The following is a 288,358-nucleotide window of genomic DNA, read 5'->3' on the forward strand; positions in this document are numbered from 1 at the left end:
CAGCGAATTGCTCCTGGAACAGGTGTAATTTGCTCTGGGAGAGGTTTGCTTCGCTACGGGCAGCCGGAGCGTTGTGGCCGCGTACGGTGTTCAAGCCCCGGACCGGCGTGGGCCAAACGGCTCCCCAGTGCCCGGAGCCGGCCGGCGCATGAAGCCCTCCGGCCCGCGTCGCCCTCCCCCCCGGGAGGGGAGCGACCCTCCGCCCTGCCGCGGCCCGGCCGGCTGGGCAGCAGGCGGCTGCAAGCGGGGCCGGACCCGCGGCCTGCTTTCCGCGGCTGTGGGCGCCCGCGCAGCGGGAGCGGGGGCCGCCCGGAGCCGGGCGCCCAGCTCGGTCCCCGGCCCTCCCGGGACAGGCGGCCCCTCCGGCGGGCGGGGGGGGAGGGGGCTGCCCGCGGCCGGGGAAGGGGCCGGGCGGCGGGGCCGGGCCTCCCTCGCGGCCGCGCTGCCTCGTGGCGGGCGGCAGCCCTCGCGCCGCCGCTCCGTGTGGGCAGGCGGGCGGCGCGCGGGGAGGGCCGCCGCGCCCGCGGGCTCTGGGCACGGCCGCGCCGTGAGGGGCGGGAGAGCGCGGCGCCGCGGCGGGGAGTCCCCGGCGCCGCCTTGCCCAGCATGCTGCGGAAGGTAAGGGCCCCCGCCGCTGCCCCGCCGGCCGCGCACACCGGAGCGGGGGCCGGCAGCGCGGGGCCGCCGCCGAGCACCCGGCGCCGCGACCGGGCGCCCAGGCGAGGAGGGAGGGTGGGCAGCGGCGTGTGGCCGCCGGGGCCCCGCCAGGGGGCGCCGCGGCGCCGGGAGCGGCCCCCGCGGGTCCGGGTGCGCCCGCCAGGGCGGCCGGGGGCCGGGGGGCGGCGGGGCGGCCGGCGGGAGCCCGCCGGGCGCTGTCCATGGTGCGGCGGCGGGGGGCGGCGGGGGGCGGGGGGCGGCGGGCCCGGTCGGTCGAGGCCGGCCAAACTTTGCCGCTCCGGCCGGCGGCGCCCCGCGCGGGAGCTGCCATGGCTGCCTGCGGCCGGCAGCGCGGGGCGCGGCGGGGCCGGGCTGCGGGTCTCCCCGCTGGCTGCGCGCCCGGCGGCGGCGGGGGAGGCTCAGCCGGGCGGCGCAGGGTGGGCGCCCGGGGCCGCCCGGGACTGCCCGGGGCGGGGGAGCGCCGCGCTGCCCGTCGGCCGCGCAGAGGGACCGGCGGCCCGCGTCGCTCCCGGCCGCCGCCGCTGTGCCTCGCACGGGCCCTGCGCGCCCGGACCGCGGGCGGGGAGAGGCTGGGGCGAGCGAACAGCTCTTGGTTTGCGCGCTGGGCAGCGGCGCGGTTTATTCTGCGCGCAGGCGAATGCAAGACTCCGATGGCTGGTGAAGTCGCTCCTAATAGCGTTAGAAAAACAGCCTGAAGGTCTGAGCCGAGGGGAGAGCCCTCCTTCCCACAGCGGCACCGGACCCCACTTCGGATCCCCAACCAAAGGCTGTTAAAGTCAGTAGAGTCCTTTCCCTGACCTGAGAGGGTGTGCGTACAGACCTTCCAGTGCTTATCACAATTTCCAGTACTCCTTCCAAAAGGCAAGCTTTCCTTCTAGGTCCACCTGGGCTGCTTCCTATCATTGCTTGAAACTGGCTGTAACAGGGAAGTGCCAGTGGAGAAGGAGTGTTTTAAAAAGAATGAGTCACATAACTGCTCAGGCTTCTCGTCCCGCTGTTGTTCTTCTCTTGCTCTCATTGTGTGATGTCTTCCCAAATTCTGTTGTTACAGCTTCAGGTCTGCTAGCCTGAGTGCACAGTAGCTCAGACAACTGGAGTAGCCAGGCATCCCTCAAAATTTGTGATAAAAGGCGTGGGAAGTCTCTAACCTCGCTGTGTGGTGAGTGGGGTGGTTGGAGTCCATGGTCCTCTCCAGTGCTTCTGAGCCACTGATCTGGGCTCTGATGGCTGCGCTTGGTTTGGCAGAGCCCAAGTGACACAGAACAAACAAGGTGATTTAGGAATTCCCTTTGTTCTGGAGACGAACCCTCTGCATAGCCAGACTCCTGAAGCCCGACATTGCTATTCTGTTTTTGCAAATATTCCCAGAGCAGTATTTTATGCTGTTAGTGTTAATTATTATGTAGTTATGATACAGTTTGGACAGGCTGGGTAAGAGAAAGCTGATTAATTCTACCCTTGCATTGTGAATTATGTGGAACAAATGCATCGTTTGCATTGTACCTTCTTCCACTGCCTGTCATACTCCTTTGCTTACAAGGAGGGGGAGTGCAGAGATGGTCAAGATTTGAAATTGAGGGTTTATTAAAGGTCAAGATGACCTCGGGGATTGTGGATACAAGGTATTCGAGCCTCGTTTCTTTTTCATACTATTTCTGCTGCTGGCCAAGGGCTGAATCAGGGCTTGAGGGTTCGTCTACGCTGGCAGCCTGTTCTGTGTTGCACACGCACGAGCTGTCCATTGCAGACTGACCTCACTGTGAATTATGGGCCACCTGTGCTAAATTTCTCTGCTGCATGAGAACTATAGTGGTGCCAAGAGAAGTTAAACTAAGATAACTTCAGCTTAAAAATGGTAAAAATTGTAATCCCTAGTTCTTAGGCAACACCTTAGAGTTAATGAAGGCTGCATGATGGACCGTCATGAAAAAGGGAATCTCCTTTTAGGCAAAAGGAGCAAGAAATAAAAAGAAACAAAACTGCAGCCCTCATTTTGGATCATGAGTGCCCAGATCCTACTCTAGGTATCGCATTGTACAACCTTCCTTCTGAGTTCATGGATCAGATTCTTAGCATGTCTTGGAAAAACAGTAGTCATGTGTGCAACCAACAGTTAAAATTAATTTCATGCTGTGGCTCTCTAGGCTGGCATGTGAAACCTCGGTGTCGATTACATTGTCTCCTCTTTATTCTCTGCTCTTCCAGAGGATTTTCTACCATTTGTGACTTAGCAACCCCTTTGTGCTTTTTTATCTGTCAGGAAGGGAAGATAAAATAGGGAGAAATGCCCAGTTTTGTATTGTTCTGCCTGTCGCGTGATTTTATGGCTGACACAAGGAAGCCTAACACTGGGGACCTCTCTGACTTTGCTGTCCCTAAATGCACTTGATGTTTCATTGATTGCTTCAAAAATAAACTAAGCTGGAGAGGACTTGTCCACAGAGATAGAAAGCTGAAATGCTTGCACAGGGTTTAGTATGGGTCAACAGCTCAGTGTTAAATCCACACTTTCCATTTGGATCAAGTTTTCCAGTGCCATCTGTGCTTGTAAAGGAGCAGTAAGTAGAAGAATTTTCAGATGTCTCAGAAGCATAGTAGAAACCTAGGTTTTGTTGCCAGAGCTAGATGAAATAATGTCCTTGCCCTTTCTTTTGGGAGTGTACTGAATTTCAACTCTAATGTGGAGAAAATGGACCTGTGAGGATGGGTGGAATCAGTGAAATGTTAGTGTCTTGGTGGAGCTGCTGCTGAGCTGTGTGTGTGAGGTGGGCTTTGGTTTTCCTAAGCTGAGCCCTTGGCTCCTCAGGTGAGACGTCTCTGTGGGGAGCCTGCCCGCTCCCTGTGCTTTAGTCACTGAAGCAGGGTGAAGTCCTTCAGGGAGTGGTGACCTGAAGCCAGCAGTAGAACGCAGGTGCTGCGGCTTCAAGAGTGACACAGTGATGCTCTGTGCAACCTCCTTTGCACTTTTGCTCACCAGTGCAGAGACACATCTTAGACAGGTGACCCGCCATGTGTTCCTCAGGTCCCCGCTGTAGTCTGTGGAGGAAAGCAGAGTGGCTGGGGCTAAGTTGGCACTGTATGCATCAGAGCTGTACAGCATGGAAGAGAGACCACCACGGGAAGGGATGGGCAGTAGCAGGATGCTAGCCCGCTGCTTTCAGGGCTCTCTACTGAACCTGGAGCCTAGCTCAGCAGCTCTTACCCAATGCTGCTGCCAGGGAGCAGTTTAGACCTCTCTGCCTGCCACCCCTCGCCCTTCTTCTGGCCTCTCCAGCTACGTATGTCCAACTTGTTCTTCATGAAGGGAGTGCTTTCTAAAATCCTCTGAGTGCTAGTGAGGTTGAGGTTTCCCAATTATCCTAATGCCTTATTTGAGATGCTTTACAGGAGTTTCATCCTTCCAGAGAGCACGCCTCCCTTTCTTGTCTCTACACACTCTTTTCAGGTTGGAGAAAGACAATGGCTCTATGCACAGTTTCCTGGCCACCACTGCTTTTCCTCCCTCTTCAAGCTGTCAGAACGGTTAAAGGTGACATAGGCATTTCCAAGTACTTTCTTGTTTGTATGAATACATATTTTAAGAACATAATTGTGTAGTATCTAGGTGCTGCACCTGGATGTATAGCTAACATCAGCTGGGGTTGATCCACTTGATTTTGTTCCAGGTGATCTGATTATTTTCTTCCATATGCCCCTCGCTTTTTACTCATTTTCTTATTAGTAAGAAAGCACTAATGCATATATAAGCAGGAAGAAAATCCCTGAGGTTTTTCCCTGTTTTTACATACCTCCCTCTTCCCGGTCATTCAAATAAAGTAGATTGATGTTCTAGTTCATAGAGACAAGCTGTCTATTAGACATTGCAGGAAGGCGGTAAGAGAGTTAAGAGAGGAGAGACTACATTTCCAGGCAACGGATGGAAAGCCAGTTCTCCAAACCTCAGCAATCTTGTCTCTTCGGACTTGTTTCTCTCGGCTTCTCTTGCTACATGACCTACCTGTCTTAATTGACCATATTAGGAACTAATTTATTCAGCCTCAACAGTCTTCTACCAGATCACTAAAGTACATATTATATATAACTTCTCATTTTTATCTCCTTTTATTATAATTTTGAATAGCAGCTCTGTGTATCTTGTTCATTTTCGCTAGGGAAAACAAATTCACATGTCAAATACTGCTGGCGTTATTTCTTCAGGCAAGATGTACTCACACTTGGAAATGGATGGAAATCAAAAACATCAAGAAATTAGCATTTAGGGACAACAAAAAGAAGAAATTAGTATGGGCAGTGTATACTGAAAATCCGGGCTGGGCTAAATAAAGTGTGTAATAAAGATGAAATTGCTTATTATTTCTGTTTGTATTATATATCATTTAATGTTCTTAGGTGTCTTTTGGCTCTGATGCTCAGTAATCAGTAGCTCCTCTTGTAGGTACAAATGAGGAGGGAAAAGGCACAGCCTTGCTTGGTAATTCTCGGTTCAGTTCGTAAGATAGTTAGGAGGGACATATATACCTTGGCAGATACAGAGCAGTGCTGCATCTTGCTATAAATTTTATTCACCAAATATTTGAGCGGAATGAAAGCTTTATTTTTAACCAAGTTGTCATTGTCTGGTCTTTACAACTTGTTGGGCAAAACTGCACATACTGGAATAACTTGGGCTAATGGGAATGGGTGGCACCATAGCTCTGCTGCGGTAAAAGAAGTGCCATTTTAGTATTTTTAGTTGTCTGGAGATTGTCTCCAAATACTACATAGCACTGTCAGTCAACGACTACATTTCAGGGTTGAGGTAACAGTGAGATTTTCTTTATTCAGCTATTTTGGCTACCCTTGGGGAATATAAAATGTGTCAGCAATTAAATCCATGACAACAGATAACTTAAACATTAGATTTAGCCAAGCTAACATGCAGACAATTTAACTGGGTGAGACGCAGGCCACCCTAGCATGAGGGAGCACTGAATAAATCCTTGCTCCAAACACAACAGAGTGGGGCTTTGAACAGGGGCTTCTGACTGTCAGGAGAAACAGGACAGACAGGCAGTCGGAGATTTCAGCTACAGCTTGGGCAGGCTGTGACTGGGGCAGGTTTAAGTGGGTTTTAGTGGATTTTTAGTTAATTTAGGTGTCTGGAGGCGTTTAAGTGCCTAAAAGATTACATGATGTTTGAGTGAGGATTTCGCTGGGGTATCAGCATTGGTTTTGAAGGACTAAAGATAAGAGGATTTCCTGCCTTTACCTCAAGCACTCCTGTTTGCTAAAGCGTTCATCTTTCCCGTCACTGCTTCTGCTGTATTTTTTTCGTGACTGAACTGATTAGCAGCAGGATCCATCTCTGCCAATGGTGCCTGTGATGCAAATACAGACTGAAATACAGGGCTGGAATTTCCCAGTGCTTGAAAAGACTTGAAACGGTAGCGAGGGAGTAAAGGGGACCAAGGCAATGAAGCCGAGGCTTCAGGCTCATGGTGGTGTGTGCTGTGGCAGGCAATAGATGATGGAAGGGCAATTCATTCTGCTCTGCAATGCAGACTAGAGATTTTAAAAGGTAGGCTGGTAATTCTGCAGTTTTGGGGGTCTTAAAGTTGGAAGTGTCATTGTGGTATAAATACATGTCAATGGGCTGTCTCAAATATATCTGCCATCTATTTAAAATCTCTGACCTAAAATTTATTTTCTTAAGATTCTAGAGTAAAATTATTTGAAGTTGGGCAATAAGGAGCCAAAATCTAATAGAAAGTCAGCGAGGTTTATGTATCGAAGTCCCTGGGTTCACTTTTGAAAATGGGATTTAAATGGCTGATGTGCTTTCAACTGTCTTTCTTAGTGGTGGTGTTTTTATCTGCCACCTCTGTCAATAAGCGGAGAGGAGAGCGAGGTGAAAATGGCATGGGGAGGAAGAATTAGAGCGACTGATCGTTCACTGTCTGTCAGCAGAAGAACTGGAGCCATCAAATGAAACTGTCAGGCCCCAGGTTCAGAGAAAAACAATGTGCTCCCTGTTTAGCTGTGCAGCTCCTTGCCATTGGGCATTGTGGGGGGCATGAGTTCCATGGATTCAAAAAACAAGCGGGCAAATCCAAGAAAGATACTTCAGAAGTCCCTGAGTACAAAATTAACACCGCTGGCTCAGACAGCCCTTGGCCTGCAGATCCCCAGCAGCTGGGAAGTATTCCAGGGAGCAGCATTACACGAGTATTCTGGTCATGAGAGTCTTCCCAAGGCATCCAGTGTTGGCCACTGCTTCAGCCAAGATACAGGCATGCATTTAATGAGAGCCAGTATGCTTCTTACAGTCCAGCACCACACAACCGAGCTTTTTTTTCTCCCGAGGTTGCTTCTGAGATATTGACCCTGTTAGAGTCATACTGTTCATTGAGCAGGTCAGCTGAGAAATGTTTTATGAGTTTATGTCATCTCAGAAAACGTGTGCATACTTAAGATTAAAGCAGTGGGAAAACAAATGGAGGAAGATTAAAATCTCTTAAACAGGTTGGCTTCATTGAACTAAAACCAGAAGGATTTTCTTTTTTAAGTCATTTCTTGTGTTTGTGACTCCCATTCAGGGCAATGATAGGTCAGAGTGGCTGGTTGCATGTTTCCTGACAGCTTGCCTGTGCCAGGACCAAGATTTCCCTGTCCTCATGTTCTGAGGTGAGGATGAAGCAGATTCTAGCACAACAGACACAAAAAAGGATAGTTAATACCTTTTCCTTTTCCTCTGTATGTTCCCCACTGCTGGAACGTTGTCCTGGTGAGAAGACAATAAAATCTTTGCTTTAAAAAATATATATGAAAAAAAATCCCCAAACAGACATGGAAAAAAAGGGGGCAGATGAGCTGACTGACCTTTTTGGCTCTGAGGAAAGGAGGGAAATTTTGCCTCTCTTAACAAAGATGATTTCCAGGTCTGCCCAGTGATAAAACTGCAATTTCCAAAGGGTTTCTCCTTTCAATTGTTTGGGGTATGGCAGAGCAGTGAAATAAATGGAGTTAATAGGTTCACCTTGATATGAATTCCTGGTAAGTAAGCCACGTGTGACTATTTTTTCCTGTCAGCCCTTTCTGCAGTAGTTAGCAATTAGTGCAAAAATGGATTTCTTCAGTCTGCTGTTTTACTGTGTAGCAGAGGTTAGCAGAGGTACATTTAGAAATTGGCATCAATGGTTTGTGTTTTGGTCTCCATGGCCGCCTGTTTCGCCTAAGAGAAGCAGCGAGTCCTCTCGGGTAAGGATGTAGCTGGTGTGTCCGCCCAGCGCATCAGACAGTAACACCCCTTTTCCAAATAACTGAGCTGAGACTGAGCAAATCTGGGATTTCCTGGACCAACCAGTTCATTTGATATTAGATTCTGTGTAGCTTGATAATGACTGAGGTGTCTTTAAGTTATAATATCTAACTAACTGATGTAGCATCTCGAGTACTTTGTGGTGGGACTTGGAGGCCAAACGTTTCAGACCCACAGATGACTGTGAACTGTTAACCCCTGTAAAACTATATTAATAGTTTTTCAGTTGGAAATGGTTGCACTTTTCTGGTCTGTGCACCGTTTTGTGAAGCCTCTGTGATAGTTTGCAAACAGCACGAAGCATTCAATGTACCTCCTCCTTGCTGCCTGAGGAGTAATTGCCATCTTCAGAGGGTCAGTGGCACCGACCTGTAGTCCTTGGTACGATGATGCCTCCTCTGAAACAGGTCGTGTGGGTCAGTGGCTTGGGCTTTGGGCTTGGTTAAACAGGTATGCTGTTTTCACTGGGCTGTTGAACTTGACATGGGATTTTTTTGGCAAATTTATTTGATCTTTTTCTGCTACTGTCTGTCTTGAGCGTGTTGTTGGTGGAGAAACCTTTTGTTTCATTAAAGATTAAGTAAGACTTCCAAAAATCTTTGATAGTCTGTAGTTGTGAGGTGAAAAGTGGCTAGGGCTCTTTTCTGCCCTACTACAACATCTGTACATGCCCTGACAGATCTCATGTGGCTTTAGGACGTATAAAATAAGGACACTGGCTCGCTGGTCACTGTTTTCCTGCTTCTGAACAATTGATCTTAAGCTATTGTATTTAATGTAGTGGAGCCTGACCTTGAATGCCAGAAACCATCATAAAAGGATATGCTTCACTGGCCTGTATTATTTTCGTCTAATCTGATTTTAATAGAAAATAAGGTTCTGATTTAAAAGAAAAAAACACCACAGAAAAGATATTTCTGCTGAAAATATTGATTTTTTTCCCCTGAAAAACTAACCTCTAGTTGAAAAAAACGGCTTAAAGCTCTTTATTCTCAATGGAAAGTCAAAAATCTTTTCCAGAAGGGGAAAATATATTTTTTTTTCCCAACAGCAATATAGTATTAATGCTTACTAGTTTTATTCAGATATTCTACTCTTTTTTCCTAAATGAATTAGTATTTACATCTGTTTTTTCTTTTTTTCTTTTTTTAGTTGTTCTTGGATATTTGCCAGCATATAATTATTCATACCAGTAATTGAATTTGCCAGTCTCCCAGTAGTTCTTCCTTTTCAGATGCTCTAAAAACTGTTCTGTTACATGTTCTCTTTGTCTTTTTGTCTTTTTCAGCTTATTTCTGGGCAGCTGAATAAACACACTTTTTAATGCATTTCAATTATCTTGCTTTTGTCAAGATATATTTTCAGGTAACACAATTAATTAAAACTCCATTAACCATTTCAAAAGGACATATCCCCTAGTGGCAAGCCTTTGTTACTGGCCTACTTGAGTTAATGAGTGCAAATGGATGTATGATACATATTGACTTGCTAAGAAATAAAGAGGGTTTTTTGTCCTTTTTCTTGTTTTTTTTTAATGTATAAAGGAAGCCTGAAGAGATACCCTTTCCATTGCTTTTTACCATTTAGATTCAGTCTGTTCAGGTCTTCCTGAGAGTTAGATTGCAGGGCTATTTCATTATTTTAAAAAAATAAATTTTTTTAAAATTCTGTTCTAATTTGGTTTTTGTTGTTGAGAGCAGGGCTGTTTGTACAGACTTGGGATGCCTTCTCAGTAAACAGATTACTTCTGACCTTTCGTAAGGGAGAACTGGGACAAGTTTTCTAAGCTTTTTGCTGTTTGCATCTACTCTCAGCAAAGATATAACCATGCCCAGCTTTACAGCTGAGAAGCTGTGTCCGGCCTCAGAGACTTTTCTCCTTCTGCTGCCAGAATGACCTGGCATCCCCTGCTATTCCGCTCCCACTGGAGCAGTGAGTCCTTGAGGATGCTTGTTCAGGCCAAGGAAAAGCTCAGGTAGACAGAGTTGTTTTTCTGAACTGCTTTGCAACACAAAGAAAACTTTTCAGAAAGGGCTACTTTCACCGCCGCTTGCTGCTGCCAGGTCAGCTGCTGCTCTGGGAAAACTGGGTTTTTGTGGCTTGCAGAGCACTTGAATGGGAAGGCAGCTGAGCACAGACTACCTTGATGAGGGGAGGGAGCAGAAAAAAGGCCCTTCTGCAGAGTGGTAAGTGCTATGTTACATTAATAAAGTTTGGGTTTTTTAATTATCAAGGAAAAGTGTAGCCAGAGAGTTTTCTGGGCTGTAACCCTGGGTGCCATCATTGCAGAAACTATGTAAAATGAGTTGAGGTATGTATGCAGAATAAAATGTCCCCAGCTTTGGGTGATAAGAGAAGCCATAGTTTCCTGACAGTCATTTATCATTGCTCCAAAAGCTTTTTTTAATCAAGAGGATTTTTAAACTTAGCCTTACAACAGATGACTTCTTCTAACTGCTGTTTTCAGATCCTAAAAAGCAGGAGTGCCGCTTTAGCAAGCAAGAATGTGTATCTGCATACGTAATACTTTGGTAATTCACACATGTTGGGAGAAAAAGAACAGGTTTATATCCTAATAGCCTGACGTACCCATTGTAGAGGTGGAGTGAGTAGTCAAGACTTTTGTACTTGGCACCTCTGCTGCCAGACTCTACGGAAATTGGAATACTTGGAATAATTAGAGAATGATGAAGTTACTTTTATTCAGTATGTCTCTTACAGAAATACGGCAATGGTGGAGAAAAATGAAATTTTGAATCGCTGTTCATGGATAGTGATCTAATGTAAATCCCGAGGCAGGTTAAGTTAATGTATTCTTGGCATGGTGCCTGGAGTAGGGTGTGGGGGGGAAGGGATGGGAAAGGATGAATCAGCTCTGATGTTTTGCAAGATCCTGCCTTCTAGTTCAATATTGTCTTGTTTTCTTTGCCTGAATTTATTCCTGACAGGTGGTGACAGAATGTTTTTATTAAAAAAAGGCAAATACCTACCTAGAATCACAGAAATAATATAAAATCTCCCATGGAAAACCACTCAGTATTCAGACTAACAAGTGGCCAAATTCTCTTCACCAGTTCTTTAAAGCTTTGGAATTCCTCATTGCTACCCCAGACCCCTTTCTTCTGGGCCCCATCACCCAGCAAGGCAAGGACAAGCGCAGACAGGCTGTATCGCTTGCTGCCTGCCCCTGCCTAGGGGGGGAATGGCTGCCTGTGGGAGGCCTGGTTGGCCACGGATCTTAGCACTCTTTTGCTAGAGCCTCTGAGGTTAGGGTACAGTTTTAAAACTACTGTCAAGAGAGGGTAAGCTGGTGCTTTGGCAAGCCAGGCGTAGGAAGCACTCCCACAACAATGCCACTGTAAGAATACATGTGACTAGCACTTGCAAAGGGTGCTTGTTCCTCCTTTGTTCGTGGCTGGTGGGGCCAGGGTAGATCCTGATGGTCAGGGAGCAAACACGTGAAGTCTGAATCTGGACCGTGAAGTCTGAATCTGGACCGTCTGGGTGGTGCCTCACCTCAGATGTCCTCGAGAGCTGGTTGCTCAAGTTTGTTGGAGCCTGTGCTGCTTGCTGTGGTTTCCCAGTTGTGATTCCCCAGTGAATCTGAATGAGAATGTGGGTCACTGTCAGACTGCAGCACCACGGAGATAGAGGAGAAATGACTGTCTGTACCTGAGCAAGGTGGGCAGTCCACCAGATAGCTACTATTGATGGCTTCAGGGCCAAGGGACTGTGTGTGGCCTGGGTCTCCATGTATAGAGTGGGACAGGGGAGAGGAAGAGGAGCTGCCTGATGAACCAAGGGCTGTTGTCATGAGTCTCAGCAAAGCCGAGCACACTGGAGGCAGTTTTTAATTGCTGGTTCTGGTGTGCTGAACAACCACCTCCAGAATAGCCTGCCTGTAACAAGTGCCCAGGTGTTCAGGCTGGGTTTACTGTTCTCTATGGTAACTAAATTTAAACAGAATATAATTTAGAAACAAAAGACAACGAATCACTAAATCAGAGGGAAGAATGACATCAAATAAAATGAGGAAAAAGTAATAATTACCCCAGGCTAATAACAATCAGTTCATTTTTTCCTTGCTTCTGGAGCCCATTTTGATTTCATAAGTGTGTTTTTCTTCTTTGGCACTGCAGCTGTCAGGGTTTTGAAAGTATATGTGTGTTCTCAAAATTTTTGCTGTGCTTGAGATCAGCATTGTTAACTTTACTTGGCCTGGTGTTTGGTTCAGTCCCCTGAGCCTATCCAGAGGTCAGCTTTGGCTGTCCCACAGGGCAGATTTTGGCAAACAGCTTTAGAGATGCTAATAGGGGTGTTGGAAGGGGAGAGATACCACAGAGATAAGTGTGCATTAGAACCAGTTGCCTTGATGGATCTTCTTGCTTGTAGGACTTCTCATCTTCACAGTATATATAAGCATTAACGAATCCTCATGACACCGCTATGAAGTGATGTAGATATGTATTATAACTACGGTACATGAGAGGGCAAGAGATAAAATTTTCTTGTGTAAGGCTTACCAAAGAAACAAAGGGGAAAGCCAGTAGTTTTAGAGGACTGTCTTGGCCAAGACAACTAGAATTTGTCTTTCTAAGACACTGCGTTGTAAAAGCATGCACTTTTACATGCATCAGTGCTCTCCTGAATAAAGAAATGTTCCTAAACTAGTGCTTGGGAAACCAGTGCAGTTTTGAAATAGCTGAATGATTCTGCGGGGAAGAGCTGTCAGGTTTTTGTATCTGTTACTGAGCATACTAAGGTTTTCCATTCTAATAGGATTTAAGATTAGAGCTTGTTTAGCAATTTCAGTCTTTTCTCATGCAGTTTCTCCTTCCCCATACCTCTATTTGAAAAAGAGGATGGAGGAAAGGGAAATGGACGGCACCTCCAAAATATATGAGGAGTGGTGCTTGGGTCCCCGGGCAGCGGATGGGAGGAGAGTGAGCAGCTGAAGGAGGTGGCTCAGGGCTGAAGATGCCTGACAGGTCTGTTGTGGCTGTGAAACTCCAGCTAGGGAAGGAGGCACTGCTGGGACCTTCAGGGGTCCTTCTGCTAGTTCTGCTGGAGCATCCTTGCCTAGGCTCTGTAGGTCCTGAGCTTTGTCTGTTCCTGTTGCCTGTTATCGTCACCCTTTGTAGCCAAAACCTTTTCAGCGTAATTCCACCCTTGCTGCATCCACCTCCTCCCATCTGTATTTGTTCTCTGCTCCTAGCAGCTCCTTGGCAACCTGCCGCATGAGATATAATCTGCAGCCTCACTTAGAGAATTACTCTACTCTGACCTCCTCTGTATTGCAGACTACTTCTGCTTCATAGGGCTTAATCCTGCAAAGAGCTAAACTCAGCTTAAACTAGGCACCCTTAGCTGAGACTGCCTTCCCTCAGGTGGATTTATAGTTAAAAGCAGCACATGTGGATGTACATTAACCACTATAGGGTAGAAATCAGTATGACGAATTGAATCTTTCTAGCTGTATAAATTCTAATTCTAGCTGTATAAAAGCACTTTTCTGGGGGAGGATCTTCTTTCATGAATAAAAAGCTAAGGTAAAAATGAAAGCCTGTTCAGTATTATTTGTCATGTATTTCTTTCACAGGTAGCACTGTCTTCTGATCAGTGGTCACTGAACATCATTCAAGATTTTATATATACATATATATATATAGCATAAGTCTAGAGATGCATTGGGAGTAATGTTTTGTAAGACAAATACTTAGGTATAGTGAAGAACTAGGACACAGATAATTATGTTTCTGATCAAATTAAGTTTCTGCATACAGAAATATCCATGAAACAACCCTTCTGAGGCATTTCAAGTGGCATAGAGCTCACCAGCTGTATCCCTGCTGATTCTAATGCCCATTGCAACCCGCATACTCTGAGCTCTACAGCCTGTCACGGTGACTTGGTCACAGAAAAGCTGACTGGGTTCATGTGCTCGCAGTAACATTGTTTCAAAAGCTGTAAAGGCCGTTTTTCCTGTGCCTTGGGTTGCTCCATGATAGCCTCTTTATTTTCTGCAGGCACCTCCTTTCTGCTCTGCTTCCAAAGGAGGCCTTCCCACAAATGTTGCCTTCTGCCCTCGATTGTACTGCTGTCCTTTTGTGGTCCATCCACCAGTGCTGCATCGTTTCAGACTTCCCTGGCATGCTCTGCAGCTCTGGCTTGCCTTCTCCTTGGTCCCTGTCTCCTGCTATGTGATGCTTGTGTAGTTTTCCCTGGTTCCCTCACCGCTACTCAGTTGTCCCCTTCTCCAGCTCTCAGTGCTGCTCTGCAGAAATCCGTGGTGCCAGATGTTTTCTTCACCCTCTCCTCTCACTGAATCACACTTCTTTGCTGAAAGCCCCCCCCCCCCGCCCCCAGCCCCCCCTGCGCCAGTGCCTTTGCATGGCGTTGCCCTGTGACAAGGGCTTCGTGTACAGGTCTCTCTCAGGTGTCTTATACTGCTAGGATGCTTTTTGGATAATGAGGTATGAAAGAGTGACACAATGTACTGAATGAGCTGGATTAGATTGATGTATCACCTCTAAACCTGTCTTCCTAAAAACAGAGCAGAATCTGATGTCCCACATTTCGCTAATGCTGTATTTTAAGAATTTTTCTGTTAGCTGGTGGGACATAGTGCTGACCAGGAACTAGGCTTCGGTGATGCTTTGGCAGTTGCGAACCTCCCTATGCTCTCCATGGGCTTTTCCCAAGAAGGTGGGCTGATTGATTGGTAAAGCGATTTCCCCCTAGACTTTGATTGTGCGTCTCGTGGGTTTTGTTTCCCCTTTTAAGAATGCCAGGGAGATACTACTAAGGGTGATGAGTGAGTCTGGTGCCTCGGTACTGTTGTGCACTTCTGCATTTGAGGTAAACACATGGGAATTAATTCATGCAGAGGAGTTCTGCGTGGTCCATCACCAGTATATTAAAAAAGGGATATGTGAACTCATACACTGAGCTTGCTCTGTTTAAGTATCCTGCATTGCTACAACAGACTAAGAATTAGTATCTGCATGTCACATTTTTGTAGTACTAGTTTAAACTAATTGAGCTGTGTATGATTTGCCTTCTGGACTCTCACTCCTACTAAAAACAACTGATGATCGGTGCCAGTGTAAGTTAGACATGAGTAAAATGCTGTTCAGCGGAACAGCTTGAATAATGTAACAAATGGTGCCATTTTGCGTGCCTATTCAGAGCACAGAAAATCAATCTGCTTCCAAAGCTGGAGCCCTGCCACTTGATTTGTGGGTTTCTAGCAGTTTCAGACTTAAAGCCCAGTTTGCCTTATAGTTAGCATAATCATGCTGCCCTATTGTGGCATGTAAACTGCACAGATTTTGTTCAGGAATTACACTGTAGAAATACAGATGGGTCTGTTTAATGAGGTATAAAGCCTGTTTTTCAGGAAATGTGTAAACCTCAATTATCCATGCACCACAAGGGACAAAGGATAATTTTGATAATCAAGCTTTCAGAAAATGGCAGGAATATTCAATATGATAAGCATTAAGAATCATGACCTCATCTGGGATAACACAAGGCTTGGATAATTGAAGTGCTTCTGTACTGGATTCAAAGACCTTAATAGTATTTAATGTTTGGGCTTCACTTCAGTAACTGCTATTAGTATCCAGATCAAAAAGATCTGTAAGAGCCAAGTAGCTCCAAGTGCTTCTCACTGACACTGGTAGTCCTCAGTTACCTATTACTCAGGACAGAAAAGAAGAATTTGAAAGCCTGCTTCTCAAAGAGAGCCAATGTGCTATTTTTACACAGTGTATTTGCTGACTCAAAAAAAATATTAGTAGACTTAATTTTCTCTGAAAGTTGTATTTTAAAGATAAATCCTTTTTTAAAATTTTGTTAAGGTTTGGAGCTCAGAATGTTTTAGAATATTTTTCTTGCTCATTTAGAGTAAATCCCACTTCATTTGAATTAATTACTGCTCCTATGGTGATATTTGAAATAAAGACAATCTTGGATGCTCAAAAGAGGAAAAAAAAAGACTAAAACTCATCATATGAGTCTTACTGATAGAATCTTATTAACTCTGCATGCTGATGTTCACAAGTTCCTCCATCTTTCTGCCTCCCACTATTGCTGCCTTTTGGTTTTTAAATGCATTCAGGGTTTTTCAGACAACTCCAGCAAAAGTAAGCTTCACCTTACTTTGCCAGAGTGGTAGAGATATCCCAAAATCATCTTGAGTCACTATGCTCTGAAGAGATCTGTTTACATTCTTGGTGTGGATTAGCATATTCCCCTGTTTGAAGTACCAGTAAGTTTATAGTAAATAAGGACATACTCATGTTGTTATGGGTGGACCATTTTGGTGGCTCTCCAGCTGTTTTACTTGACTGCTTTGCATTCTGCCAGACTGTGTACGAGTGTGTCTTCTGCTCCACAGGCAGAATGAATAGATGAATCCAAACAGACAGATGCATGAATGAATGGATGTTGTTTGTCTGTTGAGATGCAGCCTGGGTCAATTCACTGGCAATTGCACATCCTGAATTCAGTCTGTAGCTGACCCTGCTTTGTTATTCCGCTGTGCAGTGCACTTGGAAAGGGGTCTGTGGCCCGTCCATTCTTCCACTGGCTTTTTGAACACTTTAATCCACTGGCTGAAAGGGTGCCAGTGCAAGGTCACTATTGGGTTGTAATACTAGACCAAAAGTACCGTGAGAAAGAAAATATCTAAGACCAGGCTCAGTTAGTTCTGCTGTGTCCCTAATGTGTTCTTCTGCACAGCATGTGGTAGCTGGGCAAGCTGTACTTTGTGGTAGAGACTGCAAAGATAACAGCGGTTTAGGACCTTGTACTGAGCTCTACAGTTCATAGTAAAGGGCTGCCTGAAAGCTGAGGAGTTCTTTGCAGTGCAGGAGACAGAAGATCAAGGGGCACCTGAACTCATGGCCTTGCTATTTTCAGATCAGTTGGACCCCTTACATGATGACCCTGCAGAAGGTCCTTCAGTCGGTGAGCATTTATCTTCTGACCCATTTCTTTTCCTTGTGCTATGAATAAGTGGCACTGCACGCTGACACACAGCCAGCATCGCATTCTCTGTGAATGCATAGGATATTTGGAAATTCAGTCAGGTCCCTGTCTTTGCATTCGAGAAGATTTGTTAAGTATCAGTCTTGCACTATTCTCTCCCAGACTGTCATGATCTCCTGCCTTCTTATAGCTGTCTTTAGGTCCCTTTTGCTGTTCTTTTAAAGTGGTGCCAGCTGTACCGTGTTGTTTTACAACAGCAAATCAGTAAGTCACAGGGGATCTCTGTAGTTCATTTTACCATAACCACTATTAATTTCCTGTGACTCTGCTTGCAAAGCCTGCTTTCCCAAACTCTCTGCCAGTCTTGTCCTGCCCATTACATACGAAACAGAAAATGACTTCTTAGAAGTGTCTTTGTTGGCTGTTAATGTGGCACAGAAAAAGAGCAGAATCTTTATGGTATTACATGTTAGAGGACAACCGGTTGTACAAAGCGGAGGTGTGTTACACACAAAATCATACATTTTGAAATAGGCGGTGCAGTGCTTGAGAAAAAGTATCTGAGACATTTAACTTTTCAGCACAAAACTTAGCAATTTAAGAGTAAATATGTGAAAGTACATATGCCAACGATGTTAATCCTCACTATATCACTGAGGTTTCTGTTGGATCACTTTATTCACTTGATTTCTGTGGGAACTCTGTGTGTTCTTGTAGAGTATAGAAAATGCCATGGAAAATACTCGGAGGTAATGTTTCAAAGCAGTGCCACCCTATGGTTCATTTCAGAATAGAATATGCGGCTTCCCGCTCATCCAAAACACCGTGTGTATCTGGCTGGGCGCTCTAACTTTCTTAAATGGTCACCTTCTGTGTTTCTGATCACAGGGATCAGTGATGGCCTATACCTATCACTATCAGGACTAATTGCAGAGAAACAACGCAATTATTGGCCTGCTTCTCAAAGAAAAGCCGTTCCCTCTGTACAATTAACCATCGCATTGCTCACATGGGCAAAAAATCCTGCCCCAAGTCCTTCCCTCCCAAGACTGCTTGCAGAGGTGCACATGCAATTACTGTCCAGGGCTCCCATTTCTCCTGAGGTGTTGCACTCCAGCCCCATGTCACCATCTATAATCTTGATAGCTGCAGCACATACTCATCGTACCTACCCCTGCAGTGCTGTCGTTCATGCCATGGTAAATAATCACTGACTGGCCAAGAGCAGGAGGAAAGGCTTTGAAGTTTTGCAGCACTGTTGCTCACCTAGATCCCTGACCCCTAAGCAGAATGGGTTTCATGGGCCTGAATGTGACCCGGCACCAGGGAAGACGATCTTAGAAAAGTCCTTGCAGAGGAAATTGGTTTCGGTCTCTTCCTCTTTTTCCAGTTTCTGGCAGGATTAGCTGCTGCTTGCATGCCAAAAGATTGTCAGAGCTGCTTGGTTGTGTGGCTGCACTGAAGTTCCTGAGAAGTCAATTACATATTGATGTATGCTCATGTGTTAATTACAGCTACTGGTGCAGCTTGGAGACCTCTTTTGTCCTCAGTAGCCGTAACAGTTTGCAAATAATTCTGGTTAGACTGTGAAAGAAGGGTCATTGAATTACAGGAGAAAAGTCCTGGGGGGACTTTAATCAAATGCTAGGTTTAAAAGTAGCGGTTTCTTCCAACAACTGCAATGCATACATCCCAGAAGTGAAATTAAGGAAAATGGGATTCTTCACTAACCTGTCAAATGCAGAGGAAATCCATTTCTTGGGGAAATTACTTATGAACTGGGGTAGGAAGTGGCACAGGGGTGGATGTGGCAGGAGCAGCTGAAACTAGTTTTCAGCTGTTACCGCACTGCTGCTCTGCAGTTTACACAGCCGTCATCACTGCTGTTCTCAGTGTTGAGCTGCCACCGGTTGCCATGGGGTTAAAATAAAATAGGAGCCATTAGCCAGGCTTCGACTCCTTCTGTTGGACTAGTTTATTCATACTTAGTAGCCCTTTCTTCTTCCTTTTAGGCACATAGACACTACACAGCAGCTTTACTGAGCTTTGTGCAGAGTTGGTGAGCTCAGCATAACTGTGAAATTCCCTCAGATTCCATCAGCAGTCCCATGTATTGTGGAAGACAGTAAAGCTTAGTAGTGAAAACCTCGTCATTAGTATTAGCTTAAATATAGCTGCTGCTATGAATTTAGCTTCTTCACAAAGGAATATATGTTAAGTCCTGTGGCTACAGGGAATACTGTAGAAACTCAGTTTCCTGTGGTCTTGAGCCTTTTCATTCGTAGACTTTTACAAATTAAATTATACTACCATTTCCTGTTCTCACCATGTATCTTATAAAATTTCTATCCTTTCTCATACAGCCTTTCTTCTGCCAAATATTTTGACAGCTACATGCAGGCTGCCTCATTTGACTGATCTGGCCAACAAAATCAAAACCTTGGCGTTCCCTCACTCCGGTTCTACAAAATACACGGAGAGCTCATCATATTTGAGATCTCCAGTATCTGCCTGATTAGTCTGAAATAAACATTAGAAATTTATTACAGACATATACACAGACTGATTCTGGAAATCTGATTTCCATAGGGAACCAGGCTAATTAACCAAGTCAAAAGTATGGAAATAAAAAATAATGTAAGATGAAAATTATGAGACTCACAGACTTGGGTCAGGTTCTTGGGAATCGACAGTTACAGCTTTTCTGACAGCAATTTCAATGCCAGCAGCAATTCCATCAGCTGAGGGTGAGCACATCTTGGAACAATTTTGCAATGTATTTTGAATCGTGTATTTCCAAATCACTTTGAAAAAACTGCGCTGTTCTGCCTCAGGGCATCCATAGCAACTTTAATACGTGGTACTGGTTTGGCAGGCCTGTCTATGATTTACTCTTTTGCTTGATATTATTTCTGTATAGTCAATATTTCCCTTTCATTGTAATAAAGCTTTTTTTATATATATATATCAAACAGTGATTGTATGTGTTATAAAAAAAGATTTATCCTAAATGAGAGAACTCACCGACAGGGAACTTACTATGTTTCTCTGTGCCCTCTATATAATCATTCAACAGCATCATCTGTACATGGAATGTATTCTTATTCCAATGCATGATGGATTTATTAGTGTCACACAAACTACTGGATATCAGAATTATATATATATGGGGAATTAAGTAACTGCCATGTTGGAGCAGTTTCTGGTAAGTCATTTCAGTCAGATTCAGGTGACTTTAGACACATACAGTAGGTCACACAAAATTCTGAAATAGCTAAACACTCCTGTGACCACGCGTAGCCTGCTGTGACAACCTGGTATGCCGATTGCAAGGGCCAGATGTCAGAGCTCCGTGCTCCCAGATTGCGGGGGCTAGATGCCAGACCTCCCTGCTCAACAGGCTTCTCTTGACATAAGCAGGAACCTTTCTCAGCCATACAGGACCCTGTGACTCACAGGTGTATAGTTCTGATCATGTTCAGCAACACGTATGTTTGCTTTTATATGCACTCTCACCCGGCATTAGGTGAATGGAATGGTTTTACTCCTCCCGCTCTTTGTAAGAAAAGGGTTTAAGTTTTAGGAAAAAGGTTGACTTTCAAAAAATGAGTCTATTCTCATTAAAAATGTGGCATTAATGGAATAATTGTTAAGAGATTTGTCTTAAAATCTCCTTTGACTTGTTAGCATTTTAAGTGTGTAAATCTATTTTGTTATACATATTTTTGAGACAGGAGTTACTGGTTTGACTTTTTTTTTTTATAAACACATTTTATGGAGACAGAAGGTTACTTTTATAAAATATTTATTACCTTCAATATTACATTGCTGAATTTGAGAGACAAAGAAAGAAGCTTTTCAAAGATTCTGCCAGGTTCTTTAATGCCAGGTTTTCCTATATGAAATAAAACATCTAGAAAGGATTCAGGATTATATGAGTAGAAAAAGTGGGTTTTAGTTTGCTTCTGAAGATGCAGTTTCTGAGGCTGTACAAGGTCCCAAGTTCAGGAGGGCTCATAGTTGTAGTGAAACTCATGTTGTCAGCAAGGCATTGCTGGTGAGTGCTCTTCTACAAAGAGTCTTCTGGTGGTTTTCTTCTATCTTTCCCACCTCTCCCTACTTTTCTTACCTCAGAAAGAGTAGTCTTTTGTCACTGTTGTTTGTTTTAATGTTCCCTGGCGTCTAACTGTGGTTTCAGGCATGAAGTGGCAATACACTAGTTTTCCAACCCTCTCACTGGTATTCATGGCCAGATTTAAAGATGGGCTGATATTTACTTGCCTCCAACAGTAGCCGCAGGTCTACAGCATCTCCGATTGTCAGCCTTGAAGGTTTGCTTACACTTGTGTACAAAATCTGACCACTGTATATGTAGCTGAATATCGTTTTATTTCTCTGTGTTAGAAAATCTCTCAGCTTTGTGGAAGATGAGACTGAAAAGCATGCCATGTCTTACTAGTGTTTTTTACATCTGTCAGAGCATTGTCATTTGTGACACTTACACTGTGATCAACTTCTAATTGCACCACCAGTAAATACTCATGGTTTATTTTTATGCTGTTTACTTTCTAATGCATTTGAAACCTTTGCATTTTTTCACACTTTTAACAGAGGATTGAGTTTTGGAAAATTTTATCTGTATCAAAAGAATTAGGCTGCTTTTCTCACCATTTTTACCTCAAAGATGTATAAAGAATGTGTACAAAGTGATCAAGCATGCAACGCAGAGAATGATGCGCTATACATGCTTCTCATGTGAGGGCATTTTGTTTCAGAGTTACACCTTGTGGTGTATCCCCAGGAAATTATTGTGGATGCTACAAGTTGTACGGAGAAAGTAGTGCTGCTAAAGGGCACGGGGTAATTAATGTTACGTAGGACTTCGTGCTTGCGTGGATCTTGCTGCAAGGGTCAGTGTGTGATGTCAGTGTGAATCTGGGTGGGACGCTCAGCCTGTGAAGTGGGAGTGGCAGGCTTAGGGTCTAAAATGCAATATAATGCTTTGTCTTCCAGTTTGTTTTTCTGAGTTCTGCAGTAAATGCTTCTGGTTGAATGCTCTCCACTTGGTTTCCTCTTTCTTCAAGGCCCTGCCATGCTCAGCTGGAGTGCATTAGGATGAAGAGCTTTGGGTAGTTGAGCTTCCAGCCTCCTGCTCTGTTGCATCCTTCCAACACAGCACTGCAAGCGAAAAAGGGATTGATTATTTATGAGAGATCATACTAGGAGCTAGGCTTCCTGCAAGAGACAGGTTAACTCCATCTCATTTCAGAAACCGAGCCTGTCTTGTCCTGTATCCTAAATTTCTTGTATACAAAATGACACTAAGCTGCCGCAAGGTCTGCATCTGCTGATGTGATCAGTACCATTTGTTCTTTTACACTCAGTTTTCTGAGGTTTAGGTTTTGTACAGATGTTGCACTCTAAATCCAAAGCTTACAGAAAGCCATGAGGTACCCAGTGACTTCAGTGGGCTCTGGGGCCACCCCTAGGTCCTAGCTTCACCAATGCCTTTCAAAGGACCAAATTATTAGATAGAGTTTTGAAACCGGTAAATCAGCAGGATCTCCATGCAAGGTACGACATATGAGTCCTTCTGCTACACCTGTTCTGAAAGTTATTGCCTCCCCTCTGATTAAGAGATGTAATTTTATATGGAAACTAATCTGTGAGGTGAGACTGTAATGTAACTTTCTAGTTTCTACAGGTGTATAGAGATGTATTATGCATTATGTGCAGAGATGTAATTGCAGTAAGACCTTGGTTAACCAAAGAGCCACAGAAGTCAAATGGAGTAATTTTTTTCTGCCATTTCTAATGTGGTTTTGGATTAACCACTTATGAGGGACAACAGCTCATGGTGTTCTTATGTGCAGGTTCCTCGTGGACCTTCAGGAGACAGACTTACTGCATGTGCTTTTCTGTGAACACTACAGCTAGCAAACATATAGGTCTGTGTAAGGTTTAACATACTTAGAGGGAAAAATAAAGTTCAGATCTGTGTGTAGACTGCCAGAAGAGACCACTGCCTTCACTCGGCCAGGACAGTGTTTTCAGAGGCTATGGGGGCTTTGAAATGGAGCTGGAATACTGGGAAAGTCATGGAGGGGGGCAGTTATGCCTCTAGCAGATACAGTCAGTTCAGGCAGGTGCTGCATTTTGTCTTCCAGAAAAATTCACTTGCTCAGGCTCTTGCCATGTATCTAGCTTGCCTGGGCTCACCATGTTGCTTATGGGCACTTAGTGAGCTCATTTTCAGGGGTGGATGGTAATATTCAGAGAGATGTGAATAAAAATGCCACAAACTTGTTAATTCCTACTTTTTAAAATTTTGTAAAAATAACAAAATTACATTTTTTTGACACAACAAGGATGCACAGACTGAGAAACCTGTGTGTTGTGTTTATAAAGGGAGACTAGAAAGTAACTTCATTCACTGTAACCATCTCCTTTTCAGAAGAGCTAAAGTGCAAGTGAGCTGTAACTGTATAGCTTTGGCCTTGAAATTGGTAAGGTAGGAAATATTTGGTTTATTCTTGCTCAAAGACTTAGCCAGTGGCACAGAATAAAACAGAGGTTCTTATGAGGAAATGCAGTGTTGTCCTCTAGATTTAGCAGTGGAGTTTTATTGTATACTTATGGCAGTTTTAGTTACTGTCTGTTCAGATCCACGTCGAGAGCTCCAATACCAAGGCTGTGTGACTAAGAAATGCAGATTCATCTCCTTACCAGCCGCAAGAGGCACTGAGGTTTGAGGCCATTCAGTGTTTTTCCCAGTGTTTAGTGAAAATTTGGGCCCTGTTTTATTCTGATGTTCAGATCTCACTTGCTGGAGACCATACCTAGGATCTGCCACCGCTGAGCCTGCATCGCAGCCAGCCGTGGGGAAAGCTGAAGCTGTGTGGGTGGTTGTCGATGCCCACCAGCCCCGGGCGCAGAGGGCCACGCACAGAGCACGCGTGCCGCATGCCTCCAGCACCTACCATGCCGCGCAGCTTGGTCCATCAGCGTGGGGCTCCCCTGCCGAGGTGCACATGCTGAATTAATTTCCAATGGGCTCCTCCACTGCCATGCCCCACCACCCCCATGGCTGGGAAGGAGGCATTCAGGGGAATGCTGGCTGCCCAGGGCAGTGAGAGGACACCAGTATGAACAGCTTTCAGGAGGATTTGTTAAACCTTAGCTTGCACGTAGTCTCACCAGCTGCAAGCCTCTGTGAAAAGAAACATATTCCCCAGGTCTTGTCTTTAGACCCCGAAGAGGGGCCAGTGCTCCGGAGTCATGACAGTGTCCAGTCTGCAGAGCAGCCTGGTAAGGAAGGCACAAGGGCTTGCACTGGGTCTTTTCTAAATGTTACTGCTTTGTGACTTCCAGGGGGAGTCACTGCAGTTTTCTGTGCATCATTTGCTCCCCCTCCCTTGCAAGACAGAATGCCATCTAATGGACTCTGCAATGTATTTTGATATCCTTAAATGAAAAACAATCTCAGAAATGGGAGAGTATCTGTTTACATTTAGCTAAGACTAAAACAAATCATTTGAGTTTCACTTTGCTGATGCAAAATTACAGGACCAAAAGTACGAGAGAATAAATCTCCCAAGATCACCCAGTTCAAAGCTTTATTTGATGTTGAACAGTATACGCCTTGTGAAAGATCTGTTGATTAGGGTTGTTTCTGAACCAGACTCTCCAAGTTGTGGATCTAATCTCACCTTAAGACCGTAAGATTAAATAATACTTTACACCTGCTCCTGCAGTTCAAAAGAAGATGCCTCACAGTTACTGTTTGATCTGATTTCAAGGTCTTCCACAATGCAAACAGAGACTGTTTTTATCCTACCTCTGCTGAGGAGTCACGCAAGGTTTTTCAGCTGCTGTTGCTTCATTTGAACAAAATAACAACAAAACCTTCAGGTCCAACATTCCTTTCTGGAAAAATGTTCAAAGTCTACTAAGCTATCAAATAAATCAGCACCTAGCAACAGATTGCTCAGAATACATGTGGATGTGATGTGATTCAGGAAGAAACAACTCTGCAATACGTACATTGCTAAATGTTTTTTTCCTGCACTACGGGACGGCAGTGCCAGCTCAGGATCTGAGCCTTTTGATTTTTTGTTTGTTTGTTTGAGTCACAGGTGGGCATCTATTTTCATTTCAACCTATTCTTTCTTATAGCTAGCAAGGTTTCTGCACGCTCTGGAAGGAGGAGGATCCTGCTGAATTGAGCTTCTGTTGCATGGTAGCAGCAGCAAGTCACAAGTAGAACTGGCTGGTGCAGTGCCCAGTTGGGTGCTGCTGGTTAACCACTGGCTGGCTCGAGGGGAGGGGTTGATTGATGACCTTGTTTACCATTGATAATCAAAGATTTTAAGATCTTGAGAAGGTGAAGAGCTAGAAGAGGGCTAGAAAGGTGTGGAAGATTCCTTCCTTTCCCTCCATTTTTCATTTTGTCTGAAGGATTTTGCTACGGGCGGCAGCCGTGACCAGTCTGTTCAGGGAGAAGTGATTGCTCGATTTGGCTCAGGAGGTTGATCTGACAGCTGCGAGGGCCACGAGCTGAGGTGAGCCTTACACCAAACTTCCTCCGTGACCCCTAAGGCACTCAGGGTTTCACAGTCCCTCTTCCTCTGCAGTGGGAGAGGGCACAGCCACCATCCTTGAAGGAGGGCTGGGAGGCTGCACTCATTAGAGTTGGGAAAGCCCTATGAAATGCAAGTCAAAATACCATTTGCTGTCTTACACCTTAGAATAGTTCACAGCAAATACTTCATTTTGAGGAGGACAGCAGCTGATTTAAAAATACATCTTGTAGTGATATGCTTAGCATGGTTTTAAAAGGACTCACTTGTTCCTGTTGCAATATTTTTAGGAGTGGTTTGGTGAAGAAGAAAAAGGAAGCTCTGAAAGTGGCAATAAAAATGGCCATCAATGACACAAAACACACTGAAAACCAGACAGGTTTCAAACCACGCTATTCTTTGGTAGCATCTTGTACTCTGATAAATTTAAGAGTTGCTGCAACTATGGCAAGTAAAAATCAAACCATAAATGTGATCTTTGCCTTTCTTTAACACAATGTTTCTTTCCCAAGTGGTGGCTGAGAGTAGCTGAGGCATATTATTAAAGAGCTGAAGCTCTTTACTATGTATGGCCTAAATAGCCCTTTTTTAATAATAAAGTGATTAGCTTCCATTTGTGTGTTTATCTTATGTCTGTTTATTAGGTTTGTTATATCAAATGATCTAGAAGTGAAGACTCAAACCCCTGAAGATACAGCCCAGCATTCAATACAAAAGACCAGGAAGAAAATAAAGTTGCAGTGTGTACCTCAGCATGTTTTTTTATCGTAGGTGAAATATTATTTGTATTTACAAGTGCAGGAACTAGTTTTACAAGATATGCAACATTATCAGTCCACACCACAAGGCCAAATACAAACATAAGTTCAGGGAAACAGAAGGGAAGGGGACTGTGTGGGGGACTGGCATCCTTCCCCATAAGACCAGGAGCGCACATCAGTTCAGGCAGTATTGCTGAGGGTCAGTGCTGCCTGGGGTTATCTGATGCCACTTTACCTTAGATAATTCCTTCAGAAAAATACTAAGTGTGTCAAATCTTTAAAAATAGAAAGTGCAACAGATTTTTCCCTAAGAGAAAAAGCAGATTTGGTGGCAGTATCATATCCCATATGTATGAGACATTAGTCAGATTTTTTTTTTGTTCTGAAAAGACAAAGTATCTTTGTTTTTTTATAAAAATCATAATTTTTTTAATTTTAAGTAAAATTAGAAGTTTAAAACAATACTGAATGATTTCGTGGAAGTTGAGAATACTTTGAATTTTTTATTTGCTAGGAATTCAGAAAGTGTTTGTATTTACTTTGTAACAGAACCAAATAACCTTCTGGGGGAAAAAAGAGCAATATGAATCAGTTTTTCACTTACCGCTGTCATAAAACGCTATAGGAGTGGTAACTCTTTTTATTAATTCCCTCCAACAGCAAAAGCTAGCACAGGCACATGCTTCTCTTGTCAGAGACCCAACAGACAAATTTTAGGGGGTTCTGTGACAGGTGAAGTCTCTCAGAGTCCTTCAGGATCAAGCATCCAGAGCTGGATTTTTTGAGAATTGTCCCTGGATTTCTGAAGAGTCTTTGGTTGACATCCTTAAGCAGAGGCCATCTAAGAAAACCAAGATGTGCAGTGTCCGTGAATTAAGTGTGTTAGTTCCATCACCGTGTGTTTATTTTCAGCTCTTCACATTGTGTTCATGGTTTCATTTCCTTTTGGTGAGCACTTAGGCCAGAAGCTGACTTGCAAGTGACATCTGAATCAATTAAACCTAATTTTAAATAAGCATCCAAAATTGCATTTCATCATCAAAGGTAAAGCTTAGTGGGGTTTTGAATGCCTGCTTTGGTCTCCCATGAGTGCTTCAAATGCAGGTTTGAGACTTTTGAGCAGGGTCCTCTCCTTCATGCAGAACTCAAGGAAATAATTTTCCTTTAGAAAACTGTCATATCGAAATTTCCCCAGTTACTACAGTCTTGTGTTATTACCACTGTGTGTGCATAGATGTGAGAGTTCAGAAATAGCTTTTGCTATACTGTATACCTTAATACAGCCAAACACGCTGTATTAGAAATGCTATAATAGGAGAGGGGAAGGAAAGAGCATTGCCGTATCTGGTGTGCAACACGCGCAGGTAGGACTTCAGCTGTGTTTCCTTTGTAGTTCACGTATCTCTTGGGTGTTGACAGCCACAAATTTTTGGTCTTCAATCCTAATTAAGATGAAGGAAAGAAAGGACAAGATGGACACTGCTGTCATCTCTCACAGCAATAGACTGTATGGCATAAGAGAACATTTGCTTCTTGCTGACAGCCAGAAAATAAAAGATATTAAATTGTATTGTCTATTTAAACAAATTCTCTAAGTTCTGTATTTTAAATTAATTAAGCTAAAAAAATTAGTTCACCTGTGGCTTTTTCTTTTTCTAAACCTTTTTCAAATGCCTTACTTATGAATTGTATTTTTCTGATTTCCAGAAAATAGAGCTTTCAAATCATTAGTGCTAAGACATATTTCCTGAGGTCTTTACTGTCTTGTCTTTTCTTCCATTTTCTTATAAAACATCTGAAATCCTATCCTGAGGCACAGAAACAAGGTTGTTTGATTTCAATTTCATGTTCTTTAACTAATTAACTTACTCTCCTGCTGTGGCTGTTTTATTGTAATTGGTCCCCAATTCTTGGTAAAAGCTTTACAGGCACCTCAGGAAATAGTAAGAAAAATGCAATCTGTAACTCGGAGAGTCCCGCTGTGAAAGACTGATACAGAGCCGTGCCAGTTAGAGGAATGTTTCTGTATCAGTGGAGATAAAGCTGTGTGACAGTACACTTTCAAACCACTTTTATCTTGGGTTATGTAGGTAAAAATACCGCTTTTAAAAGAGGTTGTTTTAAGCTGAACCCATTAAACTTGTGTGTGCATGCAAGCTCCAAGAAGTGTGCAGCGGATGTCCTGAACAGGCAGATATGTCATGAGGCCACAGTTCACCCAAATAACCAAATTTCTCATTCCTTTGTGTCCTATAGGTTTCTTTTCACATCTGTATGAAGTGAGTGACAGTTTCATGCTGAATTTACCCAGAGCAACACACAGTCCATGAAGCCCCCGGTCCTGCAACCTTGGACCTTTAGCTTTTAAAATGTTTGCACTTCTTTTTCAATGTGTACATTCAGACTTCGGTTTGTTTTTGTTTTTTGTTTTTATATTACTAATGCGATGAAATGCAGAGCTGTGGGCTAGATTCTTATGCTGTTTATACTTTTTCTTCTAGTGTAACTTGGCTGAATCTGGGGGAGCCAGTCTTGATTTACATGGAAGGTTAGTTAGCAGATCCTTGCTTTCTTCATCTTTCAGCTTCTCAATGACTCTGGTTCCCTCTGTTTTGTAAGAAATGGCTGTTGTTGCTAACACATTTGTGATTGGGATGTAATTTTTCCCATCCAGACTGTAATCCCCAACAGAGTTTCCAGGCTTGCTTAAGATAGTATCTTTGGTGAGGGATAGTAAAGAGGAAGCTGAGCTTGCTTTGCTGCAGGGAGACCACCCCCCACCATCCCACTGCTTCTACTTGCGTCACCACTGTTCTCAGGCAGTAAACGCTGTGTTGGTTAGAAGGACCAGGGTGTCTCAGGCAGGAGGGATCTGATGCAGAAGCTTTAAGACCAGTGGACTTTATTTTGTTTGAACTGCCGGTGCTACCTGTTAGGAGTGAGGACAAGGCTTGTTTTCTCATCCTTTCCCTCCCTAATCCTTTATGTCAGAATGGGATGGGACAAAGCTTACTTTAGACCCTGGCAACATTTAAGGTGAGATGTTCTGCCAGCCACAGATTTTGAGAAAGTCAGAGAGTCCTTAGGTTGACTTAAAACTACTGACAATCTAGATGTATTATCCTGCTTGTTATGGAACATAGTTCCTGTTCTTAGACAAGCATATATTGGTGTAGACAAACCAGAACCCATCAAATGATAGGCACTTTTAAGTACATGTGTACTTAAATGGTACATGTGTATCAGGGCTGAAAGGGGGAAAGTATTTTTTTCAATGCATCCGTATAGAATCGGTGTGTCCTGCAGGACTCTCAGGCTGTACTGTTAAATAACCAGCACCCTCATCACCCTTCATCTCCACTGCAATGACAGTCACAGCAACATTTGTCTGGGTGCCAAATAACCTTGCTGTGAATGAAATGGAAGGAGTAAAGGGTGCTCACTGTCATCTCTCTAATCTACAAGAAGGTGGCAGCGTACCTCAGGACTTGCTGATGTATCTGCATCTGCAGCTGGCTGGCCATTAGCTATGCCTTGTCTGGGACACCGCTGGCTATACATACAGCCTGCATCCCCTGCTGCAACAGCACTCCTGGGCAGGCAAGAGTCATGAGAAGAGATGTTACTGATTATCTGTCTCTGGTAGAATAATGACCATGCCAGGTCTCACTGTAGGTCTCCCATGACAATCAGTATTAGATACTAAAACACGAATTTAGGCTGCGAGGGTGTGTATATAGATACAGCTATAGGTATGTATGGAAGGGATCATGGCTACAATAGCCCACTTCTGGTAATCAGTGTTGTTAGGGGACTGTCCTGAGCTAAAGCTTATGCCCAAGCTGCCATTCTCACTAGGTGCTGATGGTCACAGCCTCCATGAGGTTTCCACATTTTAGCCCATTTATACTTCTGTCCTCCAGAACGTCACTGCCAATAACTACCACAGTTAAGCTCTGCCATGCAACAGGGGTGGCTCTTAGCCACAGGCAGCTGGGTGTAGTTGTCACAGGCAACAGATCAAAGTGGATGGCAGGGCAAAATTGGGTTTGTTGGGTGCTAAAGCTGTAGGTCTGCCTGCACTTAAATCCTACGGAATCCTAATGCTGCATGTTCTCTGACTGCTAGGAAGAGCTGATTTAAATGTCGCTGAGAGGTCCTCACATGGATCTGCAGAGCATCTCAATGTCATGTCATATTTGTTCCTTCCATCCATTGGTCACTTTTCTCACTTGCTAATGTCTGTGCACAGAGGAGCAATTTCTGTAACCTGAGCTGACGTGCAGCCCTGCATGTGCCAGCAAGGACCCACTGAGCATGGGGACCTCTGCCTTCGTCTGGAAAGATTCAGAGCAGGAATGAGCATGTCTGTACCTGGGTGTATACAGACTGTGAGTAGTGTCCAGTACTCCATGGGGAAGGAGAGGAGGATATCCTCACATTGCTTTCTTATCAGCATGTGTTGTCTCATGTGCATGTTGCTCTGGCACTCCTGCTGCCTCAAGCTGCAGCCACCAATGTAGCACGACAGTCCTCAAGGGCTGTTTTGGCCTCATCGTGGACACAGATTACTGGGGTGAGATATTCCCTAGACCCCCAAGAAAAGAGGACACTGGTCACAGCCCAAGAAGGGCTTCTTTGTGCTTCTTGCACATCTTCCTTGCTGCCCACTTGTCCTCCCTGGCTCCTGAAAACTCCTTCATTTCCTTTCAGTCTGGTGCCTGGGGCATCTACTCGTTGTCTTTCACACGGAGTTGTACTTCACAATGTTGACTGCAAGCAAGAAACTTAGAGCTGGTTCTGTATTACAATGTAGTACATATCATGACAGATGAAGGTCTAGAGAGCTACCTGAGACTGACACCAAGGTATCGGGTAAGAACCAGAGAGGTGAGAAGTACAGAAATATTTGCACCTTACCTGAAGACATGTCTTCACCTGTGTGTTTCAGAGGAGCAAGTCTTTGGGTATTTTTTTTTTTTTCCTGTGATTGAACATGCTTGGCTGCACATAGGCCCAGAGATGGAGCTCTTGAAAAGACTGGGAGAAATAATAATTTGGAAACAAGATAAAAAGGGGGAAAAGACAGACATGATTTTAAGAAGTGTAAAATGGAAGGCAAATACTATCAGCTTTCTTTTCTTATTAATTTGGAAGAGCTTTTGTTTTTTTGTTTTTTCCAGCTGATAAATGAACTTTTTGCTTTTTATTGCATATACTGGGTCCTGATTTGCAGCTGTGTGGGAAAGCAGCAATGACCCTCTTAGTTAAAGTAAGATTCTCATCTGAGGTGGTTTTGCCTTCAAACTTCTTCTCAGAGTCAAGGTATCTACTTTCAACTGGAATTACATTCTTGTATTACTTTCCAGCCTGATGCTGTTTGGCTATTCTTTTTCAATCAAAACAAGAACGTATTTCATCTCTTCTTTTTGATTCATGAGGGTTCTCCCCTGCAGGACAGCACGTGAACAGACACAGACTTCCTGAAAGTACTTTTGGAATGAAACAAGCTTAAACCAGTGACCCAGACACACAGCTTTTTCTGATATTTGCAGCAATCTTTCTCCTTAACAAGAGGTCCTATGGCTTCAGAGGTAATGATTGCAGAATTGGATTCAGGATTGAATTCATTGCATGTTCATCACAGGATTATTAACAGCTGCTTCTGCTGTTTGTAAATCCTGTCATAGAACTTCAGGATTTGGCTATAAAGGTGAAAATTTCCTCTACTAGAGCTACCTGAGAGAGACAATGCTGGCTGGGAGAAAGGTGAGACTGAAGCGACAGGGTGGATGCATGTTAACCTGAATTTTTCCGCAGTTCACGCTACTGAAGGAGTGTGAAGCAGAAATAAAGCTGTCCTTGTTCCTCTGGGAAGATCAGGTGGCAAAAATGTTGCCTAATATTTCCCAAGAGAGATGCTTGGTTGGTGGATAGTAATTCGCTATGAAGTGTTTCTCCTGAATTTTGGTTTCAGGTTAGAATAAATTTGTATCTGGCCCATAGACTAGAGAAGAAGTTGGTTGTGGTAGATGATAAGAACATGCAGTCCTTGGCTGAAATGAGTATCTGTGATACAGTTGGGAAGATGAAGAAATCAATTGTTATATGACAAGTCCTGGGACATGTTTGGTAGTTCCAGAGTATATTTCACTGCTTGTGTAACAGCAGGAAATAAAATCCTGCTCTGAGCTTTAAAGTGTTTACTCTGTGAAAATCCTCTGTGTTCAATCTCCAGATATTTATGATCCAGTGAGAGTCAAACCTTAGCAGAAGGTTTATGAAGCATGAACATTTATGTAAGCAAATGCACACACTTGGATGTGCATGTCTATACATTCTGCATTGAAGTCCTGATTTCCTACTTGAAGGGGGAAAAAAATAATTGATTCAAAATTACACAACTGAATTTAGGTACTTAAAGTAATTAGGGTGATGTACGTGGCTTGTGGAGAAGCCATGAGGGTGACTTTTTGTGTGAAATCATAGCTTCTCCTAAACTTCTAACTCATTAAAAGATGAAGTATGTAAACTGGCCCCCTTGTTTCAATGGTCTCCTGGGGCTATGGACTGAAGTATGGAGCTGCAACTGCTCCGCAGTACGACAATAGTTCAAAAAGGACTTCCCAAATAGTGTTTGGAGTTTATTGGCATACTAGATACTTTGAGATCGTACACAGCTATGAAAGAGGGGGAACACTTTGCTCTGAAGTGGCCAGGAGAGAATGGAATATGAGGGGGCTAATAACATACAGTTCTATTTTCAGTAGTGTTTATGTACTTTTTGTACAGGGAAAATAACTTAATCCTTTGTGGCAGTCTTCCCTTTTGGAAATGCATAGGTCTAGCATTATGTGTGTTTTACGTCTGCATTTCTCCTTTTCTACTTGTGTGTGTGGTGTTAATCTATAATAACATCCGGGGGAAAAAAAATCACAGTTTTAAAATATTTTCTTTTACCAGTTTTTATTAGCAATTTTCAGCTTTTTTGTGAGATGCTGTGTGTACAGTACACGGAGTGGTAGCAGAAGATGAACTGGCCTGGGGAAAAAAGAGGACTTGGGAGACTTAGAAATGCTAACACCATTTTGAGCTAAATTACTAATATATACTTTGTAGTAGACAGAAGTTGTACTGGAGTAATTTCCTGGCATTCAAACATATATCTGAGTACACTTGCTATTATAATTCCAGCTTTATGTTCCAAGTGAATAGAATCCAATAAATATTTTGTTCTCATTTTCCATATACAGACCTGAGTTTCAATTTACATAAACCTTACGCTGTGGGGTGTCTTTCTGCTTCCTCTCTTTATCATTCTGTATATTTTCTTGTACATAGCAACGCTTCAAAAAGACTCGCTATCTTTCTGAGGCATCCTGAATGAGGAGACATATTCTCCAGATCTGTTCTCCCAGTCTTAATTGTCTTACTTTGTAAATAAATCCAGCAAGCCTAAGCCAGAATATTATATTTTATGTTAAAGATTATGATAGCCAAGTGAACTGGCAAATATACAGAGCCTGTTTGTTCTGTGATTGGTAGTATTTATACTGCCATAGTGTTCTAGGTTATCTGTCTTTGGTCAACAAATCAAAAATATCATGAAAGTTTGTTTAGCCCATGTGCTTCTGAATGCTTTGATCTAGCAATGTGTGTAGTGCTTGGCAGGCTGGAAGCCTTAAGTTAGAGAATGTCTTGATTTACAAACAGTACAGATAGATAAAATTGTTTGAACGTTGGTACTGCTGCATTTTTCTCACTTTCCTCCTACCTCTGATTGTTTGTGAACTGTACTTTCCTACCGTATCTACCAATCCTTGGTAATGTAAGTATTATTAACAGGTTTAACAAAAACCAAGCGAGAGATGAGTTTTAGTGTGAATTTTAGTTTCTACATTCACATCATAATTTTGCAGCTGTAGCATGGAGTAGTAAAATATTGCTTTGTTAGCTACAGCTTTGTTAGCTATATAAAAAAAGAGAACTTTTGATCATTTTGTGTTTTAAAAGTAGGCATAATAAAATCATTTCTAACCAAGGAAACAGATTGGAAGTTCTTTCACTATAATACTTAATTTGCAATGTTAATTTGCAGAAACCTGAGGGATGATGGAGGTTGATCCTGTCATGGGTGCTTAATTTGATGCTTCTGGTACATGCATCCTAATGACTTTCAAATTATGGAGGAAATTAGTTTTGTTCATCTGCCATTGCCTGAGAATCTTGCTTGCATGTATCAAATGCTGCAATCGGTTGAGAGGACTGATGGAAAATGACAGCACATAATCTCATTCAAGTGAATCTGTGTACTCCCAGCTGGTTATTACTGGGTTTCTCTTGATACCTGTAGATTTTGCACTTTTATTTTTTGGTTTTGTGGTCTTTCAAATGGTCCTTTCCAAACCCGCATCACCTGTGCGGGTGTAGACTTGTCTATGATTCGTTTCTTGCTGTTGGAGAGTCACAAATGGCTCTCACAGATGGAGAAAAGATCCAAAAGGGAGGGTGACCCTGCTCACATAGCTACTATGTGTGCCACAGGAGAGGACGTGCTTTGATTAATGGGGAGGAGAACTGGGAAGAAAAGGGAAAAAAAGCCTAGTGGTCTCCCCCTCTCTCCTGTGCCCTGTGGAGCAAATATTCAACCTGTATCCATTAAAACTTCATATGGTTGTACGTTATCCTGTAAAAGATTGTTGGGAAGAGATTTGTTTTGATTTTGTCTGATTTATAAAACTTACAAGTGTTCCTTTTTGATTTCTTGATGCATCCCTCATTTGTCTTTAGAATGATCCTCCAAATAGAAAATCAGTAATAAATTCGTTTTGTGTAGCTGACCGGTAGTTTGCTGCTGACAGCTACATATTACATAGGCTGTTTTGTGATGGAAGGTTGAAACTCTTTCTCTTGGCCCCCCTGGCAAAGTGAAGGAGAGGTGCCTTATGTTTGCCTTGCAGCCCCAGCCTGCTGTCAGCAGGGGCTGGGGGATGGGTATGCCTTTGTAAGCACAGTCCATTCTCAAGGCTAAAGTGGTTCTGCTTTCCTTATCAGGCAACTGTATCTGAAGCAAACAAAAAAGGGCTTGTGTGCCTGAAGATATTTTGTATGACATGTATTCAAGCAGAAATGGCTGTGGCCTCTGGGTTACCTTTGCTTACGTAAGGGAGGGGATGGCAGAGGAAGGCACGTCCCAGCCCACGGCACAGCACGCTCCTGCTCTGGCACCGGGCACACACAGGAGGCTGAGGTGGCAGCGGTGCCCGGGCTTCAGGGGATGTGAGTAGCTGGAGGTCTCTCTCGGGCTGGTGGTGGGGCTTTTGCTTGCCACGTCCCTGACTTCAGTCTGGGAGCGCAGCCAGCCCCACCGCTGGGCTCTGACAGGAGAGCAGGCACACACCACTGTGGAGGTTTTACCCATGGCAAAAGAACTTAATGTTTTACTGAAAAGAGTAAATAGAAAACACTTTCTGAGGCGGGGCAGGGTGGCCTTAGGTTCCTGCAGGCACTGATGCTGAAATGATGAAGGTTTGTGCTATCTAGTCAGAGAGAAGTTTATCTTCAGACATTTTCATAACATTCCCTCAGCCTGAGGAGCAGAGATTCCCGAGTCAAAACTCCTATTTGTCTCCTCTTAAGGTGTAGCGTTTCCCCAGCATTTAGTGAGCTGAAAATACGGGTATGTGCAGCATCACGCAGTAGGAAAACACTGAGGCTGTTTGAATCTCTTAAGTTTTTTACTTGAGTTTTAGTGAAGTACAACAAAGAAGCATGGGCCCCTGTGAATACCCATGCTCATTCTAAGACATCTGTTGCTTTAGATTTTTGTATGCTTGGTAGATATTCATTAACACAAAAAGAAAAGACATGCTTTTATAATTTTTTTTTTGAGCTTTTTGGTGCTAGTTTCCCATGTCTGCATTTGGAATCTCTAGGACTATCCACTGCAGGGAGTTCTTCAATTAGCAGCAACACTCTCCCACCACTGCATTTTTCGCTCTGTCTCCAAGCACACCGCTTTGGCTTCTCCTTTTCTGTATCTGAATTTTTTTTTCCTCCCTGTCACTAAATTTAGAGTAGAAACTGTAATGCCGCCAAACCACTGCTGTGCCTCCCTGTCCTTTCTGTATCAATCAAATCATGAGGGACAGAGAGAACACCTTGAAGGTCACAGCCCTACTTTTGCTCTGGCTATACATTTGAAATAAAGGCTGTAGGCAAGAAGGAAATTAGCTGCGCTTTTAGTGGGGTGATCTGAACCCAGGGCCTCTGTTCTAGTTCTGATGCTGGCTGTCCCATTTATAACTTGCAGATGCATTTCCCTGTGAGAACAGTGATGTGGCTGTTAAAGAAACCAGCCTTTCTGTAGAACAAAATTTCCCATGTTGTACTATGGAAAACATCATCTGACTAGTCTGTGATACAGGATGAGTAATGGGAATGGGAGTCACATGAAAGATGTAATATGGTCAAGGATCCTGTGCAGTAGCAGAGAAGGGGAGCAGAGGAATCCTGAACTAAATGCAACAGCTCCAGTTACTGTTCTCATTACATTTAATTATCTGTGTTCTTCTTTGGCCACCCTACGGTAGTCTGTGCTTTCTCAGAAGTGCTGTGCCCAGGCTGGGTGCAATACTCTTGTTTCAGCTGTAGATATTAATGCTTCAGCTAATGTTTATAGATTCCAAGGTGAAGTTTGTTTTAGGGACATTGTTTGTTTGGCTGTTTGTTTTTGCAACAGCATGACATGGACATATATATTTGTGACCTTGTCCGATGTCCACATCCATCCATTCTCCGTGTTGTATTTGTGCAGCTGATAATTACATCTTCATTTGCTCATACAGTATTATCATATTATTTTAAGTTCATTCCAACAGGTTTCTCAAATCCTTTTAACTTCCAATTCTGCCCTCCTATGTGCTTGCAGCCCTTCCAGCTGCTGTCTGTACTGTGTGTAGAAAATTCATGTTTTCTATTTCACTGTCTTAGTTGAGATGTAAGCGAGTATCACACGGTACAGCCTTCCCGTTTGGCAGCAAACCACTGAGAAGCACTTTCTGGTTTTTATTGTGAAAGAGCATAAAAAAAGCTGTATATTAACAGAAGATACAGAGCATCATCTACTTCTGTCTTGCAGAAAGGCCTTTTATTCTGTTGTAGGAGGAAAAGTGACATGATCTGTCTCTGGTAAATCCACATTACCTCTTTCTTAATACCCTGTAACCTTCTGGGTGATTGCAAGAGAGAGCTAATTTCCTTTCCTGTTTCCATGTTTCCTGTGAGCTGAAGTTCAGTGGGGCCAGGAAGTTATTTATCAGTCAGTATGATTGTTGCTTCCAGAGAGACAGCAAATTTTCTGCTGAATGGAGGTGCTCAAACACTGTCTCTTATGTGGAGGTAACTATAATCTATTTCATTTCAAATTTCACTGCGTTTTTACAGAAACTGGGTTTTCTATCTATAATTTTGATGCGAAATTTCTGGCGTGCTTACTTTTGACAATCACTGCTGAATACAGTGTCCTCTTAATGAATTACTATGGCAGTGGAAACTCTGTTAGTCCACTTTCCAAAAGAGTGGGAGTCAGAAAGCAGAGTCTTATCTCTGATGCAAAAACATTGATCTGTCTGTCGCTGTTACTATTGGGAGATCTAGATATATCAGCCCAAAATCACTCCAGAAAATTTGAAGCTTTTAAATGACAACTCATTTGTCTTTCTACGGAATATAGAGTGCTTGGATAGCAATTAGGTGTCACTGTTAAAGAAAACAAGTTAGGTGGATGAGCTTAGGCAGCAGAGAGCAAGTAAACTCACTTTGAAGTCAATGATTTACTGCAGTAATTGATGCAGTCACTTAACCTCCTGAAAAAACCATGGGGACCTTACTAAAAGTGGAATGGCCTGAGAGAGACTCTCTGTAATTAGTTTTGGCCATAACTGTGACTATCCAAAATGCTGACACTAAAAAGACAGGCTGATCAGCCAACTAAGTTAGGTCATGATCCAGATTGCACTAAAAATAATGGATGGACTATGACCTCATGAGAGCTGAATTGAGCTCTAATAGATAAAAATTCACTAAACATAAGACACTTTAGAATATTTTTCTTGCTGTTTAAAAGTTATATTTAGCTTAAAATTTTAAAGCCTCTTTCTTGAAGTAGTATCTGACAATGGTGAACTGCAAATGACTGGTCTGGATTACAGCAGAACAGGAGTTAGTTAAAACTTTGTCTGTTGTCTTTCCTCAAAATTTACAGTTTAAGATTTCTTCCATATTTTAACCCTACCAAATATTACCTCCTTTGACTTTTATGTTCATTATTTTTCATATTAACATCTTGCACAGTTTCAGCTTGCTATTTTTAGGGGAGCGATGAATCACAGAACCAGATAAACTGGACAGGACCTCTGGATGCTTCTATTCCCATCTCCTGCTCAAAGCAAGGTCCAGTTAGAGCAGGTGGTTTGGGTGTGTTGCTGTTGAGCTTTGAGTATCTCCAAGGAAGGAGACTCCATGGCCTTTCTGGGCAGCCTGTCCCATGGTCTGGACAAAACAGCTGTATTGAGCAGATGACATCCAAAACAGCTGTGAAAAATGTTGCCATGATCTCAGTGGATGGACAAGTATCCTGGTTTTCCTCTAGATAAAAAATCATAGAATCATCTAGTTGGAGAAGACCTCTAAGATCATTAAGTCCAACCATTAATCCAGGACTGCCACATCCACCACTAAACCATGTCCCTAAGTGCCACATCTACATGTTATTTGAACAACTCCAGGGATGGTGATGCAGCCACCTCCCTGGGCAGCCTGTTCCAATGCTTGACAACCTCTTCAGTGAAGGAATTTTTCCTAATAGCCCATCTAAACCTGCCCAGGCACAACATGAGACCATTCCCTCTCGCCCTATTACTTGTTAAACGGAAGATGAGACCGACCCCCACCTGCCTACAACCTCCCTTCAGGTGGTTGTTGAGAGCGATAAGGTCCCCCCTGAGCCTCCTTTTCTCCAGCCTAAACAGCCCCAGTTCCCTCAGCCGCTCCTCACGGGCCTCGTTCTCTAGACCCTTCCCCAGCTCCGTTGCCCGTCTCTGGACATGCTCCAGCACCTCAGTGTCCTTCTTGCAGTGAGGGGCCCAAAACTGAACACTGGATTTGAGGTGCGGCCTCACCAGTGCCCAGTACCGGGGGACAATCACTGCCCTGGTCCTGCTGGCCACACTGCTTCTGATACAAGCCGGGATGCTGTTGGCCTTCTTGGCCACCTGGGCACACTGCCAGCTCATGTCCAGCCGGCTGCCAACCAGCACCCCCAGGTCCTTTTCCCCAGGCAGCTTTCCAGCCGCTCTGCCCCAAGCCTGTAGCGCTGTGTGGGGTTGGTGTGACCCAAGTGCAGGACCAACTGTAGTTGCAGAAAGGCCCAGAAAGACTGTATGTGCAATAGATACTCCATCCTAATTCTTTTTTGTAGGCTCCGTTAGGGTTTAATTAGTGTGTGTGCAATCTGTAGTCTTGCTGGAGTTTTTCAAACAGGGAGAAAACCCAATCTCATCTTGAGCACTGTATCTCCCATTAAGTTTTCCTGGTTGGATTTCTTTGGCTGGTACAGAGCTTGCTATTTAGGATGATCCTTTGGATTAGTGGAGATGATCTCCAGGAGGCTGTGGTGGATGTGGAGCTGGCTGAGCTGGCTGCCGAGTCCTTTACCTTGACCCACCTGCAGTGACACTTTCTCTGGCTGTGTTTGACATTGCTTTGGTAGAAAGCCTGTCTGCAGGTAGGCAGGAGGGAGGATGGTAGCTCTGACAGCCTTCCAGCAAACACTTGGGACTGCCGTCTGCCAGTGCTGGCCTCCATCCTTGCTGAGCTGCTAAAATCAGTTTGAGGGGACCAGAGGACCCTAGAGGAACAGTAAGGCCTAGGCCTAGAATTAAAGGTGACTCTTTTGTGCCAACTCAGGCACTTCCAACAGATTCTAGGGCTTGCCTTTCATAAGGCTTAGTCTCCTCATTTCTTGAGGCTAGACCCCACTTGGCTGAAGTGGGGCCGCAGGCAGCTGCTGCCTGCTCCCCCTGTTCAGGTCTGGCAGTGATGCTGCAGCTGGCACTTGGAGGGGTGGAGACTGCTTTTTTCCTCTTACAGCCTCCTGGAGATACATCAGTAAACCATGTGCATCGTGTTATGGGAAATATTAAATGCAACAATTTTCTTATTGAGGTGAAAAATGGAATCTTGTGAGCATTGTTTGAAGATAAAATATAATATTAGCTAAACAAGTTGCTTATATTAATAGCAGCATGCACTCACAGGGACCCTTGCTACACTCTGCTGGTTTTAGAGTGACTTCTTTTTGAGATAGTCACACTAAGTTCTCACCTTTTAAATACCGTTTCTAGTTTCTCAAGTGCTGGGAAAACCTGGGCAAATAAGAATTTTGAGACCTGTAAAACAGAAGACAAAAACTTTAAAAGTATGCCATCTGACATCTCCTGGTTCCTGGTTGTTTCCTTAAAACAAGGTCTTCAATCTCAGGGACTCTTACTATTTTAAAATACTGAAATTCTACTTTGACTGTCCTTGCTCTGCAGCCTTATACTGTCTAGAGCTGCTGAAACCAACCTTGGTTTGGGTCTCAAAACTCAAATGTTAATACCACTAATTGACTTCTGGCATGCTGAAATGGCAAGAGTATTAAAATAGTTTTTTATTCTGTGTCCCTGTTTTGACAGATTGGATTGTTTGAATGTCATTAGGCTACTTATTTATAGCAGGAGTATAAGCACTACAGTATGAGCAGTGGAAGTAATTCCTGGCTGCTTGACTAAAGTCCAAATGTTAATTTTTTGTTAGTGTTTAAATTAAATGAAAGCACCATTTTGTTCATATCTTCAGTATCCAAAAGAAATTGATTACACAAGTGCGTTGAAGATGACAAGCTTAATCTCTCCTTTTATTGTGCAAGTTAACCGTGTCAGTGTTGGTCTGCAGTCTTCATGACTTGTTTATGAATATGGTACATTGCTTTGCAGTCACTTAATAAAATTAAACTTCCTGAACTTAAAAGAAGTAGTTCAATTATTGTTAGAATAACAGCCCAGATATCCATATCATGGAGACAGTAATATTTTATCAAAATACATTCTCATTAGAAGACATTTTGCAAAACATGCCTTTTTGGAAATAGTATTTGATCTCGCTGTTGTCTCTGGATTTTATGCATGTGAATTAAGTTCATGATTCAACACTGTTTAAGTCAGCGGTTATGCATGTTATAATGGTGGCTGAGATCCCGGGGCTGGTGGGCAATGTGGTATGTGACAAGATGCACATCGTCCCTGTCACCTGCAGCTGGTGGTACACAGTGAAGAGGAGATCAACAAGTTGCTGGGAAGCATCACCATCACAGAGGGAAGCGTTCTGCCTAACATCCAGGCCATGATGCTGCTCAGGAAGGCAGGTGGCAACAGCACAGGTCCCACCAGGGCCGGCAAGAGTCACAGGACTGCTAAGGCAGCTGGCTGGCCAGCCCCCACCAGCACCACACAAAGGCCCTTTTCAGGGCCCAAAAAAATCAAGGCCAGGTTGGATGGGTCTTTGAGCAACCTGGTCTAGTGGAAGGTGTCTCTGCTTATAGTAGAGGGTTGGAACTAGGACATATGGTCCACATAATACATCTTTAAGGTCCATTCCAACCCAAACCATTCTATGATATAGGGTCCTTAGATTACAGAGCTTGACTCTTAATCAAAGCAATGCTTTAAGGAGCTAAGAAGTTCTATCATGAACATACATGCCCCAATAACCCACCCCACACATTAAAAGACAATAATTACCAACCAGAAAAAAATTATCAGCAACCCTTTCCTCCTAGAAGAGATCCTTACAATAGGTTCTGCATGTTCTTCCTGCATTAGAACTCAATTAACTTTTTTTAAAAAAAAAAATGCCTAGAAAGACCTTAGTCTTAGAAACTTCATTTTTTTTTTTACTTTCTTCTTTCTTGCTCCCCTCCATATGTAGAGGAATAGCAATGCAGATTTGTTGTTGTGGGGGTTTTTTTGTTTGTTTTTACAATCCTTGGAGTCTAGCTCAAGAAGTCACCTGTTTGTGTTGACTTTTTTACCTTGAAAACTGTGTGCAAAACTTGAGATCAGCTAGGGAGTTTGTTTTCCCAGCTCATCCTGTTGTGGTTTGATAGCTGTGGAGCCCTTCTAGCTTCTGTGTGTGGAGACTGCAGCACCTCCAGGGACTTTACACCGTTCTCATGACCATGGTGTTTATGAGAAACGGTATTTGGTTACAAAGCAGCATGGGACTGAGGTAGGAACAGAATATCAGCCCCTGGAGTCTCATTTTAGTTTTGCATCTTTTACTTCCACTCCAGCATCCAGGGCAATGCCCAAACTTTTCTTGTCCCTGGAATCTTTTGCCTGTCCAGGTCCAAAATGTGCTTTCAGTCTGGCTTCAAGCCCAGGGAGACTAGAACTGAGGAAATACTCCTGACCTGATTAGTGACAGGAGGAAGACAGCTGATCTAATGATTCTGATCTGCTAGATATATGGGCAAATTATTGCATTTTAGAAGTAAAAAGTAGTTTGTAAGTTTGGGTCAGGTCTTTTTTAAGTTACATTTGTTAAGGATGCCTACTGGCAACAGATGGATGTGCAGTTGTAATCTCTATGTAAGTAAACCAAAGAAGACCTTTATGCTATCATCAATGGTCCACACTTTAGTATTAACCAGCAGTTAAGTGTTTAAGTGAGAGAGTGCTTTGCAAAGTTAATACGCTTTGCACTAAAGCAGGTAGTGTGATGGTCCCTAGCTGGAGAGTAAATGCTTTACTTAACTCATTATATCACTGTAGAGTTAAAATCTGATTAAGATACCTGACAGAAAACAGTGCAGAGAGCATATTCACAGGGAACTCGGATAAAATGATTTCTAAAAAGGGAAATCTGAGTGGGAAACAGACAGAAAGTGCTAGTAAGCTGAGTGCTACTGGTATGTTTTAGTTGTCCCTGTTTTTGCTCAGTTTTTGCTCAGTAGGTGTTATGGTTTGGTGCTGGTTTGTGGCCAGAATTCCAAGCAATGCCACAGAAAGCAGATCAGGTCATTCGTAAATCTGCTGGCTTTACAGCATGCAGAGAAAGGCACAAAAATTACTACATGTGATCATCATAATCATCTTTGTTTATCTGTAATAAATAATAAAGCTGGAATACTGCAGCATGATGAAAGGACTAAATGAATGTGCTTAAGGAACGCCTATGTGTAGACAGTGGAAAAAGGAAAGTGCTGATGTATCTTTGGCTGGTGTATTTGCAGATCAGACTGGCTGATGAGTATAACAGTCTTGGTGGCCTTAATAGCTATTAATTCAAATCATGTCAGTCATTAACTGTTATTTTTCCTCTTCTTTTTTTTCAAAGAGGTACTCACATATTTGATCAGTTCTTAATGAGATGGCTCCATCTGATTTCTTTGCGTAATTGCAGTTCGTGCACATCTGCGAGTAGCAGTTTTGAGTTTTGCTTTTCATTTTTTCGTGTTCCAGTAAATCAGTCACAGAAGAAAACATGGAGACATCTGTGGGGAAAATCTAAGTAGCCTGCCAGGCTGCCTTAAGATCAGACATCTAGCAGCCTGGGCTAGAAAGAACAATACCATCTGGATATGGAAAGAACCCTTAAGATGTTTTTGCATCATACAGGGTTATTTACGTGGTAAATGTACAGCAGTGAGGCCTGCCAGAAATCTGCACACTGGTTCATGTGCTTTCCAGCAGCTGTGGGTGTCAAACCCCCCCGGACTAGCAGCCTGCAGCTGTACTTTCATTATCTTCCCGTAAATTTCAGCGCTCACTGATGTTTAGTTCCTAGATGATAGGACTACTTGAAGAAAAAAACCTCATTTGATTTATTATTTTTGGGTTCCCAGTATGAATCTGTCCCAAAAGCCTTTTCAGTGCCAGCAGCTGAAACATACTACTTTATGCAATTGAAGTGAGTGCTAGCATTCGGGGTCTATTTTTTAGCCATCTACAAAATTCAGCTATTTTAACTAAAACTGTTCTTAAAGCCTAAAGCATAAAAAAATCTGTTTGTGACCGTTACCCAGACTTGTCCCTAGCAGATGCTAAAACCTCTTATTCTTGTTACAAATAAGCCTTTGAGATAGTTTCATTTCACCATTTCCTAGCAGAAGCTCAGCTGACCCGTTTGGTTAGCCCAGCAAAGGCAGGTGGGTGTCGTGTTGAGCCGGGTTACTTACTCGGTGTAGATAGCCATCACTTACAGTGAGGGTGCCTGGGACTGGGCTTTGGGATGCAACTGGAGCAATGTGTCAGCTCTTAGCCAGACCTGAGCTGCCTTATCAATTCCGCTGCTGTGATCAGTGCTTGTTACTCATTTTACAGGGGGATAAAATGCCAGTTAAGAATTTACAGCTAGTTGGACCGGTTTTTCAGAAACACTCTCTCCCAGTCTGGAGGAAACAATTTGATCTTACCCTTCTGATTTGAGGAAAGATGATATTGCATCCTGCCATTCAGCTGCACCCTTTCACTACTCTTCAACAACTGTCTTGGATTTGGGGAAATGTAAGTGGTGCCCTTGGTGTTCTGTTAAGCGGAACCCTCTCCAGGAACTAACCCACCTAAATCAAAATGTGATGAAAGTGAAGTTGAAAGACAAATATTTTAAAAGCCAGCCTGTGCTGTAATGACCCTGTGAACCTTTCCTTCCTCATTTGGGTTTGTTATCCCACCCGAGGCAGCTTAAAATCAGACCAAGTGCAGATGTTATCAAATACAACTCCGTATTCTGCAGGCAGAGCTCTGTGCTGCCTCCTGACTGCTCCATTTTTAGCTTCCGAGTAATGTAGTGCTCTCATGATTTATTACACAAAATGTTCTGGCAGCAGAAAGGATCAAGAGTAGGCGGGGCCATTATAGCTGTTATCTAATTCCTTCTGAATGTTAGAGTATCTAAAAAAAGAAAAAAAAAAAAGCCTTTTTTAATGTGTGTTCCAGGGTTTCCATTTTGAATTGAAAAAGGCGTGTTCTAACATCTAGTTGACCCTCCCTGTACAGGGTAAGGTCCAAACACTGAAAATCAAGAGCAAAAACTCCCAGGAGGGGCAGGGTTTTAAATCCCTTTAGCGTGACCACAAAAGAGACTTTTTCCCTGCTCTCTGGAGAACTGCCTGGACATCTCCCTTCCCAGCCCATTTCCCTGCTTTTGTGGGAGCAGGAGATGGTGCTGGAGGCGAACAGGCACTCTGTCTCCTGTGTCTCCTTCCAGTGCATGGCTCCCCCGGGAGACTGCTCTGAAACTACTTGGATCATGGCGCAAGGAAGGAGCAGGTAGATGGGGACAAACTTGTAACTAGTAATAAATGCAGGCTCCAGTGAATAAAGGACAGCTAAACATGGGAGCATGGGAAGTACTGTCAGCTTTCAGAAGCCTCAGGTTCAAGTGCAGTATGATTTTTCCCCAGTAGAGAGGCACCACGTGTTGGATGATGCCATGGGGCGCTTGTCAGTCATGTGAAAAGGGAATGGCCACAGCACTAAGCCACATCTGTGGGTTGTGTAGTGGGACTGAGGAGAAGGAACAGTGTCACCGTCTGAAATATGCTCAGCAACAATATAGGGCGGTGGCCCCTCTCTGGCTCCGTGACCCCTTGTGTTGGGTTCGCCTGCTCAAGGAGACCATATATCACACCGATGAGCTGTGTACAGTACATGGGTGCCCATTGTGGTGGAGGGATGTCTCAGCATGGTATAACGCAGGCCTGACTAAAGATGGTTGTGAGGTAGGAGCTGGCATGTGCCTGTGTCCTCAAGGTACAATTAATGCAACCGGTGGTGCTGAAACAGTTGCAATTGGGTGTAGCAGGGCTATGCATAGCGTGCCTCTTGAACGCAGCTGATGCAGAGAGCAGGAATGAACTGGCCATTAATAGAAGATCTAGAATGTTTTGCAAAAAAAAGCATTATAAAAAAGAAAAAAAGATGACCCGGTGGTTGTACTTCAGAGAAGCTTGCTCTGTAGTGCAGAAGCAATGGAGATTGCTTTATTCTTTTGTTTGATCAAGAAGTGCATTAGTCAAATTATTTGGTTTATTCTTTTACTTTTATTTATAGTAGCCTAAGAACAAGACGTGGCTGGTCTCTCCCTGGGAGAGCTTAGGGCACCTACAATCTCTAAGTGCTCATATGTTGGAGTTTAAGCTTGATTGTGTGTGACTGCGTGGGGAGGAGGAGCAAAGGGTTTATCTTTCCCTCATTGGCCTTAGTAATCTTGCAAGGAAAACTTAAACCATTTTACATGTTTTTATAGAATTTTTAATGATGCTGTAAAGAAAAAAGAGCAAGCCTACGTCCTCCCTGAAGTTTCTGGTTCTTGTGTATTCCTGTGGGGTCTCCAGCCTTTTCATTAATATTCAGCTATCAAAATTCAGCCTGAAAACATTGCCTACACATCTTTGCTCAGAAGGAGCAGCCTCTAGAAAAGCCATAGGCATTGCATGCCCTCCTGCACATTCTGTCCATCCAGGACATCCGGGGCAAGTAGGCTGATCACTGCGGATGTGCTGTCTGGGCTCAGTGCTGGGCAGGATGTGCTCCTGCAATGCAAGAGGCTTTGCATTCATGCAAGAGGAGGAGTCTTGTTTTGAGGAAGGCTCTCAGGCTATCTTTAACAGACAGACAACTGCTGGGTTGCACTTCTAGAAACAGAAACAATCCTTTAGTCTGGCTTCAGTGCTGTTCAGGTCCTTGCTGCCCAGCTCACACTTCTGTTTCTCTCCAGGGGCTGACACCTGCAGATGCCACACCAAATCAGAAACCATCTACCTCTCCAAATTAATGGTACCTACTCAACTCTTCTTACCTTGCTGGGAGAACATTGGCCTTCTGGACTGCTTAGGGAACGCTGTTGGCTTCCTGAGTGCAACTCACCTGTATTTAGATATTGCTGTCATCTCATTTCCAGCCAGGACTAGGTGGTCTGCTGTGGATATGGTCAGAGAGTAAAGATGTTCTCCAAATGCTTAAACACTTTTTAATTTGACTTACAGCAGCCTTATTCTTTGCCGCCACAACAGTGAGATGTATTGTGTATGTGCTAAACAAGTAGTAGTTAGCCTGCAGAGGTGACTGTTCACATAAGATGGATTGTGTTTGTATCCTGACTATCCAGAGTTTGGCCGTAATAACTACCAGTGATTAATTAGATGACACAAGCTGTTTGTGATAGTATCAGTATTTACTGGAGTTGTTTTACTTTTGACATGTGCAAGTTCAGAGAATAGGTCAGTCAGCATTTCTGTAGTCCTTGTTTGGCAGCGCTTACCACTAAATGCAGTTTGTAGTCATATGATTTAGTGTTAGGTAGTGTGCGAGGAGCGGGGAGTTGGACTTGATCCTTATGGGTCCCTTCCAATTTGAGATATTATATGATTCCATATAACTCACAATTTTCCTTCAATTTAGAAAAAGAGCCTTGCATTTACAATGTTAAAAATTATTTGTCATGTTCCTCATTCATCTCTTGTTTTGCAAGGGCTAGTTTTGAGCATTTACTGCTCAAGTTAGCAGTTGACTCGGTTTATGAATTTATTATCATATGTTTTTGAAAAATTATCCAGGAGACCAGTTTCACTGGTGCTGACTTGAGTGCCCACATACAGAATGCAGTGGTAAAAATGAGCAACAGATTTATCAAAGGTCCTAGCCTGTTTTTCATATAATACTAATTTTTAAAGCGGATTAAAATCACTGAGACTTGTCACCTTCCTTCCTTTAAATGTAATATGGTTTTCCTTCCTGATATAATAGCCAAGATACTCCACACCATATCTGTCTTCTTACTGTATTGACCATAAGAAGACAACATGAAATTTCTTCAGAATAAGAACATATTTCTGGATTTAATGACTCTTTAGATTCTGAATACTAGTTGACAATGCAATAACCTGGGATTTCAGGGTTGGGGGTGTTCTTGTGAGGGACAGGCGACACTAACTGAAAGTGGAACAAGTTGTTTCAGATGATTATCCCCTGACTGTGTGGTCATCCACAGTAAATGCGTTCTGTGGGTAGGGCAAGGCTGCTTTTTATAAGCAAACCTGAAAAGTTTGTGAGCAACACATGCATATAGAGGACAGAAAGCAGCTGACATGTAAGAACCGGGAAAGAACAACAGAATTGGAAAACTAACAGACAAGCAAAATCAATTTTTAAAAAGGTATTGTACTTCGCAAGGCAGCAAAATGCCAGGAGATAGGCAGCCCAGTGGGAATTCCTGCTCTGTTGCAGTGTAGTTTGGGACTGACTGCCTGGCTCGTGGTACTCCTTGCTTAAATTCAGGCAGCTTAATTTTAGACAGGGACAGTTCAGGTCATCCATCTAATTGCCTATGGCAATCAAAGGGGTTTTAAATATACAAAGGCCACAATGCAATGGTGTAAATAAGGCAATTTACACTGTTTAAAAGAAGACAGTTTACAGCCTCTAAGTTGTGTAGATAAACGTGCATAAGAAAATTCAAATGATGAGGTAAAGGGGACATGTATGACTGGATTTCTCCTGGTACTGTGAGAACACTTTCTTATTATCTGTATCTAAGTGTCAGCCTACAGCCTGTCAGTGAAAACCTCAAACACCTCAGGGGTACTCTGGCTAGTGCTTTAACAATGGTGAGGCTGTGCCCTCTCTTCTCTGCTGGGTGGCGAGAGCTCCAGTGAACATTTCCTTCTAGTTAGATGTTGCTGTAATTAGTGTGTGTAAATGTGCTGCCAAAATAGTAGACGTTATATCTGACAATCTGGGGCGGTATCGACACTGTGTAGTGTCCATACAGCTTGGCATCTGGCAGGATCTGTCCCTGCAGTACAGTGCAATGCTGTCTTCGGAAGCAATTCACATCTTTGTTAGGAGCACCACAGGTACAAAGGCCCAAAGATAGCTCCTAGAACAAACTCATTTTTGTTGGTTCATCTATCCCCTTTGATAAACTGAGTGTAAGTATTTAATGACTGATGTGTGTGTTGAGCATACTTTGGTGGTATTTTGCATTATTCCAATGGGTTTATTTCTTTGAATGCAGCTCTTTTATGGGGCCATACAGAACAGTGTTCTGGCAGGACCAGGTGATTTCGTCGGAAAACTGCAGAAAGCTCAGGTCCCACAAAATGATACATCATTGCACTCCTGTTTTAAAGACAGCCGCTCAGGGATTAAATGCATGCTCTTGGGTATCTTAAGCCAGCTGCTGTTCAGCAGGGTAAAACCCACTCTAATTCTGTGTATTGGGTGGCAGTAACCAGGGAAGTCTGTTGTTCCAGGAGATGGCTGTATGGGATAGGTCAGTGGTTTTCTGCATGCATGCATGCCTTTGGGCTGGCACACAGTGAGACTTGGGCTTTCCTTCCGCGTTAGACTCTGTGTCTGAAGGTTTCATCCACTGATGTATTTCCCTGCCTGTGTAAGGAACCCAGGATTTCTCAGGATAAAAGTAAAGGCAGTGCACAACACCTGTAGTAGGGAGTCCTTGTCCAGTTGTGTGGATGATGTGTGCTACCATCTCCCGTATCTGCCTTGCAAGAAGGAATACTGCAAGGTCTCAGTTCTTTCTTATGTCATCAGTTAGTTTTCTTAGTAGGAGGAGATTTAAGAAACAGGATCTCAAATCCACAAAAAGGGATGATTAATCATAATAACTGACAGTGCAGTGTGTGTGTTTAAAACTTACAGGTAAAGGGAGGCTGTTAAATCCTTGGAGAGAAAGTAGCTTGACTTGTGCTTGGATTTTGAACTTCTTAAAAGTAATGCATTATAATAGCATCATCACTGCAAATACCAATAAGCAGCTGCTCTTGGCTTCCTCTGACCTAATGTGGTTCCTTTTGAGAAGACTGAGACTGTAGCATTTACATGCAGTTCAGCTCAGTTTTTTGTCAGTTGCTCCACCTGAAAAGCAGCAGCTCCCCTCTAGCTTTGGAGCCTTGTTCCTAAAACTGCATCCATTGATACCACCTCTGGGGGCTAGAGGTGTGTTGGGCTATTCTCTAGCCTTCTACTACACAGTGTTGAGATTTATGTAATGATTTAAATCATGAGTAGCAGCATACCAGGAGTTTTACCTTCCCCTCCCATTTATGCATCTCAGAGAATCTGTGTTGAAGAGTGAGTTACATTTAAGAGAGTAAGAGGTTGAGACACAAAGTGTGAGATGCCTTCCTAAGAGGGACAGGACTATGTTCTTGCATCTCCAGCCTGTCCTAGCAGGGTAAAAAAGACTCAAATGGATGTAAGGCCAGCCTCAGTGCAAATCATTACCGGGCCTGGGATTTATTTAATCTACAGACTCCTAAGATCAATGTTTGCCCACGAGGCTCAGAAGAAGTCATCCCTTCACTGCAGGGATTCCTGGGTGACTTCCGTGTCCCACATGGTGCAGGAGATCAGAGCTGTGTGTTGTGGTTTTTGCTGGCCTAAAATGTTGCTGCTGCTGTGAACTGGGAAACGGCAAAAAGTGGAGCAGTTGTTTGTCAGAAAAGCTGACAGACCACATCAGCACCGTGTTTAATGCAAACTCTTATTTTGACCCCCTGTCATGTTAATTAGGTGCTATTTGGAGTTCAACAGGGGATGCGGTGTTAACCAGACCCATGTTTTGCTGTTACTTCTTTAAACAGTTAACTTGACACCAAACCCCACAACACAACTATCTCCATTATTAATGGCTTTCGCTACTGAAGTATTTTTAGTCTTGTAAGAAAATACATGAGAAGAAGGAAGGACTCCACTAGCAGACAAACATAAAGGCTTAAGCAGGGCTTTCACTGCAATAATTTTTCTTGCTGCCTTCGGTGCTGGTTGCCTGGAGAGTGTGTAGGGATAAGCCTCCATGTGACTGTGTCCTAGCTGGTGCTGTCTGTCTTTTTGAGATAAAGAATTGAATGAGATGATCTGGGACTACTGTCAAAGTCTGCTTTTCTTTTCCCCCCCCCCCTGTTAGAACAGGAAATAGGTAGATAATGGAGATGACCAAAATGATGACATTTCTACCTCTGACATTCACTTGTATGTGTAGCCCTATTCTGTAAAATTAAAAACATAACACAAAGTGTCAGAAGCTCAGGCCTTGTAGGTTTACCCTAGTCCTGAGCTGTAAAAAACACTGCTTTCCTCTTGCTTTCTGGTTACAGGCTTCAGTCAGTATTTCATGTAGTCGAGACGACTTAGCTAACTAATTTCAGCACTTACTACACAGGGGACAGAAAATGAGAAGTTTGTAAGAGGAGAAATACAGATGAAAGAATGGTATCCATCTTTTAGAGGGGTAGGATTTAGCTGATAATGCTAATAATAGAGATTTTGCATTCCGTTCCACTGGCAAAAATTCTCTCTGCAGTTTTTATTAGTGGGAAGAATGGAAACAAAAAGTATGGTCACTTCTGATTCTTCCAGATCATCCATTCTTATGGTCCTTTGACTCCTTTGTGTCATCTAGAGAAACAATTCCAGAAAGTAGTGTTAACTGTATGCACTTAAAATTTACCAGTCTGAACGCTTTCATAGCATCTGTCATACTTCATTGTAAATCTCCTATTTCTAGAGTATTTCAGGTTTCGGGTGTTTTGAGTTTTTGGGGTATTTTGTCCCCATGAAGGTACTCAAAACATCAAAGGAATTTGATTGGTTCTTTTACTTTAAAATACCAAATTATATAAACAGATTTATTTCCTTTTTTTTCTCAGTTTTATGACTGAGACTTTGATAGGCGTGACTCTGTGCAGAGGCCTGAATTGGATTTCATTCTTCGGAAAACAGACCTCTGCCCCAGACCCTTACTTTTGTGCAGACCTGAGCTGGAAGTTGTGCACATTTACTCAAGATGTAAAGTAATAACATACATGCTCTGAGAAAAAAAATCACAGGTTATCAAAATTGGGATACTGCAGTATGATTGCATTATTGCTGGGACGGAATTTAAAACGTTTTGGTTACTTTTTTTTACATATTTTCTAGATGAGATTCCATTCCATGTTCCTGTTGCCTTTACAAACTAACCGATTTTAGATACCTTGAAGCAAAGTTACTGAATGTGTGGGGGGTTTTTTGCTATGGGGTATATATGTATTTGCTATAAGGACGCTTACCTTTATGCAGCTGACACAATAATTGGTACTGCCAAGCCTATATATAAATACATCAAAAAACCTTTAGGGCAAAAAAAGCAAAAACTTTCTAGCACCTGGCTTGTAGGAATACCTGGGATTTATGGCAAAATGTATAAATGGTTGCAACAGGTCTACTGGCAAAACCTTTAGTTAGTTTTTCATTGTTTAAGCAAATTAAAAAACATATAGCACTTTCCCCAAATTTATGGCCTCATTTAAAGCCCAGTTGAATTTTGCCTTTCTAGAGACTTCAACAGACTTTGGATCACAGTGATATTTTGAAAGGTAAGTGTTTATTTTCAGGGGACACATGCTAAGAGATAGGGAAAGACTGTTGGATCATATTCTTCATCATTGTGAATCCACTGTGAATTTTCTTACGGTATTTATGTGATTCTTTTCACATCTAATTGTGAATTGCTTCAGCAGTGAAGGCTCCATCAGCTGCCTAAGGAAAGTATCCCACACTTGAGTAGAGCTTTCTTCCCCAAGGCTCAGCATTCATGCTCCCTCTCTCAGTTGAAACACTCAGTCTTGGTTACATCCTCTTAGCATCTCACTTGGAAAACCTGAGCTGACCTTTGAGGACATGGGGCTGTTGGTTGCCTGTGGAGTTCGTTTCTAAGTATTATCCTCTCTCTTCTCTCAGGCTAGCAGTAGTTAGGGGCTGCCCTTGGCTTTTAAAAAGGTGGTTACCTTGTGTATAGGAGAGAGGGTGAGTTCTGCCTTGGTTTTCCAGCAATATCTGCCAGAAGCGAAAGCCTGTGCACCAGCTGTGATGCTCTCCTCCTGTATTCCCACCTTCTGGGCAGGGTGAACTCCTTGCAGCACCAATGGGGGAAGGAGGGATGGCACTCCCAAACTAAATGACCTGCATTCCTTCTGATAGGAAGAATAACTGCTGCTGTTGCCACTGCTAATTTTAGTATAATTTTTGCTTGCGTGTTTTAGAGAGCATCAGTAGGATCAGGCATAAGGCCACAGCTCTGCAAACAAAACCGCTTGGATTACATACTCTGTTCGATGTTTGTATTGTGCCAGGCACAGTGAGGTCTTGCTCTAGACTGGAAGTGCCACGGTGTTATAAATAATAAATAATAACATCTAACAGTAATTGTTTCATTACTTTAAGAATCAGACCCTTTACTGGGATATTTGCTAATTGACAGACATGTGGTTCGGCTCTGCGTTTCCATTAAGGAGACTGTACCAGGCTTGTCTGCGCCTTTGTAATGAGATAGAGACTTGAGGTCACGAATCATGATAATAAATAAAAAAAGAAATAAGAAATCAGACAAATAAGTTGAAATTCAATGCTTAATGGCTTGCTTTAGGATTCTCTCCACAGCTCCAGGCAAGTGAAATAGATAATGAGGGATTTCCCATGCTGGTCATAGCCTGTGTCTCTAGGTGACAGGAGAGGCAGGAGGCAAAGGGAGGGTGGCACGGTGATCATCACAGCTTGGCTTTAACTTGCCAGCCCTTGCAGCCACACAGCTGCCCTCCCAGCAGCCTGCCAGGGCATACCGGGGCTGTACTCTGGGTCTCCTCTGCCTTGGTCACCTGAGACCACCTCCCTTGTGCTAGGGGGCACGCTCCAGAGCGCTAAGAGGCAAGTTAGTTTTAGCGTTAAAACAGAGGTGTGATACTAGTCTGAAAATGGAAATTCCCTTCCTGGCTCTGCCACATACTTCTGGTGATGCCTGGGACAACTTGCTTCTCTCCCACTTTCCAAAGAGTCATGGAAATACTATTTTCCACCAATTTCCCACCACCTTGCCCTGTTCCTCCCACAAATGTTCTTTCAGGGAATTCAGAACATTTCTGCACTTTACTGATAAAAAATGTTTGTTTCACCTTTGCAAAATGACACCTAATCCACACCAATGTCCTATCATGGAGGTGAAAGACCTGTCAACCCTGCAGTGATGTGCTTCTCAAGAGCCTCCATCATGCACAAAAGGGGCAGTGATTCTGACTAGATTGCTGGGCTTGTGTGTGGATCTGACTATTAATTTTTTGTTGCACAGATGATTTTGAACAGCTTAGAAATTGTTTACCTGCTTTATGAATAAATCCCGTCCTGACAGAGGAATGCCACTTTTCTCCATGATGTTTGATGTTTTCTCCAAACTGTATTGAGTTTTTATCTTCTATCCTGGTCACCAGTTTATATTGCTTTACATTAATTAATTAAAGTGGGTGAATGCTGATTTGATGAGTTAGTCTCTGCTATTACTGTAACCTGACTCCCCTCCAATAAACTAGACAGCATGGGATAGTTTTTTTTTTTTCAACTACACATTATGAATGGAGCAAGAGGAAATTGTGCTATATGGTGTTTGTATTCCATAAATCACATTTCTTACTCCTCCAGCTGTGGGTACCCTCGTGTGCCTGGGAGGTGATTTCTGCAGGCAGTTCTGGATGCTATGTGCAGGCAGGGTATGGCCCAAGCCCTGTTCCCAGCTGAGGGAAGATCACGCTCTCTTCCAACACTGCTTCTGGCATACAAGAAAAAAATCGTGGCATTCATTTTCCTCCTGTCATTTCAGCACCACCACCATTACATTTGTAGCTTTAATTTCAGCCTAGAAGGAAGGCAGAGGAAGGCATGGGGAGATGGTCTGTGTTAGGGTGTGAGCAGAAATCCAGAGGCAATTGAATTGCTTTCTCCTGAGTCACCCCTACTTGTCAGCTGAGCCTAAGGAACTGCTCGTGTGCCTGGAGCAGACTGCCAGAGCAGTGGCAGCCAGAAAGCAATTACTGCTATAATATTATTGCTGTAATTTATACCGAGACCCACATGAACCCTGAGGATGAGGGAGCTGGAAGGCAACTGAACCTTCTTGCACATTTCCTATCTTCTGTTGATGCGAGGCAGAGGTCATGTCTGTGACGTAGTGACTAGCTTTCCTGTGCTCGGGTGCCATCAATGAGACTTGTCAAACCTCACTGAAAAAAAAATAAAAATCATGCTGACATAAACAAAAGACAATTGTTAAGATCAAGGAGATCCAAACCCCATTTTACTATAATCCACAAAACTCTCCCTTGAGCTCCAGTTGAGCCAAACTTTCACAGATCAAGCTTATTTTATTTTGGGGAGTTTGCAGACCTGAAGCAGTCTAGGCAACACTTAGTTGCCTGTGTGTGAACGTGTAAAGCAGTGTAATGAATAAAGGTCATATAGTTTGCAAATCTCTGCAATGAAATTTTTATGAATTTTGTTACTGATCTTGGAAGGCAGAGAATAGCTCCATATCGTGTCCTCAGCATCAAGTGGTCCTCTTGCTTTGCAAGAGGTTTGGACATATTTTTCAAATATATTTTGATTTCAAAAATGAAGTAAACTGAACATTGTAAGTAACTTCTACTTATGAGAATTACCACACTAAATTCATTCAAATAAAGTTACATAAGTGCAAGAATGTTTGCAGGACATTGCTCAAAAGGAGAATGTCTCTGGCCCCATTTACAAGGTGCAAATAATCCTACTTTGTGACTACAAATGTCTTTAAAGCGTGGCTTTCACTGGCAATTTCTGATTTTGTTTTCAATATATGCTCAATGGGACAAAAATTTTCCATGAGCAGCATTCAAATATGCTGGTTTAAACTCATATAGTAGAAAAAAAGCTTATTAAATATAATACAGAAAGGACCACTAGGCATATTTCAAATTTTAGTGGGCACAAGAAAGGAGGTAAAATTAGCATTTACTCATTATTTATCTACTTTTTAATATTTATGACTGGCTGTAATTGTACTCTTTTTCTTTTCTTCTCTTTCTTTCTTTTTTGAGAGTGCCAGTGTAGTTAGATTCCGTAGAAGTGGTATTTTGGGGCAAATAGCAGAACTGCTGGACTTAAAAGTGTTTTAAAACTGAGATGACAAAAACTGTTTTCTTCATTCATCTTATAATTCGTGAGTCTTCAGATGTACTGTGATCCCATTTCACATTTTCTCTAGGACAGCTAAAATCTTCGAACTTTGGCACTGTTATTTTTTCTACTGACAGGTGATATGTTCACCTGATGATGCTGGTACAGACACTGAGTCCTTTTAGCATTATTGTGGGTGTGCTGGTGTGCCTAGGCTGGAAGGGAGAGGACAAGGACATTTCCTTTTTTTTGTGGAGACAGTTAGCTCTAGACCACCAGATTTGTCCCTAAAAGGCAGATGGGTAGAAGTTGTAGTTCTGGGAAAAGCTTAAGTGGGAAAAGTCTTGGAAGAGCTTAAGTCAGAATTCATAAGCACCAAGGCTTCCCAACTATTAGACACGAGAGTTCAGGAAGCCATACTTTACTCCTGCTTCTCAGAGAGCTTGTCGTCTCCTTAGAAAATTTCTGTAGAAGAGCTAAGCAATCCAACTGGAAACTATCAATTAAAGATGCACTTTGAATGTATTAAGTGCTGTGAAAGTATGAAGTTCTGTGCAAAATGAAACCAAAATTGGTGGATGTTATGGCACTGATATTTCTGTCTCATTTTCCCTCCTGTAAAATTGTAGCCTATAATTTTCTAATGCATTTAAGAGAACTTTAGAAAAGTTTGAGAACTCTGTGAGTCTGATTATCTCACAATAATGCCCTTGCAGAAATGCAGGGTACAGGCATTGGGAAGTCACAATATAAAATAAGAAAAACTCAGCTGGAATGTTAGATAGATAACAACATATAATACATAATAACAAATACCATTTTCTTCATTCAGGTAAACGATGCAATTGTTTTGTTTAATCATTGTCCTTTTTTCCATATCCTTCAGTGTCTGTCAAAAGCACTGCTGTTGTGATATGCTCTGACCAAGTTTCTTGCAAGAAGTCCAGGTCATCTTCTGCAGTCCTGGGAAACATGGCAGAACATGGCAGGTCCTGCTCACCTAGGCTTTCTAACATGGGCTTTATCTTGTGGCTCCCGAGAGCAAGGATGGAAGTGAGGAGCATGGGCAGCCACAAAACAAGTGTGTGCTAAGATGTGCTTCTTCCTGGGGGACTGTTGGGAAGTCAGTGTGTGCATGCTCCCCTGGCATGGTGAGGGTGCACCAGCTTCAGCAGAGGTGGTTATTGTGACTAGCTGGTGTGCCCTGCACTGTCTCCCAATTAACAAGGCAGGAAAGCAGCCAAGCACTCTAGAAGCTTCCTTGTTTCAGGACATGATTTCTCACTTCCTTCTCACTTAGCCTTTGTTATTCCTCCCCTGAGAGGGTTGACAGTTTTCTTGCGTTTCCGGAGCACCCTTTTTCCCTAGTCTTCTGGCAAATGCACTTTGCTGTTCTCTCCTACCTTTGATTGCCCTTGGCCTACTTGAGCCTGCCTTCCAGTTCCCACTCCTCCCTTGCAGGGTCTCTGCCTGTCCACGAGACTCCCAGCTCTCTTCCCCTCATCTCCTGTGCAGAGAGTGCTAATGGGCACTTTTAAACCTTTCCTCTGTGCACGCTGTGTCTTGAGCGGATGGTGATACGGCTTTGTTGAAGTCACGAGGGTCATGCTGACCTGCGCTTGCTGAAGCTCTGGTGGGTAGGTAATGAGCAGCTTTGAGAGGTTGATCTGAGATGTGACAGGTGAAGCTGGGGAAGAAGGCGTACTGTGAGTTATTATTTGTGCATTTGTTTTAGCCTGCCTGATGCTGTAAATGAAGGTCTAGCATTGTGAAGCCCAGTGTTGAACCCTGGAGATTACTGAGTAAGGCTTATTTGTAGGTACTTTGGCGCCAGTGTTCATATCAAGAGCTATTAAAAATAATGAGAAGCTGCAGCTTTACTAATGATTTAAGAGGTTCTCCTTGCATCTCAAGTATGAGGCTAATCTGATGAAGCCATCTTCATCATAGCATCCCACAGTATTTTGTCTTTATAAGTACATCTTGTTCTGGCTTGTTTCAGAAATCTGCTCTTAGCTTAAGGTCTGCAATTGTTGGCCCATAAATTAGTACCAATATTATGGTGCAATTACTGCACTGGTCTGAACTGTTCTCTATTTTTAGGTATGACATTGTTCAGGTTTTTGTTGCATAGCTTATTTCTTTCATCATGAATCAGCAGGCTGCTGAGTATAATGTAATGCTGTTTTTTAGAACAATTAGTGCAGGCTTACGTAGATACCAGTAATTCCGTATTTACACAGATGTCTCTTTAGATGGAGACCATGGTCCAGTTCCAGACTGAAGGAGACTGTGGTCAATATTCCCTTCTGGTGGCTTGAAATACTAAGTACCTGTGTTTCCCATGGGCCAGGTAGTTGAGTGGATTTACACATGATCAGAATCTCAGCATGCACACAAGTCATGTAGGTAATAACATCTACCATCACTGAAACTGAACTGTTTGTCAAGAAGCTAAATACTTCTAACATCTTAACAAGAAAGAGCCAAGTTTATGCCTTACAGAGAACTAATAACAGGAAGCTTGATTTCATGAAAACTCGGGTAGCAACTAGGATGTGTGCTGTGTCAGTACCCTACAGCTAATGTCTGAGTTCTCTCAACTTGTATCTTCTCTTTGAACAGTAAAACATTGGCCCTCCGGTGGCTGTAGTGTCCTTGAGTCTCAGTTAGTATTAATCATAGACTGCACAGCCTTTGTAAGTATGTTGCAGCTTCAAATTTTGGCCATCTTCTTTGAATGCCCATAGGTTTTATTCACAAATAAAACTGTATTCTCTTTTCCTTTCTTAGCACTGTTGTTAAAGAGGATTTCCTTTCTATTACACCTCTAAACCAAGACCAAGAGGTGCTAAATGTAAAAACTTACTGAGCCTGGTGAAGAAAAACCCCATGCAGCTATTGTTGATATGGTCCTTGATTCTGCAGGAGAAACGCTTAAGTCTTTAATAGTCCAGAGAACAGGCTGGTCTACTTAAAGGTGCAGGCTGAATGAGAGGTAATTAAAGCTAAACTGGAAACAGGCAGTTCCCATCTATGATTATAGAATCCTACAAAATACTTACATCGGAAAGGAAGGCATCAGAGCACAGAACTAGAAAAACAGGTATCGGGAGGCTACCTCCAACATGGATGTTTGCTGCCCATGTGTACTAAGCAAGTCATCACAAAGAAAGATAGAAATGCATTCAGAAAAAAATTATATTGTCCCTAAAATAAACCTAGATCTGGGGAGAAATTTTCATAGAAAGAGAAATGCTTGAAAGGTTTAATTCTGAAAAAGTCCCACGAGTGAGAGCATGCAGTTACGATGTTGCAATTAATATGAATTGTTCTTTGTAATTTGATAACATTCAGAGGTATCAATAACAAATGAGCATTTAATTTTTTCTATAGAACCTGTCATTTTTTTATCCATATTGGCTGGGTAATTACTGCCTAAATCTCAGCAGCATTATGAAGTTTAATTCATTAATTTGTTTAAAGATCTTTGATGCTCTGTGCTAAAAGATGACATCAATATAAAAATAATGATGAGCACTTATATTTTAGTATCATTTCTGGGTTTTGTTAGTTGATTAATCTCTCAAACATGCATCCCTATGTACATTTATGAAAATATGCACGTTTTCAGTTTCAGATTTCAATAATTTGTACACTACTTCTAGTCTCTTGCACTTCAGAAGAAAGTTTAGTGATCTGCATTTCTATATAGTGGCATTTTAAGCCTTACTTACATTTCAAGTGAGAACAATACATCCTGAGATGTGGCTGACCAGGGCTGAAACTGCTGCATACTGTAAACAGACAGCATGTGGCAAGCTGTGGGTCCAAGCCCATGACCCCACTGTCTAGAGGGTTGCCAGCAGCTTTTTCTGTAGAAGATGTGAGTCCGTTCTGTGGGTGAAGAGAGGATGTTTCAGCCCTTTCGCAGAGGCTCTGTATCCAGCTGTCGGAAGAGAGAAGACCTCATGACTGCAGTGGCTGAACATTGTGACATTCAATCATAAAAACCAAAGGCATTTTAAGTGATCTGGCAAAAGTGGAGTCAGGACACTCCTGAGCACCTCCAGCTACAGTGATCATGACCTCATTTCTCTAAGTGTGAACATGAGCCTCTTCCATATGTAAATGCAAGAAATTAATTGCACTGATAAAACTATCCTGTGGTTGCTCATGCAGAGACATGAAATTCTAACATGGTTGTTCACCAGAATGGAAAAACTGCCTTACTTCAATAAGCGACTGCAGCTAACAGAACAGAAATATTTCTTAGCCCAGTTTTCCTTTCTCTGATTACTGACCAATCTGCCCTCCACAGGAAAGCAGAAAAGAAACCCTCCTAAAAAGTTTGGTTACTATCTAAGTTGAATGATAGAGGTTTTTTAAAATTAAGTTCTGGAAATACGTCTCCTCTTTAGGGAAATAAAGACATCTTTATTAACCTTGACAGCAAACATTGCTGAAGATCATCAACTCCTTTTAGCATTTAATTTCTAAATGCATACATGTGAAATTTCTGGGCTTCAATGAGCTTTCTCAGTGATGAATATAACTCCTTATTTTGCCCCACTGCACAACCTGCTTGTCTTATGTGAGCTGCATCTAGCAGCTTCTTTCCAAACTTCTGGAAGTCATGTACCCCAGGCAGCCATCAGGGCATTCCTGTACCTCATGGCCACCTCATCCCCAACTTGAATTGCAGCTGGCTTCAGTTAGGGCCTTCAGTTAGTGCCTTCCTTCTCCTTCACCTCCTTGTGTACGCATGTTTGGGAGGACAGGAGGACTTCACGGTCACCACATGTGCATCCCCTTCTTCCTCTCGCTGCCTTGCCCTCTGCTGCAGCTCCTGGCTTCCTGGGCTTGCTGAGTTTCATTCTTAGGAGGCTGCCACACACTTGACTCACCTAAATTATCTTTTTTTTTTTTTTTCTGCTTTCCTTTATGCTAGCAGGTGCATAGAGCAGACACTTCTCTTGCCTTATTCCTGCTGTGGCTTTGTCTTGAGAAGTCAAAGCAATTTTGTGCTAGATCTTGCATTTTGAATTTTTTACTTTCCTGGCTATTGGAAACCCACAGGAAGGTTCTGTATATGAGAACAATGAGAGTCTGCCAGTGTGCCCGAGAAAATGGAAGGCTGCTGACCCCTATTGGGGTGCTCCGGGCTCCAGAAATGATTACTGAGCACTGCCAATCAGTCTGCCTTTGTTCCATGACAAAATACAACTTGGGGATTAATATGGTGCAGGGGTACAACTCCAGCTGCATCTAATTTCATCACTAGGAGCCCATCTGTCTAGCTGCGATGTTGTGATAGGAAGTATTGTGATACAAAGTATTGCCAGTTGCATTGACTCATATTCTCTTTTCCTAATGAAGCCCAGAGATCAATTACCCGTATGTTTCCAGTGCATGTATCTGCCTTTCATGCAGTCCCTCCTGGGGAGTTATTGATGTTCCCATAGAGAATGAGCAAAGGACGGGACTCTTGCAAGCAGCCTCTCTACTAATTTGTGAAGAGATCCTGAGGAGGAAACTGGGAAATTGTTTCCCTTCCCTCATGGTGCTGCGTGATATATATGCATATAAGTTCTGTCTAAATGGATTTTCATTTCTTTTTGATTTCTTCATTAAAAGGTGTGTCACATGTACCTTCTTCATATTGCTTGTGGCTAATATGCAGCTGAGCAATTTTTTCAGTATCATGTCAAGACAGAAAAATAGAGGAGAGTAAGATGGCTTATTTTCAGTGCAGGTGAAAAAGGCTTGGGAAGAATACCCTGAATATGCCCGCCCCCTTTACCCCAAGGCAGTGGTTGCACCTTGAGGCTGCTGAGTGCCTCAGTTAGACTCCCAGATACACCAAAGAATCACCATGTGCTCCTTTATGGTGCTTGTTTTATTTGTATTCGTTTGCTGTTACTTCAACGTTCGGGATGTATGCAATGAATTATATTCTGAGTTGCTGCTTAGTTGCTCCTGTATAGACTAAGCAATGTACAACACTTCAACAGAGCATCTTACTTCAATCATATTATACTGTTCTGCTTTCTTACTGGAGGCTCTTGATTTTTGATCAGGCTATTAAAATACTGATGTATCAGTATTTATCAGTGAGGCTGCTCAACATCCTTACATCTTCTGGTTTCAGTAACATGCTGATTGCTAGATTAGAAAAAGCGCCTCATTAACACTTGTTGCTTTTAGTAGGTTTGTTTTGACTGGACACAGTGACAGAATAGGAAGTAACAGGACTTTCTGTACAGAAACAGAGAGTTAATATTCTTTTTTAGCTTAACTTGGCAGAAGCAGAACCATGCCACTGAACACAGCTTTTGCAATATGTTGGACTGTGAGTATTTATTCATTCTTAATTACATCTTTACATGAATATATCCTCACTTACGCTGAAAAAATATTTTTAAATGCTTAATTCTTCCCTGATTTAATTTTTCTTGAATCTTTACCATGGCAGAATCAAAGAATAAAATTCACTGGCAGTGTTGTGGCTCTGTCTTCTGGTTATGTGAGCTTTCTGGTAAGCAGAAGAGTTTTACCTTTGTACTTTGCCAGGTCAACACTCATATAAGAGGTGAGGTGATGCTGATTTTTTTTTTTTAGGCCAGTTGGTCTATTTTAAAAGAACTGAATTACAGTCTGAGGCATGCACAGTATTTCAATAAATAACAACGTTTCTGTCTGCAGATATTTCTGGGGTTTGGTTTGCGCTTTTTTTTTATTTGGGTTTTTTTTCTGTTTCATTACTTAAAGAAGGAAGCAGACTGCTTAAAGGCACATAGGAGTTACCAATTTGGATCACATTGGTAGTTCACCAACTAGTTATGATCACAGCTAAGTGCATCAGAGGAAAGTGTAATAATATGCAGCACAGAGTGTACTTCGTAACTTGTCTCCGTGAAAATGACCTTCTTAACCTCTTCTGTCTGCTCACATTCCCCCCACCAATTGTGAAGATGCACTTTCTAACGTTACTTTCAATTTTTCTATTTGTAAGCTGCGCTGTTGTTCCTGGGTTGTTCTTGTAGAGGATTTGGGTCCACAAGTCCTGCTTGTTCCCTTCTGTCTGAAGCCATTTCCTAACCCTGCAGGTTAGGTCCTGACCATCTGGGCAGAATTTAGGTGGCAGCTGATCCCTAGGGAACCATGACAGATAGAGGATGTCTGTGAAGGGAAGCAAAGTTTCTTTAGGATAGAAAGAAACCCTGCAGAAAAGCTGGGAATAAACAGATTTGGGAATTAACCTTGCGTAATAAGGAAACCAAGTATCAAACTGGGCAGGATGGAAACTTCTTTGTGAGTTTTATATTTTTGGAATAGAATTCCATCAGATAATAGTTGGTTGTGTCTCAGGCTGAGTGGAAATACCTTTGCCTATTATGCTGTGTGAAATCCAGCCGCCTCTAGCAAACATTTCCTTGCCAGCTTGTGTTTGCCACTCCTTGCTGCACTACTAGCTACCTGCGAGTTGGGTGTTCACAGCACAGTGTTGACAGTTCGTGTCACCCAAGTGAACTTAACAGGATTTTAAGGTGCTTGATCTCATCCAGACCATTTGACAGCTAAACATAAAGGCTATGAACTTTATTTCTTCCATCCGTCAGGTCCCTGTTTACACGGATGTCAAGAGGTGTCAGCAAAGTGTTGAAACACGTTCTGATGCAGGAGGCACCTCTACAAGAGTTGACCTGGCTGCACTGTAGAGGCTGTGCACTTCAGCTAGTCCAGCTAGGAGAAAAAACTCAAATGCAATGGAATCAGGTATTTTTGTACTTCCTTGTAAATAAACAGAATTGCATCAAAATCCCACTGCCTTGAATGCTAGGGATAGTCAGTAACCCAAGGCAGTGTCCTTGCTCACGTCCCCAACACTTGGGACAGCGGGTAGCTCCCCAAGGCTTGCTCTGAAAGCTGCTTCAGTCACAGCTAGGCTTGAGATTTCTTCTGATGCAAGCCATCTCTCCAGGCTTTTGATGCCGAGCTGTCACTCACACACGTATTTCTGACCACAGTGATTCTCTGCAGAGTTTCACTGTTCAAGGTTCAACAGCCTTTGGCCTTTCCCTAGTTTGGGAGGCAAGGAGGGACGAATACATAAATCTCTGTCAAGGACTGTTTAGCTAGCTGGTCCCTAAGGCAGCTCTGTGTCTCCTTGTCTCCTTCACATTTTTTCAGGGGTCTGAATTTTGGATTTTCTTCTAATCATTTTAGGGGACTAACTACTTGTCCATAAGGGGGCATGATACCACTGTCCCCTCATCGGTTTTGTGGAAGGTATGTAAGTTCTCAAGTTAGCTGGAAGATTGAACACTTCCAGATATAAATACATTAAACTAGAATTGCTTTACAAATACTTGACTTTATTAATTTCAACCAAAATTTTTTAGTGACTTCTGGCTGAGTTGCAACTTTTGCCAGGTGAACTGAAACCGCACTCTTTTTCTGTAAATGAACGGTTTGTTACTATACTGACTCAGTCTTTCATGCCAGTCTAGTGTCCTGTTTACAGCAAGATGAAACCAGCTGTGCCTTGATAAAATACATATTCCAGTGTGTTTTTTCAGTTGATAAAAAAACCTGATAAATGTTATCCATTTCTCCTCACTGTCATGGAGGCTCTACTCTGGAAGCATGAGAAGTATGTGCATTTGTCAGAGTTTCAATTTGGTTAAAAAGGTTGAGTATCATCAGTTAAAACAGGAGATTTGTGAAGCAGAAGCTCGTAAGGAATTCAGGAGTGCTGACTGAAAGGTTAAATGAACTAGGACACATTATGTATTTCCCTTTCTCAGACTGAATTTCCCAGACTGAATGGAAGAGATGGATGCTATTTCCCAGGCAGGTACATTTTGTGGATTAATCCCTTTAGAATTATTTGATAATAGAACTGTGGCTTACAATGTCTTAAATAAACCTTATTTCCTAAATATGCAGGAAACTGTTTCCATCTTTAATAAAGGCGTCTTCTAGTGTCTACTTCAGTGTTACTAAAACTAGCTATTACCGTTTAAATGGCCTTAAATGAGGCAGCTTGCATAATGGCTGAAGAGCAACAAAACCAAAATAATATTAATCTAATAAATACCCCAAACGCATGCATATTATTTAAAGATATTTCAAGGACCTAGTTAGATTTGACATCTTTTAATTAGAAGCTTAACATTGAGCTGTACTAATGCCACAATTAACTTGGACTGTTACTAATGAATTTTCTAAATACATTTTTATGCAAGTTGTTACCACCCAGTTGCCAGAGGCAAGGAAGTACAAGCAGTTGCGATAATGTCTGGGACTAATTGCCTCGCAGGGCTTGGCCTTGCCAATTACTCAGTTTTCATCAGCTTCAATGATTCATTTTTTACAGAATCAGAGCTGGACAATATGAAAGCAATCAAGTAGGTTTGCTTTTGAAAAGCATAATCTGTTGCTCGTTTTCAGCCAAAGCAATGGTACTTTTGGGCTGCTGCAGATAGAGTCCAGTTCCTGGCTTAGCTCAACTTTGTGACTTGAGTGAGTTGTTTCTGCCAAGACACTCCACAGCACTGATTAATTTTTAGCTACATCAAAGCTTGGGGGCAAGGTGTACAAGTTCTTTGAGGCAGCATTTAGATGTATTATGTCCTCTCTGCCACTTTTGTACTTAGCAGCCATGAGTCAGACCTTCCAAAGTAATGAGATTAAAAACAGTGACTTTTTTCTCTTTGCCATCTGCTTTATGAGATATTAGGTGACACTCTTGACAGATCTTTAGCTTTTCTTTGTAATCAAAATATTACACCATTAAATATGAAAGCGAGAATCTCACTTGGTTATACCACTCTGGGACTAGGAGCTTTGGGAAACTCTAAATGTCAGCAAATTTGGATAAAATCATGAGAGTTGACAGGGCTGCGGCAGGATAATAGATCCTTCTTTTGGTTCTGCATGCTAGCCTGCAGGAGGGCTTGCACGGATCTCCCAGTGATATCAAGGGATCAAAGTTTGTCAAGGGATCAAGGCCTCCTGACCCAAGAAGACACAAACCAGGAGTTAATGACAAGTAAGGAGACACACACCACAAGCATGGTTCCCTTGGAAAGGTTGTGTGGGATTGCAGCCGCTGCTTGCCCGTATCTTCTGTATATTGGCTAGCTGTGTGTGGATGGGGAGTTGAGGAAACTACCTACTTCTCAACTGTACTGAATCCCTGTCAAAAATTGACTACTTGGCCCATGTGCAGCTGTAGTGTGGTGACAGCTGGTCTTCACATCCTTATTATGGGTTATGTGCCTTGAGAACTCTTACTCTTGGTGTAGGAAGGGCCATAGTTTGACCTAACCTTCGCCTGTGACAGTGGCACAGTGTTTATCTGCCCTTGAAGAAAAGAGAAGAAAGTAATATCTGAATTTCCTCCCTGTTAGTGAGCATAGGGATTTATTTGTTTTTCATAGAGAGCTATGCAACATTAGGAAAACAGTGTTTACGAGACAGAGCTCCTGGTGGCATTCAGAGCTGGTTTCAACCCCTCGTCAAAGTGACTGCAGTTTGAGCTACTGGGGCACAAGAGTAAGTCCTAAAATAAGCAATAGTGGTTTGCAGTTGCACATTCTGACCCCCTCTAGATTTTGTAGCTGCCTCCAATAAGGAATTAAAAACAAAGCGGTGCTGTTAACCTTGTACAATACTTACAGAATGGCTAAACAGGAGAATGATTGGAAAAAATGTCAAGAGAGAAATGTCTCTTGCATTTCACAGAAATCAAGTAGAAAGTTGTTATCTTTCTGAATTTCCATGTTTGCATCATATTTGAAATTGGTATTTCCTAATATGATTTAAATAATTTGTGAATGTACTTTTCTGATTTTAAAAACCTGATTATTTTATCCCAAGGAAGACCTGTGCATCATCAGAGTGCCATGCATTTTGAAAAGTCATTAGACTAAGGATGAGGAATGGCGTATGTTAGAAACTCAGCATTGTATTTATGTGCAAGAACTCCGCTACAGCCTTTGGTGATAAACAACAGTCTAGATAGAGTCCTTGAGAATCCAGACAGCATTACCTTATGACTTACTTAGCCTGACTCACTGCTGAGTCTTTTCTCTGTAGTCTAATGCTGCGTGGCGTGCTCCCACCCTGTGGGAAATGTGAAGGCAGTGGCAAAAAGAGTATGTGTGAGATAAAAACATTTCCTTTCAGTATTTGTATTGTAGTCTCACTTCCTTTTTTTGGATGTGTACAAGTGAAAAACATCAGCTTTGCATGCAGAACTCAAATATAATCTTTTCAATCAGCGAAGCTAAAACTTGGTGGTATGTATTAAAAAGAAAAACCCCAACAGCCAAATACCTGGTAATCTAAGCATTTTGGTTAAGATGTATGTATGCTTTTTGGTCCGTCCAGGCATGTGGAGTCCCCAGGCTGTGTTCTGGAATTGAGAGAATTTTAGAAATGAGCATTTAGAGCAAGGTGTATTGACTATACGGAAAGTTTTATTTCCCCACCCCTGATAACACTTCTGCTTCTTGTCAGCTCTCTCGCTTATGCACTATGTATATGCTGCTCCTACAACCTCCCGTTGGCGCTCTGCATGCTAACAACCAGCTGCTGTGTCGTGCTTTTGGAAGTGGCTTTGCTAGAGGGAAGGATGTCAAGAAGAGGAGGCACAAACCACACTCAGCATGCAAAGAGGGCTTGAGAGGAAGAGGTCATTGTCTTCTGCTTCTGTTCTGTCAGATGTGTCTGCTCAGATGTGCAGAAATTGCCCTATTAAAGCTACTAGGGAGGTGGAGCAATGAGAGCTTTAATATTACCAATGAACTGAGAAGATCTGGACCTGTGCTGAGGTTCACGATAGATATCATATTTAGTATATGCCCAGAGTAATTTTTGTGGTGAATTGTCTGTACTTCTTACTGAACCCAGTACAAGTCCTTGGAGGAGATAATCTGATTTCAGAAGACTAAAGAAATTCAGCAGGAAAGTGGGAGAATTGAGCAAAACAGCAGGAGATCTATCAGGCTGAAGGAAGCCAGCTTTGCTCAAAAAATGAGGTACCTTTAGGTGTAAAGCCAGGAAGCTCATTACCAAACCTGCTTACGGGTAAGTGTGTATTTTTGATGTTATAACCCACATGGATTGTTTGGAAAGTGGCAGGCAAGGTTATCTCTGTTCTCATACCTTAGTTCAACTTAGTCATTGTTACCAAGGCTGGTAAGAAGAATAGGACCTAACTTTTGCTGAAGTATTCAGGGTCCCAGAAATGTTCTTCACTGGGTTATTTTTAGGTGTGTCAAACTGTCTTGAATGAACTAGCATTCTGCACTTGTTGCAAGTAAGGTCTTTGACTTTTCAGAGCTTTAGTTAGCAAAATTTTTATTTTTTAAGTTTTATTCAAAATTAGGTATAGCTAATGACATTTATGAAAGTGTTCTTTTTCTTGAAAAAAATTTGATAATAATTAGCCATTTCTCCTCATGTATTTGATTTGTTCATGTAGACTGCAAGCCAACTCTCCTTGAGGCTGGTTATTTTGTTAGAATGACAAATGCTCATGTATGGTCTTTACCAAATGAAGACCCTGGGAAAAACTGGGATACTATGTTCAGGTGAAGACACTGTTCCTCTCTGTCCCCACACCTAATTTAAGGAATTCAGGTAATTGGTAAGCTGGTGAGAAGAGACACTTTAGCAATGCAGATTCTACTTATGACTAGAGTAACTTACATCTAAGTGTGCCGTGGTGATCTAAGCCAGACAGGTGCTTTAGGTGTGTCTCGGAGCTCTCTTTCACAGGTGACACTAGGCAGCTAAGGTGGCAAGTACTCTTGTACAGGCAGCTCCCAGGCATATGGCACAAACATAGCTGGAGATGGAGTGGGCCTGTGGGTTTGAGATCCCTGAGGAAATGACCTAGAAGAGGCCGAACAGGAGTTGGAAGCCATTTGGCTACTTCTGAAAGGTGGACCGGACAGGACCGGTTGAGGTAATCTTTCAGCTCCCTACAGATATGCATCTATATTTACCCTTTCTGGGGCAGTTGAGGTAAAGGAACCCCCTTTTTTTAATGTAGGAATTTTAACATATGAGTGAGTAGAGTGCACTGTTTGCAAAAGACTGCTGTGGAGACTTGTGGCAAGCCTCCAGCCCTCTGCAACTCAGCTAAAATGTATCGGTCTATTTATTTCTGCCTTTCCTCATCCCTGGGAAGGACTTTTTACCAGACAAGAGCCCAAGACTGAAAGACTTGCAGCTGAATTTTGTCATTGACTCATCACGTGCCTATTGGTAAGCCATCTGCAAATAAAATAATTGTAATTTGGGGTGTCTCATCTAAAGACCTCAATTTCTATTGCCAAAAAATGAGACTAATTCATATAACACAAGGATAACTCAATTTATCTATTGAAGAGCTCTTTGCAGGTGTAGAGTACTTGTTAATGGCTAATTAGCATTATTTAACTGTGTTTCCAGCCATTAAAACTCCACTGTCCCAAATGAGGCTTTTATCCTAACCTGTACATAGAGTAATTTTTCCAGCCATAACTGTGTGTAATTTGCCATTTGCTCTCAACTGATCCACTTACTAGCTGTTGACAGCAAACTGAGTTCAATCTCATCTCAGTAGCTCAGATGTTCCTAGACTTCAGCCTGAAAACCTGTGTGCACAGTTAACATGCTAAATCCCTATTTTGTTTAACAGAGCAATTGTCCCATTTGAAGCAGTTGAGGGGTGAGAGCCCTACTCAATAAGGAGGGGTGCAGGTTAAAAAAATCAGTTTGTGCTGCACTCAGCAGGAAGATTTTTAGGCCAGTAGAAAAGGGACATGATAGATTGACTGCTCGGGCAGTAGCTCACCCGTTGCAGGTATTACAAAGCCACAGAGAGCCTTTCTCCAAAGAAGGTACCTGCTTTGTCAGTTCAGCTATACCCCAAAACAGCACGTGCCTCATCTTTGCCTATACCAAGACACAATAAACTAGGATAACACAGGATTTTCTTTCTTCTTTGTTTCACTGGCCAGAGACAAGTTCCTTATTCATTCACTTAGAACAAGTGTCTCGGGACAGGCTGTGGAAGGTAGCACAAAAATGCCAATTGTTATCTGTAATTTCACTGTGATGTTTCTTACTGCGTTTCACAGAAGTGATTTTCTTTATGAAACAATTTCCAATTTCCTGTCTTACTACTTCCTAACGCACCTTGCTGCTACCTTCAAATGCACAATTTTAGAAGACATTTCCAAAAAATCTTTTTCAGTTCCCAAATTTTAAAATATTCAATATACTCCAGAGTGAATGTCATTAGTTCTTAGAATCTATAGACCTACCGTATTTACTTTAAATTTCATTTTCTAGAAATACTCAGTTACTTATAGTGACATGTGATTGATGACATTTCTGCAGCCTGGTGGAATCCAGTTACTTGGTTCAGCAAAAGTTCACTTTTTGAAGGGTCACAGTGGGAACACATTATCTTGGAAGTAAGTTTTCAGCAGTTTTCCATTTCCTCCTCCTCGCATGTACTTAGTCATTTCAGCATTGGTTATGCTGTGCTGAAATCCTGTCTCTGCAAGCTCAATTCCTACTCCAAGTGGATGGCATATTCTCATTTATACCCTTTCAGATGTTGTGGCTGAACTTGCCTTCTAAGCAAGAGAGCAGGGGCTTGACCCAGAGCTCTTTGAAATCAGCCTTTCTATTTACTCTTCTTAGACTTTGTGCTGAGTTAACAGCATACTCCAGTCAATTGCAGAAGCAGCACATCCCTTTCCCGAGCTTTCCCTGTCCAAAGCCCAGCACAGAGCAGGTTGTCATAATTTCTTTCATCCTTCTGCCAGTTTTTGGGGTTTTTTTTCAGTTCAGTGTAAGTGTCTACTGTCTGATGTTTCTGCCATGGGACGTATGTTTTAGAGTAAACAAGGTTTGTTTTAATTTTTCCAAGAAAAATTACCTGTAAAAAAAAAATTTAAAAATCTTTGCTTGAAAAAGCTAATTGCACTTAGTCTAAAGTGCACCAGTTAGCGTGTCTCATTTCAGAGCTGAGGCAGGTACCTGAGCCCCTTGCTCTGCTCTCGTGTCAAAGGCTGTTCCTAGTGAGCGCTGCTGGAAATGGGTACCTGCTTTGTCAGGGCCAGCAAGGGTACAGGACACATCCAAGTGACCTCTTGTGCTCCAAGCTACAGAAAGGAACATGCTTGCTGTGCCATCTGAATTGGGGATGGGCCAGGAAAATAAAAAGGAATCAGTTGGATGTGCCTAAAGCTAAGTTTGTAACTTACTTAGCAGCGTGAAGTCTGTATTAATGTGGAAGCAGGAATGGTGCACACGTGTCTGTGAGGAGGAGAGAGAATGGAAAGAAAACTTCACAATGAGCGGAAAACAGAAAGTTAAAAACTTCTATGTTCAGATCTGATGCTAGTCAAATTTCTTAGTAGTTCTGAACGATGCTGAATGGAAAGCTAGAACGCCTTGAACCTAAATATCCTTGTATTGTACTTAGCCTGCTAGATGTACAAGTAAATCCAACAAAAGAACTTCTGTGTCCCCAGGTACCTGTGAACATAACTGTGCAAATCCTCTCACCCCTTCCTACCTACCTTGCCCACCTTGAACTTCTGGTTAGGAGGAATCGGGAAGGGAACTGTGTTTGATTTGCAGTACAATTTGGCCATGCACTTATGATGTAATTATATGCCATGCCAGACAAGAGTTGTATTATGTCATCTTGATTAAAAAATGACTGCTGTATCAATAAGCTACCGCCTATCGTGATGTCAGTCTGCACAATGCTGTTGATCTGGCAGACTCTTAAGCAAAAGGATAACCCCTTTCCTTTTGGTCGCTTTATTAAATCCAGATTGATCTTTCATCCAAAATGTCAACAGATCTGCCAGCAGCTTAGCAATTAATGAGAATAATGACCTGCTGTAAAACAAAAAACAGTGAATTAAAAGTACAGGTCATGTCTGCATTGGCCAACAAGACACAGATAACTTTTTTTTCAGCTGTTCTTAACTCTCATCTTTAAAAAAAAGACATAGATACTAGGGAGAGTCTGTAATCGCAATCGAACTCAGGGTCCTATTTGAGCGCTCAAAGATGTTGGCTCGTAATTAGGGACAGCTTCTGCTGTCTGCTGTGGTGATCCTGGCCTCACGCTTTTCACTCTATTCTTCTTCAAAGATTTCTGCTCCTGCTGCTAGGGTTGCTCGGCTAATCATAAAGCAGTTACAGATCTTAAATCATAGCTGGATGCACTAGGAAAGATCAAAATTGATGCCAATTTACATTAATATGAAAGAGTGATACAGCATCTACTTCACCAGAAGCTGAGCTGGTCCTGTAAGAAGGGAGGGAGGCATCTAAAATGGGCGGATTATTAGGACAGAAAATTCTTCTAAGCTTTCTTAAGCTCATCTATATCTACTGACGAATTAGAGCTTTAATTCCCAATGAATTAAAGAGATCAGCTCTGAGAGTTTTTTGTACTTGTGTATTTTTAAGATTCCAGCTGTTAAATTCTGAAGCTATTTTGATGATAGGACTGAAGATCCTGAATTCCATTTGAAAATTCATACAACTCAGATGCTATCTGTAAATCATATTCTCAGTCAAAAAAAATGTGTACTCTGAGTAAATGTACTGTTTCTTGTTCACATTTATAATTAAAAGGGTTTTATTTTAAAGGTTAAATGCTTTATATTTTTGGACCAACATGGAAGTGAAACTGTGTTATATTTTAGCATAAATTTTAACAGTACTTCTACTTTCCTTTCATGTTGACACAGACCACATTGGTAAGATTTTATCTGCATAGAAGAAACATGCCTATTATAGTACCTGGGAAGATGTGTGACAGTGTAACTTAAGTCAGAGGCAAAAACTCTTGCTAAGTTTAGTGAAATCAGTTTTCCTAGTGCATTTAAGAATATATTAATTCTTTGCAAAAAATCTTGTTCTTTCCCTTAGAATAAAACACCAGAATCTGCTAAGAATAAGAGCAACAAGAGTCAGTGTACCAATAAAAGCCTCTAAACACCATTGGAGACATTATTCCTTGAACAATGTGGGTTTATTTGTTTGCATTATTCGGCATGTGAAGATACTTTGGTTGTTTCTTATATATGTATTAATATCAAAGCCAAAATTAATCTTTGTCAGATCCTGCATGGGAGAACTTTAGAGCTCCCCATCACATAATACAAGTCCCAGCTTCTTGCTTGGCCTCCAAGAGGGCATGTCAAGAGGTCTTTTTCGTTTGTTTTTGCCTGACTCCCCGTGCTGTCTTCTCAGAGCTACTGAACCCGTGGCATTGTTGGCATAGCCATCGGCTCCCAGGCCTGATCTCCACACCCCTCACTCCTGTCAGTGGCGCGGCCCCTCTCATGTAGTGTGGAGAATGCAAGCTGTGTCTCTTCTAACACACAGTGCATTTCTTGCTTCATAACAGTTCAGAAAGATGTACCATCATTTCTCAAATGAGTCTCATTTTCTAGGGGTAAAATGGCCAGTAGCTGCTTTGGCTGCGGTGCTGCCCCCACTTTAGCTGAGCACTGTGTCAGCTGTGAGATTTGCCGTGGTTTGTGCGCATCTTCTGATTTCAGATGGGTGCTTTTCATACTGCTTATATCTGTTCAAATGCTGTATGTTTTGTGCTCTGACGCATTTCCCGACCACTCGGTTGAAATTTCTGATTAAATAGATATTATCAGGTTGAAATTTAGTTAATTACAAAACCAGAGGTAATTGCTTCAAGGATGATGCTTGCATATTTTATTTTTTTCCCTGTTCCCTCCCTCCAATCTACTGTTGAAAAACAACCTGTTCTTTGTTCTGCTGTGGAAAGGCCCCATACAACGAGACAGCTAGAGCTGAATTGTGCACAAAATGTTCTTGAATGAAAGTGTGAGAAAGTGAAGAGAAGGAAATGGTTTTTTCACTCTTTGAAATCTTGTAAAGGGGCCTGAGTCTGGTAAAGCTGAAACTTGGCCATTTACCTTAAAAGTAGAACACTGAAAGACAGGTACTTCTAGCAAGAAATTTCTGTAATTTTTCTGTATATAGAGTGAACCTGCTTTTCCTGCATAGATAGGATTTTGGAGGAGTCCAAGTAATACACACCTGTTTTGTAACTTATTGCACAGAGCTTCGCATCTGGTTGGGTTTGTCTGGTATGTGGTATTTAAGTGGTAGTTGTTTTTTATTTCTTGGCTCATAATTTTTTATGCACATAAACATGGCAAAAGCATGCAAAAAGAAATATCTGCATTTGGATTGAAATTATCCATTAATATGAAAGCCCAAACTATATCAAGATCATTTGTATTCTGTATACATGCATATGCTAAATAATTTTGTTTTCAAAGTGGATATATTATGGCTTTCTGACTCTGAAATAGTTACAAGCCTTAGCTATAGCTGAAGTGTTAGTCACTGTGATTTAGCTCTGCTGGTAATGTTGTGAATATATAGATTAGTAATGTGGTGTGGAGCAGCAATGGTGAAGATGAATCTATGGCTGTACCAAGTATTCACCTTTCCCAACAACACCCATCTCTCTGTCAGTACTTGCACCCATTCACCTGTGTAAAACTGGGAAACACTATTAAAATCAGATCCCTGTTTTCAGTAGAAAACTTTTTTTTTTCCCTAAATTAAGACCATTATATTATTCATTTTTCCAAGGTCTTGTGTACCAGTTCCCATACCCATCCTCACATACCCTGGTGCCTCAGTGCTCTCAATACTTTTCAATACTGCACTTGGGAAGTCCAAAACGTGTCAAAAGCAATTGATTTTATTATTCCAACTACACTATTTTTCTAATATTTGTTTCTTCAGCTTTTCTCAAAATGGCTAGCGGTCACAGCTTCTTTCATTTTCCAGTGATATTTGTAGATACAGAGCATATCTGGAAATTACAGCGCAACTAAAATAGGAATTCAAATAAGCTTAAGTACTTCATTTGGAAACCTTTGTGATTGACTTACTCGTAGGCGGTGATCGGTCTGAGCAACAAGTATTATAGTCACCACTAAAAATTACGATTAAATTTCCTTCTTAAAAACAGTTTCCAAATGAAGTTAAAAAAGTTGCAGGTTTAGAGAGGTTGCTCAGAAGGCACTCTGCTCTGCCCAAGTGTGTGTTACCTTAAGAGACAAAGGCTGTTGCCTCCCCCTCTTAGACAAGGCAGCAAAGACAGACAACCACATCCTTGCTGTGCACTTTGTGTTCTCAACTGGAGCTTGGAGTTACCAAACCTGCTAATTCCTCATTCAGCAGAGACCAGAGCTAGCTTCAGCTGTAGGATTTTTGCTGCCCTGAGCCTGAGCACTGGCTTGCTCCACTGCCTGGGCGTGTACCATCGAGCACGTTCTCTGCAGGTTTTTACTGTCTGCAGAAGCTAACTAACTGCTAAGACAGTGTCTGATCATATAGAGCAAGTCTTTTTTTTTTCCTAACTACAATTTATATTTTTAGCCTTTCTGCCACTGATTTTTTTGACATTTTTCCACATTCAAGTGAGTAGTAGTTCACTGAATTTTACAGTAGATGTTCAGTTGTAGCTTCAGAGAGCTGATGATGTTACATCTTCAATGAATTACATGTAATGATTGAGTTTACCAAAGTTTAGTGTCAGGACAATATGCTTCACTATTTTGTGTAATGAAGAGAATAATACCTGTAGGTGGCAATAGTACTGAAGCTGTAGCCACACACTATTTTGGTTTTTTTTAAAGTAGTAGGCTACCATCAAGTTAATTTTCAAGTTAGCTTTCTGCAGTTCCAATTGAATAAACAGCTTTACTGATGCTGAAGGCCAGGGCAGTGTGGTCCCTAATGTCTGACTGGAAATCTAAGTGCCAGATTCTCCATGCTACCAGCACTGTCTGGCTCAGGCAAATTAATGGGTGGCTTTGGAACTTCTGTTTCAATGTTTGTCTATCTCTCTTTGTTTATTTTCAGCCACTGAGTGCTGGCATGGATTTTTAATGACAGCATTGAGAGAAGTGTGACACTTTAATCATTATTTTAATACACACGATACAAGAAGCTACAATAGTATAGTCACAAATTACAGAATTCTCTCAGTGAACTGGAAAGATAAAAGTTTGTATGTACCCAAAATAAAAAAAAAAACAAACAAAAAACAACACTGTCCAGGGATGAAGCGTAAGTTCTAGCCCATGGTTGCTCTTTCAAGATGAACTCATGGTGCCAATGAGTAGCAGCAATATCTGGACAGTGTAACAGTACCTGTGCAGCTTTGAGGGCAGCTGAGGGAGGAGGTGTGCTGTGAGCTGTCAGGGTTAGCAACTGAGGGGCTTGTGTGCTCTGGGTTTCAGCTACACTCAGGACAGACCTTGGGCATCTTAAACGTGGGCAGCTGTAGCATGGGATTGCAACAGGATACTCTGGGAAGTGTGGCTGGCTCCAGGACTGCTGGACTCCGAGCAGCATGTCAGTGGTTTACACCCCGTTCAGTGTGTTGCCCAATACTTTTGCAATGTGCTTCTTGAGCAGAAACACAGCCGAAGTGTCCTAAGTTGCTAGTTCAGTTGGTCATTGCACTGTGATGCACTGTATTTATCACTGCAGTGGTTGAAGATAAACTAGGATTACAGAAGTATTGCAAACAACCGCACAGGTACAAAGTAATGAACAGTTCTTAATTTACAGTCTATATCAGTATTTCTTCTGCCGCATTATTACTTGGTAAGTTATTTAAATGCCTACTGAAAATTAAGTAAGATCTCACTTTGACACAAATAGTTTGGATTAGATGAGGCAATGCTAACTGAACAGAAAAATCTTAAGTTCTATTTATGGCCCACTATCTGTGATGGCATTTTTATTAAATTCCACACAATGGGGAGGTGACACATCCACTCAAAATTTTAATTGCCACGAGAATAAATATTTGTCCAGAATATTATTTTTGGGGGGAGTGATAATAGTTCAAAATAAAGAACATTTTTGCAGAAATTTAATCATTACCTTCAGCTATGAATGCCCATTGCTCAGAGAAAATTATTGCTGTAATTGTGCTACCATTCTAACTGGCGTTTTAATTAAGAGTCTTCTGATCAGTGTAAAATCAGGGACCTCTTAATGTGCACCTGAATCCACTGACTAAAATGAACAAGCTGGAGAAATAAACTCCATGTAAAATGTCAGAGAGCTGTTTGAAACAATGAAATAGTTGCAAGTGCCAAACATGCACAGTAACATGTGAAATCAAAGCAAAAGAAAGCAAGCCTGTTGTGACTGTGGGAGCAACAGATGAAGTGGTGACTCCATGACCTACTTTGCTGCACTGATTCACTGGCATTTGTCATCCTGGTAGTCCAAACCCAAGATCCACATCTGTTGATATTGCTACCAGGTGCTTGTAAAGGAAAGTCTGTGATGGCAATTTCAAGCATGGCTGTGATTTCTCTTTCTGTGATTCACTGTACCTGACTAGACTTGTTGTCCTAGAAGGTTAGCATGTTGTTCTCCTTAACATATTTTATCCCTCTTTTTTTTTTTAATACTTTTTGCTCTGCAGCTTCAAATAGTCCAGGCCTTTAAGAAAACTTCTATGGTAGCAGAATTCAGCTGTCAAGTAAAATATAGCTAAGACTAAGCTTGCAACTGGTGTGTGTAGGTCTTGTATTTAGTTCAAATTAGGATCAATAACTATCTTGGACCACATGCCTGCTTTCTCGGCAGTCTTAAGAGTTCAGCCTTGTGGAGGAGCAACATTACAGCCTCCAAAGGTTAAGAAAAATGAGCAGCCAACACACATAAGAGGAATTTTCTAAGAGTGGTGGTGGGTGGGAACAGTTTAAAAACCTTTCTGTGAACCAAAGATCAGACACATGTTTCTGTTGTCAGGGCTGGGAACTTAAGGAATAATGACCTCAGCTGACCTTAATTACCTTGTTGCATAATGATCATAAAAAAGGGAGAGGCTTAGAAATAATGGTTTTACTGTCCTTGTGTAAATGCTAGGCAAGGAATTACTGGGTTACATAGAAGTTGAAGCTGACTCTTTTGCATGTATGTGCATGCTTCAAGTCCGTGTTGTGTATTTGTGGGGGTTTTTATGTGATATTTTAAAAAGATCACAAAAGAATTTAAAATCTTGACTTGATTACACAGGTTGTTTAAGTACTGAGGAACCTGGGGGCCACCCGACCCTTGATAATCGTGCTAGGCAACATAGATAAGGGGTTTATAGACCGGCAGTAACGTTCTAAAATACTTTGCACCTTCTCAGTTTTATGACATGGGCAGACCCTACACATAAGCTACAGGGTTCACAGGGGAAAACAAAACATCTGTCAGTGAATCACAGACTTATGTGTTGTGCTGCCATTTTCCAGCTCATCATTGTTCTGTCTTGCAGCAGCCCTCAGAGAGATGGTCTTTGGTGGGCACAGGGCTGGGGAAAAGCACACCTAGAGGTATTGCCTGCAGCTTGCTCCATGATGAATGTCTGTCTCTTGCCCTGCACCAGGTTACCAAAGGGAAGCATCAGGGGATGATGTTACATCTGACAGGGGGATGGTGTAGACCTCTGGGCCTCTTACAGTGGCAGAGCTAACTAGCCTCTGACCCAGCCATCTAGCTCCCATCTCCCCACCTGACACCTCCTCCAAGTATGGTGGTACATGGCTAACAGACCCTGTAACCTGCCCTAGCCCTCTGTTGGCTGCTGTGGGACTTGTGCAGCTGGGGACTTAGCAGGTCAGTGAGAAGTCATGCTTCACATTGCTGCATGTTCCCATGCCGTGTGTGCCGGGTGGTGCTGCCATGTCTCACTGGCTCCTCTCAGCAGGTAGTGTTTTCACCAGGGAACTTGAAGCAAGGATGACGGTGTATTAAAAAGCCAACATGCTTGTTGCTCTGCAAAAATGTAATCATACATCCGTTGCTTGAGTTTTCCCTGTCTTCTCTCTTGTACTTCCCATACTGCTGCTTCCCTCCTGTGCGTTATTCCATGTCTTATTGCTTCCTCCTCCCCATATGTCCAGACGATGGTGGAACACATGGGTTAAAAGTAAGTTTCTTGAATGAGAAGCATGTTTCCAGCAGCAGCAGACAAGGGAAACAAAAATCAATAGAAATGGTTTTCTGGTTCACAGGTTTATTAATGTCTTCAGCTTTAAAGGGATTTGAGATTTTTTTTTGAGGTACATGACCCATCGCAGGCTACACAGACATTTCAAGTTACATAAAAATTTTAAGCAATAACACAGCATTCATGCATGCTCCTGCTCTTGAGGATTTGAAAGGTTACTGCAGATTTCCTTTCCTGTTGCTATGTGTTTTGTTTTCATTCTTGGGAAGCATAGATGAAGGCAAAGGTAGCAGCTGTTTTCGGATGCTGCCCATGAAGCAGGGAAGTTTTGTCAAAAATGTTTTGGGTATCTTCTTCTGTGCTTGTTCCATCCTGCACAAGGGCAGATGTTGAGTACCACATGCTGTCCTATTTTGTCTGTTAGCTTCTTACACAGGATTTGTCTCTGCTTCTTGTGTAAAGGCCTTCTAGTAAATCTTAGCCGCTGAGCCTGTTCCACTGCCCCCATCCCTGTGCCCAATTTGTAAAAAAGCACCTTGAGGAGGGTTACAAACTTGTATATGCCCCAGTAACTTCACATGGCTGTCCCTGGGGTCCTGTACAAGCAGCATAATGTGAAAATATTTGAGAAACATGGCAACAGAAAGATGGAGCTATGACGGTGCACCTCTTTTTCCCTTCTAGATGAATTAGTGCAAAACAGTCCTTGATGGGCATTTATCCAGGGTAACCGGCATTAGTAAATAAGGCCACTGGCAGATTTTAACAGAAAAAACAAACAAACAAACCCAGCTTAAAAATTTACCATATCACCTCATCGGAGACAACAATACCTCCTGGCAGAGGTTTCATCCACCCCACAAGTGAACAGAGCAGGACACACATCTGCATGTCAACGCCTTGAGAACATGGAAGGTGACATCTGCCACCCCAACCCCCTTCTCCTCTGCTCTATTTGGAGGGAAGGATCAGACATGTAACTCAATGGCAAATGAAGCGATGTTGGACTGAAAGACAGTGCTTGCTGTCCTTTTTTTTTTTTTTTTTTTTTTTTTTTTTTTTCCCAGAGCTGCAGCTAAACTGTGTGTACTGCACACTGGCTTTATTTTATTTTTAGGCTTCCAGTGATCAATATACATTGAGAGATAAATGTTGACAAATACAGGCAGAGTGTTTACACTGAGTTTTCTCACCTCAGAGGAAATTTAAAACATGGTACCACTGCATTACAGCATGCCAGCAGATGCAGTAGACTGTTTCAGGCAAGCTTTCCTGTGCCTTGCAGTATCACCTGCACAGCAGATTGCTGAGTTTTGTTGCCATGTTTAGTATCAGATTTAACTTTCTCAGTACCCACGTGCTTTTAACTTCGCCTGAAATCTGGCTGCTGCCACAAAATAACCCCATCTCTGTTGTTATTATAACATTTAATTGGCATGGCCTGGTTGAAACTAACCATCTGTGCTGACAAGAATTTCCCTCAGTACACAGCTAAGGCATCAGCCTTCAGCAGCAGCAGAGACCCAATTAATATCTGTCTTCTTTATGGCTTATTTCAAATTCATATAAGGCATCCATACACTGTCTTCCATCTTCCAGAGAGGCTGACAGAAATGAGATTAGTCGGAAAGTGTCTGAGGGGTGAAATTCATCCTGTGCTGACAGCGCCAAACTGCATGATGATACCCCTGACTATGGGATGGAGCTCAACACAGGCAGAGCTCAAGAACTGTTCTGGGAACAGTGTCATCTCTGATTTGCTTAACTGTATCAGATATATTTGTTTGTGTTACACTAAAGCACAACTGCTATAAACAATTTTGTATATATACATAAATAAAATAAAAAATACTGTTCAGAATGATACTTGAAAGATTCCTGTATGTATCAAGTCTTTCAAGCAAACCACAAAATCAAAGGATGCAGAAAGATCAAGGTTGAATATTAATAAAAGGGTGCAGCAGGAGGCCTTTCAGACTCCCTGTTTAGCAATGCTAGTGCTGTGGCCATATCTGAAAGTTAACTTGGGGTTGTTTTTTTGTTTTGTTAGCACCTCAGCTTGATAGTCTCCAGATCTCTTTTAAGGAAAAACATTAGAAATGAAGTGAAAAGACCAAGTAGATTATCCAGGGAAATTTAAGTTTTAATAAAAGATGCTTGTAACTATAGCCCTGAAGTGATGGATAATTCGGTAAAATATCAGTGTGCCTTTGAAATAACCTCACAGAAAAGCTGTTGGCCATACATAAGTCAATAACTTGTACGTGCATATTTCTAAAATCTTGAAAATAGTTTCCACATTCTCTCTCAGATGCCATGTGATCTGACAGGATCAGCATATTCTTCAAAGCACTTGCATAAATACATCAGTGTCTTTGCAAAACTACATGGAATTTAAGGTCCAAAGAATTAGTCCTGAGTATCCATTGCAGCAGATCTCAGCTACGTGGTAAATTCTGCCACAGCTGCTCCAGAGACTGATGCTGACTGGTACTGACAGTATGATCTACAAGGTCTAACTAAATGGTGATATTTCATGTGTAGGAATCCCCATTTGTCTAAGCAGCAGCACTATATGCTGATAAAATCCTTGATGATCAAAATCAGTTTAATTACTATCATTAGATTTTAATCAGGAAGGTGACATACATACAGATACCTGGAGACATATTTCTGAAATTTCTTATGGGAACAAACTCTCATCACGTATATGGCTTTTTAGATAGCTATTCTTCCCTCATTCAGTTAAATCCTAGTAAATGGAATTAGGAAAAGGCAGCTAGAACAAATTATATATTTCTTCCCTCTTCCTGAGACACAGTCCTGGTGGAAGTGCTCCTGCTAGCTTGCAGCCCACCTATTAATATGGAAACACTGCAGGTGCTCGGTATTAAAACTGCAAGTTTTCATACAGCTTCTCATGATTTTGATTCAAGAAATGATGATATTGCATGCTTTCTTATGTGTGTATATATATGTATCTACAAATATGTGTACTTATGTATATAAATTCTAGCTTAAAATAGCTAGACACACAATTAAGTCTGACTGAGGGCTCCATATCCAACACTCAAAGATATCCAAATGCCACAGAATTTGTGATGAAAAGTATTTCAAATTTACTAGTTGCTGAAACCAAGATTTTATTGTGCATCTGCAGCAGTGCTGTAGTAAACTACAGACACTGATGCTGTGCCCGTATTTGAATGGTTCTGCAGAACGTGATAACTTGCTCATTCCAGTTACAGGACTGATTTTTTTCCTGCTTTAATGGCTGTCCACAATTAATTGAACTAAAACCCATTGGCAGTAACAGAAGTGATTTGGGAGTGCCCTTAGATTTTTGGTAATGTTTCACAGAAGTCAAAAGGTTCGTTGCAATTTCACGCCATCTTAAAAATCTGTTGCAAGAATTACTAAAAATCAGCTCAGAACCGCCCCCCTCCCCCAGTCAACCTGTAACATGCAGGACAAGTCCACTTACTTCTTCTTGGGGTAAAAATGTACCAGGTCTGTCACATCCTTTCTAAAAGAAACTGTTAACTCTCTTCCTACTGCCCTGTATTGCTATTTACTGTCCATCCAACACAGTGCCCAGCTGACAACTGCTCAGGCTTTTGGCAGACTGAAGTCAAGAAGGTACGGTGTGGGTGTTCCCCCTACACGCCATGCAGTGCCACATGGAAACTGCTCGCTCTGCCTATAAAACGCTGTAAGCACTGGGGAGACTTTAATTAATAATGTGTGTTTATACATACGCATGTCTGTAGAACACCTAATGAACAAAGAGAAGGTAGCTTGAGCAGTTTATATTCAAAATTTTCTGTCTAGTGTTTTTCTTATTTCTGAGATTACAGGGCGTTATGAAGACATGTTGAAAATAGTAGGGATTCATTTGCTGGAACAGTCATTCACAGCTGCTGAGGAATACTGGAAAACTAGGGGAGGGGGAAATGCTCCTGCGCCTGTGTTTGATGATGCATGTTTTTATGTGCATAAATCTAGAAATTACAAAAGGAAACAAGAGGGTTGTGTCAAGAACTTCTAGGGGAATCGAATCAAAAAGAGGTTTGTTGCAATGCAAACAAGTTGCAGGGAGTTTAGCTCTGTGCATGCGAAGAGGAGGTAAAGAACTGTCCACAGACAGAAAACACACCCTGTGGGGGGAGAACCTGCCGACTGGGAGCTGTTCATCTCTTCTCATTCAAAATTGCTGTATGATTTTGATATACGGGATGAAGGTGTCTTGCTGAGAGCAGTTACTACATCTGTTTGTTTCTATTTTCATCTGAAGAAGAGGATTCACTTTAAGCTGTTTAAATGCTTAGGGACTTTGTTTAACTTTTACATGTTTATTCTGCTGCCTGTGTCCATTCACTACAGAGGAATGCAAAACTTCCCTGCTGATTTAGTTGAGTTTATCTACTTCTTTTCTGCATCAGTGAAGCTGAGTTGTGTACAGATGTGCCCTTCTTACTATTGGATGCCTTAGAAAAATAAATACGTTATGGTTTTGGGGGCTGACCAGATAAAATCCCGATAACTAAAGGAAATTTCATTATCAGTAGGCAGGGGAAAGTTTATACAGATTTAGTGAAGCATCCCCTGGGGATGACACATTCTTAGAGAAGACAAGAGCATATTCCTGCTGGGTCACTTATTTTAGTTATACAGAATGATTTTTTTTCACTTTTCTAGCAAACCAGATAATTGTTTGTGTACCTCAGATGCTTTATCTCCACAGATGTTCTAATGCCACATTTGCATTATCCTTGGTCCTTCAGGCAGTGCTGTTAGTTTCATCTTTCCCTCATCATAATTTCAGCAGCTGGTATTATGACACTCAGATATAACTGCTGATTTCAGCTTTAGCACGAGATTCACTCTGAAGCTTCCTGCTGGGTTTTTGCTTGGAAGATGCTGTATGTTATTTTTCCAAGGCCTGACTGAATCATACTATTATTGAAGATCTGTTAGAAAATGAGAAAATGGTTCATTTTAAAGGCTTAATAGTTCATTTTGGGGTGTCCATACTTTTACAAATTTCCATAAATGTTAGATTCCTTAATATTTGACTGCATCCTCATTCCATATCTTTTACAAGGATAATGAGCCTTTATAAAAATCCACAGCGTATTGATGTTAAAAGCCTTTGAATACAAACTTACCCAACAAGCTATGACACCATTAAACCCTTGGCAACTAAGAATGTGGTCACACGATCAACTTTAGTCCTTACTTCTGACCTCTGCTAGGTTCTGCCTTCTGTCCTGAGGCATGATTCCCTGACCATTTTCCAGAGTCAACACCGAGGCTTGAGGAGCTGTGCAGCCAGTCGGATGTGGGAGCTAATAAAACTCATACCTATGTATTTTTGCAATCTAATAATGTATTTTGTTTTGACAGAGGTAGTTTTCACCTGGATCAAGTCTCTGAGCAGCTCATAACTTCTGCATCCATATTACAACCCAGCCTCAAGGATAAGATACTAGACCAAACACAGGCAGTAAAGGTACATCTCTCTGCCCTGATAATGCATATATAGATGTAGCATTACAGGCTATCAGCCATCAGTTTTACATAGGAAGCAGTGACATCCAAGCGGTCAGTGTTTTTTGTTGCAGTTTACATGCATTGTAGAAATACTCTTCTGCCTTTGTTACTTACCTGTGAGCAGCTCACATGGCTTGCTTCCAGGCTGATACCAGTAACTGGCCGTGTCTCTTTATGGCCTTTGGTATCTTCCCATGCCAGTAGTTTCAAGGCTGCTGATGTCACCTGGTGGCTGTGCTGTCGGGGAGGCCCCACCTGTAGCTGGAATTGTTCTTCATCTGCACAACGGGCACATATAAATAGTGCCCTTTGGCAGCTGCTTGCTATTACTCTCTGTGCAGTTACAGCAGAGCTACAGGTATGTGACCAGAGCAGTTTGGCTTACCAGCCAAGGCAGAACTGTGCCTTTCAGTTTAGGCAAATCCTCAAACCATGCCTAGAATTTCAGCGTGCAAAACAGAGCTGTTGGAAAATGGTAAGTTATTTTCTTGAAAACTTGTGGCAGAAATGAAAAATAAGTGAAATGAAAAATGAAAGTGAAAATAGAATGTTTTTCCTGTTAATTTTTCAGACAGTGAAAGGTTTGTGATATGTTGTCTTAAAAGAAAATGTATCTTTTAGAAAAAGGACAACCTTTCATTGAAAGAAATAGAATCATTTAGGTTGGAAAAGACTTCTAAGATCATCAAGTCCAACCGTTAACCTAGCACTGCCAAGTCCACCACTAAACCATGTCCCAAAGTGCTACTTCTACACGTCTTTTAAATGCCTCCAGGGAAGGTGACTCAACAACTTCCCTGGGCAGCCGTTTCCAATGCTTGCCCACCCTTTTAGTGAAGAAATTTTTATTAATATCCCATCTAATCTCTGCTGGTGCAACTTGAGGCTGTTCTTGTCCTATTGCTTGTGATCTGGGAGAAGAGAGCTACCTTCACCTCATTACAATCTCCTTTCAGGTAGTTATAGAGAGCAATAACATCCCGCCTGAGCCTGCTTTTCAGTTTTGGTGAGTGTTAATGGAGAATAGCTCCATTATTTTGTAATTGTACCAGACCAGTGCATTTGAGATACTGAAAATCATTAGAATTGGTGTCAGAGTGAGTTTCAAGGCAGGCACCTTCCTTTCATGTCCTATGTTTTTGCAATACCACTTGTTTCTGAAGGTTTTTCTTGATTTGTGTAACACAGCTTCTCCTCAGCTGTGTTACTTTGTCCTGAGCCCCAGAACTATAATCGCTTATGATATGCCATGTTGCTATTAGAGTTTTTATGTTGCTTTGAGAGTTTATATATTCCTTCAATGCTTTCTACTGAGACTCATAATTACAACCATTTCAAAACCTATGTGTAATAATTAATCTTTATTAGTAGAATAGGAAAGCTGGAACATTCAATTTCTCCCCTTATAATACTTTAAATAAAATTGTTTATAAGGCTGTGTATGTAAGATACACACACAAACATAAATAAATGTAAGGGAACATTGTAAAAGAACAGTTTCACTAGCAAGCCTATAATTATTACAGGTTTTTTCTCTGTTTTGGTTTGTAAGTGTGTGCCTGTGAGATTTTTGTTGGTAATGTCATGCCTTTATATTGGGCTTGAAAAATCTGTCTGACATCTGTAAAATTGCTGGCCTGAGGTGGTTACATAAAAGTGGGGAGTTGCTTGTAGCTCGAGCAGAGGCAATTACTTGTCAACCTCCCAGATCAGACCAACCCAAACTCTGCTGCCAAAACTGGTGAGTTTTAGGCAGGAAGAGGGACAGCTTCATATTTCAGTGGCACGTGAGGCTAACTGGTGATGGGTAGGACAGAGTACAGAGGGGGCACTGGAAGGGCAGAGAGGTTTCATTTTCTTTCAGCCACAGAACTGTCTGGCTGCTGCAGGGTGTCTTCGGCTCTCCTGTCAGGTGTCTGTGGACACTGAGGTTCTCTATGCTTCTGTTGCCTTAAGATTGGTTTACACATAAATGCTTTAGCAACATAGCTGTATTGCTTAAGAAGATAAAGAAATCCTACCCTTCATGGATGTAACTTTAGTAAGAAAAGCTCAGTTACAATTATTCTGGGAGAAAAGGTATTAATTTTGTTCCAGAAAATTATATTCCTGTATAACAGAATAGGAATTTTTAATGGCAGATGTTTTATCTCCCCTGATCCATTTTCTAGTGATTGCATGCTGTAACATTTTCCATTAATGGAAGTTCAGGGGGAAACAAAATGCTAGAACTCAACTTTGTGTTGCTACAGTTTCCAAAACATTGCAAAATAGGCTGCTGCTTATATGTTCCTGCTAAAACTCAGGTCCCAGGGGATAAGAAAACTGTACTGTAAGATATCTCATACGTTACACTAGTTGTACAAGAACAAAGCAGAACACTTGAATCTTTCAAAAATTGTCCCCAAATTTTTTTAACAAATAATAGTTTATGAAATTATGATTTTAAAAGTCCTAAAAGGATGAGTATGAGTATATGTTAAACAATTAGATTTTTTCTGCTTAGAATCTGTGTTCTCTCACAGACTACAATGAAGCATCTGACAACACCAGGACAGTTAAAAATAGGAATCATGTTATATCTTATGTCTTGCCTCCATGGGCAACTAGTCACATATCTAAACTCACTAAACCTAAATTCCAATCTAAATCATGATTCCAGTATTAGTAATTGTATAGTTCTGATGCAGGAATGTATGCATACAGGTGCTGCAGTTTGATATTTTGAAGAATGAATACTTACATGCAGGCAGTTACGAAGCTCTGCTCCTATATTTGGGACATGAGTAGTGAGTGAATTTCTGTGGAATATACAGAAATATGTAATAAAGGCCTTGCATATTGAAGCAGTTGGCAAAACTTTAATCGAGGGACCTGGATTTTTTCCATAAAAAGCATTGTAAAATGAAAATAAAATGAATGTAATACCTGTTAGCAACACAACCAAGAAGCAAATAACAGCAAATGCTTTATTCAGTGAAAACTATCCTGTAGCATTATATAGTAATACATAGTAATAACCCAGAACCAACTCCTTGATAAATTACTATATTTAGGTGATTAAAGGGATTACGTTGCTGGATACTTATAAATGATGGTTGATACAAATTTACTTAGTGTAATGCAAATATCTATGCTATTCTGTGGGGTTTTTTTGTTTGCATTTTGCTGCCTTTAAAATATTTGTTGTAAAAATCAGGCACTTGGAAAATTTATGCTAATTAAATATAGTGGCACATAGTGGCATTTGGACTTTTCTGCTTAGTTGATGTTGATCTTTTGAGTCCCTGTCACCCAAATCAGAGCTAAATGTCATATGTTTAGGTCTGGCAGACAGAAAAGTAAACTGGAAGGAGCTTTCTGGTTTTATTATGCTAATCTTAAATGGGCTCTTAACCGTATTTATCTAATGGCTTTTATTATTACCTGGTTAACCCACCAGGTAATTGACTTAACACATTCCCTGTTCACCTGGTTTTAAAGGAAAGCTTTCATATTACATTGAATTAGAATTAGCAAAACCACAGTTAGATGAGTTATAGGTGGTCAGTTTTGATAGTGATGAGGGAACTTGAGTTTCATGTCCCTGTAACTTGCATGTCTGTAGATAGAGTCACTACACTGAAACCCAAAGAGCTGCATTGTAACAACGCTCACCAGGAAGTAGTGTATACTTACTTGTGCAATCATGAATATTTCTGTCCTCTCATAACCCATCTGTGTTTTCTGGTTGACTGGCAAAGAAGTCCTAACCCTGCATTTGACATTGTCTCTTAATATGGAAATAATTGATGTCACGTGTTTACCATGACATAACTTCTGCAGACCCACAGCCATGCAATGCACTTCATAGATAAAATTGACGGGTTCCTATCCAGCACGATCTACAATCTCCGTGTGCAGCCATCAGCCACAAACTGAGCCGAGATGTCTGTGAAGCTACGGCCATAAAGCAGTGGGGAGAAGGCTGTGGTGTATTGACTTACAGAGCATCTAGGAGCTCAGATGTCAGCTACCTGGCTACATGCCACTTCAGGGAGGCTCTGTGCAGTGGGTAGAGGTCACACATCCCGAGACCAATTCTTGTGCTTATGGGCTATGTCTAGTTTGAGGTTTTGGCTTCTTTGTTTTAATTTGGAATAATTTGGGATAAAAGGTTACACTGATATAACCACCAGGATATGCAGTAATAGGAGATTCAGGCTGGCTGCCTTCTGGCTGCAGTCTGAACAGTTTAGATGCAAGTTCACATTTGTGTTTTGGAATGGGGTACACCTTTATGTGCCAACAGGCTGCAGCTGTTGGTCCAGCATACCTCATGGCAATATTGAAATGGCTGATTCGGGGCAGCCAGGCTGCATACACTTATTTCCAGAAGGGCCCCAAATCACGTATTATGGGGCAGAAGAAAATTTGTAAGCTTATGAGCAGCAACTGTTAACATTGCCCGAGGGAGAATTCTGCACAGCCTTTGAAACGTGGGTCATCTTTAATGTAAATAGCTGGGCTCCAGGCAAGTTCTTGGACATACAGAACAGGTGGCAATCAAGTCTGCTAAAAAGGTGGCTTTTATTCATAGCATTTAAAATGCAAAACATCGCCACAGTCCTGTAAGTACTGTTTGCACTAATGCTGTCACTCAGCAGGTGCAATGAGGAATTATGTAGCAGAAATTTCCTAGGCTGAGCAAGAATAAGGAAGGGGCTTGAAATTGCCTGTCATCACACAGCAAGAAACACAGGATAGTAGGCAGGGGAAGGGAAGAGGGAGAACTGCTGTTACCCTCAACTGTAATTTTTCATTTGCTTCTCTATCCTTCACCCCCTATCAATGCATAAGACATGATGACAGTCTTAGTTTTGCAGTTTTTTCCTGTGTTGAAAACGGGTATTCACAGAGTGTCCATGGCTTTTATATCCTGAAAGCACATAAAACATTTCTCCATGAGGAGAGAATCAGGGGAGGAGAGGAATCAATTTAAAATTTCAGTTCGGATGTTTATCAGTATCTTCTGAATGAACGTCACAGCTTGGCAATGCAATCTGCATGTCTCTGTGTGTGTGATCCCTTGGTAGTTTGTTCTGGGTACAGACAAGTGAAGTATCTCCTTTCCTATGAGCTTGGAAGGCTCATGCTTTGGCAGATAAACTGAGAACCGTGACAGTGCACTCAGGGATAACTGCAAGACCGATGTCACTCAGCACTGTTCCATTTGCCATCAGACTTAGAAATGGCACTGACAGTCTGTAATCATGCAGACCTTTTCCCTGGAGACTGGTTGCTACAAGCTTTTGGAAAAAGATTTGGAGGGCATGTCAAAAAGTCTTTCATGAGAAGCAGCAGTATCCTGTTTAGAGTACACATGTTACCATTGTAGAAAAAAGGACCTTCGCCTTCTTCCTGATTGTACCTTTGCCAATATACTCTTGACACTGTATGTTTAATTTCTCCCAAACATCAGAACACAAGATTTAATAATAGCATTTTTAATTGTGGAGAGCTCAAGGTTCTCCGCAGAAGAAAGGTGTGCTGTGCTTCTCCTTTTACAAATGTGCTAGTGGAAGTCCAAAGTAGTAAAGTAAATTGCCAAGATCCGGATTCATGATAAATCTGGAAAAAGAATGGGGCCAAACCTCAGACCAGCCTCCTAACAACAGAATTTCCACGCCTTCCATCTCCATACAGGTTTTCTTTCTTGTGATGCTTCCCAGTATGTGTATACAACCTCATCTCTGGGATTACATTGTGTGAGAGTTGGGTTTTTGCTAAGTAATCCCACTGTTGCCACTGCCAATTCTTCTCCCTCCCTCCACGGCCTATGCGTAAGTGAGTATAGATAATTCATGGCTTACAGGTGGGACCTGCTGTGCAGGGTCATGCAGCAGGAAATGGATGGCAAAGATGCAGCTTTCGCAGGGAAGAGTGAGACAGGAGTTGTCTGTAGAAAGCCCAGGCTCCCCCTGACAGGCTTGCTTTGGGAAATGCCTCTGCTGCCCCGACACCGATTTGATTTTCCTAACACAGGGCAATGCAGGCAAAGCCAGTATTGATGTCTGCCCCTCTGAAAGCTGAACGCAGTGGTGTACAGTGATCTTAAAGTCTAACCAGACCTTCCATTCCTAATTGGCATTACTTTTTAAAAGGTCACTTTAAGAAGGCAGGCAAAAAAATGTAAATAACAGGAGTTAAGTATGTTGAAGGAGCCAGTATGTTGAAGTGAGGGAAAGCACTGGAGAAGGATGTGCCTGTAAGGACTCTGGGCAGTCAGTGAGGGATTTTGAGGTATGTGAACTTTAAAATTGACACAATGGATGTCTGGGATGATTTAATGCTTTTATCATTAATTTAAACCATAGAAATGAGTTTTTAAAAATACTTTGTGAGAAGAACAAAGGATAAGACAATTCATCTATGGGCTACCACTTCTATCTGTGGCACTGCCTCATGCTCCTGCCAGTATCTGGAAGGATTTGCTTTAGTGGGTTGAAAGTTCAACTGAGAGCAGGTGCAGTGTGTGGGAAGAGCATTTATCTAAACTCTGTGGGCTTTTGAAAATAACAGTGAGAGAAGTACCTGGTGAGGCTGTCAGAAGTGCTGTGCAGTATTCTGCAACGTCTGGGGAGTCATGTTTCTGTTTTGGAGTGGGAAAGGAGCTCTGTACAAACCAGCTGTGTGTGCAAGAGAAGGGTGAGTTGTCCTTGCTCAGCCAAGCAAAATGAAATGTATTCCACAAACACACCATAGGATAACAGTCCTGCTCCTGCTACAGGCCAGGAAGGACCTAGCAGCACATGTGTGAGGGGGGGAAAGTTAAAGGGGAAAAGAGCAGCCTTTGGCCAGAGAATTGCATGGCACCATAGTTTGGTACACACTAAATCTGCAGTCTTAAGATGCAGATGATTTAGCTCCAGCATATGAAAAGAACCATTTATTGAGATATCTGCAAAGTGCAGCACCTGCAGAGACTGCTGAGATGGCAACAGCTCCTAATTCAGCTTGCATGGAAGGGCTCTCCTGATCTGTGGGACCAGTGCCTCTACCCAGGCAGCTATTTCTCCTTCACCATAACTTGCTGCTGTGTGCAGCAGTTGCTCCTAGTTGTCCAGCCCGCTGCCCTGTGGTTACAGCTCCTCTGGGAACCACCATGCCAGGACTTTTGCTGCGGGTGCAGGATGCTGTTGCCAGTACGTGTGTCACCACTGAGAGCAGCACCCAAGCAAGCGGATCCACAGGCTTAATTGGAAGGTGTAACTGATGCAACGCCAAGGTCTTGTCAGACTAACTGTATTATCCTCTCTTCTTAGAAGCTACATTAGGAGAGAGTGCTTCCTTTGTAAATATATTGGTACATATGTTAATACTACTGAGCCCAACCACACACGATATAACTCTAAATACATATTGCACATCCCTGCCTCTTTTCATCTTGAAGAGAAGTTTCATCATTTTGCAGCTAGTCTGCTTGTATGATTTAAATAAAACTCTTAAACTTTTGAATAAACAATGATTTACAATAAACCATGTTTTACTAAAAAGCCAAGCAGCTGAAGCCTTTTATGTGCCCTTTTTCCAACTACTTACCCCCTCTGTGCTTTGATTGACTATGTCTGGCAAGGCTTAAAAAACTCCTGAAAGTTTCTGAGGAATTAGGGATGTTTCATCTGAGGTGCTGGAAACTGCACAGTCCCCTTTGGAAATGCACAATTATGACTTCAGTCAAAACCCCAAACCCACAACATTTGCCTATTTAATTTCTTGATGACCTTTACCTCTAGAGTTCCCCACCCTCTGGTACATTTTGAGTCATGAATTAACTTTCATGCCTGAGCTGAAGGATTGAAGAAATCCAGTTCCCGTTTTAAAGCTTTTTCCCAGCAGCCTTCCAACTTCAGCTGTCTTGTTCAGCTGTGTAAGAAGTATAGGAAGGATGGCAAGTCATCGCCTGTGTGCAGTTATCCTGTGTTAGTTTGGTTACTTTGAATACTGCGTTGGGCAAATAATGCTTCCTTTAGTAAACCCACTCACTAATTCATTTGGGATAGCTTTGTAAAAACTGATGTCAGAGTTGAAGAAGAAACTCCTGTCAAGAAGTTGCGGTCTAGGATTTATTTTTACTTTGGTATTTCAGGTCTTTCACCAAGGAGGCCCTTATATCAGATCATTAACCTGTGATAGTAGTGTTGTCTCAGAGCATAAGATTACAATAAAAAATGTAAATGGTGGCAGGGAAACATTTTTTATGTGCTGTGTGCCCCCCCTAGGATAGTTAGCTATGTTGATTTATTTATGTTTTTATATGCACATGCCTTGAGACTGTTGCTGTCTCCAGCTAGGGAAAAGCAGTGTGACTCATGCATGAACATCTTAACAACTGTACCTAAAAGGTGAAGTCCTGCTGCGGTTGCAAGGCTGTAATTCTGAAGGAACTCCAGATTTACTTTATGTAACGAGGTAGAAGTGGTAACTTAGCTGTTCTGTTTATTCCATAAGAGAAAGAAGTACATTTCCTGTACAACTTGATGAGTGATTATAAAAACAGTATTCTACTTGCACTTTTCAGCAGTTTAAAATATAAGTGTTGCTGATTTAAATGCATTCATCAGCATAGATATTCTGAAGACAAATGGAAAAAAGAGTCAGAAACCCTGCTCAGCATTTAGGAATTTAATTACATTGGCATACGCATGCCCAGGAAGACAAGTTTGCTTTGGGTGTTCACAAGTAAGGTTTGCAGCTTCCCTGTGCTAGGGTGCCAAAGGATTTATCTGATCTGTGTGATGTGCAGAAATGGGGACTGGATTGGCTGCTGTACACCACTGGCCACTTTGGAAAATGCAGACCCTTGGTTATTTAGTTGGTTTGACAGAGTTTTTATAACATGTTTATTGTGGTGAACCTCTAGGTATGGAGGATTTTCCAGCAGCCCCACTCACCTGTGTCCTGGCTGCCTTATGCTACCGCAAACAGCCAAAACCTTACAGCTGAGTCTGTGCCAAAATGACAATACACTTACGGTTTCTTCCTGTCTCTCCCCTTTGTACTTCTGAACCTTCAGGATGTGCTAGGTTTTGTGAGGTTTTGCTATAGCTGCTGGTTCTAACTTTCTTTTAAAAGAAGTGGAGATGGCCACTCGATGGTAACGTCCTCCGAGAGCTGGAGCTTTAGCGAAAAGCCTGAACTAAAGCAGTGGCTGTCTGCAGGAGGAATGGGGCTGTTACTCCTCCATACCTCTGGGAAGATCGTCGTTGTCCCAGCTCCTGCTGCCCCCCGCCCAACAAGTGCCGGCCTTCAAAATTAAAAAAAAAAAAAAAAAAAAAAGGCAAAAAACCCCGCGGTTTATGGCTCCCTCCCCCTGGCTGAAGCTCGCTCCCACCCTCGCCTCCCTTCAGGCGTCTTCCCTATTTCGCAGAGAGCGGGAAATAGGGAAATACCACAGCCCCGACCCCCCCCCACCCCCGACCGTGAGGCGCCACCACGCGCGGCGGCAGCGGGCGCGCTGAGGGGTTAATGCGGGTGCGGCGGCCGAGGAGAAGCGGGCGGGGGGCCGCCCGGTGCCGGAGGAGGGCACACCCGGTGCGGGCGGGGGGCCGCCCGGTGCCGGAGGAGGGCACACCCCGTGCGGGCGGGGGGCCGCCCGGTGCCGGAGGAGGGCACACCCGCGGGGCACACCGGCGGGGCGTGCCCTCCCGCACGGCGGCGGCCGCGGCGGGCCCCTCAGTGCTGCGGCCGCTGCGCTGGTGGCTGGGCCGGTGGCTGGGCGGCCGCTGGCGGGGCTGCCTGCGCGCGGGCTTTTGGCGGGCGGCGCTGAGGGGAGGCGGCAGTGGCGGCGGGGCAGCATGCCGGGCAGCGACACGGCGCTGGCCGTGGACAGGACGTACTCGGATCCGGAGCGGCACCGGCGCCGCAAGACGCGGGTAAGGCGTGTGGGGGTGCGGAGGGGGCTGTGAGGCCACCCTTGGAAGCCGACGGGCCGGGACGGCAGGGCTGCCCGGTGGGCCTGGGTGCCGAGCTGTGAGGGGCAGCCACCGACCTGCTGCCTGTTCCCAAGAGGGCTCGGCGTTTGCTAGGTTGTCGGTCCGAAGGGAAGTTTTTTTTATCTGTGGTTTCGTATTCCGACTCTAAATACTCTTTGAGATAGGAAAATGAAATCAACCCGGTTGTTGACATAACAGAAACTGATGTTCGAGATATATCCACAATAGAAACTAGCTGGAGGTGAGAGTAACAGAGAATTTACCGAAGTCAACAGCGCTGATGATTTAATAAAGTGACTCTGTGTCTAGATCACGCTGGTGAATACATGGTTTTGGTCTTGTTTCTCAAGGTGTGTCTAATGAACTGTGAATCAGGTGATTGTATCTAGCAGCAGAGAATCATTGTGGTTCCCTTCCTGAAGTTAACCTGCAACACGGCTGTGGCAGGGATGGAGATTTGCAGAAAAGGTCTATCTGCGTGTGCTAGGGATAAAGTAAGAATATACTGTGTATCCATGGCGTCTGGCTTTGTTGGGGTAGTTTCTCTTACGGTCTCCTAGCAAGTTCATCTTTATCTTACTGTTTTGATGATTTGTTCATACAATATATGATAAACATGTATAGGCAATACTTGTGATCCTTTCATGTATTTAGTAGCCTTTGTGGTGGATGTCCTGCTGATGAAGGCAGTTGGCTCTCTAGTTAATGCACAGATTTCAAATTCTTACCTAAATGCTCAGCTCAAACAGGTGTCAAACAAATGGCTCTTCCTTCCCATGCGCTGCAGGAAGATATGAAGGAAAGAGAGGTTGCTCTAGCTGACTTGGGATATCAGCAGAAATTCTGTTTTCTATTCTGAGATCCTGCATCTGTCAGTAAATGAGCTTTACAGTTTGAAGTGTAGGGATTAGCTTCTTGTGCAAGAAGACTGATTTTGGTGTTTTTGATGGGTGAGGGTTCTTGGGGTGTTTTCCTTTTTGTTTTGTTTGGGTTTTTTTTCTTTTCTTGTACTGCACGTTAGTAGTATTTTCCATCCAGCCCCATTAATAGACAGTGCTGGAAGGGAGATGCTGTGCTTCAGATTGTTGTTGCATAATGAAATGTTTTAAAAATGGTAACCCTGTACACTGTAGCTTTACTAGTGGGGTCTACAATGCTCTTCATACCATAAGCTGGGTGCATATGCTACTCATAACTCAGTTAAAATTTTTATATATTTCCTTTGTTTTTAGTCTTTGAAAGTTGAACTCATTAGTTCCTCTTAATTGTTCTTGCTGAAAGAATAATGTAGTACCTAGCTTACTGTGGCCACAGAAGAAAGTTGCATATCTTCAAGGATGATTTTTGGTGTCTTTTAAGAGTTAAATCTGAAGTCCACTCTATAGTCTAGCTGATTTGTTTAAAAGCATGAAGTATCACAGCTAATTTTCAGCGTTGCATATTGTACTTGTGCATTGAAAAACAACAACAAAAAATGCTTAAGAGAATTTTATGAAAGCTTTGGGCTTCAGTCGGATTTTGGGTTTCTTTTAATCAGGATTAGCCTCTCCTTCCCTTCCTGCGACCATGAGAACTGGAAATATAACCCTGTAACAGGTTTGTAGAGTTGTATGTAATTGCTTTGCTCGAGGGGTTGGGCTTTACAAGTTGTGTCAGATACCACAGAACTTGTAATATAATTGCTGGAGGTGGTAGCAGCAGGTTGTATGTTCTAGATGATGGCAAGAACTTGCATTAAATCCATTTGTGCTTTTTTCAGACAAATAGGATTGTTTCCTGGGTAAATTGCTTGAATAACTTCAACATTCCTCTTACTGCTTTAACCAGGGGGATGGAAGTGGTCAGGCACTGGAGCAGCAGCAACTGGTGGTGTTACTTAGGAAAGACGCGAGAAAGCAGGACACTGCTTTTCTTTCAGAGACTGAATAAAAAGCATCAGAACAGCAGTAGTTAAAGCTGTAATTTCCAAACATTCATTGATGAGAGCAATGCAGAGCACGAACACAGCAATACAGAGCTGAGGCAGCACACTCGGAGAACCTGAACAAACTAGGGAGACTTGCTTGTGTGAAGAAAGTCTTAGTAGTTGGTTTTGTCTGCAGGATAGGGACAGTGGTATAAGAAGTAGGGTGAGATAGTTCTAATAAAGCCTGAGGGAAAGAGCTGTCAAAACAGTTTCTGGATCTCATAGTCTGTATAACACAGGCTATTGAGTCCAGTTTTTAGGTGGGCGTGTTTTGAAGAGCTTCTGCAGCCCTGTAGATTACTGCCTGTGTTTTTCAAGCCCATCTAAGGATTTTTCTTGTGAGAAAGTGAAGCCTTCTCTATTGACATGCAAGAAGACAGTTCAAAAATTCCAACATACTGTAGGAAGGCATCATCACATTCAGTTTGCAGAAGGGCTAGAGCATCTTACTGTGAATATAGCCTATAGTTTGTAAACTAGAATCTGAGGGGAAAAGGATTTTAAAATTCCTGCTGCAGCTAAAAAACTCCTTCTGCATATGACAACAGGTCTATTCAAGACCTTCTTCTTTAAGGCCATTTGAAGTATAAGATGTCCTGGCCTCTGTTAACAACTTTCCAGTGAACCATATGCCATGTTTTTTGCAAAGTTCCCAGTGCCTGAAAGAGAAACAATAATGAAGGACAGCTGGGCCATTCTTAACATGGGGGAGTCATTACCACCTAAAGAGGCAAGGTATTTTGAGGGAAGGGTTGGGTTCCTGTTCTCTTTCTTGGACGAGTCACAAGAGAGCCAAGCTATGCTGTGCATGGCAGCACAGAGTGGGGCATAAAACTACTATTGCTTGCAACAATACCAGTGCCTTACAGTTTTGGTATTACTTAGTGGGGATAGGTTTGCAGTTGTGTGGTTACCTCGGTTCTGGTAAATTGTCCATCCCCAGCTTTAAAAAAGGGTACCCTTCTAGAAGACTTCTGCCTCTCCTTGTCAATAGTATCTAGTCACTCTCGTAATCTGCATTACTGCACCTCTGGTGGCGCAGGTGGAATCGATGTGGACAATACAGTTGTGCAAAATGTTTCAGTCTACCTCTGCTAATGCCAGTCACCACAGTTTCACTGTGCTTCGCATCATTACAAGCTGATTCCTGCAACACTTCGAAAACTAATCCAAATCTTTCAAAATCAGGACTGAAGCTGTGAAGTAGGACAAGATTTGGGAACAAGGGCTGCATTTTTATCTATCAGGCACCAAGTGCTGTTCTTGCTGGAATGTAGCTTGCAGAATAACTAAAGAGTGTCATGGGGAACTTTCTGAAGGGACTTGTTTTTGCAGTGAGTACTGTGGGAGACTAGAGCTGCTCAGATTCTGGCTACACTGTACTTCTTGGGCAGTAAGTCCATGCAGAGGTCTATGTAATTGCAATAGTTAGATTTCTGATGCTCAGACTGGCTTGGCTGTGCTAATTTACACCTTGCTGTGTTGACTTTTTTTTTGTAGAGCATTGTGTTGGGGCCACCTTTCAAGGCTTACTTAAAGCTATTGTTTCTGCTCACCAGGTTGTCCTATTTAGACCTCAGAAACCTGTGTATATATTTTTTCTGCATTGCTCTTCTCTGTTGATCTCTTGCTCCTTACAGAACAAGAATCCTCTATGTGTCATCAGGATTATAAATGTGTATGTGTGGCTTTGTAGGAGAGAAATCCTTTCCTAGTACAACTAGAACGTATGAGCTCCTTTACTGCATCCCATCAGAAGTCTATGCAGTGATACGTCCTACTTTTAAGAAGTACCAGATGCTTTAGAGAGATGTAGGAAGTCCTAATTAGGTAATTTCTTGCACATCGGAGCCTATTCAGAGCTTTCTCTTTATTAGTGGTAGACATATTTGAAATAGTAAGAATTCTTCCTTTATTTAAAAAAACAAAAAACCCCCCAAAAAACAAAACCAAAAAACCAAACACAAAAACAAACTCCAAACCTTAGCTGGAAAAAATATGGCTTATTTAGTAACAAATAAAGAATCTTAATTTCAATCTTCCTGGGCTTTCAGCCTTAGTGAGACTAGCAATAGAACCAGTGTTTGTGGATTGATTCTAACGTGTGTGTGATCACACACACAAAAAGGCTTACATTAAAAAGGAATACAGAAATCCATTTGCTTTCTACTGATGAAAAAACTTCTGTGGAATGTCTCTTCTCATTTTCCGTGTCTCTTTTATGATCCCTCCCATTCATCTTATCTATAAGCAAGGCAGTCTTTTTACTAATCTCTTCTCATATTGAAATCTTTCTAAGCCTCTAATCACTTTCATCATCTGTCCTTGAATTCCCTCTATTGCTTAAAATTTTAGTACATTTAGAGGAAATAACATAAAGGGACCTAGAAGGATTAAAAATGTAAAAACCAAAACAAAACCCAAACCAAAAAAACCCCAAAACAAACAGATCAACAAAAAACCCCCTTCTACCCAAACCAAAAAAACCCACCTCACCCACAGTGTTAGATTTAATCTCCTGGTGTTACTTTAAATGCAACAATCAGCATAGGAGAAATGCTTGTTCTGGGCTTTTTTGACTTGTAACCAAACCCCCAGATATTTTGTGCTCCAAGAACTTAGGCATGCTTTTCCCACAGTGCCCTCATATTTTGACATAAGAGGAAGATAATTTGATGGGACAGAATATTATTATGACCTCCAATGGTTTTGAATCCACTGTGTATCTAGAAATATGTGAAACCTGTTGAAGAGTAGGCTAAATGATACAGGGGTATTGGGAGTAAGAGAGGGAAGCGATAATTGTAATGTGAACCCAAAAAGACAGATTAGCTGATCCAGACTGAAGAAAATCCTGGTTTGATCATTTAAAACAATAATCAAGTTTTGTTTATTTTGTCATTGTAGAGCTATTTGGAAAAGTGTGACTTCTTATTTTTTTGTTAGTTCCAGAAATGATTATTAGGAAGTTTAGAAAGCTGGTATCTTTCTTTAGTATACTTTGAGTTTTGGGATTAAATACATCTAAAAGCTAAAGGTCAATGTTAGGTGTAATTTGTTGTCAAATGAAATAAAGGGGGAAATTGTTTCTGTATGGCTTAGTATAGTATTGCTGTGCTCCCCGGATCCTGCAAGGTGAACCTCTTTGGTAGAGTTATAAGCAATAAAGGTTGTATTTTAACCCAATCAATCTTCTCCCTTCCAACCCAAGAAGACTGTTTTAAACAGTAAGTAGAAGTGGGGATGTGTGTTCTTTTCAAGGTTTAAACTGATTTTTAGGTTTGGAAGCTTTATACTCAGACCTTTCATAGTTTTTGGGTTCCACCTGGAAATTTCATGTTTCTGAAGATTGTACAGTGTCTCCTTTCCTTTTGATTCAACCTTATTGCAGTGGATGGTATTGCTTACAGGACTAGGACATCTATTATCACCTTTTAAATGTTAGGTATATTTAAAAAAAAAAAGTCACTGGGGGAAAATTGCCAGCCTTCTGGTTAGCTTTCATTTTGAAGGTCATGTAATTGTCCTTCTGTCAGGTTGCCAGTGGTGATGTAGGGGGATGGATGCCAACAGCTTTAAATTCCTAGCTTGCTTATTGTCATCACCTTTATAGGTAGGGCTTTAACTAGGCACCACCTGGCACAATGCCTGCATAGAGGCTGAGTCTTTAAGGTTTTGGCTGGATTTGACATCTAGCATTGTCCAGGCTAAAAAGCTTGCCGCTTTCAATTGTCTAGTTTTAGTTGTTTTGGCACCAAATAGCAAGTGTGCAATTTTCATCTTCACACTACAACTCCTGCCCAGTAAATATGGTTTTGGGAAAGACCTGTGTGGGAGATGAGTTTCTATGTAGTGTTGGGGAATAGTGGAACGTAAATCTTGCTTTTCATTTATGTATCCAGATAGATAAACTTTGCTAAAGAAAATTTGCAGTATTGCTAATGAGGATAGCGAGTTACTTTACTATTGAAAGTTTTCTGCTCTTCCATTAGTCTGAAAGAGCGGAGGATTAATATGCAAAGACAAAAATAAACCTGCTGTTCTAAAGCCTTGACATATGGGATCTGGTATGCAACTGGGATGGCTTGTAGCTGTGTAACTAGACTTTTTTAGTCACTCAGCAAGTGAGAACCCCTCTGAGGCAGTTCTTTATATTATTGTACATAATCTAGGCTTTAATTTAGGGACAAGGATGAGAGTGGAGGGGATGCCTCTATGGGCTGAGGTATAAAGAATATCTACAAATTATGAGCTGCAATGCTGTTATTGTAGAAAGCTGAAATGAGGCTTTTTGTTTTCTAAAAAATTATAGAAAAGCTTAATCATATTGAGAGCTGGCCCACTTCATTATTGCTCCGTTTAGGTGTTGCAGATGGATAAAATTTGAGAAGGCAGAAGTTACAGAAATAATAATATTTTTTTTAGTTATCTCTGTATTGGACACTGAGACTATGGTACACTTTAATGAATCTTTGATATGAAATATTTGGCATCAATTCTGAAGGCTTTTTCGTTAACCTTTACTATAGTAGGCATCTCTTCCTTGATTTACCTGTTTGGGTACAGTATAGTAACAGTTACCTTCCTTTGTCAGTGTTTCTTCAGTAGCTCTGGATGAAGTTGTTACGCAGGGATGCAAAGAATTAAAGCTGTGCTATTGAATTAAAAAATGTGATCCAAGTAGTGCTGAATCCATTGGAAACTTTTGGTTGGCATCAGTGGCCTATGGAATCAATCTGAAATGAACAGCCTTATGGAAAAATCTCTACATATTGAGTGTTCTTTAGAGAGTGGTAGATGCTACTTACTTTTGTATTACAGTTTCATCTAGCTTAAACTGGGATGGTGTAGGTGGATTTTATTCTTTGTTTTTGTTTTGTAAGTAAATGCTTTTGCAGTGAGTTTGCTAAAAATGTATGGAAACCTCTTAAGTTTCCTGGCAAAGGCTGTGATGCAGCCAGTGTGTGTGTGTATATATATATGTATAAGGATTGCAACAATTAAACACTCTGATTACTATGTCGTGATTTTTGTTAAAGTTAATAGGATGATGGCTTTCAAAAAGGCTACTCTTATTTACAGAATACTAAACTGTTGGCTCCTCAAGCATTAAATAAGATTAATTTTTGTTCTATTGACTTGCTAATCCTGTGTTTAAAGCAAGGCTTTTCAGCTGAAGAAGCATTATGGTGGAAGATGGTGTTTTAAAGATAGAGAGGACTGCAGTGCTCTGGAGTGAGTTTATATGCGCTGAAGGTATTGATTTATAAGGTGAGTGAAAGTATTGTGCAGAGCTGGTGGAAATGTAAGTCCTCCATTCTTAAGAAAAACCTGATATTGCCTAGCACCACCAAAAAAGCAAGTAACACAACTTACAGGAAATATGAGGAGTCAGTGCTTCAGGGTCTGTAGATTATTAGTTTTTAAATCCAAGTGGATTTCTAAGTGGGCTTTCAGTGCTACGCTACAAGAATTACTGACAGAAAGAGAAGCCTTGTTAGGGTAAGCTGCTTTATACAAGCATGTCTGTGCAGGTGAGTGATGCCCAAAGATCAAACTGACAGACCAATTAGAACTGACTCTTAACATTTTTTCTGGTTCAGGGCAGTTCAGTTTAGTAACATACTCTACTGTAAGTGTGCTGAGGACTTCTGAAGGTTCACTCCTTAGTCTCGCTTCCAAGGAGATGAATTTATATTAAACAGGAGGTGGCTGTTGTTTGGACTCTGGTGGCTGTTGTAGGTGTTTTGGATTGCAGTAGGTAAGAAGCTTTGGTTGAAGGCTGCAGAAAACTGCAAGGAAAGATGGAAGCTTTGGAACCAAGTAGGATCAAACCCAGTACTGATCTCAGAGAGATATTTAGTGTTAGAAAAACTAAATAAAGAGATCTTGTTGAGTGAGAGTTGCCTAGATCAGGTGTGAGGAACATTTCTCACTTAAGAAGAGCTAAAGAAAACTCTTCACTGTGTGCTCATTCATGGCTTCTTTCTCCTCCAGTCTGCCGTATTGCAGGTTGCCATATTCATTCAGGCTGCCAGCCTTCCTGAAGTTGCTCAGAACTATCTTGTATCAAATCCATCATCAGCAACCTAGCATGGGGCTCCTCCACCCCCACTGTGGTAATTTTGTACTTGCAGATTCTGCACCCCTCCCAGTGCTAAGCTTCCTTGCTCCCCATCCCAGGGCTGAGGGAGAGGGGAAGTGTGTGGGTGTGACTGGGCAGTTCTCAGCAGCTTCTGGGCACGGTCAGAGCAATAGCAAGAAATGGAGGGGATAGTGGGGAGACATGATGGAGAGAAGAATAGAGGTGGGACTTCACATGCTCTGCCCAGAATGGAGTCATTCTCACTTTGTGTTTTCTCTTTAACTTTTTTTTTGTTGTTGAGAGAAGTGTCTAAATGTTGTAGATGCTGTGAGACACAGAATTCCATATGCAGTAAATCTTGAATGTACTGGTCTTGAGCCTTTGAATCCACACTTTGATAATTCAGTGTCCACATACAGCACAAATATCAGTGTTAATAGTGTCATACTGTTGTCAATATATTGTAATTATTTTATTATTATAAGATATTAGATTATTATTATCTTCTTATGTAAGTCTGGAAGAAATGTGAGTTCAAATCCGAAAATTACAGTAGCCAGAAAGGGATAGGAGAAATGCTTCTTGATGTTGGGGGCAGGGCACACACTAAAAAAAGCAAAGGAAGAAAAGGGAATAAAATATTATTAACATGACAGTGACTTAGTACGGTAAAAAAGTTGAGCAAGAAAGGTACGTTGCTCTTGTGATAAGTCTTTTTGTTAAGGCATTTTGTGCAGGAAAGCTTCAACTTCTGGAACCCTTTCTTGTATCTATCTCAATTCTACTGTTTACCAATAAATGTTCTAATACATGCAGTTATGAAGAGGATGCATCCTGTATCATGCCTTTGGATTCTCTTTAGTCTCATAAAATAAAATTGACTGCACTTCTTGAATTATATATCTGGTTGTTGTTTTTTCTTTTTGTTTGTACCTAAACCATTAAGAAGAATCTATGATGTGTTGAAGCAAGTATGAAAAATATGGACTTGGTTAGCATCAAGCTAAAAATTATTCCAAAGGCCATGTGTAGTTTTCTTGGTTCCTTTCTTGATTCCACACAGATGACTTGAAATTAAATTACTTCTTCATACTTGATATTGCTCCAATTACTGATGCGTGTGCATAATATAGGAGTGTGTTTTACTAGAGGTTTTGGCAGGAGTAGTGTAGTTCTGTGTCATGGTTGTCGCTGACGTTTGTTGCCAGATGAGCACAGTATTTCGTCACCTCATCAGGTTTCTGATTTCTTTGTTTCCCCTTCCCTGCTGTGTTCAGAAAAAGTAGTTATCTTTGTTCATTTCGCCCTCCTCCCATATATTAAGGAAGAAATCTGACTACATCTTGTCACCTGTTACCAATCCTTTTTTGGAGCAAATTACATAATTTCACTTTAATGAACAAAAGAAGGATGACAGCCTGCTCCTAAGATAAGAATTAAGAGTCTCTTTTAAAGCCATGTAGTAGATGGCAGCAGACTAATTCAGTAGCTGCCAGGCTCCTGTTTTGTTGAAATGGGTCCAGAATGTTGACAGTAAGTTTGCCATACTCTTAAGTTGTCCTGCTCAGCTTTTGTGATGGGTTGTACAGTGAAACTCTATCTTCACACATGAATTCATGCAATGGGTGACACTCAGGCCCTTCTGATATACAGCATCATCAGAAGCAGGTGCTTCTGGTCCTCATGATGGCCTGCAATCTATACAAGAACTGTGCTCTTTGTGTCCTGTGCAAGTGGATTGGATTTGGTAGACTTTGTACCAAAGATATGGGAAGACCTAGGGGATGGGAGTGTGAAAGCATTTATTAACAAGACCTCAGGAAGATTTAAGAAAAGGAGAAGAGTAAAGACAATGAGAAGATCTTTTGACAATCAGCGAGAGTTTCTCCTCTCTTTGCCAGTAGATACATAAAGAAATTCTGAGACCGTCCTTGCTGTCCCTTATATGTGTTATTCCCATAAACTGTGTGGATGTGGTTGTAATTGGTCTTGGGAAGCACCAAGGAGCATTATGGTCTGTAAGAGCCAGATGCTTTCTGCTACTGTTAAAGGAGGTGCGCCATCATCAGGCGATTCCATTGTGTCTTCCCAGTGTGAACTCCTATAATATTCTCTCTCTAGTGCACAGAGATCTCCTGTTGAGCAAATCTTCTATTTCTGATATTTATGAAACTGGCTTCCTATGGATTTCTATCCAAGGGCATCATTGTGTCTTGCACCAGAAATTTAATGTAGAAAAAAGATGCACCTTTCTTTTCTGTGTGTGTGTTTGGGGGTTTTTTGCCCCTCCTGCCCCCTGAACTCTTTACCAAGGAACTGGAAAGTCTTGGATTGCATATGAGATCAGGAGGATGAATAAGGCATGAACTGACAAAGCCTGATCTGGAAGTGACCAAGTGGGATCTCTAGTGACATAAGACTTGGTGTCAAGCTTTTGTGTGTGATTTGTTGATGCCAGAAGCTATGATATTCTTTCAGGTTTAGAAAGCTGGGCTTTGAGTGCAGTAACTTACAAATTGTTCTTTCACAAAACGTTTTGACATATGTTGCTACTTTTCATGCATACTTTAGGTGGGATTTCTCATTTACTAGCGAATATGTATGTTACGCTGTAGCATATATTCAAACTGCTCTTTAATTTTGATGAAGTACTCTTGCAATGAAGATACGCCCACTTGTAATGTTATGAAACAAATAGCCAAGCCCTTTTTTCAGTTATTCTTGTTCAGGCTTGAGAGAGTCAACTAGGATAATCTTTGTGTGCTCTGTTCCCTCATGTGGTGTGGCAGTTAATGTCAGGGAAGGTTGAAGTTCAGTGATTTGCTTGAAGAGAATCTATGGTTTGAAATGAAGTCGAGAGCAGCGGTGACAATGTTAGCCTAAGGCTCTGGTGACAGGGGTTCAGGCTACTGTGGCGGCTTTCAGCCTTTGTATAATGATGGGAGTCATTTAACCTCTGAAGGGAACGTGATTTCTCCCAGGGTGCACAGGGGAGGGGATACGTACTGTGAAAGATATATATTGCAGAATCATTATCCATCTTCAAGTGGATACTTGAAGAAAGAAAGAAACAAAATCCCCCCCAAAACATTTCTGACCTTTTTTGTTTTGTTTTTGAGATCCAAAAATACACAGTGGATGCATGTTCCTGCTCTCCACATCAGGCAGATTTTAAGACTATCAGCCATAGGTACTTCTTCCCCTGGAATCATGTAAGTCATGAATAACTGTTTGAAATTGGGCATTTGCTCTTCAGGTAGTTGTGTAAGGCACCTTCAGTAGCCGGGAGGGGTACAGCTCTTGCAGGTTGTCTGTCTGATCTCTGTGGATTTGGTAGAAGCTTAAACTAGGTCACATAAAGGTGGGCATCTGAATCTGGGTGAGCCTAAATCCAGTTTATAGCTGTGTGGCAGTGGATATTGCAGGCACTGCATAAAAGATAGAAGTTTCACCATTTTTCATAGATTATAGAACTAGATGTATGTACTGACTATCTAGGTACCTGTGCCAAATCAACTTTACTCTTGAGTGAGACTTTAAAGTTCTTATCATGCAGAAAAGCAAAAGGCTTTTTTGGCTCTCCCTCTTGCACAGTGCATTCTTAATATTACTGAATCTTCATTTCACTTATGCATAACTGTACTGTTTCAGGATTTTTTTTTTTCCAAATCTGTTGTTTGCCAGCTTTTCCATTATGTGGAGAAACCATTGGTCTCTGGTTGCTCAGAAATTTGGCAATACAGGATGTTACCTGTCCTTTCTCCTCTTCTGTTTTGGCTCTGTTTTGATTATTATAGAGTGCTCCTGCTGTACTGTACAGAAATACTTATTTTTCTCGGTGTAGTTAAGCCAGAATTAAATTGCAGAAAGCTTGTGTTTTTTTGCTAAAGGAAGAAAGGTGAAAAAAATACCTATGTGTGACTTGGAAAGGAGGAGAGTAATCTTAAGTTTATTATTACTGCAAGAAAGTAAAAGATTGCTTCTGTAAATCTGTAGGTTTCTTACTACTTCTGGTGGCAGAATGTGCTTCTGATAATCTTAAGTTTGGCAGCTTTGCACTTTTAGTGGTGCATTTAATTGGAATTAGACTGGTACTGATTTCACATGTCATCTTATGGAAGACTATAGGCTGCAAACAGATGAGACCACTACCAGGGCGTTCCTGTCAGCTGTGTCCTGTTCCTGGGCGAATAAGCAGCAACAATGGATAATTTCATCAGTGCAGGATTAGATGCTATCTAATAAAATAGCATCTTCTACAGATGCTATTTTAAATAATTTCATTAATGAAAGCAGATGTTCATGAACTTTTAGCATGGCAGTAAGTAGTCACAAAGAGACAAGCTTTTAGTGATAGAAGCTGCAAGCACACAGCCACAGTGTAAAGTATTTGTATTGTCTTGTTATAGGTGTTGCTGATGAAGAAAAAAAAAAAAGAATTTAAAAAAATCATTCTTTCAGCAAGGTAGGCATCATGAGTTTCAGAAATTCAGAATCTGATTGTTAAAAAGCCTAAGGCAGAAATTTATCTAGGAATTTTTAGAACATCAAATTAGGAAGTCTGATTGAACTTGTTTCTTTGTGTATATACAGTACTACTTTGGGTTTGAAGTAAGATAATTTTTTTCCATATATTCTTCTGTTGTTTAAAGAGTTCACTTTGGCCTTGCCTAACCTACAGCAAAAGATGTACTGATAGGACATATGAGACAGTTTATTATTCCTCATATGTTTGTCAGACTTCAGTCTACTGTAACCTTTTTGGGCAGGTTCTGCTAATAAAACAAATCTTCTGTAAGAGCAGGAATTTAGTTTTCAAAGACTAGGGTGTTTGAGCATATGCAGCCAGACTTCACATCTTGGCGAGAAGTGCTGTGTGGTAAGTTTTCAGTGTCACATGTTGTTTATATGAGACTACTTTATGCCCAGACGCTGGCAAATATTAGTGCCATCATGTTGGTTTTGTAAAGTGAGTGTGGCTGAAAAAGAAACCAGTATAGCACAGTGGCAGGGGTAGAAGGGTGAAGAAGGCTGAAATTTGGGGTGCAAAGATGATCTTCGAGCACTGTGGTTGTATTAAAGTGTGGATGGAACTTATACTCAATGGCTTCAACAGAGGTCCAAAATAGAGGCTGTCTGAGAAAATACATAACTTGCTTAAATCCTGGCCTTCCAAAGACAGATGATACTGTGTCCTAATTCCTTTGAAACTTTTAGTCTTTATGATGATCTTCTAATTTACCCTATTCCAATCCTCAGAGTAATTATGCATTAGTACCCTTGTAAGTGCTTCAGCATGATCTGTCAGTGAATTCCCCAAACTATAACATCTTTTCAGAATGTGCCCTGTAATCTTCAGCATGTAATTGCTTTTGCTATTCCTGAATGGACATTTTGAAGAGAATGGGGGAAAGGAGTGAGCTGGGGGAAAGAGGAAATTTTTGCCCTTTTATCTACAGTGCTGTAGCTCACATCAGTGTGTGTGAGCTAAGGAAATTTGAGTCTGATGTTCATCACTCCTCAGGTGTAACTGTGTAGTTAATATTTGTGCCTACTTGCTTGTGACTGACAGTACGAAGGGAGTTGTAGCAGTGGTCCCTGTTCCTGCAGATGCCACTTTGCCTCACTTTGCCTTTCTCTAGCAATGAGAAAACAAAGGTTGTTCAGCCTTATACTGTTATTACAGATGCTGATTGAGTTAACTTGTACTGGAGCTGTTAATAATGGAAACTGAAATCTTAAGTGAAGATTTGGTTTAGAAGTTGCATTTTTAAAAGTAGAGAAAGTAATTTTATGTGTAAAACAGAATACTCATACTGTTTTGGTTTTGTGGTGTTTTTTTGTAACGTGTGTCTGATTTTAGGAGAATAAAGGGCTGCAATTAATTTGTAGAATGCCTAGTAAGCTACCTTTAAAATGTCAGCAAGAATTGATTTTCACTTTATTAATACCCCTTGCACATTGCTATAAAGTGTTAATTTCTATTTTTAAGTAGAAATTTTTATCTCTGGTTACATCCAGTGTAGCTTGCTAATTTTAGGGGTATGAACTCCTCCTGGTTTAGTGAGACAAAGTTTTAATAGCTATGCCTGAATACTTGTATAAAATTTAGCACTGTATGTTTCTGTGTAAGGCTAAATATGTTGGTTATGATGTTGCTTTTTTGGTGCCTAACAGGCTGATCTACTGATAAATACATACTTCAGTAACAGTAGGGTTAGTGAATTGAAAATGAGAAGAAATTCTCATTCCGAGATGATTTTGAACAGTTTCTTAGTGTACTGAATCATCATATCAGTGTGTTTTAATGCTGCAGAGTTAGAATTGGCTTGGAAGTATTGTATTTGAACTGAGTTTTTGAAATTTTCATATAAAGGGCAGTGAACTTGGCATATATTTTACTAGCCAACACATGAAAATATCTTTATTTCCTGTAGTAATTATTCTTTGCTGAACTTGGGGAAGCTTTAATTTTGGAAGGGTAGTGCCTGGTACCATCCAGTGCTGTGGTTAACATAACTGGGAAGATTGTTCTGCCTGCTCTAAGAATTTTATGATAAAATTGCATCATTCTCTGAAATATCTTTTCCTCCTGGGGCAGGCAGGTCTATGTGTTGTCGTTATCTTCGCAATAGCAATAAGGGTTAGGACACAGTCATGTTAACAAAGGTACAAACTGTCCTCAGTTGAACAGCTCATTTCCAAACACAAAAAACCCCTCAGCGTTATCACAGGAGATGTACTTGCTTTTTTGAATGTTGAATGTTGAGAAGTATTCTTCAGGCTAAAGCTGCTCAGCTTTCTCCTGCTTGAGCAGGCTTTGCATTGTTTATTCATCCCTGTCATTTTAAAAAGGGAGAATGACTAAAAATTATTCTCATGCATTATCTGAAATTGTACGTATGTTATATATTCTACATAATTTCTGTATACTTTTTTCAGAAGTGAACAAATTGACAGTGTGAAAATATTAATATTGCAGTGTTTTGATATTTGAACGTCCCAGAAGACACAATCCTATTTTTAATCTCCTTATTCTGAATTATATTAAGTCATCCCCCTGTTTCCACCAAAGTAAAGGACTGTCTCTACTGTATAAAGCTCTTTTCTGTCAAGGTGTGTTCTTCATGCGACATGGTGCTCTCAGGGTAACTTTTTTCCTAAATAGACTTGGAACTCTATGTTCTTGGTGTGCTCTTGCAGGTGTAAAATGGAGTTTCCTAATTGCTAGGTGTTAATTTAAAATTACCAGCTTGTACCAAATATGTGTTTTCAGTAGTAAAGATTTAGACTTGGGTTGTCTGTGTTTTGTGGGAGAGGGGAAAAGAGGACACAGATGTAATTACATTGCCATAAAATATGCCGTTGTGTGGTTTGCTTTATTTTATACATACATACACATACATGTATAAAATATTTAAAATAATTATACTCTTTCTGTATTTTATGTATTTAACCTTTCTTTTCCTTTTAGAAAAGTGAGCACAAGCAGAACCGAAGAATGAATATCTGGTTGATCTTTTCCTCCAATGTTTTGTTTGTGGAGAAAAAATATTGTAAAATTACACTATGTGAAATGCATGGAATGTGATTATTTTTCTTTTTCCTCTGGGAGCTATATTTCATACCAGTTCCTGCGGTTTTCTGTCTCTGGGAAAACGTCTATAGAGATTGTAGTTTGTCAACTTCATTATGAAAGGCAAAGTTGGGAGAATAGGGGTGAGGGCTGCACGAGATAAGACAATTATATTGTTGTCTCAGGATATACTCTGGGGTTTACTGGCCAGTGTGAGTTACAGTAGCAACATGTATTAGCTTTTTCTTAAAGCATTAGTGGTTTAGTGGCTAAACTGCTCCTACTTTTGCATGTGACACCCACCGGGATTTTAGCCAGAGGCCTCATAAATTGAATTGCCTATGGTGGTTGTAGTGCTGACAGTACTTAAATTTGGCAACAAAAGATGTTCTATCGTATCAGCATAGATTTTTTCATAACATTAAAGAAAGCTTAGAAGCCCTCTAAACGCCCCTAAAAGATTCTTCACGTTACAGCTTTACACCCTGTCCAGAGCTTGTATAAAACTGATGCATCATTTTTCTGATTCTTTGGGCATTCTTTTTCCCAGTCTGAAGCATGCAGATTTCCCATCACCTTCTTGACTAACCTTTCTCTTCTTTTCCCTCTGCATCCATTTAATTTTGGACTAATACATTGTCAGCTCTTTTGTCTCATTAGGTTTCATCTCTTTTGGATACCTTTTAAATTGTTTATTAAATGATTCAGATACTTGTTTCCAAAGTATTTACTTTTTTAATCCCTTAGAACTAGAAACAGTGTGTTCCACTGTAAATAAAAGAGAACAGGTAAATTCTTCAGTGAAGGTAATGTGGGAATGAGATTAACCTATTTAGATGTGTGCATAGATTTTAAGTAGTTAACTTTGTCCTGCGTGTTTAGCAAGAAGGCACTGGTCTTTGAGTGTAGGCAGAATGGCAAATCTGACTGAATATGTAGAAATGTACTTGTAATCAAGGTGAAAATAAAACATGGACTTTGTCTTCAATCTTTGTGCTGGAGAGAAAACTGCAAGGAGTTAGCAAGACTAAACTCCTCCAGAAGAGTACAAATATAGGACCTCTTTGTAAAAGGGAAAGGAGTAGTGTAACCCCAGTCATGTGGAAAGCTTTAAAGCAAATAGATCTCTGAGCAAATTTTCAAGAAGAGAATAATGAAAGACTTAATTAAAGATAAATAGAAAATGAAAAAAATTAACTTTTGGTTTAACCAGTGGTGGATTCTGCCAGATGAATATGGTCTGTTATCTCAGCAAAGGTAAACACCGTGTCTGCTGATTTGCCTGTGCTTAGAATAAGAGTGTGGCCCTGAGTCAAAGCCTTGCTATGGTGCCATGTGATGCACATACAACAGTATGTGCAGTTGGTGATTTCACAGGGAATAGGGAAATAGAAGAGAGATGGGGCTAGAGATCATTAATAATCTTGCAAAGTGTCTGGTATAGTTTTCCTTTAGGCAAAGAGAGGAAGTTTGTGCTGTGAAATTAATTTTTGTTTAATATACGTCATCCTGCACCTACATGCCATTAACAAGGAGAAATGGTTGAAATAGAGTTGGGTGCAGAAGAGAAAGACATAACGGCAAGTAAAGGTAGTAAATGAAGATGAAATTTTTATCCATGGGAATAATGATATCTGAAATTACTTTCCAAACTTGAGTAGCAGGAAAAATATATTACTCCTTTGGAAAGGAAGCCTGGTAAGTTGAATGTAACTTCAATGGTAGGAGCCCAGAATTTCCTATAAGTCCTTTGTTTCTGTCCTGGAAATTATTTTACACATTTCCTGAGGCTTTTACATCATTCAGTTCTGTTGAAATGAATATATTCTGCCTAGAAAATTTGACAGGAGGCTAGAGGCTTCAAAGTTAATGAGCCTGGATAACTTGTGAAAATAGTTTTCCTGTGTCCTCACCAGGTGCTTATCTATTCTTGTGGGGAGCGAAAGAGACAATTGGCTTGTGACCCATTGGCTGGCATGCTTGTCTGTCAGTAGGCAGATGTAAGATTATCCACAAAATATGCTTTCTTGCCCACCTTCCAGGCCAGAAAGATTATACAAGGAACACTAGTGAAGCTGGAGCCATTTAAAAAGACAATTATGGACACTGGAAGAAGCAGAAAAAAAATCTGTAGCGTTTTAGAGACATAAGAGAAACTGTGGGTATTGAAGTGTGGGACTGAGGGGATCTGGGAAGGTGTTGCTGGCATTGTGGCTGTAGGAAACAAGTCAAAAGTCCATAATGATACCACATTTCATTGTTTTTGCTGAACTAATGCTTCTGCTGGATTGTGGGGGATTATACAGCAGACTGTCCCTGTGACGACTTCTCTATCAATTCAGGTATGTCCAGGGGAATACAGCAAGTGTTCCACACTGCTGTTCAGGCTGAGCTAAGGCTCAATTTTGCAAGAGGTAGTGGAAAGCATTATGGAACACTTTCAGAAGTTTTATTTGTGGTAGAGAGCTGTCAGGTCCCGTCTCACGTGCTTTTCCACATGCAGCAATATATACACACTTGTATTTCAGTTCAAATGCAATTATTATGTTAAACTGCTTAGCTAACAATCCAATCCATTTAGTGATGGGTAAGCCTTAATTTTGCTTAACAGTATTAGACTAGAATATATATTCACTCTAGACCTCTGTCCTAGCTGCTGGTCCTGATACCCTCCAGGTGCATTGGAAAAAAGCTATGTGATGGGCAATGTGCAGCTGGAGTTTGGAGTGGGTAATTTAAGGCAACCAGAAATTGTTGCTAAAAAATAGTAACACTAAGTAAACATGTAGATGTTTTTATGTTTTTGCCCATAGTGCTCACCAGTTCAAGCAGTAAGTCACAGCCTAACAGAAGATTAATGTTCCAGAGAAATCCAGTCTATTAATAAAAAATGGATTGGCTAGGCTTTGTGGGCATATGTGGTTTCTGCCAGTGATTTAGAGATGCTGCTTGGATAATTCATACAGTTTGTCTTAGTAATTATTGTTCATCTGTCAGTTGTCCACTGCAAGACAATTGGGTTGCTAGTGTCTTTAAAGCCATTACTGTTATTTGCTTTTGACCTGTAGAACTGCAGACAACTTGCTTAATGTACAGGCTGTGCTCAGGTATGAGATACCCTTTTTAGCTTCCTTAGTAACCTTAGAAGGTTCAGCCCGTCTGCTGGTGCTGAACGTAGTCTGATGCTGCTGTCTTTGGCTTGCCATCAATTTGCATGTAACCAACCCTGCAAAAGTTCATTCTTTCTCTCTGGAAACAAATTTTTGATCATCTGTGGTCTCCTCTGCATTGCATTGCTAATAATAATGACACTCTTCAGAAGGAGTATAGAGTTAATGTAGGATCAAGTTATCCAACTGATAGATAGCTGATGCTTATTCAGCCACTGATCAGGTGTAACATGTGCCCCCTCTGACAGTGTCTATGTACCATGGAGCTCTGCCGCAAAAAGCAGCTTTATACTCGAATTTGAATGAAGTTTTTGAATCAGCAGGGTGCGGATGAATTGACAAAAGTGCGTTAATAGTGAAAGCTCTAAAATGATCTACACTAAATGCTTGGGGAACGGTGCTCTAGCATCCTCAGCATGTCATGCTGGAGTGTAGAAAGAGAAAACAGGCCTGCCAGAGAGCACTCTTTAGGACCATTTGGGAAGGCAAGTTTGATTTGAACACAACACCCCAGCCAACTCTTACTACTTAGCAGCAAATAGGTGGCCAGAAAAAGTGCTATGAAGGAAGGTAGGTGGTTTCAAAATGAGATGGTGTACCTTTGGGAAGGCAAAACACATCAAATGAAGAAGCAGATAGTGACTGTGGACCACTTTGGTGTGGTGCTTGGTGTTGCTCAAAGTGCTTCCTATCATGATTGATGTGCACAGTTATTCTCGTATCTGCTGCATTTTGAGGTGTCTGTTTCCTATCACACCATTGCGCTCTTCATTGAGAGTAAGTGCCACAGGAAGCATTTGTGTTGATACATATAGAAAGTGTCACTGAAATTTTAGAAGGGGACTAGTTCCCTTTTTTTTTTCTTTTTGACCATTTCCATGGTTGTATTTGTTATTGGAAACTAAAATCTTAGGGTTTAGTTTGAAATGATTCTTGGTCTTAGATTTTTTTATCCATGTTCCATGAGTTAATGTAAGATTTGCAAAAGACTAGTGTTAACTATATTTGGGCATACACTTCATGTGGCAGGGGATGAATGGAAAATTATGGTCCATCTACATTTTGAATTCTCTCTCCAACAACACAGCATGTTCATTGCTGTCAAGTGTGGGGTTTTTTTCTTTCAGTAGGCACACTTAATTCTGTTTGACAGGGTTTCATTGTCTTCAGGTGCATACTATAGTGATATTCCTGATATTTTTTTTTTTGAGAATCTGGATTCATCCATGCTTGCAAACACAAAAAGCAATTAATGTTAGTCAAATATTTTCTGCACTGCTTAGCTGCCACGTAGTGTGGAAGAATGGTTTTTACTGAAGTAGCTCTGTTTGTACCTTCTGAAACTCTGGATCTAGGTGTCTGGACAGAGCTCTGGGGGTTTTCACTATTGTCATGGTTTAACCCCAGCTGGTAACCAAATACCATGCAGCTGCTCACTCACTCACTCTCACACAGAGGGGTAGGGAGGAGAAGCAGAAAGGAATGTAGAACTCAAGGGTTGAGATAGAAACAATTTAATAATTGAAATAAAGTAAAACAAAACCAATTATAATAGTTATAATGAAAAGGAAGCAGAAGGGGAGAAGAATAAAATCCAAAGGGAAGGGAGAAAAAAAACAAGTGATGCACAATATAGTTGCTCGCTGCCCACTGACTGATGCCCAGCCAGTTCCTGAGCCACGATCAGAAGGCCCCAGCCCACCCCCCAGTTTATATACCAAGCATGACGTCCCATGGTATGGAATATCCCTTTGGCTAGTTCTGGTCAGCTGTCCTGGCTGTGTCCCCTCCCAATTTCTTGTGCCCCTACAGCCTTCTTGCTGGCATGGTCTGAGAAGCTAAGGAGTCCTTGACTTAGTATAAACATTACCTTAACAACTACTATAACCATCAGTGTGCTATCAACATTGTTCTCACACCAAACCCAAAAGAGAGCACTGCACCAGCTACTAAGAAGAAAATTAACTCTATCCCAGCCAAAACCAGGAAAAGTATGCGTAATTTCTGTGTATGACATTAATATTTCATTTTCACAAGCACTGAAGCAAGAAAATAATGACCTTGGTAAAAAGAAATTAAAAAATGTTGCTTTTTTTGCAATGGATTGCTCTGTAGTATCTTACTAAGTGTTAAGTGTTCATCAGCTTGTCTATACTTTGTGTACTTTCATTTAAAAAAATCTGACTTGGGAAGTATTGGGCTTTGCTGCATACAAGGCTGGATATTGCTGGTAGCTTTTTAGCTCTGGTTCAGTTTTTATTTGCTGAACTTTAGATGTTTGTGTTAAGGTTAATAATCTGAAGAACTGAAGCTTCACTTGATACAGAAATATTTTTTTTTTCTTCAGAATTTTCCTATTGATTTTTCTAATACCTGACAATACAGAGCAGGATTGTTCAAGAAAATATTCCAAAGGATGTAAGCAATTTTGTGCAGGTACTTGGCTGCCCTCTGACTAGTTCATGAAAATCTCTTTCATGAGTATGTTTAAGAGAAAAAAATAAATTAGTAGACTTTTAAAATGTAAAGCACTCAAGCATAACAGTAATTAAAGTTGTAGCCAACAACTTGGGGTTCTTAAGTGGGGAAACGGGCACAAGGGGAGTCTCAAAAGCGACAGACTCGTGGCTTAATTTCAAACTAGAGTGCAATCACATCTCTTCAGTGATGAATTATTTAGGTGTATAAGCTCTGAAATCATGGTGAACTGGCTAACTAGATGGTATTAATTCTGTTATTATTTACTGAAGAGGTAAGAAGAGTGTATGGAAATTGGGTTCTGTCTGCAATCCATTTAAGCACTCTGGCTTGCACAGTACCATTTTTCAAGTTATTCCTGTCAATATTAAGAAGTGATAGATGGTTTTTTTGGCAGACTTTGTTCAGGTCATGGCTGGTAGGGCACATTACAGCACAATTTCTCTTTTAATGGGAGAGATGTGTGGCTCTGACCCTGCTGATGAATAACGTACTGAAAAAATGGTCCAAAACATGGTTTTACAAGAGTAGGATAAAAATCAGATATGTTTCATGGAAATACTGCAGCATGAGTAAGCTGCTGCTGAACTAAGGAAAGGAGCCTGTTGGACACCTTGAGTATTCCCTGCCGTCTTGTTTGCTGAGCTGCTTGGGAGCCTGTGTTTGAGGTGTGCAGTCTTATAAAGATTTCTGTGCCTCCTGAGGCAGTTGGCCCCAGCACTGTAGGGGCTCAGGGCAACAAGTTCCCTGTTGAAGAATAACAAGAGCAAGCCCAAGAACATGAGGGAACATGCTAGCGTGCCCTCTTGTAGTGACAGTGCATTTCTTCAAAACACATCTGTAGTGTGAGGACAGTTTTGCTTTTGCTGGGGCATGCCCTCACTGACCTACTGTCCATAAAGCTCAGAATCTGGTGGTCAGAGTTCTTCAGGAGAGGCAGAGGAATGCCATTGTCTTTGCTGTCAGTTTGGTGGTTGGGGTTTCTTCCTTGAAGCTGTGAGTTTGGATGTGTCTTAAGCTGAGGAGAGCCTACAATGTGACTGTTAGTTCCTTGATGAACAGTCTTAATTGTAGGCTTGCTTGTCAGTTTCTTTCTTTCCCCATGCCTGTTGCTGAAGGCACATGTGACTAAAGGTGTGATTCATCCGTGATGGAGTATTTCTTCCTCATTGATTTCTCCCCTGAAGTTGTGATACATGTTGCATCTGAACTGATTCCCCTGGCAAGAGGCTGTGATATTAGTGGACTGTTATGAAGTCACTGCAAAGAAATCCCTGGAGAATGAGGGAATAAACTCTTCAGGAAAACAGATTTCAAAGCATGTGAAATAACAGGAAAAAGAATTTAGGAAATGACTGGCTACATGCATCTCACTTCAAGCAGTGACATTTGCCTTAGTACTAAGTCTTCAGACTACCTACATTAGTTCTCTTGTATGTTGTTTAGAATCATGGCTCTATTTCAATCAGCTAAAATTGCTTTTGAAGTATTACTTACCATCCTTCCAATCTGTTATTTGAGTAGCACAAAAGAGAGACAAGAAGATGTTTGTCAATTCTTTTCATTATACACATACCACAGAGCTTTAATTTATTCTGCTAATTGCTGTAAGCTTGGGAAAAAGCTGAAAAAAATTGGAAGTATATTTTATAGGGCAATTGCAATCATCTCCCCCTCATGCATTATCTACAGTGTAGTGCAATGGTAGGTTTTAAATCAGATGTTATTTTTGCTTGACAAGTGGCAGCCTGGATAGCCTCATGAGTAGATTATGAATAAGAATAATTTAGTACTTAAGCTTTCCATATTGGCCTGGGTTTGTTTGGGGTTTGTTTTGGGTCTTATATGTGATCCCTTTCGTACTTTTTTGTGCTTCTGAGAAGTGAAGATGCATACACAGGGGACTAGAGCAGAAAAGGTTTCTGACAGGCTGATGGGGAAGGCTGAGTGTCAGAGATTGTTTCATTTTTTATGGAGCTGCTGGTTCTGCATTCGCATTGGTTCTTATTTCTGCAGCTGCATCATATTGCTGCAGTTAAATTAGTGTTAGACTTCTAGAATTAAAGCTTCTGTTGCTTTCCTTGTAAAGTTATGTAAGCTAAAGAGCATCTGTATGTTTAAGGCATCTTTTGAGAGACTGAGAATGACCTACTAGAAAGATTAAGCTTGCATAGTGGGATTATTTTCTTCAAATTTCCTAATGTGAATGGGTACTGATATGATTTACAGGAAGTTTTACCACTGATGACAAAATATATGCTTGTTATAAGCGTTATAAAGCTGGATCCTGGCTTCAAGACCCCTTGGCTCAGAGATGAGCAGAATCTTAAGTTGAGTTGGAGATTTTGGGCAGCAGGTAGATACTGCAGAAGTTCTGGGTGAGGAGAAGGTACTCACCTATTACAAAGTATGTAGATAGAAAAGTGGGAGGAAAGCAGTGACAGAAAAGGAACTGAGAACCGAAGAATTCACAAAGGTATACAGAGATAAAGGAAGGGTGGAAAAGAGGTAAGGGGAAAAGCCTGAACTAACATGAGTTTTTGCTCACACAAATAGAACTCATGAACTTGCACTTAACCAGTAAGCTGTGACTTGAAGCAAAGGCCTTGTATGTGGCATCCTCACATCCTCTCATCCTCCGGGAAGGAGCAGAACAGGCCCTGCGGTGTCCTCCCTGAGCTTAATGCTTAGAAAACTTCCAGGCCTTCCTGCCTCACCCAAAATAGCAACTGGTTCAGCTTCCACCTACCAAAGTGGCTGGTATCATCGTTCATGCCATGGATGAGATAAAGTGAAGACATAAGAGCCCAGGTTTTGATTTGCAGGTAGTGGAATACTATGTGCAAGGTGTCAGATGCCTGTGGTGTCAGACTGAGGATGAAATTTCACCTGAGGTGGCTGCAGGAGCTGTGTGGCATTTAAACATAAGCACAGATCAAGTGTCTGTGGTTGTCAAAGACAGGCTTTGTTTACTTTTGGCCAGACAGGAGTCTTTGAATGTTTCGACAACGAAAGCAGTTGTGACACCTGATCTTCTGTGGGCAGGGGATCACAAAATCTTCATGTTATGAACAGATGCGGAGCAGGTTCAGGAGGCAATATTGACCAAAAGGGAAATAAATAGATCCTGTTTTAACACTTAGAACTCATGATAGGTTTGAAAAAACAATGTGGTGATTAGGTTTACTTTTCATCTCTGGCTTGTATTACCCAACAGTGTGTCTTTGTGCTTTGGGGGTAGGAGGAAAGGCAAATTCCTGTGGAACAGATCATTGAGTACATCTGGCATGACTATCTTAATGCAAGCTTTCAGATACGGTTTGTCACTGGGGCCTCTCTTGTAACTAGTGGAGTTTTTCTAGGATTTGCCTTTTTGCAGATCAGAAGTACAGCTCAAATCATTCTGGCAGGTTGTGCCAGAGGCAGGGGTCTAGAACTACTGGCTATAACTTTTAGATTCTGCTGTTAACAATGAGAACCCTTCAGAAGGTGATCATAAAGCCATAATAACCTAACTCTGAAAATTTTACTCTAAAATACTTTGACCTTGCTAGACTTGCTCACTTTAAGGGATATTGGCAGACTTCCAAGTCCTGTAGGTAGTGGTTTTATGTACATTCATCTGTAGCAGTCTCTTACACAACCAGTCTGTGGGCACACCTACTGAATCAGTTGATTCTCTTTTAGTTGAACTATGTGATATTGTCTGACAGAAAGATAACTGCTTGTAGTTGGATCTTGGCCTTCTGGGCTGTAATGAAATTTCTCTGGTGGGGTTAAATCTTACATAGTCCCTACAGGGTTGTTGCTCTGTGTAATGAAATCATGTACATTCTGGAAATGCGTACTCTTTCTAGGAGGTGTTTCTGGGAAGATTCCTTTCCTTTCCATGTAGGTAGTAATAAAACTGATCAGTGACCAGTGGTAAGTTCTGACACAAATTTCAACCCATATATGTTAGGTAATCAAATATCACAATATTGTGATATTTTAAACATAGTAAGAACTTCTTTTGCCTCGTGTGACCCAGAAGCCACCTAGTGAACTTGAAAAGCAGTATTAAAATGAATGTAAATTTTTTATTATGCCACATCATAAGTGTCTTTAAGTTAGTTAAAATCTGCTAACCTCCAAGCACAGCTCTGCACACTTAATAAGAATGCATGCACAACATTGTGCATGAATCTTTAAAAACCTGTACTGTGAAGTCAATCCAGAAACTAAACATCACCTTTGTCATACTAAGAGGGAACAGCTCTTCAATAAAAAGCTAAATAAATGACAAATAGTTGTTTTTACTAGTCTATTTTAAACTACTTTAAGTGCAGTTAAGAGTTGTTACATGGATATACTACGCTATAGTGGTCTCAGTATCTGTGGCTAAGCATCTGAAAATATTTGAATATATAGCTGCTTTTAATTTGAGTCTTTGGCTTTCAGCTAGCAGTCAGCTGTAGCAGGCTTTTAGAATTTTTACTTTTTTTTTTTTTTTTTTTGCTTTCAGGCTATATGAGTGTTGTCTAAATATTGTTAAAGTACACAGAGGAACATAACACCTGGCATATTTATTTCTGTACTGACCTTTTTTTAATAAGTCTTGTTAAAGCAGTAAATGAACAAGAAAGATAATAAAAAGCAAATAAAAAGCCTACAGATCAAATGGAATGAATAATTAAATATGTCAGTTTATTCCATAATGTTAAAATGATGCAGTGTTGCCTGGTTAGTACATACATAGAGAATTTTTAAATCTGAATTTGGAGAGCAAATCAATTAAAGAAGTGACTTGTCGTTTGCTCTTGCAGTTGTGGGGACAGGGAAGATCCTTGCTTTCATGTTTGCGTGGAAGGTTTTTGGTCTGCGCGAAGCACTGCAGCACATTAACATTTCCCAAAGCATTTAATGAATGTTTGCAAATCTACAGGCTTCCTTTCTAGCTGACATAGAATATAAGCCATTCAGGCCACCTTAAGTTGCTGAAACGTTAGGTATTCTTGTTTTTGTTTTATTATAAGTAGTGTACAGAAGCTAATTTTTAAGGTACATTTCTGCCCAGACAATGCTGGGAGCAAGTACTTTTCCTCAACTTTGGAAAACAGTTGATACTCTGGAACCAAAATCTGAACTGCAGCTAGGTTAGTGTGTGTTACACTCCTGTGTACAAAAGGTGACACCTCTAACGCGTTTCTTCCACTTGCTTGCTTAGCTGCAGGCAGTCTACTACAATTGAAACATCCCAGGAACTAGGGGGCATATGCTGAAGCAGCTGCCATTGCAGTTTGCACTATAATTTCTTGGACAACCCTCTATTTCTCTGAAATCAAAGTGATACCAGCAAAAGCTTCTTGGCACAGCAGCAAATACAAATTGTTCTGGGAAAGGACTCTCCAAAATCTGACGTAACTACTATCCATGTGACTCCTGAATTTTTGGCCTTGGCCCTAGCTGTGAAACCTGGACATATGTTGTGGAATTTTCAGTCAGGTAATAGGTAAAAACTTTCCTTAGAAATAATAAAATTGAAGTCAAGGCATGACAGACTTCATGGATGAGCAAAGGGCAGTAGCTGAAAGGAGGAGCGGGACTTGCTTGGGGAACTGTTGGCACTGTTGGTTTGCAAAGGAGCTGTGGTGCAATCTATGTGTTTCTCAAACTTGTCAAGTAACTCACTACAGAAAGTGAGAGTATTTGTCAGTCTGCTTTAGGAAGAGTATCTGGAAAATGTTTTTTCAACATGTAACACAGTATAAAATACTAACTCACTGTGTGGAAGTTGTAATTAGGCTAGCATCATTTGGCTAATCTCACAGGAGGCGTATTTTTGAGGGTTGGGTAGTGGATATAGAGCTTTGTCTGCCTGCTGAGACCACTAAATATCTGATTTATAGATGGTGGCTTATGCAGGTTAAATTACTCTAAGGACATGACCAAATGAGAAAGGGAAAAAGTATTTAGACAATCTTTCTAATGCCTTGATCTTTTAAAATGAGTACTGTGTTTTGGGTTTTGTTTTGTTTTTCCACTTTCAAAGGTAGAGGTCTCCAGTGTCAAATGTTAGGGTGTTTTCTACAGGATTGCAGAACTCCCTGCTCAGGTACAGAGCGCTGGCTCAGTGCAGTGCCAGTAACCGTGGTTGGGCTCCAAGGACAGCATGACTTGTGTCTGCTTCCTTTCCCACTGAGCTCTGCTTTGTTGCTTTTTTCTGTGCTGTTGCTATGACTGAATATGGTAATATGTTTATAAGTCTTTTACACCAAAGCCAACCATGTGATAAAACATATCCTTTTAGACTGTCTGAATAGAAACTTAAGAGAGAAAAAAAAATTTAATCTCTTTAGGAAGTTCAAAGGAGAGGGACGAAGGCAGGCTAGGAACAGAATGTTGATTGCAGCTTCATTTCTAATGAAATCATGTTGGTGAATAAGCTGCTAACATCCACAACTCTAAAAATAGAAGAAAAAAGTCATCTGAGTTTAGTAATTAGGAACTAGCATTAAAAGAAAATTGGCAATGTCTTTTTAGGTCTGTGCTTTTGAGAAACCCTCTGGATTTAGCTTGAATGTAAGATGAACATATACCATTTTCTGTTGGTAATTTTTTTTAAATGCTCTGAATTAAGATTACAAGCTGCCTTAAAAAGACCATCAGGTTTATCGCAGTATTTTATGGCGTAATAAAATGATATATGGAAGTTAGGTAGGGAAACACATGACTGAACTTCATTATCCTGCTTTAAATGATTCTGTTGTGCTGTAATAGCCAAAGAATGTGGGGAACAAGTTTACCTGAGTTGGACAGCCTATATCTTCATGCAAGAATGCTATAATGAGATGAGTGAAACTGTTTGAGTGTGGCAGTGGCTTGAGAGAGGTTCTCCCAATTCTCTGGGGTTAGGGAAGGGAGGCAGTGACTTTCAATTAGCTGAAAAATAACTTTTTAAAATGCTCTGCAGCATCTTCTGTTGTTTTCATAGACTTAGCAGAGAAGTTGGTTGGTCAACTCTGTGACTCAGTTCCTGGAAGGTGTAAGTCATGGATGGCGAGTGTCTGTGTGACAACTCGACCAAGCAGAAAAAGAATAGTCTGTGTTGCTGAAAAGGAATAGTCTGTGTTGCTGTTTCAGAAGCGCTATCTTCGTCTAGCTAACATGGGTTATGGCTGTGTAAGAATCTGAAATACCTATTTGCTTAATGAAATTTTTGTTAGCTATAATACAAATAACTTCTATTACCATGTCTGCTTAGACAATATAGGTAGCTTTATGTTTCTTCACAGCATGTGAAGCTTACCAGCAATACTGAAAGGGATTCTTGGGTAAAACAGAGGTCTGTACTAATGCCTAATTTGAAAATTGTGTCTATCATACATATTTATACCCATCACTATGGGTTTAATAATAGACACTACTAAGGATGTAGCAAAATCCATTCTCTTTTAAGTTTGTATTGTATTAATTAAGCAATATTATCAGTTGTTGTGTCAAGTATCCATTCAAATTGAATTGAATGTATTCCATAAAATCATCGGCTTTGGAGTCTGCAAAGTTTTACAAGAGTATTACAAGAGTAAACACTTGTTTGTATGGTGTGATAGAACTCCTCACTATTATTTTTAAAAGGTGAATAATTCTGAGATAGTCTTAATTTCCTGTATCTCCTTCTATATGACTCTTAAGAAACATCAATGCATAGATTGGCAATTTTTTAACATCTTGGCAAATACTGTACCAGGTAAAATGTATCCCAGATAAAAAGCATGATTAAACTAATTTCAGATAAAAAGATGAAGTTGCAAATATTAGATGAGTAAAAGCAAGACAATAGAAGGAAAGATATACTGAAAAGAAAAATGTACAAAGTTAGAGCATGAAGAGGCACGTAACTGTCAGTGTAGACATTATTTCTGGAACAAGCTATGCTTGTTCCTGTTTATGCAGAGTTGACTGTACTGCAATATTCTAATGACAATATTAAGGTTTCCTCTTCCAAAAAAATCTGTTTGATTAGCCAGTGCTGCTTGTTGATATGAATTGACAAGTTTGTCTGTTTCATCTTTAAAGTCTGAATTATGGTTAGTGCAGTGTCTGGCCATGTAAACATCTTGGTAAAGTAAACCCCTCAGATTTTTAATTATGTTTCCACAGATATTATTTGAAGAATAATTTTATCATTACCTGAGGGACACTATCCCAGAATAATGAAACATTGTTCATATTGCCCTATTCAATTAAATATGTACTTCTGACACCATCATGTTCTTTGGAGGGCTAGGACAAAACGCCCAAGATATCCTTAACGATGCTGAGATCCAAATTAAATTGTGACTCTGAAAACATTATAAAGGCTTTAATCGCCTCTGTCCTCCTAGATAGAATTTTAACAAAAATAAAAAACCTGAAGGGCTTTCTATATGAAGGGTCTATAACACTTATCAAAAGGCAAGAAAAGACAGTTAAAGGAATACAGGCTGCAAAGCTGTCATTGATTGTAATTTTGTTATGTGACTCTTACTGTTGCTGTTGCATTATTGGTGTTGCCTTTTTAGTCCTGCTGTCTCCTATGATTGATAGTTCTTGACTAGGTCTGTGCCACATTGAGTACTATTTTGCATAAACATATTAATGTAGCCAAGAAGTTGCATAAATTTGCTCTGTAATGTATTGTAACTGAAGGGTTGATGAAATGTAAGATAAAGGGTTTAACTTCACTGTATTAAATTACTTTTAGATTTGCAACATGGTTTTAGCAGATTAAGAAAGATCAACCTGAACACATTTTTTTTGTACTGAATCTGTTCTATGCAATTTAATGTGCAGTGCAACTGCACTGTTTCTGAGCACTTCCCAGTAGTCTGTTAAACAAAGTCACTATTGTTTCTTGCCTGTGACTCTCCTCTTGCAGTCCTGCATTTGGGAATGGTTTTTGTGTTGGATGGGAGAGAGGAGCGGGGGTTTTTTGGGGTTTGGTTTGTTTAGTTTATGAGCACTGAATTTGTGCCTGAATTGTGTGCATAATACATGTTTTCCTGTGTATTTATATTACATGAAGACATGTTCACCACATGTGCCCAGTAGTTGGACTAGAAGGCAGTGAGCTTTGTAAATGAGCCTTTAGTATCAGCAGGAGGTCATTCCACAGTTAACTCTACCCTTGACATTTTAGTTCTGGCCAAACAGACACAGATGTATTTTCAGTTTGCAAACATCTCTTGAGAGGAAAAGTCTGCTTTCATTTGCCAGTACTCTACACTGACAATACATGACGGTTGCTACTCAAGCTTGTTCAAAATTACATCCGAGGTTTTGTACCATACGCTCAAAATTTTGTGAATCCCTGTTAAAGGCAGTTCAAAAAATAGTTTCTTTCCTTACCCTTAGAACTTAAAAAAAAAAAAAAAAAAAGATGATTTAATAGGTTTTTTACAAGTAATGTGGTGACATAAGTGTAACTTAACCTAGTTTATCTTCCAAAATTGTCTGAATTGCTATCTCAAAGTAATTCAGTTTAATCTCACTAACCGGGAAAGTGTGTTTTCAGGATAGGAATATTTTAAGACTAGAGAAAAATTTTACCATAGGGTTTTATTACTCTCTGATTTGGTGAAACTTTAATTTTCTTTTCAGTTAGACAAACTTTCAGCATTTTGTTTTTTTTAATTAATTGATGTTATCTTACTAACTTGTGGAACTTCTCTACGATACAGTTTCTTTAATGGGTTATCTTCTGTAATGTGCATGAGTATTTGCAGTGTATGTTGTATATAAAAATTTGAAAGTAAAAGGGAAAAAATCGAGTATTGAGATGACCCATCACCAAGTACAAGTAGTGGGTTATTTTAGTTCATTAAAATTGATACAACAGTTTTAGCTGAACTTGGTTCAGAGAGAAAAGTCTGATAGGAAAGTTGTTTTTTTTTAAAAAAAAAACAAAACACAACCCCAGCCTCTTCAGTACAAACATTCACTCCAGTACGAACTTACAAGCATTTTAAAAGATTGTGTGAGAAACTACTTAAAATTGTGTGTAAAGACAGTGTTTTAATGTATGATTCCTGCAAGATGCTTAACCTAAGAGTTTATTTTAAAATTTTTGTAGCCTTCTAAAAAGATTTTCTTCCTTTGCAGCTAACAAATAGGCAGTAGGGGCACACACTAAAAGTGTCACTAGCTGGAGTAGTTGTCACTGATGCGTTGCTATTATGTGCACATGGAGCCACTTCAAAAAGGAGGATTCAGGGAGATCTGCTTGTAGTAGAGGCACACCCCTTTTCAACATGTGTGCTATTTATGTCTTTTTTTTCCTGGAAAAGCTACTTTTTTTTAATTAATATTTAGTTGTAACTATTTGAATTGATTTTAAGGTGTAAACTTAAAATACCATGCCAAGAGCTGGTTTTCCAGAAGGTGAATATCAGCTGAAACACTGATTTATTTATTTTTTATGTATATGACATCTTCTGTGGACTAGTACTTTCAATAATAATAATTTTATGTATATTTAAAAATATTCATAAAAGTATATTTTTATGTGTACATTTATATAAATAATCTGGAGGAAATGTCTTCATATATTTGTATGCTTACTATCATCTTAAGAACTGTTACAGTTGCTTTCAAGAAGATTCAATTAGTTCTATTTGTAAATGGAAAGTGTTGCTTGTGACCCTGTTTAGTAGCACAGTCATAGCAGCAGAAAACCTTATTCCATTATATTTTTACTTTTCAAAACAATGTTATTTATATTAACATGTAGGGACAATGTTACATTTTCTTCCAGGAGGATGGTACTGCCTGAGCAGGGAACTATGGTTCTGTTGCCTAATGCTTTATATTGCCCCTTGAGTCAAAAGAAAGGAAAAGATTTTTGCTATTTTAAAAAGAAATGTAAATAAGAAAATTCTTTAAAGTTTTGTTGTTGTGGTCTTCAGGAGGCAGAGGGTTAAATCCATCAAATCCAGAGAGAATTTTGGCACTTAGCTGCACTGTAATTAAGATGTTTTCTCCAGAGTTTATTCAGAGCAGTGTTAATCAGTTGTGTAGTAGCTTAGACCATTACTGCAGCAGTGTTTTTGAGTAACAAATGACCTGTGTAATAATACATCTGTGTGATTCCAGTTTTAGTTGACCTTATTTTGCATAATGAAATATGATTTTGCTAATAAAAATTTTTTTTTCAAATAAAACAGGTTTTAAAATAAAACTTTTTTTTCTTTTCTAGGCTTGTCATCTTTTTTCTTTCTTTCAGTGTATGCAGGTCATGAAGTATGGCCAAAGGTTTTTATTTTTTTGATGGCCCAGTCTCCCTGTGGTTTTCTGCCTTTGGGCTTATTTGCAGTATTAGGTACAAATACAAGCCTGGATATAGGCATGGAACAAAAAAACGTACTCATATGTATAATGTGGCAAACAGTGGAAATCTGCTTGTATATGTAAGTGTAACTAAGCTTTAAAAGATAAGAGTAGCCTTGTCATGAAATGTACTAGTTCTTATGGAGAGGTAAATAAAATGCTCTATCCTGAAGAGCAGCCTTGAAGTAAAGGGGAGGGAAGTAAGAGACCTTGTGTTGTTTGGCACACATCCAAGCTCAAATAGGTTTGTTTGCTGCTGACACTTGTAAGGAGGGCTGCCAGGTATTAAACTTAATGGACAAGCAAAGCTTAGGGCACCTAATATCTAAAAGTTAGAGAGATGGGGTACGTGTAAAGTAGTCTTAAAAAGGGATCAAAGCTATAGCTGTAAGCCTTCCAATAGTTTCCACAAAAGTGAAAAATGACATCTAAGCTGCTTATTAGGCAGCCTGTGGTTGTTAGTCATGTAATGCGATGAGGCAGGACTTACTTTTTCATCAGGCCTTCATATCAAAAAATGAACTTAAAAAGTCCTGCTGATGTAACAGAAACATATTTTTGAGATTTTACTTTATTGGCCCAGTGTGGAGAGAAGTGGGGGTGGGGGGGTGGTGGAAAGTAAGAAGTAAGCAGGCTACTTTTTGGTAAGTGACTCAGTTCATGTACAGGACAAGATGTGATTGTTTATACGCTCAGGATGTGCTGCCACAGCATTAACAAAAATTAAAAGATCTTATGCATGACGGAGCTATTGTTCTCTTGTTTATAAATGGAAGTTTTACAATGGTTAAAACAAACAAAAACCCCATGCCTTGGGTCTTCTGCCTACGATGGCTGCTGTGTCTGGATTTAGAGTGGTTTATCTCTGAATGGTAGTACTTCCAAAATTCCATGCTACAGTAAATTCTTAATGTGCCTGTTACAAAATAGGTTTTTTGTAAGTGTTGCTAGCTCAAAGCGATAAAAAGTCATTAATTAAACATTCTAAAATCAGTGTTGTGGGTTTGATTTTTGTAGATCTTTAAATCACGCATTTAAAATTTCCTTAACATTGTCTGTATTTTGGGGGAAGGAGGATTTGGTTGGTTGTTGACTATGACGTTCTAGATGGGGGTTATTTCTCTATAACAGAGTGCAAGAAACTTCCTAATATTCCTTGGAATCTCTTGTGTGATTGTACAGTTCCAGGAGCTGGGATTTCAGGAAATGCATAGACAGTCTGAATAGCAATGAAATTAATTGTCGACACTGAAACAGAAAGAACCAGGTGGAGGGAGCAGGTGACTTGTAGCTTTGTCAAGATGGAATAGATGATTTGTGATGTGCAGTTAGGCAATGGAGCGATACGAAGGAAAGCACACTAAATCACAAGTGGTAGGAAATCAGAAGCATATGCACTGTGAAAGTGGTTAGTCATAGCAGGGCTGTGGCTGGCTTTTTGTCAAATTCTCATTCATAGAAAAGGATTTAATAATTGCAAATGTATAGCAGGTGGCTTTTCACAAAGTATTTCACAGTGTTCAGGAAAATTTCGTTCCTGCCACCTATGTGAACATCTTTTAGGAGAAGAAAGCTTACTATTGAATGGGAGGGGAAGAAAATCCATAAAAGCTAGGGGTGGGGGGTGGAAAGCACTTATTAGAAACACTAAGAGTTGAACAGTTAGTCTAGAAGGAGATACAGAATGTCTTGCATCACTCTTCAAAAATATGCGACCTCCGCACTGATTCATAGTGGCTGTATGTTGAGGGATTTGTGTCAGATGAAAGGCATTTTCCTTCAGTGGAGTGGGAGTGCAGGCTTCTCGTGAGCACTTCTTGGTAGAACCACTTGTGTAGCACCTGGGGCTCCCAAGTACTTCCTTACATTGCTATAGAAACCTGAGACAGAAGGGACATGCATATAGAAGGTTTTTTATATTTTGTATTTATATTCTTAAACAAAAAAAATTTGTTTAAGAAGTTAGGAGAGAGTATTTGAATGACTCCTTAATTAACGGTGCTTATCTGAAGCAAAATAGTTTGTGGGGTGTGGAGCCTACCTCTTGCCTGCTTAAGAAACTTAAGCATAATAAATGTGAGTATTAGTTTATAGCTATATTGTTTTCCCTTGTCAGAACAGTTAATTATATTTTTTTTAACATGACTGCTGGACAGTAAATGGAAATTAGCTTGCTTACTTTTATAAAGGTCTGTTGAAGTTTGTAGAGTCTAGGCACAGAAGTTGTCTGTGTTGGAACTGGTTTGCTTGTGTCAATTTTATACTGTGGAACAACCTGGAACAGGACTGTGTGCAAGTCATGACATGGGAGGCACTTCATGGATGTTTTTGGGTTTTGAAGGAGCTGGTGTTAGCAATGACCAGAGAACTGCCTCTTCCCCTCATTGTTCTCTTCTCCCATTGTTGGTTTAATCTGAAATAGTACTGTATCTAAAGACTTATTTACACACAAGCAGTGAGTGACCTAGCTAAATTGGCCTTAGTTCAATCCTTTCATTATAAATTAGATAAAAGGTTATTTCTGTGATACTCCTAGTTTGAACTGAGCATGTCCATAGGATTTGAGGCAAAAGAACACTGGTGTGAACTTGGTTGTTTGGGTTGCAGGTTATACATGGCTATTTGGCGTTGACCAAATTAGACCAAGAGAGGAAAACCTGTCTTTCTAGTAACACCAGAACTTATATGTATATGCTTCCGTTGCAATTGCTTTCTACAGAGTTTATTTTAAAGCATTTTGAATGTCGAGGGGTGTTTTGGGGTTTTTTGGGTTTGTTTTTTTTTGCTTAAACTAAAATTACAAGTTCACTTATATCTTTCTTGAGGTGCTTGTGCTTACAGTCTCAACTCTGTGGTGGTAATAAAAATAATTAAAATGGAAGGAAAGATAGGTGATCAAACTGACCCTGAGGAGGAGTGGGTTCTATGTTTGAGGTCTTGCCTAAGTTGCTTAGTATAACAACTGAATTTTTCTAATTACCAGACCTTGTTGGCATAGTGGGGAAAATTTTCAAAAGTATCCAAAGCTGCACAGGCTAGTCTGCCTGTCTATGACGCCTTACTCATGAAACAGCCTTGAAGCTCCCCAGCCTTTGAGTATTGAGTTATATTCAATACCTGCCAGAGGGTATCTGGGTTTATCTTTGACTCTCACCTGGAATAAACCCCTCACTTATGTTAGTGAGACACCTTACAGATTTAATGTTTGTCTTTTTGATAGGTGATAGAAGAACTGTTGATGGTAAAAGAGCCACCTTCTGCCTTACTTGACTCCCATCAGTGTTTGCTGGGTGGGCTCAGACAAATCCTTTACCCTGGATCTCTGATTTCCCCAGCAAGAAGTAGAAGCAGGCTGTCTCCCTCCATTTCTATATTCTCAACCCTCTGCATGATCATTAGTATGATGTTCAGAGTGTACATGCTTCTAAACAGTACTATCAAGCAGCTCTTTAAAAAAATGTGAGCAGAGGGTATTTTGCTGTTATGTATTGCACAGCAATTTGGGTACGGATTTTATGTAATGTAAAATATTTTATGATGATTAAGCACTGTTTTAAGCCTTTCATAAGGAGACTTCTCCTGTGGATTTTAGAAGGTGCAGTGAATTTGAAAGAGATGGTAAACTTTCTCCCCAAACACGTTTCTGCTTTGGAATATACTGGAAAAGTAACAAAATCTCCTCTGCGTGCTCTTTTACCCATTGGAACCACTGTGCTTCTGGTATATGTCTGCTTCTTAACAAAAGAGAATTACTCCTCATTATTTTTATTGCTATTGATAAACCATGAAAGCTTTAAAACTGTTTTAATCCTATCTTCTATGTTTCTTAAGGGATTCTTTTTCTAAGCACTAAGCAGATAGCCCTCTAAAAGTCTTGCATGATGGACTTGAATTGTCATCATAAGCTTTTGTTTAGCTTGCACAGTTATGACTGGCAATGGTAATGAGGCTGTTTGGGGAAAGAAAAAAACCACCAACGACCAAACCCAAAAACACCTTTACATTAAGCCTATTCAAATAAATAATCACTTTGTCTTCATGGTTTGTTTCTATTAGTAAGACACACAAAGATGTGGGCTTTCTGGAGCCTGATGAATATATGCAGTCAATGACTCAGTCTTGCAAATGCTTTTTCTCTATGCTTCTTTTAGATGCTTCTTAGAGTATAAAAGAAATTATGAAATTAACAGTAGAGTTCAGTTTGACACCTAAACATAGATGGCTGAGCTCTCACTTGTTGGTGGAGAACCTCTGACACAGTCAGTGGAATGCAGGAAATGATTCATCTGAACAGCCATGAGATATTTGCTTGACAGTGGGCTGCATGCTCTCTATGCTCTATTTGCTATGGATTTCTTTCTCAAAAGTGGATCTCACCCAGGATCTTTGGGGAAAGAAAGAACATTTTATGTCTGCTTTACATTTTGCAACCAGGGGATATAATGGCCAATCTACATAGGCTGTCAGCACGATGTTCTCACCTGTTCAGCAGTTCCTGTCCATATGGAACCCCTTTCTAGCAGTCTTACCTGTGGCATTTGGGCATGTGGGTCCTTTTGTACTCTGGGCTTATTGTTAGCATGGCCTGCAGATCTGAGCTTGGGTTGCTTTTGCAGATGGTAAATGAAAAAACATGTGGATCATTTATGATGCCAATAAAATCCCTATCCTTGCTTTTGTGATTGGGTTTTCAAAGCACTGTTTTGGTCTGAGTGCTGCTTTATGAGCAGCGGGGTTGCCTTTTACCCAGCCCTCCGCTTACCATTTAAGACTGAAAGTATAGCTGCCAACTCATGTGTAATGAAAGGTTCCTAGCAGTGTGCCTGTGGTTGTTGCACCGAGCAGTTATTCCACTATCCCTTTCAAAGCTCTGCACTTTGGCCTGGGATGGGCTGCATGAACAGCCTGACCATGCAGCCAGGCATCTGCTTGGCTCCTTGGAAAAAGGCGGGTCAGGGCAGAAGGAAATTGCTTTACCTATGAGAGGTACCTATCTAGTCACGTGTAGTGTCTGGTTCTGATGCAGGCAGGGAGCCTGAATTGCTGCACTCCTAAATAACAGTTCTTAAAAGCTAGTTTTCAAGCAGCACAAACATTGCAATTAGTTCTCAGCTGGGTTATAGCAAACTGCATATGTGAACTGCACCATAAAATGGTCTCTCCAAGCTCCATGTTTCTTCTTTCAAGCTAACATCAGCTATGACTATCCCAGCAGCCATGTGCAAACTTTTTTCCCTGGTTTTCCTAGAAGCCAGATCCTGGGCATGTCTCTGGTATTTCCTCAGACTCTGGGCTTGTGTTACCACTTGTCTTGGAACTGCTTCCTCTCATTTGCTGCTAATCCCCAGCTCCCTATTAACTGCTATCGTAATAGGAGAGATGTATAATAATTCTGTTCTTTTTTTCTTTAAGTGCTTCTCTTTTCCAAAATATGTCTGCTCCGATTTTGGCTATTGAGGCCACTGCTGTGTATATATATTTATTTTTCTATTGGAGACCGCAATGACAATCTTTTTTTAAAAAAATAATAATTCAATCTCTCAGCAACTTCTTTATTATTAACAGCTTGGAGCCCTGTCAGGTGTTGGTGACCTAAGAGTCACAGAAAGAACAATGGCATGGATGGCATTCATCCATGTCTCTTCCTGTAGCGTAGCTGGAAGACCACTCACATAGTTTGAGGGGGATGTGTGTTCAGCCTTCCTGCATGTGGGAAGATTTCAGCCCACATCACAGGAGAGTGCAGCAGTCCCTATGGGGATGAGGTACCATCTTGAACTCTACTGACAGTCTTTTGTTCAGTATAAAGAACTGGGCATTTGATACAGCAGGACGTGCAAGCTACACTTACTGTGCTTCAGGAAGGAGCATTAATTACTAACACAGAAGGTAATTCTTGTCTCAGGATTAGACTGTTGCAGCAAGGTGGATTTGGGGTAGGATTTGAAGTTGGATCTCTGTTGTCTTGGGGTTGCTTTAGTGTTGAGCTATAAAGCAATCACAAATGAATCTTTGCCAAACTGTTCTACCTCATCAAGGTAGAAGACAGGTGATAGGCCACTTGTCTACTGAGATACCTGGGTCCTTCAGTGTCTACTTGCTTCTGCATTAAAAGAAAGAAAGAAAAAAAAAAAAAAAAAAGAAAAAGAAAGCAATCAGACAACAAAAACCCAAACCAGAAAAAAAAAAAAACAAACAACCCCAAACAACTAACAACACCATCCCGCCCCCCCCCTCCTGCCCCCAGCTCCCCCAAACCTAAACCCAACAAAGTGCATTACGTCAACAGAAGGTTTCAAGAGCCTCTTAGTGAGCTCTTAATTCAGTAAGCCGAAAAAACTACTCCTAGCAGTGTTTTGGGAATTTAGACATAGTTCTTTTCTAAACTTCACAGAATTTGAACTGACCCTATGATAGGTTTTACAAATTTCAGAAGTATATTTGCCAGATGCTGAATTATTTCCTCCACTTCAAAAGCAAGGCAGTTTTCAGCTTCGATGCTATTGTTCTTATTATCTCTTATTGCTGTTGTGACCTTGGAAGTTCCAGGAAGCCGTGGGGTGCATGGTGATGATAGACCTTGCTGACTGCTAGACTCCTGTGAAGGAGAGGACATAAGGGAGAAGGGATCTGGTTTGGGCTTGTATCCAATTATTATAACATATTTTTAGACTATTTTGTACTAAGGAAGTAAACACTTAATGCTGTGTAAAGGTTAGAGATAGACCCACCCATTCTTGGGAGTATGTACAGCTTGTCCTGAGTGACATCAGTGATAGATCTGTGTGTATATGCAATTTGGTGATTTATTACAGCATAATTTTGTGCCAAAGCTTATTAAAAAAGGTCTTGGGTTCTTTCAGGAAACTCTTATTTTATACAGAGCTTTTTCTCTTTACTGAATTTGTCCAGACCCAGTAAATCCATTTAAAGGAATATTTGCAATATGGGGTTCAGATCTAGTACCTAAGCTTTTCAGCTCTTTGCCTTGATTGCTTCTCTTTACTGTATGGGCCTTCTGGAAAGATACAAGTATCCTATGTCAAACTATTTTTGCTTATATTAAATGTATATTTTAGTTACCACAACAGTATTGTGAGTCTTACTGCTTTAAAAAATGATCTGTAAAAGCTATTCTTTTTCTATTAGTTATGTTTCTAAGACTTGTTCAATTTAAAAAAAACGACACCAGAAATCAAAAAAATGCACACAATAAAAATGGAAGCTACTTTTGACACTTGTGGGTTTTATCACTCTTTTAACAGGTGTCACCCTGAATATAGAATACCATCCATGTGTGTCATATCTGTGCAAATACTAAAATGAAATCTCATCAACAAAGTAGATTTTCAGTGAAGCACATATGACTGATGGAATTAAATCATATACAATTTTTATATATTCATAAAATTTACTTGCATGTCTTTTTAATTATTAAGCATATGGTTCAATATCAGTTATTTTTAACAACCTGGTAAAGTGCAGAGCTATTAGGCAGCAGCATTGGTTTAATCCCCAGAACAGAGTCCCAGTCGTAAAGGTTACCATTAACCGATATACTCCAGAAGAAATTGTGAACTCTAGAACTCTTCAGTTTGCATGTTGGAAGTGTCCATTTTTCTTAGAGATTGGTGAAAGTGAACTTCCATCACCTGGTTTGCACCATGAACAGTGCATTAGCAAAAGAAAAAGGAAAAAAAAAAAAGCACTGTAATTCTCAGTAATATAAGGATAAGAGTATAAAGTAGGAGTAGAGATGATCTTGTCTCTGAAATGGTCAGGTACAGATCTAGTTTTATGGCTGTGTTGCCTCCTATGTGTTTGTAACTCATCATGGTAGACACAGAGCGAGAATAGTTCTGATCAACCTGTTCGCGATGCATATCACTAATAGTAGGACACCATATCTGGTACCTGAGCCTGTATTTTAAGGGCAATACAGAAATGCTGGAGAGAATTTCCAGGAGGGCCACCAAAACTGTACAAGGGTGGGAAAACAAACCTTACCGCAGTGCTTAATGATGTTTTTATGGCTTTTTTAATCAAGAAAGTAATTGAATGGTGATCACTGAACATGCATGTGCATATAGGTCTTGCTGCAAGATTTTCAGTATTATAGATAAATACTGTAGTTGGAAATCAAACTTTTGACATAGTATCTCAGGTATTTTGAAGAGTAGTTAAAGCATTTCACAAATTTGTCTTTAAAAGATACTTTGATACAGCTTGTGATTTGTCGGAAATGGTCTTGCCTGAGCAATTTGTATTAGTACCCTCTGGTGTTAAAGCTCTGAAAGCCCATTAGGGCTGGAGTGTTTCTTAAGCAGTCTCTACAGATATGATGATGCGGCAGCTTTAACGAAATACACCTTCTTTGTCACACAGCCTAGTACAAGACCATAATACAGATGAAGCTGTTTTAGTTGGGTCATTCTTGTCTATTGCCTCCCCTGTGGCTTTGACTTTCTGAGGAAATACTTTTTATGTTTTGTATCAGATTATCTTGCCTTTCTGTTGTTTGTGTTGTGACCTGATCGTTTTTGTTACGCTTCCTCAGAGCACTGTTAAGGTGTATGGATCCTATACTTGAGCAAATGCAGTTTTCTTTCAGAAGTTTCTTTCTGCAAATCCCCCTCAGTGCATTTGCTATTAAAACAGTTTGCCACAGCAGTTGAAGTTGTTAAGCATCTTCATCAAGCATGCCAAGTCAAATGTGGGCCCATTCTTTCTCTATGCTCTCTGTATTAAAAGCTAGCAGCTTCTTCTTGTTGAATCATGTGGTAAATTTCCAAGAATTTTCAACTAGTTGTGCAAAAACTTTGAATTGTGTGACAAATTTGAATGGGAGGAACATGTATCAAAAAAGGACTTAACCTAGTAAAATACACTGGACAGTTAATACTGCTGTAGAGGAGAACATGTGTTTACATCTCTATCGGTTTGACCGTTTCTAAGAGAAAGAGGGAGTGATTATCAGTCATGATGTCTTTGAAACCGTTAATAATAAACAATAATTTTAGGCACCTTGTCTAACTAGGCATTGTTCTGATTTAATGAATAACTGTAAATGATTTTGAAAATCTATACTTGAATAATTTCCACTCTAATTCATCTTGCTGCTTTTTTAATAGGAACAGGCAGTTCCTTGGGCTGTTTGTCAACCTAGGGAAATTGAGAAAAATGCTTCTTAATTTCAAAGAAAAGTTCATTCTGTTTTGCTACTCGAAGCTACTTTATATGGTGTACCTGTTATAATTACATGCAGAGAAGGAACTGGACAGAGAAGTTGGATTTTAAAAAAGTAAAATTTAAATGCCATCTATCTTTGTTCCTCTCAGGTGGAAAGACATGACATGAATACCCTGAGTTTACCACTTAACATTCGCCGTGGAGGCTCTGACACCAACCTGAACTTTGATGTACCAGATGGGGTCCTGGAATTTCACAAAGTCAAGCTCAGTGCAGATAGCTTGAAACAGAAAATCCTCAAGGTTACGGAACAAATCAAAGTTGAACAAACAGCTCGAGATGGGAATGTGGCTGAGTATTTGAAACTGGTAAACAGTGCAGACAAGCAACAGGCTGGGCGCATTAAACAAGTCTTTGAGAAAAAGAACCAGAAATCTGCCCACTCCATTGCCCAGCTGCAGAAGAAGTTGGAACAGTATCACAAAAAGCTCAAGGATATTGAACAAAATGGATCTTCCAAAACTACTAAGGATACATCCAAAGATAACCTGAAAGATATTCAGCATGGAAAGCCTCGTATCTCTGGACACGGAACAGAGAGCAGCAAGTCGGGTGTGCCAGGTGTATCTTTGACACCACCTGTCTTTGTTTTCAGCAAGTCTAGAGAGTTTGCAAACCTGATCCGAAACAAATTTGGTAGTGCAGACAACATTGCTCATCTCAAAAACACCTTGGATGAATTTCGGCCAGAAACGAGTTCTAGAACGTATGGGGGAAGTGCCACCATTGTTGCCAAACCAAAATACGTTAGTGATGATGAATGCTCAAGCGGAACCTCTGGCTCAGCAGATAGTAATGGGAATACTTCCTTTGGTCATGCTGTGGCAAGTACCCTGGACAGTCAAGGAAAGCTTTCCATGATTTTGGAGGAACTAAGGGAAATCAAGGACACACAGTCCCAATTAGCTGATGATATCGAGAATTTAAAAACACAATTTAAAAGAGACTATGGCTTTATTTCTCAGATGTTACAAGAGGAAAGATATAGGTATTTTTTTAACTGTTTTCTTGAGATTATTTTTGAATTGGTATAGAAGCTATTTGGAAAGTGTAAATGTGGGTGTGTGCTTGTGTGTGTGATATTTCAGAAGCAAGAGGAAAATATAATTCCAATGAATATCTGGTACAAAAATGTTCCTTCCAGTAACTGAAAATATGTGTAGAACATTAATACTTTCTATCAGATGGTGTGGTAGGTCTTTGCCTTTTGTTGAAGGCTTGTCAGAAAATTCTCTCATCTGGCATACTGTATTATGTGAATATTACGTATAGGAGAAGCCAATTGTTTCTTAACTGGTGGAAGGATTCTAATCTATTGTAACTTGAAAATGCTAATCAGTCTACAGTGTAGCAGAGCTGACTTACAGCTGATAAGTATACCCTTTAGTCCCGAGTGCCTTGTCCAAATAACTTCTCAGGCATATTGCTATTTTGTGGACACAATGTCACTTTGTACCTGGTGTAACACACAGCTGTGAAATGTTGGTTTAAGTACTGTAGCATTGTTTCCTCTTGCATTTGTTACTTGGCAATTAATTTCTTTATCATCCACTGTGGAAAGTGACATATGTTCTACAGAGGGCTTGCACCTGCTCTACCTATTTTCCATTTGTCATATCGCTTGTTAAATTAAGTGTTGATTCTTGAAGTCTTTACTATGCTAATTGGCAAAAATTCAGTATGAAGTGCAATATTTAATGTTTCCCTTGTTCTTGAATTACACGGGGAGGCTGGATAGCAGGTGGTAACATGAGGGAGGAAAGAACAGAGCAAATGGCCTTCTGAACTCAGGACTTGGTTTCAGGAAAAGGCAGAGCAGCCTTTTCTGACAGCTCACTGCTATTAAGATCTCAAGCCTCCTGCCACTATTTCCACAGCTAGACTACTTTGCCTCCATCATTTCTGTGCCAGCTGCACAGAAATTGTTTGTGTGTTAAATCAAGTTACAAACTCACCAAAAATATTTCTGCTTTCCTGATGGTTTACTTGAACTGGTTTACTATGCAGAGACATGCCAGAACAGGCTGTACATGAATGGCAGCACCTCACAGTTGTGTTTGAGAGGGGATCCAGGGAACATATTTTTCCTTTCACTACTGGTGAGCTGTTAACTGGCTCAAGCTTACTTGTGAAACCATATCTTCTTGTCTAATTGAAGAGTGAGAATGGGAAAATGTGTGTTGGATACTCTGAGGCACTGTTTATAGTTCTTATAATTTGTCTATGATGTACAAATATTTGCTTTTTAACACCCACTGCCAGCAAGAAACACTAAAAAAAAAAGGCTTTCAGTTTGCTGAATAAATGCTTATGAAGAGTTTCCAAAGATTTTACTGATTTCACTATGTGCTCTCTAATGCCAGTCAGTCAAATCTATAGCACACTGAGAAATTACCATTTAAAATGTGTAATTGTTTTCATGATTTAACATTACTTGAATAGAAGGCACTAAATTTAGACCTTTTTTCCTAATAAGATACGAAAGATTGGAAGACCAGTTAAATGACCTGACCGACCTTCATCAACATGAAACAGCAAACTTGAAACAAGAGCTAGCCAGCATAGAGGAGAAAGTGGCGTATCAGGCGTATGAGCGGTCACGAGATGTTCAGGTACTTCTTTTTCACCTTGTCATAATCTCGTAACGTTTTGTAGAAATCTTGTACTATAAAACCCTTGCATCTTTCTGCATCTTTGTGTAAAAGGAACCTCTGGAAAGATTTAAGCCCATGTTTTGTCTATTTTAAGGTGAAAACCCGGCATGCTTTAAATCGATGACAGTCTCTATTTTAATAAATTCAGAATTTTATCTGCTGGAATTGATGATATAGACTATGCAGATTTGTGGATGAAGAATGTCCTGGTTTAGTTTCTTGCACCAGAGGAGGAAGGAATTGAATCTCCCTGTATTATGTAAACGCCACTTCTGAAAGTGTCCTAACAAACGTCTGGCTCAGACTTTCTCCAATAGGTAGTCATATCACTGGCAAGACTTATTATAATTTGAATTTAAGGTAAAAAGTAAGAACTCTAATTGATAAATGGACTTGTAGATTTCCCAGTTATAGTTTAAGAGGTTTAACTCATAGTCACAACGGCCCATGTAATCAAAGCTGTAGCATACGTTCACCTCTGTGATCAGTTATAGTCATTTCTGGCTTCAATCAAAAGCCAGTAATAATGTCTACAAGTTTGTTCTGACAGCATGTAGTTACATACTGTAATATTTATATACAATATAAGCATTGATATAATGCATAATATTTCTACCCAAAATCTGAGCAGGTGGTGAAAACATTAGTTTGCCTTACCTTGGGCTTAAATTCGCTAACAACTAAGTAATGCTCAAAGACTGTCTTCATATTGGCTCGGATGGTGGTGGGGGGAGGGGGGAAGAGGAAAAAAACCCCAAAGCAAAACAAAAACCCAAACCGGAAAAAAACACCACAACCAACCAACCCTGTCCTGTCCACCCCTGTGCCCACATCTCTAAATGTAGAGAGCGCAGGCAGCAAGATGATCACACTGTTTCCTGATTGGTGTGAGACTTGGGAAACTCCTGGGAGCAGAGTGGGAAAGGGATGTTGCTGAATCGAAGCATATCTCAGGTTGTTTTGTAGGTTTAAGGAGAGTTCTCTTATGCAGGACTCCTTTCTGGGATGGCATCTTGAGGATGTAAAAACTGAGCAAGACCCAAGTTCTCCAGCAGAATGGCTGTGAAACATTTGCTAACTCAATAGCAGAACTCTGGCGGGATGTCAGAGGCTTTTAAAACTCATTGAAGTGCCGCGTTGATACAGCCTTGTTTATCTCTGTACAGTTGGATCTGTTTAAACCTGTCTCTTTGTGGGGTTTTAGATAGGCTAGAACAGAGTAAAAGCATTTAAATTGTGGCTGGTTTAGGTAACAATGTAACTTGGGAGTACTCTGTCCGTAAGGGATGGGCAGATTGTTTTTAAAACACTTTCTCAGCCTCTCAAGCAGAATTGCAGGTATTGGACTTTTGCACCTGGACTTTCTTTAAAGCAGCACAAGAAAATTTGCAAATACCATACGGTCAGAGTGAAAGAAGGCCCAGGAAAGTTCTTTAGTGTGTAATGGAGAGCATGTGTGAATCATAAGGGACTTCGTGCCACCCATTAAGAACTGTCTCCTATATTATTACTAATTCCTAGAACAGTGAAAGGAAGCAGCCTTTTGTAAGGTGCTGTGCCATATGCTTTGCGCTGACGTTGGTGCCTGGCTGGTCACATGGTAAGCCAGTTCTACTTGCCAGAACAACGGAGAACTGACCAGCAATATAAAGCTAATAACACTGTGCGCGGTGGTTTTGTTTCTTCTTCACGGAGGATTGGGTTGAATCGGCTTGCTGTCTGATCAGGTGAACACCTGCCAGTGCAAGGAAAATGTTTAGAGTTTGAGACTGAGGAAAAAAGTAGGGATGCTGGAGCATGATTTTTCCCTTTTACACAGTGGTAAAAGGTTATGTCAACTTGATCAATCTTGCTAAATTATAGCTTTGCACTGTGTAACATAGCAATCCCCAAGTCCCAACTCCAGTAAAAAGTGGCATTTTTGGCAAGTAAGTGAAGCAGCTGGAAATTTTTCCATGTTTCACTTTGAAAGGGCTTAAGCATGGGGTTAGTGACTTAGGAAGTGTTTTACTCAAAACACCATTTTTAGTCCACCCTCAAGCAGAAGAGAAAGGTCTGCTTTCTTTAGAACAAAATGTGAAGTGGAATATATCGTGTGAGAGAGAGAATCCCATAAAAGCATCACCACTGTCTCTGCTGCCAACTTGGAGTACGGATTGATGAGCCGTCACACTACAGAAGGAAAAGGCAATCTGTTACTGAAGGCTCAAGCCCTGCACTGTACCATGGGTGGCTTTGAGAGAAAAAGTAACATAGACCAGAGAGGGTGGTGTAAACCAAATGCTACATGTTGCAAAGTAGATTTAATTAGTATCACAGCAGGCTTGTACTGCCCTGATATTTTCTATAGTATATATGAAGAAACTAACTATGATGTTGTTCTAATGCAGTGCAAGTTGCCACGGCAACAGCTTTCCCAGTACTTTATCTCATCAGTATATGCAGGAAACATTTTCTGTTGTGAACACTATGAGTTACGATACTTCTTCTCAAGCATGAAAAATGTAAAAACTACATTTTGGACAGTGTTGTCAGACTAGATTATGCTTGAGCAGGCAGTGATACAAAAACACACGCAGATATATATGTGCACTTATTTTTTAAAAAGTTGGTGGCTTATTCAAATTTTAGGAGTCTATAATAAATTATACTTCTAATCTAGCTGATGGATGGCTCTGCAGCCAGAATGGGAGGAGTGCTGTATGGAAATATAGCTGCCCTAATTCTTATTTTCTGTCTCCAGGAAGCCTTAGAATCATGCCAGACCCGGGTTTCAAAGCTGGAGCTTCATCAGCAAGAACAGCAAGCACAGCAGTCTGAAACAGTTAATGCCAAAGTGCTCCTGGGGAAATGTATAAATGTTATCCTGGCCTTCATGACTGTCATCTTAGTATGCGTTTCTACTATTGCAAAGTTCATTGCTCCTATGATGAAGAGCCGTTTTCATATCATCTGCACTTTTTTCGCAGTGACGCTGCTGGCAATATTTTGTAAGAACTGGGATCATATAATTTGTGCCATAGAAAGGATGATTATACCAAGATAAAGCTTCTGGTCTAGCTACTTTCTTTGTCCCTTTTTTATTTTTCTTTTTTCCTTTCCCTCCTTGTTTTTAAGTGCTCTGTGTATACAAATCATTTTTTGTCAGTTTAAATGTGCAAACTGGATGGAGAAGACCACAAAGACTCTTGGGCTGCAAGGTATAAATACAAACACGCATACTTGTTGGCAGTCAGTTGCCTGTTCAATTCAATTGTGTGTAATTGTCTGTGATGAACTGCTTGCTTATGTCAGTCTTCTGCCTTAATACAATGGTTTTTTCCACTTTACAAACACACACCCACAAAAGATGGTATGATGCTCTGAGAGGGATCCAAGCAACTCCCGTGTCAGGTGTGCATTTTACTAGACTGGAGTGCAAAGAGTGTAATCGGGCAGGAGTGGACCATAATGTGTATCAGTCCTGTTAGACTAATTAGTTTCCTCTCTAAATCCAACTAGAATAAGAAGCCAAATTATACAGTCCTATGTATTGATAGTTCTTGATTCTAAATTAATGGGTATCTGTATACGGGATTTTTAGTTTTCAGGACCAGCAAAACTTGATGCTTCTGCTAGTAACCTTTTGCACAGAGAGTTTATTGTTTGTAAATTAGACCGGTAATTATTGACCATAGTTTGTGGTTGTTCTATCCTGGCACTGTTCCTTATCACATTTGGGAAGTTCATAAATGTGGCAGAAGACTTCCAAACAGGAACTGAATTGAACGGCTGGATCTCCAGGCCACTTTGTAAAGGAGCAAAGTAGTAAGTAACTGGTGGATAAGTTGTCATGCAGACCAAAGCACGCGCTTGCTTCAAGCCCTGCAAACTGCGCGGGGAAAGAAGTACACAGAAAAGCAACATTTAGGTTAGCCTTTGTTAGCACTGAATTGTTGGGGTGCTCGGAATGCAGAGCAGATAGGTGGTGGGACTCTGGGTACAGTGGATTTCTTCCCTGTGTCAGATTAAGGAATGTGGAAGGAGTGCAAGTGAGCAGCTTCTGAGGGGAGCAGGGAGTTAAACTTCTGTAAATATACACACACAGTGCAGGCTTTCCTGACAAACGTTCCTGAAAATAATATATTAGCGTACAGTACCACGGCTAGGAGACAAGGTTGGGGTTTTTTCTTACTGGAATTTATTTTGCTTGGTTTAAAAATCGCAAAAAAAATTTCCTTGAAATCTACTTGTCTTTCAGCCATGATGAACAAGATCTTAAAAACCCCCAAAGCCAAAACAAACCACCACAATCATAATTATTCTTCACTGTCCATTAAATGGAAAGACAGTTTCTCCAGTTGTTCAGTGTTACTTATTTAGAAAATAATTGTCATGACAGATTTTCTTTTCAGTTGCTGTATCTGTTATGCTGGTTTTATGGGATTGGGGGGTGGGGAATTACTCAGTGTGTGTATTTCTTTTTAATCAAGTGCAATAGTTGGTGTAGAAATTCAGAAGACCTCATTCAGAAGAAAGGGAGTGGGGAAGGGGAGGCGGGGGAAGAATTCTGATATTTTACCATGATAGGATTAACAGTGAATATAGTTACTTTTTGTGGCTTCAGGGAATGAAGGGCAGAACTAACTGCATAAATAATTATATGACTCAGCATTTATAAAATTAAAACAATTTAATAATCGTTAAAGAATTCTTTATATGTGCTACATCTTTGAACGGAGAGATCTGGAGGGATTGTGCTGGCTTGCAGGCACCAGAAATTGATCACATCAGGCATGTTATCCTAACCCAGCCCTGCCCCATCTTCAGGGGAAGGTGGAGTGTACAACCTAAGTCCTGCTGAGAGGGATATGACTTTTTAAAGCTCAGACTTACCGATTTGTTTATCCCTGGCTGTGTCAAGAATTACTATATAGATACATTCTTCTTTTCCTTAATGTTTGGGGTTTGGGGTTTTTTCGTCTTTGTGTTTACCTCTGTACTCCTGGTATCCCCTGAAGAAGGGAAGTAGTACTAAGTATAAAACTTTTCTGTCTTGATTTCTGTATGTGCTCCTGTTGCTGTTCGGTCCAGGGAGACCTTTCTTCTCATGTGTCTCAACCCATTTTGGTACTTATATGCATGCATTGCAACAGGCCTTCACCCCCACCTTCCAAGTGCCTGTCCTTAGCCTCAGCCAGCTAATAAACTGCAGGGATTGCTTCCACCAATGCAGCTCATAAACTTATCTCCACAGGAAAGTCCCTTCCACAATGTTAATGAGGTTAAAAGGAAAAAAACAGCTTTTTCCTGGCATTTACATCACAAGAAAGGGTTTCCTTTGGTTTGTTTTTATGCCCTTTTGATGTGTCCTGAGATCCTCTTGGTCTTTTCCACTGTTTTCATATAACTTGTTCTGATCTTCATTTTTGAAAAGGCGTATGATGTCTTTTTATAGTCTGTACTTTCCATTTCGTTAGCCAGTGAGTGTGCTTCTATTCAGTGTCCTCTCCTTTCTGAAATCTTTTCCTGAATTCCACCATCCATTTTACTAATCATCTCTATGACCCTCCCCTGCCATTTCCATAGGCCACAAGATGAATACATCCATTAAAAAAAAAAAAAAAAAAAAGTCCTGGTACTGATCCTCAGAAAGCTGTGACTCTTCATGGTGTTTTCTTGCCATCTTTATTACAACCTCCATTCTTCTGTGGTTTGCACAGCCACCTTCTGGTTTGGCCACTTGAGGAAAACACTTTGTCTAGCATTTTGTTAAATGGGTTCAGAAGGATACATGTGCAAGAAAGGAATACCATGTGTTCATCATTTTTATGTAAGAAAAACTTTGCCTGTGGTTATATGTTTAAAGAGAAGATCCTCCCAGTGCTAGTGTATGTAGTTAAAAATGTAATGTCAAGTAGTCTTGGGGTCAGGCAGGAAAAAGTTTAGTCACTTTTCTTATAACAAAGGAAGCTGGTATGGTATGACCTGGGGATGTGAAGGCTTCTGCTCCAAGGGCATCCTGTTACAATTCTGGAAGATTACCTCAGTGCAAAATGAGGGCAGAACATAAAATCAGTGGGCTTGTGAAAGATTACTTGCTGTCTTGATAAACTCTGTCTGGGTCCAAATTGGAAAGACCAAAAAGGTCTTGCCTTTCCATATTGGCTTTATATCTGGCAGAGGACACAGTAAAAGCTGTAAAGGCTGCATAATGTTAGTCGTGCAAATTAAAACAACCCTAATTGGTACATGGGCATAGCACTTCTATAGGTTATTTTCCCAGCTGAATGTAAATCACTGGAGGATGTGACATGCACCAAGAAATTAAAAAAAAAATAAATGTGAAGGGCAAAAGCCTGCTTTCAGGTGCAACTGCTATAGTTTTACAGGGAGTAAGGCTGCAGTGCCAGGAGCTCTCCCAAGCAGAGGGCCACCCAAAGGGGAGGGAGGTCTCCCCTCCTGCCTTTGCCCTTCCATCTCTTACCTCGTGCTGACTGTGGTGTGTGGTGCAGTCTTCCATGTGCCATGTTCGCTCACAAGGCTGGAAGAAGCACCTAGCAAGAGCGGTGGAAAGCTTTCCACATCTAGAGACTTAGAGGGCTGATGGGATGGTCTTGCGAGTGTGAAGCGGGGATGGAAAGTGAGAGGAGCCTTTTTCTTTCTTGCTGCAGTGAATTAGCTGCCCCTGAAGCTGCACTCTGGGCAGCCTCCCTGCAGAATGGTGGGGCAGCTTCAGCATAGAGAGGTTCTTCCTCACTTGTTCACAGGGAACAAGATAGAAACAGCACCAGGATGTGGCCAGCTGTGTCTGTGTCTAGATCAAGAGCAGGCTGATGGCTGAGCTAGCCAGGGCTGATGCCTGTGCCACTAACTTCGGTATCAGTATCACTTCCGCTGCTTGGGCTGGAATAATATGAGTGTTTGTATGTGGCCTGCAGTCAGAGTTCTGCTTGCCATGAAAGCATGCCTAGGCCATCCCAAATGGTTGCAAGACTTCTCTTAATGAGAACTTTGTGCAGCTTCTCGATCGATTAACCGTATTCTGTCAGGATACCATTTGCTTTTCTGTTCTCATACCACATGCTAGACATTTGTAGTATGCTCCTTATGCTTACTCATCATGAGCCTCTAAAACACTCCTACTCAACAAAAAGTTGCCAGACAGCGTCTTTTCTGCTTGGTGTTGCCTGGAGTCAGTTATTTCACTTCACTTTGACAGTAGTTCTCCAACCGAAAAGACCTTCAGTTAGTTGTTAATATCTGTTCTATAGGCTTCTGGCAGTTTTTCACTCAGAGCTTTCTGGAGATTTAGTTTCTTATGAAAATTAGCACAATCCTACTGATCTCTCCCGTTTCAGCATTCAGGTCTAAATTAGGTTTCCTCTAAAACTTGTATAATGGATCCCTCCACTAGCTTCAACTATAACTCTATTGTTGTTGAACATCTGATTAGTCATTGACAGCACTGAATGAGGCCCAGTTTAAATTCCTTCTCCTTTCAGCTTTACGTTACGTGCGGTGGTGCAACTTCTCATTTAACTGCACTCCTGAGGTGTCCACTTGTTCTGAATTCTTAGAGAAGCACTATCAATTCTGACTGCTTTTCAGTTTAATATCAAAATATTTGTGTTATGCAGGACCATCATGTATAGTTCCAATATCTGCACTACATGAAAGATATTTACATACTGATGGTTTTCTGTGAACAAATCATGACTGCTTATCTGGGGAATAGAAATTCAATAGATGAAGGCAATTTTCTGTAGGAAGGATATGTGATCCCCTGACTAGAAGTTGAAGCTAGACAAATCCAGTATAAGCGTGAGCTTCAGGTTTGTAATCATAAGGGTTACAAGCTAAATGTTAGTCGTGCAAAAAAAACCCACAAGTACTCCAACATTTGAAGTGAAAGTTGAATGCTGCTGTTCGAAGAGGAATTGGTTCAGGCTTAAGTTTGGTACAAAGTCAACTGAATAATCACAGGCAGTGCCTTCTGGAGTTAAAATCAATGCACAGGAAATTATTCAGAAAAATAACAAACCAAACCACAGAAGCTTGTGGTTCATTTAGGTGGTATGGAAACCGATTTTGGAAACCAAGCCCTTTTCCACCGTGATATAGACAACTTACTTCTGGATTCAATGGTACAACAGAAGGTAAACACAGATTAATGTAATTAAACACTTTAATTTGGATAGCAGAATTTAATCACTTCTGAAAGTCCATCTAGGAACAGCAATCAGGCAAGTTTATTCCCTTTTTTTTTAATTAGGCAAATATTTATCTGGGGTTTTTTTCATTTACCATCATGCCAGAATGTGACCTTTAATTAATTATATTGCTTCCCTTTAAAATGCAAAAGATTATGAAAGGCTTGTTTTCAGATAAAGTTTGAATGGTGTCTCTGATGCTGAGTAGGATCCACCAGAAAGAATGAGACAATTTTGCATTACAGCAGTGAAAGACTGAGAAAAGTTTAATTTTAGTTTATGGACTTGCTTATTTTCCCTGAAAAAGCAAACTGAGATGATGCTGTATATATATATATAAAGACTGCATGAGGACTAATCAAGCTGTCTCGTACGGCTGATTTGCTGTATGTTTAGCATAAGTTGTGTTGTTGTTGGAAAGTTTTGCACAAAGCCACCTTTCCTTTTTACCCGGGGACCTGGGTCTGGTAGTATCAATTGTCTGGTTTTATTGACTAAAGTTAATTGTCTCACTATGTGATCTACAATGTTTCTCATACCATTTTCATTTTGTACAGCACTGTGGAAAGATGAAATTACAAAGATGTAGTTTTTGTATATTTTGTTGTGTAGTCATGACTGCCTCTAAGGTGCCATTAACATTTTTTAAAATAAAAATATTTGCAATTATTTGATGATGAACATTGTTTCCTAAACTTACTGTCTCATTATTCAAACCCTTAGCAGTATTTCTTTGTCAGTAACAAAGTTATTCAATTGGCAGCGACAAAGCTATTCAACTGAGTGTAAAGCCCCAGTGTCGTGGTTTAACCCCAGCTGGTAACGAAGTACCACGCAGCCGCTCACTCACTTCCCTGCTGGTGGGATGGGGGGAAGAATTGGAAGAATTGGAAAAGTGAGAAAACTCGTGGATTGAGATCAAGACAGTTTAACAGGTAAAGCCAAAGCCGTGCACACAAGCAAATGAAAACAAGGAATTCATTCACCGCTTCCCATGGGCAGGCAGGGGTTCAGCCATCCCCAGGGAAGCAGGGCTCCTTCATGTGTAATGGCAACTTGGGAAGACAAATGCCATCACTCCAAATGCCTCCCCCCCCCCCCCCCCCCCCCCCCCCCCCCGGCTTCCTCTTCCTTCCCCCAGCTTACACACTCAGCATGATGCCATATGGTATGGAACATCCCTTTGGCCAGTTCAAGTCAGCTGCCCTGGCTGTGCCCCCTCCCAGTTCCCCGTGCCCCTCCAGCCCTCTCCCTGGCAGGGACCAAGAAACTGAAAAGTCCTTGACTGAGTGTAAACATCACCCAGCAGCAACGAAAGCCATCAGTGTGCCATCAGTATCTCACACCAAATCCAAAGCACAGCACTGCGCCAGCTAATAAGAAGAAAATGAACTCTATTCCAGCTGAAACCAGGACAGCCAGCTTAAAATACTGATGAAACTAAGCATTCTGCTCTGCCACAGTTTTGACCAAAACTGGTAATTTAATTATTCACAAGCTTATGACATGATAAAATTGCAGACATGAGGGATCATCATTGCTCTTCTCCAGAGCTTGTGTGAACATGCTATGCAAACGTCATACTATTGTGCCAAGCAGTTGGATTTGCTTTGGATTATTTCTTTGGAAAACCAAATTAGAAATCTAAGCTGAGTTTTTACTTTATTGTCAGAAATCTTGGGTCATGTCTCCCAAAAAAGTAATAGTGACATGCCTAATAGTTAACATAGCTGACATAAAGCAAAACGTTTGCATTTATTTTTCACAAAGCAGAGGTCTTGTCAGCTGGCTCCAGTAGCCATTGGGAATTATGTTTTTATATGAAAACCAGAGTAGAAACAGCATGGTAACAGCATGCAACTTTGCAATCATGCTGTACTTCCTATTTCTTCCTATCTGAGGAAATGGCATACAGCAGCTCCCACGTCACCTGCAGACTTTCCAAGGTCTTGTCATGCTGAGTTTCATGTGGGTGCCTGGAACTCAGCCTATATTAAGACTGACTCTATTCACAAACAGCAGGTTCTGCCTCCCAGCTGCTGACGACTTTTGCCCACTTCTGCCAGGGGCTGAATGACCCCTGCTAACACACTGGCAAACTAGGCGTGAAAAAAGGCATCTCTTTCATCATCAGTTCTCAGAGTTGCTCATAGTTCTGACTTTGAAGAGTGCATCAGGTACCTGGTAACTGGTTTAGCACCCAAAGATAGAAAGGTGAAGAGGAAAATACAACAGTGCTGTTTAGCTTTGCACAGAAAGAAAAATGTCACTCATAGCCTAGTAGTAGTCACAACGCAGCATTAGTCATCCCCGGATGAGACAAATTGTCCTCACCATTAGGTGTCTCTAATACCTCTGAGAACTAAAGTTGGGTGAACGTGCCAGGAACTAGCTGAAGATTAGTTTAGAAGGTTAACCCAAGACTTAATCTGTTACTACACTGCAACTCATTCTGCAACACCAAAACCTACTCTGAAGTAGCTAGTTCAGATGCCGCCAGCAGTGCAGTTTAGAGTTGGTGATAAATGCTTCCTGAACGCGTGTGTGCTGTTGCTCTGCCTGCACTACTGTGGAGCACAGCAATCAAGTGGCAGGTGCTGCCTCCCATAGCAACTAGCAGAGAGTTGATGTAATTAAAAGAGGGAATTTCCACACTGTATCCTCCTCAGTTCCTGTTTGGACCACAGACTTAGGGGGCAACTCATTAGTTTTGTGAAGTTACCTAGTGGATCAATGCTATGTTACCTTTTATGTGCAGCCTACCAGACCCAGACAGAAGTGAAGCAGGGAGGCTGAACTACCCTGCCTTAGGACAAGCTGGAAGCTGGCTGGTGGCAAGCTGCTGAAAGAAGCACTGGCACGCTTTTGACAGAAGCTTTAGGAACCGAACTCACATTTGATGCCGTCATATCCCTTCAGTTGGTGAGTGTGTGGTTCTACCCATCCATGTGTGTAAATCTGGAAAAAGCCTTTAGTTAGTGTGGCTAGAATGGAGTCAATTTAATGGAAATGAAAGCACAGCCCAGACTGAAGCCTGTAACACAGGAGGACAATATACATGAACGTGATACCTCCTTGTAGCCCAATAAATTCCTGTCACGGTATAACCCAGCTGGCAACTAAGTACCATGCAGCTGCTCACTCACTCCCTGCCCTGGTGGGATGGGGAGAACTGGAAAAAGGTAAAACCCCATGGTTTGAGGTAAAAACATTGAAATAAAGGAAAACATAATACTACTAATATTAATTGTAATGAAAAGGAAAATAACAAAAATAGAAAGAGAAATAAAACTCAAGAAAAAAAAACCACAAATGAAGCACAATATAATTGCTCACCATCCTCTGACTGATGCCCAGCCAGTTCCTGTGCAGCAATCCACACTGCTCCAGCCAACTGCCCCCGGTTCATATACTGAGCATGACATTATATAGTAACAGAATATCCCTTTGGCCAGTTTGGGTCAGCTGTCCTGGCTGCCAGCCTCTTCTGCCTCTCCAGCCTTCATGCTGGCATGGCTTGAGAAGCTCCTAAGTCCTTGACTTAATATGAACACTACTTAGCAACAACTAAACATCAGTGTCTTATCAACATTATTTTCATACTAAATCCAAAACACAGCATTGTACTAGCCACTAGGAAGAAAATCAACTATCCCAGCTAAAACCAGGACAATTCTCCCTGTATTTTGCTGTTGAATAGCATCTTAATGAGTTTGTACTGGTCTGGGAAACATCCTTTTTCCTCATAGCCACAGAAACACAGTTGAAGGGGAAGGATGCAGAAGATCAGTACTTATAAGCATGAGATACTCCACGCACATGCTGAACAGAGAAGTAGGTAATGCCTGTGTGATCAGCAGTCCCATACAACACATCTGCCCGAGTAATGGCTTCATGAACTGCCTCATGCTTTGTATCTTCTGATGTCCTAAGTGCTACACATTGCATTCTGGCCCTACTGAGCTCAACAGTAAAAACCCCTCTGAGTTTAACCAGGGAAGATTCTTATCACAGCACTATGGCACTGCCCTGTTTTCAGCTGGGATAGAGTTAATTTTCTTCTTAGTAGCTGGTGCAGTGCTCTCTTTTGGGTTTGGTGTGAGAACAATGTTGATAGCACACTGATGGTTTAAGTTGTTGCTAAGCAATTTTATATTAAGTCAAGGAGTTTTTAATTTCTCAGGTCCTGCCAGTGAGAGGGCTGTAGCGGCACGAGAAATTGGGAGGGGACACAGCCAGGACAGCTGACCAGAACTAGCCAAAGGGATATTCCATACCATGGGACGTCATGCTTGGTATATAAAGCTGGGGGAAGGAAGAGGAAGCGGGGGGGCATTCGGAGTGATGGCATTTGTCTTCCCAAGTAGCCATTGCACATGCTGGAGCCCTGCTTCCCTGGGGATGGCCAAACCCCTGCCTGCCCATGGGAAGTGGTGAATGAATTCCTTGTTTGCTTTGCTTGCGCGTGCAGCTTTTGCTTTACCTGTTAAACTGTCTTGATCTCAATCCACGAGTTTTCTCACTTTTCCAATTCTTCCAATTCTTCCCCCCATCCCACCAGCAGGGAAGTGAGTGAGTGGCTGCATGGGGCTTAGTTGCCAGCTGGGGTTAAACCATGACAGGCATTAAAAAATTAAAAGTAATTTTGCAATGGCCAAAATACTATTTTTCTCAGGCAAGCTGCGCACAACAATGTATGGTTTTATCTCTCCACCACAAATAGCACACCACTCAGTCACAGACATCTCTGCCATATGAGATGATGGAACTATTTGGATGCTTTCAGGTTCTGCTGACTCAGAGGCTGAACAGAGCTTGTACTCCCAACACTAATTTCCCACTTGGCGTCTGTCCTGCTAGGTTGGATTCAGGTCAAGGTGACATAAACTAAGCATGGATTAAACTACAGGTATGTCCAGCAGCATGTCTGCGTAAAAGCAAAACCCTTCTCTAAAGATATGCCACTGGGCTACAGGAGCTTGAGGATTTATCTAATCTAGCAACTATTTTCAGGTTGCTCAACTGAGGCAGCATGGAAGTCTAAACGAGCCTTCAAACTCATCAAGACATTTTCTGACCATACTTACACAATATCTTCTTCCAAAGAGTGTATCTGCAAAAAGCATTGAAATATTTTCCTGGGCTTTTCCACATATTTTTCAGCTCTTTGCATGTTGCTTTCTTTGTGTGAGGATGAACCTTGCTGCCCTGTGAAATGCTGATCTACCCGGAACTAATCTAAGATGACATTAAAGAGACATAAGTAATCCCTAATACTGTTAAACAAAACCCTTGAGGTCTCTAAATGGTATCTCTTTATTACTTTTACTTGAGCCCCACAGTGAATTTAGCGTAACTTAGAGAGACTTTACTTCTTTGAAAAATAAACCACTGAGATCTGTAGCTGCATAAATTTCTATTTCTACAAAAAAACTGTGTTGTGGGAGATGTTTTAAAAAGGGGAATTTGCCACTGTTGGGAGAATCCAACATATTATAAGGGTATTATACCTGCTTCTTTTAAGTACTGACTGAATTAGAAGAGTAAGACTGACATAAACAAAGAGAAAATAAACAAACAAACCCCAATGTATTTCCCCTCACTCCTCAACAGGAGAGCTTCTTTTCATATTTACTTCTCTCTCACTGTTTTAATTTGTCTTGTAATATTTATAGTCTACATTTTCTAGCCGTTTGTTCCTCTTGCTCTCTCAGCTCATCTCTTGATTGACCCTCTTCTCTCTTCTCCCTCTGCTGTCTTCGTAAGTCCCACACACCTGCTTTCTACTCCTCCTTCCTTCAGCAAGCTCCTCCTTGTGCCTTTGAACTCCATCTTGCCTCTTGATTTTTCTCTTTCCTTCTACTCTACAAGATTCCCAGGTCAAGCCCATCTGAGTCACTGCAGCAGCTCTATTTTTAAAGCAAGAAGAGGTAGGAGCAGGTTTTCAGCGCTGCTTCTCACATTGCTGTGAGACATGATGAGAGACGGTCACTGTGATGAAGAGCATCATTACCACCCATACTTCAAAAATGCTATCAGGTGATTAACTAGAATTACATGACTCAGTGGGCCTTGGATGGAAATAAATGCCATTTTTTGATGAATGTGAACAACATGGAGGCAAAAATAAATTAACACGATTTCCACCATCTTGAGTCATCCTCTTAGAACAAGATTCTACCTTGGAAATGATTACACAAAAATGGCACCATTATCCAACATATTAGCTGGCAAAAGACACCCAACCCTGTCAGTTGATTTTTCGTTAACTAAATAACTTTGAATATTGTAACTTTTTTGCTATGTTCTCTGCAGTACTCACACTGAGTGAGCTAGATTCTTGACGTCACGTTTCTCGTGTAAATTAATTGTTTTCCAACAGGTAACAGCTGTGTAATCCTGATGTTAACACTAATAGAACCAAAGAAAGAATCTGGGCCATGCTACCATTCCTGTTAATGAAGCTCTACAAGGGAGGAAGACTTCTGTTTAACCTCAGTTAGCATTAATATTTGTAGAGCTGATAGTAGGAGAAGTAATTTGAAAATCAGCAAGTTTGATACAGAAAACAAGAGAGGCACACAACTTCATAATACTGTTTGTAAAGATTTTTTGCATTGTAAAGCTGTGTAGAACTACGGCGCTTCCCCACCCCCCACCCCCCCTTCCCCACCAAAATCTGTTTTGCACCAGAATTAAATTTCAGTTCATTTTGGAAGGTGAAGTTTAACTTGCTGTAATGTTACTTATTTCAGTATAGATATATACACTGGTAGAGACTGAATACTGTTGGTATTTTATTTCTAATATTGCAAAGGTATTGACCACAAGCACAAGATACACATAAAACTGTACAGCAACATCAGTTCCCAGTCAGACTTCCAGTGAAGTACTAAACTCTTGTCAATGTAGCGATGGAAGTGGCTGTAACACGTTTTAGACACCTTCATATTAACTGAGCTTAGAACCACCTCTAGGGGAGCTAACTGTTACTGGAATCTCCAGATCTGTATAAAACTGCTGGCAATTTTAACATGTGGCTTTTTTCCTCAGGGATGTGTGTGTCGTCAGTAATATTCATCTTCTAATACACTAACTGAAAAAAAAATACATCCCTATTAAAGGATTAATCTTATTAGGGGACTGTCAATACCGGTCCAGATGGTCGGTCTCCTACTTTAGTCAAAGAGATTTTAGAGAGAAATTGAGGAAGTTTACAAGAAGATCCTGTTCACAGTATTTCAGCTGCTCTTACAAGCTGATTTCTGTCAGAAAACAGCGACTACTGCCTGGAACGTATTTTTCCTTGTAGGTGGCTATGTGAGCCCGAGTGTTCAGTCTGGTATTAGCAGCTGGACATCAGCTACTTAGTACCGCTGAATACAAAACATAATGCATACTTTTTTCCTCAGGGTTAGCCTCGGCTACCTGTTACCAGAAACTACTGTGTGCCGCACGACCGCGCCGTCGGGCCCGTCAGCGCTGCTGTTTCCCTCTCTCCTTCAGAGGCGAAACTGCAACGATGGGCTCGGAGCGCCGTATTTTGGTGCCGGAGCTGCACAGCGCCGCACCGGGACGCATCACCCGGGCTTTAACCCCACGCGGTTCACCAGAGGGGGATTATTTTGGCACGGCATCCTACGCTACTGCCCCTCGCCCCAACCGCGGAACGACCGCTGGCGCCGGAAGCCCGCGCAGGGGCGCTGGCGCACACGCGCACGCGGCGAGCAGAGGTCGCGCGAGCCCGTTTCCCCGGCAACGCTGCCCCGCCTCCCCCCGCCCCGCCCCGCCCCGCCCCGCCCCGCGCGGCTCGCCTCGGCCAACCCCGGGGCGGTGGCGTGGCGCCCCCGCGCTCCCAGGATGCTCAGCGCCTCGCGGGACCCCGGCGGGCGGAGGCGCCGGCGGAAGGTGAGGCGCCATTTTTAAATTCTTCGAACCGGTGGCGGCCGTGCCGGCTGAGCGGGCCGGGATATGAGGGGCAGGGCACTGCCGAGGGGAGGCCGGGCGGGCGGGCGGGCGGACCGGACCGGGCCGGGCCGGACCGGACCGGACCGACCGACCGGGGCCTTCTTGCTTGCGGCGTCACCTCGCGGCGTTCGAGCTGGGCCGTTACCCCCGGCCCCGCTCGCTCCTCCCCTGGGCCGTTAGTTACCTAGCAGAGGGGCCGGCAGCCTGTCCCGCAGGGCGATTGTCTTTGTCTTGTGTTCTGCCTGGCGGTAGCAGCCTGCCGCGGCCTGTTGGCGGGTTGTGGGCTGGTGGGTCGGGAATCGCCCAGCGCAAGCCGGGGCGGCAGGGTTCCGGGGCAGGGAAGGCCGCGCGCTGCCCCCTGTCACCTGCTGGTTTGCGTGCTTGCTTTTGCACCGGTGAACTGCAGGCATGTGCGGTTTGAGGGTAATGATTATTTTCCCGCTCTTCTGGATGCGTGACGTCCGTATTAGTGCTGCTCCTCAGACCAGGCTCCTATGTCTGTAAGCCACAGGAAAATTAACAGTAAAAATATTATGGTGACTTACAGAGCTTGCTTTGCCTCTCACGTGCTCGTTGCCTGCATACTGTAAGGTGCATATAATCATATTTCTGCCTATAGGAGGTGTAGGATACATATATTTATATGAGACCTTTGCCCTCTCTGAACATCTCTGTTTTGAAGTCAGTATGAAAGGGATGTGATTTTTCAGAAGAGTTTTGGTTGTGGACTATAGGATTATTTATGACAAGCAGTCATCTCTATGCCCTAGTTAAACTTTGAATGAGATTCTGGTGAGGAAAAGTTTCTCATATGTGTTTGAAGGGCTCTTGTCATGAAGAAACAGTGGAAAACATGTATAAATTACTTGTTCTTGAGTATAGCTGGATTTACCCGCTGTGGCTCCCATACAAAATTTCAGTTTGATTAGTAACTGCTGTCAGTTTGACTTAGTAGTGTATGTGGTTAAAACAAAAATTCCAATTCTGAGTTAAGACACAACCTTATTTGTTGCTTTTCACCTAATTATTAACCATATCTCTAATATAAGACAGAAATTGAACAGGTGATGCTGTATGCCATGTGTAGGGATGGACACTCAAATAATGTATGGTTAATTGGTGGAATTTGTAATTTGAACAGCGTTGTGGAGGAAGCAATAGTAGTTTGAGAGTGATGTCTCCTGTAATGAAGAAGCTGTACAGATGTTCTCAAAAACGTCTGCAGTAGGTGCACAAAAGTATTAAGTGTTTATTTTCACTGGATTCTCTACACTGATATCTGAGCAGTAGCGAGATTATGGAACTTCCTGTAATGAAAGTTTGCATGTTTCTCTGATATTTCCCACCTGCCCCCATATATATATATATATATATATATATGTATGTATGTATATTTAAGGTGATTACTTTGGCTGTTGCAAGTTGTTGATAGTGTGGTAGTAGAATATGGACTGTTAAAATAATGAGAGGTATACTATCATATTTCTTAAATGATATTATTTTCTCTTGTTTTTTATTCACTTGATGTTCATGGGAAGTCTTATCTCTGTGGGTATGTTGCATAGTCTTTTAAGGTAGGATGTGTTTCACTTCGACTGTCTAAAAGCTACGTATCTAGCTAGGTATCCAAGGCTAGGTATCTAGCTAGGTATCAAAGGCTGTGATTTTGCGAACATCCAAGTTCATGATGTGACAACTCTGCTCCTGAAAGGAGAAAGCCTTCCTCCTCCTCCTGCCTATTTACTTGGCTTTTTTTCCTTTCTCCTAGCCAGTACCAGCAGCCTACTTTCACTGATGTAGCTTGTTGGATTTTTCCGAGAGCTACTGTGACTCACTGACCTCAGAAAACTAGCGAGTGCTTTCTGCTTGTTTAAGTGCGTTGGCTTCTTGAGTTAAATCAGTTCATGGAAGGGTCTGATGAGTGACAAATCTAGGAATGGGGATGAAGAAAGGAGAAGTGGAATCTTCCCATTCCTGGTGACAGTGAGCCCTCATATTGTTCATTATCTAGTCTTGCTGTAGACTCTTAAGCTTAAGGAGTGGTGTTTGAAGGAGCACTTTCACGAGGCTGTGCTTCTTTTGAGTGTCTCACTCTTTCAGGCAAATGGTTTGTTTCACAAGACCTTGGCCGATGCGATTAAAAAAAAAGGAAGAGTGACAGAAGCAGGCAAATAGATTAAACCATACCTTGTGTGAAACTGCTGTTTGGCTTTCAGCAGATTTTAATGATAATTTTATTGCTTGAACAAAACATGGCACAAGGCTAAATACTATTAATTTTTTCATCAGTAGTTGCAAAACTACATTCATTATATCACCTAACTGTTTAAAACAGTGTTCAGAAATGATAAGCTTTTAAGTGTGACTGTGCTATGGAAAACAGAGCCATGAGTGAGTTATATATGTCACCCAGGTGAATTACCAATATGTGCTGAAATAACATAATTTGGTTGTGTTGGGTAAGCTAGAAGGAAACTTTGTTGTTGTAAACAACATAAAATAAAAATTGGTATATAAATAAATAAAATTATATTGATATCTTAATATTTTCTCTAAATGCAAGTATTACCATTTTAACTGTTTGTAGCAAACAAAAAGTTAAAATAGTTGAAAAATCTTTTAAAAGAAGAAAAGCCCTTTCACAATGTCTAGATACAAAGAAGCGATGCGAAGTAGGTCTTTAAGCAATGTTTCCATATGAAACAAACAGTTGGAGAAGAAAGGCAAACCAAAAGTGATTCTTGGAAAAAGATTGAGTTACTTCACTTAGCTAGATATTCTACAATAAATAGTGCTTTATTGTGGATACCGAGAGTGCGTTTCCAAGGTTTCAGGACTCTGTACTGATACCTTTATACGTGTACCTGCACAAAATGATGTTAAGATTTCATAGTATGAATTTGGCACAACTGATACAAGTTTGCAGTTCTGTAACCTGATAACATTTGGCAAATATATAGCTGGATAATTAATTTTAGATATGGTGTGATTTTAGTTTCTTTGAAGTATGTTTTATGGTTCTCTACCTCTTGAACAGATCTCCAAGAGAGGAAGAAATTTTAACTAGTGTTCCTTTAAAGTATTTCTCAAAAATTATGGGTGTATTTTGTGTAATTCTGAAGATTATTTAAGTTCTGTTCATTGACTGTGAGCAAGTACTGTAAGTCATTAGCACAGAAGAAATGCTTGTTAGGAATATACGTAGAGTATTTGTAGCCCTGAACAATGTTTACTATTGACAGTTCACTGGCAGGGATTATTTTATGATTACTTTTTTTTTTTGGTGGGGAAAGCTTTTTATTTCTAAGAATGTGAGTTGGTTAAATATTACAAGTTGCGATTAATGATTTCAAAGAAAGAGCTCTCATGAAGTAATGAAATACCTTTGTTACTGTAGTTTGTTTCAGTTATCACCAGGACTGCAAATCATGAAATATGCCACTAGATGTCCCTGCAAGCCAAAATAGTTTTGTTTCCTTAAATACATACTGCTTAGGTTTTTGCAGCCTGAAACAATTTTTTGTAAGATACATTCCCACCCCCACCACCCCTGTCCTTTCCTTTTTCATGAAATATTCATGCAGATGAATGCATGACCAGGTGTGTGCCTTGCTTTATAATTTGTGAACTTTTTGATAGTAGCAAAAGCTACAGATCTGAGCTTTGGCTTACGGTTTGATAGTTACATTTGATATCTGTAGCTTATAAAAACAAAGACCTGTGACAGAGAAAAATACTATTACCTGGTGGTTGGTTGGGTATTTGTGGGATTTTTTTATTATTATTTCTGGTTTTTGGGGGGTGTTGTTTGTGGAGTTTTTTTCTTTGGTGGTTGGTTGTTTTTCTTACAGTGATCATGATAACTAAGAAATTCTTAGGGATGTACTGCTTTCGGTTTTCTCAGTGTACCAGAACCTCGCACATGGTTTGTTGTCCTTAGGATCACTGACCAGTTCTCCATACAGCTGTTGGTTTAACAATTGAAAATGACTTTATATTGAGTTTGGAAACTACTCTTGTCCTTTGTTTCTCAACAGCCAACAAAATTCAGGAATGAAAAAATAGATACTGTATTGATTAGAAGGTTCTTTGAAACTTGTGCTATTAATGTTTGAAATTGGTTGTGCATGTAGGACAGTCACTGAGGAGAATGTTCTTTTTTTTCCTGATTTCTTCCCCCTTATTCTCTGAGCAAATGTGGGTGAAGCAGAATACAGTTGCTGTTGTTGCCTATACTGGTGGTATAATTCTGGTAGATTTTCCTCTGACCTCTTCCCATCTTAGTGATGGAGCAGGGAAAAGATGTGAAAGAAAATGTGAATGTGTTTTTTGACATTGTTATATCTTTATTGGAATGGGCACTGACATGCAATGTTTATTGTCCTATATGGAAGATAAATTTTCATCTTACTACTTGTCCTGAACTATTGTTCAGGGGTTTATAAAATCAAATGTTAAATGTTTTAAGATAGACCCACGAAAGATTTAGAGTAGAATGGTAGCAAACATTATATATTAAACCATATATGTAAAGATGGGGAGGTAGAAGTGATGGTGGAAATTGAACATTTTTCCTGTTTTGAGTTTTACTTTGTACAAAGTTACAGTTTGTAACTTTGAATTAAACTTTGTACACTGCAACCATAGAGTTCTTAGGCATCAGTCCAGCTATGCCAAAAGCTAAAATGGCAGAGTAGTTGGTTTCACAGCTTTGTGACTTCCCTAAAATTCAGTTACAGTCCTTCCTGCCCCAGAACCCTTAGAAGTGTCAGTAATGATCAGATAAATACATCTTGCTTCTATTATTGAGAAGAATTAATGAGGCATATTAGAATATGTCCTCATTTCTCAGCATCTGTCAGTTTGCAGCTTTCTCACACCAATCTGATATTGTCAGATTTGGCAAAACTCCTTCTGGAAAGGTCACAAGAAACCACTAGATAAACTTTGAAAACAAGGAAGTGACATGTATCAATGATATATTTCAGGGCTGAACTCTGAGCAGCTATCTTCCAGTCTTTCCATGAAACCTTAACTCTTCTCTTAGGGCAACAAAGTTGAAGGGCCTAGAGCACAAGTCTTATGAGGAGCTGCTAGGGGAACTGAGGTTGTTTAGGCTGGAGAAAAGGAGGCTCAGGGGAGACCTTATCGCTCTTGACAACCACTTGAAAGGAGGTTGTAGCCAGGGGGGGTCTGTCTCTTCTCTCAAGTAACAAGTAATAGGACAAGGAAATGGCCTCTAGTTGTGCCAGGGGAGGTTTAGATGGGATATTAGTAAAAATTCCTTCACTGAAAGGGTGGGCAAGCATTGGAACAGGCTGCTCAGGGAAGCAGTTGAGTAACCGTCCTTGGAGGTATTTATAAGACATGTAAATGTGGCACAGGGGTCCTCAAACTTTTTAACCAGGGGGCCGGCGCGCGGATGCAGTGGCAGGCAGTCACCTGCGGCTGCTTGGTTCCCCCCCCAACCGCCGGCGGGGGGGGGGCAGGGGGGTCTGTAAATACCGGGGGCCGGATTGAGGACCCTGGGGGGCCGTACCCGGCCCGCGGGCCGTAGTTTGAGGACCCCTGATGTGGCACTTAGGGACATGGTTTAGTGGTGGACCTGGCAGTGCTGGGTTAACAGTTGGACTTGATGATCTTAAAGGTCTTTTCCAACCTAAACAATTCTATGATTGTTATTCCAGAGAGGGCTTGATAGGGATTAAACAGTGAGAATTATCTGTTCTTCTTCCAGTTGAAATGGTCGTGTATTGAGTCGTACAAATTGTTAGGGTAGTGTGACAGACTGTGATAAGTAGTAGTAAAAGCTATGTGTCTGGTGTCTGTGGTGTCTGCTTGAACTCTGGTTAACAAGGTGTAATTAGGGCATTACTAGCATCATAGTTCAATTCTTAGTGTACAGCATAAATAAAAATAACTTGTCATGTAATCTGTTAGATAAAGTGCTTGTGCTTATTTTGTATTGATCAAATAATCTCCATATTTGTTTATTCAGTGCCCCTGGAAGGGCTTTTACTTTTCAGGGCAGGCAGAACATGCAGAGAAGAGTTGCTCTTTCAGTAGAGGTTTGTAACCTGAGTTACAGCAGAGCTAGGGTCTTTCTGTACTGAAAGCAAAAGCAGCATGTGAAATCTTTGAACTGTGAATGTACTTGACTGCTAATTAGATGTGCTTGGTTTTTTTCAGGTGACTTGATCTTCTGGGATGTCAGCAGAAAAAGTGAATGGCTTTGTAAATTAGTTATAATTTTATTTTGTCCTTTCCATACTCATTGTGAACAGTCATCATAAAATGGATACTTTGGGCAGTCTCCTTCCTCCTGCGGTTGGAAATGGTGATACGGCTAATTCACAAGAGTTACAAAAACTTCTGATTGATGAAAAAATGCGATGTGAACACCATAAAGCAAATTATCAAACGATAAAGGCAGAACATCTAAGGTATATGAATTTAAACAGGTTTCTTCATTTGAACTGTTAAAAGGTGAAGCTGAATGTTAGGTGGAAGGGTGAAGGTGTGCGTGTATGTTAGCTATTTCTGTATTTAAGAACAGATTTAAGCATTGTCCATATTAGAACATAAACAATTCAAAATACCTTAAGACATTGCAAATACATGTTTCTGCAATACTTTTTAGGCTTGTAAATATGCGATGACTTTTCAGTATACTACAGAATGAGGATATTAATAGCTTAGTTCCAACATGGTATTTGCATGTTTGCTTCCGCACGTTAGTTTTATAAGCTTTAAGATCTAATTTTAGAGGGTAATTATAAAATAGCTCTGTATTTTATCTTGCAGATTACAGGAGGAATATACAAAATCACAAGATGAACTGAAGCGGTTGTTAGTTGAAAAGCAGACTGTACATGACAAATTTCAGTTTCTTCTTGCTGAATATCGAGAAGAGTTGCTGGGTAAAACTCAAGAGCTGGAAAAACTGAAGATGCAGGTGAGATAATTTAATGGCAGGATTTAATATGAATTTTAATCCTGTAATAGGGCCATGCATGTATTTATGTGAACATGTATATACCTAGTTTGAATATATTTCAGATATCTTGAAATTCATCCGACCCCAATAATATTTCTTCTCTGGAGTGACTATGGGTTGAAATATCGTTTTCTTGTTTGTCTGAATCTTCCAAATCCTGTTATGTGCTATGTTAATAGTAAGACCTTTAGTCTCTGTCTGTGCATGCTGTTGTGTTATGGGGAGAACCATCTTCCCTGGAAAATAACTTAGATGCTTAAACTTGTTAGGATAAGTGACTGGAAAAATAGATATTTGTTTCTGTTCATGAACGATAGCTTTCTTCATCTTTAAAAAAACAACAACCAAACACAAAGCCAAACAAACCCCCCTCACATTTAAGATAACTTCTGATGACGCTTTCTAGAACGGCTTTTTTCCTTAAACTAATTCAGGACATGTTCTTGGGAAACAAATACAGCATCTAACAAAGGATCCCAGGCTTCAAATGGAGATGTCCCTTGCTACCATAACTAGAATAGTTTCAGGGACTTCAAGGTACAGATAAGTGGAAGAAAAGTAGAATAAATTAGGATATGTTGGAGGTTGTGGATGACAAAATTTTAAACATTTTCTTGGTATTTAGTTTGCTATATATACACTTTCAAAAGTGTAACTAAATAATTAGTAGCTATACCCAAGAAAGCTTAACAGAATACCATGCAGCATGGAGCTTAAGGCAGGTTATCTTTCCTGATGTTAATTTCTTTTAAAACCAGTATCCATGTGTCTGTGGGAGAACATGTATCTAATGTGTTTAACAAAGCATTTGTTTGGTGTTGCTCAGTTTGATTCTTTGGGGTTGATTCACTTACTGTTTAAGGTTTTCCAAACACCAATTCTTTGTCTTTTATGTGAGACCACTTTTCCTTCCCCCCTCTCTCCCGCAAAGGAGATGAATCTCTTGGCAATTCAGCTTGACATTTGTATTCCTTCTACCAGTAAATACTGACATTTTAAATGCCTCAGTTATCCTTATAGAATATTTTTAGTTCACTAATCCGGTTTTTTGCTTCTGTAACTACTATTGAAAATTCTTCAGAAAAACATAGAAAATTAAGCAGGATTCCTAAAATCTTAAATACTTTATTCCTGGTTATTTGTCCTATCACAGTGTAAATAAATGAATACGACTAGTTATTTATGATACCTTTCTGTCTTAAGGTGCTAACTCCTCAAAAATTAGAACTGTTAAAAGCACAAATACAGCAGGATTTGGAATCTCCTATGACAGAACGTTATCAGAAGCTAGAAAATGTAAGTAGTAAGTATTGAAATTCTATTTCATTTAGAGTAGAGATCACCAGTTCATAGTTGTTGGTAAAACCTTAGGAAATTAAAACTGAAAGGGGAGCAAAGTATGACATTCTTTGTCTGGTACTGTTGCCCCAAGCAGTGAAGGTTGAAACCTTAGAAGAGGGAGGAGGAGGGATTCAATTCATCAAATATAACTTGTAAAATAATGGGAATATTGCATGGACATTTGAAGGAAATAAATCTGAAAACTTCTCTGATGTTTTTGTGTTGGTTTGGGTTTTTTTTTGTCTAACTTAGGAAGTGGAAAAATACAGAACAGAATATAACAAACTTCGTTATGAACATACTTTTCTGAAATCAGAATTTGAACATCAAAAGGAAGAGCATGCACGTATTTTAGAAGAGAAGAAAATCAAATATGAGGCTGAGGTACATTGAATCTTACAGTAGCTTAAAATGTATCTGATCACAATGTTCAGGCAGCTTTGCTAAGATGTTGGTACTTGATGGGTTGTCAGTTTGACACCATTTCATAATGTGGTGTTTGTTTCCGTTCTCTGCATTCTCAAAAAACTTTTATGACTTAGCCTAAAGCTGTCTCTGTAGGTTTGCTTCAGTGATGTGTCGCAATATCGTTTGTGCTATTATAAGTAATAGACTTGCCTTCTGATAACTGACAGTCAGTAGCTTTGCTTAAAAAAAAAAATTATTTAATTTTTTAATTGCAATTGTTTTGGAATTTGAGACATTATGCTAATCTGAAATTAATAAATTATCTGAGCTGTTGATGTAAGTTTAGATTTTAAATTACTGGTGTGGCAACTAATCCAGGAAGAAGGCTGCGGAAGACATTGTTAATAGCAGACAAGGGTACATTTTGCAACAAGGTTGCATCATGACAGTGGTGGTCAAAAAGATACTGAAAACTTTGGTAACTTTATTTCAGTTGTATTAACTCTTGAATAAACAATTCTTAAATTGTTTAAGATTTGGACTTTCAAAAGTGTAACTAAATAAATTGCCAGCTTATTTATGTTTTAATTATATGCAGCAGTGTAAATGAGTGTTGTATGACATTTGCATATTCATTTAAGTATTTGTCTGGGAGCATATATCCTAAGATGCCAGACTTGAATGTATTAGTCCAAACATGAGACACAAATCCAAGCAATCATCACTTTCAAAATCAATCAAAATTTGCAAATGTAATGCATTGAAAACTGAACAGTTGTCCTTTTCGGAGTGAAACCCACATGCTGCTTTACAGCCAGTCTTTCTTGTGGGCTTGTTGAGTTTGTGCTAGTCCTGCAGCTAGTTAGCACACTTACAGAGAATGAAACTACCTTGAGCTCAGGGCACAATGTGATTTAGTTCCTCTTAGAGCCTTTTTAATCTTCCATGCCATTTAGCATAAGGGGGCTACAAAACCATCCTGATTCTTAAATGATGGCTTGGACATGTCATGCAATAAGCATTTGAATCTCCTCATAAAAGGGATTTGGAGGGCTTTTGCTGCAGAAATTGGCTTTGTTCCATAGAGGTCACTGATGCAACTTCTAAAAATTGCTGCGGATCAGAGTTTGGACTAGTCTCCAAATATCAAGAGAACTCTTACATACCATACTTGCTCACTCTTTTGCCCCCAATATTACATTTAGTCCATATAACTAATTTTGAAACAATAGAGTTTATATGTTTATAATATGTTTGTTAGGTACAGTCTTGAGATTAGTTTGTACCTATCATACTACCTTGAAACAGTAAGTTTTGGGGTTTTTTGCGTTATTTTCTGGCTGACAGGGCCCGATCATGTTGATTATCTTGAGTTACTAGCAGATTTGAGTTCTGTTGTGGTTACAGAATTGTGGAATCATAAGTTGGAAGAGACCTCCTTATAGTCCAACATCCTGCTTAAAATATTGAAGTGTAATGAGATAGGGTTGCTTAGGGCCATGTCCAGTTAATTCTTGAACATTTGCAAGGATGGAGATTCCACAACCTTTCTGGGCAAACTATTTCAGTACTTAACCATCTTCGTGGTAAACTTTTTTTCCTAATATCTAATTGGAATTTCACATCTCCCAACTTGTGTCCATTGCCCCTCTTCCCATCACCATGCATCTCTTTCTCCTCTCCAAGCTGAAAAGGCATAGTTCTCTTAGCCTGTCCTTACATGTCATATTCCCCAACCCTGTGACCATCTTTGTGAACATCCACTGGACATGCTCCAGTTTGTCGTCATTCTTCATGTACTGGACACAGACTCCACATGCAGTCTTAGGAGTACTGGAAAGGGGACACAGGATCACTTCCTTGGATCTGCTAGCTAGGTTTCTGCCAATCTGCATCTTTGCTGAAAGGGTACTCTGCTGACAAATGTTCAACTTATTGTCCGCTAGGACCCCCTTTTCCATGGAGCTGCTTTCTAAACAATTGCCCCCAGCCTGCACTGTTGCACTGGATTACTCCTTCGCAGATGCATGACTTGCCCTTGTTGAAGAGGTTCCAGGCAGCCCGTTCTTTCAGTCTGTCCAGGTCCCTCTGAATAGCAGTTCTGCTTTCCAGCACATTGACTATTCCCCGCCCTGCCCCCCCCCCCCCCCCCGGTTTAGTGTCACCTTCAATTTGCTGAACGTGTACTCCATTCAGGTCACTAATGAAGGCATCAATCAATATTGGACCCTGTACTGATCTCAGAAAGACCCCACTAGTTACAGGCAGCCTATCAGGCTTTGCACCAGTGATCATCACTTGCTGAGCCTGGCAGCTCAGCCAATTTTCCACCCACTATATCATCCACTTTCCCAGCCTATATCTCACCAATTTGGAGATTATGAGAGACTGTATCCAAGGGCTTGTTAAAATCAAGGTATACAGGATCCACTGCTCTCTCCTTATCTGCAGCGCTGGTCACCTCTTTCTAGAAAGCAGAGAAGTAGGTCAGGCATGATTTGCCCTTAGTAAGTCCTGCTTTCCATCACCTTGTCTTTCATGTGTTTTGAAATGGCTTTGAGAAGCTTTGTTTCATAACCTTCACAGAGACTGATGTGAAAGCCGATTGTCCAATAGTTATCTGGATCCTTCTTCTTGACCCTCTTGCTGCTCTTGATGATGGGCGTGCTGTCTGCCTCTTTCCAGTCAACAAGAACCTTCTCTGATCACCATGACTTTTTAAAGATGATCGAGAATAGGCTTGTGATTATATCAGTGAGCTTCTTCAAAATGCTTGGGCCCATTCCAAGGACTTGTGTTTGTCCAGTGGATTAAATAATCCCTAACATTTTTTTCCTCTACTCTGGGTACTGCTTTACTCCCACAGACTGTGAGGGAGCTCAGGGACATCTGAGGACAATCCTTATCAGTGAAAACTGAAGCAAAAAAGGCATTGAAGAATGGGTCTGTTGATTTTCTTGCTCTAAGAAAGAAAATAAGTGTGAATGTAATTTAATAGTTTAAATGCACACTGCTGCTGTTTTCTGAATTGTCAACTGCTGTATTTATGCTGCCTGACACTTAACCAATGTAAAAGCTTTTATTTTTCTGATTAAAAAATATCAGATTGCAAGGCTGGATAAAGATAAAGAAGAGCTCCATAATCAGCTGCTTAGCGTTGATCCCACGAGGGACAGTAAACGTGTGGAAGCACTCTCTAGAGAAAAGGCACAACTGTATCAGAAACTAAAAGGCTTAGAAGCAGAAGTAGCAGAACTAAGAGCAGAAAGAGACAATTGTGGTGTGCAAGCAGAAAGTGTTCAAAGAGTACAAGTACGACAGTTAGCTGAGATGCAGACTATGACAAGGTCTCTAGAGGTAAGAATTTTTTTTCCTTTTTAAATTTTGCTTCCTTGTAGAGTGTAGTGAGGTTAATGCTTGGCCTGTTAGAACTGTCACTGGAGTCACTGATAATTTTGCCATGGACTCCACAATTTCAATTTGTACATTTCAGATTTTAAACCAAATTGTAAGTACATTGGGAGTCACATACTGCCAATTCAACTTTGGAAAGGTGGAGAGCTCAACTCAGAGATTCTGTTGAATGATCTCCTTTCTAAACATGCGAGTGATATTCATGTTTGCAGTCAGTAAGATGATCACGTTAGCACTTGTCACTTGGCTGGAGTTAGAAACTGATGACAGTATGTTAATAATCTGCTATAGTAAATTTTTTATACTTTTCAAAAATGTTGTATGGTGCTCCCCTATTTCTTTAATCCTTTCCTCATCTATTGTCTTTCTTGCGTGCCCATGTCTCTCCTTTCTCCAGCACGTTACTGCAATTGTTTAGTTTTTGGTTGTTGCTTCCCTTTAAAGAACCTTTGCTATTTTCTGGCCTGTTATATGCTACCCGGGTTTCATTGTATTCCTCATCTGCGGTCTTCAGTCTTCCTCTCCGTTCTTGATCTCTCTTTAGGTAGTGAGTCTTTCCATGTAGATTTCTCACACGGTTGCATACGGATAGATTGTTCATCTTCCTTTTTACTGTTATCAGTGCAGTATATCTGTGTTACAAATGTTCTGATCAGAACTTAAAAAGTGCTGTAATATTCGTAATGTAGAAAACTTTAAAAAGTCTTGCTGGAAATAGGTCAGTTTGGAAAAAGGAAGTTGAAATCATAGGTTAGATTAACTTTTTGATGCTTAGTAAATCTCAGGGTCTTGAGTCTACAGTACTCACAGTAATTGCATTTTATTTCCTCTCCATGATGTTAATTCTTCAGTTATTATAACTGCATAGACCAACATATGACATCTTTTTGAGCACTGCTTGTAGTCATACTGGTGTTTACAGCCCAGTAATTTACTGGTAGGAATACCTGCTGCCTCCTAACCAAGTCAGATTGCCTCTTGTGAAGTAGGATTGAAAATATGTGATTCTGTGCAGGCAGTGCTAGTAAAAACAGTTGTGACTTTTGAGTAAAATTCAAGACCCTTGTTGTATCGGAACATACTGTTGAGCAAAGATAAATACTTATATATTATATTACCGTATAATATAAAGGATCAGTAATATCTGAAAGCCCAGATGAATTGCACCTTTCAAGTGAATAGCAAGAGACAGCCTTGCTCCAAAAATCTTACATATAACTCCTTTATTCAAGGCAGAAAAGAAGTCTGCTGAACTACAGTTAGATCGAATTGAGAAAGAACTGCGGATGAGTCATGAGCAAAACATACTCTTGACTAGCAAACTTCACAAATCTGAACGAGAAGTCAATTCCTTAGCTGCTAAAGTAAGTGCTTTAATGGTATCTTAAATACATGTTTCAAATCCTGTTATGTTCAAATTTTTCCATTTATATTTTACATGAAGAATAAAGTAACTGCTGTAACTTAAAATAGGTTTGGAATTTTTTTCGCGGTTTCAGTTGGAAGATGTAGAATATGTGACTTTACAGGAAAAATGTCACCCTTAAAACTAACTCTATAGATTGTGGTTACGCTGTTTTTATTTAATTTTCTAAATTTTTTTCTAAACAGAACACACCTCGAAGATGTGTCTGTTTGTGTTTTTAGTATTAATGAAAATAGCCAGCCTTATTTGATAGAAACAAGCATTACTTTTTCATAAAGTGTATAAAAGTGCAATAGAGTTTTAAATTGTTTTTTGGGTTTTGGTGGTTTGTGGTTTTGTATTTTTTTTTTCTAATGGAGCTATGACTTCTGGAGATCTTACAAAGTGTCCTTTGAATGGGCTGCGTTAGCTACAGGAAGCAAGCTGCATTGGAATCACCTGTGGAGATTTTGGTTCTATTAGAAGGGGGATAGTCACATTAGCATAGCGTTCCTCTTGGGCTAATGCCAGCATAGCTTGTACAAAAACATTTCTGTACAGCACTGCATAGTATCATTTTAAGGAGATCATTGTCTTGCAACATGTTTGAGTATCTTAGTTCTTGGGTTGGCACCAGATCTTAGAGGTTTTGGTCTATGTTTGTATACTTTCTTCTTTTGAGTTTTTAGAGAAATTTCTAGAAAAATACTTAATGAAAAAAGATCAGAAGGCTTCAAGTTTAGGGAAAACCTGAAAGTGCTTAAGGAACTTGACATCACTGTTTAGTATTTCAGCATAATTAGGTTAGTATGGATGCCAGATTCAGAGTTTTATCTGGTTGCAGTGACTCCTCAGCTACACAAAACAGAGAGATCCTTTATGCAATGCCATATGTGATGATTTGAATAAACAAGAAAAATCGAAACATTAGTAAACTGTTTTACCTTCAAATGTTGCAGAATACTTACATTACTTTATGTAAATTTGAGTCAGGATACTAGCCCTAATGAAATAGTTACTCAGGTAAATATTAGCTTTCTGCTGTCTCTTATTCCCTCCTTTCTGGAGAGGATACCGGGTAATAAATTTTTATCATATCTGTCAGTTGCTGGTATTTAATCCCTGTGTTTTCTTACCTTTCTGGAGAGGCTTTAGTTAATTCTGAACCAACTGTAAAGCTAGTAACTTTGGTCTTGTACATCTAGTAGTAGTAGTGTATCTGTAAGTTCTAATTTACGGTAAGAATAAGATATACCTATACCAGTATTTAAAGCCCATTTATACAGCGTGTCATACTTGTCTCATATGAATAAATAGGAAGGGAAAGCTTCTGTTAAACATTTTTTTTCAGTTGTCTATTGGAATAGAAGATTGTTACAGTCCTTACTTTTTGTATTAACTGTTGTTCTCTGCTCACCTCTAGAAGGACCAGAGAATTAAAATGTTCAGTGGTGTTTCTTGAAGGGAGGAAAACAGAAACCAATTTCTATGCTAACCTCCACCCTCCGCTGCACCCGCTCAAACTTACTTCTGAGCACAGGTGCATGCATTTGTATTCTGGATTTTGGGCCTTAAAAAAGCCACCTTAAATCTTTGCAAGTTGCCCTGAAATGCCTTTGCTTAGTATTTAAGCAACCAAATCCACCATGTAGTTACTTAATAAGCTACTATGTCGTTCTTAACCTTTTGCCACTTGTATATGCTAGCAGGTTGTAATTACATTTGTCACTGTGAATGGATTTTTATTTTAAGTGCTTTCCTCTAGATATTTAATTCTCATTGACCGTGTAATTACTGCATACAAATGCCTAAACTATAGAAAGTTTCCATGCAAGCAGTAATTTTCTTTGATTTGGTGTTCTTAAAGCTCCTGCTTTTATGAGGCCATTTGATGTGCATGTCACAGTTGTAGAGAAATGCACTTTAAAATTATGAAGAACTGGATTTTTAGAAAGTACTATAGCACTCCAGGAGGTCAGGAGGACTGTAGGTAGTTACTAAATTGAGATTAGTTGGGGGAGGCAATTGGTAATCTGGTTTTGCATATCACTGTTTTGTTTTACTTAGGGAATTAAATTTATTTTAGCTTGACTGAGGGATCTTTAGTCAGAAGTGAGGTTTGTGTAAACTTGACATGCTAATGCTTGAGTTAGCGAGGCATCAGTGTCTTAAACAATTTGGACCAGTATCATAGCAAGATATTTCCAATGAGTAGTCTTTCCAGAAGTACCCCAGTATTCGGAGGCTAGCTTGTGGAACGTATAGCATTTACTCAGAAACCAAGTTTTCACAGGCAGTCCTGTGCATCTGTGCATATATCACCAAGGCTTCTTAAAAGAGTAACTTTTCTACACTGTAGCTTGCAATAACTGCCTGGTTAAAGATGGAATACTTGCCAATAGTCAGTTCACGGAATATATGTTGTGTTTGAGCACTTTGATTCTTTTAATCGGGGAATATGTAAAACTTGCATTTCAAGATGACTGACTTCTCATTCAATGATTTTCAGTGTGTGACTTGAGGAATTAATAAAAACCTGTAATAGCCTGATTATGATTTAGGGAATCAGATCATGTCAATAGCTTTAGTGTTACAGTATCTATATAATAGATACCATTAAAAATTCTCTACAAAAGTGCGTATTCTAGATTGTCTTCAGGAAACTGGATAAAAAATAAAATTAAGGTAGGTTTAAAATAAGCATAGTCCATGATCATTTGGCAGATTTTCTTGTTACCAAAGGATCACATGTAAAAAAATTAAAGCTGCAAATATAGATATATTTATTTTTTATTTGGGTTTTTCTTTTTTGTAATTCATAGGTGGAAGAACTTAAACACTCACACAAATTGGAAGTAACAAATGTCAAACTGGAGGCAGCAAGAACAAAGAGTGAGGTAGAAAGAGAGAGAAACAAGATTCAAAGTGAAATGGATGGTAAAACATGCAATTGATTCCTAAAGATTTCTTTTGTAACTTCTAGTTAGAATACTACAATTATATTTCCTCCAAACATTTCCCAGCAGCCTTCACCTTCTACTTCTGGTCTAGATCATAGATCTGACAATTCATTCTGTATCTGAAATAACTGTGTTGTTTTACTTGGTCTACTAGGTTAAGAAGAACAGTTTTGCATTTACTTAAATTGGTGACTTTGTGACATAATCTGAGCGTAATCTGTTTCAAATTGTGTACTTCATATGGTTATTTTTTATATTATTGCCAAATTTTAGTCTTTCACACTCTGCTTGAAACGTACCATGGGGTTTCAGTAGATGTTTTGTTTTCTGATTCTGTGGAATTGATAACAATTGGGTAAGGCTGCCATGTGAACCAAAATACAATTTCTAGCTCATTCTTTGAAGAAAATAGGCAGTGTTCTAAGCTACCTGATACAGCTGAGAATGTAGACAACTTGAAATAGCTTTCTAGAGTGAAAAGGCCCAAGCTTCCTAGTGCTAGTTATGTGTTGATGATTTAAATCACTACACAGCTTTTAAGTGGACTGTACTCACCAATCTGCCATAACCTCAAAACAGTATCTTTGTCTTCCTGGAATAGTTGTTTCTGTTCACTTGCTTTTAGTATTAAGTTCCCTTAAGAGCAGCTGAAAAGTGGTGTTTCTATACCGACACTAACAGTATATTGTGAACTAAAAATGTTGGACCCTATGAAATATGAAACCAAATACAGACAAGATTTATGCTAACCTGAATTTTCTGTGTAATCCAGGAGAAATTATTATAGCATGTTGGCTTATTTGCCAGTGAACACATGTGTCTTGGTCACAAATTTTTAGTTTTTATCTTTTGTCCCTGCCTATAGAGTCATAATTTTAGAATTGCCTTATTTGGTAATACAAATGGATTAAAATTTGAGATTTATTGTAGCCAGGTTACTGTAGCTTTGTTGGTAACCAGTTAGTGTTTACCACAAACTTTTCCATCAAAAGAAAATGACAAATTTTTTTGCTTGACCTTCTTGTAGTTATTGTGGAACTTTTTTTTTTTTTTTTTTTTTTTTAGTCTGGACACAACTACTTAGCAGAAATTGCTTTAGACTAAATCTATGATAATATCAACTGTTTAATTACTTTTGTATGTTAAAATAATAAACCATCGTAGACTGATTCCAGTATAATGGTTAATCTTCAAAAGTTTTTGAAATGTTGCTATTATACTAAGAAAGGCCATGCCTTTTCTGTTTTTCTTGGGTTGTTTTCCCCCATTCATTCATTCTATCATGTGAATTGTGATTTTTAGCTCTCTTTTATCAATTTATAAAGTTATTTTAATGCTAGATTTTATCAGGTTGATATCAATAATGATATTTTACCTTTTTTTAATGTATAATGCAGGACTGCTGTCAGACAAGGAAATTCTTAAGGCAGCTGTTGAACGTCATAAGGTGCTTTTAGTAGAAAAGGATCGGGAGCTAATTCGTAAAGTGCAAGCTGCCAAAGAGGAAGTTTTTGAACAAATTGCAGCCTTACAGGATGAAAAGTATGTTTGTTGATTTACTGCTCAACTTCTAAACGAGGAATGTTTTGAGTAACTTTTAAAAATGTTGTTCTTAGCAACGAAATGCTTCTGGCATTTTGTCATGATTGTGTGCATGTTCAATAACGTCTCAGGTTAGAACTCGAGACCAGATTAGCTGATCTAGAGAAGATGAAACTGGAACAAGATACATGGAGACAATCTGAAAAGGATCAATATGAAGAGAAACTACGTGTTGTACAGATAGCAGAAGAATCTAGCAAAAAGGAACTTCAGCGTTTGCGGTAGTGTGGCTTTTCTAATCATAACACAAATTTCTCTTCCACCCCTCTCCCCCCACTTTCTTTACAATAGTCAGGATAAAGGTTTTCTGTTCATAGATACACAAATATTCATTATGGTAAATTAAAATTATCTTTTGCATTGTGTAAAAAGAGGGCAGAATTTAAAATGTGCTGTTGAAAAAAGAAAAAACAAGAACCAAACTACCAAACCTAACGTTTTTCATCCAAACATTTAAAATTTATTTGATTTTAATTAAATTTTTTAAGACATAATTTTTCAATGCTTATGTTTGTTAAAACTGGGTTCATGTTGGCTTCTGCCATAGCCCCAATTTTAGAGTAAACCATTTCCCTTCCCGCAGTGGCACCGTATCAGCAACTGGCAAACGGTGACCCTAATACGATGTCTCTTTGAGTTGATTATTATAGTTCTCAGCGGTTTTACTATAGCATTTATATGAAGGTCAGTATGATAAAATGAGCAAAAGTCACACTCCAAAAGCAAACAAATCAACGTCTTATTTACTCCTAGATGAATTTCAATAATCAATAAAAATATATTTTAAAACATTATTTTGTTCAATATTTATCAGCCTTTCAAATTTTGCAATATATTCTGTTGTCAGACTGATTTGTCTTAACTTGCAATATTTATATTTTAATTAGATAAAAATAAGGATGTGTTATACAATTTTAGATTAAAAATTCAACAGCAAGCTATTCAGACAGAGGAGTTGGAAGAAAAGAAACGTGAAAGTGCTGATCTGAAACAGGTAAGGTTTTATTGCATTGTAATGTTTTATAGAGAAATAAAATCTTTCCTGCAGTTACCATGTCCAGTGTTTGAAGATTAGAATGAATTTTTAAGGCTTTTTTTCCTGAGGGACAAAATGCATACAACAGATATTTAAAAGCAAAAGCGTTCAGAAATCAGTCATGCTTTCCTGGACCTTTATGAATGGATTACAGCTTTTTGCTTCATACATTTTGTGGGTACCAAGGATTTCAAAGCTGAATGTTTATAGACTGTTATATTGAATACAGTTATGTGCTATTTAACTGTTTCCATGGAGACTTAGAAATTGTTTCTAGGTAATGCTTTGCATTTACACTGCATCTCTCATCTGAGGTTCTTCAAGTGCTTAACAGATGTTTCATAAATGAATAAACTAGTGTAAAGAGGTATATTTCTATTGCAAAGTGAATTGATGGCAGCGTTGAAAATAAAACCTAATTCTTTTAACTCCTGCTCACCCATGATGTTATTTAATGGGCAAGAACATAGCTGTGGATCAAAGTAGTCTGCAAGCTGTGTGCATTTGGAGTTCAAGGCAATATTTTTTTTTTCCCCCTCTAGAAATCAGAAGGTGGGGTATATGCGTGTCTGTGTAGGGAAAGGATAAGGAAAGGGAAACCATCCTTTCTCTGTGTTTGCTGCAGGGCGTGGACTTTTTATACTCTATGCTTATTTGTTTTTCTGAACTGGTTGGTACAGCCACTGCTGGCTATCACACGTTGTGTGTTATGAGAGAGAAGAGTCTGGGTAGCTCCACAGCTCTGTCACTACATGTTGTGTGGTGATCTAGTTCTGTTCAGCCCTGGGGCTTAATGTTGGATTTCTTATATTCTGGGGGACACATCAATGACTGAAGAGTCCTGCCTTGCTTATCTTTCTTATTTTAGCTACAATAGAAAACCTTCTTTGTCTAGTAGTGATTTACTGTAAAGCTTCTGGAGAAGAGTAAAGAGAAAAGGAACAAATAAGAAGTGCTCATGAAAAGATAATGCAGCCACTTGGTATCTGCCTTTTGCTTTGTCTCTGTATCTCAGAGTTAATTGTTAAGTTATTTATATACCTTATCAGATAGAAAATTTTCTTTATTTTTGGTAGCAAATTCATGACATGCAACTCCAGCTTGCCTCACTTTCTCAATCAGAAAATGATTTGTTGGAGTCTAATCAGAAGCTGAAGGAAATAGTAGAGAGATTGAAACAAGAATGTCAACATGCAAGGACTCAGGCAGAAAAAGCTCAACTGGAAACAGAGAAGTAATTTTTTTTCTTCCTTTTGGCTTTACTTTTCCTTTTCATGTTGCTTGTGTTCTTCCACGGGGATTACTTAACTATGGATGGTAAATTCTGAAAAAAGTCAGAAATTAAAAATGACCAGGAAATATTGAACCATTGTTAAAAATGGCCATACCTTCTCTTATGCAGTATATATTAAAGCTTTGCTTGTGGTAACTTCAAAAAATAGGAGTTTGTTTCCATTCCTGTCTGTTACAATTAATTATTGAGTAGTGAAATACACTATCTGTATAAAAGGAAATCCTATTTATACTGAAGTGAATTCAAACATATTATAGTTTAAGTGGATCTAGAGTTTCACACACAGTTCATCTAAGAGTGTGAAGCATTAAGGGTGAAAAAAACATTTAAGCATTGTGTTATGCTTTGATAAGCTTTCAGGGACCTAGTCTTTGTATGTGTGTGTATATACTTTTTATTTTTCTGCTCCCACTAGACCCTTTTAGCTGATAGGAGGCTAATAAATGCTTAGTGGATATCTTATTGTTGCTCTCATCAAAATCAGAAATAATCACTTTCCTTTTATGCACAAGCTTGGCCACATACTATCAAAACCAAATCTTGTTCAGACTCCACATAGCAATGAACAGTTTCCTGAAATGTAAAGATTAATTTGTCAGTTATCTGAAATGGCTGTTTGGTATTTCCTATCCTAATAACCAAATACATGTCTAATTTATAGTGGATTATTGTGTGCTGGGTTTTTAAAAAAATTAGCATCCTAGCTTAAATAGAAAACTTCCAAAAGGTACAATGTGGCGTTTTTTGTTTTCACTTCTCTTTTGCTACCAATTGGTACTGCAGTTGCTTCATTGTCATTAGCTTAAGTATTGCTTTTCAGTTTAACATGAGAAGAAATGATTGCATTGGGACTGGGGAGCACATTCAGTTGTCAGTAGCATGTTGAATACCTTTTGGATGTTTATTTTAGGAAGGTGTATTCATATTTTGAATGAGATTGTCACTGTTATTTGAGGGAGACTGTAAATGTAATTTCTGTGTTTGTGGGCCATAGATGAGTCAGGTTTTCCTGGGAAGGCAGTGGGAGGATCCTGGCAGTCCTCAGAGATCTTTCCATAAGTAAGCAGCTTTGCAGCCTGCATGTAGGTCCTCCAGGTCTGTCCTACTGTTACTGTGGGAGCCTTGGGACCGGTTTCCGTTCCTGTTCTGACCGTGGGTGATAGGACTTCCTTCCTCTGTTTGGTAATTCTTACAAGCTTGAACTTCAAGTGTTAAGTTTCAGCAAAGCAACTTGGCTTAAAGAGGAAGTGAAATAAGGACCAAAAGATAAGGAAGCCTAAGATAAAAAGTTCCAGATAACTAAAATAAAGCCAGTTTAGTCGTAAGTAGGCAAAGCAGCTGCCTGCCTGCCTGTACCAACGTTAGGCTTGGAAATGAAAATGTGAAATGAGGACTGAAGGCAAACTGAGACTGATACAGATCAGAGATGAGCTTAAACAGGCACTTGTTAAGCATTTCAGGAACACTGTTAGTGGAATTGGAAAAAAGAAAAAACTCATGGCATTTTTAACCACTTTCTCAATTGAAATTCTTTTGTTGTTAAGCAGAGCTTTTTGAGAAAGCTCTTTGGTTTCTAGATAGTAGTAGTAGTAGTTTACAGTCAAGAACAAAGTACAAACCATGCTGGGTCTACTAAAAGAACTGTGTTGGGTATCAAGTGGGCCAGAAGCCTGGTTCTGATATGAGAGTGGATGATTCCTAATACCTCTGCTGTGGGGAAGGAAAAGGCCGTTTGATGAGAAATGTACGAGGATTCATTCAGAATCCCTGTAGGTAAATGGCATTAGCCCAGATTTGGAGTGGAATGGATGCATGGATACCAAGCCTTGATCTGCATTTCTTAAAAATTGCTGCACAGAATCTCACTATTTATTTTTTTTAATACTAATGTAGTTAAATATGTAGGTAGTTCTTGTCTACTTTGACGCACAATGCAGATAGCCCAAACAAGGCAGCTGAGAGAAACTGGCTTCTTTCCTATCCCCTGCTAGGGAACACAGCCTCATTTTAGTATGTTTTAACCATGCAAAGGCCTGAACAGATAGCGCATGCTGTTGGTGGTGTGTGTTCGGCTGGAATGTTGTCTAGGAACCATATTGGTGGGAGCTTCATGTTGTCTTGGTGTTTGTTCTGGCTGGGAGAACATACTGGTCAAGTCTGTACTTCTCTGTTACAAAGGTGTAGTAGACTGCACAGGACAACAACCTATTATTTTACATTTTGCCTCCCAAACAGAAAAGGTACTTGTCAGCTCTTCTGACAGCTGATGTTTGGCATAGGTGTCTACTGTGCTCCAGTGTCATTGTTTGACCTGAATGTAGAAATTTTCCGTGGATTGTTGGGCAGCTCACCAAACCACCATGCAGCTGACAGTTAAATAGCTTAGTGAAATCAGTTTTCAAAATTTGCCTTATAGTTGAACAACACCTAGGATGATGTTAATGCACAGGTTCGAATGTTGTTAGTCACAATTAATTGTTAGCATAATCAAATTAAATCAGATCCTTCAAGTATATAAAGGTAAGAGCGGTGAAAAGATCTATATTTTAAGAGCCTTAAGGCATTAATTGAATGCACTGCTTTGTCTGTATAACCTCTTAATCTTTTAATCTGATTTGTTCCAAGGACTTTAGAATATAAACGTATAGAATGGCTGGAGGAGAAGCACATGCTTACTCAGCGCATCACAGAGACAGAAGAGAAATACAACCAAGTGAAGAACAAGCTATCTCGAGCTGCTGTTGCTCAGAAAAAGGCATGTTGACTCTTCTCTTTTTGAATGATCTGGCTTATGAAAAGTTGAGCTTTATTTCGGCCAGCTAGAATAGTTTTTAATGTTAAGAGTTTATTTACAGCCAACAACTTTGTTGTAATGCCATCAAAGATTTTGTGAGGCTTTTTTTGTGCATGTGTGTGTGTGTGTACGGTTAAGAGGTGGACTCCTTGATTAGTGAGAATGATGTTTTGGATACCAGACAAATTATGTTCTACTTTTTCTTGATGGAATGTTATAACTTCTCATAAGCTTGCATTTTATGAAAGAACTTGAAAGGAAAAGCTGATTAATTGTTTATAAAAGCCTAAGATTACTTGGCAATTTTATGCATTGAACATTTACAGGCTGTGAAACCTGCCAGTAGCTTTTAACTTTGTAAAAGGTTGAGGTCAACATGAGGAGGGGAAAAAAACCACATGCATTTTTTTGGTCATGTTTATACTTATTTATACATGGGAATGAGTTTTGTAATTCTCAAATACAGTCCGTGTTTGTTAATACAGTTGGTCACTGACCAGCAAGTGACTGACAGCTGTGGTGCATATTTCAGTTGCAGTTGTGGATGATTTCCCATCTCATCTGTTTCCCATCATGGAGATTCAGAACCTTCAAACACCACAGCACCTCCTCTTAAGGAAGGAAAATCCTAAGAACTGTCACAGCTTGAAACCATGTTCAATGTAGGTTTAATTTTTACAGGATCTAATCTATCAAGACATTACTTAGCTGTTTGAAATGTCTGTTTGACAGAGAAAGACTCTCAATGACAATAAACAGAGGAGGATGCAAGAGAAACTAGAACTTCTGGAAGCCAAGATAGAAGAACTAGAAAAAGAAAACCAGGTGTTAAACAGGTAATAAACTTTGCTTTTTCTTAGCTTGAAAAATGGTATATGCCCAAGATCTAATTTAAAAAATGAAGTATTTTTGAAGATACATGACACTTAGTTTAGTAACTGGAGTCCCGTCTGATGGCATTTTCAGCACTAGAATTATTTAAATGGAGTCCGTTTGGGACAGGCACCCGAGAGCCCGTAAGACAACTGCGGAGGAAATAGAGGAAAAAATATCTGATGGATGCTGTTGCAGGAATCCCTTCGAAAGAAGAAAGTGAAACAGACTTCGTATTTGTAAAAGAAACAGATTTAGCATGCACTTTGAAAGACAAACTCCTATTTTTTTTCTTTATTGAGCACCTACAGAGGGCTTGATTCAAATAATTAATGTAATGTGACTGCTGTGGCTTACTGCTGTGAATGATATTAAAGGCTTAATTTATTCCATGTAAATTCTAATCTGTAATACAGGAGATACCTTAATATGTAGAGGGACTTCTCGAATATGCACAGGTCTTTCACCTTCCAGTTCTTCTGGTATATTGTTTTGCTTCGTAGGGATGGTAAACAGCAGAGTACTTGTGGAGAAGTATGCTTCTGTGTCGGGACAATAAAGATTTTGAGCAGTAAGAAATCTCTTCTTTCCTAGGCAGAATGTTTCCTCTGAAGAATATGCACGCCTCCAGAAGAGACTAAAGGACTTGCAACGTAGGCATAATGAATTCCGGAGTTTAATTCTGAATCCTAACATACCATCACTCAATCCAGTCAGTATAATGTCATCATCTGCCTTGCCTCCTGGGCCTGAAGTGTCCTTCTCCCTTCTTCAGGTGGTGATGTATTACAAGTTGTGAAAAATAATACAGCAAAAGAGGGTACTGGAACACTCCTTCATCATAGACCTTAGTCTTAAAGAAGGAGTATTTGGTCTTTGAATGGAGGAAGGAAACTTTGAGGAAAGCTTCTAGTGACGTTCCCTTCCTCAGAATAGGAAGGAGTTCTTGAAAGACAGATGATACATTGCAGAATATAACAAACAGGCAGCTTTAACCCAGTTCTCTGTACTTTCTCCTGACAGTCTTTAAATAGTTCGTTCTGGGCAAGAAATACCATAATGGTGTTCAAATACCATGGTTTCATTATTAGAAAGCGCCATTGCTGCTCTTGATTTCTTGTATGGTTAAAAGAATTTTACTTACTCCAGTGGGCTTCTGGGGGTGAAAATCTCTCTGGCTGAGGCTGACCAGGCTGACTTTACAGATCCTTGGTTACTGAGACCTCAGGTCTATGTCCCTCTTCATCTGAGAGGAGGAACGCCTGCACACGTATTTCTTGCTGATGCTGCTCATCATGAATATTGGAACAATACCAACAAAACATTGAGGAGTAAAATTTAACAAATAAGGATATTTTAGACATCAGTGTTTTTATTTTAAAATCACTAATTAAAAGAAAAGGAATTATTGCTCACTTTGGTCCCCTGTAGGTGTGCAAAATGTAATAGAGCCACTTTTTTTGTATTATTTATTTCAAGGAGGAACAGCATCAAAGAGAACTTTCCCTTCTTCGCAAGCGGCTGGAAGAACTAGAAACCACACAGAGAAAACAGCTGCAAGACCTTGGACCATCTAGAGAGCGAGCAGCGGTGGGTGCGTACAGGGATTTAGCTAGAAATAAGATTGCTGGAGAAAGTGATGCACAAAGTGAGGACTCCAAATAAAATCTGTAAACTTTACATGGTGTTAGTTTTCAATAGGTTAATCTTTGTACGTGCTTTTAATATTTTGCCAAAAACATGCTTATATGTGCCTGAATAGCGTAATATAGATTCTACATAGTTTTGTATTTTTGATAGACTGTCATAAATTATCAAATCTTATGGTTCAAAACAGAAGTATTGAAAGAGAACTATATTTTGAAATGTGTTTATATAAATGAGATAAAATTATTTGGAAGTCAAAATATATGAAATAATCTCATCACACAAAACTCGAAAAAACACTTATCAAAGTTTGAGTTGTGCTGATATTTAAAATAAAAATTTAAATTTTTTTTGTAAACCCTTTGAGACTTACTTGATAATATCCTCTTATTTCTTCAACGTAGAAGCTACTGTATCGGTGTGGAGTTTTGCTGGGTTACTGTTTTGATTGTTAACAATGCTGTAATCCACATTTGGATTGTCATTTTGAAGTTCCCATGCAGATAAAGAGGATGAAATGAAAAGGAAGAAGTGCTGAAAACTTTTATTTGCTACCCTTGGCACTGTGCTTCTATTTTTATAACGGGAATAAGCAATAATCAGGGTTTTTAATATAATGTAGTAGAGATGAAGTATAACAAATTGCCTTCACATGATGAAAATGTAAGTTTGTATTTGTTGCTACTGTGATTTGTTTACTTAACTATTATAAAATTATTTATTCAAGGTTGAATGCATTTTTCCCCTTCATTATCAGCTTAGTGACAGAAACTTGTAAAGAATCAATTATTCTTTTTACTTGATAGCAAAAACTTTCCTGGAAGTACAGGGATGTTGTTATCTGGTTTTTGTTTGGAGTCTTTTTTTTTTTTTTTTTTCCCCCCCCCCCCTCAAAATACTGCAGTAAAAGTATGAGCCAATGAGATACACAGTGCAATTTTTCTTTTTTTAATAGCTTATTCAGTATTGTTATTAGACTGTAGTAATAGACAACTGACTAATGACAGTGCATATGGTGACATTTCTCTCCTGAGGCTGTGGTTTTGATTTTCCATCCAGTCCCCAAGTGTAAGGATTGTACTGCGCTCTCTTGGGGAATTTTGTTAGACATCTCTGAGGAAAAGTATAACTACTGGAAGTAACAGAAACTATTTCTGTGGTCTCCTGCAGGGTTACTTTGGAAAAAGTACCTACCTGTTCCCCACTGGCTTTGCCCAGTGTAAGGTTCATACATAATGGCTGGCGGCCTGCATGTCTGTCCTCAGCTCCGCCTATGTGGCCTTCAGCAAGGCTTTACATGACAGCAGGGGGCAGGGAGGGCAGTTTACACAAACTAGGGGAAGTCTTGGAGGGCAGAAAAAGGGGTAATAGCAGGAGGAAGAATTATGGTTATTTGCTGGGTCAGCACCTCTCTGCCCTCGTGTTGCTCGCCACTGTACAGTTCATTGGGGTTTTTTTGTACTTTAGAGTGACGGAAGAGGTTTGTAACGCACGCCTTGGAGCCTCGCAGGGCTGGAACTGCAGTGGTACTTCTCAGCTGACACCAGTCAGTGTCTTGTGCTTTGTTCCTTGCATGACCTTGGCATTGCTACAAGCTGTGCTTGCCTTAACTGTTTTAAAGCAGACAAGTTAATCAAAATAACCTCCAAATGCATTTTATTCTAGATAAACCCATACAAACACCAACATTTGTCATTTGCACTTTTTTTAAACCATTCATTTTAAACAACAGATTAACTTCTGTACAACAGGAATTACTTTACACATTAGTAAGATTTGACTTCAAACTAGATGACTGCAAAATAATGCTCTGTAAGCTAGTGTTAGAAAATATGCTGTTTGCCATAGCAGTTTGCCTGTAAACATATGAAAATAAGTTAAAGAGAAGTTTGCTTTCAGTTCAGAGGATGCGATTAGAATTGTTGGGTTGCCATAATTAATACAGCTTTAGTCAGAGGTTGTTTTTTTGGTCCGTGTAAACAGTGCATTGCAGATGTAGAAGATGTGCCAATGTTTTGTGTGCTGACTCAAACCTACCAAAAGAGCCACAATCACTTAATTATACTTCACATCACTTTGTGAGATCCACTTGATGGGTTACGAAGTCTCGGCATGACTTTAAATGGTTTACTAACAGAGTGACGCTGTTTAGGAGGCTTGAATAAAAGGCAATAATCCTATTCCAGGCTGTAGGCTAAAGCTACGGGGCCTGCTTCAACACATACTTAATCTCTAGAAATAATTAAAGCTATTGTAGCAAACAAGCAGTAGTACAAATACAGAATAGGACTGATTTTTGTTTCCCCATCATATAAACACATATAGTGAAGTTCACAGGATCAGACCCACGCAAACAGATTATATTTTACAGCTTTTCAAGCAGAAATGTTGGTGGTTTTGTTTTTTTCTGCCTGTACAGAAAGTTACTGTTGAACAAAACTATCACAGTTAATTCAAATGCACTGCCAGCAAACACCTGGAATGGAACAGAACTGCTGAGACAGCTGTCTAGCTGGAAAATCTGCTCATGCCCCTCCTTTAATTACTGTGCTTTTTTTATTTATTTGATGCTGCTTCAAAACGTTGGGTTAGGAAGGATAAAAACTGAGCCCTTAAGGTACGTGTATGCTAAGCTTAAGTGCTACTCAAGCCATGGTCCACTTCTTCAGGACAGAGGGCAAGATAGGTTAGGGTTGGGGTGGGACTTTTTCTCCAATTAAAATTAAACTTATCAAAATATATTGTGCCAGGCAGAGAAGAGAACTGCTGAAAGTACTGCAACACTGTAGTGCAGTTTCCTGAACAAAGCCATACATTCCATCAAGTATAAAGTGTAAACTTAATAGCGAGTGTAAGCCTTAAATTTAAAAAAAAAAAAAAAAAAAAAAAAGCAAGCCATCACAGTATGGGTTGGTGGCTGCCCTCTCTGATACGCAAGAGGTACAACTTGTGCAATCGCAGGGTAGGGAGGGGGCAGACCAGTAGGCAACGTGTTTTTGTGTTTGCTTTCATCCACGTTAACAGCCGGCCTTGCTTCTGCCAAAGCATGGTCAGCAACGTGCTCCGGAGTTGAGCCTGGTACCAGCTGCTGGTGGCCTCTGCCACTGAAGCAGCCGGCTTTAGAGCCGTTGTGCTGCAGCCTTTGGGCTCCTCCAAAGCAGCAGCATGTGACAATAAATGACTGGTTCGCTCCGCTGCTCGGGAGCCCCACACGTAGGTGTCCCCGGCTGGTCACAGCCCAGCACAGGCTTTCTGTACTGAACTTGGGCCATCTGCACTGTTCGCAGCCCATGGCGCACTCGCCCCTGCCAAGGCAGCGACAGCTCTTCCCGCTCCCGTGGGCCACCGCGCTACGCCACTCACCTCCAGGGGTGGACCCCTCCGGAAACACGTGGAAACGTCTGTCTCATCGGCGCCTTCCCTCCATCCAGGGACGGGTGGAGGCCTGCCCAGGTGCCTCTGCGCGACCGGAGCAGACTCCACAGCAACACAACACTTGGGCTTTGCAGTGGGTGCTAGAGCTAGAGCCACGGCTGCCGCTCCACGGCCTCGCACGGCAGCCCCGCTGCAGCCCCATCTCAGCAGCATGGCCACACACCCGCCCTCCAGCGGGGCTGACTTTAGCCACCGCAGCAACTGTAATGGCCACCCTCCTTTTGAAATGCCCACGCCTCGCAAACCCACGCCCCCAGCAGGACCACGGCAGGCAGCTACCCCCTCCCCATCCGGCCCTAGCTGTCACGTTTGCATCAGTTTCTCAGACAGTCGGAGATTACACCGGCCCTGCTGTTCCTACGTATTATTAACCTAACCCTCTTTTGACAAAGTCTTTGCGCAGATCAACCTGAAAAAAAATATGCTGGCTTCAGAGTTGGGAGGCCCTTGTATACAGATGGCAAGACCTGCCAGGACTGCCAGCACTGACCCATGGGCTGACCACGCACCTGAGGACAGGTTTGTGCACCGAAGTGCAGCCATCGTCGACTGCTTCATCAAATCAGGGTGTCCCCACACACTGCAGCTGCACGGAGATTTCACCTGTGAAGCTGCTCACGGGTGTTTCACAGCTTATTTAAGGATGGAACGGTAGCAATGTAAACACAGACTGATGCCCGTCTAGTGCCTTTCCCCAAAAGCCTCTCCCTTGCTCAGTGGCTGGCTTTGCTTTGCATGTGGAATTTCTAACCTAAGAAAGGTAAGTACGTCCTGCCATGCGGCATCTGCCTTCAAACCTCAAACCCACTTTTTCTGCTAAACAAACACACTTGTCCTAAGTGTTGCTTTGGTGCTGTTGTTTTGTTGGGTTTTTTTCTTTTTTCTCCAAACAGGAACCAGTGTACATTTGTCTGGAAGGAAGGAAACTGCAGCTGACCCGTATTCTGAAGCCGGAGCTCATCCTTACAGTTTGGAAGTATGTGGCAAAACATCAGCTTTCTCTCTTAAAAAAAAAAAAGAGGCAGGCAACTTACAAGTTCACACAGGCAGCTCTGAACTTGCAGTGTGTTTTGCACATCTCCTATGAGCTTGGTTTTAAGTAAGCAGAAAGCTTACTTAGGCTGTATTTTTAAACCAAAAGGTATGTGTGTTCAAGTACCTAAAAATGCTGGTCCTGCCAACGCTAGACTCGCTTTCGCATTCACATGCCCATGTTTGAATATGTAACCCTGCCCGTACTTCAGTCCCAAACGCAGACATAAATTGGAATGGTCAGAGTGGAGAAGTGTCCAAATGTTTCAAACCCTGTAAATACAGTCAGTCAAAACAGTTCTGGGAGCAGTAGCACTTTTTTAAAATCCCCCACAGTGATGCTGTGAGCCAGTGCTCTGCTCAAAGCCATTTGCATTTTTTCTTTTCATCAAATAAGGCTTTTACTTGCTGGAGCTGTTTCTGGACTTCTTCAAACCCCCGTTCTCGCTCGAGTTTGCTGACAATCTGTTAACAATTAGCAAAAAAAAAAAGAAATTTTTTTAGTGCTTATTTTACTCGCTGTTTTTTAAAGCCTGCTCTTCTGCATTCCAACAACTACTGGCAGAAAAATCCATCTGAATGCCTGCCTATATGTAAACATTCTTCTCTGACTTTAACACTCTATTTTGGTAGTTTTCCTTTTAAGTCATTGTGATTACAGGATTTGATACGCTTCCACAAAAGAATGACAGAGCCAAGCAAAAAACCCAAAACAAATCCAACACATGTTCATCTCCTGAAGTGTGAGGCAAGGCCAGTGCTCCGGTTTCACCCTAGAGCAGACTTGCAAACCATATTTATTTCTCTTCCTCTGCTCTATAAACCGAGGACAGTAAACTGCCTCTCTTCCTCTAACTGGCCCACTTGGCACCAGCCCAGGCGATAGCAAGGCGCGCTGCTGCTGTCTGAAAACTCTGCTGGCAACTCTACAAAGCGACTGAGGTCTCAGCAAACAATGAATGAGGTTTAGCCGCTCCCAGTCCAAAGCCGGAGGGGAAGGGCACAGGGAGGGTTTCCTTCTAAGGATGGGGTGAGTTTAGCCAGTACTAGCTTCAAAAACACAAAAATGGGCGCTAAGATTAGAAAGTATTCTGAAGTCTCCTCTATCAACAACTTTAATGAGCTTAATACAGTGTAGTGCCATTCTGAGGATGATCCCAAGCTTCTTTTAAGAGGGAAAGATTTGCTGCTGCACCCAGATGATTTGAGACGTTAAGAGATCAGAACCGGTAAGCTAGCTAACAGGTGACTGAGAGCTGGATGATTACAGCCAGTGCTGATGCTGTGCTGCCGGGGATGAAAGAGAGAAAGGTCTGGTTGCTGGGAGACCCAGACAACCTGCTGGAAGTGGTAACGAGACCTTCAGGCAACACACCCCAGCTCGGCTCTTATCTGCCTCCCTGCGCAGTCACACGCAGCCTCTGTTAAGGATGCTGAGCAAAACGGAGCGGAGAATCCTATCGTGCAAAGTGGAGGGCAGGGATTTTCTTACAAAGCAGCTTAGAGGTAGCCTGTGACTAAGTGCTTTCAGTTGAGAAAAGATTTCTTTTGCTAGCAATAGCAGGGACCAGAAGCTATAGCTTTTCCTCTTTAAGAGAAAGACTATGAAAGCAGAGCGTAAGAGGGCTATGATGGGAAGGGAGCAGACGCCTCTTGCTGTAAGGCTGAGTGTGCTCTGCCGAGGTGTTTGTACCGACTGTTAAATCGAGACGCCCGGTGCTACAGTCTAATCTGATTTCTGAATCTCCAGGGAAATGGAGCGTGTGCACAGGAGTTGCGACAGGCGTTAGCAGATACTCTGCAAACACAGTAAAACAAGAAATCTGGACTATATAGGAACTTCCTCAAAACTGCAAGGGAGGATTTTATTGCTACTGTTCTGTGAAATCCAGTGGTGACAGTAAAGGTGCATTTACTTCGGCCTGTGACCCCTCTTGAGAGGTGGGGCTCCAACTGCCCTGGGGGCTACACTGCTCTGCCACCCCCCTCCCCCCCTCCCCAGCTCAGCAGGAGGAGCAGCCTCAGCTGCATCACCCAGGGGCCGTCCCTGGGGCGGCACCCGCTAAGTCACCCGTCAGGCCAGCCCTTGGTTACTTCCAAGTCAAGGCCAGCTTCCAAGCCTGAGGTAGCAAGGTAACATTCAGGGATTAAGCAGGAATAGCAGACACGCTTACCTCATCATAGTATTTCACTACGTATCTGTAGATTTCAATCAAGGCCACTTTCTCATTAAATTCATTTTCATGTTTCTAAACCAGAAAAAGGTTCTAGTCAGATAGTTCTCCTTTTTAAAAAACTTAACATACAAGAAAATGAAGTTGCCGCTTCTCAACCATACCTTAGATTCCTGAGTTAGAAATTCTTCAACCTCTGAAGTGGTCAGCGGAGGCAGATCCCTGATGGCTTTATAGTATGCTTTCACCTCCTTCTTGTAGAGTGGAATGTCCTTAGCGTAGAGAAGTTTATTTGTTGGTGCTTCCTTAAAAGAAAGTATTTGAAGCCTTGTCAATTTTCACAGCACAGATTTCCTAACGTTCCACCTCCACATAGTTAATTGCATCTAATTGTGTCTGTTCTCTTTGTGACTCATTCCTCTTTGTGGTGGTTATATGCAAGGAATTAAGGTTATGAAATAAAGATGAAGAACAGATGCAGGACCTCAGTAACAGCGCATTGTGTTTCACGACAGTTGCCACGTAATTATTTCTATTGGCATCAGGAGCAATGAACATTTGTCCCTTAGACGTATTTTTCTTTCTCGCTTCCCCCTCACTGCTCCCCAGGCCTGAAAGATGGTGAAAGCTGAACCAAAGGGCTTGAGGCTGGTACCCTGTTTACGCACAGTATACAGCAGTGCTGTGGAAAGGTCCCCAGGGTAATGTGCCAGAGAGCCTTGCTAGATCCTGTCCTGGCAGGGGTTTCCCTAAAACTCCCCGGTCCCTACTACTCCTTTTGCTCAGGGGTTCGAGTGCGTGCAGAACTGACCGCCAGGCATGCACAGCCAAAGGGATGTATTTTTTTTCCCCAGGACTTCAAGAACCCAGGTCAGCACTGACCTACCAGGCAGCTTTAGGCTTATCTGTGGAAATAAACTGCTGATGTTTGTTTGGCAGGAGCCGAAGCCCCACCTGGAAACCATGTTTTCAGAACGTAAAAGTGGGGGCTGGTAGTTTCCTGTCACTGCTCTAGTTTAAAGTCTGGGGAATAAATGACATCACCACGTGACATCTTGTCACTACTGTTTCCACTGTGCAATGAGATTATTTAAATGTTTGTTTTCTAAGTGGCTAAAGAATGTTTTAAGATAAAAGGCTAACAATCATGAAAGTAAATAGATTTTAGTACTAAAAGGCCACAAGATATTTACTGCACTGAAAACCTTTATCACATTTCAGCATCCCTTTTCAAATGGCTAATGGAAGCCGTAGTATCAACAGTACTTCAGAACAGATGTTAAGCACAGAAACCTGACAGACCATGCTCATTTGCAGTTTTCCCATCAAGTTATGTGATTAGTCTGAATTCATGACACTTCACTCCTAAAATTAGATAAATAAATATTTTTCATTTACCTGCAACAGATAAGCAGTTGGTTCAGATCACACAGGAAATTAGTCTATTTTTTTTTAGGCTAAAAAACGACTAGCCTTTTTTTCTTGGTAGCGTGAGCCTGAACAAATGCTTCCTGCTTTGGTCCAAAGAAAAGGAAAATATCCTTGGGGAAAAATGAAGTATTTCTGCTCCCCAGAGTCCTGGACACTATACTAAAGAGCTTTTGAATGTAACGTTTCTGGACTTGTTACTCCAACAAATAATTTTGCATGTAAAAAGAGAGCAGCTAGTACATCTGAAAGGAACTGTTTCAAACTTTAAAGCTCTTTCAAGTATTCTTACAGCTCCCAGTAGCTTACTGTGTGTGTTTTCTGCACACTGGTGTACGGCAGACAAAATTTGGACTACTTACCAAATAATGCTAATATTTTTAAGACCTGTGTTCAAAAATCCTTTAAACCTTCATTAAAATCTTACAATTTCCACCCTCTCCCACATGTTCTACAAACACACTGTGCAGAGACTAACTGCAGAGAAGACAAGCAGCAGTTAACTATACAGCATTTCAGCAGCTGTATCTGTCTCCTCCAGTGAATTCTTCAAAGTCTCGTGAGACAGAGCAACAAGGAATGGAAACCCAGCTTAATTAGGCCACTGACAGTTTTGCCCCCGATGTCAGCAGATCCAGGACTCCATCCCCTAAATCATTACAGAGTTGAAAAAGACATGGTTTGAGAAGTGCGGAAAAAACTGGAAGGGCAGCATACCTTCCCCAGAGTCTGTTCTGCTAGAGAAAAGGCATCCATGAAAGCTTGTGCGATTACAGACAAACAGCCATCTATATGCGAAGTCTTCTTAATATCAAAGACAAACTGGGGATTCTTCAGTATGTTCACCCAGAAGCGAAGAGGAAGACTAGACAGAGAAACAACAAGCATCTTTAAAATTAACAACTCGGGTAGCACAACTGCCTTAAAATGGTAGTTTAATTACACTGCACTCACGGAAAGAAGCACATTTCTGGCTGTTAAAAAAGGGATCAGGGAACAAAGGCTACAGAGCAAACGCATCACTCGGTCACCCTTCCATCTTCGAATAATGTCACAACCTGCAGGTACTTCTGTCTGAGTGAGAAGTCACCATGCAGACTTACAAGTCCTGGAAGCTATGGTGGTTTGTATCAGTATCCAATCACAATATACTAGTTACTGGGATCCACAGAGCCAAACCCAGACCTGCCAAAATCTCAATTCTTCTGACTGCAGGTGACCTGTTCCATCTTTGCAACTACCCTTTCAGAGAGTGCACGCACTCCTGTGCATATCGTATGGGCATACCTGTTGGTTTTCCATATGTGAACCACGTCAGGGTCAGTAATTTTTTTGCTCTCAGCCTGGGCGTCCAGAAAGTCAAAAAAGTACTTGATGGCAACAGGTGCTTTATTGTTGGGTAAACTCCAAATGCTCCTGAAGAGCTTTTCAACAACTGAATGAATTGCAACCTGAAAAGTAAGAAAATGAACCACGCTATTTTTGCACAAGAATAGTGCTTTTTCTCTCAGAGAGCTGAGCAAGGCAATCATGCACCGAAACTACAATACACTTGTGGCAAACATCTAGGCCATAGGTTATTGGCAAACAAGACAGTCAATAGTAAAACTGAAACTACAAATGCACCATAATGATCTGCTTTCAAATGTCACATGGCCTATCACTTTACCAACAGAAGAATTGTGGTGAACTTTGTGATACATCGTAGGTGGAAGGAATCGCTCCTTTCAAACAAGACAATATCAACTCTTCAGATACTGTCAGCACTGTTGCTAAAGGCATTTGGAGCTTGGACTGGAAGCAAGAGGAAGGTGAGCAAAAGGAGTTTAAGCAGTTTTCTAGGGCACTGGTCTCCAGGGTGCTGTCTGCGACACATGTTGAACACAGGTGCTCATCAACACTTCACAGCCAAGTGACTGTGGCGCTTGATCCAGTTCTAGGATAACAGCTTTGGACGGCATATGAAGACACTAACATTAGAGAGAAGAACTGAAAACTGGGTATTTCTGATCCAGAAGTGAAACTACTTGGCTCATAAAAGCAAAGGCTTGGCTGCTGGTGGACTCACTGACATCACAGAGTATTCATAAGGGGAAGCAAACAAAGCAAAACTGTTTTGTGCTTTTTTTCTTCACGTCTGTTCCGAAGCTCAGTTCAACCCAATTTTCTCTCAACAAGAAGGACTTAAGTGTACCCCAGGGCCTCGGTGCACCACTGGCCAGTTCATTTCACGGGGCAAACTCTGCATCTGTGTCTCTGTGTGTGTATGGGTGAGAGAGAGAGCAAGGGAGAGACACGGCTCAATGCCATTTCCTTTAGTGCGCAGCGTATCACGGGTGGAATTTCGCAGCGAAGGGTATCACGGCACTGTTGTTCAGAGCACTATCCTGCTCTGGAGAAGATGATTAATTTAAAGCCCTGTAAAAGGACTGTTTCTTAAGAGTCTGATCTTTCCTTTTGTACTTCAGCCTTCCACCGTAAGTTACTGGTTTACTCCAGTAATTCCTAAGGGCTTATGTTAGTTTCCACAGCTAATGAGAGATGACCAGTCTTCATTCTCACTTTGGGCAGTGTCCCAAATTACTTCAGATGCTATCAACAATCTAACTAAATAATGACTGATAGATTTTTAAATGCAAGGTGGCCATAATCATCATCCCTTCAGGCCTCTTGCATCACACAGCTCTCTGTGTTGTGTACTAATTAATATTTTAAGAAATATGCTGTTGCAAAGAGTTTCATAACCCTTTTGAGTAAGTCAGAAACAAGATGGCATTACTGGAGGGAGTAGGAAGGACTTATTCCTAAGGAAAGTGCATTGTATAAATTGGGTAATTGTAGTAAAACTCCAAAAGACCTATTAAAATGAAAAAAAAAATTAAATGTTTTAAAATAAAATAAAATAAGACCTTGTTTTCAAAATGAATCTAGTTATTCTGGATGCTTAATTTGAGATCCTAAAAGATTATTTCATTTCATGGGCAGTATTTTATGAAACTCAGGCCTTGGAAGTGGTCTGTAAGCTGGGCAAAGTCTAGCAGAGAGTGAGAAGATCGTTGACTGAAAGCTGTCTCTCCAGAAGGGATCGTTCTCATTCTATGGGACTCAGTGGCAAAACTCGCTTTCTATAAGCTCAGTAACCCACCTTTATTCTTTAACCTGAGAAAAGAAGTCGTGCTTACTGAGGAGATAGAGAGATAGGAGATAGACAGATAGGAGATAGACAACGTTAGAACTCTAGCATTAGAAAACCTGAAATATGTCTGTCTTTGCAAATGGTCGTAATCCATACTTAGCACAGTGACTTTTTTTAGGCTACCTTTTTATTTAACATTGGATACACATGCGGGAAGTCTGCGTAATTTCTGCTTTCATTTCTATTTCTGTTCTGCCAGATTAGCCAAGCCTAACATCAGCCCTCCCCCCAACAAGGCTTTTACAGTGTACCTTAGTTGACAGAAGCTTTGTCAGGTACATTTCTTTCACTTTGAATTTTTGCTTTCCTTTGTGACCTCCTCCTTTCACATCCTTGTTTGCTTCAGAGTCTGGTAAAATCTGTCACGAAGAGATTAGAGAGATTACACAGATACAAATACAGCTCAGTACTAAATCTACCACTTAACAGTGTAATGACTGAACTCACCAAATGACAGTGTTCATCCGAGTAGTCCACATCTAAACAACAGAAAGGAGAGAGCAAAGAGGCATTAACGAAAGACATGGCTACAAGCTTGTGAATTCTGCTGGGCTCTGGGTTGTGCAGCAGGGTGCGTGCCCGCATGCCGAGGAAGCGGGCTGGCTGTCCTGCTTTCCTGCCTGTGGTGTGGGGGGAGCCTCTGAGAAACACACAGGTCATGTCTCCCCTCTCCAGTGCCAGCCTGTAGCTGGGACCACTAAGCTAGGGCATCATCACCTGCTGCTGGGGTAAGCTGGCTGCAGATTGAAGCTCCTCTGAAAGGAGGACAACAGACAGCAGGTGAGATGATTGCATTGGTTTAGTCTCTAACAGTACTCGGTGCAGGTGGGCTAAGGTCAGGCTTGAAAGCAGTGGCTGAGAACAGACAACCCTGTTCTTGCTGAGGGCGAGAGCAGTGCCATCCCAGTGACTTGCACCTCAGGGATGCATCTCTCCTAACTCTAGATGTCGACTTTGACAGTGAGGACCACATGCTAGGAGTGTCTGTTTCTCCCCAGGGGCTACAGAAAGTCCACCTTCCCCAAGCCACCAGCTGGGATAGAGCAACCTGATTGCAGGGGTAGATGAGATTAACTGACCCCTCGTAAGCACCTTTTAATTCCTGACCTGCTGTTGAGACAGCCCAAAGAAAGCTTTCAGAAACACAGCCAAGAGAATAAAAAAAAATAAATCCCAAACTACACTTTTTTTGTTACGCCTGTGTCTGGACAGCGCACCACTATGTCTGTGATGCACAGCACTGGGCACCAGAGCAAGGCATGTTCCCTGTGTTGGTCCCACCAGTCACTGCTTTGTGTCGCCCGGGCTTTCCTGCCTATGAGTCCGTATCTTTAAGCACTCATATGCCGAGGACTGTAAGTCCTTCTGTCCTTCTTTCCTTTGCCTTCTTCCCTCCTCCTAGGCCCACTATGCCTACCAGAGGCCCAGAGCCAGGGTAACACGGCTCTTCGTTTGGCTCAACCATATCAAAGTGCCAATTTGTCTGACCTCCTATTGACCAGGATACAACCTGTCACAGCTCAGCTCTCTGCATTCCCAGCTCATTCCCCACAAAAGGTTAAATAGGTTGCAGCTCCTTTGTTACCTGATCGGGTGTTTGCCTTCTTTTTAAAGACTTTTACGGTGGCTCCATTTGAAATCTGAAAGCAAAACCAAACATATCATGCTGAGACAAAAGTGTTTAGAATTCACAAACCCCTCAGTTTCATTTCTCCTGTCTTTAAGCCCGTGGTGGTGAAGGAGCACGCCAGCCCGCCTCATCCTCACCACGGCGTGCACGGCTGTCAGCCCACAGCCAGGGCTGGGCTTTCAGGCATGGGCAGCAGCTGTGGTTTGTTAGCCTTACCTGGAAAGGTGGGATGGCAGTTCTTCTGCAAACCAGTCTTTAAGACCTTTCCCTTTCTTTGATTTTTCTAGTTCAGCTCCTATTTGGACATTTTCATTTCCATGTACTGCTTTGTGCCGCTTCTTGCAACCCATCTTTCTACAGACTGCCCAGGCTGAGTTCCCTGGCTCCAGCGCGATAGGATCTTAGAGGAAGCTGAGGCAGGGAGGGGAAAACCAGGACGGTTTCTCTTCTGGCTGCCTTTCTTTGAGCTCAGTCCATTCCCCTCATGCCCTACAGCGGGGACATGTTGAGGGCCTAGCCTGGTGCTCCCAAGAACTATTTTCAAACTTAGCAAAATATTTACACCCTGTGAACTGTAAAGTCAAGATCCATATCTAGCTACCTTGGGATTTCTAGGAAAAAAACAACCCCCGCCTTCCCTGAATTTATAGTGCTGCCGGGGGATGGTAACTATTATCTTTAAAAGAAACTGGCAAGTCATGCTTTTATTGTCGAAGAGTAACTGAAAAAAGGTTCCCACTGAGAACTACACCACTGCTCTGCTGTCAAACGCTGGGTCTTGCCAAGTGCTAGTGTACTTCCCTCTACAATTACAAAAACAACTGGCCAGTTCTAGGAAGGGATCTCTGCCAAAATAATTTAAGTGTTTTTTAAACCTTGGCAGCCAGCCTGGTGTGAGAAACCAGTTTAAACATTAAGATACTCTATCAAAAGCTGTGTCTTGCGCCAAAGAAATCTGCACTTGCACTTGCTCCTGGAAAGTAAATGCGATCTATTTTATAAGTACGATTTTTTGCAGGGTTTCCATTTGTCATACAGTGTTCCAGAGCTCTTTCAGATAACACAGAGCACTTTAAAACCTACAAGTGGGAATACGCTCTAAGGCTAGCTTGTGAGGTGACACAGACAGTCCTCCTCCTTGGCCCTCAAGATAAGTAAACCGGAACAGCGCTACCCAGCAGCTGACACGCTCCCAGAGCAGTATGGGCTATACGCTGCCTCCGCTCCTTCTCCAAGAAGCAGGAGCACAGCTCAACGCTGGAATCTGTTGCCTCCTGTCCTGAGGGAGATGGGCAGAGCTCGGAGGCAGAACCGTGCTTCCTGCCAGGAACTGGAAGCATTGGTGCAGTGCAGTCATAATCCAAGCCCCCACTTCAGGTTTTATTTCTGGGACAAATTGTGCTTTTAGCATTGAGTGGAATACGCTTTCCCTGCTTTATCATTACTGCAGCAGCCATACCTCCTGTTTCTTTCATTATGATCCAATAACAATAAAAGTAAGCCCTTCTTTTTGTGTCCTGATGCCTAAACCGCTTTTCATGGTGGGCTGCTCCCACGGGCACCTCAAAACATCTTTACTTTGTCAGGTGTGTTATTGAGGGGCACAAACAGAGAGAGTGGAGATCTGTTCAGATCCACGCAACATGGAGTACAAGCTACTTTGCAAAACATAAGACGTAGCAGAGTGGCTCTATGTATCTTTCCTGTTCTCCAGGCCTCCTGTCCTCCCTATAATCCAGTTCTTGGCAGTGAGCTCCCTGGATCACTCATTCAGATTTACTCTCTGGGGCTGTGCCTGATCCTGGAATATGCAATGCTGCTACAGGCTGAGAAATTGGAGATCTGTGACTGGACAGCAGACCTGAAAGCGGTTCTCTAGCTCTCTTCTTATGTGGGAACCAGGACATCATGATAACCAGCAACTTTCTTGTCAAGGCTTCTCATTATTCTCATGCAAACAATACTGCAGACCTCATAAAAAAAATCTCATCAATAACCCTACCAGGAGCAAAAAATTAGAGCAAAAGGAGCACACAAATCAGACACACATGAAAGTCTAGAAACAGCAACTTTTTTCACGTTCAGAAACACCACAAGAAATGCAAACATCCTCTACTTGTGCATTTTCAAAACCAGTGTAGAAACTATGTCTGCTTTTTCAAGAATGACCGGGTCTTCTGGGACCTTTGCAACACAACCCTCATCCTCCAGTATCTTAAAAATATTTGATGGTACTTCCCAGTTTCAAAAATCTGGTTACTTTCTAGCATTTAAGGCTGGCAAACAGAAAGAAAAAATCAGGCTTGTCACGAAACTAGGCACTGTTGAAATGTAAGTTGGAATTCCTCAGGCAATGCTACTACCCTCACACTGTGTATGCAATGTTCCTTTTTCTTGCTAACTAGACACCTTTACACTCCTTTTTGCATTAATATGCATACAAGAAAATAAACTAGATATGCTAATGGCTGATACTTGCCACTAAGCCACAACCTAAAATGCCACTAAGCTTCTGCCTAAAAGGTCCATTTTTGTGTCAGAAAAAGCAAACTAAAATATCTGAGACAACCAGCACAATTTCCATAAGGCAGCTGCTAAGCTATAATTGGTGTAGTTACAGCTTTGCAAAAACAATTGAGCCTCCAATCTAACTTGCATCTGTCTGCAGAAACCTCAGACGAAAATAAGGGCTGGGACAATGATACCCAGGAATGACAGTGACCAACTGGAGCAGACTCGTTTGCCATGAGGTACGGCACCCAGGAGCCATGGCATGCCATGAGCTCAGGAAGTGCCAAAAGCTACCAGGTAAAATCAGGGAATTGGAATAGCTGCCTGTAGTAAAGAGAGTGGGTACTATGACGTTAGAGAGAAGTTCAAATACCTAATCGGACTTGAATCTCCATTGACCTTTGCTGCACAGACTCCGAGTGTAACACCGCAATGTCCTAATATGTACAAATCTTTACAAGTGGAGAGGGGGGAGTCCCACATTAATCTACAGATGATTCAAAAAAGGCACAGGAAAAGCTGTATTTGAGACACAGGGCATCGGGGCTCACTGCTGCCTCCCCAAGAGGTAAGGAGCGCCAACAAACACCTACAGAAATCTGTAAAGTGACTCCAAATGAGCTTGGGCCAGATCTGAGCAGCTTTTTGTTCTGCCCAAGCTACTAACAGTCCTGCTAGGAGTCCTCGTTTCTCTCTGTGGATCGCACTGTATTTGCTTATGCAGACAACAATGTGTTCAGGGCTGGCTCAGGTTTCGCAGCACCATACTGCATTGCATGGCACAGACTACACTCATCAGCAAAACTTCTAAATAAATAAAAATAGATCATGATGTTAAGAGCCAGATTTTCAAATTCAACAACAAGGCATGAAGAAAGCTCACTGAAAGCACTCAGCATACTAACCTCATTTCCCAAATCCATCTGTAAGCATCAAAACGTGAGCTACCTTATCACCCGAGGCCAACCATCTGTTGCACGTTGTACCCCAGCCTCTCACCTTCTACTTTGACTACTGTCAGTGGAAACTCCTTAGACAGGCAATGCGACTTGCTATGCTTTTGCAACGTGCTACCCCCGGAAGGGCTCTTCGACCAGTTGCAGCCTTGTGTGTTTTGCAACAATGAACAAATTACTGCAACATTAAAAGTGACTGGTTTATAGCTGCAATTGGAAGCGGAGGGGAAAACTTACGGTACGAGTGGTGACAGTTGATGGAAGCAGAAACAGAGAGAAAAAGGGAAGGAGGCTGACACAGGAGGTCTGAAGAGAAGAGCGAGAGCAAACTCATCAGTCCTTTCTATTCTGACTCGCAATGAGCTTTCACAAATATCACTACTGCCTGTTCAGAAAATCAAAATATGAGGTGGGAAGAGATAAACAATTGCTCATGGTGCAACAAAACCTCAGCAGCAGAGACTAGAAAAGACTCAAGGCAACATTCATAGCTGGAAATCAGATGCTGTTCTAACTGAAATGCTCAACAGAAACAACAGTTTACCTGGTATGCTTAAACCAAGCAACCCTGCAACAAGCAAACCTCTGAAAAGTAACAGAAAACATATGACTCATTGGCAAGTTGTGTGTCACGCATTCCTTCCCTTCTGTTGATAATGCTCAGTGCTTTCTTCAAGGTTTTGGTCAATCAAGATACTTCTATGAGGACAGTATAGTCTTCTATAGACTTCTGGATTCATTAGTATGGCTCCTGTACTTACCTCATAATGACCAATGGTATTTAGCTTCCTTATCCCATCCTCCATCACCTCTGAGGAACCATCAATATCTAACAGTTCTCTTTGCTGCTCTTCAGACACAAGTTCTGCGATATGACAGCAACAGAAAACAATTACATCCCAACAGCATTCTTACTGTACAGATGTTTGTAAAGAAAAACAACACCTAATTATTTCTAGACCAGTGGCTCCCAACTGAGCTGTTTCTCTCTGTCCTTGTGCTAGGTCATATGAGAGTCATTTTGCACTCCCCACGCTACAGATTCTTTTTCTGAGGTGACAGTTTGGGTGGCTTCCACTACTGCAGGCTACTGGTGCTTCACTTTGTGTTGGAGTTCTTGGAGGTGCTTTCACCTAATCTAGCTATTCTGTTGCACGAGCGTGCCCGGGTGTTACGGCCACATTGAGACTAGAAGAAAGGTTCCATAAGCCACTTCTAAGAGATCACCAAAACGAGCTGCACGAGACTGACACAGTATTTGTGAAGGGTGGTCAGGCACTGGTAGTAGATATAAACATCAGATATAAAAGTAAATTATCACCACTTGCTGACATAGCGTCTGAGAAGGTGAGGAAATACCAGCATCTTAGGGGGCAAATCTGGGAGGTGACAAATACAAATACAAATAAAGTTTGTTAGATTTCTTACTGGATCACACGGGAAGTGGTATGGTGGCAACTACATGGTGGCTTTTATCTGACCCTGGGCCCCTGAAGACCTGAGAAGGAAAGGTGGCTCGACTCATCTGCTGGAATGGCCTTATTTACATGTGTAGATATTATAGGTATCTTTGTGATTCACATGCAAACTATTCTATAAACCTAATCTGGCTGTAAATAAACTATATTTGTGGGTTCTCCTGATCAAGTGAAATGTAGGCCTGTTGGAAGGAAGGGCGGTAGAAGGGGTAGTAGATAGGGACTAAAGTACTTGGTAATCATGACACCTCATCTTACCCACTGACAAAATTTATCAACTGGCTGTACTTAGGTGGATGGGCCACCTTAATCCAGAAAAGAAACAAATAAATTATGTACGTTCAATAAATATGTGTTTGTTAACTGCATGCTGAAGTCCTGGCAGAAGCACTATAGATACAGTTCCAGTGCTCTAACTGGTAGCATAAATGCTCTAGTATTTCCCTAAAATCCCTTATGTTCTTTCTTCTAGAACGTATCTTTCTTCTAGAAAGATATGTTCTGCCTAATCACTGGAAAAAAAAGCAAAAAAAAAAGCAAAGCCAAAGGCAGGAATTCCTAACAAGAAAACCAGTGAATTCCAAGAAACTATAATAGAGTGACACTCTCTTACCAAGACCAATTTCATCCAGCTGAAGACCATAGAGAAAGCCATTCTTATTAAGGAAAGCCTGAAGGCTCTTCTCCTTGGCTTGGCCTATGGTGTCGCAGTCCAGAACATTAACTTGGATAGTTTGACAGGCATCTCCACTCTCATTTTCTGGGATTTTTTCAAAGATAACGTTCACTGTCTGGGGAAAGAAACACATGTTATTCTGACTTACAGGGAATACCTGGCATGGGAAATTTACAAATTCCTGACAGCAAACCTGAGAGGTTTTCAGCATATTTATTATTAAAGCAATTTCAAATAAAGATTATTTGAAGGAATTACACAATGAAGCATTCAGAAATCCTTGTGTCTGAAGAATCAAAGATATATAGCTATATATTTCCAAAAGTGTATTTTGTACTCTCTTTTTGTGCAAATCTATATAGCGAATTACTAAAAAAAGACAGGACACTAGGAAAAATTACAATGCATGTTCTAAAAAAAAAGTGCATCGTTTATTTAAAATGAATGCCTTAAAAGCAAAACTGTAAGCGACTAGAGATCTGATAAGGTTGCTAAGTAAGTCGTCATGGTAAGCATGGCCGATTTTGAGTGGATAGGAAGTAGTGTTAAAATGCCTATTTACACGAGCAGATCATGCCGAATGCCTTATACCATACAAAAAAATACACCTCCCCTGGAGACGTCAGCGCCTGTCTGCATACAGCTGTGTCTCCAGAGGCAGCAGAGACAGGGCTGCTGCAGGAGCAGTGGAAAGCAAAAGCATGTTGCAGCAGACAGAATCCAAAGTGGTCCAGATCTGCACAGAAAAGCGTGATTTATTCTATCCGTTATTAATCCAGGTCAAACACCCATACAGCCTGTCCAGTCACAACACCCCTGCCCTTTAGCTCCCTCTTAGCTGGGGCACAACTCAGCTGCTAGGCTGCGCACAAGGTGAGTATGGGCTAGAGGGAGGTGCCAATGAGACTGGGTGACCATCTCCAGAGAATTTCAGTCAAGTCATATTTCTGGTCAGGTCAGGCAGATCAACTGCCAAAAGGCAGGGGAAAAGGGATGAGCACAGAATTGCTAGTGCTGAGAGATAACAGCAATCGCTTCCAGTGCCACAGCCTGCTCCATGCAGAGAAATCACTGTTCAGCTACACAGATACAGATGTTCTGCTGGGGATGTCTTGGGGCAGAATTAAAACAAGTGTTTCAGGTGCTGGCACTTTACTGTAAGTGGTGCAGGAAAATCTACATACTCAAACTGTTCTGGCTGTTGGACATCTCTGATATAATACATATCTTTTGATTGAAATGAGAGGACCGCAGGTGAGACTCAGTGAAGGAGTGACTGTGAAGAGAGGAAGCAACTAAAAATTTTTTCCCCCTGCTGTCACGTGAAGGAAAGAACTTCCGTCCAGGTCGCTGCAAGGACAACTTTTCCCTCTTCTTAGAAAAATGGGTAGCTATTATTTAATAACTACTATTTAATAACAAATGTATTTAATAGTTGTAGAATGCTGTTTTCTGCTTTATTACCCAGCAAGAATGGGAATTACGACACACTGGTGGTGAAAAAAAGTAGTTCAATGAGACATAATTTAACTTCACTGTTTCTACAGAAGCAAAAGGATTATTAAAAACAGGGTTGCAAGACTATGAAGATCAGGATTTAACAAAGGCTACAATATAACTGAAGTAACTGAGAATAACTTAATCAGGACACCAAGATGTTTAATTGTGAGGAAAATGAGTCCATGGAAAGGACAGACAGAACAGAAGAGGAGGATATGTGGGAATGGTGCCTACAGAAGGAGAAGCAGACTGAATGCCATGCCTCAGGTTGGGATTTCATGCAGAAAATTAGTAAAAAATATATTGGCACAGGAATGAGGGAGTCATGCTTGGTTAGGCCCACAGACCCGCTGAACAGACAGCAGTCCTGTCCTTGACTTTGACTGCCCTGAGGTCGTGGTCTTGTAGGATAAAAATATGGACAGGGACTAACTGTATTTTGACTTTGGAAAACTCATTTTAATCAGACTTTGTCTCTTGTAGTCTCCAGACTGATCTTTCTGGAGTAGCTAGTCACACTTTAACTAATGTTGATTTGTCTTTACATCCTTGGAAGCATCCCTTCCCTTAGTTGATCCTTTCCTCCTAACATTATTCCTACACTGCAATATGCACATTCCTGATTCCTTTATTTTCTCTTCCTTTCAGACCATCAGGAGAAACTGTCTTTTTCTCTGCTGCATTCCCTTTTCAGCACATGGTCTCACACGGATCACACATAAATGTGCAGACTCTTCAGTTATTAGCATGTGAGAGCTCTCCCATCCCTGCACGCTCAACTCATTGCAGGATGACAGGACTGCAAAAAGAGAGCAGCAGTCCTTTATGTAGGTGGAATACAAGTAATTTATGGACTCCTTAATTGACAGTATCCACAAAGTGAGGATAATAACAACACTTTACGACTCAAAGGTGGTCAGATGGGAAGAAATATTGAAATGCATAAAAATCTAAACCAAGAGAGCCAGACAGTTTTGCTGATATGATTTCCTGCAGAAGTTAATCTTAAGTGATGAAGCAATTGATGGGGAGCTAGGAAAGCCAATTATTATTAAGTCTTCCCTCTGCAGCTGAAGTCCTCATAAATCAGATTCAACCTGTCTGACAGCACGATCCCTGGCTTTAGAAACCATTAATCAGAATCTGACAGTCACAATCACTGCATTTAGACACAAAGTGTAGAACTGGAAAAAGGATCAGAAAGGACTGTAAAATTATGAAAGCCCTTTTATGATCAGCTCTGAAGGTCAGAAAACATTTAAGAGAAATCACAGGAGAATACATGGAAGGCACAAAGAAACATTATCAGGCCCCTTTTCTAAGCTTTCTCACTTTACAAAGTAAACAGAAATACAAGTTAACTTAGGGAAAGATTCAGGAGAAAATTACAGGACATGGTTCAGCCTAGTAATGTCTAGAGTTGAGACTTTGTGCACTAGATACTAGTGATTAGCAACACAAAGTCACAGTGCTCTTCAGCAAAGGCTTAACAAAGGTTGCAAGAATTGTTAAAGGCTACTGAAGGAGAACAAGGCAAGCACCTGCAACTACTTGTATAGGAACTAGTTTGGTACCTAGCTAAAAGAAAGGAACAAATTTTAAAAACATTTTTTTTGCACTCATGCAGTGACAGAAATAATGACATTTGAAGACAATGTTTATAGATGATTCTTCAGTTTTGCAGTTTTCTTGAAAATGAATTTCCAACAATGAATTACTTAGTAAAGCTATTAATAACCATAGCAGATAAATGTCATGTGGTTTAACAAGTAAATGTGATAATGCCGTATTTTCTTAGAAGTAAAGAAAAATCATCTGGGATATTCAAGGGTTCTTACTCATTACTCTGTTCTCTATTCAGCTATGCATCTGAACAAAGTGTATTTCCATTTAACACACTGACTGAAAAAACAAGAAAAACTTTTGACTGCTAGAACTTAAGAGAATTTATGTAAAGGAGACAGCACCATGATGTACAGCGCAACAAAACTGCCTTAGACCTACACTCCTGTCACCCAGACTATGAAATACAACAAACAGGAAAAAACATAGTGATTGTATGATCCTTCTGTAGCAGCCAGAACAGTTACCCATGAAGAGGTTATAGAACAGCTAACAAATTGGCACCGAAAATGTTACAGGAGTTAAATTTAGGCTAGATGGGCACTATGCAAAGCAAGGGTTCTACTCTCGATGCTACAACGGTACTCAATCTGTACCTAATTCAGAAGACTCTCCTGCAGCCAACATCTGCCCTGCTTGCTTCCTAGAGAGGGCCGTTGCGTCTTCTTTTGCTGACAAAAATCCCCGTATGTCACATGCTCTTATAGCTTCCTTATCTCTCACAAAGTGTGCCTAATAATACCACAAGCATGGGTATTATTAGGAAATCGGGTTCCCTTTCGCTGCTCTACTCCCTTGCAGCCCTCCCACTTCTTTTAACACCCTTCTTTAACTCATAAAGCAGTTGGACACTTTGAACAACCTTCCACCACTTGGCTTTGCTTCACTGTCAATAAAAAGCAGTTGGCTTAACAGGTGCATTAGATAATTTCTTCCCATCTCAAAATGCAAACTCATTTCAGCAAAGAATTCAACAGCCCAAATCCTCTCTTTTAAAATAAGCAGTGACTATTCAAAAGAATGCTGGAGCACCAAGTCTACCACAGGAAGAAGTCCCCTGGTTTTCCACAGGAGAGATTCCACCAAGAACTTCTCCCATGCTAGGCTGACATTGTGTAGCTTTTCTATTTAAAATGAAACACTTCAGTGAAACGCTAACACTCAGCTGTGCGCTGCGCTGCTTCATCAGTCATTGAGCAAATTATTCACTGAGGGGTGCAGCTGCTTGTCTGCCTGTGAGAAAGCAGACTTGCTTCCCCAGCCTGTGAAAAGGCTCCACAACACATCCAAGTCTCTTTCAAGGCAGTTTTATTTCTCAATACCCAAATATAAGCACAGTGTGAAACCACACAGCTCCTCAGCTCATACTGGACCAGTGCTTTTAGAAGCATCTTTCCTTCAATTCCTCTGCTTGAGTATTTACTTCAGCAGCTCATCTCCGTTCAATATCTGACCCTTTCCAGCAGAGAGGGCTAACAGTAGGGGGCTGGCTGGTTCCAAGGTCTGTAGCCTTTTTAAAAAAGGCATGGGGCCCAGCCAAGGGCCAGCTCTAACACAATTCAAAACCAACATATTTCTTAGTTCTCTTTTTGACCTGTTACAAATGGCCTGAATTTTAGAAAATCTGTCTTGTCCTTCCTTCTGGCTCTCTACTCGGTGCATCTTCATTGTCCTGCTCCAAGAGTTTACCTGCATAGTGGTGTGTTTAGGAGAGAACCGGTGGAACCCCCCTTGATTTTTTTGAGCCTGTCTGTATTCTGCTTTTATTGGCTTAGAACCGACTCCCGATCCTGAAAGGAGATATTTGCATGCAGAATGCCTACACCCTTCTTTGCGCCCTGCCACTATTTTGAGCGTTAAACTCCTTACCAGATGCATCTCTGCATCTTCAAGTGGCTACACAGCTTAAAAACCTGGACACTGTGTGCCTGCAGATGTGCTTCAGTATCTTTCTGTCACTCTCCTTTTGGCTGTGTTTTTATACTTTGCTCTGGACAGGTAGGTTTTAATGTACTGCTATTGTAGGGCTGTGGAAAGGGCCAAAATAAAATACCAACAAAATACTGCAAGACTCAGAATGTAACTGCAGTGAGCAAATGTGCAAATGCATTTGAAAATTCAGCTCAGAATTAATTCCATCTAAAAACCAAAACCTGCAATCCTTTAGGGAGAAATTTTCTTCCAAAGAAAGGAGAAAATACTTGGTTTCCTGTTGGTACGCTCAAAGGTCCTGCATTTCATTGCAGTGCACGTGAGTGGTGTTACTGAGAGAAGAAAAGCTGACTCCTTCCACTTCAGCATCCTGTTAAATGCTATTCTTGAAGAGAAAACGTGCACTGCTGGCCTGCTTCCCCAGCCCAGAAAGCTTCACTGTTCCACCTAAATCTCTTTCACAGCTGAGTTCTAGTTTCTAGCATAAATCTTAGACAGAACACCGAACAAAACTGTTTCCCTGTCCAGCCAGAACCAGAGTCCTTGGGCTTCATCTCTATAATTTTACTGCAGGATCCCCTCCCCTTTTCTGACAGTTTTAAAGGCAACATTCAGCCACTTTCAGCCAAGTCCAATACCCTACTGGACCTTAGTGGGGAAAGCTGACTTACTAACTAACCCTGGAACAGTATCATTCTCTCCTACTAAAAAGCAGGAATACAAAGCACAAAGGCAGCAAACAATGTTCAAGAAAGGCTCTCTGCTCTCTCACTTCCTCATCCATCTGCAGCCAGCCTTCCCCACTGATACCGAGTCCTTCAGACCGCTTCCCCTCTCTCCACTGCAGGCTGCCCACAAGACCTTATCAGCAACTGTATGCATAGAAGTAGCACTAGGGAAAGTATTTAAGGCAGTGTACAGTGGTTCAGCATCAGCTATCCCCCCCAAGGTGCTCTCAGTTTGAATTTGTGCTATAAATAAGAAAAGTCAATCAATTCCACAGGACCAGATGTTCCTGCGCAGTCTACTAGGAACAAGCATATTGAGCCTGCTTGAAAATTGTTGCTCTGCATAACTACTGGGTTTTGTATGCTATGGCTATATATAGCGATATATTTAAACTTACCCTGGATCCCAAATGCATGCCAGAACGCAGCGCACAAACAAGGAAACCAAAGATACAATATTATGCATTTAATTTTTAGTCACAAACTTCCTTTCCAAATGCACGTTGTGGTAACTTAGCTTGAAGTACCTTCAAATGAAGCTTCCAACAACAGCTTTGTAAACAGCTATAAGAAGATCTGCCTATAAATTTGTCAGTCCAAGAGCTTTTGGCAGAAAATAACAATTCAGAAATGTTTCACAGAAAGGTTGTCATTTCAGTGAGCTTCCTATGTGACCCAGTGAGCTAAGTCCAATGGGTTACTGACCAGCCAAAATTTTCAAGGTCACATAGTCTGCTCCAGTATATGGCATCTTAGGACCTCCAGGTTCTTGCTGCAGAAATGGAAGATGGACAGACCTAGAAGCTCCAGCCCTACCTGAGGCTCAGAATATGGACTCTGAAAAGTACTGAATTCTCCTCCAAAGCCACCAGCACTTGCAGTGTCCCTGCCATGGCAGTTTCTGCTCCCAAGCTCTGAAGCTCGCTATTCAGTCACACTTCTCATACTCCTAAGTATGTCTGGTAACTCTAACAGGAAGCCAGGAGTTAAGAAGCAAGGAAGCTATGGAAATGACTGGAAACACAGATTTTTAAGTTCTCAGGCTCAAAATCTGGAAATTCTGGAAAAAAAGTGCTCAGGTTATTCTGAAACCCTTTTTCAGACCTTCTACTCAAAAAGCCACAATTTTTACATGCTCCAAAGTACAATAACCCTTGCTGCCCTCCTCCCCTCAGTGTCAGAATGACAATCAGTAAAAGAACTCCAGCTTTAAAAGAATTCTGGGTGTAACTGGAAAAGAGAAAGCGCTTTGTAATTGCTTTGAGAAGGCAAGAAATCTATGCTGAAGTTCAGAAATTTAGCTAGGCTTCCCAGACACCTTGTTTTTAACCATGCAACTAATTAAAATCCACCACATTAACCTTGCTAATTTAGAGCTAGTAACATGGAAACACACAGCAAATGATTGCTGCCTGAAGATTAGCCACAAGTAAACACAATAGAAAAATAAAACCTCAGCATTCCATTCTTTCATTCATTGGAAAAGTGTAATTTAGCTTAAATTCTAAGCATATGTTTATATTTTTGTAGTACACTTTAAAATAAGAAGGAATTTTAATACCCTGAGACTTCATTAAGCCTAACCTTTGGCGATTAAGGCATGCTGTGAAGCCACAAGTGAGTGCTATTTCTGAAATGTGTATTGGTGAAACGCTAGCTAGTTAAACTCTGTTGCGTTTTGAAATTTTGTCAGCAATAACAATTGTATTTTCGGGGTACTTAACCATCACCTTAGCATCCAAGAACCTTAATTTAGCTTCCTAGAAAAAGACAAAATGCGGTAGTTGTCCATGTTTGGAGGGAACACAAACTGGCAAACATACCACTGTTTTGAACTCAGACACTTGCCACAGCAGCCAGTCTTCGTTAAGCGTGTACAGGGCTTTGCAAGTTATCGCGTCAACAGGGCCTTTGTTTATCCTCTGATTGAGGGTTGTCACTAGCAAATAGAAAGGTTCACCAATCGTCTCCTAGGACATGAAACAAATGCAAGGAACATGTTTATTTTTGCAATAATTAAATGGGCACGAATAATGAGAGAAAAATATCAAGTGTAACAAATTATTTCCTTTTAACTGACTTGCTATCTTGCAATTAGAAAAGAAAATCCCTCTGAGCCGATTTATCTAGTTATTTGTTTAAGCCCCATCCTTTGCTTTTCATGTGAAAGTCTCATGCAAATAGCAAGGGACAGCTGGAGTGTGTGGCAAGACAGCTCACAGCCCCTTGCTGTGCACAAGCACGCTACAGACAAGCTGCTCCTACTCCACCTGGCAGATGCTTCCTAGTTCCACCAGAGAGTGGGTGGGGGGCGAGATGTGCATGTGTTCACACACATACTTCAGCTATTCCAACCTTTTTCAGTCTTGTGAGAAAACAAGCTAACAACTGGTTTCCTTTTGACTTGGTGTCTCCCCTTGCTGTCCCTGAAAAAAAGCCTTGGGAGCAAGGTCGTGGGATGTAGACTGGTGTATCAGCAAAAGAGGGAATGAACCTGGGGCTTCCCTCTCCTGCCTGAACTGCAGGCTTCAGGGAAGTACCTGAGAAAGGAAGGATGGATCTTTGTTTCCACATGACACCATTCCTGCAGCCTGGCTAAGGCATCTCACTAGCACAGCTCTGTAAAGATGACTGGTGTACCGAGAACAGATCTCTGACAGTTCCTTGGCTTTCTCCTGGGGTTTCAGGAAACTGGTGTGAGCTGCTAAGCCTCAAACAATTCTGCTGCTATATTAATGCAAGAACTGATATGAGTGATACCAACAGTACAATACCATCACACTGGTAAGAGAAACAGGAAGCATAACCAAGCACTGAAACCAAGAATGAAGTGCTATGAAGTGGAATAAAATAAACAGCAAAATGAAAGAAAATGCTTATTTTGTTTCCACTTGAAGTCATTTAGTTCTTAAAATCTGCAGGCTGTTTGGAGGTTAAAAAGTGTGGAAAGAAGTTTAGTTTTCCAAAAGATGGTATTCCTTACATTTCCATTACGTGGTAGCTTTCCAACAGCTTGCAGAGAAAGGTACAGCTGTACTTAAACAAGCATGTCAGTCTTTTAGTATGACCAGAATACATCTCCCGGAGATGAAATGTCTAACATGAGAAAAGAATATGCTTGAACTGCAAAACTACCCAAATCTCAGCCAAATAAAGGACGTGATCATTGCTTACATACGTGCTCTTTTCCTACCTCCCACTGATGACAGCTAGCTAAGTCATCTAAACTAGAAGAGAACACATTAATAATGTTAAATTGAATGCTTTAAACGGATCCCTCTAACAATTCCTATGGAAGAAATCAGTTAAAACAGTTCTTTGCATATCTTACATAGTAACAAGATGTACACGTACCCGAAGAAATCCAGAAAGGCAGACAGACATCCAGTTTGTCAGCAGTTTTTCTACCACAGATTCTGTTCGCCTGAGCAGGAGCTTAGGCTGTACATTGCTTGACTGCTCCATCAAGTCCTTTGTCAACACTTCCAAAATATGGGTTAAATAAACTAGCTTAGTTTGTAGTGCAATAGTCAAGAAGGATGCAAACAAGCACCTGTTAAACAAACAAACAAACAAACAAACAAAAATAAAAGGAAGAAAAAAAAAAGGAAGAAGAAGGGGGCAGGAGGGAAGAATGCTATAGTATTTGGAATTTCTCTCCCCAGTCATCTTTAACAAATGAAATACACTTTAGTACAGTTCATATCTTAAGTTCTCCCTCCACAGGTACAGAAATTGTCCACTGATCTGTACAAAAATATAAAATATTGAAGTCCATCTGCTCTTGTGATTATTTTTAAACACAGAATTTGTGTCTCTAGATTTAATTCTGCAGAACAACACCTGCTTCAGTGACAGAACACTTCTAAACTGTAGAACTGTTGATCTAACTGCAGGAAGTGTTTACAGTTTTGAAGTGAGTTTTCCTGCTTCTCTGCCTCTTTGTTTACATGTGCAAACATTCTGATTTCTCTTTAATGGCTTTTTTTAATGGCAATGTTTTTTCTTCCTCATTGTGTGCAGATGGAGAAGATAGAAAAATGCTCTGGGGTAATGCAAGCGTGTTTTGCAAGAAACAGAAATTACATTTGTGCGCTACAATCCATGTTGTTTTTTCCTGCTAATTCTTTGTCTTGAAGATGATAAGCATAATCATACTATACCTGTCTTTCACAGAGAAATTTTTCTGCTTTTCAAGGGTGTGAATGAGAGTAACAAGAAAGTTCTTGTTACAAATTAAAGCATGCAACATGTTGAAGCTTTCGTCCTTGCTTGTTTGGTCTCTGCTCTGGAATAGTTAAACAAAAATAAGCAAACTGTAGTTTGGCTATGATGGATTCTTAATGCTCAGAAAAATGGTAAGCAACATATGGGATAAGAACCTGGCTTCATTCAAATCAGCGGGAATTTTGCATTTACTTCACGGGTCTCAGGATTTTACCAAAGATACAGTTGCATTTCTGTGCAACACAGAGTACACACAGGCAGAGCACACATTTTCTGTCATATACACAAAGTAATGCCAATAGCTAAGTTTGCCTGTCATTTTCCATCACTAGATTCTGTTTATTTCATTTAAATAAATCATAATATACATTGGGTAACAGCATCTTACATACCAAATTCTTTTTATACATAAATCCACGTAACCTTCCTCATGGGGGAAAGGGAACACACTGAAAATGCAATCCAATGTGTTCTAGAACAACACTGAGATAAGGGATACAATTACTCTTGAAAAACTGTTTGTTAAATAAGGCATATCACACTACATCAACTTACCTGTGGCATGTCTTCACTGAAGATGGATGCAAAGCCTCCTGACTAAAATATAAGACAGGTGATATTTATCATTCTTAAGCATACCAAAAATTTCTAACACATGTATGTTAAACATGCCAAGCACGTTCCTGATGGCATACGACTTGAAATAAAACAATGCAAATGCTGTTTTCTAGCACAGCTACAATATAAAAACTCTACACAATAAGGTGCTGCCAAGGTTCACTGAAAAGCGAACTCTCAAAGATGAGCTGGTACTGACTTCAGTGCTGCTCTGTGTGTTACTCTGTGCTGCTGAGCTGCACTAGCACAGCAGTCAACTATCGGTCCGCAGGAAAAGCTGTTCATCACCCTCATCTGCAAATGTGCTGGCGTGTGAGGGGTGCTGTAGGCTGCATCCTTCTAGGACAGCAATGATAGCCTTCGGTATACAGGGTTTCTGTAACAGAGTGACACTCAAGTTCATCTGCCTCCATTCATTTCAAGGCACTTCATGAATGTTCACTAATGAGCTCTCCAGGAGGTCCATGCTGTCAGTCTCCAGAGAGGCACAGGTGCCACCACACATCCAGTCCTAGCAAAAGCTCTCACAACAAAGGGAAGCCCCCAGTTCTCCAATACCTTGTCAATGCCTCTTGTCTGATTCTAACAGCCTGTAAGGTCCCAACACAGCTGCATGTTCCCAAAGCAGCACCCTTGAGCAACAAATTCACACTCCTAACAGTCATCTGCTCTATCTGTGATGCTGGCAGCCCCTAGTTTCCTTACAGAATCATAGAATCACAGAATTGTTTAGGTTGGAAGGGACCTTCAAAGATCATCTAGTTCCAGCCCCCTTGCCATGGACAGGACACCTCCCACTAGATCAGGTTGCTCAAAGTTCCATCCAACCTGACCTTGAACACTTCCAGGGATGGGACATCCACAGCTTCTCTGGGCAACATGTTCCAGTGTCTCACCACCTTCATCGTAAAGAATGTCTTCCTTATGTCCAATCTAAATCTATCCTCTTTCAGTTTAAAACCATTGCCCCTTGTTCTGTCACTACAGGCCCTGGTAAAAAGTCTGTCTCTGTCTTTCTTATAAGCTTGCTTTATATTGAAAGGCTGCAATAAGATCTCTTCAGAGCCTCCTCTTCTCCAAGCTGAACAATCTCAGCTCACTCAGGCTTTCTTCACAGGAGTGGTATCCCAGCCCTCCAACCATTTTCATGGCCCTCCTCAGGACTCACTTCAACAGGTCCATGTCCTTCTTATGCTGGAGACACTCTTGTGAGAGCAGAGTAGGGAGGGAGGATCACCTCCCCCAGCCTGCTGGCCAGGCTTCTTTTTATGCAGCCCAGGATATGATCAGCTTTCTAGGCTGCAAGTGCACATTGCCAGCTCACATCTAATTTTTCATCTACCTATCTGATTTTTCATCCCTCCTTTTCCTCATGACTCCTGTTCTCTTCTCCCCTACCATATTCTTCTCCCTCTTCCTCCATTGGCTATTCCCATTTTTCCAGAACTTTTTCAGCCCCCCCTAACACCATCTACCAATAAAACAGACACACACAGAGAATGAAACAATCAAAACCACGTTAAAGGTTAAAAATGCTTGTGAACAGGGAACAAGTATGGTAGCATCAAACCAAACAATGTGGGAAATTGAGGGAAAACAGAAAAAATCTAAATTGAACAAGTAAAGCAAAAAACCAGGCTGAACAGAAGGAATATTTTAAGAACAGATGTAATATCCATCTAAAAACCTACAAGCATTAAGCACAAAACAAAAGCTATCAAGCCAGATTAAATATAAAAAAATTGAAGCAGCAGGAAGTGAGAAGCTCAAAATGAGATGGGGTCTATCACTCTTCATTTCAGGTATCTGATTCAGGTATCTGATTCAGGTATCCTTAAGCAACTCATCCCATCCTGAGACAGATTCTCAGACGAGTGGGATGGATCGCTTTCTTGAGCTGCCTGTCTCTGCACTGACTACAGAAGATGCTCAGTGAACAGCTTTGATGTCCATGTTTAAACAGCTTAGGTTAGGAGAGACAAAGCTCATTGAACATTGAACACACTGGAAGGCAGAAAGAGTACAGTACAGGCATCATTCAAACACATGAGGTTAGTGAGGGAAGTGGTGGTTTGTCACTTTGACCCTTCTGACGCTCAGTTGCAATCTACTACCCCATCACCTTTTCTGTTCACCAGCAATATTTGTTTAGTAGAGCACTGCTCTCCTACCACATTCATAAAGCACAAGGCATGTTTGGACACTCCGGTAATGTAAACGATAAGTACTTAGCAGGACAAATCGGTATACAATACATTAAATAACTTGCCTGACTGACACTGCATGTCTGCAGAGAGCTAATAGTGGCAAGTTTACCTTTGTGGTATCAGTATTTCACACTGAGATAAGATCTAATTGGAATCGTTTCCAGGATGCAGCAGCATGAGTCTCGCCAAGGCAAAACAGGAGCCCTTCCCTTTCTGACCTCACATAATGCAATGGAGTGGCAGACTTCATGTCTTTTTTCCTTTCCTTTTCATTTGCATAAAGCAAAGCATTTCCACCCAGACAGCTTCTACAGATTGTTACTGTTTTGACAGGAGACTACCACTAGTAAAAGATGCATTCCTAAAAATAACCACTATTTTAATTCTAATATGCCTGGCAACAAATTAAACTGAAAGAAAAGAGATACACAAAGTAACGTTTCCTTGGTCCAATTCCTTCAAACCTCCTAGCGACCCCATAAAAATTACACTGGGGGCATCCCAGCAGTACCAGAAGAGATATTCCCAGTTTCCTTTGGTGTGAGAGCTGGACTCAAAGCGTACAAAGATTATGCATACGTAATTGTTAAATATTAGTCTACCTTAGTATCTGGTATTTGGTGGTGTACATAAAAAGACCCTCATTCTGCACTATCACATGTTTAATTTTATCACAATGAGCTTTTAGTGGAATCGCACATGGCAATAAAGCGATGCAGTGTGCAGATAAGACTGCAGGATGGGACCACAGCACTGATGAGTAATACATGAAGACTAGTGGGTAGTTCGCATACATACCAGCTATACCCTACAAAACCGCAGCACTAACCAAAGTTTTCTACTCATTGGTGACAGTTACACAGCAAAATATCACCAGCTGAGATCACAGCTTCTACCAATTAGTAAATGTCGGTAAGCATTGCTTAACATCATGATAAAATTTTGAAAGCTGTGGCAAATGCACTTATCAGCATTGTAATGTGCTACATATGCAAAAAAAAAAACCCAACAGCAAGAGAAGTAAAACATTTGAAAAAAGGCCTCTTTGGTCCTCTGATGCAGTGGCACAAACTGCTCCAAAGAACAATGAAAATATCCACATCTAAACCAGACAGCACTTAAGTACTAATGAAATTTTTAAGCATGTGACCTGCACTCCTCTGAATCAAGGTCTTACCATTTCTGTCAGCAGCTTGGAGTAGAAAGTTAGCACAACCTTAGAGCCATTTCTTCATCCCACAAGTCTAATTAGGAAGTGTCATGATGTTAGTAGCATGTTAGCTAGCCTGACTGTTGCTTTAATTAGCTATAGCATGGAAAGTGAAAGCATGAGAACAAGAAAAAGCAGTGGATAAATTATAGCTTAGTTAGGATGGCCTGAAAGGCAAGCAGCTTAGGGAGGCTGAGCCAAAAAGAAATGGATGCACACACAACCCTTGAAAATTCAACAATAGTTCTTTATCTATAGCAGTTAGGCTTCATTAAATATAGAGATGTACAGCCATAAGTGTTCTTTGCTAATTCTTGACTTAAGAAAAGTTTCTCGTGAAAACAATGTGCAATCACTATGTAGTATTTACTGTAGTTATTTGATCCTGACCTTCCTAGCTTTTTCATTATTAGGCAGGGCTGACAACTGAAAGACTTGTAAATAATTACCTCTGGAAAGAAAGTTCTAAGAGCAAAGTGTTTGTAGTCAAGGAAGGGAACAGTTCCAAAACTATCCACCACATCTAATTCATCCATCTGCAGCTCAGCAAATCCTGAAAAAGCAACCCCCCTCCCCACCCAGAGAGTTAGTTTAGCTGACACAAAATCATCTTTACGATTATAACTTGGCCCCAGTAGATATTCCTTAAAAACAGTTTTCAGGGAAGAGAGGTTGTTTTACTACTGAAGCTCTTATGAACAGGAAAGTACCAATCCATTTTTTTCCTCCCACTTTTGCTGAAGGAAATATTACGTGCAATCCTATTAGTAGCTCAGTGCTTTCTGCTACTGCAGTGCACAACATTAAAGAGGAACTCTGATACAACACAAAAATATTCTAACAGCTATAAAATTAAAATGTTTATATCATGTGAGCTTCTTGACAGTTTCAGTTCAGAAATTATCCTGTACTTAAGCTCTATAAAGCTCTTTAGACCTACCCTCACGTATTTCCTTCCGAATCTCATATTCCAGCAGTTCAAGTTGCTGACTCTGTTTACGAGTTAACTCTTTGGATTTGTATCTAGTAACTATGAATGCCGCTAAAAAGGAAGAAAAAAAGATTCTGAGTACAGAAATCGCAGAACAGAAAACCCCTATATAAAATATATATTAATATTACTTTAAGAAACAGAAAGATTAACATACACTTGCACTCTCCAGGAGGATTACTGTTTCTACTGTTGTTAGTGTGCTAGTACCCATGAGCCCTGGTTATCTGGATCTAAACCCTAATGTTTAATAAAAAACATTCCTTTTAACAAGGTCATAGAATTGTCAATCCAACTTTATTCGAAGCACACCCTGCTACGTACAACCTGCACAGTGAGACACAGAATCTAACAACCACTTCTGCTAGCAGCCTTCTTAAAGTAGCACTGATAGAACAGGAAAACCAGTTGTTTTAAGCAGCAAATCTGAATTAACTTCTCTAAAGCTTATTTTGAGAGAGTAAAGGCATGAGATACGGTTCCTGTAAAGGTAATGCACTTTTTAAAAAGAAAACCAAGCAAACAAAACAACAAACTCCTAAACTTATTACAATGGATGGAAATTCATCAAATACATAATCAGGTCAACACGTTCAGAAAACAAGTGTGACAAAAAGAGGAGGGTATAATTATTTACCCCCCTCAATTTAGTAATGACCTACAAATTCATGAATGATCCAAATGAGACTGAGCAGAAACACCACAAACACTGCCTGAGGATAAGCAGTTTGTTAGGGAACATCTGCCCCAGGGACAGGAGGGAAGCCCAGCTGACAGCTGGAAGGGCCCGAGTTGTGACACAAGGATGTCAGTCCTACGGCTTGCCTCACTAAATGATGACAAATAATCCCAGCAGAACAGACATAACTACTGTCTCCTAACGCGCTGTAATCTGACAAGATGGACTTCACCACCAGACCGGAGTTAACTTTGTCCACGCTTATTGGGAACCAGGGAAAACCATCGGACTGCTTGTGACAGTCCCAAACATGTATGTGTGCATGTATATGTGTTTTATGTGTCATGATTATACCCTTCAGCAAATCAAAAACTGAAAACACGTTATTGTACTTACCTATAATGACACCCACTACAATAGGTAGCAAAATAAGAACATATAAATATATGTGTGATGATGTTGGTTTGACTTCATGCTCAAAATTTCCTAATTTGACCTGAAGAAAAATAATGGCTGTGTTAATAGAGGACAGGCATTATACCAGTGCTTAAAATGACATTTATTGTATTAAAAAAAAATAAGGCACATGGAAGACACTGGTTCTGCAGATTATTGGGAAAACAGCAGCAATTTGGGAAAATATGTATGAACCAACACAAACTTAACTTTTGGTGTGTTTGATGTTTACGCAGGATAACAGAGCAGTGACAAGAGAAAAATTTGGAGGTCTTCATGCAGCATCAAATTTTGCCATTGCTCTCACTGTAAACTAGAGCCCTCGAATGGCAAGATCTGGCCTCAGGCTGGCCAAGTGGCTCATGGACTTCAGAATCGCTGCTAAACATTCTGGCATTTTGAGGTAAGGAAGGTGTGTTGTTAAAAATATTCCTTTGCACTCACAGTGTTACTCTGCTGAGCAGAAAAGTAAGATAAGACTCATGCTAATAATAAGGGAAGTAAAATGTTTGACATACACCTAGCCCACAGCCCTCTTCCCTATTTCTTTGCAGAAGTTTCAACCTCTTTACATAGGATGCAGGGCATTCCTGAAGGTCTGTTCGAGAACAAAAACAACATACACACACAACATCCCCCAACAGCCACTGGGCTTGTCGAAGGCAGGACAGGCATTAACTCTTAGGGATACACAAAAGTGCTGAAGTCTGCCAGATGCCAAACTGAGGCATTCACCACTGATAATTATGGCAGAAGAAATTTCACAAAGGAGGATCTCAAAGAGGACTGTGAAAGCACATAAATAAAGGGTAGCTAAGACTATAAAAATACTAGAAGTAAAAATACACTTTGACACAGGAAAAGAATACCACCAAGTGCCAGGGACAGAAATGAGCCTGGGATAATTGAAAAGGAGAGTCGGGTTGAAATTATTTTGGGTTACAGCAGGGAAGGCAAAGATCTGGTGATTTCAGTCACTGGCTTGTCACAGGAGGTGAGCAGCCAGGGCAGCTGGAGACTGCCAACTGGATAGTCACATTGCAGCTACACAGACACAAGCAAGCAAAGAAACCCCACAGGGCTGGAAGAACAGAGACTTCGTATTGCTGGGGCTACAAAGAACAGAACATAAAGCAGACCTATTTCCTCTGTCAAATGTTATTTTTTCCTCAGTTGTTTATATGTTTTCACAGTTCCTACACAAAGTACTTCCGATCTGAGCCTTCCTAAGATCCTATTTGCCATTTCCAAGACTGAAATGCATTGGTGGCTAAATACATTAATCATCCTGTGACTAATACACCTGCTTTTCTCCACTTGTCACATCCAGCCAAAGCATTCCTAAAGCAGAAATTTCTGTTCCTCATCCCCGCTTATTGAAAATAGAGGCAAAACATTCACTTAATTTTCTGCTTATATTTAGATTATCTTTAATCTTCACCATAACCTTCGTATCCAGTGGCCCCATTTCTTTCCTTATCTTTTATTTATCTTGCTTATGAATCACAGACTAAATAAGGTACACCTGAATCAATCCAATTCCTATTCCTAAACTCATATTCTTCCTGCATGGCATTATAAAACCTCCTCTGGACAGGTAATGCCTCTGAGCTTTATGTCATCACCAAATGTTATTAGCACATGCCTTATTTTTGTACTCAAGTCACTACCGATGTTAAATAATAACCGTATGAAAATCAACATTGCCCAGTGTAAGCTTCCCCTTACAGAGCATCCAGTTTTTCTAATCCCTAGTGTCTTCATAATCAACATGTTAAGTAGTTTACTGAATGACTAGGTACATGTGATCTACTGCTTTTTTGTTGCTGAGAAAACAACTCATCTTATAAAATAAAGATACCTAGTATAATCTGCTTTTATTGAAAAGAAGTTGACACCCCATTTTCCATTTACCTCCAGGTCTTTCATGAGACCCTCATTCCAAATACATTATAAAGCTTTACACAGAGGTAGGATTAGATCAGCACATCTCCATTTGCCTAGTTATTTTTTTCTTCTTTTGAATATTGGCTTTATATTTGCTGCTCTCCAGTCATACAGTATGTCTTCTGACTGCAGTTTTCCTTTAAATCTTTCCTATGAAGCCTACAGTATTATGTGCCATTTCCTTCACAGTGCTGTGATGGGAATGATCCTGCTCCTACTGTCTTGAGCCCCTTGATCTACCTGAATCCTGGTACTGTAACAAGAATGGCATTCTCTTCTTTGACACCTCCATTCAGACTGATCCTGTCTTTGACCCCACACTCAATATCCTCTTTCATCCTGAAAACTAAGGCAAGACATACATTTATTCTTAAACCATATCTATCTTTTATACCCATCTTATCCTTTCTTCAGGGTGGCCCTACTTCTTCGATGATGATTTATTTATAAGGTTGAAAAAAACACTTGATGGTTTATGACATTTACATTTTTCTTGATGTTGAAAAAAATAATTTTTAAGGTACCAGAAGTGAAATGTTACATTCTAACTATTGCATGTGATTTGCCTTAGCAAAGTGGTGACTTTTTGATGACAGTGACTCCTATGAAGGATGAGCACGTGATATTGCAAGGCAACGTTAATATTTAAATGCAACACCAATCTCAGAAAGGCTTTTCCGTGCCATAACTGGCTCAGACGGCAGGATTCACAGATGGGGGATCAGTTAACAGTGATATGAAATTGAGAATAGCTTCGTTAATCTTTACTATGAGCCATATGCCTTGAAGTCAATAGAGTGATTTCAGCTTTATGCCACCATACACTGCAATAAGGGTCTGGCATCATTTTTCTCCCTCATAAATGGTGATGATTGCATTTTAAAAAATTCCTATCTTCATCTTTTTCCTGGAGCAAATATCTTAAGCTGCCATTTAGCTTTGACATCCATGCTAATGTTCTTATGTTTGGGCCTGGCTTTGTGCCACATGTTCAAAGCATTTTGGCCTTCCCAGCGCACAATGAATATCACCCCTTTTTCATGCAGAAATGCCTTCTCTTCTGTCTAGGTGGCAATCCCTATGCACTCTCCAAGATCCTTATCTACTTTAGGAAGAACAAGCAAATGGGAGGACACAATCCTTTTAGTCATGGCCACAGTACAGCAGCAGATTGCTTACAGATCTAAGATGAGGGGCTTTCCTAGAGCCAGTGATGCTGTATCGGTGATGTCTGTGCTGCAGCTAGAGGTGTGACAAACTACTGCTTTCCTGGAGCTCAGCAGAAGTGAGCTCAGTTTGGGCTGCAAAGCCTACCTCTGACACTACATCAGTAACCAGACAGTAAATGAACTCAGTACCGTCAGTGGTACCTAAGCTAGGCAGGCATGCTTAGATATGAGGCGGATAACTGTACTACTGAGTACCAGTACAGCAGAAAACGCATCCAGTTCCTCCCTCTATAAAGAACATTCACGATGGCAGCATTATCGATACAGTTTACTACATTTGTATAAACATCCAAACACTGTTGAACTGCAACAAAAGGGAATTCTACTTACAAAAACTTTCACCGTGGAAAAGTCAATCTTGTCTGTTCCTTCCCTTTTGAATTTGCACAGTATAGTGCTACGGTCTGGCTTTTTGGTAATATTTTGGACACTGAACCATATCTTTTTGGTCTGTGCACCATTCATATATGACAGATAAACTTCTACCTCAGTTTTAGAAATATTCAAGTTGTCATTTTCTTTCTAGAGGGAAAAACAATGAAATAATAAAAACTAAATAAACTACATACAGCAAGAAACAAAATCCCCAATAACTACTTTAAATAAGGAATTAAGAGTTTATTACTTTCAAACTTACATATATTTTTAATTCCAGATCAGGATCCAGCTCAGTGTGCAGCTGGTAGTTAATGAACACTGGGTCAGGGTGATAGTGTAATTTGACGCATGGTATAAAGGTAGTTTCCACTTTTAACATCATATCAACAACTTTACCCTCCGTTGCATGGCCCAGGCTTGGTGTTAAGTAATGATATTCAGATTCATTTCCAGGACACCTAGAGACCTAGAAATGCAACAGCAAAGCTGTAAGTCATTAAGTACTCAACAGTGAGCACAATCACAAACAGGCATTCAAAATCATTTTAATGTCTTCCTGACTTCACACAGGTATCTGCTAAACCTCTGCGATCAGGGCTGCATGCAGAGCACCTGGGAAAGTTTCTGTGTTGAGCCTGTGTCTACCTTTATGCACATTCACCACACACTCTGCACGCTGCTTTAAGGCTGATTGCACACTGCTATGGCAGCTATTTCCTGCAGTGAGACAGGAATAGTGACAGTGATTTCTCCTTCCTTCCCCTCAGTGTAGGTGATACGAGAGGAGCAGGACAAGCCCTCCAGCACCCCTCGCACTGGCTCTCCCCAGCTTTACTTCTGAGCGGGGTTTGCTACAGTCACCCCATTGTTTACTCCACGGGGTTTTCTGGTCTCTGTGCTGCAAGCCCAGGAGTCAACAGGGTGCCTACCTCCTCACAGCCTTGGAGAAAGGGTTTTGTCCCAACATCAGCTCCACCCCTTGCTGAGGCAGTGGCACCATTTGGGTGCTCAACACAAAGCCAGAGAGAAGTACACCACCCCCGTCTGGAGGCTGAGGAGACTCAAAAAGGATGGATTTGGAACAAGTCTCTAGAGCACATTAAAAATACTCAGGGAATTATGCAGGAGAGTAGCTTTTGTGTATCCATGATCTTGTACCGAGAATGTGTGCAACTGTAATCCTACAAGTGGTCACATTTATTTCAGTAGGGTGTCTGACGTGTGCCTGCAAGTGTTCAAAAAATATTGAGATTCTCCTGCAACCTTAGGAACAAAACCTTCAAGAGACCTCTATTTGGTATTGTAAAGGAGATTAAGACTTACGGTGAGGTTTGATCTCTGGTCATCTGAAATAATCACACTGTCCACCACATTAAAATTTCTACCAATCGTAGTAATTTTGCGACCACCACTGTAAAAAAAGAAAGAGGGGTTGGAGGGCAGTGGTTGGGGTTAATATTATCTGTTTTCTCACAGATAAAGTCCTGCATTAAGGCTTCAGCCATGAATAAACTACTCATGCATTTTGCTTTGGTAGCAGCCAACATAATACACTCAAGCTGCAGGACAAGATAATATGAGCTATACAGTGTGCTTCCGTTCTTTTCTCGTAATGTAACGGTAAATACTTTTGCTACCACAAAACCAAATGACTAGATAGCACAAACATGCATACTCCTTTTCAGGGACTTGCTTTCTATTCATGCAGCCAAAGAACTAGACCATGATTTAACATTCTGTCTTGAAGAAAGAATGTCAGGGTCTTTCACTGCCCCAGAGTAGCCCTGCCTATGCTTAATTCTTGCCTTTTTCAGGACGAACCAATGGTGCCAGGCACCTCACAGGAAACATTCTCGGCAGTGTTCAGACCATCTGTCTCAGCACACACAATGGTGCTTGTGTCTGAGGGCTCTTGGCTCCCAATCTCTGCTGAACACAGCTGGAGTAGTTTAAGGTATTATTAATTTCCAGCTGCCTGAGCTGCCTCTCACCTGGAAATGAGGGCATGCACCCTAGCTGCTCAGCTGCTGCAGGGGCCAGTCCAACGTATTGCCTCAAACCCACATATGCCAGTGCTTGACACCAAGTTACCAGATTAAGAACAGGGAAGTGGGTAAAAACAGTGCAGCCAGAGGACAGGTGGAAAGCTGTGCCTGAGAGTATCTTAAAACCACCCTGTAAGTCTTTCACTGGAGCTATGAGCCTCCCACAGAACACAGCAGAGGCTTGAAAAGGGCTCTTTTGGCTTTAGGGAACCAAGTCCTAAAGCAAGTCTAGGTGTATCACTGCGGTGGTGATAATTTTCGTGTGATTTCCAATTCACTGATACTTTATACTGTTTCAGAGGTGAAGGGTGTATTAGTATCAAGAAATCAAAGTTAACTGGAGTTTGAATTCATGCATGCTACCCATATTTTGGATTTAGCTTTAGTATGAAGAGACTATTTTTGACTTCTGTGGAAGTCAAAAGAAGACCTGGGGTGGGCAGGGAAGTTTACAGAATCCTGACAAACACAGAATCTGTCTTGCATGATGACCCTATCTGTATGCTAAATCAGTTCACCGGCGTAAATTCATTCTTCATGACAGGTTACAGCAGTCATCCAAGTTTACATCAGCTGCAGTCTTGCCAAGTAGGTTCATATCAGCTCAGTGGGACTACACTTCAGTAAATAAATAAAAAGTATAAAAAGACAAATTTACCTAATCCAGGAAGTGTTGGGTGTGATTCCAAAACATGATGGCAGTGAAACATAATGCAGGGTCATTGGTGGTGAGCATTTTTCTCCATTAGCCTGTATACATATACGTTTGGCCTCTTTACGTGTTGGTGGGAGAGCAAATGTCATTTGTGTATCATTTAGCACACTTCTAACCTTAATGCTGGAAGAGAAAGAAAACAGTCAGAAATGCAGAACCCACTATGCCACTCACTGCTGTTACTACACAAAGCCTATGACCTATAGCAAAGGATAAGGAGAAAAGAGAAATGAATCTCTGACTTGCCAGATGGAGGTGGAAAGATAGAGCAGGGAGCTGAAAAGACAAAGTAGAGCATCTTTTGAATGAAGTTGCTGTGTGTCACAGTAATCAGGCAAGACAGTACAGATACGGGTCTTGTGGCCTTGGGATGAGGCTATGTAAGGCAACGTGTGGTTTTGCTGTTTACTGTGTACTCCTTTGTGCTACCAACACAGTCCACGAGCTAGTCAAGAATGAGAACCTTAAACTTTCTTTTCTTTCTTCTTTTTCTTTCTCTCTTTCCCTCTCCCTGCCCCTCGCCCCCTTCCTCCTTTTCACTCCTTCCTCTTTCTACTTCCTCTCTCTCACTTCTTCTCTCTGTTTTTTCTTCTGCAGTCCCCAGGAAATCCATGGTTGAAGTAAAAATCAAACAGTACCACATGAATGCTTTTTCAAGTGCTAGCTATGGAAAATGGGCTTGGTAATCACAGGCAGCCATTGCAGATGCATCTGAAAATGACTGATTCAGAATAAGATAGCCTAATTATCTAGGGGGTAACACTGTGCAATCATTAACAGAGAAAAGTACAAGCTATTGCATGAGAGCTTCCCTTCCCTGGCACGGCGTTTGTGCTTTCACAAGCAGAATCCTAGAATATATGGGGGATATTCTGAAGCAGCAGTGAGTCAAACAAAATCTGAGGCTTTCTTGTGACCTAACTTCTTGCTGCCTGCTGCAAAGCACAGAGGATCACAGGTACAGAACTGTCCTACTACTGCTGCGAGAACTGCCTATCTACACATCCATCCCTTGTATTGTATCCAAACACCAAATTAATTTCCATCCTTTGGGAATTTAAAGTGGAAGTATAACTAAAGGAGTGCAGAGCATCCCCCACTCTGCTGAGAAGGGTTACTGGACAACTGTATTGCTAGGGCAAAATGGGCATAATTTTCACCATGCAAAGTAAAAAGTATTATTATTTTTCAGAGCTTAACTCACATGTCTGGCTTACAGCCTGTGATTCCAGTCAGTATCAGTTTTATGCCCGATGCACGTGTAAAGTTTTCTCCTTTGACTGTTATTTCACTTTTGCCTAACGTAGAAATCCACAGAGGTTCAATGGAATGAATGCTGATAAGCTATCAGAAAACAAAACAAAACAAAATCTGGTTATAAAAAGGCTAGGCAGTTAAACAACAGCTGCAAAACCAACCACCACCCAGGAATGCAATCTTTATTGCACTGGGACAGATCTGTCTTATTAATTTCAAATTTCGTTAAGCTTGACCCTGGGAATAACTGTCAATCAGAACTTCTTTACAAGCCAACTATTTTTACCTACATATTTTCTATTTTAATGTATCTCATAACAAAGTTGTCCAATGGAATCACAATCTGACATACTGGAAGGTAAGCATCATAAAAACCCAGCTTGAAATGATACATCTTGTGTGACCCTTGAAGAACTAAGAAACAATGCAAGACGAAACCTGTGGTGCCGTCACTATGAGAGATCAGAGAAACAAATGAAGGCATCTCTCATGACCTGAAAAGGGGAAGCAGGGTCAAATCCTAGAATGAAAAGTTGAGAAAGAGCCCCAGAATTAGCTTTACTAGAAAGTCTTTTCAAAGTTATACATAGAGCTAAAGGTACAACACAACTGCAGGGATTTTTTGGTATCCCATTTTGATTCTAAGAAGTTTACAAATCTCTTTTCCAGCACTGAAGAATAATTCTAGTTTGCTCTGTCACAGTCTTGCAGAAACGTGGACAATTTTTAAACTGTGCTTTTCTTTGGCTATCTTTGCATTTACTTATTTTAACTTACTAACGCTACCAAGCAAGAAGAGATAGTTTTTTTCCCCTAGTGTATTTACTTGATCCATTTGACAGCATCTCATGTTTAATCAATTTTACTGCTTCCTCAGTTTTATAATCACACAGACTGTTTCCTCTCAGTGTATCTTTCAGACAACAAACTGAAGACATTCAAAAAAACCAGGAAAAAACACATGTGAAAAAAACCACAAACTGTTTGGGACCTTCTCAGCCAAATGATTTATTAGCTTGCTTCTAGACTGCCTATAATATTAAAATGAGTTTTTAGAGTATTATGATTATCCTGACTTCTTGACTTCTGCTGTGCACCTGTGGACACCTCCACTGGGCAGTTCAGCCTTCCTGAGCCCAGAAAAGCTGCTGGTGCAAAACCTCCAGGAAAGACCTTCCCACAGGGTTTTTCTCCCCAGTAATCTTTTCAGAGCAACACCAAGACTTCGGGCTGGTGGTCTGTGGGGACCACTGGGGTCACATCACCATCCTCTGCAAACACAGCCATTGCCTGCTTCAGAAAGGTCCCTGGCACGTTGTTCCCACACGCTACCACAGCCTGCTGAACACCAGAGTGCTCTGGAGCAAATGTGAGACCTGTCACAACTGACTGAAAGCTGCAACTTGTGTCTCAGGAAAAGGCAAGAGAGTGAAAGGCTGGGGCCAGAGGGCCTGCAAATGGGCCTCCAAGATGACCTCTGGTATGGATAATGGGGCAAAGGAAAGCCCTGACAAAAACAGCCCGAGGCTGGGGGGTGGGGGTGGGTGGGGAGAAATTCGCTCCCACCCTGATCCAGGGATCAGTTTAACCCTCAGTATGCAAGCAGGACAAGTGAAGCAGAAATCTGAGAGATCAGAGCCAGCGAAGCACCAGTGCTTTTCTCCACCCACATCCTTGTCCCTCTGCTTCTCCCCAGCCTCAAGCGCACCAAGGACAGTCAATATCCTCACACAAATCCAGAAGCCAAATCCTACAGAAATGAGTAAAACACATGCTTTGGGGCTCTCACTGGTAACCAGCAGGGAGCTGTGAAGCACAGGAATAATGCAGTGTCACACAAACACATGGCGATCCCCCAGAGCTGCACCAGGGCTGTGAGCCCCGGTGAGGGCAACGTCAGGCACCCCCAGCCACTGGAGAGCCTGCTTCCCCGCTTGACCACCGCGGTCTGTGACACTTTCCTCAGCAGCAAAAGAAACTGCGAATTTCCTCACTGAATGCAGGAGGGACCAAGCACCCTCGCTGGAGCCTGGGGTGCTCATCTGCCCAGTGCTAGAGAGCTGATGACCTCCCAGTTGCTGCATGGTAGGGCGGGGGGAGATGCCTGGCAGCGAGAGGACAGAGAGACAGTTGAGAGGCAGAAGGGTATTTATAAAAATCACTAGTGGTGAGGCATGTGATGAAAGCAGCGTAAACATGCAGAGAGACATACAGACAGCGTGTGCCAGGTCCTCAGGTAATATAAATCAGCACAGCCCTGTCAACTTCAATAGAGATCCACATTTCTGAGCTGCAGCCCCTGGTCCCCTGGACAGCCTAGCACTTCCCTGGGGCTGCGTAAACAGCAGCAGCCACATCCTCAGAGGTGTGGTTAGCATGGCTGCAGGTCCCAGCCAGATCTCTGGCAGCAGCCCAGGTTAAGCAGCCTCTGCCACCCAGGGGAGCTCATCCCCGCTCCCGCACAGCCCCTCCTGCGGTGCTAGCACGGGCCCGAGGCCACGCGAAGAACTGGATCAGGGAACTGGCCCAGATGAAAAATAACCTGCCGAAAGACAACAGTTATTTCCAGCCGAATCAGTTCCCCAGCCAAGCGTACTCTGCAACCACTCCAAGTGCTGCTCTGGCACGGGGAGGGGGAAGGCACATGCATGGAATCCAGCAGCTGGATTCAGGAGGAGGGCTGGGGCTGTCACTGAAAAAAAAAGTATATTAATCTAAATGCTCAGCTGGGGTTGTGGGAAAACACAAATCCTCTTTCTCAGAACTCCAGTATGTTCTCCTTAAAGCACCAGCAGTCAAAGGAGAGCAGGATTTCAAATGCAATTTCAAGCCCTCTGAATGGATCAATCACTTCTAAATAAACATCTGCCTTTGGACTGCCTCTGGTGCTTTCACTGCCTTGTCCATCACTGTCTTTCCAAGATAAGGCCCGTGGAAGAAAGCCATCTCCCAGGCAATTCCAACTATTTACCAATGTCAAATTAATGCACTTGGAAGCAGAGCAAAGAAGAATTTCCTCTGTTCTTCCACCAGCCATAATGTTTTATATGCAAACCAAATCCAGAATATTAATGCTCAGAAGCACAAGTATTACAATCCCACTTGTCTCTGTGAAAAACAAAATGGATTTTGTGATTTTGTTTAAGAAACCTCAGCTGAACAGCTGAATTTAAGAGGCAATTCCTATCTTCACAGGTAAAAGTTGGGGTAATTCTAACAAAACGTTTCGAGATAAGAACACAGTTGCTATTTATACCAACCGTGCTATCACTCACAGAAAAGCAGAAACCAAAAAGTGTAGGCAGCAAATCTCTGTGTACTTACTCATCAGTCAAATTTCTCTTCGCTACTCATTTCTTTCCTAACACCTGCATGCCATAAGCAACCACTGATGTCAAGATTGCTCAGTTTTATGAGAAAATAAAACCATTTTGGCACCTTAAATAATGAAGGGATAACCTCATGGTTGAAGGGCTGGCCTACAAGGCAAATCGTGTAGACTGCACACTCACATACAGTCTATACGATTTCAATAGAGAACTCAAGAACCAGATTCAGAAGGGCACCAGTGACACTCCTTCCTTTCCAGTGATCCAGCTTGAGCAGGATGGATGGAGAGTAGCTCCATCTCCCGTTCTGTCTACAGTCTGGAAGCAAAGAGAATTTTTCTGGAACTGTGAACCAGGGATTTACTAACACCCAGGGTTTTCAGTTCCTGGATGCATCCTCTAGCCACTTGTCTGTTACACAGAAACTGGATGACACGTCCTCCCCTTCCTTCTGCTCTCCTGGCAGCTATGTTTCAGGAGAAGCTGTGATCTGGCTGCATAAAATCAGGAAGAGGTTTGAGACTCTGAAACTTAGTTTCCCAGAGTTGTCTGTGAGAGAAAAACTCAAACAGGCATTTAAGTCCAGGTGAGAAACTAAGTTCAAGATGTTCTCCTTTGGGGTTTTTTGTTGGTGGTCAGCTTATACGTCCCAGCTCTCAGTACGCTGGCTCCTGTGGAGTGCCTAAATATAGCACATGTGGACTTTGGCATTTAAAGCAATATTGTAAACACTGCATCTAGAGCTAGGCATGTAACTGTTGTAGTTTTCACTGTCTCAGTGCCTAGATATGAAACACAAATCTTTGTTGGTACCTTTAAGCATCAACAAAGCATTAAGAAAAAATAGTATCAATCCAAGTCCTGCATTACCTTTCTATGTAACCTGACTGCCTTCTCATCCATATCTCTGTTCTTCCTGCAAAGTCCTTTCATTTTGAATAAATTTTTCCCCCAACCCACAGAACCTCAGTAATGGCGATCTTAAAATGCCAACTAACCTCTGTTTTCTGCGTAGTGGCGATCCCCTCGGAAGCAGCTGCATTACAACTATCCTGAAAAAAAATCAGCATTTCTCCACGTCAGGACAAGGAAGAGACACACTGCTCCTCAGATATTAAAAAAGAAGGAAAAGGCATCGCAGGGGATTCCAGTCCTCCCCAATAAACTTCACCTGGCAGGTGGTGGCAGGAGAGACACGCGTCTGTTTACAGCTGGCACACTCACCCTTGTGTATACATCGTGAGCAGCTGGTAACACAGAAAACAGAGCGTTTGTAAGACACAGGAACTCAACCTAGATTCAGCCATGACTGTGAAATTTCAAGTGACAGAAAAAAGCTCAAACCCAAGAGAACAACCTGGCAAACATATAATGAAATGCATAAAACTTTACCCTCTAAGTCTATTGTTCTGTTGTGCTTATTTTGAGGACAAATTTAGTATGAAATACAATCTGTGCTGAGATGCTGAGTCATAAATTTCCAAAAAGCATGAAGCAGACAGAACACTCTGTGTTTCATTTTGCTGTGGTTTTCTCCAGTACATAAGTGGCCAGATAGTACTTTTTAAGCAGAGAAGGGCAAAAAAACATCACTGATTCTTTCACAGCCTGCCTTAACTTCTGTGTGTGTAGAGCTAGCAAGTACTGCTAGTTTACTATTGCCTTCCCTTACCAAATAATACGCCTGTTGAAAAGTAGTTTGTCCCTATCTTGCTTTGCAATGCATCTATCAGCGTGGAGGAAAGCCAAGAGCAGCACAGGCCCTCCCCACACCTGCTGAGAAATGCTCTGATTTAGAGAAAGACAGCTCCTTCCCTGTGTTGCTCCAGGGACAGGGAAGTGATGTGCTGCTTCCCAAAAAACAGGAGTTCAATTTCATTCCAGGTGCCTATGTGCCAAGAGGCCAGATGCCCTTTGTATAGGGGAGGACCATTCTGAACAGGAACACTGCAGTTACCTACAGTATATGATAGCCATGTCTTTCTAAGTTTTAACAACCACATATCATAAAGAGTTAGGCCACGTACTGGGCACAAATGCTTTCTACTGCGAGCTCTCAATAAAGAGTACAGCTCTGAAAGATAACGTATACAGAACAATAGGTATTAATTATTCCTATTAGCAGATTAGATATCACTTTCTGGTTTAATTGTATTCATGTTACCCCTGGACTATATTTCAGTTGCATCTGGCTCTATTAAAAACCAGCTCCATAAAGTGGCTTTTACAGAATCTCTTGACTCCTCTGATCTAGGTCCTATCCCGAGTTCCAGGGGCCCACCTTTTTCACAAGGACAAAAAGGATTTTAATGTCATTGTGACATCCTTTATTATCTCTTCAGGCACTTGTCTTAAATTCAATCATTGTAATAACTCTCCTACAGCTAGCTGCCAGGGTCCTGATAAATAAAAGCGTCATCAGAAGAAGTAGCTTTCTAAGGACAACAAAAATAAGAGGAGGAGGAGGAGGAAATGGGCCAGGAAAAGGGATTTGACTACCTTTAGCAAAATGCATTTCTTTAATAAATACAAAAAAGAAGAATGATCATACTTCAGCCCCCCTTCCCCACAAACACACAAACACCTCAGTGAACTTGAATAGGAACAAGGCTCTTACTTTTTCAGCTGAAATGTTTGTGTGATATTCCAAGAGCTTGAGGACAGCGATGCTTCAAGAACTAGACAATCTGGAAAAATGTGACTGTTAGACATACAGACATATGCTGGACATTACAAGAAATAACTGTCAAAAAATAATTCAGTTGAAAGCTCACGTGCCTTCAGCTGTTCTCTACGTGGTATGCACCTTCTCTCACACATTCATTCACACTTTTGACTGATACAAATAACTAGATTTTGTCCTTCCATAGCATCCTTCAGCTGAGTTATTCCAAGACTTTATACACATTCATTAATTAAGCTTGATGCCACCACTGCATGACATACAAAAGTAACGTTATTGTCAGCATACAGATAAGGAAATGCTACCATGGGGCAGGGATCTAGAATCATCTCCTGAAGAGCACACAATGGTATACTATAATACAGTCAGACCCCAGATTCAAGCCTTCTAACACAACAGACTGTGCTAATGTGAGGGACCCTAACACACCATACTTCTCTCGCTTTCTGTCTCAGAGACTTGGTTTCAGAGTCTTCTTTTGTAATCTATGCAGTAGCAATTTTCATCCTATTTAAATCTTTTATGATTGCATGAGTCAATTTGCCATTATTTCAGCTAGCAATTACTATACCAACAATTCACTGGCAGCTGTGGAATGAAAGAGTATCTTCTCCTATGAGCAGAATACCACATCGAAAAGCAGAGTTAGATATATACCACTTAAGCCATGGTCCCTTTCATCTGTGTGCCTGCAGATGTGTACGTCTGTGAAATGAATGACTGTCTGAGATCAAACAAAACTCGTGTGTGCAGACTTTTCTGGCTTCTCTATGCTAGGAAGTAGATAGCTTTTTAATCCAGGAAAGTTACAGAGATTTAAAGTATATCTACCTTGCAAAGGTAAAGAAAGCTTTGTCTTTGTCACAGGCTGGCTTGTTCAGATGAAAGCTAGCTTTGGCTACATCTAAATTGTTAAATCAGAAGTATCTCCTAGCTCCACATGTCAGCATGGCACTAGGGGTGGTCACTGCAAAGGTTGCCTGCATTGCTTGTTAGAAACAGCCCTTGGGACTGTTCCTATGCTTAAATATCTCACTACACGGGTAGCAAAGAATCTGATTTTTAAAGGTGTTTTAATGCTTGAAGATGTGGATTAGCACACATAAACATTCTGAAATCCTTCACCAAGCACCTATTGGCATCTCCAGAAATCCACGTATCTGCATACATCTGACATAGTGGGCACACAGTTGCCTAAATCATTTGCCTAGGTCATTACATGAGAAAGGTCTCAAGCCGTGTACTACTGAAAAGTAGCATTTTACTAGGACTACTAAGTAGAAATAAGGAATCTATTTGCTTCTGGCAAGGCGTGTCTTCTCTTATAAATTTGTGTAATTTTTTAAAAACAACACTGTCAAATATGGTTTCATGATTTTGTCTGTGTGGAAATTCATGGAAGCTATTATTTTCTGTAAGGCCTGGTCTGACCTTTCAAAATGCACTTGATTGCACTGAGTAGCAGGCATTTTAATTTTTTTTTCCAGAAATGATACCTGAAGGAGTTTTGCAAGTGCATCTTCTTGTGAGACTGAGACCACTTTACATGAGGTACCATAAATAGTCAACATAACTTCCACACTTGCATAATCCACTAATATATCTCAACTCACAGGAGCATGTGAGTGGCAGTAATACTGGTGGGCACAAGCTAAGCTTCTGATTAATGCTGTTAAAGGGGTCATCTTTGGCACAAAGCACAGGCAAGGCAAGCTGGCTTCCATAACACTATACTCTGAAAACCTGCTAATGGAGTAAGGGAAAGCCTTAGTCCGTGAAGGCACAGAAACTAAACAATGTACTCCATAATTACAAGAAAACGTGGCTTTTGGGACTGGGTCAGTAAAGGACAGTTTTTCCTTCTATAATGCATTTGTCCCTCTTAAAAATCCACTAATAGTGTTTACTAGAGACAGCTTAATAGACCAGAATACTCATGGATATCAACCCTAGCTGTCATCTGCTAGTGACAAAGTCTCTTACTCTAGATTCCCAAATCAGTATAGGACAGGAAATTGACACAACGCTTGTATGACGTCAGAGGAGCTTTTCCCATACAAAGTCTGTAGGATGAGCTCCTGAGATCCCAGTATTCCAAGAAACCTCCCTCAAGGGCAAGGGTCCCCAAGACAGCACTCTTTGCAGCACTGAGCTCTCCAGAACAACAGGTCATTGTAAGTTCTGGCTAACATTTCATACCTCTTTCTAGACAAAGGTGTTATAAAAGAAACATATTCCTGCAAAGTATTAGGTGTCTTTTGGGCTATATTATCCGGGGAAAAATAAAAGCAGGCATTTATCTGAAAATTTTGTTTCCTCTTCAAGTCACTTAAGAGCACATGGTATCCTTGCTATCTTTGTCCCTCAGTTTAGATGAAAACTCTCTTTTGTATTCTAACATAAGCGAGTTTTAAAAAGTACAAGGTCAATCTGTATTCAAAAAGCTTTGTGCTTCCATACAGACCCTTGAAGCAATGCAAGCAGGACATTTTCCTCCTAGCAGTCATATAAGACTCTATTGTGAAGGATTATCATCTGATCTTTGAGACCAAAGCCTAGAGAACAGCTCAAAAGTCCAGACATTCAGTAATTTACCATCTCATTCTAAAACTTGTAGCTGCCCATAAGATGCACAAAACAGATCACATGCATTCAATATAAATGGCTCAGGTCTCTAATTCTGAGAACTACTGGTGAACAAAGTAGTATAAGAATTATTGCAAAATGACTCAACCAGTAATTCAGAAAGATGAATAAAATCAAGTCAAAAAGACGTACCAGCCAAACTGCCCCCGAACCACTTATTTTTCTGCTAATCCTCTACATGGGGCAATCACTTTCTCACAAGTGTCTAAGTTAGGTTGAAACAGTTAATTGAAGGTTAAGTTTATTTATTGCACAGATATCCATAGTCAGATTCTCCTCTTATTTATACTAGTACAGTTTCTTGCAAAAACAAGTTATGTTTGCAGGTGAAAGAAGGGTTAAGATGGGTTGATTTGTCAAGGCAGAGCACTGGACCAGCTTGCATAGCTCTAGTCAGCTTGATTGTCATTGGAGCTATCTTAAGTTTCCTTAGACAGTGATTAATGGCACCATGTAAATACACCCTAGGCTAAAACGTTGCAGTGCTACAGGCTGAACTGAGGAAGCTGTTTCCAACCATAGGTTAACCTGTTTTATTACTTCTAGAAATAATTCCGTATCTTTAATTATCAAGAATAGTGTGACTATACTCAAATCACCTGACAAAACACAGATCTTTTTTTTCAATGACATTTAATAAAAATCACTACCTACTCTCACATTCATTAGGCCTGTATTTATGCTCAATTCTCCCCAGAGATAAAGGACACTGAATAAGCATTACATACATGTAATAGTAACACATACCATGATCAGATATCGCTGGAGTGGTTAGATTGCAGAAGCAGGATGAATTTTTCAGCACTACGTTTTCATAAAATATTTCAACAGGTGTTACAACTTTTATTGTACAGGAAGTAAGGATTTTGCTTATGCTTGCAGCCACAGCAACCTAGAAAACAATAAAAAAAAGAACACAACAGACTTCTTGTAATACTTGCTAAGTGGTCACCTTGTCTTTGCAGAAAACTACAAAACCATGAAATGTACAAAATGGAAATTTTTGTGGTGGAAGCAGAAAATTCACTAGGTAGCCTCTCAAAGGAGTGGGCCTCTCCCAGCTGAAGAGGCAATACAGAAGGAGTCCTGACAGGAACTGCACTGTTTACTTCCAGAACCTAAATGGATCTGTAAGGTACGTTAGGGGAGCAATCTGGAATAATTTTGGATTTAAAAACAAGAATTTTGCTGTAACAGTGTCATATGCTGTTATAGTTCCTTAAAAATATTTGAGCAAGAATGTACAAATCCTCGCAGATGATGACATTTGCATCCATAATCAAAATGCACTTAATTATGAAACAGAATTTGTCTTGTGAAGAATTATCCTTTGTTTCTGGCTGAGAGTGCTTTACAAATATGATCACATTAGTGCATTCAATCAGGAAACCAGAAACAATGGCATGCAGATTAAGTGGCCAGTCACAATACTTGATAATCAGATACTCAAGGCTGTGTGTGCTGTGAACAGATACTGAGTAAATACTAGTATCAAACACTTAAAGATGCATTTGTGTTAGCGTATGTGTCCCAGTGAATGTTTTGTAACTTGTTACAAAGCTCAGAGCTTACATAAAACACTTGATATCTAGTCATTAGAAAGATAAAAATAGCTGATAAAGTGATATAACAGAAAGATTTCCTTTGTCAGCATAGTGAATTTTTGACTCAACATCAGAAGTATGGCTTCAGGACACATTTTACAGGAGAGGAAGAGGACATCTATCTGATTGACATATTCAACTTACTGGGATTTCCAATACATTTGCCAGTTGTTGAGATAAGAGACTAATATATGGAACATGGTGACAAAAGAAGGGAAGCTGCAGTAAGTGACAAAATGACACATTTTAAGTCACAATAAACAAACACACATAAAACTCGATGTACATACCTGATTTTTGGCAGGGAGACTTAGCAGGATTTTCAGATCTTTATCAGGTGCATGTGAAATGTTATACCAACCCTTTATGCTGTTTGAACGTGTACAATTTTCTTTTAATGTGCACCTAAAAGTATACATAAAATTATACTAGCCTCCTTATTGTGGTTTTGACTTCAGACACTGTACTTCTATTTATTTAATGTTACTGATTTTTTACAGGAACACTATTGATTTTTTACAGAAATATGGTTATAACTGCAAAAAGCTTCAGGAAACAATCAGTAAAGTCTTCTGCTTATCAAAATAAATTACAATGCATTGATATATGCCCTAGGGTCCTGATTATGTCAATAGGACTTGAGCAAATATTAGACGCTTGGCTAGTAACAGTGGACTTGGTAGCCTGGTATCGAATTCATCACCCGCAACTTCATTGCACCATGGTACAGCTCCAGATCTGACCCTTCCAGTTCCCTCTACACTCAATGAGGAAAAAGATGTTCTTTCAGGGTACAAGTCACCTAACCTGCTTTAGACATTCATACAAAAATGAAATGAATCACACTACAAAAGCTGCTCATTCTCTCCGAACAGTATAAAAGGAGACGGGGATGAAGCTCAGATGTAGAGCTATGCTACAAATGTGTATAGCTATATATCTACAAATACGAGATGCACCCTCCTTCCAAATATCCTCTGTCATCTATTGATGTGAATTGTAATCTTTCCCTTTTACGTCAGTGCACTTGGTTAAAAACACCAGGTTTGAAAAGGTAGCTCAAAACAGATTTCTCTGTCTTCAAGAATAAAACCCATGTCAGAAGTAGGATGGCACAAAGTAAATAAAAATGTTAGCTGCCAAATTGTAGGAAACAGAAACTATACAAGAGAAAAGGAAGAAGGACGAAACACTGGGCTATACAAATACTACAAATATTATCTGTATTAAAAATGTGTGATAAGAAAAAGAGAACATAGGCATACAAATTAGATGTACAATCACTGAGTTTGGAAGGTGAATCCTTAAAATACTGTCTGCTGTAAAGAGTTAATGAACAATCCACAGATTAACTCCAAGTAATTTCATATAGCTAGCAATTAAAGACAAGTAAGTGCTAGCTGTGTATCTTAATATTAAGATTGAATATTTATAAATGAATGTAACGTCAAACATTTTTAATACTACTATTTTCCTACCAAATATAGAAGCGTGTATAGCTTCGATCATGTGATCACTGACATGTGCCTTAATGAACTATTCTTTCACTAAAAGCTAGAAATTAGTACATACTTGAGAAGCATGTGACTTTTTCATGAGGAGCTCACTGTATAAACATATTTCACAAACAGTGTGTTTTCTCTCCAGAAGGAATAACACAAGAATGACTTTTAAGAAAAATACCCACTGCTCTCCAAAATGCCTGAAATAATCCCACAAACCATAGAAATGATAAAGCCATCTTCTCTGTACTTCAAGACACTGGCAACTGGAATGCAGTTAAGCAAAGGTCACTTCCTTTGCGGTCTAACTCAGGAAACTGAGTTCCTGCTGCACAAGAACCTGGTGAGGCTTTGCATCTGAATACATTCAGATCATAACTACAGTGCAAGAAACTGGGACTATGCCTGACATATTTCAAACTGTCTGAACCAGGACAGATTTCAGTCCCATGTATGTCTCTCTTTACCTTACTGAGATCACAAAGGTCCATCAGCACCAATGTTTTAGAACCACAGAGGATGGGTTCTGGCATCAACAGATGTGCATAAACCAGATATTTGGATACATATGAGTAAGTAACTCTCAGTGGAAATGATGCAGGAGAAAGAGACATCCTATAGTTTCTGACAGGCTGAGGATCATGATGTTGAAGATGCAAGGCAACACACTTGCAATACTTGATACTAAATAAGTATATACGTTTCAGTGACGCATACTAAAATACTAAAAAAGAAAACTGTTTATAAATCTGAATATTTAAAACTGCCCTAGGACAAAGTTATTTGCCTTAGACTGCCTGAGAAACACAAGCAGTGAACTTGTTTCCCTCATCTACAATGAAGAATCTAAGAGTTTAATGACAAAAAATGTAATGTCACCCAAGACCCAGGGTCATGCTTGTCTTCATGGCAGGAAAAATGTGTCTTTTGTGGCTTTAAAAGCTGACCTTTAACACTGAAACAATATGCTATGGAGAATAGTTATTTCATAGGAAGCAGTCGCAAAGCGGGCAGCAGAGCATCTGATGCCCCTCAGCACAAATTCTCACAATTGCTCTGCACAGGACGAGAGTAACAGGAATTCCAGTGACCTAAAGATGAGACTGTTTTGTTATATTCCTATTTTTAGACAACTGATATTGTTTGCAAGCACATTGGAATGAATATAACCGATAAATATTATTTGTGAACCACATAGTTCTGAAAACTAACATACAGGCTCAGACAATTACCAAGTCTCACTTTCTTGGAAAGGTGGACTAGACCAGACCCTACACAAGCATGAAAGTATAAGATATAAATTCCTAGGATCAAGTTTCAGTCACGCATAGATATGTGCACAGAGAAAAGCAGAGTCAAGACATTTTTTTTTAAATCTTTCACAGCAAGCTAGTTCTTTATGCCACTAAAGATTCCTCTTCACAATTGGAATCAAGCTCCTCTTATTTCATTATAACACAATACCTATGCATACCAGTTTGTTCATACGTACTTAAGTCTCTGCTTCAGTAATTTTGCATTAACTACAGATCCTACTGAGTTTGCCCTCTCTAGCTTGCTAAAGCACACTGATTTCATCATGGAATGAGAACTTTGTTTCAGATAAAATTTTGGCTTCTGAGGTACCAGCCCCAGAATGAAGTCCACAGATTTCACACACGCTGACCAAATTAAAAAGTAAGTCCTAAGCTGAAACCAGGACAGTCTGGTCATGTCAGGTAACTAACTTATTGTGTTAGTTCCATATGGAAAATATAAGTAAAACATCAGTGCCTTGTATTGGAATAATTTCAGCATACTTCAGGTAAATCTGATTCATCTATAGAAAATGTAGAAACATCAAGAGAAATCACACAATGGTATGACTAATTGTTTTAAATTACTGTGAAAAGGAGAATTTATATATTTCTATCTATGGAAGAAAGAGTAGAAATATGAACAGCAGAAACACTTTGTTTCATTTTTTTTTTTTACTTGAAATACAAGCTGCAGATCTTTTTTACAAAACACTGGATTTGAGTTCACGTTGTCTTTAAAATGAAGCATTACTGCTAAGTTTTATTTAAAAAATTGAGTACATATTTAATATAACAGTTATTTCCCAGTAAGAATATAAAACATATCATCAATGTCATATGGAATATATTGCTTTAGTGGACATGTATGGGCTTTGATTAAAATATTGGCTAAAAACATGTCTTCCTCTTTTTCTAAAGCTTCACTCAGAGCTCTCTCTTCACAAAACCAAGTATTTAATGATGCTAAGTGCTTAACAGTGAAAAATTATGTGGGTGTTGAATAGGATTCATATTATAGTAGGTAATTTTTTCTGCAAAGGAGTAAATTGTTTCTGTTTCAACCAGATGGAAACTTTTGGTGATTCCCCTCATAAACAGGGGATTTACTGACTAAAGCTGTTATTCGCAGACAGTAAGGTAACGAAAAGCCTGAAAAGCTTAGTATTGTAACATATACCCTTTCTAACAAGATAGAAAAAAGAGAGTTTGAAGAAAACAGGTAACAGAATACACTGCCACTCTCTTCTAGTAACTACCTTTGCAAAACAAAGTAGCAGGTCTTCAGCAAAATCAAGTTAACATTGTAACAAGCCAAAATAACCTAAACGGGTAGTATTAACCTTCTAAAATAAGGCTACTAGTAGAATTCCTCAAAAATCAATCTTATAACCACTTCTGTTTAATGTTTTAATCCCTGATAAACTGGCATAAAAGAAGGGTTACACTGTCAACATCTGATGATGATAAAAAATTGGGAACATTACCATGCAGAGGAAGATGAGAATATCACAGAGGAAAGCTTGGACAACCTTGAAATGGGATGACATTTCAAAGCATAAAAGTACAAGAACATGTACCTAGAGCAATGAAGATCTCACAACCCATGTGTTATAGACTGGAAACTCATCAACTGGAAAGAAAACAAAGAAAGAGAAGGACCTGGGGGCATTATTTGATCATGGGTGATTGTGGCCCATCAATGTGACGCTGTCATGAAAAAGACGTTTGTGATCCCAGGACACACTAAGTAAGGTGCTTCCTGGACAGACTGATTAAACACCATTGAACAAGGCACAGCTGAAATAGTTTCTGGAATACTGTGACAGTCCTGGCCATCTTTATTTTTAAAATAATACATAAATTTCACAGACAGCCTACTGGAGTGGAGTTAAGAAAGGAGTGTCTTATGTGAGAGGATCTTAGTGAAGTTAGCTGTTTCAGCACACCAAAATGAAAGCAAGAAAAGAGACTGCCTTCACAAAACCATTGAGGAGATTAAGTGCGAGGGAAGAGGAAAAAACCTATTCAAGCCAAGGAGATGCGAGCACTAGAACAAATTAGTGTACCAGTGTAACCTGTCCATGAATACACACATGATGAAAATGAGCAGCCAGATTTTAACCAGCAGAAAAATAAGACTCTCAGGTAGCCACACAACCAGGCCAGGGAGGACAAAAAAACCTATCTAAACTTAGAATGGTCCTTGATTAGTTTATGAGCAGGTTTCCATGATGTGGTTGTCGATTAGTTCATGAGTAGGTTTACATGATGTGGTTGCTTGCAATTGCCAAGACTACACTTGATGACCCAGGAATTTCTCCAGTCCAGGCCAAAGATATACAATAGCTTTCAAACCTTCAAAGAAAGCACCAAAACTATGACCCAAATGTGGGAATGAAGTGTTTAGAAAGAAATTCTCCTCTGACCTAAACCAAAGGCAGTGATTCCAAAGCAAGGAACTATGAATACAGAAGGCAACTGAGCACTTTCTCCATTCTCACATGCAAGATGCTCTCAGCAATCGAGATGCTTCAAGCATGAGCATACAGTTTTATCTCTCAATCAATCTGGAAAGCAAAAACATCTGTTCTAAAACCAAAATAATTTATTCTTCTTAGCCCAACATATATTTTATAGGTAGATCTCAAAAATCTGAGGGGTTAACATGGTTTTTAAAAACTGCAGAGCTCCCTTCCACGTGAGAGTAGTGTCTCGTTTATGGCTGTGACTGATTCCATAAAAACTCAGTAGATACAATCTTGATGCTGAATAGCCCCAAGCCAGTCAAAATGTACACTGACTAATAATGCATTGCTTTTATATGAAAGTCTAAAATACAAAAAATACCTGCGACTCAAAGAACACCACCCACAGTAGGGATCCTTCGCAGATAAGCATTCTTGCTCAGAAATGTATCTACTGCAATTTGCAACTGGTATTCTCCTCACCTAAAACCAAAGAACGCAGTAACACACTGAATTAAAATAAATAGCCTTCATAAACAGGGAAATTGAGGGTTACTATTAAAAATCTGACAGCAACCAAGCACAATCCCTTTGGGGAAGTTTCATTATGGACTCCCCTCTGCCAGAAGACCTCTGGATAGAAATATGCAGCCTATTTTACACACACTGTATTTTGCCATCAGATGATGAAACGCCTCTTGACAATGATAATTGGGTTCTACTACTGAAAGGCCAGCATGGACAGGCTAATGCAAGAAAGACTGATTAGCATAGCGAATTATAGATAACAATAGAAAAGAGCTTTATTTTACAAATAATGCTCTGCTTAGCAGAACACTGTTTTCCTCTCATCAGAACTGAGATTTTTAAATGATTGATGAAGGTGCATCCAAAAATGCATGCGCAAAACAAAATGCATCTGTGTTTGCATCACCATGTCAGGTTACTGCATGTGCACATTAGAACAAACGCATGCAACTACTTAGCATGCATGAAAATGCCATTTCAATAAGTAAATGTAGATAATTGTGGCTATATTATATGTAGCTATACTTGTACATTCATCTTGAATATCCTAGCCGGCCATTTTCAGAAAAGGAAAGGAAAAAGAAAAAGAGAAATCTGATTACAAATACAAATAATATTATTAATAACAATGTTAATTAATAATCTTAATAAGAAAAATATTCCTAATTCAAGCCATTATTTTTTTTACAAATTCGCAGGAATTAAAAATTCCTATGCTTGGAGAACGGAAACAAGGATACGTGGCTTTCTGCAAAAGTATATTTACTGTTCTTTCCAGCCATATCTTGTAAAATTAAATTTAGCCGCAGGTGTGCAAGATAATCAGTTCAGAAACCAGCCAACTTCACAGACTACTAGCAAGTTAAAAAAAGATAGTTTAAAAGCATTATTTAAGCTCCAAGAGATGATCACAGAGAGGCATTTATTCCTAAAAGTGTTGTTCCTCTATAACAACTTGCTCTTTTACCAAAGCTGAAGAAAATTTGAGTCTTTATTTTGAATATCTACATATACTTTTGACTGAAATTTTGATTCCTTCTGCATTTGTGATAGATGTTTGTATCAGTCAGGAGCTCTCCTACCAACTTACCCATTCTCTCAGACGACAGGCTAAAATGCCATGTTCACTGCTGGAAAAGTGATTTTATTGTAAATGAAAGTAATCAAGTGCTGGGTGAAATCCTGTCCGGCTCAGATGGACAGCCAGCCCTTATGTTTCACTGCCATCTTCCCCGCTGCTAGTGAGACAAAGGAATTTGCCAAGTTGACGCTCAGTAGCCCTGCTGCAGGATGTGCTGCAACAACTGCACTGGCTCCTGGGAGCTGCTCTCTGCTTGACATGAAGCTCTGATGTGTTTGCTCACATGCAGTAGCTCCCAGTGATTGCTGAACTCCTTGGCATCACTATGCAGACACATTAATCATTTCTGATTGTGGTTTTGGTTTGGTTTGTTTTTTTTAAAATCTATGCCTAACTGAAGATTATGAGAATTCTATCATTGATTTCAGCAGAACTAAGACTTCAAACCCATCTCTTAAATTAAGAGTTTTCTCCACATTAGAAACTCCATAACTGACTAGCAGACCCCAGCCTACCAATAGCCGGATTGCTAATTCAGAGAAACTCCCACCTCCAAAGAGTCTACAAGGGTTTTTTTGCTACCTCCAAGTCTGATTCTGCATGATGTCTCCAGGTAAAAGAGAAGCAAAGACTCTGTCCACAGAATGACATAAAATAAGCATAGGATTAAGGGTGCTGCTGGATCACAGCAACAGTAGGCAGCACCATTACAGTGGAAGCTCTTCCAAGCTCTGCAGAAGTGCAGCCCAAACTTAGACGACATAATCAGATACTAGATGTAAAGTCGTTCACCGCAGTTTGGATACTTAAGGTCTAACTCCGACCAAAACTGATGCTTCAATTATAATGTGGCAGAAACCCTTAAAGCAGCAGCTTGTTTGAACCTACTCTTTTATTTAATATTGCGCTTACCTTATTGGCAGAGGACAGATAGATGTAGTTATTATCTACTGGATCAAGTCGAAGTTTGGGGAAAATGGAGGTTTCTTCCTTAATTTCATATAAAACCTCTGGGCAATTAGATTCCATATCCTCATTAAGAACAGCCTAAAACACAAGAAACTAAATTATCCACAAGTCCTTTTACTGATCAGTCAGTATTTTAAACAAAATCCTAATTTCAGCTACATCAGAGCTGCTGAGATGATTTATTGTGCCCTGATTCAACTCACCTACTGCACTGGCTCTCACACTGCAGAAAGATGGAGGAAAAGAACACCAGAACAGAATTCCAACAAAATCCAGGCCAGACACATTTCGCAATGAATCTTGCACTGGTTTAGTGTATGAAACACCCCTCCCACCAAGTATGTTCCTGATTGACACAGAAACTGAATGTGGAAGAGACGCCTATATCCCAAAGCCCTAATGTGTTAACTACTCCTATGAATGGAGAAGGAAGTATTAGCCTTCAGAAAACAAACCAACATCCAGACACCCATAATGTAAATAGGAACTTACTGACAACTGTCTTCAGGACAGAAGTTTCTCTGTGGCTTCTGTGAGTATACATCTGTGGTAGTACTTCTTTTTCTTACCTTGCCTAACTCTACAGTCTTCCACCACCCTTCACACAAAATTCAAGAGAACCAGAGACCACGGAAACTTTATTTTGCAAGTTAATAATCACACCAACATTGATACAAGGTTTTCCATAAACATGACTAAACAAGGGAGATACATTCATGCATTCATGGTCTCCACTGCACTAAGGAGACAGGGAAGATTTCAATTTTATTTTTCATTATCAAAAGCACAGTGAAATCAAATGGGTAAAAGCTTTTCAAGCTCTCTACTATATTCCTCTCCAACTGCCTGCTTAATAAAAACAAAAAATGAGAGTCATCCTTTGCAGTGAAGACAGGAAATGCACATTCTCGCAAAACCCGGAAAAAAATTGAAGCATAAAAGACATTTGACTGGATGGTTGAAAAGTTTGATAATAAGATAAGATAACTTTCACTTCCAGGTGATTGATTTAAGGTAGCGTAGGTCGACTATTCAGAAGCTAAAGCAAAATGAATCTTGACTTTTCTCTTTAATGGACAGCTGTTCACATCACAAGACAGGCCAACAAACAAATAAATATGTTTCCAAAATCTAACAATATTTAACATTTCTACTGGACAACCAAAGCAAGGAAGGAAACAAAAGACCAAGTAACTGAGAACTCCACAGTCCATAAATTGATACTGTAGGCATTAGCAGTTTAATGAAACGTTTCCATGAATTTTAAGCAGGGTACATAATTGCTTTTGGAAGTTATGTTGCTCTTCACGTAACAACACAGCAGTTACTTCACAAACCAACAAAAAAAGAAACAGAGATTCAGGAGATTATATCTGTTTATAATACAGTGCCTAAGCCAGGAAACATTTACCCACTTGAACACAGTGGCAGCTGATGGAGAAGGGAAGAACTGCCACTCTCAGCTTAGCTTACCTTCAGTAACTGTCCATCATCTGTTCCCAAAAAGAGAACTATCTGATCCAAAACAACTGTGCCATAAACAGCCACTAATCCAGAGTGAATCAAGGTAGGTAGTTTCTTGATTGATCGTGCCTCCTGAAAATCAGATATAAGAGAAATCTATTACAAAATCATTCACCTATACTGTAAAACATTAAGAAAAAGAAGAATCCCTGGAAAGATTCTCAGAGAACTCAACTTTAGCCAATACTTTGGCTAACATTTTAATTCTGACACAATTTCAGTGCCACATATCATTGGAAATGGCACATGAAACATTAAACTACTTATTTTTTATACATGGCAACTGACCACACCTGTGATAAAGATTACACCTACTGCAGCTAAAACACTGACCTCGGTGGGACATAGGCTTGGCCTAACAGCAAGTTACTCTGCAGCAGAATTCCTCTTTTGGGGGCTTATTCTGCCCTGGGCTTATTCTGAATTGCCAGTTCTTCTCAGTGAAGCCATGCTTTGCCATCACCTGTCTGCACCTACTATGAAGGCTACAGATACACTCAGCAACCATGCTGCAACTCAGCATGTTAATGTTCTGGAGAAAGAAAGCACTTCAAACACATGGACTTTTGGGTTTTTCTAGTATGCTTCAAAAAATGCAAAGCTTCATCCTCCCCTTTCTGGTTTCCTGCTTTACACTAAAGGAAGTTGAGACTTGCGTATTTACATAAATATGAGATAAAGTAGTATAAAGTTCATGCCAGGGAAAATATGAATGTACCTGTATGAACTTTAAATTTAACATGTTGCCTACAATTCTCCATCAAAGCTGGAGGAAGTCAAGTGACAAGTGTGTAAGGAGCTCATGAAAGAAAACATCACGCAGGAAATCCCTGTATCTTGTGGAAGGAAAAACCTGACGAAGTAACTCCGATTGTAAACAATCAAGTGCTGAAAGGAAGCTCTGATGTGTGAGAATAAGGTTATTCACCAGGTGAGAGATGGTCTCTGCCCTGAACTCCCTACAAGCCCAGGTATCTCCCCAGCAAGCAGTAACTCAGGTGTGCAGTCCTGTAACTGCTTTCAGTCAACCTCCAAATGGGTCCAACCACAGCCAAGCTTTACCTCCCCTTCCCCTCTATTAGTATAATACTTTCCGGTAAGCTTAGTGAAGGAAATTACGTGCCTGGAAAATGGTCTGTAAATCCATCTATCTACCTAATTTTTCGTTTGAGTCATTCTCCTCACCACATGAACGTGTGGCTGCATGACACCAGCGTGGGCACAAAGGAGTAGCAGGCATGGAGAGGTGGGGGGCAAGAGCTCGGGCAGGACCAGGACCTTGGGAACAAGCCCTGCAGGTCAGCTTACAAAGCCCAGAATCTCAGCCTCAAGGACAGATGCCTAAACCTACAGGCACCCTCTTACTGTGAGAACCTATTTTGCTTTAATGCACAAAACAAAGTGTGAGAATAGACTATTAAAACTGACATTTTGCAGAAAGGTGAAGGCATTTCTCAAAGTTATGAAGTGAATCCATAACACAGTAACAGCTGAATTCAACTCTCTGGCATGCTAGGATGCTGGCTTAACCCCAAAAAGTCTTTCCACATAGAACTATTTTTTTTCTGAACTGCAATCCTAAATCAATTAAAATCTTTTTCAGTCATCTGAATCATTTTAATTAGCTTGCAAGAACAGCCACTTGGAGTAAAAGAAGACTTGATTAACTCTTATATTTAAAGATACTGGGTTTTTTTCATCCAGGAGGAAGACGACTGGCACCGAACTTCAGTAAAACCCGCCTAGGCATGAGACTCCAGTGCCATGGAGATCTGTTTTAGATATGGGGCGGGAAAAGTGATTGCAAGTATTTTAAGGTGGAAAAAGTTAACTCACTCACTAGATCAGAGGGTCACAAAACTCCAGCACTGATATACACAATGAGGCTTCACTCAGGCAAAGGACTGAAGTGAAGCTTCGCTTCCAGGCTTTCATTTCTGCCAGAATTAGGGGGTTTCTTTCTGCAGTGCACCATGCAGTAGTGTAAGGAAAACAAACCACCCCAGGTTCCTTTGCAGACTCGGCACAATAAGATCACAGAAGAGCGGAGGACTCATCCAGTCTCTGAAAAGCTCTGCTGCCAGATTTTCTTTTGACCCACATACTAATAAAATAACTAGTGTCATATCAGTGCATCCTCCTCATCTGACTGAAGAACCAATACTGACAAGTGTGGAAGCCCCCTCCCCTCACTCGGCTTGCTAGAGGGAGGGTCAATGCGACACTGAGCTAATACAGATAAGAAGAGGGGGGAATTCAGATGGTGGGCAGTCACAACAAAAATTGCCTTCTCCCTTTTGCAACCTATTTCTCCAGCTTGCCCGTTCCCTCCAGGGTGCAGCTGCTGCTTTCACCCTTCTGTCACCCCTTTTCCATGTGCATTTATTTTTTTAACAAGCCCTTTTACGTCTTCCACTGTGACTAATGGGGTTACAGCACTGTAGGGCCTTCCCAAGCTCTTTCTTTCACAGCTATATCCATCCTTAAAAATGCATTTACAGTCCAAACTTCCTTTATACTTGAAGAGTCACTCATCTCCACAATCATCCGTCTATCCTATAACACTTCCAGGCTCATACTAACACAAGAAAAGCAAAAGAAAAGACATTACTACTCTAGAAGACCTTTGGGTTTTTAATTCTTCAGTTCTACCCTCTGCTCTATTCTATAGTCCCCCAAAATCTTCATGTGTACAGGTAAGCCTAGAGTTCTCCTGAATTGACTTACATTTTGCTTTTAAGTTCACCCCACTATGAACTTTGGTTATTGGCATGAAAAGTATTTATACTAATTTTCTATTTTACATGTAATTTTCAGATTTATCACTGCACAATTCCAGCTGCAGCAACCATATTCACAATTCTACTTTCTGTCTTTATTTCCTCCTGATTATTTTACATTGCAAGCCTCAGAGGGAAGGGCAGCATTTTTAGCTCACGCAGCATTCATCATATTGCAGCTGGCCAAAAAGTAAAAATAAAGGGTTTGAGCATCACAGTGAATGAACAGATGGAGCTATACAAAAGGACACAAGACTTGTGAGCAGCGCATAAGCGATAGTCAACACTGGAACAATAGATCGATGCTTTTCCTAGAGGGAAAAAAACTTCTGCTACCTCATCCTTCTTTCTTAGTTTCACCACCCTTCAACCACCTGCATCAATTTTTATTGTATCAGAGGGTAACAAACTTAAATATTGGTGCACGCAGCAAGCCTTTATTAGGGCTAAGGAACGAGGAGATTAACTGTTCCAAAATTTTATTTCCAGGAAGTTTTTTTAGTTTGTGTACTGCATAGCAATGCTAGGTAGACAAACCATCTCAGGCAAGCAGACTGCAAAAAATCAGGGTGGATGACCAGTAAATGACAGGGTCTTTACAGAGATCTTGCAGAGGTAAGATCCTGAGCCTCATGATGCAAGGCAGGAGGAATAGTCAGAGGCTACACTTGAGCAAGAGGTTGATGGAGACTCTTGAGATGGGGAGGCTATAAATCTGTGACTCCTTGCAGCAGCAGAAACACTCCTTCTCTGGCCTCAGATCCAAGTTTACAGAATTGGTAAAGTGTCCTAATAAACAATGAGGAAGAACAACCTCCATTAAGGAAGGCTTTGAAACCAGCAGAGCTTGAACAGAGCATTAGCAGAGAGTGAGAGGAAGTGGTGAGTGACCATGGTCAGAGATTCCCTCCTGTGAGGGCTGAAGGCACACACCTGCTAAAGTCATGCTGTTACAAGAAGTTTCTTTTTTTTTTTAGGGGCCCTGATTAACTGCAGAGAGACTGCCAGTGATTTTCCATTCCTTTGACCACTACCCATTGTTGCACATACACGCAGACACCAAGGATGTTGCCTAGTGCAGATCAGGACTACAGAGCTCTGTGGGCAAAGTGAATGAGATGGGACCCCAGGATTTGTTAACTCCACAGGGTCAGCGAAGGATGATGCTCTTCTGGATTTGCTACTCACAATCAAGGAAGAACTGACTGGAGCTGTGATAATCAATGGCAGTCTTCACTGTAGTAACTATGAAATAACCGAGTTCAGGATTCTGAGGGCAGTGAGGAAAGAACAGCAGAGTACAAAGCTGAAAACCAGGCTTCAGGTCGTTCAGGGAACTGGTTTGTGGGATCCCCTGAAAGGCAGCTTTGAAGGGAAATGGAGCTCAGGAAAGTTAACAGGTCTTTCAGGACGACCTCCTCCAAGCACAAAACTCAGGAAAACAGGCAGCCACATCAGGAGATGGCCCGAGCTAAGCAGGGAAGTCATGACTGAACTACAATGCAGAAAAACAGTATGAAAGAGGTAGAAGCTGGAACAAGTGACTAAGGACGAACGGCCTGGACACATAGGAATGGTGTTAGGAAAGCCCAAGCTCACCTGGGTTTGAAACTGGCAAGGGATGTTACAGGCAACAAGAAGACCTTCTACAACTACATGAGCAATAAAAGAATAAACAATGAAAATATGCACCGGCTGCTGAATAGGTCATGATTTATTGACAGTAGATGCAGACAAGGCTCTGGACTACACCAGCAAGGTCTTGTAGTCCTCACAGAGTTCAAGGAAGAGAGAAACTACCAGTACTGGAAAAGGATTAAGCCAGGGATCTCTTACAAAATCTCAGGCAGGCCACGTGGGATCTGCAGGAAGATGCTGAGAGACTGTCTGATGATACTGCAAGGCCATTCTCTCATATTTCAAAAGTTGTGGAGATCAGGGGAAGTCTCCAAGAACCGAATAAAGGCAAATACTGCACTCATCTTCAAAAAAGACATGGATGACCTGGGGAACTACACATTGGCCAGTCTCACTTTTTCCCTGGGAAAATCATGGAGCAAATCCTCTTGGAAGCCACTTCTGGGCACAAGAATAGAGTGACTGTGGAAAGCCAACATGAATTCACCAAGGATGAATCATGCCTGACCAACCTGAGGCATTTAAAAGATGTGTAGATGTGGCACTTAGGGACACAGTTTAGTGGTGGACTTGGCAGTGCCACGTTAATGGTTGGACTCAATGATCTTAAAGGTCTTTTCCAACCTAAACAGTTCTATGATTCCGTGACTGCCTTCTGTGATGATGACTCAGTTTGTGGAGGAGGGACGAACAGTAGACGTAATTGACTTTAGCAAAGCTCCTGACACCATTTAGCACAGCATCCTTGTATCCAACTTGAGATGTTACAGCTTAGACAGGAGGACTACTGGACGGGTGGAAAAACTGGATGGATCAACAGGCTCAGAGGGTATTGGTTAGTGGTTTGTACTCTACCCAGGCACTAGTTACAAGCGGAGTTCTTAAGGGAACCTATCCTGGGACATGTCCTGCTCAGTATCTTTATCAATGACCTGGAGGAAGACATTGAAAGCTTCCAGATTAATCTTGCAGATAGTATCAAAATGAGCTGATATTCTTTACTGCAGGGCTGCCATTCAGAAAGACCTAAAGAAGCTGGAGGAACAGGCCAACAAGAACTGCAAGAAATTCAACAAGGACAAACGCAAAGTCCTGCACCTGGGATGGCCTAACCCCCTGTGACAGTACAGGCCGGGGAGCAGCTCTGCTGCAATGGACACAAGGGTCCTGGAGGGCTGTAGGCTAAACAGTGTAGCCAGGGAGCAGTGAAGGGTAACAGCATCCTGGGCTGTATCGACAGCAGCACAGCCAGATCGCGCAAGGAAAGTGATCATTCTCCTTTAATTGGCACATGTTCTGTTGTGTCCAGGATACTGTGCTCAGTTCTGGGACCCTTAGTACCAGTGATCTTGGTAAATCAGAGTGAGTTCAGCAGTGGGCCACTGTGACAGTCGGAGCCCAGAGCAGCTGACCTATGAGGAAAGGCTGAGGGACCCAGGCTGATTCAGCCTACAGAGGAGACAGTTTCAGAGGGACCAGAGAAACAGAGCCAGGCTCTTGACTGAAGTGTATGCGGGACGAGATAATAACACAAACTGAAACAAGGGAGGTTTCTAGTGGACAGAAGATTTAAAAAATCACCATGAGGACAATTAAGCAGAACAGGTTGTCCAGAGATATTGTGCAGTCTCCGTCCCTGGAGGTTTCAAGACCTGACAGGACAAAGCCCAGAGCAACCTTGTCTGATATCAGAGCTGACCATGCTGTGAGCAGGGGGATGGACGGAGACCTCCTCTGAGGTTCCTTTCAACCTGAACGACTCTGTGATCCCAAGGAAGTGAATCTTCTGTTCAAGAGCCCCCAGGCCTTCAAAAGTTTCCACTAAGAACACCTGGTGAAGCCAGATGACTAAAAGCAACTCTTCTTCTTACTGACAGTGTGAGTTTACAAGTCTCCTATGGCTTACTTCCCACACCAAACAGGAACGAACTGAAAATTCATTGTAACTGGACAGAAATATTCACTTCAGAAACAACTCTAGAAATCTGTCAAACATCAGATGAAATACTAGCAGTCTGGTAATACACAGGAGATGACTTTACTACTAGAAAATTAATTACAGGATCAATTTTGATACCAAATGATATTTAGAAGCCTGTAATTCTTTCCTTAAATAAAAGACCATGAATCATTTTGGAATGAGTTACCACACAAATTCAAATGTCATTCCTGCAAATTAATGGCCATGATTAAGCTGATGTAACTATGTTGACTTCAAAATCTCTTTAGCAGAGCTTACACCAGCTAACATTTGTCCTACGATTCCAAACTATGCTCTAAAAAGGGGTATATACCAACCCACATATTTATCACCCACTGAAAAATGCAAAAATTCAAAGAACAGACTGTTATACATCTTTACTTGCATTAAATGGCAGATTAAAAACCAACCAAGACAGCTTATAATTTAGTAACTATCACAGCTACTTAGCCTTTGCACATCATAAAATAAACACCTTAATATACACTACAGCAACTTGTCTCTGTCTTATAAGTATATGCTTAACATTTTTTTGGATTTTCTCCCTGAAAAACTGTAGAATCCTTTTCTTCCCATACAACCTCTTATATTGGCAACACTAATTTCCAGATTTGTCATTGTGGTTAGATAACACCCTACAACTCTCTCCTTTTCATGTTCTCTAATTTCAGCACTTCTCCTACTCATCTGCTTGGCTGTGATCCATGAGATCCTGGGATCTCTGGGAGAGATCTGAGATTCTAGTAGCTTCTGTTCAGCCACAGAACAACTAAAGAAAAGCCTTTCTTCAAGTTCACTAGCTACTGTGAGCAAGTTTGTGACAAATTCCAACATTCCTCCTATGTACTGGCTAAGGAGCTTCAATTTCATAATTGTAAACCACCAGAGATGTTTGCTAGTGCTCAGTCAGGTTTCTGAAAAGAAATGGAGAATGAAATGTGGCAAATTCACATTTATCAACTAAGAAAATTGTGAAGAAGATGCACTTATGTACATGCAGGTTACGCTAGAGTCCATTAATGCATACACCTTGACAGTGCATGTAAGTAGATATACTCAAAACAGAGACGTGTGGATCAGAGGAAAACCACCCATATAAATATAAAACTGCAAAATATTTTCAGAGTAGTTTAAGATACCACTTGCCTCTTGCTAGTTCAGAATCTTGTCTTTGGGAATCCAGTATTACATATGCCCAGAATAAACACATCCAATTAGGACAAAATGCTTTGTGCACAATACTTCACAAAACAAAACCAGAATTAGTTTGTTCTTCTAAGGAGCAATTCCACAGAATCTGTAGCAGTCACATAGTTTTTGATAAAGCAAGGATCTTAAAAACTACTAATTTTCAATGACAGACTCAAAACCAGCATTGAAACTTAATGCAAATGTCAACTTTGGCCTAAGTAGCAATGCAAGGCTAAAGAGACTGCACACCTACAATCAGTTCCTACAGGATGCAGAGCAATTTGGTTCCAATCCAGTGAAGTACTCAAGTTCATGCTTAACTTTAAATGCATGGGCATGAAGATGATGGAAGTACTTATAGGCCTAATGTTAAATATGCCCTAAAGTGCTTTACTGGGTTAAGGCCAGAAAGCCCAGTACCTTACAGGAATGAGTTTAGAGCAGAACATGCAGCAGTAGCATAGCAGGGAATTCAGGATCACAAATACCTCAGACTCAGTCCCTCTTGCACTGTACTATTGAGAAGCACAGTGCCAACACACACTGCCAACACACACTGCCAACACAGTGCAAATACAAGCAGCTGTGTGAGTGCTGACAGGTAACAGGACGTCTTGCCTAAAGGTAATCAGAATAATTACAGAAATCTGAAAAATTACAAGATCAGAAGGAAAACAAACTGCCACTACTCCCTAACATATACTCTTGACTATAAACTGCATTCCTGCAGTGAAAAAAAGTATTTTCAATTCCTACATCAACTGACAAACTGTGTCCGTGATCTGTGTACCTCATCACATCTGAGCTCCAGAACTGAAGTGTACCCAGCAAAGCAGACTAAGATCCACAGAACCCTACAACACCGCACCCGCAATGCAAAAGTCAGGCTGACACTCAGCACGGTCTACCCACCACAGTCAGTGTAGAGGTCTTGCACTCCAGGCAATCATAACACTGCAACATATTCATTTGCTCAGTATCAATACTGCCTTTGTAAAAGACTGGACTTCAAAGCACACGTTAAGTACCGTTGCTCGCTGTCATTCCTGCATGTTGTACTACAATGTACTCCCAACAGCTCTGTGTTATGAGGCACTCCCTTCTGGCTAAAGCCACTGCTAGCTATTGCACACACTTCTACAAGCTGCGCAGTGATGGACACACCGTGCACCATCTTCCTGCCAGTTCTGAAGCCCCGGTGCTTCTGAATCCAAGAAGAGCATATTCCACATTTGCAGGGACTGCATGATTTGGTGAGAGACAGTAGAAGGATCTGGTCTAAAACAACCCAGAAGCAGCAGCATATGGGCCTGTCATCTCCAAACCTACTCTGCAATAGCCTGGCCTAACCTTCTGTAGTATAAAAAACATATTAAAGCTGAACTACACGCATTTATTTCTATGTTTATATACCATAAGCACATATAATTAGCTTTAAAAGGAAGTCTAATTAGCCATGTAATGTTATAGGTCGTATTACTACACAACACCCAGATGTCCTGCTATCTCACAAAATATTAAAACACCACTTTCCTGTCAGTGGTAAACTGTATTTATTGTGCCAAGATATCATTATTAATAACATCACCATAGTTAGGAACATAATGTTAAGCAAACAATCCTTTAAATAACTTTTAAAGTTGGGATTCTTCAGCATTGTACTCAAATATAATCTACATTTCCAGGAGGGACGAGCCTTTTGGGACATGAAAGTAACTCTGAAGTCACAGGAGTCTGACTTGAATCAGACCAACCCTTAAACAACTGGGTCGTTGATTTTTCATATTCAGGCACTGGGAGGCAACAGGTACAGGGGATTGAGAGGAACACTGGTCAGACAGAAAAACCTGCCTCACCTTACCTGCATTACACTAATCTGAAATCCATGAGACTCTTCTGGAATTTCTAGCCTAGGGCTTTGGGAAGTGGTTATAAAGGATCTGCTGCCCAGGGAGGTTTCTTTTTCTTTGTTGTTTTGCAGTCTCAGAAAGCACCTTGCAAAGAAACTCCACGAGTAATTACGAACAAAGAATACGAATTAAAAATCCAACTAGTAAATAGGTGTTCTGAGATGAAAATGAGACTGCAAATTCATTCAGCAAGTTTGCCTTGTGAGAACACAGAAATACATTGAGCTATAAACTGGCATTGGAAATCCAAGGATCGGCTCCGTGTCTGCTGCGAGAGTTTCACTATTTACTTCAGCACAGTCATTTCACCCACATACGGGGTTCTCATTCATAACTACGTCCCTCTAACACTGGCAATAGTCTCGCAACTCATCCGGGAGATGAGCAGACTGAACCACACGTGCCCTCCGGTAGTTTGTATTTGGAAGAATCTCAGCACTGTTCTCTGCTACGGGCTACACTTGGGAAGCCAAGGAGTGACCTTAAATCTACCACACTTTTCAAAGAGTTTCCAACAAACTCCCACCGTAACACAGCAAGGATTCAGGGGTTAAGCTGCAAAGTCCCTGGACGGTGGGGGAACTGCAAAAGGCCACGGCTTGCTTTATGTTGGCTTGCTTGATCCCCTGTGGTTCTCCCTGATACTTTTCAGTACTGTTCCTTTTGCCACTGCTCTGAAAAGACTTCTGAGTGTGACTTCAAAGCATGGAATGGCCTTGCAAAAGCACCTTCTTTGCCTGAACTACATTTTTTAGCTTCTTGAATTCAATTTTTAGTCCATTCCTTTACTAGCTACTGAGGCAACAGCAAAGCTGGTAGCCTTGCCCATCCCACCCTGCACGCACCCAGCTCACCCTCAAAAGGAGGAAGGAGCTTAAGAGTGCTAGAGAAGTAGGTGACCAGGGGATCTCCATGGGATACTGCTGCCTGTGAAAATGTAACCACTGCAACAACAAGGATGTATCACCTATCGCTTTCTGCTGAGCATACAGGTTGGGGGGGTGGCTGCGAGCCCTCTTGAGCAAGGCCAGTCCTGGGAGGTTTGGGAAACACCTACCACCGAACAAGCAACACAAGCAACCGTAAATAACTAGTGAGCAACAGGGATAACAATGCACACAGCCCAGTGCACAGAAGTCAATCTGATGGGCTTTTTTTCCATTTCCAATGTAGCTGCAATGACATGAGATGTGAATGCACAGAATAAGGTAGGAGATGCTTTATCTAGGCTGTAAAGAAAATACAATGAAGTATGACTAATCCCTGGCAGAAAAGGGCGCACAGAGTGAGGACCCCAAGACTCAGGCCTGACCCAGGATGCCCTCAGGTGTTCCCTCAAACATGTCTTCCCTGAGATGTAGGTGGGAAGGACACTCCAGGGTCTGATAAGGGATCAGCTTTTCAGAAACAGAAAGTACTCTGTCACCAGGGCTGATGGAGCCAGGGCTGACACACAAAGCCTGGTGCAGCTCTGAAGTTCCCAGCAAACTTCATGTGCCTTCAGGTCAGGGACACCCCATGAGTCATGCACAGCAACACCAGCCACAACAACAACAGTGTCAACAATGGTGTGTAGGATGAAAGCTTAGCAAAATGATGCCTGGACTTACACAGCTCTCCCCGTTCATGACGAAGTGTGTGGATGCACAGGCTTGCTTCTTCATCTCCTCCATCCCAAAGATGCAGACGGCAGTGGCGTTCCAGGCCTTGGTGCCACGGCTGTGGCGGAAAACACCCACCCACCAGCCTTGCTCACCCTGACGGACAAGGCTGGAGGAAACAATGAGGCTCCTGCACCCACAGTCCAAATACACATGCCCTTGCAAAGCGAGGCCACCGTCTGAGGGGCGCAGCTGGTGCAGGACAGCCATGCTCGGTGGCTCCGAGTCCTCACCCAACCTGGCCTTCAACCTGTAGTAGGGAAAGAAGAGGTGATCCCCCCACCGGAGCGCATCAACAAAGTGCAAAGGCTCCTCCTTGCGCTTGATGATGCCCAGCTCCTCCTTGGACTCCAGGTTGTCCATGCTGCGGACCGTGATGACGGTCGCCTCGTCCGACTGGGAAGGCTCGCAGCCCAGATGGTTCCCATAGGGGCCGGCCGAGTAGGTGGCTGCCACGGCCAGGTACCAGGCGCCAGCCAGCTGGAAGACGACGCCGGCGGTGGAGCCGTCGGGCAGGCAGCTGACCACCTCGCTGCGGTTGAGGCGCTGCCGGTAGGCCGGCTGCTCCCACACCTGGCAGGTGCCGTCCTTCTGGGTCCAGCCGGCCAGCAGGACGCCCTCCCCGCCGGCCTCCTCGTAGGGCAGCAGCAGGTTGCTGCGCACGCCGGGGGGCTCCCCGCAGCCCTGCCCCGCCGCCGCCGGCACCACGCGGCGGCGGGGCCGCAGCTCGGGCCGCAGCTCGTAGAGGCAGCTGCCGCCCGCCACCAGCACGCCGCCGCCGCTCACCTCGATGTTGTCGATGGGGGCCCCCGGCAGCTCGAAGCTCTGGGGGCCGCCGGCGCCCGCCAGCGCCGCCAGCAGGGGCAGCGCCCAGCTGAGGGCGGGCGGCGGCGCCGCCATGGGCGCGGGCTCGGCTCGGCGCCGCGGGGCGCCTCAGGCGGCGGCGGGCGGCGGGCGCTGCTGCGCCATGCTGTGCCGAGGGGCCGGGCGCGCTGCCGCTGCCGCCGCCGCGGCTTCTCCCTCCGCCGCGGCCGGGCTGCGCGCGGGCGGGGAGTTCCTCTTTCGGGGCGGGGAGGAGGGGGGTGCCAGCACGGGAGAGGTGGGCCGGGCTCCTCCGGCAGGGCTGCCGAGCCACCTCGCCGCCGTGCGCCGCCGCTCCCCCTCCGCCCCCCGGCCCCGCCGGCCCGCCTCGCCGCGGACGGGGGGCGGTGGCGGCGCGGGGGCCCGCCGGCCTGTGGGGGGGCCGGGGGCGGCTCCTTCCCCGCGGCGTGGCGGGAGGCGGAGGGGGCGCGACCCGCTTCGCCTCAGGCGGCCCGCCTCGACCGGCCGCCAGCCGGGGCAGCCGCCCCCCCGCGCCGCCCAGCACCCGGTCCCTCACGGGGACGCCTGCGGGGCAGGGCGGCCCCCGCGCACCCGCTTTGCCTCACTCCCCGCCCGGCCGAAGCCGCCCGGCGGCCACCGCGCGGGCAGCGGGCGGCGGGGGGCGACGGTCCCTGGCGGGGGCAGGCCCGGACCTGCCCGCCGGCGGGCGCGGGGGGCCGGCAGCGCCCGTGGCACACGGCTGGTACCCGTTACCGCGCGGCGACCGCCCTGCCGCACGGCGCGCCCCTGGGCCAGGGGGTCGCGGCCACCGCGACCGGGAAGCTTGGGGTGTGGGATCTCCCGTTAGACATGTCATGGCCTTCCCTGAAGCAGCAAGAACAAAGGCTTCGGGCTTTTTCCCCCGCGTTCGGCAGGGTTGGGGAGAAGCCCTGCCCTCTCCTTGCGGGACGGGCACCCGCACAGCCCGCGCTCAGGGATGGCCACACTGCGTGGCCTGACCGATGGCCTCGCTGCCTGCTGGGTCATGGCTGGTACGGGTTCTGTCAGATGGGAGGTGTGGGCTGCGTGCTCAGCTCATTATTGTTTTGCTGCATTTTAAATGAAAAATGGGTTTGTGAAAGGTAGCAAAGATGCATTTTAGTGTTCTCTCTTGGGTGTCTCTGGAAGTTCCGGGTGAGGATGGGCATAGGGCCCATTGCCACTCTTACTGAGAACAGCATGTAATGTTCAAAACCAAGGGGCCTTCTGACCCTCTATTTACACTGCTTTTATGCTAAAGTAGCTTTACAGCAGGAATAAGTGGAACCGTAAAAACTAGAACAAAAGCAACCTCTGTATAAAGGAGTCAAGCACAACATTTTCAAGTAGGAAGTGCCATGTAGTTAGCAAATTCTTTTTTTCTCCGTTACTGTGCTCAGCAGTGGTTATTGTGCAAGGATTGATGCTGCTCTCATCAGCAAGAATACTTTACTGTCTTGCTGCAATCGGTGCCTAGGACATAGATAATTGTGAAATTCAGAGCCCTCCACAACTCATCTGCTTATCTCTTCTGCGGTGACTCCAAAATGCGTTCAAAAACTGCAGAATGTAGCAAAGGATGTGGAAAAGAATCATTCCGCAGTTTGTCCTCTCACTAGATGCAGAGAGGTGGTCTGTGAACTACCAAACACTGCCTGCAGCTTCTCGTGCGGGACTGGACTGCTAGTCAACATGTAAGCAAAGTAAACCCTCATGCCAGTATCACCAAACAGATTTTGTACAAAGTGCAATTTATATGGCATTGCAAAGGAGGTTGAACATGTCATGCTGGAACGCGTTATACAGTACCTTGCCTTCAAGTTGCTTTTCAGTACAAATACAAAGCTCTCGGTGATCTACATCTTGCTCGCGACTTACGAGGCTAACCAGAAAGCACACCAACCTCCTATCAGCAAGACATCTTTGCTCCTGGCCACAGAGCATGCCCCGCAATAGGTCTTCTGTGGACATCTCTCTGTTTGCAAAATCACCAAGTTTTGCATTTTTTGCCTCTCAGGACTGACCAAACAGCTGGTTTCTCAGGCTTTATGTTTAAAATAAGCCACATGTACTTTGCCGAATGACTGATTTGGTTAAATGGGTGAGATCAGGGTTGTTCTAATCTTAGAGAACAGCAATGTCTCCTAAGGCTACAGACTAATTTGACTGCCAAAACAGCAGTGTTTTTCTCCAAATTTTGCTTATTCTAGGACCTGGGAATGCTATACTGCATATAGCTGCTGTGTGGGGAAGCAGGTACTACCACGATGGAATGGGATAAGGATAATGTAGGGTAGGGTGGGATGGGATGGGAGGCTGCACCCCACTTGTCCCAGGGACAGCCATCAGAGCCCAGTTCTGTAGATTTTTCCCTGCCTGCGTCACTTCCCTGTTTCTGTTCTTTCCTTCCTCTTCCCAGGGAAGCAGTAGCTCAGACCAGAGCCTCATCTTGCAGTGTTTAATTTTGCATATGCTTCCGAGAGCCACTGAAGCAGCTTTGCACTAACAATTAGTGCATGAAGTCTTGCTCATGAGTGGCCCTGTTCTTGAAGTGGCAAAGCATTTTCAATTCCTTTCAAAGTCACTGAAGTAAATAGGAGTTCCCATCTTCAACCTGTTCTTCTAGAGATACCCATCAGGATATTGGAAAAGTTGAGCTTCTACTGTTGTTATGGAAATAGAAAGGGAGGCTACAGGGTTTTTTTTTAATGCTGTGGAGTATAGTATTTGTTATTAATACAGCAGACCAGAAAACAGTGCAGTCAGTTAATGCTTGAACTGATTCTGATATGGACTGATTGATGTTCGTGTTGGAACCAGATAATCTTCAAAGGTGCCTTCCAACCCAAACCATTCTACGATACTTTTATAAAAACTAAGCAGGCAACAGCAAATTGTCTTGCTGTATTTTCTTTGCTGTCAGTTCCATAGTTGGTGTTTTCATCCTATTGCTGCACTGTTTTATTTTTCAGGCACTGAAGGAAGCGCAGACAAGGGAGTCTGCTTATTAACGTTAGACTTTACAAAGTGTTGCAGCCTAACCCTTTCACTCCAACCAAAATTTATAAAAAAGCCAGAGAACCAAATTGAGCTTCCTTCGCTATCCTAGGCAAGCTTTACATGTTTCAGCAGGGTGTATGAGATCTGAAGTTAGAATGTGAATCACACCAGGACTTGGTTCTACAAATGCAGTTTAAAGAGCTCTCATTTAGATTTTCATCAGTGTTAGGCAGAACACATCCTGAATTAACTTACATTTGCTTTCCCACTACATCTGCCTGCTTCCCTCCTCCTTATTTCTCATCTGCATGCTTAATTTCTCTGAATTTATGACTCCACAGAGAATCTGACAAAATATTACTCAGTAAATGAGATTTATTTTTCATGTTTAATTTATTTAGCTTAACTTTGATATTTTCCCTGTTTTGAAGCTCCAAGCCTAATTAAAGTTTGATTTGATTTGTTTATTTAATGCATGTGGTTACCTTAGTTTGGTTCTGAAATGTTTTTTTCTCAAAAGGTAAATAACCTTCCATTTACAAAGTCATAATTGGTAGCATTAATGTTAACGTGCATTTCATCCTCAATGTAATACTTGAAATAACTGCTTTTCTCATTATATAGTTAAGTCAGTTTTGTACTGTAACTAAATGTTGACATAAAATGAAATAAAATGGAAACACTGAGCAGTTTTTCAAAAGACTTTGCTGAGAAGGATTCCCTTCCCAGCCAGAGTTAAGTGCATTTGAATTCTGAAACTGAATTTGCAGATTTGTGTTTTAGTTCTGCTTTTCAGTTTTGTTTCTATGCATCATTTAGTTGAAAAGTTACTGACCCTTCTGCTTTTTTGGGTTTTTTTTGTTTGGTTTTTTTTGGTGGTGGTGGTCTTCACAATGAGGAAATGGCACATTCAAGAACAGGTACCTTTGGGACCCTTGAGAGGAACTTCCAGTTGCTATTGCAAAAACCGAGCAATTAACTGTGAAAGGTCTGCAAATAATGCAATCAAAGGTAGAGGACATTGACCTAAATTAATGAATCTACTAGTCACATATTTGCCTATGTTAAAATATTCACAGGTACTAATACTTTCTGTATTGTGGGAATGAGTGGGAAAGAAGGAAAGAAGAGAGGGAGGGAGGAAGAAACAAAGAATGGAAGGTTATAATCCTATTTCCATTATAAGTGTTATAAAAATTTGCATAAAAAATCAGGAAACCATGATTATATAAGTAAAACACTTTTTTTCAATCACATTATGTTCTCTTTCTTTTCAAATGTGGTATTTTTGAGATACGGTAGCAATGTTACAGAAAAGGAAATGAGGAATATACACAAAGGAAAAATACAGTTTGCTCTTCTCTACATTGAAAAATGTTCATTATCTAAATTAAAGCGACACTGAGAAGGTTGGTTTGGTATCAGAAACACAAGCAGGAAACCTGGGCTCTAGAAGCCACAACATTACTATATAACTTTGGACAAGACAAATCCCTCGCTGAACCCCCTTTATGAAAGAAGTAAAATTATTTACCTTTCAAGGACGGTCTGAAGAATCCACACCAGTAAAGGCATTGTATGCATGGGAAATAAAATTACAGGATTACAGGAAGGCACACATGCCATACAGGTAACGTCATAACTGAAAATAATAGGAGTTTTTTATCCTCAGCTTATCTTAAGTTCTGGAGCTGATACATATAAACAGCTATGTTTTACCTAGGATGTATTTTCTTTTTTATTGTATTTATTATAAAACATTGTTCCATGGCATTCAGCAAAATAATGTCTCCATGAATTAACTAAGAGGAACAAGAGTTGAACAACATCAATCTCCTTTTTTTTCTGTCGCAACTGGTGGGGCTCATAGGTAGTGCTCTCTGGCTTGTACTGTGCTGGAGCAGAATGATGCGACTGGATGGTAGTGCCCAAAGTGTGACAATATAGCTGGAACTTGTATTTGCTGGTGTATGCAGAGAAGGACTCCTGGACAGAAAGCTTTGCCTATACTCACTTGGGGATGAGTTTAGTGTATCAGTGCATCTTGCCAGCATCCAAGGCAATGCAGAATAAGGAAGGCACAAAGGTGTCTCAAAATGATGGTAGGTTCCTCCATCCTCTGTAGGTGTGCATGTTGTTTCATCTTTCTGGTGCTGCCTGTCTGTGAAGGGAGCTGTGAAGGAACTCCAGCTGGAGTAAAAGATGCCAGGACTTAAGTAAAAAAAAAGAAAAAAGCTTTGTGGGTGTGACAAGAGGTAATGCAGAGACACTGTGAGGATAATGCTGAGGATTGAGGGAAGGAGGTTGAACCACGGAGGATGAGAAAGGATGTGAGGCAGATGAGAGGAAGGGAACAATATCTTTTTAGATAAGAGGAAGAAGAGTGTAGATAAATCTGGAGACAAGGCTGATAACAGCCAGTGAGGGCTATGCTGTTATAACTCCTTGGGGATCTGCATGGGGTGGGTGTCAGCTGTAGCCACCAGTGATGCCTCCGTAGGCTCCATGGAGAATGTTGCTTTGCTGGAGTCCTACCAATGCATCTGAGCCACTTGCTCAGGGAAGTGCTCCCTTCTGATGAAATGCTCGAGCTGTGCACAATACCTGGGCATCTCTGAGCCAGCAGAGTGCTCTGGATGCTGGTTAATGCTTCCCTTCATGGGACCAGCATGTTCTAACCAAAAGACTCAGCCTCCAACTAACAAGGGCTGGAAACTTGGGGCTGGGTTCTGACTATCAGAACATGGTCCTTGAAAAAAATTTTAACAGGAGCAGTGAGTACAGAGTGGCAGTGTTTTTAGAATGGAACTTCATGACTTTATGGTGGGGGTATATGACATGGAAACCTGCAGGAATTAATGACCCAGAAGGCTCCTTCCAGTGGTTCATTCTTACGTCAGACTGGCCAGGAAGGGTCGTGCCTGCTGTTACTCAAAAGTTTTTCGAAGTGATCCAGGCTCTTGACCTGACTGTGTCTTCAGTCAGTGATAATAATCACACAGTGGAAGAGCCTAAGATCTAGAGTGGGGTGTGAAGCAAGAGCGATTTTGATCAGATGAGAAAAGGGTAACTGCTGTATGATGTGGCCCTTCCTGTATGAGCCAAAATACAAAACAGAAACTTCCGCATCAAGTCAGTTCCTCAGAATTAGCATTAGACAAACACACCCTGAGTAAAACAAGGACAAATTTAATCTGCCACATCTAACTGTGCCAGTAGAAAAGGAAAACTATCAAGAACCTGTCCTAAACTCCTATTCATTTTTCTCCTTGGCACCTTTACACCTGAAGAGGAGATACTCATCCAAAGACTTACTAAACCATTTCAAACAAAATTTGTTGGGCTGCCATGCTTGCTATTTAAGCTGTCTAAACCAGCCCATCTGATTTGAATGGGACAGATGTAGGAGAGCTTGTGCAGATTTTTCTGCTGGTAGATCTAAAGGGATGATAAATTCAGCTGGGGGGGTTGTGGTGATAAACAGTGGAGTATAGGCCAAGAAGTGGTAAAGGAAACTGTGGCTGACCACCCAGGAGTCTGAGTATGTCTGTTTTAATGTCTTGTTGATGTGAACCGAGGCTGTGAGATGCGTACATCCCTTTCACAGATGCCTTGAGTGTTTCTTAATTGAACTTTTTGTTAAAGACTCATCATCTGTCATTAAGAACATCTAGCACAAAAACACCATAGTACCGTCTTGCATCAGCACCACCATTTGCAGAGTCACCATCTGCCTAAATCCTTAATATTTTCCTATCTCTGGCAGCCTTGTCTTACTCAGTTTTGTCCTCACCCTATTCATTTCTAACAAACATTAAATTTAATGGATATACAAATAATTTTTAATGGATACATTTAGCAAGAGCTTTTTAAAAATAGAGCTTTTTGCACCTGAATTCAATAAATTTTCATCTAATAGGATCTGAAATGCCTGTGTCATTCCCCTAATAAGAACCTTCAAGTCATAGAAAAGTTAAAATGCATGCTAAAATTTGTTCATTGAATTTATTTCAAATTAAACTTGGAATACTCACTCAGAATTGAAAAAAGCAACTTCTCAAAGTGGGGGAATAAGATACTGTAATCTTCCTCAGGGACAAGCAAAATGAACGACTGCTTTAAAGGACAGTCATCTCAACTTTAATTACAGAACTGGTGCAAGTGCCATCATAACATTATTACATGTTTATATTCTCCAGGATTAGAATAGGTTCTGAATGGATCAAGAACTATTTGTTTCCACCATTTTTTCTCCGATTTCCCAAAATGATACCAATGTGATGCAATCCCACTGCAGCTGTTAATTATAACTCCTTTTTGTTGTGGTTATTCTGGTCACAGCCAGAGTTTCATAATCCGACACAAAGACATCACTTGGAAATTGAGTAGGATTACAGATATATTCCACTGTAGCAGATAGATAGGAATATTTGTTAACTTTAAGAGAAGGGTATTAATGGCTATTATCCACAAAGGAACAAGCCTAAATTACATATAGTTTCCAAAGTATTAGAATACCCTGCCACTAATCCTGACAATCACTTAATGAAATATTACTTTTGCTTGCCATTAGACACACTTGCATCAGTTGGAATATTATCTAAGCTTAGATCCAAGTCTGCCACAGCACTCCCCAAACTATCAAACTGCAATAAGGTCTTTTACCATCTCATACCAACACAGTCTCCATACAATCCCTCTGCTGCCTTCTCCCCACCTCACCCAAAGCATGTGTTCTCTCTTTTTCTGCTTCTTTCTTCCTCAGCTGCTCCCTCTTCATTGGCTCTCAACCTCTTACCAGAACCAGCCACAGCTGGACCTTGTCCACATCGGCCAACCCACCTCCTCTGAAGCCAGCCCACAGCTGTATATTATCAATGCTAATTAACCCAGCTTCATTCCTCTACACAAGTCCACCCTGCCGCATTGTAACACTGATGCTGCATCCTTTACTTTCCAGCATATGGACTCAAAAATGATGGCAAACCAAACCTGCTTTGCCAGGGCAGCTTGGGAAAAGGATCCTCCACAATCTCTCATGTGGCAGAAATTCCAGTTTCTTCCATGTGGCTTTCCTCTTTCAGCCTGCAAGTCCTACCATCCTGGATTCCTACCATCTAGAGCCCAGATGCTAACTGTGGGAGAGATCCCATCTGAAACACCGACCCTTGTTACCAAGTGTACAGGTCTCCACATACCCAGTTCAACAAATTAAAATACTTACCTATGTTAGAGAAAGTTCAAGCATGTCTGCAAAAAGACACCTTGGATTTTTCTGTTGTAAGTAAAGATGTAAACAACACACTGGTGCTAGATAGGTTAATACAGAGAGATGCATGAAACTAAAATTGATTTTTGGAATAGAAAACAAAATGTTTTTCCAAATGCATGTTCATTTAAGGGACCATGTAACTAAGCACCTATTTATGTATGTATTTACTTCTCCTTGCACACTGACCTGTATGTTTTGAAATACTGTTGGTGAGAGAAAGAAAAATCACTGTATTGTTTCTCAAAGACCTATGCAATTATGCTGTGAAATGAATGGCATATCAGGAAAAAAAACCACTTTGCAATTAGCTGTGCATAGGAAGGCAGTGAAAGATATTAACTCCACTCAGGAGGTAACCTGAAAACTGTTCTGGTGTCCAGACCAGTTTTCATCTCTCACTGCTGGTGCTTGACCTTTCCTCCCTGACTCCATGGCTGGTTTCCATGAGCAAGTCTTCACAGAAAGGTAAAAGCTGACCCAAGATTAACTCCTTATTCATCATTCTGGTAATTGGTTTTCGTTCATCTCAGTCTCACTTCCCCCTTTTTGTTTCTGCTGAAGAGACTTTTGCATGGAAACAGGACATTAGTCTCAGGCAAGCTGGCCCAATGCTGCAGGGTATTCAATGCCTGCAGGCTGTGATCTGCAGGCTGATATTTTTTTTCTTCTGTAGTCATCTAAGAGGAATCAAAAAGACAAGACAGAGTGAAAGACAAGCTTGGCACAGAGAAAAAACCCCAATTTCTATAGAGAGCATTTTTCAAAGTTGTCTGGGTACAAACAATCTTTTAATAAGCATTTTTAAAAAAAACATTATCAACACAGAAGCAGTACTTTGTTTTTTCATTGGTTTTAATGAAAGTCTGAATAATTAAGTTAGCCAAATTAATTAAGCTAATGAAATTAACGAAGACAACTTTCAGTTTTGTGTCCAGAGGCTACAAAGATAGCTTTTGCCAAATAATTTCCTCAGTGTTCCCACTCTGAGATAATAGAAAGATACAAGATATACACTACCTTTGCCACCAGAGAGCAGTGGAATGAAGTATTTTAATTACAGCAATAATTGTTTTTAATTAGTGACATGTGCTAAATGCAAGTACTTGCCTTTCCTTGAGTGCTGTTGCATAGTGGTGTCTCTGAAGGGAACAAGGACAAACCTCTTAGTTTATTTATGAGTTCACTTGAAATTGTTTCTTTTTTTCCTAGTAGTTCCCTTCACTATGCTCATTCTGAGAAGGGTCTGATTGAATTGTCATTATATCTGATGATTCACCAACAAATTTGCCCAGAACTTGTTAGCTGGTGGTTGTATCCCCAGTACATCAATCTGGAATACCATTTGGAAAGCCTGTCTCCAGTCTTCATTGTTGCCATGTTTGCAGTGAAGACTAACAGACAGATTGCTCTGCCTATCTTCCTTCCTTCTTTTCCACCTGCCTTTCTCTCTCTCTCTCTCTCTCCCTTCCTTCCTTCTTTCCTTCCTTCCTTCCTTCTTCTTTCCTTCCTTCCTTCCTTTCTTTCATTCTCTCTTTCTCTCTTTCTCTCTTTCTCTCTTTCTCTCTTTCTCTCTTTCTCTCTTTCCTCCTCTTTCTCTCTCTTCTCTCTTTCTCTCTCTTTCTCTCTTTCTCTCTTTCTCTCTTTCTCTCTCTCTCTTCTTTCTTTCCCACACTCCTGCTTGGTCTTTATTTTGATTTCAATTTCTGCTCTTACTTTTCCCTTTTTAATCACTCCCTATTTCAGGCATGTTTGTCTTCATGTTTATAAAAATGCTTAGCGCTCCTTGCAAATTCCCTCTCTCGTGGGAGTTGTTTACACCGCAGTATATGACCATGTTCCCATAGATTCTCCCTCTGTTCCTCTCCTTTCAGTCTGGGGCATTGTTCAGTGCCAGATCTGGGCTACAAACCTGTGCTGCATGCCCCGTGTGCCTTCTTTCTCAAGTTAAATCCACATTGTAAATGTGAAACAGAGGATTCTGGATTGTCAGAGGAAAACAAGGATGGTGGATTCTGCAACTAAATGTAGGTTGCTGGAGTACGAAACCTTGATGTGTATGACATCGGTCAGCTTCGCCATTACAAATGCTATTGAGCTTATTTATTAACTGCAGAAATATCTTGCTTCTTTTCTGTCTTGTTACAAATACCTGTGGCTTTTCTCATCATGAACAAATGCATCCAGGATCCCTTGTGTTCCCCATATCCTCTAACTTCAGTAATTCACCTAATAATCTGCTGTAAGATGCCTATCCAAATAACCAAATAACTAGCTATTGTAATGGCACTGCTTATATGAAATGAAGTGTTTTACTGTGCCGTCTGAAACTGAAATAGAGCTTAAATTACTGAAGCATACCATGCTTTAAAACCTTCCATAACTTAATGTACATGAAAGGACACCAGATGCAGTTGTTTTATTTTAATGAACAGTATATTGCTTTTAATATTCTAGTTGAAGTGTAACAGAGGCAGGTCCTCAACTGATACAAAATGTCACAAGTCTGCTGTGGTCAATGAAGCAGTAGCAGTTTATCCCAAAGGAGGATCTGAAACAGAGGAGAAAAAAAAAAAAGCCATAATTTGTTTATCTGCAGAATCAGTGCCTGAAAGATGATGGGGTTCTCTGTATCTTCATATTCTCTATATTCTTATAATTTTATCTCATAATCTCTATATGCATTAATTCACCAAATAATCTATTTTGAGACCTCCCATTCAAATAATCCTCCAGATAGCGTGACTCTAAGCCAGAAATATACATTGAAAAAATGCCACTCTGTGATAGTATAAAGTATGTGATAATGATCCAGAAGCTAAGAGCTCGCCCTGATCCAAAAATTACCCTAGTGAAAACTAGTTTGCTGCATGAGCACTTCTGTTAAGTATTTCTGTGAAAGTTCAACATGTACAAAAAGCCTTTGAATCATTGTCTTTATAATTAAAAAAAAAAAAAAAGAATGAATAGACATATATGCAGTTAGACCTGAATCCAAAAAGACTAGATGATCTCCAGAGGTCACTTTCAACCCTGACCATTCTGTGATTCTGTGAATTAGACCTGTTACGGAAGTATGTGGAGGCCAGGCAGTGGCTCAAAGAGCAAAACAAAAAGTTTGCTTTTTCTACAGGAAAGAGCTGCAAGAAATACAGTCTTTGCAGGACTGCTCTGGATTAATATCGTTTGCCAGCCCAGATGTCTCTTCCTTTAGAAGAGTACCAGTAAATAAAGTCTCTCCTTTTTTCAAGATACTTAAGAGTCTTTTAATCCAGACTAAGGAAAATACTTCCCCAAACTGACCCACAGGTGATGCAGCTCAGCAAAAAGTTAACATTTATCATCTGTGTTCAAAAGTCGCCTAGGGTCTTTGTTTGCAATGAGTGTTGGCAACCACCAGGCTGGAAGGGGCTTCAAACAGTTTGGAGGACAGGATTATAATTCAAAATGATCTTTACAAATTGGAGAAGTAGCCTGGGGGGGAAAATAGAATGAAATTCAATAAAGGAAAAGAAAAACCCACATAATTTGTTTGGCTGTAAAACCATGGCTAGAAAGATGAAACGGAGAACTTGTGTAAGTTCCTTGAAAGTATAAGGTTCCACGTGTAACTGAAACAACCTGTGTCACAGGGCACAAGATTTTGAGGAACAAGGTAACCCACAGTTTTACAGACAAAAATCCATGGGGTATCCTATCCAGTCTAGAGCCTGGAACATGAGTTAACAGCATCATGCTTTTGTGCAAAATCACTTGCAGATTAACCTTCCCTGTGAGCAGAAATACTGCCTTCAAGAGCATAAAGCAATCCTTCTGCTCTGCTCAGATGCCTCTGGTTTTGGGCATCACCCTTCAAGGAGGAGGAGAACCAGTGGAAAGCAGCAAAAACCAGAATGGGCCTTTGAAGACAAGACTGGATTAGTTAGAATTGTTTTGAATTTGTTTTTCTCAAGAGGAAAAGAGAAAAGGGTAAACTGAGAAGGGCTGTGATGATCTTCAGATATGCAACAGGAAAGGAAACTGTTCCCCTTTGTCTGTGGTTGATTGCATGACAGGAAAACTGCAGTGAGAAAGGTTCAGATTTGACATCAGGAAATGTCAGGAAAGCGAAGTCTCAAAGGATTGATCACTGGGCAGTATTTAAGAACATAAACCTTGGTCTGGAATGACAGGCAGAGTTGGTCTTGCCTAGGTGGTTCCACAGCACCCCACCAAATTTGCAATCCATGTTCTGACTCTATCTTGCTGAAAATAACTGGGCCTGAGCAGACATGAATAATGAATAACTGGAAGAGGAAGATGCACATGTGTGTATGGGGATGACACCGTTTTTGGGGAAGATGTGCTACGCATTCATGTATCCTCATCCTGAACTCAGACCAGTAGCATTCTGTATGATGATAGGATGGCATTTGCTTCTGTGTCGTTGTTTAACCCTGGCCAGGCAGCCAAGCCCCCCACAGCCACTCTCTTACTCCCCCTCACCCAGAGGGATGGGGAGGTGAATCAGAAAAGAATGTAAAACTCAGGGGGTGATACAAGAACAATTTAATAGGTAAAGCAAAAGCCGTGCATGCAAGCAAATGAAAACAAGGAATTCATTCACCGCTTCCCATGGGCAGGCAGGGGTTCAGCCATCCCCAGGGAAGCAGGGCTGCAGCACACGTTTAAGGTTACTCGGGAAGACAAACGCCGTAATGTCGGATGTTCCCTCCTTCCTTCTTCTTCCCCCAGCTTATACACTCAGCATGATGCCATATGGTATGGAATATCCTTTTGGCCAGTTCAGGTCAGCTGCCCTGGCTGTGCCCCCTCCCAGTTCCCCGTGCCCCTCCAGCCCTCTCCCTGGCAGGGACCGAGAAACTGAAAAGTCCTTGACTGAGTGTAAACATCACCCAGCAGCAACCAAAGCCATCAGTGTGCCATCAGCACTGTTCTCACACCAAATCCAAAGCACAGCACTGCGCCAGCTACTAAGAAGAAAATGAACTCTATTCCAGCTGAAACCAGGACACTGTTTCATTCTTTATCAGTTCCCTGTGTTTATCATTCCTGCTCCCCCTTCAAGCTGGTTTTGGTTGGGTGAGGAGTGGGGGAAAGGGGCTCTCACTCTCTTCATCCTATTGGAACATCCTGCATTTTACAGGGATTAGGAAAAAGCTCTGTGAAGTCCACCTGGGGGTGCTGACCTCTTTATTACCACTGTGAGAAAATGGGAAGGTCCCTCGTAGTGTGACAGCTGCAGAGGCCACTAAGCTTGAGCAAGGTAAAATAAGCACAAGATTTTGCAGGCAGAACATTTTCAAAATATTGTCTGCAAAAACTGATGTGAAAATACCTCACTAATACGTATTTATTAAAGGTAGAATTATCTCAGATATGAAAGACAGCAATTACTGAATCATGAAAAAAGGATGTGGATCCTCTTTTAAGTACCATTTTAAATGCAGTGCAAACTTTATGTCATGTATTAATCAGTAGGTTTTTTTAATTGGCCACAACCGATCAGCAAATATTTTTGTGCATTTAATGGACTTAAGACAAAATAAGACTTTATATTTGCTACAAAGAAGTATCACTGTTCAGGGGGAGCGCGGGGGTACTGGAGATTTTTGGTGGGTTTGGGTTTGGTAGTGGTTTTTTGTTTGGTTGGTTTTGTTAGGATCTTAATCAGTGTAGAAAGTCCCTTCATGTCAGAGATCTCTAGAAACTGAAACTACTAGAGATCATAGAAAATAGGGCTGAACAGTACTTTAGGAGGTCCTGTAGTCCATCCTCTCATAATGGAGGGACAGCTACAAGTAAATAATTTTCAAGAGATTTTTGCCTTTTTTTTTTTTGTAAGAGTTGTCAGTGGTGAAGAGTGCTCTGCCTCACCAGACAAGCTATTCCTGTGCTTCATTAACCACACAGAGCCTGAATGCATAAGCTGAGCCAGGTCTTCTCTGGCTCTTTAGGAAACTATCACTGAAGATTTCCCATCACATCCTGCTGTGTGAGGTGTTTGCTCAGCAGCTGGAAGGCAAAAATGGAGAAGGCTCCAAGTGCATCAAGCTCACAGTAAAAAAAAAAAAAAAAAAGTGGTACTTTTCACTCCTGTGAAAGTACCCATGGAGGTGGGTGGCTGAGATGAGTTTGCTTCTGCTGTAGGTAGAGGAAGCCCTGGAAAAGGGGTGGGGGCTAGAGATGGGAATGTCTCCAGCTGTTTGCTTCTTCCTAACTCCAACATCTTGCACTCAGAAGTGAGCATTCCTATGGCAGGGTGTTCTCTTGGCCAGTGGTTCCCAAAGGAAGAACAACTGGCCGAAGTGAGGATCACGTCTGTAACTAGCTGTGCAGCAGGTGTGTTTCTCTCCAGTGCTTAAACTCTGGTGTGGTAGGAGGGGAGACTTACAACTAGGAGAAACAACCAGAACAGAAACCAGTTTTGAAATTGTCCCGCACGGCGTTATCTTGGTGCACAAGGCACAGAACAACACGGCACCTGCTGGTGCGTGTTTTTAAAGCTTTTTATGGCGGCTGTGCTTGGCAGCTTCGCCTTAAGCTTCCCCGATGGTTTTGTGAGGGCAGCAGTGATCTGTAGTTACGACCACAAGCCGGCAGGCGAGGTCTGGGCTGTGGTGAGTCCTTCAGTGAGTGCTTGCTTTCACTGCCTCCGCATCAGCCAGCTTCTCCCATTTTTGAATAGTGCATGGCACTTTCTGCTGCTCCTTCCCAGCTTTCCATGTACCAGGTTATCTCTCTGAGCTACCATGGGTGGCCACATATTTGTAACCGCTTGCACCTCACAGCATCTGCGTTTATTGTCTCGTGTGAAGGGTGTGTTGGTGGTTTTCATATTAGTACTGATCTTACATTGCCTTGAAAAATGTTATTTTACTTTTTGTGGTTCACTAAGAGCTTTGTCTGAGTACTTAGAAATACATTTATTATTATAGCAAGATGTTTCTGGCTGCTGCTGTCAGAGTAGGTGCAACTCTACGGATGAGCACCCTGAGATCAGGGTCCCTGAAAGGTTCTGGGGGCTCAGTCCAAAGGCCCAAGGCCATGCAGTGAGAAACCCATGTCTCACAGAACTCTGTGAGAGTTTTATCAGCAGCAGGGAAGATATGGCAGCAGAAGCCCTCCTATACACACTTAAGGGATGCTTAGCAGATCTCCAATTAACAAAGGTCATAGCCCCTGCCATTGCAGCTCTGCTGCCCCTGTTACCTGGACCAGGGGGATGAAGCCTGCAGAGCAGTGTGAGCATCACCTGCCATCATGGGATGGATGCATTCAGGAGGCCAGTATTTCAGCCCCAGTGTTTCCTCCACAAACACTGATTCATGAAGTGTTGATACTGAACGACTTCATGTCAGCTTTTAAATTGTGAGCAACACGGACCAGTAGATACTGGACTCTTGGTATTAATATACTGGGTCTGCCTATTTGTTTTGCTACAAAATATGTGTGCACGCAGACACATATATAATTATATGTAACACACATATATAAATACATATAACATGCACGTACATGTGTAAATAGAAATACATGTAATGTCAAAGGCAGTTATAGTGTGCTATAGCATGGGCTACATATAGCCAGGAGCTCACTGCAGATATTTTGCTTCCTATTTGCAATTACAAGGATCACCTCCTTTCCCAAAAATGGTTATATAAACCTCCCGTGGCAACTGCAGCAGTTGCCCAGGAAAATAATGTTAGGAAAATATGTGTATTTAGCTGTTTTGGTGAAAAAGGGAGTATTCCAAGGGTAGTTAGGTACTTCAATGCCAGACTCTTTCAGTACTCATGAGAGAGGCTGGAAACAGTTTCCCCTTGCTAGGATCAACCTGTGCTTAGCTGGAAGCTTTTTACCTGGTGGGCACGAGTGCACTGGAGTTGGGAAATCTTTGGGTATTTGCAGTCTGTGTTTTAACCACTGGGTGCCGCTACCAATTCAGTTGACAAAACCAGTTTCTCTGGCAAATACGAGACTAATTTTAACAGCACGCCTTGCTGTAACTCAGCCTGGGACAGTAGGTTTTCTGGAGCTGCCTGTTGTCCAAGGGTCATACAATAACCCTTCTCTCTCAATCACCAATGGGCTTCAGTTCAGCTGCAGTCAAGATGTTTCTTCAGAAAAGAATGGCTTTTTATTAAAGTGCACAAATGAAAAGTGAGCAGAATTTATAATAAAAGGATCTAAAAGAGAACTTTAAGAGGTATTTCATAAACATCATATGGTTATAGAGGGTTAAAAAACCTGATTCTTACGATATGATTTGAGATGAAGCCACTGAAAATAAGCTATGCATCTCTGCTGTTATACAAACTCATAAAAAGTATTAGTGAAACAAGATGATCAACTAATCCTATTCCAAACTTCAAACAGCTCCATCATCATTAGAAAAGTGCTGTTTCAGGTTTTTTTTTTTAAAAACCTATCATCATTAGAAAAGTGCTGTTTCAGGTATTTTTTAAAAAAAAACTGCAGATTTTTTCAAACTATTTCCTCACGTTATCCTCACTGTTTTAACAATGCTTGTTCTGTTGGAAAGTGCTGGATGTAAATGCAATACCATCATGGTAGTCTAGTGGTATATTCAGACCTGAGAACATTTATTTGCAGTCCTCAGGGTTTGGGAAAGTGCATATTTTCTAACATGGTAAAAGCATACGTCTCAACAGATGCAGGTAATTACTGAAAAGCTCATCAGCATTTTGCAGCATCTTCAGGTAGAGGAAGAGAATGCGATGCTATTGAGTCACCTCTCCAACAACAGCTGGGCAGACTCCAGCTGCAAACTGCTGAGAGTGCTCACCCTGGTTTCCTCTGGGAGGCAATGACAAAAGGAGAGGAGAATGTGGTGGGAATCCTGTGTGGGTTGCCAGAAATGAAGAGGGGAGTAGTGGTAGCAGCAGCACTAAGGACAAGTGGCAGGAGGAAAAGGAGCAGGATTTTGGGGGTGGAGGGAAAGGCATATAATACTATCAGTTTTCTCTAGTGAGCCTTTCTTACAAAACAGTCAGGAGCCACTGACCTAGAATTCATGGTTCTGCAGGTGATAGAGACTGTGTCCTCATCCTGGAAATCGTATTTTTTTCCTGGAAATCATAACTTCTTGAATACTGCTGGCATCTGGCCAAATCGGATACAATTTCACTGATCCTCTGCCTGAAATCAATTCGTGATAGTGCAGTATGGTGAGAGCCTGACAAATAACCTCACAGAGCTGTTCTTGATTGCGGAGGGGATTTCATCTCTGAAGCAGAAATTTGCCTCTATTCATAGCCAGTTGCTTTCACTTGCCTGATATTAGCTCATGCAACAGTGAGTTTCAGGCATGCATTTCAATGTCAAGCCTTTGAAAAGGATTTCACATTGTTCTGTCAGTTATATATCACCTTGTTTCACTTCCCTGTATTCTGCAAGATCTTGGATTAAGAAAGTAAATAAAAGAAACTGAGGTTAACTTTGTGCTATTTATGTGCAAGGTACAGGACTGATGTTCCCACAGGAAAACAGTCTGCTCAATTCCCTAAATGCAAGTTCAGTAAAAACCCCCAGATTCTCATTAAATGGCTGGAATGTGTCAGGCTGTAGGAATCAAAACACTATGCTGAAATAATTCAGAGAAAGCTCTGGCAGTCTCCTGCTTGTTGTGCACGTGAATGTGTGCATGTATGTGCAGGCATATACATACTCCTGCCCTACTCCATGGCAGCTCAGCAGCTGGATTGCCTTTAGCGTTGGATCCTAGTGGTCCATGGCTGTTACCTCCTTCCAAGGAATATGAAGCAGTTTGGTATCTGCTCCCCAACAGGAGGAACACATCTTGGAAAACCCTCAAATCCTCTTCTGAACAAATCCCCATTGCTCTGGCCAGTCCAATCACCATCTTAAAACTCTTTTTTCTCTAGAGAGGTGCTGCAATGGGGTTTTGCTTGCATGAGCTGTTTACTCACAGGTTAGCGAACACCATTGTGAAGTTGTTATTGCTGTCCTTGAACTTGTGTCCTGAGAGAACAGAAGGCCTCTAAGACCTCTCATGTTGGAGCAAGCAGCTCCTTTTGAAGCTGTCACGGCTGCTCCAGTGCTCTGCATCCTCTTGCTTCTCCCTTGTGAGGACTTTGGTACAAGGGATGGTTTTCCATGGCAGTTAGGATAGGAACTGGGAGAGCACTGGCTGTTACTGGAAAAGAACAGGCACTCAACTTGATTTGCACATGTAATTGGTGCTGTTTTCCCAGACTGATAACCACGTCCCCTTTCAATTAATAAAGATCCCTCTATTTGCATTTTCTCACCTGCCCGCTTGCAGCAGGTGTAAGGGCAGGCCAGGCCAGTGCCTTTAGCTTCCGCATGTCTTGGGATGCGGGCTCAAGTAGCTAAGCTGCTTGGTAGATGATTGCCAACTGCACTCACAATGGTGGAAAAGGTCAATACTTATTTAAAGAATTAAGCTAATGAATACAGCAGAAGGGGGGAAAGAAGGAAGTAACACAACCCAGCTGCCACATGACTTTGTGGCAGATAGCTGTGGATAAACTGTAGGTACTTGTGCTAAACAAAGACACCAATTTTGTTGTATAGAGGTTTTCTAGTTAGAGCACTGCTCAAACTTGACTGTGCTTTTTTCAAAGGATCTGACAGGAGCAAAAGTGCAAATGCATGGAAGGAGGCCTGACTCAGTCAATCACTTTTTATTGATGCCCCATACAGGCAAGCTGGCAGGAGCAGGAATCTAAGATTTCCTGAGAAAAAAAAAAAAACAAACCAAAAACAAAAGAAAAAAAAACCCCAAAAACAAAACAGCGTGGTCTTCTGTAGCGAAGACTGCAGAATAAAACAGTAAGAGATCTATTAAACTTCTCAGCAGGGGCAAGAGCCTGCCCACCTGCACGTGCACAGCTGAACAAATACTCTGCCTTTGCTGTGATCCAAAGATACAGTGCCTGAGCCTCCTTTCCGCTATTAGCTTTCTAAACACGGCACAGCAATGGCAAGCTTCAGCTGAAGCCTGCACAAATCTTGCAAAAATTCAGTGCTATTGCTTCTTGGCTAAAGCTGGTTTGGATATTCCTGAAATGCACTGCAGTAATCATAGTCTGACTGCCTTCTGGAAATCTTGTTCTGACTCAAAACCAACAAAAGCTCAAGCCTGCAGGGTAATCCGAATGCTTCAGCCTCCCTTACTCTGTATGGCTGGTCCCAAAACTGAGGCCTGAACTTAACTGCCATTGCAATTAGTGGCTTCAAGGGAACAAAGAAGGGGCCTTATTTACTACAGTGAGACTGGTAAGATGATCTCTTTCCCAGCCCTAAGCTCCCACTGGTCCAATAAGAACCAATAACTGGGATTTCCATCACTTGCATCCTCTGGGAGACACACATATATCACTCATTCATATTGCAAGTTTCCTTGTTATGTGACTGCCATAAGCCTGGCAAATCACATAGCGCTGACAGCTTACTGAAGGAAGGGATACAGAGCAGAGCCAGACAGGAATTTTTCAACAAAACAACACGTCAACACTGAAACATTTAAAGGAAACAATAGGAGTGCCAGTGAAAGTTTAATGAGGAAGGTATTACAGAGAGAGACGCATCCACTTCTGATTGATGGGTACGCATGGGGAGGGACGTTATCTGGCAGGCAGGAACCTTCCGTTCAGTGAATTTGTGCCTGGGTGTCTCCCTCCGCCCTAACCCACTGGAGCTACCACCTGCAATATAAACTGTGGGCATACTCCCTTCAAAGCTGGTATGCCAGATGGCGTCCTCCCTTCCTAAATTAGAGATGAAGTGTGTTGGCAGAAACTCCTTGGGAAGCAGGAAATGTCTGTGTGATGCTTCCTGCTCCCTTCCCAGCAGATCTCCTTGCTGCCTCACCACTGCCTGAACCGGCAGCTCCCAGCTCCCATCCATGACAAAACTCAGAGCTCCTTGGTTTTCTGAAATTATAGGAACAACCCTGTATATCTGAGCCTTCTGTTCCCACTACTTTATTTCCAGTGCTTCAAACTCCTGTTTGATTATATCCTACGAAGGCAGTAATATGTCTGCAGGTCTAGCTTGATATGATATAGTTGAATCCTTAGAAGTAAACTGTTTTGACAGTACCTAGAAGCAAAAAACCCTCATCTCTTAAAATATTCTTTTAGTAAACAAATTTCTAAACTTTGAATTATTTGCAGGAAGTTTCCACAATGAGATATTTGGGACAAAAAGATTGCATTTGACAAAAAAAAAAGGAGATAAAGTAGTTGTAACATTTCAGTCCTGTGGCAGTGGTAGTATAGTCATGCTTCTAGCCCAGAACTGCTTGCCTGATTTCCACAGGCACCGTTTCAGAGGAACAGCCAGCTTATTCCCTCATGGAAAGGCTAACTTTCATGTATTAACTAAAGCACTCGCAACAGGTGTAAACAACTTTCCATTAGAGGTAAAGTTCCCAATACATTAGACAACATCACACTTTAACCTTCCAAGATCTAATTTAATTCCTAGGATCAATAGCTCATGTTACTAATACATTTTGCCAAAACCCTGGGATCATGTCCTACATATTATAGTAATTCTTTCCAGAAGAATTTCAATTTGTAAATAATGAAGAGCTCGTACAACTCCTTCTGTTAGCAGCGCTGCTGGGCCTTTTGCCAGTTTGTAAGCTGAAGAATTTTGGTGTTTAGTGCTCCCATCTGTTCGGAAAGCCTGAGGGTGAGTAGTTATCAAAAGCAATATGTGGGCTTTTTTATTCCATGTCTGAGATTTTATGACACACTTTGTCACAAAACAGGCCACTGGGGAGAAGAGATTTCCCTCCTCCTGAGTCTTTCTGCCTGGGGAACCTCTGAAGTCCCACATAGTTGATTTTTTTTGCAATCTTGATCTAAACAGACCAGAATTCACACAAATATCTAATAATTCCTATCCTGATAGCTCAGATAGAAATATGACCAAGTGCTTCACAGTTACGAAAGAATTAAAATCTCAGGCATGTGTATACTCAGCGCAGAGGAATTTGATAAACACAGCTCTGTTTGAACGAGGGCTTTGAAGGCAGTCCTGCTGTCAAGGTATAAGCAACCTCTTGTTCCCCAAATAAATACTTCAAATGTGCCCTTCTGCTTCATCCAGATTTAGAAGGTGAGGGCTTCTCTCCCCATGGGGATGGCAGGGTGCACAGGGGGGACACAGGGCTGCAGGCAACTTGCCTGCTCCAGAGGGACTGCCTGCCTGCTGCAAGCCCATCTGATCCACCCGGTGAAATGGCATTCTTGCTGCCTTTCGGATGGGATGCCTCCACCCTCCCAGCTTGAATGCAGTCCGGCATAAAGGTTATTTTCCACAAGTGGCCATTTCACTGGAAGTCGCTCAGGACACCTAAGGGCAGGTAGTTTGGCAGCTACGAGCTCTCTACATGCTGTGTCAACAGGCTGTTTGCCATCTGTCCTCTGTCCCACTGTAGGGACATGCTCCTTTCCTGTTGAAGGTGCCTTCTGCCTCTTCCCCTGGGGCAAGTGGATCATTCTGGGGTAGTGTTTGCATTGCATCTCCTGCAAGATCTGTTTGTAGGGCTTGCACAAGAATAAAAGTTGTCATTGACTTCTTCTGGCAGCACAGGAAACAGTGCAGATGTCAATGGGGTGGCTTCAGGGCTGGTGGCATCCACTGCAAAAAGCAGAAGTGGGAACTTTGTAGAAACCTCTTCCTGGTTCATCAAAGCAAGTTACTGCCCCCAGTGACCCTGAATTCCAGTGTGATGCCAGGGTATAGGTGGAGTAATTCCTCCCTCTGCTTTTTATTTCTTCAGGAAGGCTTAACTGTACAAATTAAGAAACGGGACTCCTGAATTGGAGAAAATAAGGGAAAAACTCCAAGGGGCCTTAGATGACAAGTAGATTTTTAACTGTTATTTAAAGCCTACTGTTTGCGGACACCAGCTTCTTTGGGGTTTGCTCTTGGCCTGCTGTAACTCAGAAGACACTGTCAAGATAATCATGAGCAGGATCCTAAATGTTTACCAAAGTTTCTGATCTGTTTGTTGTAAATGTTAAGTGTTGTAAAGTTGTAAACATTGATAGTTTTTGTAAGCTTCATCCACTAAAAAACTGGTGGTTTCATGTAGCTCTGTTTTAGTACAGCAGAAACCAGACAAAATCCAAATGAACTCTATTACTAAAATTAAAAGCAGTACTAAGAACTTAGAATTCAAATAAGCTCCGTGTTCAGAGAAGCCTGGCACAGCAGGCACAAGGTGAAAAAGAAGTGTCAAAACACAAGCCTGAGAAGGAACTCCAAGGAACCATTTTTTAACACCCCTTTTATCTCCAAATCAGCCAGTTTCCATATTCATTAGATATGGTCTGTAAGTATAACTTACCAGTAACAGAGCAGCACATTCAACTGGTTTCACACAACTTTGCACTTACTTTGCAGTATCATTACAAGTACGAAGCAACCTCTGCTCAACCCTGCACAAGTCTATGTGCATTTGCAAGTCAGGCCATCTAGTCTCATTAAAAAAATCCGCATCAGTTAAAAGTGTCAGAGCTGCTTTTCTTTTCCTTAGTCACAATGCATTCCAGTCCTAATGAAGCCAGCACAGCAAGAGGTTTATTACCCTTCTGCTTAGTTAAGAAACAAGAGTCTTCCCTGTGGATGCAGATCATCTAAAACCTGTTCTGCTTTTTATTTGTTATCAGATCTTCTAACGCACCATGGCTAATTAGGCCTTTGCCTTCCACACCCCAGTTCTTCTCTTACTGCTGTCCTTCAGTTTCACTCTTAGTTGGCTTATGCGTGTGCAACTGAATAAGCCTGGTTTTGTTAAATTCCCTGGCTTAAGAGGGATTGTTTGGGAAGTGATGAGGAGAGTATAAAACCAGTACCTGAGCAAGATTTAGGCATTTATTCTCCTTTTTCATTTAAGTGAGAGTCCCACATTTGAAATATCCTTGAAAGCCAGGGCCCTGAGGGCAGGAAATAGTACATTTAGGGTTTTATCCCCAAGCTGTTAGAAATCATCCTAACTCCAGCCATGCGTGGGGCTGGAATAATGAGTAACACGACAGCCAGCAGCCAGCGGCCAAGCCATCCCCCGCGCGAGAGGCTGCTGCTCCCGTCCAGAGGGCAGCGCTCAGCATGGCTGGTGAACCTGACCTCTGCCCATTCCGGCACTGCGGTGTGGTAAATGTGCCCGGCAGTCAGCAAGGAGAGGTGGGGGGCAGGCAAGGTCCCCGCGCTTTGCGGGGTCTGGCAATCCCCAAAGCCTGCTGACTGGCTGGGGACGGCAAGGGGAGCTCCCGCGCGGCGTCCTCTGGGAAGAGATGCTCTTGACATTTGCTGTGGGGTGAAGGGCAGGGTCCAACACGGAAGGCACAGACTTTGACTCCTTGCCACCGCTGGGAAAGGTGGTAGGGAAGCAATTGGTCCAGCTTGCTGCATGGCTGCCTTAGGCGACTCAGCCATGGTGCTGTCAGCGGACTGCCCAGGCAAGCAAGCACACGCAGCGCTGGCACGGTGACGTGTCAGTAAACATTTTATTTGCTTGCTTGTTTTTTGTTTGTTTTCAAAGGGAATCTCCTTTACCCCTGTCTCCACAAAATTTCAGATGGGCAGAAAGCACATCTGTAGAGCAGCGTGATGTGCCATGAAAGGCCTTACAGTAATGTACATCTCTGCGATTGCAGTGATAAGGAATGGGAGCGCAGCATGCCCCGTGGGAAAGGGGAGGGCTCTGGAGGTGCAGCTTAACGAAGTGAAAAGGTTCCTTTCAGTAGCCAAGAAAGCGTATCAGTATTGACTGGAAGCATTAAGCTTGTATCATTAGTTTTATGGTTTAGAAAGTCTGACTTCCTGGAAATTAATTGAACATTCCTTTTCCAACTATGAGCACAGTACACCCTCATCAAGGATCCAACGAACGAATTCGTTCTTTTGTATACTTTGCAGCGTGATGCTTGCCATCTGTGACACTTGGATACAAATTCTCTGTGAGACTTGTTGGCATTTGAAAAACTGAAGTTTTTATTGTGGGGTTTTTTTTCCATCAGAAGATGAGCTGCAGGAACTCTAATTTTATTTAGTTGAATACTAAATTAAATGCACGTGATTTGTTTGTCTTCGGTGCCTAATATGTCAGCTTTAAACTTTACAGTTAACAGCTGCAAGGAAGCACAAAGTTGGAGTTTGTATTTCCCGGCCGCTACCTGGACAGCTGCAAGCTCAAGCTCTGCAATATCTATTTTCAAGAGCTTCTTCAAAATCCTGAGAACTGACCTAATCATTGGATCATAAATGGACACCAAGCTGCAGTGGAGGGTTCAATGGGAACAGGGAGCTTCCACAGGGAATGGCAGAGTTCCATGGTCTCTGAACCCAGAGTTCCATGGGTCAGCCCATTCAGAGACGTGAGTTATATCAGCTAAGGTTGTAGGCAGCAAAAATCATGTTTAAGTCAAGTTTTTATCTGAAGGGCTCCTGGAAAGCTCCAGGTGAAAACCCAACCGAACAAATCTTTCTGAGCTCACTAGAACTTTCTATGTGAGGTGCTACAATGTACCAAAACCTTGCTTTTAAAAAACGTAAAGAAAGGGAACTCAACACATAGAAACAAATTAGTGACACCATCTTAAAATAGGTTTTTGAAGCAGGTTTTGAGGGGTCACTGCCAATTAGAGAATTACTAGAGATTTACTAGAAAACTAGAGTAATGATTTAAAACTGCTTTCAGGTTTTATTGTTCTACGCCTTATCAGGTATTGCGGTGGAAGCATCATATTTCTCATTGTTTTAAGAAGCAGTTCCCTGAGTAGAAGACCCAATGAGCTCTGGTTGCTTGTTCTTCTGTGCCTAATGACATTCTGTGCCTCATGTGGTGCAAGCTCTGACAGAAGCATTTCCTATGGCTGGAATATTTAAACCTCCTTTCTCCTGGGTGGCTTCCTTTAATGTCTAGTCATATTGCTCAGAGCTCACAGTAAGAGAACTGGTTTAGATCTTTCTCCTCCACTCAGTCACAAAAGATCATGAGACCTGTAGGAATTTAATATATTTATGAATTCTACATCTCTGATGTGGCTGCAACTGGCCAAAAGTCATTGAGGACGACAAGGAGAAAGATGGGCAGATCTCCAGGCTCTGTAGTCATGTGAACAGCCAGATATCTTAGGAAATTTGACTAAAAATAGGTTCTTTGTAATCTCTAACTGTGTGACTGGCCTACCCCAGCCACAGGATATCATCCTTAAAGGACTACACTAGGAAATGGGAAAACTGACTTAAAAGTCATGTCAAAGGTTCAAAACACACTACATGATTTTTTTCCCCAGTGTAGTCATCCTGAGTGTTGCTCGTCACTGCTGTAAATTTGGATTAATAACCTTGAAATCACCCTGTCATCTCCCTCTTTGTTGTTTTGCTAGAGTTCCCTCTCTATTCCTTTTCTTCGGAGCTCACACATGCATCTATAAATCTATTGTCTGTGTGAGTGTCACGTAGGTGCACACACAAGAACACGCATGCTTGTTGAAATGTAACATTCATATTAGTAAATTCTTGGTGTTATATGACTATTTCCAACATCGCTAACAATTCGAACTACTATATATCTCAATATATAAAAATACTTACGTATCTACATATCTGGTAACTGTTCCTTTAAGGTGCCAGAAGTGAGGCAGCCAGGGTTCAGTTTAGGCAACTTAGTAGGCTGTGTGTAGGCAGTGAGGAGCAACTTAGAATATGAGTCCTGGCTCAGCTTTGATGTAATCTCCACTGAAGTTGAGGGAGTTGCTCTGGATTTACGCTGTTGTTTATGAGAGCGGAGCTTGGCGCAGAGCCCTGTGGCTCAGCCTTTTTAATACATATAAAATATCATCTAATTGTACTTGCTTCTACAAGATTAACCCAGCTGGTGAGATTTCTGCATGTAAATAGCTATGAAATACATTGTGTAATCCCCGTGACTGATGTTTTTGAACACGTTTTGGGCAGTCCTGTGGTGACTGTCTACACCAGATTCATTACCCACTGGAGGGCTGGCAGTATCAGCACAAGCGCTGGTTTGCAGTGTCTCCTGTGCAGTCAAATCAAGCCAAAATGAGCCACTTCAAAGCAAGGATATGTGGAAGGCAAAAATTTCTGACTCACTCTCCCCCGAAGGAGAAGGCGTAATGCTGGCATACGTGTGGCTCTTCTCCCACGTGCCTTCCTCTCCCCACCTTTCCTTATTGATACATTAACAAGCTTCCTGACATAGAGATAGGGATTTGCGTAACTATCCAAGTTCAACAGCTCTTCCTACTCCTTCCTCAAGTGGCTGAGGAGTCTCTTTGTAACATCACAGGTACTTGCTGTGGACGCGCTTAAAGATCAGGTTGACGCATGAAGATCCACAGTCAAGGCAAAGGGGGGGTTTGCTGTGATCTTAATCTCTGCTGGTTTGTTCCCAGTTAATTTTACCTGGAGTTGCCAGCTCATGTGAACTCAGAAATCACAGCTGAAAAACAGAAAGTCACATAAGACTATGCCCTCCTCCCTTGGTTAACCCAAGTCTTGAAAGCCACACGTTTGGCCTCTTTTATCCAGAAAGCATGCTGTAGATGCAAAGAGCACACAAGCCTGTGATGAAAGCTGGGTTTGTAACACAAGGCCAGCAAAAGGTGAGCTCCATAATAAGCTTGGTTAGAACTGAGAAGTCTAATTAAGCAGCAGCCAAACAAAGAGCAAGTAACTCTGAGCTTTGTACTCATAGTGCTCTACTGAGGAAGAGTAGAGAACCCACCCAGCTCCTAACAAAATTAAAGACATATTTATAAACAGAATTGTTTCTAACAAGAAGACAAATCTCATCCTTGTGTAACTGTCCTGAGGTCAATGGAGAACCCCAAGGGATTAATTAAAATCAGAATGTTCATAAAAGTCTTCTGTGATGTGCCAGCTGGTCTTAAACAGGGAAGCACGTTAATGGTTTCTCAACAAACATGTTGCAAGATTAGCTTCTTTTATTCAGCAATTCCAATGTCCGGAAACTGTGGGGTTGCTTTTTTTTTTTTTTTACAGAAACAATATTCCCCAGTACTGTTGGAAAAAATAATCAAAACCCAATACTGTTTGGATGGATTCTAAATCTGTAATTTGTTCTGGCATTTTTCTGGAAGTCCTGGAGTCTATTTTTTTAATTTTTTTATAATTTGTAGGATAATTCTTGATCTGTAGAAGATGATGAAGATGTTTTTTAAGTCATTGATTATAAAAGTTACTGTTTTGGTTATCTGTGTCTAGACAAAAAAGTCAGAATAAAAACGTGGTCTTAGTCAAAATTCACTTAATCTTTTGAGTCAGATTTCCAATGCAAGAGTTCATGTTTATACATTTAAAATAATTTTGAAAAGTGTTTTGCAGTTTCAATGGATATTATAGTGTTTCTTTAAACAGCAAAATGATTTTTACAGTTTCTTGTAATTTAACACAGAAGAGTATGCATGAAGTCTACAGAAATCCATTAAAATAATTTGACTAAAGAAATTTAGTCACTGAAAGGAATATTCTCATGCTTCACCTATTGATTTTAGCAGCTTTAAGAAACAGCTCATTATAAATCTGTTGTATATCAATAACACTGCTCCGTCTGTGATTTTCCTTCTGTTTCTCTTTACTTTTTATAGAAATTAACTTTGCTTATGAGACCCTCCCAGTTCCCTGAGCTTCCACCAATAAAACTGTTCATGTAAAAAAAAACATTTAAAAACCTATTTCCATGTCAATGTGTTATAGTAGCTTGCTATTTATTTTAAATGTGAGTGAATAATAATACATTAATATTTTCTAATAAACTCTCATTCCTAAATCTCAGAGTTTTTCTAACTCAAAGTAGAATATGAACATGTATGTGCAGGAGCAAAAGGTAGAATACAAGAATCAGTAAAATAAAAGCAACAGTTGTAGAGCTGAGATTTTACTCCTCTGAAAACTGTAAATTTCAACTTATTTTTAATCTCTATTCTCCAGCTTTTTGGAAGGCATGAAGACGTCTTTAGAAAATACAATTATTGGAAGACGTGCGCTTGTTGTGTGAGGCACCACTCTAATATATGGCAGAGAGATATAAGAAGGATTGTCGAAGAGGGGACACCCTGCTGTACATTTGTAGACCTATTTTGTGGCACAACAAAAGATCTCTATAGAAACATTATATCCCGCAGCACAGTTCCTGGAAGTTTAAGAACTGGCTGCAAACCCTTATAGCTGGTTTATTACACAAAATCATAATGACTTACTACTGACTATTAATTTTAAACTGTAAGAAACTCTGTTTTAGGAATGTCTTGACTGGACTTCCAGGGGCTTATTTGTACAGACAGAAAGCAAGCTTCTGAACTTCAGCCAAATCCAGAACCATCTTAGACTATATAAGGACTTCAGGCCTTGCTCCTCAAAGTCAAGCGTTTTACATACGAAACCTTTTCAATATGTTGGTGGTTACATTCCTGCTAGCTTGATGCAAACAGCAGTCCATTTTTCTCCGGGCAGAGTCTGTCTCATTTTTTGGAGTAGCAGAGTATGATAGCTATCCAAAAAGCCTTGATCCAACTTCCAGGGATGTTCAGTGGGAAACTTTTGTGCCACCAGTTTCAACTGGATTTGATCAGAAGCAAAAGGATTTTCAGGACCATTCAGCTTTGCAATAACTCCATTTTTTCCAGTACCTGTACCACCAACCTCAGAGGCAGAAGAGCTGAAGACCAATCCTTTGACGGTGCCTCCATGGTGTTCCAGCATGGGTAACATACTGCCCGGTGTCCCACGCAGCCATCTGTTCAATAGGCACCAGCATTGTTTCCCGCTGTCAGCAGACAGCAGCATGAGGACAGCAGCCACTGTGCTGCCGCAGCACTGGCATAGCTGTCCACAGCTGCAACAAAAAAAATGGGTCAAGGGGTCACTTGAATGAGTGACCAGGAGAAGGCATATAAGGCAACATCAGGCAACGCTCCTCACTTTCTGAAGCATGTCTTGGGGTATCTCAGCTCTTAATCTTCCCCTATATCTTTCCCCCTCTTTCTTCTTATCTTTCCTATATTATCTACCCAGGTCAGAGCCTCTGAGATGCCATGGGAACAGATACCTCTTTCATCTCCACATAGGCTGTTTTCATTGCTTCTGCAATCCCATAGCGTCTGAGATAAGACTGCAAGCTGGAAAGGAGGAATACAAAATGAAGCTAAACCTCACTTATCATGTCACAGCATGTCTGCACATCTTGGGGCCAGATATGGTGCAGAAGAGAGCAAGCCAAGGTATGGATAGCCCTCTCCTCCTTATAAACCCCCAAACCACAAATCTGAACATGGAGATACACATGGAAGGATTTATATGAGCCCATGAACCCAAAACAACTGTTGGAAGTTACATATCTAGTACCATAGCTTCTTCAATCAGTAGGGCAGCACCAACACCTTGACAACACCACTGGACATTAATGATGAGTTTGTGCTTCTGTTTCCCTCAGCATCCTTTCAAACTTCACTTTCCATTGACGTAACTCTCCTTTCTCCTTCCTAACTCTCTCCATATCTCTTCTATTTCAGGGCTAGTTGCAGGTCACACTCTCTTACCTATTCCACTAATGTTTACCTTGTGCTCATTTAAGGAATAGGCAATAAACAAGAAACCACAGCTTTTTCCTCCCTGCAGTCACTCGGTGAATTATGTGGTAATTGTTTATTGGAAGTGACCTCATAGTTTCCTAATTCTGTGGGATGATCTGAAGAATAGTTCTATTGCAACCACAACACATAAATGCCTTGGAATTATTCAGCTGGAACGTATAACCACAGATGATTCCTGTCCTGTTGGCACCTAAAATGTAGCCCATGTTTGTAAGTGACAAACTATAGGATAATAGTAACCTTTGTGGAGTTAGATATCCCAGAACATATGATGCCAAGAGACAATAAAATGGCTGTGTAAGGATGGTATGGAGAACTACCCTTTATATGAGGTGACTGTATATTCAAAAGAAAACTGAAATAAAACAGGATGCTTCGTGCTAACATTTTGCAACCAGTAAATACTCACAAGACAAGTGTATTTTTGAATTTTTAGAAGTATGTGTAGGTTTTGCCAGCACAAGCAACTCTTGCTGCTCTCCTCCTCTTAACTCTCTGCCTCTCTTGTTGAATGGTTGGTAGGTTTCATCTGGTCAATGTTAATTTGCTGATTTTTAACAGGAAAAATAATCTCTGGCATTTCATAAACATTCCAAGACTTCAGTTATCTTTCTTTTGTCACCTCTGGATTCCTTTTTTGCCATCTTTTACTTCTTTTTGTGGTACGTGACCATGAGGCTCATTCACTTTAGAGCGGGCTCTCATTGAATGAGTTTTGTTGTGGAAATCTTCTAATAGCTTAGGTTTCTGACTGTTTTTTAATGATACACTGAAAAGCTGTCACCATTTTAAAGGAATTGGTTTGGATAGTGACTACACTTCTCTCAATTTCTTTTACACCGGGTACTGTTCATCGGCCCTCAGTGTGCATCCCCCATTCCTGGTTTACTGCCTTGTGATAAACACAGCTTGATTCTGTACAGCATTGTCACATGAGCAAGCTTTCAGTAAGTAGGAAACAAAAACCTGGGGGGGGGGTTCTGATAAAATGAAAAATAGACTATTTCAGATCACAGTTTCACAAAATATGGACAACCTTTTTGTTTGCTTGATAGTAGCTTTTGACTCAAATGCAATCTGATTAGAAATTGCATCGAAATTGTCCCTTTGGAAGTCGCTCTTGTAAAAAGTTGGTTTCAAGGTTCTTCTTAAGAAGAGGTTTTCTAAAAATGGACAACCTTTTTCTGGAAAAGATCTTTAAATCCCAAGCTTCTTTCAAGAAGACAGATCCTTCCCTGCCTTTGCTCACTTACACAGCCCATATTTGATATATATTTTTATCTATAATTTTTGTCACAGCATTCTCTAGACTATCAAGCTGGAACAAGATCATTTACCATCTCATACCATCATACTCCTCATACAGTCCCTCTGCTGCCTTCACCTCATCCAGCACCCACTCTCTTTTCTCTTGCTTCTTTCTGCCTCTCCCTCGGCCACTCTCTCCTCATTGGCTCTCAACCCCTTCACAGAACCAGCCACAGCTGCACCTTATCCACATCAGCCAGCCCGACACCCCTGAAGCCAGCCCACAGTTGTGTATTATCAATGATAATTAACCCAGCTTCATTCCTCTACAAATCTTGATAATTTTAAGTGAATGAGTAGCGAAGGCTACAATTTTGAGTGAGTACTTTGGTTATTCAAGGGCACCTAAACCATTTGAACCTTGCATAGCTGTTCTTGAGGGACTCATTGCCTGAGCTTCTAGCATGCTTCTACCTTGCATATCCATCAGATTTATCCCAGCAAAAACACTGAATTCAGAGTGGGATTTGGTACCTTGGGATAAACCAAGCCACGTGTTCAATAGCAGGAAAAAAGACAGTGACATGGGTATTCTGGTTGATAGAAAAGATTTTCATTAATAGCTTTTTTTCTGAAATTAAAATACAGCTAAAGAGGAGGAATACTGTTCACAGAAAGAAAGTTCGTATTTCATAGTTATTTTGCATGGGTCTCTAAATAGTGCTTTTAAGCTATTTCACTTTCAAATCCAGCCAAGCTCTTAATGTGAGCTTATATTAAGCATGTAAGCAAAGTGCTTTAAGGCCAATGGAGCTGTTCTTACAGTAAAAGGATAAGTACCTGGTTAAGTGCTTTATTCAACTCTAAGCCCTTAATCTTAATTTTTTTGTACCTGAAATTAGTGCATATAACATTTAAAACACAAGCATTTTTAAAATAAACATCACAAGTAGGAAGCAGACTATTACAAAAACTCTCTACAGTTATTACAAGCAACGGATGTTGAAATCACTATGAATAACAACATGGGATGTTTTGATGGTCAGTTAAAGGTGAACCTAATGCTTCTGCAGTTTGTGTAAAACATAATTGCAGTAGCCCAGAAAAGCAGGAGTGCTGCAACTTTCATTAGATATAGCTGTTACACCTCACAGCATCAACCTCTTAAATCTCTGTAATGAGCAGCAGGCATTTCAATAATGTCAGAAATAACTGTGACTTTGTAAAGTATTGCTACTTCATGTGTATATCCACTTTCAAAAGTTAAAGACACCATCAACAGTCCCTTTTTCTACTTACTGCCTCTGATTTACTGGCTGACTTTGTTATTTCCTTTGTGCGGTTTATAGGACATAATTATTAAAAATGGAAAAGAGAGAACTTCTAATAGACATTTTGCTGCAGACAGTTTCTGCTTTATATTTATTTAGTTCACCAGTCTCTAACATCAAGGAAGATGTACTGGCTTGCAGAAGGAATAAAAATGGCAGAACTGTGATGAAAATAAGCCATAAATAGTGAAAGATATATTACCAAATCATTCATTATTTCAGCTGTGCAGTTTCTGTAGTATAAAATCAAAACAGAAATTAAGCCGTCACTCGCAAAATGCATCGAAGGCCCTTGTAGATGTATGGGCCCAGCACAGGATTTATGTTCCTTTTAAAGCAAACAGTCTCTGAGAAACAATGATTTCTCCATTTCATCCAGCTCCAAAAAGGAGTGCTTTGTTTCATTTTCAGGTTATTTAACCTCATTTTCAAGATACCATCATCAATTTCAAAACAAAAATAATTTTGAAATGAGGAGTTCAGGCATTTTCTGTTGAAAATGTTTAAATTAAGCT

General features: G+C 41.2%; 3 protein-coding genes across 11 annotated transcripts; 2 read left to right on the forward strand and 1 right to left on the reverse strand.

The window, feature by feature from the left end:
• Positions 1-502: 502 nt before the first annotated feature.
• TMCC3 (transmembrane and coiled-coil domain family 3) lies at positions 503-145,833 on the forward strand. Of its 7 annotated transcripts, XM_055808070.1 has the most exons (7): positions 67,939-68,491; positions 68,889-69,374; positions 69,462-69,676; positions 70,748-70,872; positions 136,947-137,845; positions 139,334-139,469; positions 142,255-145,833. In XM_055808070.1, exons 5-7 carry the CDS (start codon positions 136,962-136,964, stop codon positions 142,555-142,557), a joined length of 1,323 nt encoding a protein of 440 aa, XP_055664045.1. In that variant the 5' UTR covers positions 67,939-68,491; positions 68,889-69,374; positions 69,462-69,676; positions 70,748-70,872; positions 136,947-136,961; the 3' UTR covers positions 142,558-145,833. The 7 variants fall into 7 exon arrangements, with proteins under 7 accessions (XP_055664042.1, XP_055664043.1, XP_055664045.1 ...); XM_055808071.1 differs by lacking the exon at positions 70,748-70,872; XM_055808067.1 differs by lacking the exons at positions 67,939-68,491; positions 68,889-69,374; positions 69,462-69,676; positions 70,748-70,872 and adding an exon at positions 503-618.
• Positions 145,834-155,491: 9,658 nt separating this feature from the next.
• Positions 155,492-182,175, forward strand: CEP83 (centrosomal protein 83). Of its 3 annotated transcripts, none has more exons than XM_055808391.1 (16): positions 155,492-155,611; positions 161,861-162,114; positions 162,476-162,626; positions 163,872-163,964; positions 164,262-164,393; positions 167,523-167,774; positions 169,064-169,195; positions 172,059-172,173; positions 173,594-173,738; positions 173,870-174,019; positions 174,717-174,792; positions 175,911-176,068; positions 178,754-178,883; positions 179,655-179,758; positions 180,390-180,570; positions 181,275-182,175. In XM_055808391.1, exons 2-16 carry the CDS (start codon positions 161,966-161,968, stop codon positions 181,458-181,460), a joined length of 2,154 nt encoding a protein of 717 aa, XP_055664366.1. In that variant the 5' UTR covers positions 155,492-155,611; positions 161,861-161,965; the 3' UTR covers positions 181,461-182,175. The 3 variants fall into 3 exon arrangements, with proteins under 3 accessions (XP_055664366.1, XP_055664367.1, XP_055664368.1); XM_055808392.1 differs by having other exon boundaries at positions 180,390-180,448; XM_055808393.1 differs by lacking the exon at positions 167,523-167,774.
• A 906-nt stretch (positions 182,176-183,081) lies between these two features.
• Positions 183,082-255,741, reverse strand: PLXNC1 (plexin C1). The gene is made up of 31 exons (XM_027794213.2): positions 254,440-255,741; positions 243,279-243,401; positions 241,749-241,883; positions 239,610-239,710; positions 234,253-234,367; positions 233,106-233,250; positions 229,647-229,716; positions 228,201-228,276; positions 228,028-228,081; positions 223,648-223,787; positions 222,387-222,566; positions 221,007-221,094; positions 219,943-220,149; positions 219,636-219,827; positions 216,070-216,169; positions 214,944-215,045; positions 214,453-214,556; positions 210,524-210,565; positions 209,905-210,029; positions 209,096-209,294; positions 207,565-207,711; positions 199,896-200,073; positions 198,566-198,669; positions 194,293-194,347; positions 193,155-193,186; positions 192,959-193,066; positions 190,799-190,962; positions 190,229-190,376; positions 188,248-188,388; positions 188,084-188,158; positions 183,082-186,374 (listed from the first exon to the last, which is right to left on the reverse strand). The coding sequence occupies exons 1-31, from the start codon at positions 255,388-255,390 to the stop codon at positions 186,270-186,272; spliced, it is 4,506 nt and encodes a 1,501-aa protein (XP_027650014.2). The 5' UTR covers positions 255,391-255,741; the 3' UTR covers positions 183,082-186,269.
• Between the last annotated feature and the right edge of the window lie 32,617 nt (positions 255,742-288,358).

The sequence above is a fragment of the Falco peregrinus genome, chromosome 6, assembly GCF_023634155.1.
Source record: "Falco peregrinus isolate bFalPer1 chromosome 6, bFalPer1.pri, whole genome shotgun sequence".
NCBI classification, from domain to species: domain Eukaryota; kingdom Metazoa; phylum Chordata; class Aves; order Falconiformes; family Falconidae; genus Falco; species Falco peregrinus.

Coding starts and splice junctions, on each gene's coding strand:
- TMCC3 (XM_005242662.3), top strand. CDS start 94,850: ATGCCGGGCAGCGACACGGCGCTGGCCGTGGACAGGACGTACTCGGAT. Junction 137,846..139,333: donor TTACAAGAGGAAAGATATAG/GTATTTTTTTAA, acceptor TTTCCTAATAAG/ATACGAAAGATTGGAAGACC. Junction 139,470..142,254: donor AGCGGTCACGAGATGTTCAG/GTACTTCTTTTT, acceptor TTCTGTCTCCAG/GAAGCCTTAGAATCATGCCA.
- PLXNC1 (XM_027794213.2), bottom strand. CDS start 255,390: ATGGCGGCGCCGCCGCCCGCCCTCAGCTGGGCGCTGCCCCTGCTGGCG. Junction 239,711..241,748: donor ATCTGTCCTCTGCCAATAAG/GTAAGCGCAATA, acceptor CTTTGGTTTTAG/GTGAGGAGAATACCAGTTGC. Junction 216,170..219,635: donor TTTCCACGGTGAAAGTTTTT/GTAAGTAGAATT, acceptor ATTTTTCTTCAG/GTCAAATTAGGAAATTTTGA.
- CEP83 (XM_055808391.1), top strand. CDS start 161,966: ATGGATACTTTGGGCAGTCTCCTTCCTCCTGCGGTTGGAAATGGTGAT. Junction 174,020..174,716: donor AAGGAACTTCAGCGTTTGCG/GTAGTGTGGCTT, acceptor ATACAATTTTAG/ATTAAAAATTCAACAGCAAG. Junction 178,884..179,654: donor CTGCTGTTGCTCAGAAAAAG/GCATGTTGACTC, acceptor TCTGTTTGACAG/AGAAAGACTCTCAATGACAA.